Source organism: Telopea speciosissima, chromosome 7 (genome assembly GCF_018873765.1).
Source record: "Telopea speciosissima isolate NSW1024214 ecotype Mountain lineage chromosome 7, Tspe_v1, whole genome shotgun sequence".
Lineage (NCBI taxonomy): Eukaryota > Viridiplantae > Streptophyta > Magnoliopsida > Proteales > Proteaceae > Telopea > Telopea speciosissima.
Window position 1 is genome coordinate 7,813,239 of NC_057922.1, and position 288,358 is coordinate 8,101,596.

At 39.1% G+C, this 288,358-nt stretch overlaps 12 protein-coding genes and 1 long non-coding RNA gene across 24 annotated transcripts; 7 read left to right on the plus strand and 6 right to left on the minus strand.

The window, feature by feature from the left end:
- Positions 1 to 2,017: 2,017 nt before the first annotated feature.
- Positions 2,018 to 3,293, plus strand: LOC122668148 (rust resistance kinase Lr10-like). The gene has a single exon (XM_043864734.1). It carries the CDS (start codon positions 2,243 to 2,245, stop codon positions 3,209 to 3,211), a length of 969 nt encoding a protein of 322 aa, XP_043720669.1. The 5' UTR covers positions 2,018 to 2,242; the 3' UTR covers positions 3,212 to 3,293.
- A 6,260-nt stretch (positions 3,294 to 9,553) lies between these two features.
- LOC122668149 (blue copper protein-like) lies at positions 9,554 to 33,044 on the plus strand. 2 transcript variants are annotated; one of them, XM_043864736.1, is made up of 3 exons: positions 9,554 to 9,822; positions 9,960 to 10,381; positions 33,020 to 33,044. In XM_043864736.1, the coding sequence occupies exons 1-2, from the start codon at positions 9,654 to 9,656 to the stop codon at positions 10,337 to 10,339; spliced, it is 549 nt and encodes a 182-aa protein (XP_043720671.1). In that variant the 5' UTR covers positions 9,554 to 9,653; the 3' UTR covers positions 10,340 to 10,381; positions 33,020 to 33,044. The 2 variants fall into 2 exon arrangements, with proteins under 2 accessions (XP_043720671.1, XP_043720670.1); XM_043864735.1 differs by lacking the exon at positions 33,020 to 33,044 and having other exon boundaries at positions 9,960 to 10,518.
- Positions 15,339 to 16,080, minus strand: LOC122668150 (classical arabinogalactan protein 9-like). Its single transcript, XM_043864737.1, has one exon. The coding sequence runs from the start codon at positions 15,995 to 15,997 to the stop codon at positions 15,608 to 15,610; it is 390 nt and encodes a 129-aa protein (XP_043720672.1). The 5' UTR covers positions 15,998 to 16,080; the 3' UTR covers positions 15,339 to 15,607.
- LOC122668142 (isoamylase 3, chloroplastic) lies at positions 25,004 to 99,006 on the minus strand. Of its 2 annotated transcripts, XM_043864727.1 has the most exons (24): positions 98,840 to 99,006; positions 95,527 to 95,581; positions 95,324 to 95,392; positions 87,954 to 88,111; positions 81,794 to 81,887; positions 68,873 to 69,109; positions 68,346 to 68,450; positions 67,860 to 67,964; positions 61,610 to 61,744; positions 61,377 to 61,463; positions 61,021 to 61,078; positions 60,102 to 60,165; positions 58,276 to 58,375; positions 56,292 to 56,392; positions 50,540 to 50,591; positions 42,433 to 42,495; positions 36,273 to 36,362; positions 36,112 to 36,184; positions 35,134 to 35,213; positions 30,387 to 30,491; positions 30,110 to 30,208; positions 27,325 to 27,386; positions 26,247 to 26,355; positions 25,004 to 25,349 (listed from the first exon to the last, which is right to left on the minus strand). In XM_043864727.1, exons 1-24 carry the CDS (start codon positions 98,989 to 98,991, stop codon positions 25,236 to 25,238), a joined length of 2,367 nt encoding a protein of 788 aa, XP_043720662.1. In that variant the 5' UTR covers positions 98,992 to 99,006; the 3' UTR covers positions 25,004 to 25,235. The 2 variants fall into 2 exon arrangements, with proteins under 2 accessions (XP_043720662.1, XP_043720663.1); XM_043864728.1 differs by lacking the exon at positions 98,840 to 99,006 and having other exon boundaries at positions 95,324 to 95,397; positions 95,527 to 95,541.
- A 3,096-nt stretch (positions 99,007 to 102,102) lies between these two features.
- On the minus strand, positions 102,103 to 140,717 carry LOC122669816 (protein FAM91A1-like). 3 transcript variants are annotated; one of them, XM_043866675.1, is made up of 12 exons: positions 140,577 to 140,717; positions 138,776 to 138,927; positions 137,614 to 137,731; positions 130,521 to 130,617; positions 123,422 to 123,528; positions 118,883 to 119,005; positions 118,546 to 118,699; positions 115,060 to 115,120; positions 113,534 to 113,913; positions 107,659 to 109,285; positions 105,659 to 106,086; positions 102,103 to 102,158 (listed from the first exon to the last, which is right to left on the minus strand). In XM_043866675.1, exons 2-11 carry the CDS (start codon positions 138,901 to 138,903, stop codon positions 105,834 to 105,836), a joined length of 3,048 nt encoding a protein of 1,015 aa, XP_043722610.1. In that variant the 5' UTR covers positions 138,904 to 138,927; positions 140,577 to 140,717; the 3' UTR covers positions 102,103 to 102,158; positions 105,659 to 105,833. The 3 variants fall into 3 exon arrangements, with proteins under 3 accessions (XP_043722610.1, XP_043722609.1, XP_043722611.1); XM_043866674.1 differs by lacking the exon at positions 102,103 to 102,158 and adding an exon at positions 103,514 to 103,592 and having other exon boundaries at positions 105,529 to 106,086; XM_043866676.1 differs by lacking the exons at positions 102,103 to 102,158; positions 130,521 to 130,617; positions 137,614 to 137,731; positions 138,776 to 138,927; positions 140,577 to 140,717 and adding an exon at positions 103,514 to 103,592 and having other exon boundaries at positions 105,529 to 106,086; positions 118,883 to 119,013; positions 123,422 to 123,529.
- A 4,119-nt stretch (positions 140,718 to 144,836) lies between these two features.
- LOC122669348 (autophagy-related protein 16) lies at positions 144,837 to 151,455 on the minus strand. 2 transcript variants are annotated; one of them, XM_043866098.1, is made up of 5 exons: positions 151,249 to 151,455; positions 151,031 to 151,157; positions 148,376 to 148,557; positions 148,092 to 148,287; positions 144,837 to 146,277 (listed from the first exon to the last, which is right to left on the minus strand). In XM_043866098.1, coding segments are annotated over exons 1-5 (1,530 nt in total). In that variant the 5' UTR covers positions 151,251 to 151,455; the 3' UTR covers positions 144,837 to 145,254. The 2 variants fall into 2 exon arrangements, with proteins under 2 accessions (XP_043722033.1, XP_043722031.1); XM_043866096.1 differs by lacking the exon at positions 151,249 to 151,455 and having other exon boundaries at positions 151,031 to 151,231.
- A 3,797-nt stretch (positions 151,456 to 155,252) lies between these two features.
- On the plus strand, positions 155,253 to 176,233 carry LOC122670139 (queuine tRNA-ribosyltransferase catalytic subunit 1-like). 2 transcript variants are annotated; one of them, XR_006334133.1, is made up of 16 exons: positions 155,253 to 155,405; positions 156,019 to 156,071; positions 158,312 to 158,405; positions 160,518 to 160,696; positions 163,521 to 163,571; positions 166,632 to 166,688; positions 168,365 to 168,485; positions 168,669 to 168,735; positions 168,865 to 168,906; positions 172,310 to 172,415; positions 172,570 to 172,680; positions 173,356 to 173,422; positions 173,519 to 173,620; positions 173,710 to 173,756; positions 173,922 to 173,949; positions 175,965 to 176,031. XR_006334133.1 is itself a non-coding variant. In XM_043867116.1 (16 exons), exons 1-16 carry the CDS (start codon positions 155,294 to 155,296, stop codon positions 176,064 to 176,066), a joined length of 1,344 nt encoding a protein of 447 aa, XP_043723051.1. In that variant the 5' UTR covers positions 155,256 to 155,293; the 3' UTR covers positions 176,067 to 176,233. The 2 variants fall into 2 exon arrangements, 1 of the variants encoding a protein (XP_043723051.1); XM_043867116.1 differs by having other exon boundaries at positions 155,256 to 155,405; positions 173,356 to 173,427; positions 175,965 to 176,233.
- A 967-nt stretch (positions 176,234 to 177,200) lies between these two features.
- On the minus strand, positions 177,201 to 185,824 carry LOC122668136 (bifunctional riboflavin biosynthesis protein RIBA 1, chloroplastic-like). 3 transcript variants are annotated; one of them, XM_043864717.1, is made up of 8 exons: positions 185,680 to 185,824; positions 184,169 to 184,377; positions 184,005 to 184,081; positions 183,685 to 183,906; positions 183,270 to 183,592; positions 179,872 to 180,001; positions 179,112 to 179,408; positions 177,201 to 178,048 (listed from the first exon to the last, which is right to left on the minus strand). In XM_043864717.1, exons 1-8 carry the CDS (start codon positions 185,730 to 185,732, stop codon positions 177,746 to 177,748), a joined length of 1,614 nt encoding a protein of 537 aa, XP_043720652.1. In that variant the 5' UTR covers positions 185,733 to 185,824; the 3' UTR covers positions 177,201 to 177,745. The 3 variants fall into 3 exon arrangements, with proteins under 3 accessions (XP_043720652.1, XP_043720653.1, XP_043720651.1); XM_043864718.1 differs by having other exon boundaries at positions 184,214 to 184,377; positions 185,680 to 185,823; XM_043864716.1 differs by having other exon boundaries at positions 184,005 to 184,377.
- Positions 185,825 to 198,299: 12,475 nt separating this feature from the next.
- Positions 198,300 to 209,411, plus strand: LOC122669012 (dicarboxylate transporter 2.1, chloroplastic-like). Of its 3 annotated transcripts, none has more exons than XM_043865618.1 (5): positions 198,300 to 199,254; positions 199,731 to 200,044; positions 208,031 to 208,479; positions 208,783 to 208,912; positions 209,038 to 209,411. In XM_043865618.1, the coding sequence occupies exons 1-4, from the start codon at positions 198,403 to 198,405 to the stop codon at positions 208,896 to 208,898; spliced, it is 1,731 nt and encodes a 576-aa protein (XP_043721553.1). In that variant the 5' UTR covers positions 198,300 to 198,402; the 3' UTR covers positions 208,899 to 208,912; positions 209,038 to 209,411. The 3 variants fall into 3 exon arrangements, with proteins under 3 accessions (XP_043721553.1, XP_043721552.1, XP_043721554.1); XM_043865619.1 differs by having other exon boundaries at positions 198,331 to 198,439; positions 198,539 to 199,254; positions 208,783 to 209,411; XM_043865617.1 differs by having other exon boundaries at positions 208,783 to 209,411.
- Positions 209,412 to 218,505: 9,094 nt separating this feature from the next.
- LOC122669262 (homeobox-leucine zipper protein ATHB-6-like) lies at positions 218,506 to 220,635 on the plus strand. Its single transcript, XM_043865987.1, has 4 exons — positions 218,506 to 218,899; positions 219,173 to 219,543; positions 219,632 to 220,209; positions 220,253 to 220,635. The coding sequence occupies exons 1-3, from the start codon at positions 218,839 to 218,841 to the stop codon at positions 220,172 to 220,174; spliced, it is 975 nt and encodes a 324-aa protein (XP_043721922.1). The 5' UTR covers positions 218,506 to 218,838; the 3' UTR covers positions 220,175 to 220,209; positions 220,253 to 220,635.
- Positions 220,636 to 254,226: 33,591 nt separating this feature from the next.
- LOC122666722 lies at positions 254,227 to 272,443 on the minus strand. Its single transcript, XR_006333706.1, has 2 exons — positions 272,351 to 272,443; positions 254,227 to 254,315 (listed from the first exon to the last, which is right to left on the minus strand). It is a non-coding gene; the product is annotated as an uncharacterized LOC122666722 (long non-coding RNA).
- Positions 268,970 to 281,792, plus strand: LOC122666721 (39S ribosomal protein L41-A, mitochondrial-like). Of its 2 annotated transcripts, none has more exons than XM_043862780.1 (4): positions 268,970 to 268,980; positions 273,699 to 273,863; positions 279,688 to 279,752; positions 281,550 to 281,792. In XM_043862780.1, exons 2-4 carry the CDS (start codon positions 273,719 to 273,721, stop codon positions 281,619 to 281,621), a joined length of 282 nt encoding a protein of 93 aa, XP_043718715.1. In that variant the 5' UTR covers positions 268,970 to 268,980; positions 273,699 to 273,718; the 3' UTR covers positions 281,622 to 281,792. The 2 variants fall into 2 exon arrangements, with proteins under 2 accessions (XP_043718715.1, XP_043718714.1); XM_043862779.1 differs by lacking the exon at positions 268,970 to 268,980 and adding an exon at positions 273,340 to 273,411.
- A 5,523-nt stretch (positions 281,793 to 287,315) lies between these two features.
- Positions 287,316 to 287,861, plus strand: LOC122669295. Its single transcript, XM_043866040.1, has one exon. The coding sequence runs from the start codon at positions 287,359 to 287,361 to the stop codon at positions 287,827 to 287,829; it is 471 nt and encodes a 156-aa protein (XP_043721975.1). The 5' UTR covers positions 287,316 to 287,358; the 3' UTR covers positions 287,830 to 287,861.
- The last annotated feature ends 497 nt before the right edge of the window (positions 287,862 to 288,358 follow it).

Sequence of the window (288,358 nt, forward strand, 5' to 3'; positions counted from 1 at the left end):
TTTCTTTGGGTGGGGGAAGGGTGGGGCTAATAAGATCTTATAAGGGAAGTTTTAAAAGTAAAGTTCTCTAGCTCCCATTGGGTTGTTATTAATTGTATTACAAACACCACAATCCATCTGTACAAAAAATTGAAGGTCTGACCTTAACTTCAAGTGTTCATTCTAATAGTTATGGAAACTGGAAAGGGCTTAGAAGACTGAAAAAACAGCCTAGTGTTAGTGTCAGTAGACTAAATTTGTAAAGCGAATTGAAAAACTGTCCCACAAGATGGTTTTTCTAATTAGAGGACTAAGAAGGTGCCAACTCTAGAAGGAAGATACAGCAAAAATCCATATTATGTAGAAGATATTTGAAACTGTTCACTATAAAATTTGACCCTGATGCGTATGTTTTGAGTCACATTGCGAGTCAGACACGGTTTCATGGTTCCCACTTTTAAAATTTAAGCACCTTCAAGGATACTTCGAAGCTTGGAAAAATTGCTAAGGGATGACTGTGACCTTACCACTGTCTTTAATAGGTTCCAAGATATGACTATGGTTTTCTCTTTCAGAGAATGCCCTCATTAGTCATTACTTCAAACTTGACTGCTTCAAAGTTTAGAAATGACTTCACAACTGCCTGCCTTATTATATGGGTGTTTCAAAAAGACACAGACGAAGCTTCCATTAGAAGATACAGAGGAATTAGCAAAACCCACATACTATCTCTTAAATTCTTTATATGGAAGCATTTCATTCTACTTGTGATAAGATTCATACCTCAATTCTTTGGTTTTTTTTTTAATCCATTTTGAGTCACAAAGAGCTGTAATTTGTTCCTCATCAGGTTTAAAGAAAATGCAAGTAGGGATGAAAGAATTAATGATGATGGTCATCCGCTTCCTTTTCCTCCTCTTCCTTTGGTCTACTTATCTTCTGCAACTATCTGTAGGGCAAGAGAATGATGACTGCAAGCCTTCACAGTGTTCGAGTACTGGACCCAGTATCGAATTTCCATTCCGATTAAAGGACAAACAGCCTGAGCACTGTGGATACAACAAAACTGGGTTTGAGCTGACTTGCAAAAATGGAGACACCATCCTACAACTCCCAACTGTTGGGGAGTTGCTTGTTGATGACATCTGCTATTCATCACAGAGCATATCCGTCAGGAAATATTGCATTGCAGAACTCATCCTTGGGTTTGATGCTGCTACTAATAATGGCTCATCATCATCATCATCATCCACATCTTCTTCTTCTCCATTCCATTACTTCTGTAAAACGTGGAATTACACGTTCTTTACCTGCTCAGCTGACATCCCCTCTGATATTGGCCAAGTTCCCTGTTTAAGCAATCGGTCACATACGGTTGGCTTCATGGAATCGTCTTATGGCCTGGCATCGTTGCCGGAGTCTTGCAACGTCATAATGCAAACTGTTGCAGTTCCAATTGTACCATATGACTATGGCCATGGATACCCTGGTTATTACAGTAATTCGCCCTGGTATCGCTATCCCAAGTACATCGCTAGGGATGCATGCACTGGTTATACGAATCCTAACTTCGCCAAGTATGCCAGCGAATTTTTTCCCCAATATCTACAACAGGAAGATATGGGTTTGCTTTTGAAATGGGAAGTGCCGGGGTGTAACTGTAGAGAGGTAGGAGGGAGATGCAGATTCAAAAACAAAACCACTCAGGAGCTGGGATGTTTCTATGAGTACGAAGCTCCTTCACCTTTGTACCCAGGTTATTATGGCTATGACTTCACACCGTCAAATTCCAAAGGTGAATTCATGACTTCTTGTTCTTTTGTTATCATTATGATCATCATTGTCATCATCTATGTTGTTATTTTACTGAGTGATTTTGTTGTTTTCAATCCTCTCGAAGCCAAATGATGCTAATTATCAAGTTCTCTTTTTTGTGCAGGTGAACTGGAAAAAGCTGTTTCCATAGGTGAATCTCTCTACCTGCCTCTTGTGTAGTTGCATACAGCCATACGCATTTCATGTCATGCGTGAGTGATATAGAAAGTCTGTGTGTTCAGTGGAATTTAGCATTGTTTGTGTATGTGCAGGAGTAAGCATATTCTTGTTAGTTCTCCTAGCAGCAACACTTGTCTCCATTAAGTTACACAAGTCACGAAAATTGGCGAACGTGAGAGCAAGAGAAGATCAACTCAAGATAGAGAAATTCTTGGAGAATTACAATTCTCTCAAGCCCACCAGATACTCTTATTCTGAGGTTAAGAAGATGACTAAACAATTTAAATGTAAATTAGGACAAGGAGGCTATGGCAGTGTGTTCAAAGGGGAGCTCTCAAATGGAATTCTTGTTGCTGTAAAGATCCTCAAAGAACCAGCAGCCAGTGATGGAGATGATTTTATCAACGAAGTGGGCACCATCGGTAGGATTCACCATGTCAATGTGGTTCGTCTTCTTGGGTACTGTGCAGACGGATACAAGAGAGCCTTGATCTATGAATTTATGCCCAATGAATCACTGGCAAAATTCATATTCTCATCAGAAGATGCTGCTAACAACCCTCTTCGACATTGGGAGAAGCTTCAGGACATTGCAATAGGTATAGCGAGAGGAATTGAATACCTTCATCAAGGTTGTGACCAGCGTATCCTTCATTTTGATATCAAACCTCACAATATTCTACTAGACAAAAAATTTAATCCCAAAATTTCTGATTTTGGGCTGGCAAAGTTATGTGCCAAAGGTCAAAGCAATGTATCAATGACAGCTGCTAGGGGAACAATGGGTTATATTGCCCCAGAAGTTTTCTCCTGGAACTTTGCCAATGTTTCCTCTAAATCAGATGTTTACAGTTTTGGGATGTTGTTGCTTGAAATGGTGGGAGGAAGGAGAAATATAGATGTCTCAGTGGAGCACTCCAGCCAAGTATACTTTCCTGAATGGATTTATAATCGCCTACATCAAGGGGAAGAGCTGGGTTTGAGGATGGTTGCAGATGAAGATGCTAAAATTGCAAGAAGATTGACCATTGTAGCAACTTGGTGCATACAGTGGTACCCATCAGGTCGCCCTTCAATGAAAACTGTGATTCGGATGTTGGAAGGAGAAATTGATAACTTGGAAATGCCACCTAATCCTTTTGTTTCAACAGCTCCAGGAGAGGCAGAGGCAGAGGCTGAGGCAGCAATCTTGGAGGGATCACAAGGCCCAACACTAGCAGTCATCACTGAAGAGTAGCAAAGATAATAGTAGTTAGAGTATGGTAAACTTCAGATTCAAGTATAGCTTAAAATGATCAATTAGGAAAAGCATGCACAAATGCTTTTCTTAGTGTTTCAGTTATTGGGTGGGATTTGTGTTTGTTTCTTTGGAAAGTGGGATTGCAATTTTGCTATCAATTGTATTCAGAAACCCAAACTCCCAACAATAAACTGTTTCAATTCTACAGTTCTTTTTTTTAATGGTAAGTATCAATTCTACAGTTCCAATTATTAAAATATTTCAGCGAAGTCATCCCATTACTTTCTCCAAAGTTCGAAGACTACAAAGATAGAAATGCTTAAATAAACTCAAGGGGAAGGGTTCTCTGAGGATTGGGATCCTCTGCTGCCGCCTGCCCGTCCGGCCTCACATAGGTAATGTGTGGACCCCATATGGACCCCACCTGGGAAGGGGTGCTCAGGCAGTGGATGGGGCAGTTATTTCACCCCTAACTGTGCGAGGCTGCATGGACAGACAGCAGCAGAGGATCCAAATCCCATTTCTCTGAACCACCAGCATAACCTACCATACCCTCACATTGAGTTTACTTTTGTAAGAGAGTATAAAAATAAAAAATCCTTGTGAGGGGTGTAGGGTATGTTTGTGGTTTAGAGACTTTTTCCTAAACTTAATTTCACAATTTTAAGGAAACGCACATTATGTGAAGTGCATTGCTCACTTGTACCAAAAGTAAATAAAAGGACAGGGTTCCCCACACCATCAGCTTGGGGGAAATCTTCCACACCACAGCAATGGGGGCGACAATATCGATCATTCACATGAGAACATGGTTCGTAATCTCAGATCAGATTGGATACCAATCCAATACATCGATACCAAGATTATGAACCATGCATGAGAACCACATGGTCTAGGGAGAAGATAGAAAATAATAAAAGACGAATGGACACATTGACTGCATCGAAAACTTTTTCCCATAAAAAAATTACGACAAAACTTATGAAATATAATAGAATAATGCAGTAAAAAATTGCAACTAATTCCTTGGATGGCTTGTCCACCATGAAATCTATGAATTGAATACATAGTTTACCATGTGGAAATATGATGTAGCAATTCTACCTATTAGTTATCTAGGGAATGGCCAAGATTGACCATATGTCAAGTTTTAGACTCAAATTCAATTCATTACAATGCATTGGTTTTTACTAAACTTAAAATTGTGTGTGTGTGTGTGTGTGTGTGTGGGGGGGGGGGGGTGAGGGAGGTTGGATAACTAGCCAGACTTCTTCAAATAGTTGAGTGTACTATGCCTACCCTCACACAACTTTCTCTTGACAGGTGGGAGACAGAAGGAATATTCAGCCGATTTCTTTCCAATGAGAACTAGACACGCGTACCATATCCCCATGTGCTTTGGGAAGCTGGTTAATCTGGGTTGGTTACTGCCCACCTTGATCAAACCATGGTGTAACGTATATCCCATCCTGTTCCGGTCATGAAATAGATGAAATAAAAAAAAATGGATTTTTGTTCAAGAATGAATCTTATAAAACTGTCCATATCTAGTTTCATCCTTGGGAACCATATCACATCCCGGATTTGATGAAATAGGATGAATTAAGACGATATTATGTAAATACGTAATTATCTTGCAGGTTTGAGGAGGAAGGAAGGATAATTAGAGCGTCTAAGGAAAGTTTTAAGTAAAAGTCAAGGTCTCTCCCGTTGGCGTGTTATTTAGTTTGAAAGCATTCATGACCTTTTAACTCAAGTCTTCATCTTAAGAGTGCGACCTGAACACGCCTTGTGGAAATTGGAAAACCCCATAAGTGTCTAGTGTTGTATACTTCTTCGAATAGTCCATCCAAGCTTGGAAAAATAGCAAGGCATGACTTTGACCTGATCTTGATAGGGTTCTCACCATATGGGGTAGCACCCCACATGGGTAGAGACTAATGAGGGAGGGCATTCCCTAAAATAGAGAATCTTAGCGATATCTTGGGACTTATTAAAGATAGTGGTAAGATCACAGTCATACCTTGCAAAATTTCCAAGCTTGGATGGACCATATAATAGCCTTGAAGGTGCTTTTATGTCAAATGTCCTCCTATCAATGCTGTCTCGGACTTGCAATGTGACTCAAAATATACATATCAGGGTAATATTTTACAATGAACAGTTCAAATTTCTTCTTAGTCATCTAATTAGAAAAACTATCTTGTGAGACTGTTTCTCAACACGCTTTCTATATTTACTCTACTGACACAAGTTTTTTTTTTTGAGTCTTCTAAGCTCTTTCAATTTTTTGTACAGAAGGATAGGATGTCTGTAATACAATTAATAACAACCCAATGAGAGAGACCTTTAGACTTTACTTGGAAGATCTAATTAACCCCCCCTCCCCCGTCTTCCTCCCCCATCCAAAGGAACAAAGGCAAGAGAGGTTAACACACAATGGCATTGAATTGAAGGGAGCTTGTATTCATGGTGATATGTCAAGAAACTGGCACGTGTATCAAGGACGAGCTGAGGTTATGTAGGCTGAACGCAAGCCGACCCCATCCATAAAGAGCGAGACCTAGGTGCACACTAGACCTCAAAGGATGCACGCACGAGGCCAGACATCATCATAGTAGCAAAGGATCACCTGTCGAACCCTCCTATAAGCACGACCTGACCAAGAACTTGGACCCCCTTGTAGAAGGAGGGGGACGACCTTGTCGGGACGACCCGTACTCTACACTCCACTAAAAGAAACACGCCACGAATCACTGTGGCCCGAGATTATCGCCCAAATGGCGCCTAATAAAGCGCAAAGGGATCAAGGGATCAACATTATCCCCGAGAGCACTCCTAAAATCTCTCACTCTACGCCTAGGACTCTACATTCCTAATAGGACACGATTTTGCCTCCCTCATCGCCTATAAATAACTGGATAAATTCCTTCCATGATCATCTGAATTCAAATATTCTTATCTGTTGCTAAGAGTTTTAACTTAAACATCGGAGTGGAGACACCGGCACAGCCCGGCCCTCTCTTGCTGATTCTGTATTGCAGGAACAGATTGCTCCGGCACAGTTCTTGACGCAACACGTACATGGTATTGGGAATTCAATCATCCACACAAGAATAAAGAAAGGGTCACACTAATGAAGTGCTGCATGATATCAAGCATTCACCCATAAAACCAACAATTTAGCAGCTCAACATACAAGTAGAGAACTATTAAGGCCCGTGCTAGCTCAGGTTGAATCGAAGTCAGCCACGGTTTCTGCGATCCAATGCCGATTCCTCAAACCCTTATGGATGGAGACAACCAAAAAAGACCGGTTAGGGAGGGCATAATGGTCATTAAAAAAATATAAGTAGAGCCAATCATCTGGGAGACAAAACATTGTATAAATTGGTCCCTAGTTTCTTCAGAATTGCTCTTTATTTTTCAAAATTTGGACCGTGCACTATTTATTTTATTTATTTATTTTTTGGGGTGGGGGAGATGAAAAAGAAAATAATAGTTTCTATCGTACTTAACAATACAAAGCCTAAAAAAACATTTAAAAATAGTTTTAAGGATTGAATTTTCCATTCATGGCACAGTGGGCTTCTCGATGGGTGAGAAAAGCTATCAAGGGGTATTTTGGGAACATACTAAAACCCTATAAGGATTTTGTGAACCCTAACATGATGGCTACATGGTGAAGGAAAACTTTGTCCTAGTTTTAATATCCAATATAACTACGAAATCTCTCAAAGACTTGAAAATTACTTTGCTCCACTCACATTATTAACTCATGGCAATTAGTCCAAATATCTACTTATATATGCGATTTTCAAAGATCTTATTTTTTCCAACCATGAGCATTCTCCATAAAAGCAACAATAGTTTTTTGTTTTTTTATTAAAAATGATAAGGTGAAGAAGTCCCACCTGCTTCATTGGTCCCTTGTACAAAACTCACATCGCAAATGATAGTATCAGTTCCGGGTTGAGTAACCTCAAGATAATTATCAGTTAATGACAAAGGGGAAGCTGAACATGATACCTGCTCATGGAATATAGGAGAGGAGATAAGAGTAAGAAAGGGAAATAAAACATTGATTCCTAGCGTTCCATAAGAAATAACAAGTAACGGAGAACATTGAAACGAAGAAACACTTATCATTAATGGGAGATGAGTTGGATCCCAAGAGAAAATTCATAAGATCATACAGGAAAAAAACATGGAGGTACTCATATCTTAATCCTAACTTACACACCATATAGGAAAAGAACAGACAAACCATCAATATACCACAAGCTAGCACCCATTGTGTCTATCTCTCTCTCTCTCTCCCCCCCCTCCCCTCCCCCCTCTCCTTTCCATCTTTGAAATGACCCCTTGCCCTTCTACCTCTTCTGTATGATGTCCTTCCACGCACCGCCATTGATGCCGCTTGCTAGCTTGATGCATACGGACGGTGTACCGTTCCCTCTCCCATCAATTGAATCAGCCTTTCCATTGTTTTCTATACCCTTTTCTAGGGAGCATATGATTGGTTTTAGGAGAACGTTTTCCTTAATTCTCCCACCCAAAGTCCTAGGGTCACCCCTTTGTTTTTATAAATTCAATTTTTTCTCTCTCTCAATCAACCGGGTTTGTTGAGCTTCCTTTTTTGGTCGAACCCTTATCAATTAGTTGGTCTAACGACACTAATCTGGTCAGGTTAAAAAAGAACGGAAGCATTCAATCCTTGTTCAAATATTTTTGAGGTGTTGGTCTTTGCCCAACGCGTTGGGCTCCTCTGTAGCGCTACAAGGAGTGTACCACATATCCAATTCAACGGCCCACAATGCTTGGACATGCAACCCAACACCCCGTTTGTGTGTTGGACTGCGTGCCCAAGCACTATCGGCAGTTGAATGATGTGTTACACTCCCTATCGCGCTACAGAAGACCCAAATCCCTTTGCCAACTGAGCAACCCCCTTTGGGCATCCTTATTCAATTTTGTTCTCCTCGTTTCCAACCTAACAACACCGAGGTGACAACTGAACATCCTTATAAGTTTAGGTAGGATTCTCCTCATGTAAATCCATTGGGTTTGTTGGGCTTCCCACCATCTTCAATCTTTTTTCCTTCTTTAATACATTGAACAGGGTTTAGTAGGTATTTTATTCTACCTAAAATGACTATAATTACAAGCCTACTAGAAGACATTTTTCTCAAATAATGCATGATAAAATATATATAATGCCAACATGTTTCATATACTTTATAACATTGTCATGCCTAATTATGTAATTGTTCAATATAAAGACGATCCTTTTTTTTTAAGAAAGGGCGAAGGTTCTCAAAGCAAGTCTGTATATTGTACATTTGAGGGCAATAAGGTCATTTCATGTGAAGAAGAGAGAGATAGACATAAAGGTGCTAGCATATACCTTGCCCTTGGTGGTTCTTAGAAATTTTTCCCTTCAGAAAAACATGGGAAGAAAAAAATAGAACGAGACAAACTTTTAGTTAGGGGTGCAACTGGGCCATGTTAGAAGGAATCTACACACTACACCAATGAGATCGAGCTTAAAAAAAATGATATCATCCATATGGGATCTACATGGGTTAGTGTGAACCTCACAATTTAATTTATTACGTAAAAAGGGTATAAAAAAATGTATACAAGGGCTCAATCATTTCTTATATTTAATATATTAAATATAAATTATGACATAGTTTTATATATTTATATTTATAGGTAGACCGGGGACAAGCCTAGCTCTACCCAAGACCTTCAGCTAAGCCGGACTTGAAAATCCCATCCTAGCCCAGCCTAGGTCCCGAAATTTTCAGGTGGGCTTCTGGTGGGCTAAACTTGCACCCTTACATGTGAGCTGCAGAAACTACTCATGGAGCAATTGCTATATAGAGACTCTGAATTTTTTTCCTGTCAGGTTTCCTGTTCCGTCCGGTTGTTCGATTCCTCTCATAGGAGGGCGGAAATGACAACTTAATGACACCCGGGCAGTGTGTTCCGACATGGGGTTAGGTCGTTATTTCCGCCCCCTATGAGAGGAACTGGACAACTGTACGGGGCAGGGAAACAGAGACTCTGTTTCAAGTGAAGTGAAACCAAACTAATCATGAGAAGATAAATAAAAGCAAAGAAGTAGGGAAAAAGATAAGAGAAAGGGTCACCCACTTCTTTATTTTTTGGTTGGAACTTGGAATAGATTCCCAAACAAGTTATTCCCATTGAATAAGTTAATCTAGAAACTAAACCATTTCAAGGGAATAATCCAAGTTAAGCTGACCAAAGCTTACTCACCCCAATCACCCACATCCCCTATATATTGAGTACCCATCTGATCAAGTTATCAGAACACACAACCCCCCTTTCCCCCCACACCAACACACCTACACACATTGTATATTTGTGTTCTAGGTCTGTGTTTGCCTAGGCAAAAGATCAGGGAAAGATGGAAAGTATCAGAGTGGCTGGTGTTTTGTTAACAATCCTTGCATTGTATTGTGTGATACCAAGTTTGGCCACCGATTACACAGTTGGTGACGGTTCCGGTTGGACGACGAATGTTGATTATAATTCATGGACTAGTGGGAAGACCTTCGCCGTCGGTGACAACCTCGGTAATTAGTTAATTACATTCTTATCAACCCTAGATGTGTTATGTGTTTCTCTAATTAGATGTCAATTTGAGATAGTAGTTTACATATGAAGCTATGATTTATATATGTCTAATGGAATTGGTACTTTTTTTGTGTAGTGTTTAACTATGTAGGAGGACATACAGTAGATGAGGTGACCAAAAATGACTACAGTAGTTGTACTGCTGGGAATTCTCTTAGCACAGATAATAGTGGAGCCACTACAATTACTCTAAAGACAACAGGAACCCATTACTTCATGTGTGGAGCTTATGGTCACTGTGCAAGTGGAATGAAGTTGGCTGTCACTGTGGCAGGAGGAGAGGCTACATCCACAACACCATCAACAGGCAGCAGCCCTAGAACTATCACCTCTCCCACCACCACCTCCTCCTCCTCCTCCACAAGCTCATCATCTCCATCCACTCTTTCTTATTCCCCCATTGCTATTGTATTCACTTGTCTTGCAGTTTTTAAGTTTCTTCTCTTTCTCTCCTAACCTAGATTAGCCACTTTGGCCAGGATAGGGGCAGTGCTGAATTCTCTCTCTGATTTGTAGTTTGATGTTGATGTTGGAGGGATGCTTTTGCTTAGTAATTTTTCTTTCAATAGTACTATGGGACTCATTTAGGCTGTAATAAAGAACTTTGTGTTTAAATTTATTGCTATGTTTGGGACAAGAATTTGGCAAGTTAACAATCTCCCTCTGCTCTTTCATTTAAGGGTGTCAAAGATCAGCCCCAACTGATCGAAACTAACCGGTTCAGTCCCGATTGAATCGAACTGAATCTTTATTGGTTTGGTTTTGAATTGGGGTTTTATAAAATTGGAAAAAATGGAAACCAATCTGGACCGACCAAATGCACTAATCGAAACTGAAAAATGCATTGATCCAGGTAAAAACAAAAATGAGAACAGATTGATTGTAAATCGATAAAAAATCGAACACACAATCAAACAATTAAAATTTTCTATTAATTTCCTTATGTATACATGTAAAACCAAAATGGAGACCAAAAACCAGTAAAAAAATCAGACCAAAATCAAAACAGAGCGAAACCAAAATTTTCTTAATAATTTTATTTTGAGTTGATCTTGTAACAAATCGAAATTTATTCAGCTCAATCAAAATCGGATTAAACCAACCAATTGACACCCTTGGCCTTTGTGATAAATTCAACCCCTTTGTACCTAAGCTGAAGGGACATTTCAAGTCGAGGTAAGTCCATGTCATGAGATTCTCTATTAATTATCTTTTGGGGAAAGGGGGGGGAGATTTGGAGGTTAGGGAATAGGGACACTGCACCTACCGAAGGCAAAGTGGTAGTCAAGGTCAGGTAGAGTTGGTGAGACCCGAGAGTGAGTACAATAACCAAGTCTCCAATGGTGGGTCATAACTCATAATCCAGAATTCTTGCCTCCTTTGATCTTTCTAGAAGTTCCTTACCCTTTCTCCTAAAAGCACTTTTCCTGACCTGGGTGGGAAAGAAAATCATAAATCCACTCACACTGATGAGTAGTTTTGTCCCACAAATCACATGCCCTTTTTCACTGAGATTGGACCGATAGAGGGCGATGATCGGGTTTAACCTGCCCATGAAGGCTATCCCCCGGACAGGAAACGTTGACCCAGTTCATTGTAGTGCTTTAGTCAAGTCAAATCTATTTGAAATTGTTTAAAACAAAATAGTCCATGTAATGTCTAGAGCCAATATATGGGCCCATAACATGCCACTTCATCATATTTGAAGTATCATTTGTCCAGCTTGATCATGGGGCACGAAATATAACCATTTAAGGGTTTTTTAGTATCATTTTTTATTTTGTTTTTGACCTATTAAAAATAAAATTATTATTGAAAATCATTTTGATAAAAAAAAATAAATATTGTTTAGTAACTACTAAACACAATAGATTGTAAAATGAAAAATAAGTTTGGTAACTATCTGTGTAAATAATTTTTATAATATTTTTAAACAAATGGACTCAAGTCATGAAAATTTAACATTGAAATTAGGCTTTTTTTAGAAAGATTTGTTAGATTAATTTGATCCGAATAAGAACAAATCCCAAAAGAGAAGGGGGACCTAGCTCTCCTTATTTAGTAACTACTAAACACAATAGATTGTAAAATGAAAAATAAGTTTGGTAACTATCTGTGTAAATAATTTTTATAATATTTTTGAACAAATGGACTCAAGTCATGAAAATTCAGCATTGAAATTAGGCTTTTTTTAGAGAGATTTGTTAGATTAATTTGATCCGAATAGGAACAAATCCCAAAAGTCAGGATCTCCATAGGACGTTCAAGAACGCAATCAAATAAATAATAGAAAACAGCGATAAAATCATCAACCTTATTTCGCATCCATGATGATGATGATCGCAGCGAAAAATAAAGACTAAAGATCTAGGTGCTTCCCTTCTATTCCCAAAGTAACTGGCTTGATGAGAATATCGTATGCCCAGGGATGATGAACATTGAATATCTCCCTTTCTTTCTAGAATGCACTCCTCAACAGAAATTGAGAACTAATAGTTGTGTTGGGTAGAAGGGGGACCTAGCTCTCCTTATTTAGTAATTCCTATAGGGGTCTGACTCATCATAGTCCCAATAGGAATCTATTTGCCCACACTAAAGCCAGTCCACATTAGACTTCTAGTACAATTTAATGACCTTCCTAATTAGATCAAAACTCTAATTAACCTGGTTTAGGATAATTAATATTAGTCCATAAAATATTAAAATATTAATCCCTATAGGATTAAAATTCTAACAAGATTGATCCAAAACCCATTTAAATTTTAGTGGTAGATGAAAAAATTCTCCCATCACCCATTTTCTTTCCCAAATCAACTCTAAACCGTAATGGATGAGGATTCATTGCAGAGAGATAGAGGGGGTTGTAGGATTCATTTCAGTACAATGAGATATTTCCACATTTTTTCTGAAATGAGCCATAGATTTTTTTTTTTTTTGTACTTGATGAAAACTTAAAAAGCTCAAAGACCATTATATTTTTCTAATTATGGGAATTAATCTATAATAGAAATGGTTGTTGCAATTGCTATTTTACTTCCCAATCCAGTCTTTTGTGAACCATCAATTCGAACCACAAGTTCTACTTTTCCTGGTAAACCCACCCTTGAAGTCTTTCTGTTTATAGTTGAAACCCACGGGCACAGAACAAATCTATTTAGCTTTTGTGCATCTACGAACGGCTTTGGCAGTAATGGTACAGATTTTATAAGAAAACTTCAACCCAGCTTTGTGGTATAGTCTATTCAAGTTAGATTGAATTGACTATATCAGCCTCTGTGGCTCAAAGGAGGAAGCCTGAACAAGGAACACATGCAACTTATTTATACAATGCAAAGAGCTAATTCAACTATTGGAGGAGTCAAGAATATATAGAAGAGGGAGAAAGTTCAGAAATGATATTGAAGTTGTGGAAGAGATTTGAAAAGATAGAGCTAATTGAGAGAGGCGACGACCATTGATGGGTTGGAAGGAGAGAAAGAGAGTATGCACGAAGGTCTCTGTGAGTTTGGGAGTTGGAACAGGGCAATGGAGGATAGGAAATGACGGTAAAATGGAGGATTGATGAAGCGGAAATAGACTAGGATTTTCGGGAAGAAAAGAAAATGGGCTAGAGGGACATGTTTTGAGGACTAGGTGCTCAGGAAAGTAGGAGAGGTCGCAGGGCTTTGGAGGTACAAGAAGAAGAAAATAGGGGGTGGAAGCGGGAAAATTATCACCTCCAGTTTGCTGACCGGCCCAGTTCCCCAGTTCCTCTAATAGGGGGATGGTGGATCCCACTCGGGCAGGGTGTTTGGGCATGGGTAGAGAGGTCATTTCAGTCTCCCTTTGTTAGAGGAACTGGGGAACTGGACCGGTCAACAAACTAGAGGTGATAAAGATCCGGTGGAAGCGTGCCTTTCTAAATAATAAAAGCAAATGATGTTTTACCCTCGACTTTGAGGGCTTAAGAGTATGTGCTCATTAAACTAACAAAAAAATGAAAGAAAAAAGTTATTGACCATATGGATTTCTTGAATAATAGACTGATTTTTTTTTTTGAAAAAAATTCTTACCCTATGAATTGAGAATGTGGGTAATCTGACCATTGGATAGAGTGATCATGGTTTAGATCCGTCACGTATCAAATTTCAGTCTAATTCATCAAAATCTTCTTATGTATTGACAAGGCATGGTATTACAGGAGCATTTCCACTGGAACCTGGATCAAACCCAACAAACGGATTGAGGAGATTGACAACTCGAAACAAGTAGAAAATGGAGGGCTTCATATGGTCTGCCACGTGGTAATAACTGGCTTTTAAACTAGACAGATCCGCACTCCATCTATTAACTTCCACAATAAATCATTTCAGAAGTAAATTCAGATCTAAATACAATTTGCATCCTCTAAGGCTGAGCACACAGGCAGGGCATAGACCCCAACCGGGCAGGATGGGGAGATCATTTCGGCCCTGCATGTGTGAGGCCACACAATTGCTGCTTGGCTGGGGGAAGAGATGTTTTGAATTGATTCTTCATATTCAAATAAATCATCATAAAAAGGAATAGAGTAGTTTGAAACATTGGCCTCACGGCCCTCACTGCTGCTCGACTGCCAAATCTATGATATGTTCATGTGTAAGAAGGCGGCCTGTGCTACATAGACACAAGGCGATGCACAATGACTGCCTTACCCCAACTCAAGCAAAGGTACGATCATTGCACACCACCTTGTGTCTGCGCAGCACACAAACCATTGAGGCAGCCATGCTGTAGAGGATCTGAATGCGTTTCATGAAGGATAAAAAGCTTGGAAGATATGAAAAAATATCATAATTACAGCATATAGAAAGCTTTTTCGTTTTTTTTTCGGTGAACTAGCATAGGAAAAACTTTACATTTTAGTCATAGTTCTCATAGATAAAAATTCTTCGGGGGGATGTGGCATCAGGATGTGCTCTTCTCTTTCCAAAAAAAAAAAATAAAAAAATGTGCTCTTCTCTCTCTCTAACGAGTAACAGCACAATGCACATGGGCCGTTTCACTCACACAAATTTATATTACACTAACAGTTGTAAACCCACGTGCATCTGGAACAGATACCTAAAAAGCCCACTCTCTTCCCTACTACTTCCAAAGTCCAAACCACCCTAACCCCAATAGACAAATCCTTAAAAACGCACCATTCCAGCTGGCCTCGATTCCCTCTCCCACCTTTTCCTCAAACCCTGACAACACCCCAACATCAACTCTGACAGAAAAAAAAAAAAACCCTTCACCCCCCAACTCACCCCATGTGTTCATCCCACCCACCCAAATCCTTCATAGCTTTTCTCTATATCTCTATCCGTCTTTGACGGAGTGATTCTTAAATTTATTTGATTCTTCACCATCAAAGATCTCGAGTAGAAACTTAAAATTCACGCGAGGATAAACGAGAATGAATGAAAACGTATACAGAGAGATTATCAAATCATGAAACAAATAGAAAGAATTCAATATTTATAATGACAATAAATAATACTAACAAGAAATAAGGATGAATCGAATCAAAATAACTCCCACAAGAATCAATCCCACCACAAAACCACCACCACCACAACCACCACCACCGTCACAAATCATCCCCTCATCAAGAGCCCACAAATACAAATTAAACAAAAAAAAAAAGGATAAGCAAGATCTAAATCTATGAGACTTATGACCCCGTGCGAAAGGGGAGAAAGAGAACTACGATCAACAGATCTACATCACAAAAGCAGCGGAAGCGACGGTCAAAAGAACAGCCGCTCCAACTCTGTAAGAAACAGCGCCGTTCTTTGCTGTTCCCGTAGGACTTTCTGCTGGAGGAGAGGAGATCGCAGAAGGAGTAGGAGCAGCGGGCGAAGATGCAGGAGGTGATGGCGGAGAAGAAATCGGTGGAGTCGACACTGGAGAAGGAGCAGATGCCGGTGGTGTAGTTATCTTAGGAGCAGGAGCAGCCGCCGGTGTAACCGCTGGTGCTTTAGTAGGTGCTACAGTCGGTGCTTTAGTAGGAACCGGCGCCGCTTTAGGAGCCGCTCCAGGAGCCTGTGCAAAGGCAGATACCACCACCATAGCCAAAACCATCAACACTGCAAATCTCGAAAACGCCATTGATTTCCTGTCTTCTTCTTCTTTTTCTTCTTCCGATCGGAGCAAACGAGAGACGAAAAAGTGAGAGAAAAGCAAAGAGAGAAACCGAAAGAGTCAGAAAGATACAGGTGTGTATGAAGTAGGATAAACTGTGTTCAGGTCTGGTATTTATAGGGAGATAGGGAGGGTTTAAGGTCGGTTGGGGCCTGAGTGAGACTGGGTCTCGCCTCTCGCTTACTCGCTTTGAACCAATTGACGAGGTTTTAGTTTTTGTAAATAAAATAAGAATTTTCTGATTTCCTTCTTTTTTTGTTTTTCGTCATAATCTAATTTTTAGGAGTTGGAGCCAACTAAGGATAACGCGGGACTATTATCATCTCCCCACGTCTCTTTAATGGGCTCTAACCGTTGTGTTGCCACATCGATGAAAAAAGGTTGTTTTCGTAAATTCAAGTGATATAAATTTCCATAAATACCCTTATAAGGGCGAAGAATATGCAAACATGACCTGGCCGACTAGCCGTTTAGCCGTTTACATAATTTCCTTTTTTTTCTTTTTTTTTTTATTTAGGTAAGACCGTACGAGAAAGGAGAACTAGTAGCCGTTTTCTAGGGTTTTGATATGAGTTTGGATTCTTTTGACAACTAAGGATTTTTTTTTTTTCCCGTTTCAAACAAGATGTCTCCGGGGTCGGTTTCCGTGTGGTTGCGTCTGAGGCGCACACATGGATGATGTCAATTTGTGTGAACTTTAAATGTATTTTCAAATTCATGGATTCTAGTGCAGCGTGTACGAGTTCAGTTCCCAGTTCCTCTAATAGGGATGATGGATTTCACTTGGACAGAGTGTTTGAGTAAGGGTAGAGTGGTCATTTTAATCTTTCTTATTAAAAGAACTGTGGAATTGGACCGGGTATGAAACTGGAGGAGATAAAGATCCCTAGTGCATCGTATCAGCTCGGATAATGATCGATTAAAAAATCAATACCGATACTAATACGATATCGACCACACTAATTTGATTGGACAATTTTACACCTTAGATTTTGTTATGTACTTAATGGGATTCCTTCTAGTGTATGGTGTTAAATTAGGTCAGCTTCATATGAAATAGGTTAAAGGACTTAATTTAATGCGTTACCCATGTTGGATCTAAAATTTCAGATGTCAAATCCGAATATTAGAACCTTGGGTATATTTGTTCATAAAATTTTAACCTCAACCAATGTACCACGTGGCACAATTTGATTGGACGTCCATATGTACCTTATGGACAATAGGACAAACCACCGTCCATAGAGCTTTGTTCTCCATATATTTATATTATTCCTATTCTATTCCTATTTTCAGGTGCCCTCCCACCGAAGGAAGTATTCTTTCATGTACTCCCATATTGTTTCATATTATTGCCATTAAGAAGAAACTTAGAATATAGAAAGGTTATTTTCAAGTAAGGGGATTATCAAAATATTATTCTTTCCTTAAATGTTATTTAAAAATAAGATTTTATAAATTTATAGTATTTCGCAGCCGCGTAGCCGTTTCAAAAACGGAAGGTAATCGACATAGTCGTGATCGAGAATTACGGGGATAAATAGATGCATGATCCATCCAGCAATGAGAAATCGTGTGATTACAGATTGCCTAAAAAATCCTTATGACCAGTGGGAGGATAAAACTTCCAACTTCTACTATTTGAATAATATTGTATTTTTCTATCTTTGTATTTCTAATATAAATCGTGTGTTCCACTTAAGAGTTGGGAGAATGCAGACTAATATTTAGAGTATTGGTATACATACATGTATATACACACCATGCCTATAAATAGGCTTATCTACTGTTCTATCCAACAGGGATAATATATAAATATAACCACTAGGGATGTAAATGGATAGTCGAAAATCCGTATCTGATACTTGTTTGAATCCGTTTAGGGGTTTTTGAATCTAGAATTTTGGTTTTCGAAAAATTTTTGAATCCGTCCAAAAAATAATTGGATTCGAATTCAAGATATTTCCATTTTCGATCGGATAATATTCTGTTAATTTATTAGCCGATTGTAAAATGTAATTAGTTTAATATTTCTGCAAAAACATATTGTATATCACTATATTACCCTTGTTATAAACACACATTTTGTTAATATGCCTAATCCTAATTATAAGTCCTAACCCAAACCCTAACAGATTCATTTACTAATTGAATAATTTATCCGAATAATATTAGGATATCCAATAAGCACCTGAATTCAAATTTGATATTAAATTTTAAAATTCTGTCGAATATATAAGATTGAATATGGAAATATCATTTGGTAAACAAATTCGAATTCAAATAATAATAAATCGTAGCCAAATCTATTTACATCCCTAATAATCACAGAAAAATATGTTTAATGGTTGGTAAAAAATAATAATTGATTTAGTAACATCGATCTCAAGTGTCCCTTCTTATAGATTTTCTCTCTTTATTTAATGACATAAGTCCCTTATATACAAATCGATACCCACATAAACTTATACTCCTTCTAAACGTATTTTTTTTTTATAAAACTTCTAAGCGTATTTGCTATAATCTTTTTACACACTCATACTAACCCAAATCTGGTAGATCACATAGAAGTCATGGACGGGTGGGTGTTATTTGGTGAAATACAAAACATCACACGTGTTGAGTATAAAAAGTGGAATGGGTTGCTTCGTTGGGAGTGGGCTGGCCAGTTTTGACATGTTATTATTTGCATTCTAAGGTCCGGCTGTCACGCCAGCCCACGACCAACTAGCCGTTATAAGCACGAAGAGTCAGGAGTGGTTGACAGCCAGCCTTTCCAATGAACATGGGACAGGTGTTCTTCCTTATATTTTCTTTTTACCGTTGAGAGCAAATTTTTTTCCTTATTTTATAGGAGAAGAGAGTTTTTTTTTCTTTTTTATGAAAACTATTCCGTGGAACACGATAGTAAAGTGATGTGTTAATCCTAACCGTTGAATACTAAGAAAATGATCTAAATTCATCAAATGTCAAATTTCACCATCAAAATCAATAATTTACCCTCCCATTTTCTTTTCGGGGATAAAATAATTTACCCACCCATTTACTTCCATATATTCTCATACAACCAACCCCTTTAGTTTGTGCACCCACTTGGTTGTCTTGGATTTTCTAGTTCAAGCATGAATTTTTATCACTTGCGATTCCCCTGGCAGGTACGGTTCTCTAATACCTCTAATAAAAAGGGGGTGGACCTCACCTGGGCAGTGTGTTCGGTCAGGGGGTAGAATGGTCATTTCAGCCTCCCCTTAGGAGAGGAACCGCACAACCGTATCGGTCAGCGAACCTCAGAAGATAAAGGTCCGTTCAAGCATGGAGGGGATCCACTTGTCCATTAAATTTCACCCTCAAATGTAGGGGTGTGCCAAAATTGATTTCGAACCGGTTAAATCGATCTAAATCGAACCAAAATGGCCTTGATCAAACTGCACCAATGTCTTATTTGACATGTTTCAGATTGGGGTCTTACGACCCTGAAACCAAATCGGACCACACCAGAAATCAAAAGAAACTGACACAGAAATCAAAATCAAATGGATTTTCTTCAATAAGAAATCGTTAACAACCCGAACCTATAAGCAAAAAAATCAGATTTTTTCATAGTGTTGTATAAATATTTATGTTAAAATGAATCCAAATTGGACCGAAACCGAAGCTAACCCCGATGACAAATTGATACAACCCAAAATCAAACTGAACTTTTCTTATTGGTTTGATTTCGGATTCACCATTCCCACACCGAAGCCAACTGACTAACACCCCTACCCAAAGGTGTACCACGTGCCAGATCAACTGGTTAACTATTTTCGGCATCTGGATTTTGCTGGATCTTTCTCCTCTTAGGTACCCTGCCCAGTACAGTTCGTACGGTTCCTCTCATAGGGGGCGAACATGACCACCTTATCTCCTACCCAAACACACTACTCGGGTGAGGTCCACCCCCCTCTTATTAGAGGCACTAGCTAACTGTACCGGGCAGGACCTGAGAGGATAATTTTCCGGTTTTGCTCCACCCAAAGAGCTACCTTAGGAATTGCTAAGATAATAATTTGAATCTATGTAGTGGTTTGACCAACTTGATTCATAAATTTTGAAACACTAATCACTTTCTAGATTATCATTAACTTTTCCTATAAATTGTACGACTAAATCATTCTACCTTTTTGGACCTCTATGACTAAATCCTCATCATAGGAGTACCGCTCCCACTTGAATCCCTCAAACGGATACTTTGAGAGTGAAGGCACAAGAACCCTAAGATTCAAATCTTTGATATCATAGTTTTAAGAAACCACTCTATCAATTAAGACTACTGCTTAGGTAAAATAAAGTTTTGACTCAAACAATTCCAAAACTTATAGATCCAGTTTAATCACACATTTTTTTTTTTTTGGTAGTAGATTAATCAAACATTAAGGCTGCATTCCTTGTTCCAAAATATTTGTTTTGCAATAGCTCTTGACTAATGCTCTAAGTTTTACACACTTAACGTTTGAATGTGTCTACCAAAAAAATAAAAAGGAAAATTTACATATACCGCCCTAAGGTTTGACGAAAGGATATTTTCAACCCCAGGTTTGGAAAATTCTGTGTACCCCTCTGAGGTTTGCAAACGGTAATAGATAGGTCCATTCCGTCAGTTCATGACTAACACTGTTAAAAAATAGATTTGAACTGACAGAATTGCCCTTACAAAAAAAAAACAAAAAAAAAAACCTGTAACTCCTCTTCCCCAAATCGATTGGGGAAGATGAGTTGTAGGTTTTATAGAGAATAAATTTAAAAAGGTCTTTTAATTCATGGATAAATGGGGAAAAACAAAGAAATTAAAGAAAGGAACAAGAGTTGTGATCCGGACTCCATCTTCGCCATCTAGTTTGGCAATATTGGATATCATCTTCGCCATCTTGGTCGTCTTCTTCTCCACCTTCGCATCTTAGCCAGTTTTGTTGTTTCCTCCTCCACATTCGCCAACTTAGCACTACACTCACCGTCTCCGTCTTCGTCACCTCTGCCAAATCCTTTGGAGCATCTACAACTGACTTTGAAGCTTCCACCGCCGCCTTTACCGCCTCAGCAACCGCTGTCTTCACCGCCTCAACATAATCCTTATCTATGACTAGGGTTCGAAAAGAAAATCTAGCGATATGGCAGACTAGCATCATAGAGAGCATGGTACCGCAGGGAACATAATAGATATGATCGGATCTTTAATTAATGAGGCAGCAACATCAACAATTACAGAGTGAAAAAAACACCATGCGCATACGACAAAATATTCTCCTTTCGCAGAAACCCTAGATTCACATTAAGGCTTCTTCAACTTTATAAATGAATGGAAAGGGTTTTTTCAAGATCTTACTCATTTGTAATCGGATTGGTGCAAAATTCTAGGATAACCTTCTCTCTATACCAAGGGAGATTCGATTCTGATTTGAGGGCAATCAGAGCCCTCTATCTATCTGCAATTTGGAGTTCTTGGTTTCCTGCGCAAATAAGCTATTCCAGAACCTTGGGTTACCCCTATGAAATCGAGATGACAAATAGTGGAACAAAGAAATGTTCTCTACTCAACAATAAGGCTTTAATTCAAGCATCGGAATGACTGGATCCCATTATCATAAACAATTTCCATGAACAATCTAAAGAAACATTCGGATGCTACTATCAACAATCCTTCTTTGTAAAAATTACAGAAAATCAAACACCAGATACATTTGATGGAGGAGTCGCAATGGCTTTGGTGCCAGAAGCTTCAGGAATACATTTACTCTCTCGGTCTGTTACTTTCCTCTGCTCTTTCTTGAAAATTTCTGGTCAATTTCGAAATCCTTTTCTGCTCTTTCTAAAAAATTGCTGCTGTGATGGTTACTTTCCTCTGGTCTTTCTTAAAAGTTTTGAAATTCTTTTTTGTTCTTTTAGAAAAATTGCTGGTATGATTACTTTCCTCTTCTCTTTCTTGAAAGTTTTGAATTTTTTTGCCTGCGCCTGATGGCTGACCATTAATTGACTTTGATAATTCTTGTTTTTGAAAACTGGAAACCGAAACCTCACCAAAGATGTTCCATTAGAAGCCATGGATGGAGCAATTGATGGGATACCTGTAACTCATCTTCCCCAATCGATTTGGGGAAGAGGAGTTGCAGGTTTTTTTTTTTAAGGGCAATTCCGTCAGTTCAAGTCTACTTTTTAACAGTGTTAGTCATGAACTGACGGAATGGACTTATTTGTTACCGTTTGCAAACCTCAGGGGGGTAAGCAGAATTTTCCAAACCTGGGGGGTGAAAATATCTTTTCATCAAACCTCAGGGGAGTATGTAAATTTCCCAAATAAAAAAGCTTGGACGTTGGCAATGACCCAACTTAATCTTACTTTTGTACCTTGTTAGTATACATATTTCTTTTTTCAATGGGAAAATCTTGTCATTTCACATGAACAATGATAATTCTTAAAGGTGATGTTCTTTGCTTGGGAGTGCACGAGGGCACAAGCTGCGCCCATACACATGGGCGCAGGATGGGGCAGTCATTTTGGTCATTTAGAGTTGGCTGGTCATTTCGTCCCACCCCATGTGTTTGGGCTCATCCTACGCCCCCCAATGCAGAGAATATTTTTTCAATAAAATAATGATAAGTCATTTTCAAATTACTTTGAAAATTCTTTTTCATCCTTAACTTAAATAACTTTTCAAAATAAGACCAGGGATAATCTAACGAATTTGAAAGAAAAAAAATCCTTCAATTGAAAACTTACCTCTCTTGAAGAGTCCGGTCGCAAGTTATGAATAGTAGATATGAATTATAGTTCAAATATTTCTTGATCTATTATTACCAAAAAGAAAATTTATTTCTTGATCTATTCTATGTTTCAAATACTCAAATTAATATCTGACAAAGTAAAATCATATTTTTAAGATGACAAACTCATTCTGTATACTATCAACAAGTTCAATTACAAGAAGTCACACACTCATATTCGAAAATACATAAACAAAGTAATTAATTCCGTGATCGAACTACCAGAATGACCTAAAAATTTGAATACTAAGTGATTCCTTTTGGATTGAAAGGATAAACCAACTTGGTGACAAGAAGGTGCACCCATACTTACTTTTCCTATCCACGAGACTGATTGGATAACTTACCCCAATCATCTACATGTGATACAATAATTTTCTTAAAGTTTTTATTAAAAAAAAAACAGAAAAAAATAAAATGTAACAAATTAGGAAAGTGATACCATATGACTCCAAATTTGTCCCTAAACAGAGTTAGGATGGGGTTGCTAGTCCCTTACAAATTTGATGTTTCAATGGGAAAGTGATATTACACTGTTCTTCTAAGTGAAAAGGTGACAATAACACTAGTTGGGTTGGGTTTAGGTCAATCAGAACTCATAAGAAGTACAAGGAAACAGTGGTAGGTTTCTGTCCTTTTTCATGAAATCAAAAATATTAAAGATTGCGACTGTGGTACATGTGGGTGCGCATCCTTGTCGAACCGTAGGACTCACTCTCATGTGAAGTGTGATGATTTGAAGGTTCAAAGCAGGTTCATGTTTGGTCTTCACATTATAAAGGGAAATTTGCTTTGCATGTTGGTCCCCTCCCCAGTCCCCTCTCTCTCTTTTACAGTTCCTTTTCTTGGTACGACCGGTGGTCCAAAACTCCCCACTGGCTCTTGATTTGCTCCCAACGGACCCAAAGCTGACTTTAAACCTGCCACCTTGGAGAAGTCATCCACATACAAACTGAAAATGAAGGAAGCTTCGAGACTAATAAAGTGATCAAGTTGCATGTTTGGGGCCAGTAAAGCTTCGGATTATAATGTGTGATCAATCAAAATAGGTAAACTTTGTTGTAAAGAAAGTGTGACTTGGTTGGATGGGGATCCTCTGCTGCCGCCTGCCCATACAGCCGGTGTATAGCCTCACACAGACAGGGGTGAAATGACCACCAAACCCACTGCCTGTGAGTGAACCATATTTTCATTTATCCCTGGTCCAGTTTTACAAACTATGAGTGCTACCAAGGATTCAAAGGCCAATTATGACACAAGTAATAGGAGGCAGTGTTCCTTCACCCACGGTTAAAGGGGAATCTCTGACCCAGGGGTTGAGATGGTGCACCATACCAAAGAACAGTTGGGGTTATTATTGACTTTATACTATAAGGACAGAACATTTATGGCCCTAGAATGGCATACTTTTTGTTAAGAAAAACTTTCACCCAAATAGTATATAAAAAGTTCGGAACCCAAACGATCTAATTGTAAACTCTTAATTAAATTCCTTCACCCTAAAAGGAGAATAAAAACAAGCTTTTTTTTTTGGCCCTCTTTAGGCCTGCAAGAGATTTGAGGTGATCCCACTCGTATAAAGGTCCACTTGCCTGTTATTTTTTATTATTATTTTTTTGGGTAAAGACTTGCCTGTTATCAAGTGCTCCAGACCTGATCCCATAGAAAAGAAAAAAAATTAAAATACCCTAGAAGGCTAGACCTGAGACTTTCCAGGGATGCAGATGTCGAGCAATCAATTCTTAGGCTATGTTTGGAAGCGAAGAAAATAAAAAGAAAAAAAGAAGAAAAAAAAGCACAATATAATCAAAGTTAGTGAGATAATATGCACCTCTTCTCATAATTTTTTTCAAAAAGTTTCAATTTTTTCTTTTCTCAGCTTTCAAACATAGCCTTAGCAAAGATCCCTTAGATTGGACCTTCTGGTATTTACAAGCATTAATAGCTGTTCCATTTATGACTAGGCACGGCCAGTTCTGGTCTTCAAAAATGTACCATGAAACAACTTGCATTTCAAAGCACCAGTTAGGGCTACTACTCTGTTTATCAAGGTCAACTTCAAAGCCTTTAACTATTCATGATTAATGGTCATAGTGCCTCATGTCTCTGTATGAAAGAGGGAGTGATATTCTGATTTGATATACTACTCTCTCCATACCTGATAAATTATGTCTTATTCCAAGAAAATAAACATATTAAAATTGAAAAATTATTTCTAATCCCAAACAAGGGGATACCAGCTACCATAAGTTTCAGACATAACAATAGCTGTTATTTACAGGGAATTATTTATATACAAAGTGAGCCTATTGCAATGTATCCTCGAAAATTTCAGACTCTCACCAACTTCCTCATATTTCTGAATATCATTTGAAGGTTGTCAACCATTAATGACTTCCATCCACTTTCATGGTTTTGCCTCAAAGATAATTGAAGAGTAAGGAGCAACATTATATGTACTTCCAACGCCTGGGACACCTTCAGGGATGAAATCATCGGGAGACTTGAGATTGGTGTCTACCTGCAATTCGGCATCAAAATAGTTGCTTAAGCTGTATTTGTTTTGCTGGAAAATATTTTTTTGGAGAATAATGATTACTTATAAATTTTATTTTATATTTTCCTGCCATTTTGCAACTTTTGGTTGGACTTGACCAAGAAATACATTTGAACATGATGTAATGAGGAAACAAATCTAGTTCTACGATGGGGGTGGAGTCTTCCACGGTTGCCAAGAGTACAACTCTGTATTTGTCAGTGAAATGAAACACCTTATTTCATCTCTTGTGATGAATGATTCATTACAATTATGTATCAGCTAACTTTGTAATTTAAGATCTTTAATCTTTTTCCATTGGAGAAAGAATTTATCATGTATAGCCACATCAGGCTCCGTCTTGTTCAAAGTGAAGGGAAATGAATTTATAAATAAAATGGAAACTTTTGTAATCATGATTGTGCAACTTTAAATCTTAGCAAATAGTAACTGCCTTTTTTATTCTTTCCTATTGAAATCCAAGGAATTTCATTGAAAGTGAAGAAAAATTTAATTACTACATCTTGAAAGCTTTTAGAGTTAGTTACACAATTATTGTTGGTAATGATAAGAAAATTTTCCATTTTAATTAGGTTTTAACCTTATTTCCCTTCACACCATTACCAACCAGATGTGGAGCCTCAGCCTTGTAGGTGTAGTGAATCTAGTTGTTCCTTATTCTAGAGGGTTTTGAAAGTTGCCTGCTATAGAAAAAATTTAAACTTAAAAAAATGCTTAGGAGTGGAAAACTCTCAGTTTAGTTGGCCTCTTGTTCAGGTAATGGATGTTCTACTCTACCTTCTAACATCATTATGAATATGCAAAGAACACTGATAAGAGAGTTAAACTAGGTATATGGCATAAAATATATGAAAAGCATACCACTCGGAACCAGCGCCTCTTGTGTGGTGGTGAGGGTAATATAGCTTTAACAAAATAGTCATGTGCATTGAATGCAACGTAGATGTCTCCCCCATGATTCTCATGAAGCCTGAAAGATAAAACATTTTGTCAGTAAGATGCTCCATTCCTTAAAGGCCATAGTACATATGAAAAGACACTTCTCATGCTGTATAATTACAAGAACCATTTTTCCCCCTTTGGGGGGTTGGGGGGGGGGGGGAGATAGATAACAACTTTATTAGGACACATCTCAACAGTGGAACAAGAAGTACAACTCCAAAAGGAAAAGGCCATAATAGTATTCTCAAAACTTTGATTTCCTATCATCTTACAAAGAGAATTTAGATCCATCCTAAAAGATGATACTGTCTTTTCCAATTGAGAGAATATGTTGAGCTGTGAAACTTAGACATATTTAGGTGGCCTTTAACAGCAGTCCATGAAGGTTGCCATGGTAGTATTAGGAGACATGCTTAGCCAACTATTTCCCATAGAAGAGACGAAAATGTAATTTAATTGATGACATCTTTAGGCATATGGGAAGACATTAGCCTATATTTGTTATTGTTAATTTCACATGAAACCTAACATTATAATAAATTTTTTTTTGGTGAACTACTTTATGATACATTTAACAGTAAAAAATGTAATAGAAAGAGCAAAAGCAAGAAATATCGGGTGTGCAGAGAAAAGGTACAATAACATAAATGAAATTAAATACAAACAATAATATGTAAAGGTTACTTCAGCAGTGCTGTTGATGGACATCTTCCATGTGTTGGCCACAAGAGTTTCCATAGAACAACATTTGGGGTGGGCTGAGAGAGAGAGAGAGAGAGAGAGAGAGAGAGAGAGAAGGAAATAGACCACATACATATTTTTTAGATTTTATAAACTATAGTGTAGACAATGATTAAGTACTACAACAATCAAGATATTAGTCATTTCAGTCCATTATAGAAACCATAATTTAAAGTATGCATGAAATATATAAAAGGTCAACTTTATAATATAGAGCATCCAAGTTATTGTCAATATTATTGAGCAGTTTTCTTACGTAAATGCGAGGAACTTGCTCTCATAGTTGTCCCAATTGTCCTCATGCCAAGTCACATTGTGCTGCAGTTAAATAATAGATCAATATTATTTTGCAAAAACCACAAGAAATAATTGAAGTAAAGAAGTAGGCTATAGATTTAAAAGTCCCCAAGAATTTCATGATAACCTGAATACTAGCAAATTACAATCTTCAATATTTTCATGGTTGAGGATCCTGACCTCAGCAAAAAAATTGGAAACTCCACATCAACTGTGCATTAGTCACAATGCAAAAGTTGTTTTGCTCCAGGTAAGGGTTCCTTCACTTTTTATTTTATTTTATTATTTTTTTTGTTGGGGGGGGGGGGGAGTAGTTGAATCAAGGATGGAAAATTTGCTAGTTTCTTTTAATGCGTTGGCAAACATATGTCTTTTTATAACAGGCTTTACTATACAGACTAAAACATCGTGTTTTTATTATTGCACGTATATCTATAGTAATATTTCAACCAGAAAATGTTGAAGTTCAAGACAAGAGAATTGAGCGAACATTTAGATCCTAAATAGTACTCAGATCTTACAGATCTATTTTAACAGTTTTTCTTCTGCTTATTGGATCGGTAGCTACTTTTCTTTCTTCTTTTACTTCCTAAATCAACAGTAAATACATACTGCATCGATAACATATCACAACAGAACAAGGTGAAGCAATCCCCAGTATATCACTAATACATTATCCTTTACAAATACATTAACCTTTACAAAGAATAAATATTTGTCATTGGCCAATTTGTAACAAGCTCCCAACATTCAACACCTTTAAATTCTTTTAGTCAACAAGTCCATTCCATTAAGAGCAATTCAATGTCCACAGAAACATGGGGATGGTTTCTCTTGTTTGAAATATTCTTGATGCAGTTGCATTAGACTATGGTCCCATATGGAGGCTTAAAGTCTTAACAAGTCTAGAAGGCCTACAAGGGGCAGTTGACAATCTAATAGACTGAAAACAAGCTTTGGGTAGTTATGTTATAGGTTGGATATTTTATTTTCTTCAGTCTCAATGTTTCATTGTAACAAGTCTAATTTATAAGCCCATAAAGTGAGGGTGAGATTAGTACACAAGATTAGTAGTTAAGCATTTGAATTTAGATACTTATTACTAGTTTCAGTTCTGTTTTGAATCTATTTACTTAGTGTGTGAGTTATTAGGAGTCCTTTTTATTAGTCAGTTTAAGAATTTCAAAAGGTCTTTATATATGTAATACACCCCCATCAGTTAAGCATGATTTGAGTAAAGAATTTTGACTTTTCTTAAGAGTTTTGGAGCTATTGAGCAGTAGTTAAGGGACTGGAGTGTTCCAGATCTGGCCGATTTCTCTTCTTTTAGTTCTGGTTCTCCTATAGCCAGGTGATATCTCTCCACTACTCTTCTTCTCTTGATCTAACATACCCTTTCTCTTCTTCTCTGTTTCCCAAATCAATTCCATAATTCTGTTTATTTCTTGCTGGATATTATTTCTAAGAATTAAATCTGGTTATTGGATACTGTTTACATCATATCTAAATAGTTCCTCATATCTCATATACAGTTCGTTCATGACGCCTTTTTTTTTTTGGGAGAGGTGGGGGGGGGGGGGGGGTTGTGAATGACACCCATATTCGGTTGGGCCTCCCAGGGGAAGCTGGTTATTTTGTTATATTCTTCACTGTTATAAAAGCTATCTCTGGGTTAAAGATTAGCTATGCAAGCTTATACAAGCCCAACGTGGAGGACCTCACAGCCAGTTTTCAATGCAAGGTGAGTACCCTCCCATCTGTTCATTTGGGTCTTCCTTTTGGAGCCTCTACAAGCAAACTTCTGAAGCAGCAGGCCACTTGGAACGTAAATTATTTATCAAAAGGAGGTAACCTCAATTTGAAAAGATCCTTTATAGCCAGTATGCTTTCAGGAGTCCAATGTGACCATCCATATCAACCAAACTAAAAGGAAAACTTCATAACATGAAAGTAAGAGCAGTAATTACTTAGGAGCAAATTGCTGTGATTCAAAAAATGAGGATAGTGAGATAGATTAGTCAAAAGAGTGGGAAACACAAAGTTAGAACTTAGAACTGATATCAGAGGGACCCCAATGGTTGTTTATACATAGTTGATTAGGATGATTTAGTCATATGCATTTAGAATCCACGACGAGATTTTAAAAGAAACTTTAAGGCTTGAGAAGACAAGGATTAAGGTAGTGGGTTTAAGGCCCTGAGAAACAAGGATAAAGGTACTGAGAAATGCTATGTAGACAAGCTTGAATAGAAGATACAAACTAGACAGTGGATTAATTAAATGGGTTTTAGCTAAAAAAAATATATCTCAATTATCATGTTGCTAGATTTTAAGTAATGGAACCCATTGCTGTTGCAAAGGACTGAAATATTTGAAACTGCCACTTGAAATCTGAATCTCCTGTTCATAAAAAACGGTCGAGTTCTTAAATCCCACAAGTGCCACCTTCAACTTCATGATGTCCTGAAAGATAAAAGTGTTTTATAATAAAATAAATTTGTTATTTGAATAGGTAAAGGATCATATCAATTATATCATTTCCCCTTCGTTCAATCACAACAAGAACAAGATTCATATCATAGTATCCAGGAACTGAAATGGAGAAACCCATTTTTTCTGAAAAAATGACTTGCAACAAATATCTACAATCCTGAAAAGCGGACAGTACAAAAAAGACAGAGGCTTTAGTGTAATCAATTATTAATACACTAATTTAGATAAATAAGAAGCCAAATGATATTTACTTTGTCAAGAAAATTTTCACGTCCAAAAACAGGATGCATTCGGCGATACTTTATCATCTCTGAGAAGAACCTGAAGTGGCTACTTCTTCTGGTATCCAACTGTTCTTATGGAAAACATAACTTGTTATTCAGTTAAATAATTTGGATTGAACTGATGAAGGAGCAAAGGAAATTATAATGCTACCTGTCCCCATTGGAAATTGGAAAACATAACTTGTTAGTCAGTTAAATAATTTGGATTGAACTGATGAAGGAGCAAAGGAAATTATAATGCTACCTGTCCCCATTGGAAATGGTTTATCGCAGTGTCATGTCCATAGCTATTGTTATTTCCAAAGCGTGAATGGCCATACTCATCCCCCATTAGCATCATCGGTGTTCCCTAAATGGACACCATCATGCACAAACACAGTACCTTTATTAATATTAAAAAATAACGTAGTATGTTTAGACCTTTTGCAGCAGAATTCTAAATATGTATAAAAGCATGTAGATGTTCTGGTATTATTCAGCATTCATTCAGGATCTTTTAAAGATCTCAAGCAACACAGTAGAACTGGCATGATAAAATTTCATACTACATAAATAGAAGGGAAAGGATATAGTTTTTTTTTTGTTGAAATTATTTATCCACCCGTGTCCCCCTTTGGATAGTCCACCGTGTTAGAGCTCCTGTATGATATACATATTGTTTCCTCCCTATCCTATAAGGTCGGCCTTTTAGAGGAAGCAGTTTCTACATGGTATCAAAGCAGGCAGGGGTCACGGTATCGAGTCCCCCTGGGAGTGGGTAGGTGTTGAAATTATTTATCCACCCATGTCCCCCTTTGGATAGTCCACCGTGTTAGAGGTCCTGCATGATATACATATTGTTTCCTCCCTTTCCTATAAGGTCGGCCTTTTAGAGGAAGCGGTTTCTACATGGTATCAGAGCTAGTCTGATCTAGGTTAGAAAAAGAGGAAAAAACCCTACTCCTTCTCTCCAATCAACTTCTTCCTTCTTCTCTCTTTCTCGGCTTCTCCTCCTTCTGGTCTTCTTCTTCTCATCCTTGTAAGGGGGCAGCACTAATGAGGTAAAAATCTTAACCAATGATTTAGTTGCTGCCCTCCTCCATTCAATCTCTTTTTTCCATTAAAATTCTGCTGGAACCATCTTTGCGAATTGGAGCTTTCCAGAATTTTTTGGAGATCAAATTCCTATCACTATTGAAGGCTGACCTTCCACCATTGGAGCTCCCTTTGCTCTCTTTTCCAGCACCTTCCTACCCTATTCCATTGATTTTCTGCCCCCTTCCACAAATGTTCCTACAAGTTCTGCTTCTGCAATGTCTGCAAGAGTACTGTACATAATCTTCCCCTCACGTGTAGTAATACACATGGACAAGTAATGGAGATGATGTAAGGTTTAAAGGCAAAAACGTAACTTTCCAGAATTTTCCAAAGGTGCTATAGGTAATTAAAAAGGAAGGAATGGTAAAATTCTAATTCCCTTCATATCCCATACCTTTGGTATTTACCCATAACACCTTTGAAAACTTCTAGTAAATTACAATTTTACCATTCCTTCCTTTTTAATTACCCATAGCAGCTTTGGAAAATTCTGGAAAGTTACGTTTTTGCCATTAAACCTTACATCATCTCCATTACTTGTCCACGTGTATTACTACACGTGAAGGGGAGATTATGTACAGTACTCTTGCAGACATTGTAGAAGTAGAACTTGCAGGAACATTTGTGGCAAAACATAGAAGATCAGTGTTTTCCACCATTGCTATTGGGTATCCTTTGTTATTGGGTTGAGTTTGCTATAAAGGGGAGATTGAAGTATTGAAGAGTATTGAAGATATTTGGATAGTCCACCGTGTTAGAGCTCCTGTATGATATACATATTGTTTTCTCCCTTTCCTATAAGGTCGGCCTTTTAGAGGAAGCTGTTCCAACATGGTATCAGAGCAGGCAGGGGTCACGGTATCGAGTCCCCCTGGGAGTGGGTAGGTGTTGAAATTATTTATCTACCAGTGTCCCCCTTTGGATAGTCCACCGTGTTAGAGCTCCTGTATGATATACATATTGTTTCCTCCCTTTCCTATAAGGTCGGCCTTTTAGAGGAAGCGGTTTCTACATTTTTTTTTATAAATATTCTTACCAAAGAAAAAAATATATTCATATTTCTGCATTACTGTGCACAAAAGGTGCAATTGCCCCGTGCTTTGCAATACCTCAATAAGGAGCATGCCACCATGTACCTACTATTCCTCTTTGCAGTAGACCACAATGCTGCTTCCAAGTGAAAAAAGCACAAGCCTCATGATGCAAAAGAGCATCTCCACTATAATATATCAATTCTAATATCTCTAGTGAATTTTGTTTCTACTATCTTTAGTAATTAAGAATTTTAATTTTTAAGTAATATAAGATTAACTATTTAAAGTAAATCATGCTTTGACTATTTATGTAAATAAAAATTAGTTATTATAGAAAACACAATGTTCACTAATAAGTTTCTATTCTGAGTCATTGGGAGTTGAAGTTTATTTAGGGGTCAAGTTTTTGAGTCCTAGTTAGTTTAGGATTTGAAAGCATATTTAGTTCAGGAATTTAATTACAGTTTCTAATTATAGTTGGGTTGAGTTTGACTCCAGTTAGGATTTGATTGAAGATATATAATATTTAATTAAGTCAAAGCCGGATGAGATTCAGTACTATTTTATTTTTTTGATAAATCATTCAGCGATATTTAATTAAAGAAACAGCACCTTTTCGGGGTAGGATTTGTAATTTAATTAAGGAATCTTCCGATAAGTCCTACCCTGGGATATAAATAAGCTTGTAATCTATTAATTTTCAATAATAACAGAATTTTTTTTATGGTTATGGCGAAGATGATTCTCTTCCTGGGGTAAATAGTCCTCTCTCTCTGTCTCTCTCTCTCTCTCTCTCGCTCCACTCTTCTCCATGCAATTATTGCAGATAAGTAGGCTGTAAGCTTCCAACTTTTCCTGTTGTCTGTTAGTTTCAATCTGTTTCTAGCACAGTGAGTCAGGGTTTTATGCTTTCTGAGTTTGTTCTTAGAAATCTCTTTGTTTCTAGAAGATCTCTAGTTTCCTTTGTTCTTTCAATTGGATATATTTATTCTGCTAGGAAATCAGAATTTTGACTAAATTTAATTTCAGATACTGACATCAGATCACTCTATCATATTTTGCTGTTAATTAACCAGGTTTCCAGCCACATTTAGGTATTCATTAATTCTAAAATTAGTGTATATATGAATTCAGAATTTACTACATCCCTAGGAACTGACCATAGTTCTGAACTGCTCATTCATTTCATGATCACTTTGCAAAGAGGCAGGTTATTATTAACAGAGATCAGGACAAAATTAGCATCTTTAGCAGCAGTTGATGACTTTTTGAAAGGCATCCTGGAGGGTATATTACTCATTGATCTAAGCCCAATATTATTTTCATGAGTAGCAATAGTTAGGGTTGAACTGATGTGGCAGCCGCCTTGGATGGGGATGCTAACTTGAATTTTGATGGATTTCTTTGGGAAATCTGGGTCCATCTGGAATTGCACGAGGGGAGAGTGATTGCGCTATGGGATGGATGTTAATGGTGCCTATTTTGGTCCAATAGGAGAATGGGGTTCTTGCAGAGCAGTATTGCATACTTAATAAGGTCATTGTAAAAGGAGACAAAGCAAATGTAGGGGAAGATAATGTCTTTTTTCTAGAAGTTAAAGACAGAAATAAGCTTTTATAGAGAAACAGAGTCTGCTGATGGGTTGAAAAACAGAGCATCCAAATTGAGTATTAGAACTTATTGGGTTTATGTTGGTCAGGATCAGTACAATCAGAGTCATTTTTGGTCTTCCAAATCATTCGAAAGTTAGAATCAGAGTGTAGAAACCAAATTGGAGAAGGTGGTAGCAAGACCAGGTTCATCTATGAGTTCTGCTACCAGGAACTCTCAGAATCTTATTCCTTCATCAATCTTCTACTTTGTCTGTTCAAATCACATCAGTTGGTGTCATTTGACTCCTCCCAATACTGATCAGAATGGGAGCATAAGGGATCAAGTTTGGAGAGTTTCAGTAAAGTCCTACTTGAACTTGGCATTCCGCCTCTACCAAAGATGAGAATATTATTTTTCTTTTATTTCAGTTCATCGCTAGGTTGTCTTGGATTACTTAGTCACTCTTATAGTTAGGATTAAGCTCAGAAACAGTATTTAAGTTATAGTTTTTAGGCCTTTTCAAAAACTTTCAGGTACATTTGACCGCATGCATGACACATTTTCCATTATAAAGAGGTTCCGATACTTAGCTTTAGAACGTATATAACATTAATTTTCTTTCTTCCTTTATTCTTTAATTTCTTCAACAGTTGACACCAGAGCAAGTGAGAGAAGACATGCCTTAGGATTAAAAAAAAAGAATATTAAATAAAGCCATATGTTAACAGCATGTCTAAGCTTAAGTATAAACATTACACTTCCATAGTTTGAAAACTCGAGTTTCAGTCTCATTTCAGCCTGACCGAAATTGTGTCGAAACAGTGCATTTTTTGCCGGGAGTTTTGGTTGGCCACTTTGAGGGGCAAACAGTCGAAATGACTGAAATTTTTGCCAAAACAATGCATTTTTGTCTACATACGGACATGATCAAAATTTTGACCGAAACAGTGTTGAATCCCTTATTCGTGTAGGATTTTGTCTCAGCCATGTCGAAGTCACCGACATTTTAGAAATTTTGGTGAGATTTTGCCGAGTTTTTTAACTATGCCTAAACCACATTACATAGAGAAGGGAACAGCCACTTGGTCAGTTCAACAGAATATGACAAAGTTAAACTTTATTATAACAAATATTCATTAAAAGACTGTTTGAACCTTAATCCATGCAGCATAGAAAAGGAGATTGTATGCTCCCACCCCACCCCCCATAAAAGTACATTTTAAAGGGATAGTCAACTTTATAACTAAGGAATGTACTCGAAATCAAAACTTGTGGTAAATAAAATACCTGGGAGATCATTAAAGCCAAATGGAAGTTTTTCATTTGACGGGAGCGCAGAGCTTTTATATTGTTGTCGGCAGTTTCTCCTGTTCAGTACATGCATAGTGGATCAGTCTGATTGCTTCCAAATATGGAGAAACTTAACAATTCAACATTAAGCCTCATGTAGGGTTGTATTACCATGGAACACAATTTACTACTATTCTGATTTCATGAACAAAATGTTAAATAAAAGAAAAAAAAATTATTAACCCTCATTTCTCCACAAAATCTCTATTTAGCATGCTGATAGAAGAAGGCAAGTGAATTATGCATGAAAATTAATTACAATGATTAACAGCCATGTAACAAAGACATTTTGTTTCCTATAGAATATTACCTGAGGCAATGAATCTGACTCCTGTGTCCATACTACCTAGATTAAATAGACACTGGGCGCAGATCCATATATCACTATGCTTATGGCTTGTAGTCTAGTAGATCTTACTGCACTTGGTACAGATTAGTCAATTAAGAAGTTAGAAGGAATTTGACTCAAGACTTTTAATCTTCTGAAATTCTCCCATCCCCTAACCCCCTAATCTTAAAATCATATTCAATATCATTCAAAGTCTGATCTGTCTGCAACATCAAGAGTCCTCTTAGAGTCTGGAGCAGAGAGAAAGAATTATAGAAACAAAAAGGCAACCACAGGGGCCAAAAAAGTGATAGGCAGAGGAATGATGGACTCTATGAGTATCAGCGTGAGCTTGTTCATGTAAGTCCGGGGGATGATCATGCACAATGTGGACCAGGCGACTGCACTGCATCAAACACCCCTGCCCTGCCCCCTAGGGAGTTTTATCTATGTTCACCTTTTATATCAAATAGTGCTACCATTTGGTTATTAAATATTCTCAGTTATTCTGTCTGTCAATCTAATGACCCAATCACGTCCAAAGGTGATCAATACATGGATGAGAAAGAAAGATAGCAGAGAATTACCTTCACAACCACAGTTCCAACTAAAATTATCATTGCATCCATCATTGCCGCCCTCTCCATTAGCTTCATTGTGCTATGAAACCAACAATTAAGACAGAGAAAGTTCTATTTATAATGATCAATAGAAGTACGAAAAATTGAAAACAAGGTTGCAATAATACCTTGTTATTGTAGGATACAAGGTCGTACAGTGTAAACCCATCATGTGCAATGACAAAATTGATACTATGATATGGCTTGCGCTTGTTTACCTTTGCAACAGGTCAGAATGTCAGGTATCAGGGAAACAACTTCAAATCACATATAGACCAATGTGGCTTAGCACATTTCAGGACTTGGAAAAAATAAAAATGATGTTGATTTTAAGTCAAATCAAGGTTTCGGGATGAAAACAAGCAAAATCTGTCCTTGTGGCAAGGTTCAAAGAGTCAGTTCTGGAATAGAATTAAGTACCCATGGAGTTAAATAACAATGGCCAAGTACTTTGTGTTAGTACTATAATTACCATAGGAAGTCCATGGAAGTTGACAAACATGATGCAACTTTGAAATGAAACTTCATGAAAAACTTCAAAAACAGCAACATACTCTCTCTTAGGGTGGTCTAAAGTTATCTGTTTCATGAATCATGATTGATCTCAGATTATCACCTTAGACCGTAGAGCGGGTCATGAATCTTGAGTGACATCGATCGTTATGTTAAACTGAACTTTGATGGGATCTCCCTGGGGAATCCACGACCCCCTGTGGTTAGAAGAATGGTTTGGGATGCTGTCCGGACGATTCTTAAAGTCTATTTGGGTCCCATGGGAAAGAGAGAGAGAGAGTCAGTTAGGGCAAAGATTTAATCCTTCAGAGTGATTTGGACATGACTATGAGATCTGGCTTTTCGAATATCATGGTGAAAGGAGATGCAGAAAATGTTGTTAGTGTTAAGAATAGGAGTTTAAGGGTATTCTTGTATATAACCACATGTATTTTATATTTCTTCTGTTATTTGTATAAGGCCAGGGGCCCCTGTGTAATTAGTTATTCTTTTTCAATATAAGGAAGTTTGTCTCTAGTTTGAGAAAAGAGAGATTAAACACAACCGTATGTGCTCTTCTCTTTCCCTCTCTTTTTCTTCTTCTCCTTCCTCTCTAAAACTGAACATGGTATCGGAGCGTACTCTTCCCGGAGTTTGAAGGTGTTAGAAGGGTGTTTAGTGGACCAAGAGGTGGTTTCCTCTCTTGGTTGTTGCTGGAGTTTGAGCTCCAACCTGCGGTTCTTCACAGATCTGTTTTCTCTCTCGGTTCTCATCCAAATGGAGAGCAACCAAGTGCTCTAGTTTCGTTTGGAGGTTACCTTTCTTCCCATTGTGTCATCTCAAGCCGGTTGGGAGCATCCAAGGGACAGGAGTGAATCTCGGCCAGGACTGTTCCGCCCTGCTTTCCGCCACCGCAGTGTGGGATTGGCAATAGCTCTTCACTAGAGCTTTGTTTGGGAGCTTTTTGGACTACCCACTTGTCGTTTCTTGGTAAGGAAGACTTTTCTTTTCTACTCCGCTGCTGTTTTCTGTTTGTGTGAGGCTCTACAAGCTTTTTCAAGCTTTGTGGTCTAGGTTACCTACTTTTTTTTTTCTGTTACTTGGGAATCTATTGTTCTTGCTTGAAGTGCTGTTGATTGCTCCTCTCAAGTGTTTGTTTTACAACCACAATGGGTGAAAAAACTGTTGAGACATCTGAACTTCCCACATTAGCAGCCTTGCCAATCCCTCTATCATATGAGAATCCAAATGTTCAGCTCCCCATTGTTAAGCTTGATAGTAACAATTACTTGGATTGGTCACGGTCAATGAAGCTTATCCTTCAAGTAGGGGGAAGTTGGGATATATATCCGGGAGCTTTAAGGCCCCTTCCATTGATGATCCGGGTTACTCTAAATGGGAAACCGAGACTCCCTTGTGATGACTTGGCTCATTTTTTCAATGAAGCCGGAGATTGGAAGAAGGTTTATGAGCAAGGAGACAGCCAAAGATATTTGGGATAGTGTTGCTCGTATTTTTGATAGAGTGGGGGACTCTACAAAGGTTTATCAACTTCTTCACATGATTGTTAGCCTACGTCGGGTGACAAAAGTATCTCTCGAGTACTATAGCCTTGTTGTGGGACTTTGGGAGGAGTATGATCACTACAGAGATCTCCGGTGTGTCCTCGTTGATGAGCCTAAAGTGCATCGCTTATTTGAGAAGGAGAGGGTCCTGTTCCTTCTTGGAGGTCTTAACTCGAGTTTGAACCCATACGGTACCGTATACTGGCCGACTCAAGTCTTCCCTCCCTGGAGGAGGTGTGTGGTTATTTACAGAGTGAGGAGACGCGTAGAAGTGCTATGGAGACCACTCCCACCGTTGAGCGCTCGCTCTTGTTTCATCCACTCCACAGACCGTCCTCCCTTCACTAAGGGGCTGGTAGAGGCCGATTCTCCTGTGACTATTGTGGCAAGTCCGGGCATAAAAAGGAGTTTTGTTGGGATCTTCAGGGAAACCACCTTCTCGCATCCGGAGGACAGAAGGACCGAAGAAGAATGGGCCTAAAGCCCATGTTGGGGTTCACGAGTCCGATTCATCCTCCTCTCCAAAGAAGACATAAGCAGCTTTTCGCGGATTGTAGCACACTTGGATGGATCCTCCTCTCGCACCCACTACTTCCACCGCTCTACGGTCTCTACTTCATCCGCCACTACACGGGTAATCGACTGGGGCCACGGATCACATGATGGTAGGTCTCACTTTTAACTCCTACTCGGTTTGTTCGGAAAAGATAAGGTAAAAATTGCCGATGGTTCCCTTTCTTCCATCTCGGGTAAGGGAGATGTCCAAGTTACTCCACTTATCCCTTTCAAGTCCTGCTTTCATGTTCCCAACTTTGCCACTAATCTTCTTTCCATTAGCCAATGACTAAATCTTTGAACGCTTTGTCACATTTTTTCCTACCCATTGTTTTTCGGGATTTGGTGACGAAGAAAGTGATTGGCAGTGGACGTGAGACGATGGATTATATGTTCTCGACACTTGTGCTTCCCCGTGACGATAGCTCAATCTTATGTGTGTGGGCAACATGGCGGACGATACGGGAGGACATTTTGCTTGGCACCGGCGTTGGGACATCCTTCCTTTTCTGTTATGAGAAAAATGTTGCCACATTTATTTACCTCTTTTCCTGTCAATCATGTTTTCCATTGTGAACCTTGTCTTTTGCAAAAAGTTGTAAGACAGTTTATCCATCTTCTAGCAATAGATCTATTTCACCTTTTCACATTGTTCAAATCGATGTTTGGGGCCCTTCCCCTGTTACTTCTTTACGTGGCTTCCGCTACTTTGTCTCCTTTATTGATGACTTCTCTCGAGTTACTTGGGTTTATCTCTTGAAACAAAAGAGTGATGTCTATGTTGCATTTAAAAACTTTTATGAGTTGGTTTACACTCGTTTCAAACTCGTATTCAGATTGTCCGTTCGATAAAGGTGGAGAGTATATGTATGGTGGTTTGGAGTCCTTTTTTTCGACCGTGGCATTATCCACCAGGTGGCTTGTGTTGATACCCCTCAACAAAATGGGGTTCTTGAAAGAAAAACCGCCACCCGCTTGAAGTAGCCCGGTCTCTTTGGTTTACAATGCATGTTCCAAAACCTTTTGTCCGATGCCTTACTCAGCAGTCTTTCTTATCAATCATATGCCCTCCAGTGTCTTGAACTTCAAAGTACCTCTTGCGGTCTTACCCTTACTTTCTTCTTCTTTTTCACTTCCCCACGGGTCTTTGGTTGCATCCGCTTATGTCCATCTTAGCAAATCTGCCCACACTAAATTGGATCCTAAGTCCTCGAAGTGCATCTTTCTTGGGTATTCCTCTACCTCTAAAGGCTACACATGTTATCACCCTCCTACCCGTCGGTGGCTTCTCTCCAAAGATGTTTCTTTCTTTGAACATCTCCCCGTATTTTCACTACCTCTTCAGGGGGAGTCGTGGTAGTGAGGTCAAGAGGCTCCCGAGTTTCTATCATTTCCTTCCTTCTCTCTCGTCCCTATTTCCCATTTCAAATTGACAAGGGAAAGAAAAGGTCCGAGGATACTCGTTGTTGAGGGGAGTCTCCGAGCAGAGGTGAACAGAGAGCAAGGGGAGCTACTGTGTACACAAAGGACAAGAGAAATCCTCCTTCATGGCTCCCATACGCGTAAGACCCGCCAAAATCCTCCTTCGTCTCCTCATCCCGAGACAGTATACCTTCCTCTACTCCTACACCCTCCGACTTAGATCTTCCTATTGCTCACCGCAGCGGAACTCGAGCTCAGACTAATCCCATTGCCAAGCCTCGTCTCCTATGATTCTGCCTCCCTGCATGTATTGCTTGCTGGCTATCTCCTCCATCTCTATTCCTAAGAATGTAGTAGAGGCCATGGCTGATCCAAAATGGAGAGAAGCAATGAATAATGGATGGTGGCCCTGAGAAGAACCACACTGGGATTCGCTTAACTCCCAAAGGGGAGAGTTCTCTGGATGCGATGGGTATTCTACACCAAGTTCAAGTCCTAATATGGTACTGTAGAGAGATATAAGGCAAGACTGGCTGCTAAGGGCTATACCTGTGTGTATGGCATTGATTATCAGAAACCTTTCGCCCAGCCGCAAGCATAACTCCATTCGGTACTCCTCTCAATGGTCGCAAACCTATCGCAATATTATACTCGTACTTGATGTAAAGAATGCTTTCTTACATGGCGACTTAGAAGAAGAAGTCTACATGCACTCTCCCCTGGGTTCAAGCATCCTAGTAGCAATGGAAAAGGTCGCGTCTCAGAAAGCGCTTATGGCCTTAAACAATCTCCTAAGGCTTGGTTTGAGAGGTTTAGGCAAGCTATTCTGAGAATGGATACATCAAAGTCAAGCTGATCACACTTTGTTTATACAAAGGAAGGGCAACACTATTACTGGCTCTTATTGTATATGTTGATGACATTGTGGTCACTGTGGAGACGTGGCCGAAACTGAAATCCAAGCTTAAACTTTACTTGGCTCGCAGTTTGAGATCAAAGATCTTGGTCCGTCAAGTATTTTTCCGGGATTGAAGTTTCAAGATCCAAGCAGGATCGGTGTTTGTCGGAGGAAGTTTGTCCTTGATCTACTTACGAGACAGGTAGCTTAGGGTGTAAACCAACCTTCTCTCCTATTGATCGAATCAGCAAACTAGGAGAAGATTGTGTGAGCCCTCAGTAGATGCTGAAAAATATCGAGATTAGTAGGCAAGCTAATCTATCTTTCCCCTTACCCAGCCACCCGGACATAGCCTATGTTTGTTGGCGTGGTAAGTCAGTTTACGCATGCACCCCAAAATGGGACATGTATTTTATATTTCTTCTTATTTGTATAAGGCCCAGGGCCCTCTGTAATTAGTTATTCTTTTTCAATATAAGGAAGTTTGTCTCTAGTTTGAGAAAAGAGAGATTAAACACAACCGTATGTGCTCTTCTCTTTCCCTCTCTTTTTCTTCTTCTCCTTCCTCTCTAAAACTCGAACAGTTAGCTGGATCAGATGGAAGAGGGATTGGCCTTGGAGAGCTTCCCATTTGATTAAGCATGTTGCTCTCTTGAACTCTTCAGCGAATTTCCTACTGGTGGAGGCCAAGAGAAAGCAATGAACTAGGTGATGAATTTGCTAAAAAAGGTGTCGTCTATCCTAGATTATGTTGTTGGGATGGTTATCCTTTATGAGATTTAGCCTTCTCTATTTCTTTTTGTTTTATTTTTCTCTAGTTCTCAGTCTTTTGGGGTGCTGCTGGGTATTTGTTCCGCACCTGCTCTTCTCCTGTTGTTGAACTATATTTCATTGATTTTGCAGATAAATTTTTTATTTATTAAAAAAAAAGGACCTACAAACCATTATAATGAAAAACAAGATCATCTATAATGTTATAAAAAACTTCTGTAACATTTGAAGAATATACTTCCCTCACTCTAGTGTTATAGAGGGCCATTACCCTGTGCTGGTCCTACCTGTGTGGGGTCCTGCCGTCCTGGGAATGCTGAGTTTGGAAACGGTCCTAACCTTTGGCATATTTTTTTGTGTGCAAATTGGTCGCTGTTAAGACTCAAAACCAGGCATTTGCCCTAGCAGCCCGAACCTTTTACCATTGCTCCCAGCAATGGCCCCTTCCCTTATTATAGTGTTAAGTTAATAAGTTTTTGTTACTCAAAAAAGAAAGGGTCCAGAAGACACATATGAAGAGAAAATTGCTTAACTACCAAGATGTCATGTCCAGATCATGGTTTTAAGGTCTTATGTAGCTCTTACTTTGTATAGATCAGCAGATCCAGCCACACGTGTCGCAAAACTTCCTTTCATACCCAAGTCACCCTGTGAGCATGGATGCAGCTAAATTAGTCCAATTATGACTACGGGAACATAATTAATGTCTACGTTCATGAGGCAGCATGGGTAATAATTTGGGAATTCTTCTATGAGAAAATGCATCAAATTAACTAGCTAGAGAAACATCACTGTATAAATATTACAAAGATATGCAATTTGCAACAGAGATAAACAGAAGCAAAGATTATCAATGAATGTTTAGCTAGAAAGTAGAAAAGATGATTTCATAATGCACAAATTAAACGGGTAGAAATTTAGACATGAAAGCCACAAATGATAAAGTATAATGGCACAACATATATACCAAACATTAATAACAAGCACTCGCACATGGAGAAGAAAAGAAAAAAGAACAGAGAAGAGAAGAGAAAGAGAGGAGAGGAGAGAACTTGGGATTCACGATTAGAAGAATGGAATGTACATCTAACCATGAGGCCTATCGTTTATTTATAATATCACAAAGTACTAGAAATAAACAAAAGGACAGGAACTTAAGACTAGCATCAATATCACAGGTAGTGGTGAAGGGCCCATAAAAATCCAACTGTTGCCACATGCTATGCAGCTTGAAATAATATTGGGAAAGATATAACTCCTGTTGTTTGGTAGCATGTATTTTTTGGCGAAGTTCATAACACTGGGCGGCATTACCGACTTGTGAGTAAGTGTCCTTAACAGTCTTCCAAATTTTGGAAGCAGTATCAAGAAGAAGATAACCCCCTGCGATTTCAGTATCCATGGAGTTGATGAGATATGACATCACGAGTAAATTGGATGTCATCCATTTATCTTGAGAAAGACCAGCTTCAGTAGGCTTAATAGATGTCCCTGTAAGGTATCCAGAAAGACCACGGGAACCAATGGCAAGGAAGCAAGATGGCGACCACATCAAGTAATTGCTCCCGTTTAATTTAATGGAGCTGGTAGGGAACGAAAGGAAATCATGTTGATTAACTCCTTTGTGTCTAGTAGAAGAGGTGGACTGGTCAGGACAGAATCACAAACTCATCAACAGCAAAGGGATCCCGAAAGAAATATTAAACACCCGCAGCCGAAGAGAAGATTCAGACCATGCGTTGGTCAAAAAATCTCTTGGTGGGAGAAAAACTCACCACCAAGGCGAACCGAGAAAGAGAGACGAGGGTGGAAGTTCTGCTAGAAGGTGGCGACGGTGGCTGGAACTGAGAAAAGGGGAGAAGGAGATGGATGAGGGAGGTGGTGCCTGGTGATGCTTACGACACAAGAAATGAGAGAAGGAAAGGAAAAGATGGTAGAGAGAGAGCTAGGGCTTCACGAAGAGAACCATTAGGGTTTGGATTCCGATGTGGATCCCTGCTCTGATACCATGTGGAGATTTGAGAAATATGGCTTATGACGATATGGTCACAGCCCCTCTTTATTTATAATGAGCTGGAGAACATTTCAGAATAGGTACAAACAGAGAAATATCCCTACTACAAAACTACCCTTGAACCCATATTACAATAGATATCTTTCCCTATCTACTAGATCACCATCCTTATTGCTAAGTTGATGATTGACTTCGTAATGTAGTCCTAGCTAGGTAGGAGACCTACTAGGAGCCAGATAACCAGGACCTGTAGAATTGCTGGTTCGATGGGGGCATAATTGAGGTTTTTAGGTCAAATTTAGGGTTAGGGTTAGGGTAATGAAAGTGAATCTTATATGGTAAAGCTAGGCAGGTTTAGGGGAGTTTAATGAACTAGGATTTGTAAGTTTTAGATGGTTTTGGGCAGCAACTAGGGTTATGGTTTTGAAAGGTAGAAGATGTTGGAATCTAGGGTAGGAAATCAGGTGGTTGAATGGGCTAAATATTTAGGTAGAGTGTGGGTAGGGTGGAGCGGAATATATGCTGAAAGTTACAGCTAAATCAGATGGTTAAATCTGGAGTTATGGAGGTTTCCTAGTAGAGATAGCAGAGAGGGGTAAAAGTATAATTTCAGACAATCGGCTGGGTGGATGATTCTGAAATTTGGATCAAGTCTTTGTTAGGGTTAGAGGAAGATTCGATCAAAATTTTAGCAGGTTCTAATGGTTAGATTTGGCTGGGCAGAATTCTCGCGAAAATTACCTTGCATGTGACCTTCTAGAAGGGAAGAAGAATAGTTGCAGGTTTTAGGGTTCTAATGGATCTATGGTATTAATGGTGGATGAGGAAGGTATTAAGGACTGAGTATTAACAATGGGGAACGATGGGGATGGGTTTAGAGGATTAGGAGAAGGAGGGGGATGATGGATAACACTAAAAACTTACTTGGAGTTGCAGGTCTTCAATGGCAGCAGCTTGAAGACTAGAAGCAGGTCCTCCCGATCTACAAGATGCAAGGAGTTGATTGGAGGTCCACCAATCCCTTATAACAGATCCTCCCTGTACTACCAGATGCAAGGAGTCAACTGGAGATCTACCAGTCCCTTCACCTTGATATAACTCACAAGGCAACACTCAACAGAGTAGAGCAGCAACTATGGCAGCAAACAAAAGCTTTTTCATTAATCAAATTCGTGTTTAATACTTGGCCCCCTTACAACCTTATATGAAAGGCTCAAAATTAGACTCCTACACTAAAAAGGAAAGGCTTAACCCATTCCTTAACCTACCAAAAAACTTAAAACTGATTAGGAAACTGAAATAGACTCTAAATAGAGTCCTAATCCAGCCCAACTAAACAATTAAAAGAAAAACTAATAAAATCACTTCAATTGAACCACTGGTTCAAACCATCTTTGGACCGGTTCAATTTAAAACATTAAAAACATGAAAATAAACTAAGTATAGGACTAATCCAGTATGCAACTCATGTACCCCAACTTTAGGCCCATAAAAGTGGCCTATTACATAGAAAACCCATGGGGTCAAAGGCCCAACATGTATATTACACAACCCTAGACTTAATCCTAATAAAAGAAGCCCAATTTGGTGATAAATCTGCATCATTTCGATAGGGGAACTGTAAGTTTGCACCCGAGCATACTAGTCTCACTGAGAAGATCAAGAACATACTTTTGCTGGGAAATAAAGATAACACTATTGGATCTTGCTACATCTATTCCCAAGAAGTATCTAAGCGGTCCCAAATCTTTGATCTCAAATTCCTTCGCCAATTGAGCATTCAACTTGGATATTCCTGTGTCATCACTGCCTATTACTTCTATATCAGTAACATATAAAATAAGAGCAATAACCTTATTGTCATTCTTCTTTATGAATAAGGTATGATCAACGTAACTTTGTCGGTATCCAAACTTCTGCATGGCTTTTAGGATTCGGCCAAACCAAGCCCGTGATGACTGTTTGAGACCATAGAAGGATTTCCTCAACTTGCACACCTTATCGGTTATAGAAGGTGTTAGCATTATTATGGAGTTCTTTTTTTCTTTAGGTCAAGCTGGATCTTCTTTCTTTAATTATTTGTATAATCCAGCTTGAGGGGGAGTGTTGGAATATGTATTCCAGAATACCGTGGGGGTATTCTGGTCCTTTTGGGGTATTATTAAGTCTAAGTCGGCCATGTGGGTTTTAGTCCCACATCGCCTATTTTAGTCTCTTGTAACTTTCCCCTCTATTATAAATAGAGGGGCTTACCTATCAATGAAGCTAAGCAATTATTCTCTCATTCTCTCTTTTCTAGACCACGATTCTACCAACATGGTATCAGAGAAGGTCTGATCTAGGTTAGAAAAAGAGACAAAACCCTACTCCATCTCTTAAATCGATCTCTCCCTTCTTCTCTCTTTCTAGCCTTCTCCTTCTACAAATTAGACCTTTTTTTATAATTCAGATCTGATCATTGAAGATTGGCGCTTTGGAATTAGTTTGATCGATTGAAAGAAGGTTGTAGATTACTGTGTTGCTTTGTCCATGATTCATTATCCCACTGCTTCTTTTCACTTCACCACCTCCCATATCATACCTTTGGCATATACTCATAACCACCTTGGAAGTTTATGGTATTCTCTAAATTGCCATTTCTTCTCTTTCCATTACCCTTAGCACCTTTTTGGAAAATTCTGGAATATTATACTTTTGCACTATTTCTTACATCATCTCCATTTTCTGTCCACGTGTACTACTACACGTGAGGGGGGGATTATGTACAGTATACCTGCAGCCATTGCAGAAAGCAGAACTTGCAGGAACACTTGGAGCAAAACATAGAAGATCAGTGTTTCTACCATTGCTACTGGGTATCCTTCATTATTGGGTTGAGTTTGCCGTAAGGGGGAGATTGGTATTAAAGTATTGAAGATGTTTGGTTATTACCTGCCTATATGAGGTTCTACAGTTGGGTTGATTTTTTCCGCTGCTTGATCTTTTCTGCTACTTGATTCATCTGCTCGCTACCCTAGTTACTTATCTTCAAGATTATCATTCAGAGATTCATCACTGGACAGTAGTAGAAGATTGGTGAAAGCTGCCTTTTTTGGAAGACATTTCAGTCCCGATTTGCTGATCAAGTCTGCCCAAGTTTTGAAGATCTATTTTTTCAAGTTCTTGAAGGTTTATTTGGGAGTTGCATTCGTCTTGAAGCTGGATTCTGCTACAACTTATTTTTTCCAATTTTGTTCAAGTTGGTCATTAGTATCTTGTATGCGCCAACTTGAGGGGGAGTGTTAGCATTATTATGGAGTTCTTTTTTTCTTTAGGTCAAGCTGGATCTTCTTTCTTTAATTATTTGTATAATCCAGCTTGAGGGGGAGTGTTGGAATATGTATTCCAGAATACCGTGGGGGTATTCTGGTCCTTTTGGGGTATTATTAAGTTTAAGTCGGCCATGTGGGTTTTAGTCCCACATCGCCTATTTTAGTCTCTTGTAACTTTCCCCTCTATTATAAATAGAGGGGCTTACCTATCAATGAAGCTAAACAATTATTCTCTCATTCTCTCTTTTCTAGCCCACGATTCTGCCAGCAGAAGGAGAAGAAAAGCCTGGAGAGATATCCATGTACACTTCCTCTTCAAGATCTCCATTAAGGAAAACATTTTTAACATCCAGCTGTTGGAGACTCCATCCAAGATTAGCAGCACATGACAGTGGTGCTCGAATTGAATTCATCTTGGCTATAGGAGCAAATGTGTCTTCATAGTCGATACTATAGGTCTAGGTAAAGCCTTTTTCAACCAACCTGCCTTTGTACCTTTCAATACTACCATCTATCTTTTGCTTTACAGTGAACACCCATTTACACCCCATAGGTCTTTTTCCTATCAGAAGAGGAACAAGGTCCCAAGTGCCAATTTTTCCCCAGAGCCTACATTTCCTCTACCATAACTTCCTTCGACTTAGGATTAGAGATAACATCTTTCTAGTCCTGTAGAATAAACACAGAGGACAAAGAAGAAACAAAGACACGATAGGCTGGGGACAGAGACTCATAGGAAACAAAGTTAGAAATAGGATGTTGAGTACAAGCTCTTACTCCTTTCCTAATAACAATAGGAACATTGGTGTCATCAGTATCAATGGGAGGAACCTCATTACCTGACTGGGATGAAGGAGGTTGATCAGGAAGTACTGATTGACATGGTGGGTCGATAGTGGGCTGCCTTGTCTGAGTCTTCCGCCATGAATATGTAAGCAAGTCCAATTTGGGCAATTCCAGTATTGGAGTGTCCATATTCTCCCCCTCAATGTTATCCTCTTCTGTCCTCTCCCCCTCAATACGAACATTGTCAATGACGAAAGGAATAGAAGGATGGAGGCTTCCTAAATCTACCATCAAAGCCATGAAATCTCTATTTTGTGCCTTCCTCTGGAAAGGAAAAGAGTGTTCCAAATTTCTCCACCCCCCTTAGTTGGAAATCCATATGTCTTCCCAAAAGAGAGGGTGGTCTCAGCATCTGTAGAATACTCCTATCTTCTTAAATCTAAGTCAATTTGGACTGCTCCCATTCATGTCGACTCTTCTTGGGTCTGGTGCAAAATCCTTCACCTTCAACCCCTAGCCCTCAAAGCTACCATCTCCAAGATAGCTGATGGGAATTCAACCTCCCTTTGCCTGCTCAGTTTGGAAGAAAGCTTTAGACTCCTTTTGGCCCCGTAGTAGAAGACCTTTATCCTTCTCTAGGGAGTGGCTTTGGATGGATATGAGGTTCTTTGGTAGTTTTATTTCTGAATTGTGATGTTGTTGGTAAGCTTGTGTTCGGGGCACTCATATCTGGATGGAGCGGAATCTTCGAAGATGGACTTCCAACTCCCGCTCTCTTGACATGATTTGGAAGGCCATCTTCTTTGATGTTAGCTCTAAGATTCACTTGTTACCTCATAGATCTATTGTAGATTCCCCAAGGAACAGAACCTAGGGCTTACCTGTTTCTCTTCTTCTTCCCCCTGGCCCTTCCTAGGGTCCGCTTTTGAACAGTTCGCCCCCTCTCTCCCTGTGCATTCCCCTCCTTCTCCTGCTCTTTTTTTGGTAATGAATTATTTATTCACCAAAAAAAATTTAGCTTCCTTTTAGCAACAAGACCCAAAGGGGAGAGAACAAACAAAATAAAAGGCCCTGCCTTTACAAAGGAGGAGTCAAGGGCCTGCAAAAGGGAAGGGGTAGAACCCCAAGAAACCACAATAGGCTAAAATATGGAAAAAAACTTAATCCCAACCCGTCAAACAGACACATCTTCAAGAAATCCCACTTTATCATGACAAGTTGTCTAAGCAAAGGACATGCTTACGACTATCCATACTTAGTGGCAAAAGCTTCTCATTGCTGAGCAAGGAATATAAGTAGGGGAACTAATGTCGTGCCATTGGTAGACACAAAGGGGTGGATGAGGGATGATAGAGGGCTGGAGGGGACCGGAGGGAGGGAAATGGGCACTGATCTGGGATTCAGGGTGAACCAGCCTAGGGTCAGTATGAGAGAGCAGAATTGTGCGGGCCACAAGGGATTGGCTGGGGGTACCAGAGTGAGAGGACTGGCCAGAGGGCATGAGATGGGATGGGTTTCAATATTATATTGTGGTTATCCTGACAAAGAAATGCACTGATAGTAGAAATGTACAGAAGCATCAACCAAAACAGCATCAAGAAATCTACTTGACAACAATTATACATATAAACGTGCATGTGACAAATGGACTTCAACACCAACTCACTACACAAGCAGTAATACCAGTATTAAAGTTCTAGAGTTTATGTGTGGGGTATATTTGTCTCTATTTCTATTATAAGTCATAGAGTTGTAATTTTGCCTTTATTTCTCTTTTTCTCTTTTACCTCCTCAGGGAGTCCTCTGTAATTCCTAAAGAATTATTAGTGAAGTAAATATGAGTTAGGAGGTTTCACTCCCTAACTCACGATTCTCTCATCTCTCTTTTTCTTCTTCCTCTTTCGTCTTCTCTTCTTCCTTTCTGCTTCCTTGTTCAGCTGCAACCCATTGGTTATCAAACCTCCTACATTCTAAGTTAAAGTTCATAACTTTGCTCAAATTTCAAGTGACCCGTGATAAATCATTATCCAAGTAACATAAATGCAATGCCAAGTACCTTTAGTAATGCTTTATGTCTCAATGTGTTACCAGTTTTCATGCATGTTCTTTTAAATATTCTTTCTTATACAAATCAATTCAAGAACTAGCACCTATCATCTCAACTGAACAATCAATGTGTAAATGGACTTCAACGGCATGTCTCTATACAAACAATCTTGGTATTATGGTTCAAGTCAGTCACAACTCACAACCATCATACATGTAACATAAATGCAAATGCCAAGTGAAATCAGACCTCTAAACTGTTTTCCATTTAATTGATTTTCTGGCACAACTCAACACAACTATTAACCAGCAAATCAACTTGCCTAAGCCTCATCCCAAACTACTTGCTCAGAAACAAGAATTGTGTTCTGCCATTACACTCTGTTACACCCTACCATTGATTTCCTTTCTTGTGCATGTAAAATCTATCTTCTATTGTCATTGTAGTTTATATGGTGCAAGTCGTGCAACTAGGTCATTCCTACCAGACTTTGATTTAAATCCTCATTGTAATGATCTTATCGACTGGAATTACCTTTATGAACATTCTCACATCATCACGGTACTTTCCATTCCATTCAGCCCACCTGCATGACAAAATATCAGTCAACAGACAGACCGTCAAGCGTCAAGAATGGTTCTAGGGAAAGACCTCAGAGCCATTGACAAAGATTTGAAGAATAAAAATGAGTAAAGCATATTAAATATTCATAGTACGAAGTGCGAGAGGGAAAAGGTCTATTATGTGACTTGTCAGGGAATGCTTTCCTTTATAGACTGAGTTTGTGCATATGGAGGGGTGTTATGACAATTCTCATCATTCGATAGGGCAGCAGCTGGATTGTCCATGTGCCAAATTCAATCACATGGATGGACCGAGTGTGCACGTAGTGTTGCTGTCATTTTCCATTGTATTTTGGGCAACCTGTTTATTTTTAACCATTTTTTGAACACTTGGTTGTTTGATGAATTTTGAAAGCTTGACTTCACCATGTGGCCCTACGGCCCCTACTCCATCGGTCTTGAATTAGATACGTGAAGTGAGCATTAGTACACCATGCACCTCACCCATCCATAAAATTTGGATCCCACCTGATCTGCCACCTGGTAGATATTACGGTCATCCAGGGAGGCTTCCCATGGTAGGCCAAACAGGATCCAGAAACTCAACTCCCACTTGAAGCTAGAAAACTGAAGACTGAAATAAGACTGGTTGTCCAGCCCATTAAACAAAATTAAGATTTGCAAATGACTAAAAGAAGAGAATTTTGGCCTGAAATTCAGAAGACCCAAACTAACACATGCAGTAGTTTGACTATCTACAACATATCTTACATAAAATGACCCAACAAGATCAGCTACAATTGGCACTCACCGCTATGCTGCTCATGCAAGATTTCCGGTCATTTGACAGACCAATGTTGTTCCTACCCTTCGGATCCGACCTCATCTGCAACTACCTTCACCACTACTGCCTTTGGGACTCCTCCCAGCTCACCCTCTGCACCCCCACCTCCTCTGAGCCCCCTCCCTCTTCTGGTTTCCCCCTGCTGGCCCTAGTAACCACATCTCCTACCTTTACCCCCTCCTCCAAACCCCCCCAACCCTTCCCTTGGTAACCTCTGCCATTCTTCTAGTTAGGGCCGGAGTCGCAGCGGAATTGCAAACCCCCTGACCCTGAGAGAAACCAGCTTCCGGGTCTCCCACCGGTCACACCCCTCTACCGCTGGTCCCTTCCATCCCCTTACCCACTGGTTCAAACCCCTTCACGTGCCTAACGACTGCTCCATCCTCCGACATCGACCATTCTGTCCAGTCTACAGTTCTGACATCGTCCCTCTCTCTTGCTTGTCTCCCGACCAGCCTCCTTCCCTCTGCATCCTCCACCTCTGAACAGAGCCTGAACAGAGTCCTCTTTGGATGCTTAAAGGGAAAGGGAAAGAAGACTTGCCAAGAGTCCTCTTTGGATCCACATCCTGACCTCCACCATCCTCAGTCAAGTGGTATCCCTTCTCTTCCTTCTGATTTAGATCTTCCAATTGCTGTTAGAAAAGGAAAGAGAGTTTGCACTAATCCTATTGCCCAGTTTGTTTCCTATGATGCTCTCTTTCCTACAGGTCTTGCTTTTACTGTTGCTCTCTCTTCTATTTCCATTCCCAAGAATCTCACAGAGACTATGTCTGACCTAAAGTGGAAGCAAGCCATGTCTGAGGAAATGATGGCCCTTGAGAAGAATGGTGCTTGTAAATTTGTAAACTTTCCTAGGGGAAGAGTTCCAGTTAGATGCAAGTGGATCTATACAATCAAGTATCGCACTGATGGTGCAGTTGAGAGGTACAAGGCAAGGTTGGTGGCAAAAGGGTATAGTCAAGTGTATGGGATTGACTATCAGGAGACATTTGCTCTTGTGGCTAAGCATAATTCTATTCGGGTTCTCTTATCATTGGCAGCTAATAGAGATTGGCCACTGTCCCAGTTGGATGTGAAGAATGCTTTCCTCCACGGTGACTTAGAGGAGGAAGTATACATGCATCCCCCTCCTGGCTTCAAGTTCCCCTCAGTTCAAGGCAAGGTGTGCCTCCTCAAGAAGGCTTTATATGGTCTCAAACAGTCTCCAAAAGCATGGTTTGAGAGGTTCAGGTAGGCTATTCTGAAGAATGAGTACTCCTAGAGACAATGCCCCCAAGAGTGGGCACTTGGATGCTATATACCGCATCCTTACATACTTGAAGTCCTCCCCAGGGAAAGGAATATTGTATGCCAGACATGACCTGAGGATAGAGGCTTTACAGATGTTGAATGAGTTGGATCTATCTCAGACAGAAGATCTACATCTGGCTATTACACATTTGTGGGTAGTAATTTGGTCACATGGAGAAGCAAGAAACAACCTGTTGTAGTTAGATCCAGTGCAGAGGCAGAATTTAAGGCAATGGCACATGGAGTTTGTGAACTTATATGGCTGAGACGATTGGTTCAAGAGTTGGGGTTTGATACTGATGAACCTATGCGGCTTTATTGTGATAACAAGGTAGCCATAAGCATTGCTCACAATCCGGTGCAACACAACAGAACAAAGCACATCGAAGTGGACCGACACTTCATCAAGGAGAAGATAGACTCTGGCTGCATTAGCATCCCTTTTATGAAGACTGATGATCAATTGGCAGACATCTTTACCAAAGGGCATTCTTCTCTTCAGTTTGGTACCCTATTATGCAAGCTGGGAATGCATGACATTTATTCTCCATCTTGAAGGGGGGAGTGTTAGAGTTTACATGTTGTAAGGGTACTTTAGGAACTAGTTAGTTAATGAGTTCCCTTATATTGTAATTTTCTGTTTTTACCTTTTACCTCCTAGGGAGGTGTATGTAACTTCTTCTATCTCATTAGTGAAGTAATATAGGTGTGGTGGAAACAATACTCCAATACACAACATTGCACCATTTTCTCTTCTTCTCTTCTTCTTCTTCGTCTTCTTCGTCTCCTTCTTCAACCTCCTACCTTCATCTTTCCCTTGTTCCCTTGCAAAAATGGACAGTATCCGGATTATACTTTCCTGTGCAGTTAACCTGGTTGGACTCTGCAACAACTAGATGTCAAGAACACATCTTCATGGAGAGAAGGAAGAAGTATATATGGAGGTTCCTCTTGGTTTTTCCTACTCAAAAACTCAAGGGAGGGTTTGCAAATTGAAACTTGCACTCTATGGTCTGAAACAATCACCCTGTGCTTAGTTTGGCAGATTTCATAAGGCTATAGTGACATTTGGATACAAACAAAGTAATGTTGACCATATTTTGTTTATCAAGCGCTTAGGTGAGAAAATTACCGTCAGAATGCATGTTGATAACATTGTCGTCATTTGGGAATGATACTGAAGAAATCTCTTGTTTGAAGGCATATCTAGGCAGAGATTTTGAGATCAAAGATTTGGGCAAGTTGCTTCATGGCATAGAAGTAGCCCGATCTACTGAAGGTATCTTTCTCTCTCAATGAAAGTATACTCTTGACCTTCTCTACAAAGCCGGGATGTTAGGTTGTTGTCCAGCTGATATTCTTATTGAAGCTAATGGTCAACTCTTGAGTAAGGATGGTGAACCCGTTGATCGGGGACCATATCAGAGGTTAGTTTCCAAACTAATCTACCTTTCCCATACTTGGCAAGACATTGCTTATGCCGTGAGTATTTTTTATAAGAGAAGAAAAACTTAAAAAATGTAAATAGATAAATCTACATTGTTCCCTTGCATTACAAAATTTCGCTCACCTTTCAAGGCATGAAAAGCCACCTTCTTAACCAAAGAAACAATTTGAGAATCCTCTTTTAGACAAACAGAGAGTCCTATGAGAGTATTTGATATCTTCAAAAAATATGGAATGAGGGGCCAGGGCCAAGGCCAAGCTGTGTGGGTTGGAATTAGGAGAAAGGTTGTAAGCTCTTTGTTGCTGCACCATACTACTTAGACCCTGCAATCCAACAATTTAGCATGCTCAAGACCCAAGGTAATGCTATGAACTTCAGGTTCTAAAAATGACCAGTAGCCAAAAATCCTGCAGCTACCAAAATACATTGTCCTTCTAACAATTCATAGTTCGAGAACTCTTTTCTCTGTTTTTGGAAAAGCCGAGACGAGATTGCCTACGAGTTTCAAAAGTGCAATATCTCGGCGAGATCTCGGATCTCGGTTGGATCTCGGTTTCGACCCATTATTTTAACCCACCTACCACTTAAATACCTTACCTAATTGGACAAAACTCGACATATCTCGGCGAGATCTCGGATCTCGGGTCCAGATCTCGGGTTGACCCAAAGTTGAGGCTTCGAGTTGAAAAAAAAAAAATGCACCAACTCGGTGAGATCTCGACTCGTCTCGGTTTTTCCAAGAGTCGAGTTGGTACCGAGACCCAAGTTTAGTACCTTGCTAACAAAATGCAATAAGCCCAACCAGAGATGTTTAGGTTGGGTAAAAAAATTCCTGTGCAGATTAAAATATGGCAATTTAACACATGGATAGGTTCAGTAGCAAAGAATGGGGAGCACCCATAATAATCCTGGTCAGACAAATTTGGGGGGGGGGATAAAGGGGACAGTGGATGAATATTAAGATAAAAAGTCAACGAGTAATATTCCGAAGAACCAGATAGGGGCCAGGTTTGGATAACCCAATTAACACTTTGTTTCTGAGATTCCAAATAAAATAACAGGTTATAATAAAAACAGAAAAGAACCACTTAAGAGAAGGTTTATCAAGAAGTCTATTGGTGAGAGTAGAAATGCATAGCTTTTCCAGAGAAGGATGGGAGAGAAATTCAGTTCTCAATCCCAAGTATATGCATGATCCCTACTCCATACACTTGGAAGTTGTGTTTCACATCTTGCGCTACTTGAAGTCTGCTCCGGGCAAAGGGGTGTTGTTCTCTCCCCATGATCATCTCCGTGTTGAAGCCTTCACAAATGCCGATTGGGAAAGCTCTCCTGATGACCATAGCTCTACTACTGGCTATGGCACCTTTGTAGGTGGCAATTTTGTTACCTGGTGAAGCAAGAAGCAGGCTGTTGTTGCATGATCCAGTTCTGAAGCGGAATTTTGTGCTATAGTTCATAGTATTTGTGAGTTGTTATGGCTCCAAACTCTTTTGCAAGACTTGGACATTCCTGTTACAATGCCCATGATGTTGTACTGCGACAATAAATCAGTCATTAGCATCACCCACAATCTGGTTCAGCATGATTGTACGAAGCATGTAGAGATTGATCGTCACTTCATCAAGGAAAAATTGGATAGTGGAATTATTTGTGCTCTTTCTGTCAAATCTGGGGACCAACTAGCTGATGTTTTTACTAAGGGCTTCAAGTAGTAAGTTGTTTCACCCTATTGTGTGCAAGTTGGGCATGCGTGATATATATGCACCAACTTGAGGGGAGTGTTGTAATATGGGTATAAGGGTAGTTGTGTCCATATAGGAGCATTCCTGTACTTGTACTCATTCTAGTTTCATTATAAATAAAGACTGGCTGCTGTCACAATTGATGAGCCAATTAGTCCATCAATCAACACATTTATTCAACATGAGTCAAATTGCTTTATAATGTAACTATTAAATCGTCACAGATTATGTTCTAGAGCCATCAACAACAAATGAAATAACACACTGAACAAATATAAGCAAATTTTAAAAATTCAAATAACATGAAGATGTTCACGCAGCAATCTTTGAAAGGAAATTAATACGAGCAATTCCCCCCCCCCCCCCCAAAAAAAAAAAAAGTAGAAAAAGAATACCGGTCCCAATTTGGAAATCTTCCAACAAGATAAAGATCTCCACAGTCCCAAGGTTCTGCAATGATTTTGCACCTTGACAAAGTAGCATCCTTAGCGATGGCCTGGTCCAATCAGTTACAATAAAGCAACCGTAAGATAATTTAACCAACTTCTAACTTATTATGATTTTGTGAACAAATAGCACAATGTTTGACGGAAAAAACTCAAATTGCAGTTATCCAGCTGATAAATCATAATGTGTGCATTTAGGGCATACATACAAAACTAGAAGTTCATAGATATGTGTGTGTACTCTCTTTTTTGATAGATGTGCATGTCTAATTGTTACACTAACACGCTGGATGGGATCCACTCACCCTCGTCATGGTACCATTGCCATTTAACAACTCATTCTCTAATTCCATATGGATCCCAGTGGAGATGGCATCAAATTAACTGAAAATGGAGCCAAATGAATGTGGAGAAATTAGGAACCAATCTTTGGGGGGGAGGGAGGGAAGGGTTGCGTTCAGGAGCCTGTCCAGATTGTGCTTCTATTGTTTCAGCCATGCCTGGAACTCCAGGAGTGTTTGGACATTTGCCAGGGGTGCTATTTCAGTGCAAATATGCTCTTTTTCCAAGTTCCAAGGAAACACCGTGGTGGTTCTAAGTCTACTAAACAGCAAGTAAGACTCCCAAGTCCCAACCCAACACTAGGATTGAATGTACTGGACTACAGCAAGTATAACCCCTTTTAACAGTGGCAACAAAGTAGAAATAAGCCTAAGAATTAGGCCAACAGTACAGGGAATCGATACTAGAATTATTCCACGGAGCTTGGTCTCAGTCTAAGAACTGATCTGACACTAAACAACAGAGCCACAGAAATGGCAGCTTGCTGCCTAAATTTAGCAACAATGAAAAACTCTTAAACCCTAGATCAAAATGCTGTCAATTTGATATCAACAATAGATAAATATCATAGTATACAACAAACAACAACAACCACAACCTTATCCCAACTAAATGGGGTCGGCTACATGGATCCTTGCCCTCTAATCAACTCTATTTAAAGGCATACTTGATACAAGGTCTAAGCATCGCATGTCTTTCCTCACCACTTCTCCTAGGGTTAATTTAGGCCTGCCCCTAACTCTTTTAACTCTCTCAATCTGGATCAAATCACTTCTCCGTACTGGGATCCATCATGGGTTGAGGGAGTTCGATCGCAAAAGGGAAAGGGAGAAAGGGCGATTTGGGTATTTTACTTATTTTAATTTCTGCCGTTTTTGTTTTTTAAGTAAAGAGCATTTTGGTACTTTAGCCTTAGAAAGGGTATAACTGTACATTACCTTCTTTACGTTAGCTTTTGACGCCTGAAATTAATGGCATGGACTTAAATGGCTTTAGGTTGAAAAGTAGGGGTGGTACGTGGAATTTTCAGGGGGTGCGTGTGGACTTGTCAGAACCTTAGGGGGGTATGAGGAATATTGGGTACATTTTAGGGGGGTACGTATATTTTACCCATTAAATAAAGAGTGAAGTTTTATGAGCTGCTATGTATGTCTCTGTTCCATTTATTGTTTTGAGAACAAAGTTATTTCAGAATATTTAATGTTGATGAATGATGAACAAGATTCTAGTTGTACAACATTGTAGATAACTACCACCAGTGTATACATTTGACTTGAACTATTATCCAATATCTAATGCTTCCACTACATTGTAAGCGAGACTGGGCTTTATTTATTACTATTAATGTAAGATTGTAACACACTGAGTCGGTGCTTACAAGAGCAGCGCCTAGAACCTTGACCGAGTTTGGGACATTACAATACTTCTCATTTTTTAGTTTCATCAAAATAAATAGGAAATCGTATTTTGCACAGAGTGGCAGGCAACATGATTCCACATTTAAGTTTTCCAACATTAAATATCACCATCTTCACAAGAAATTGCATTCTCAAAGTTTAATTAGTAAACAGTGAAAACATATCCAGCTTACCTTAATAAGTGGAGGAGCATTAAGTGGAGAACCATCAGTTCCTCGACAGAGAACACTTGCAAGGTCAAATCGAAATCCATCCACATGATACTCAATGACCCTTCAATGGTTAAAAAGCACAAGGGGGGAAAGGAACAATTCTTTGAATAAGAACAATTTTAGGCAGAAAAATGATAATTAGAAAACAACTAATAAGTAGAAAATGGACAATTGGCATTTAAGGTGAAAGTTGAGTAATGTTAATTTTCCAAGGATTCTACCAACTACAGCAAAAATTATAATTAAGACAGTAAAGCTAATACTAAAGGGGGAGGGGTGGAACACACCTAACAATCTGAACAAATACTGCAACTCTGTAATATTAAAAGTCAAAACTTTATGAAGTAGAGAAATTCTTATGAATAGAATTCACTGGTGACATCAACTTTTAAGTCATAGAAGATGGACCATGACTGAACCAGTTATCAAAATTTGGATCCAAGTGGAAAGCATGTCAACTTGTAATAATTAATCCAAGTAGGAGAGTAGTCAGTTTGTTGTCAGGCTTCTGTGGTTCAATGGAATTCGACGGATGAAGTTGTACAGTATCTCTGTTGAGGACAGGGAGCTTTGTCTGTTTTGGACCTGATTTTACCTGTTTTTTAGTCAAGTAAGCAAGTATAGCATGTACATATGGTCTTTCCAGCCATTTGTTTCACAAACCAGTGGTATATTTGTCAACCCCCTTAGGATTTAGAAAGAAACTTAGAAGATTGGCTCACCATGATCTCTCTTATTTCTTCTCCCCTTATCTTATCTTTATCTTTTGTCTTCCATTGACCCTAAACGCAAGGAGTATAGGAATCAACTCTTTTTCTAATTTCTGTGTTTTTTTGGCTTCTCTAGGGATTTTATCCTCCCCCAAAATGTATAACCCTTTAACATTTGTTAATATTCATAGGTTTCTGTTGTCTATAAGAAAACAAAAGGTAAAAATTCCTGAGTCCTTAGTAGGCAGCTACAGAATCTTAGAAGAGTGAAGGAAGATGAACAGACAAAAAGCTGAGCACAAAGAAAGAGAGCCCAAATAAGGATGAAAAAGAAAAGGTCAACAGCTCACATGTCACATACACCTCCCCCCACCCCGGGTCAAGGTTCAAAATCTCACGAAATTTCGGCGATATTTCGCCAAATTTCGTATATCTCGAGCTGTCCGAGATACGATACCAATCCGAAATGGAAAAATACCATATTTCGATGATATCTCGTGAGATATCGACGAAATATCGTGGACTCACGATATATCGCGAGATATTGAAAAAGTCACTAAAAGTGTCACGTGCAATATTTCGGAAATTTCGGTCATCTCGTTTAGGAAATTTCGGAAATCTCGGTAATTTCAGTAATCTCGTTTCGAAAATTTCGGAAATCTCGGTCATTTTTGGCATTTTACACCCACAGAAAAATACCATATTTTGACGAAATTTCGGTATCTCGGAAATTTCGGTCAGACCGAAACACCGAAACGAAATGAGATTTAGTACCATGCCCCGGGTATAAACTCCAATTCCACTGCCAACTTGGTGTGCCCTTGATGATAAAGAATGCACAGCTCACGCTGCTCACCTCAAGGAAAATGCCATGGAATAGTCTAAAGTACAACTTAATATTTATTTAATCAAATACAAAAGCAACACTCTAATGAGAATATGAACTGCATGAGATGCTGGAAGATATCAATTAAATTATTTACAAAAGCCAACAAACTTGTTCATAGTTATCATAAGGAAGAAGTACACATTAGCAACTCTTTAGAAATGAAGATTAAACAGACTGTGCTGACATACCAGTGCCTCAAACTGTCAAGTATGAGTTCCATGACCACAGGGTGGTTGCAGTTTAAGGTGTTCCCTGATGACAGAAAATTTTGCCGCTAAGAACATGAAAAGATATTAAAAGCAAGAGTGGAAAAGAGAAAAGTGAAATGGCAGTCAAGGATATCAACTGTTCCTCCAAGTATGCTGAATAGTTCCTTTTTACATCCCAAAACATGTTACCAATTCTCAAAGCATTTCTAACATAAATGATAGAAGAAAGGCACAATGAAAATTGAAAATATCTCAAGTTTTGGATAGGAAAATAATATTATATTTTATGAAAGAGCGTAGAAATTAGATGGACCTTGGAAGCCAATAACTGGAACGAGCAGAGGAATGAAAGTTAAGAAGAGATGCTGACTGCTCCAAGATTGAGTTTTAAATGTCTCAAAAGTTACTGAAAAAATTAAATGCAAGGTGGCTCACTGGACAGTGGCAGAGATTTTGTTTAAGGACATAAATCCAAGCAGTTGTTTAGGGATTGAGACCATACTTGTGAGGAAGCAGTTGTTGGCTCACTGGACATTTAAAAAATTCTGCTCTCCTGGGACCATTAACAATACCCTATAAAAGAAACACAAAAACTAGTATGGTAATTTGAGATTCAATCAATAAGACTAGACCTAAAATGACCTTAGGAGAAGTGGTGAGGAAAGACATGCATAGCTTAGGCCTTGTATCAAGCATGACCTTGACTAGAGCTGATTGGAGTGCAAGGATTCATGTAGCCGACCCCATTTAGTTGGGAAAAGGCTCAGTTGTTATTTGTTTGTTTAATCAATTAGACTTGACAGGAGTATGAGTATCAAAAAAACAAAGGTAAGACTTGACAAAGATAAGTTCTTTCTAAAGAAGATCCTAAATGGAGAAAAAAAAATAATTGACTTACCACAGCCTGAGTAATTAAGCAATTTACAGTTATTGCTAAAATCCACCATATAATACACCTGAAAATGGATTAGTAAAAAAATTGTCATTAAGAAGTATAGTCAAGAAAACCCAGTAAAAATACTAAGATATATTGTAATAGAAGCCTCCCCTTATGTATGCAGGTGGACATTCACCTGCATACTGCATCAGGTAGAAATACATACTAACTTTTCTTTCCAATGAATAACAAAACTACATACTTTTTGGGAATAAAAATGAACAAAACACTGAGTAAGATTAAGGATTACCATGGAACCGACTGTTATTACAACACTCAAAATCTATTCAAGAAAGACAAAAGTTTGTAGAAATCACCTTATTATCTATTCCACGAAATGAAGTTGTATAAGGGTTTTCGTCATCTGCTTCATTAGTATGGTTATAAACTACATCCAAAATAACCTGCAGGAAGTGAAAAGATCACTAGTTCAGAAGAATCAGATTACTAGTTTTAAAATAGGAAATGAGGAAAGAAAAAAGAAGAAAAGAAGGCTAGCGAAACTGAAGTACTTTAGTTTCTTAACTCTTGTTTCTACAATCTTACCCACCTCAATTCCTGCACCATGTAAAGCTTTCACCATTTCTTTGATCTCACGAGAAGCAGCTACAGGTCCACCTCCAGCACTTGCATAGCGACTCATAGGAGCAAAGAAGTTTATTGTAGAATATCCCCATGTATTCATCTGTTTTGAATCGGAAATTCTTATCAATTTCCAAAATAAGGTCACTTAAAGAATTTAAGAAACAAGAAACCACCAACAGCATGCAAGCAAATAACCTTCAGTTCATTCAATATTTTAACCCTAAAAAGGAAAAAAAGTGTGACATGTCTGAGTTTATTGCACACAAAGTAGGGAAGACCTGCTAAAGGACTGCAAGCACAGATGCACATATAAATACAACAAAAGCCTGAAAGTAACACCTCATTAACTGATTCTTATAACACATAATGACATTGTCGTTTATTGTTGGTTCACTCTTATCCTTTTTCATTAGCCCTCCTAAAGGACAAGTCCTTTTTTTTTTTTTGGGTGAATAAAGAATTATATTACCAAAGAGAAAGAAGCTACAGAGGCCCCCAAAAAGGGGGGGGGGAGAAACAAAAGACAAGCTAACACAACCTCAAACAGAGGAGGAAGTCGGCTGGAGGGAAGAGTGGGGCAGATCCCAGGATACAACAATATGTCTGTTCCTTATGGAATCAATACAACGGGAAGTTACATTTATGAGTTTTCCTTTGATGTCGAAGGAGATGGAGTCCCAAATCTGGCCAACAGTCCTGGAGTTGGAAGTCCATTTCCTAATGTTACGCTCCATCCAAATTTGGTTGATGGTAGCACAAAAAGCAAGTTTACCAACTATGTCGCATAACGAAGAGCCCGAGAAAGTCATATCAATCCACAACCGTTCCCTAGAGAAGGGAAGGATTCTTCGGCTGCGAGGCCAGCATTTACCTACGATTCCTTTCCAAATAGCCGAGGAAAGCGGGCAATCAAAGAAGAGATGGGCCGCGTCTTCCGTTGCGTTCCAGCAAAGACTACACGAAGGGGAAACTGGGATCTGCCAGTGGCGAAGGAAGGACTGCATTGGGAGGCAGTTGTTGAAGACACGCCAAATAGTAAAGCTATGCCGAGGGATGTGGCCCTTGAACCAGACAAGCTTTCTCCAAGGAGCTAGATCACTTCTAATCCGGACAAGATTCCAAGCATCTTTTAATTTAAAAATCCCCAAGGGAGAAGGAGTCCAGGAAACACAGTCGCACCTCCCTATAGGCCTTCTAGTGATGGAGGGCAAGACTTCCCAGGCTTCAAGAAGACCCGGGTGGTTGGTGGTGGGAGGGCACCAGTCCCCATTGGATAAAATATCAGCAACCCTGGATTGCCTACTTAGGCCAGAATTGTAAATAGCTTTGTTGCTGATCGAGTGAATGAGGATACCCTTAGGGTGCCAATGATCCAACCAAAGAGCAGTGGAGGAACCATCTCCAATCTTGGACTGAATTACTTTGAGAGCCGTCGACCTGAGAGAGAGAATTTTGCGCCAAACCCAAGAAGCATCTGAAGAGGAAGAGACTGTCCAAATAGAATCAGACCGAAGAACTCCAGAGTAGATCCAGTCAACCCATATGCTGTTCTCTTTAGAGGCTATCTTCTAAATTAGCTTGATAATCCCTGCAGAATTCACATCTTTTATATGGCGGAGACCCAAGCCCCCCTCTTCCTTTGGGAGGCAAACAGAAGCCCAACTGGTGGGATGAAGGAATCTAGTGGTTTCAGCCCCTTTCCAAAGGAAGGAAGCCATAAGATATTCTACAGCTTTGATGGTTGAGGATGGAAGACCATAAATACCCGTCCAATAAATGTAGGTAGATTGGAGCACAGACTTGATGAGAACCAGACGACCCGCACAGGAAAGTAACTTGCCCTTCCAAAGTTGAAGCTTTTTCCTGATGAGGTCCAGCATAGGCGAGAAGTGATGGGCTGTGAGCCTGGCTCGAATCAAAGGAAGCCCCAAATATTTGACAGAAAACTGACCAAGAGAGAAACCCGAGAGCTCCAGCAAAGCAGACAAGTCCTTTTTTTCCTTTGCCTTGCAACACAATTTATATTCAGAGGGAGAAAAAAGAATAAACAAGTACACCGGGCCATAAAGAGGAACAAGAATTAAACAAAGTCCAAAAGTCATGGCCCACAAAATAAGGGGGAAGAATACCCAAAGACAAAGCTAACCCAGAACTGGAGACACAGACAACATTTACCAAACAGTGGACACAAACCCACCTACAATACCAAAATGGAATCCTGCAGGCACCACAAAGAAACCGCAGGGCAGAAAAATCTTCATCTTCTTTCCCCTGACCACAATGCAGCAAATATAAAATCTTATAAAGGTTTATGATCTGCTGGTCACATTCTTACACCAGGAATCTCTTTTCCTATGTCTGACTGGTTTCCTCTTCAGTTTCTTTCTTTCTTTCTTTTTTTTCCTTCATTCCTTTCAGTAGGCTGCAGTTTTTTTGGTACGTGTGTTGTTTGTTTTCTATATGCCGGGCTGTCTTATGTATATGTATTTAGCATTGGTTATTTCTCTCTCTACCATTTTTATTATTATCAAAGATGAAAAGGATCAGTCTTTCTCAGACCCTATGAAGACAGCAATAGTGCAATACCATCTTTATGTTTTAGGTGCCCTAACCTTGCAAGTAACACCCAAGATGATATGTTCTGGGTCTGCGGGTGTAGTCGAACAAGGAACAAAGGGCCAGAACTGCATGCTAGGAGGAGAAGCAGCTGCAGTTCAGCGACCGTCTCTTCCTCAGATTTCACTCTCTTTGTCCAGCAAATCATCTCTCTATTCATTGGACCAGAATAGTCCTAAGTTGTCAAATCGTTGAACAAAGTCTATCTATTCTAAGCAGACTACTTAAACACACATCGAAATCTCTTGGCCATTAATCGGAATTTTGAATTTAGGCATGTTACCCTTAATTTTAGTCAGGGTTATTTGACTATTTCTAGTGGTCGGTATATACAAGGAAGCCTCCATGGATGGACCAGCTATTGTGGAACATGGAAGGCTTGGCAAATACCAACCATTTGAATAGGAAACACACAGCCTGGCTCAAATTCACAGCAAAAAATCAATCATTTTAAACCCCCCTCCCCACACATGTATTGGCATCTTTCCCTTGTACTTTCAGCCATCCATTTGTTCTTTAATAATAATGAATCTTCAAACTTTTGCACTGCAACATGTCAAATTCTCATTGGGTGCCACATGCCAATTCTCATTGCATTCAAACTTGATCGATATAGTACATGGGACCTACTTGTATGTAAATGTATGCCCTAACTGATCTGCCAGGAGGCAAATATAAAGTCCAACCACCCAACATACCATGGTCGGACAGGCCACCATACCAGATACTTATTTGAGTCTTTTCTTTTAAGATTATTTGCTTTAACAGAAAAATCAAACCTCGATCTATCAGTATATATGGGGTGTAACTGAGCCTTTTAGTCATAGTTGTCAAGGTGACAAGGCAATCCTAGATGGTACCAGACTACCAGGGCGCTAATGTGCCTTGGTGCCTAGGTGTCCCCTAGGTGATCTAAATATGCCTAAATAAAACTACAAGACAGCTATAAACATTGCTCACAATCCGGTGCAACACGATAGAACAAAGCACATCGAAGTGGACCGGAACTTCATCAAGGAGAAGATAGACTCTGGCTGGATTTGCACCCCTTTTGTGAAGACTGGTGATCAATTGGCAGACATCTTTACCAAAGGGCTTACTTCTTTTCAGTTTGGTACTGTATTATGCAATCTGGGAATTCATGACATTTATTCTCCAGCTTAAGGGGGAGTGTTAGAGTTTGTGTAGTAAGGATATTTTAGGAACTAGTTTGTTAACTAGTTGCCTTACATTGTAATTTCCCTTTTTTACCTTTTACCTCCCTAGGGAGGTGTATGTAATTTCTTTCATATTATTAATGAAGTAATATAGGTGTGGAGAAGACATCTCTCCAACACACAACTTTCCACCGAATTCTCTTCCTCTCCATTTCCTTGTCTTCTTCTTCTCCTTCTTCTCTTCTTCTCTCATCTTCTTTCTTTTTCCTTACTTACATCCATTACCTAAATTCCAACTCCCTCCCCCCCCCCTGGCGCAGAGGATATGAACTTGTGGGTCATCAATTAGCCCCAAGACTCTCCTCTATTTGAATACCCTATCGCTACATGGGGATTTGTTCATGAATATAAAAAATGCTATTTATTTAAAACAGAAAGAACAAATAGCATGCAAGAGAATGGCTGACGCCGACCAGAGTGGCCAACCATCTCCATCAGAGAAGAGAACTCAGGGGGAACAGAGGGAAGAACCAGACTTGACTCCATACACTCCGAGTCTCAGGAAAGGGGGGAAAAAGAGTATATGTTGCCATCAGAGAAGAGCACTCAAAAGAGAAGAGAGATCTCAAATGCAAAACCAGACATGGCATAGTCCACTCTGAGCCTCTGTGAGCAAAAAAAAAAGTATGCGTAAGAAAAATACGAGTACACATTTCCGTCAGAGAAGAACACTCTGAGGAGATAAGAGAGAACTCAATGGTGAAACCAAATATGGCTCACTGCTTCAGTCAGCTCTGAGTCTCTGAGGAAAATAAAATTTGCACCTATGCAACCAGTGGAGAGAAAAAGGAGAAGAAGAAAACATATCGACGGCTTGAAGGCTGAAGCTATTTTTCCTTCTTCGACTCTTCTTCCTCCCAATCACTTACTTTCTTCAATTGAATCCTGCAGAACCTGCACATAATCAAAAGTCAAGCAGGTTCTGCCTCCCTTCTCCTTTGTTATTCGGGTCCCAATAACAGTCAATAGCATCTCTAAGTCCACTCTTTGTTTAATTGTTTATTCATTTACCTTGTTACAAGAAATGAGGCATGAGATAATGTACTAATGCTATTCACTACTGTTTCACCTAAAAGATTGAACTGTTAGGGAAGGGCAGCGTCAATGTATACATCAACACTCCCCGGCATGTGCAGGCCAAAATCCCATGGTCCTTGCATGTGGAGCTCACGCGGCATTTCTTCATGCGGCACCAAGGGAGAAGAAGTGTCGGCCCTTACCCGATTTTTGCAATTCCCAGGAGTTGAACACTTGACCTCACTGTTAGGGAAGGGCAACGTTAATGCATACATCAACAAAGGCGTCTCCCATTTGTTGCTTATCATATACCGTGTAAGAAACCTTAAAAGGAACCTACTTTTTGTAACATAAAAAATAAAATCCATTTTCTAAAAGGCATGCGCTAGATACAAAGCATGGCCTAGGCGACCAAGGCGATGCCTTGACAACCTAGGTGGGCACCTTTTGTAGTCAACAAGGCAACTGAATACCCAGGGAGTCAGAAAGCGCCTTGGCACCTCAGCAATGCCTTGACAACTTGCTTTTAGTCAAAGTAGGGCCTTTCATTTGGAACTTCTCTCACATTTATTTGCTTTTTTCTAGGTTTCCATCCTAGGAAAACTTTGTTTTCACAAATTCCACTGCATCACAATCTCTTGCTAATTTTAACATTAGACCCAAACCGTTACATCAATCAACACAGTTATGAAAACAAAAATAGCAAACATAAACCCTCAGTCTAAATGTTTTTTGTCAATTGAAATCCATCTGTATCTTTTCTTGCCACTCCTTCTCAACTCACTTTTGCCATACCCCTTGGTCTTGAACTCCTCTAACCTGCCAATATCACTCCTGTTTACTGTTGAATTCAATGGCCTTCACTGCAAATGGCCATCCCACATCAAAGATCATTCTCTTTCAACCTCTATTATTAGCATCACTCCTAAATCACCTCAATTTTTTTCTAGTTTTCTCACTTAATCAATCTAACATCCTTATCTCAGCTATACTTGAATTTTTTTGGTGTTGTTCTTTGTCAACCAACATTCATCTCCATACAACATTCCTGATCATATAACTATTATATAGAATTTTCATTTGACTTCTAGTGGGATGGCCTGTCACATAACACTTCAGAAGCACCTCTCCACTTCCCCACCCTGCTTTAATTCTATGATCAACATCTTCTCATTTCAATAATTTTTGCTTTTTTATTTATGATGATTACCTTGAATATTAAAAACTATCGTCACTCAAGTTGTGTATACATATAAATAGATATAAGAATCCAATTACAGATACATGAAGAATTTACATCAACCATCTCAATACACATTTTATCCATATAAATAACCCATATGAAGATAAATGATTGAAACGTACCATGTGATCTCGGGGATTTGGACGCCTTTGTAACTCCAACTCATCAAACTCAAAAACAGGCAACAGTTCCACTGCATTGATGCCAAGCCCTAGAAGATGCGGAATCTTCAGGAGGAAAGATAATGTCAAAGTTGTATTAATAGCTAAGAATAATTAAATACTGTATGCCATCTTAGTAGAAGATCATAACAACCTTTATTGTAATATTAACTTACAAGCTCTTAATGTTTGTGAATATGATAATCGAATAAACACACAGAAGAGAGTCGCATCTATCCATTTTAGCCATTTAGAATAACCATCAACTCCAAGATTCTATTTTATTAAAACCCAAATCTTGCCTACCCAGCTCAATCATAAGATGCTGGTTGAGTTTTAGATTAGGTGCACCACTGCACCGTGCACCATCACCTCACTAAACAGTAAGATCCTCGCATCTTTTCTTTTAATTTGCAGAAACATTCAGTTCAGTTAACAAGGCATTACCTTCTCAATCACACCAAGGTAGCTACCACGTATGCCAGGATCCAGCCCACTTGATTCATCAGCAGTAAATGAACGAACATTCATTTCATATATAACTAAATCTTTCTGCAATGGAAAAATTAAATAAAATAAAATGAAACTAGATTACAATAAGGTGCACCAAAGATACACACATCTAACTTAGACACTAACACTAGGAACTTGACACAACTATCCAAAATCCAAAATGTTCACTTGACTACTTAAATGACAATCATAACATAAGATATAGCTTCATTTCAAAGCTCTGAGCTGATCAGAGGCACACATAGAAAAAGAAATCCTAAGATAGAAAGATAAACATGAAGAAAAATTACTACCCGGTTTCATAATATTGAAAGCAAATGGTGACGTAATATTTGGTATTTATCACTGGGATATGTGTTCTGTCAAAAGATCAAATGTATATCTATCCCATATAACAATCTCTCAGAAAAAGATCTCCTTTTCACATGGCAAAATCCAAAAAAGCAAATAAAAACATTTACCTCAGGCACATTGGGAAGCTTGTAGTTGCCTCCCCAGTCAAAAGGCAAGCTAGTAAAATCATAAGTTCCAAGAAATTTAGACATCTTATTGTTGACATCTCCAAAAAATCTGCGGCCTTCAACTAGTTTTGCGTAAGGGTCAAGAAGGACAATACTGCTGTCAAATCGATGTCCTTGATCCCGGCCTCGAGGACCATCAATGCGATAACCATAAAGAACATCACGCCGGGGCAGATCCTACAGTAACAATAATACTTTCATGACGCTAAATAACAAAACAAAAAGTTTAAATAATGGGCAAGAAGTAAAGATCACAGAAAATAATCCAATCCAACAACAACTGGGTAAAATTCTTCGCATTAGGATGCATTTATATCACTATATGCCCTCGGTCAAATAAATCATAGGAAAAAGCATAAGGAAAAGGAAGAAATCGACCATATGTTAAATGTGAGCCCTGAAAATGACTGAATGGTTTGAATGGTCTACAACAGTTGAACCCAGGTAACACTTAGTGCAAGAAATTCAAAAGTTATGCTAGATCTTGAATGTTTCTCATTCAAGGTAATCAAAATAGCACCAAAAGAATCATATTCCATCTATGTAGTTACACTCACTGACAACAACAACAACAATAACTACAACAACATAGCCTTATCCCAACTAAATGGGGTCGGCCACCTAAACAAAATCCTCTACTTGTAGCATATACCAACCCAATCTTCATAAGAAAAGCTCCACTTGATTGGAATCGCCCTCCCAATTGAGCCTGATTATGCAGATACCACAAATCCATGCTTCAACTGAATAACAACCCCAATCCTGAAGGCCCTCGATACAATAGAGAGCATCCACAAAACTTAACTACTGTGTTGCCACCTGGGGTCAGTGAAGCAAAGGACGATGTGAGTATTCAAAACTAGGATTCTTTCTAACTGTAATATTGCTCCCAAGATCTCATCTACATCATTTCGCCTGATTTGATTCAACCATCAACACCTACCACCCTTCCACAAAATCTGCCGACAGCTGCAAGGACTTCAAATCACCAATTATGAACTACTAAGCTGTGAACATTGATATAACACCACCTGACCCAGCTCTCCTCAGCCTATAAATCAGGTGATTCCATGGAATCACCATGATGTAGCCTAGGTGAAATAACTTCCACTTAGGACCAGGTTCTGTCTAAGGGTTGGCCGAATGGGCAGATTAGGGTTATTAGGGCAAAATCTAGGGTTAGGGCTAAGTAATGACAATGGGGTTTATAGGGTTTTAAAAGGCAGGTTTCAGAGATCTTAATGGTATAAAGATATTAGGGTTTGGAGAAGTTTTGAGTTTCTGCAATTTTGGGCAGAATCGGGTCACAGGCTTTAGGGTTTAATGGAGTGAAGAGATGAAGGGGTTAGAGTGGGAATTATAGGCTAGGGCTGAGGTCGAGTGTGGGGAATGATGTAGGGAAGGTGGACTGAGAATAGGGTTTGAAGGTGATGGTTAGATCTGGAATTATAATGGAGTCCTAGTTGAAGTAGGAGTTGCAGGTTTAATGGGGTTGAGGGTTGAATGGATAAATTGCAGGGTTAATGTGCAGGAGCAGCAACAGCTTGAAGATTGAAGAAGACCTCCTGACCTTCACAGTGCAAGGAGTCGTAGGAGAACCCACCCTTTAACCACCTTGAGTCCACAAGGATGCAGACTCGCAGATGGAGCAAAGGCAGCAGCTCGATGGCAGCAATCTCAGATCTGAAACACAGTTTTTTAATGCAATAATAAGTGGGGGAGCCTGCCCACGATTTATCTTATTTATAATGAAAGGGGGGGCCAAAAGGCCTTACAAATAATCAGACTTGAACTGGGAGTTCCAGTCCTAAATCCTAGAAGCAATCCTAGTCAGATTAGGAGTGGTGATTCCTAATCTGATTCCTAATTACAATCAGCATACTTGTACTCTAAATGGGAGTACAAGTTTAAACAAATAAAACAAACAAATAAAGCAACCTATCCCTCTAAAATCGTGGAGGGAAGAACTAAGCAATAAAAGACTGTTTTAACCCTAGCATAAAAGAACAAACAAGTAAAGGCTCCAACGAAAATCAAAGGCTGCTCAAAGGCTGCTCTTCTTCTTCCTGCATGAACTTGGATCTGCATCAGCTCTCCCCGGCTTAGAAACTTTCATCTCCGATGAATGGGTGAATGCCATGTAGCGATCATACAACTCCGGATCGAGCCTCCTGAAATCATCAGCATGTATCCAAGTGCTGTCCTGGCGTGGTCGACCTTTCCACTTGACAAGGAAAGAGTGATAACCGGCGCCTTGACGAGTCGTCTTGTGCATATCATCCAGAACTTCTTCAATCACATCTTCTGGAGGTGGCTTCAGTTGGGGCAGCCGCAACATGTGCTCTGAATTGCCATCATCGGAATGATGCCCCGTGTACAAATATAGATCAGCCACGTTGAAAACATTGCTTATGCCCATATCATCAGGTAACTCTAGAACATAAGCATTAGGTCCAATACGTTTCAGCACCTTATATGGACCCATCTTCTTTGGATGGAGCTTATTGTTGACACCCGGTTGGTGTCTCTCTGGATTCACCTGTACCATGACCATGTCGCCTGGCTTGAACTCAACGAACCGGCGGATGCTTGTCGGTAGTGGACTTGTAGTGATCATAACTGAGTGCAATCTTGCTCCGACCATTTGCATGCACTTCGGTGATATGACGAATGAACTCATCAGCTTCAATACTTACCCGAGCTTGAGGGGGTAAGGGAATGAGATCAATCGGGCGGCGGGGTTGTATCCCAAGAAGAATCTCGAAGGGAGTACGACCGGTGGTCCTGTTCATGGAGCTGTTGTATGCAAACTCAGCAATGTCAAGGATAGAGGGCCATGTCTTCTCATAATCTCGGACCAAACACCGCAGCAAATTACCAAGGCTCCTGTTGACTACCTTTGTCTGTCCGTCAGTCTGGGGATGGAATGCAGTAGAGAAAAAAAGCTTGGTGTTTGTCTTCAGCCATAGAGTCTTCCAGAAATAACTCATAAACTTCACATCACGATCGGATACAATGGTACTGGGTAACCCATGGATGCGAACAATCTCCTTGAAGAATAGCTTGGCAATGTGGGAAGCATCAAGTGTTCTTCGACAAGGAATGAAGTATGCCATCTTGGTGAATCTGTCAACCACCACCATGATGGAGTCGAATCTCTCTTTAGTAGGGGGTAGACCAAGTACGAAATCCATACTGAGGTCAACCCATGGCTGGTGAGGAATCGGCAGTGGTGAGTAGAGGCCTGTGTTTTGCTTGGTACCTTTAGCTAGCTGGCAAACTCGGCACTGCTTGATTACATGCTCTACATCCTTGGCCAAGTGAGGCCGATAGTACCGATCAGTTACCTGTAAGATGGTTTTATCTTTCCCGAAGTGTCCTCCTAAACCTCCTCCATGTAACTCCCTGATAATGTGGTGTCGTAAGGACGAATCGGGAATGCACAGCCGGGTTCTGAAGAACAAGTAACCATCATGCAAGGAGTACTTAGGGTGCTGTCCACCCTGCTTCAAATCAACATATAGGACTTGAAAGTCCTTGTCACTAGCATACTCGTCTCTGATCTGTTCGATGCTAAGTGCATGGGCTGAGAAAGTGTTCAAGGTCAGCACTTTTCTACTCAGTGCATCAGCCACTGTATTTTCCTTTCCTGACTTGTATTTGAGGGCAAAGTTGAAATCCTGTAAATATGCAACCCATTTAGCATGCCTAGTGGTAATGGACTTTTGTGAGTGGAGGTGCTTGAGTGCCTCATGGTCAGTGTACAGGATGAACTCTTTGCCAATAAGGTAGTGTCTCCAATGCCGCAAGACCTGAACAATAGCATAAAGCTCTATATCATAAGTAGAGTACCGAGTCTTGGCATCATTGAGTTTCTCACTGTAGAATGCAATAGGGTGCCCATTCTGCATAAGAACTCCGCCTAGACCAACATGGGAAGCATCAGTAGCAACTTCGAAAATATGGTCAAAGTTGGGCAGGCGTAGCACCGGAGCTTCAGTCATCTTCTTCTTAATCACTTCGAAGGCCTTTTGAGCGGCTGCTGTCCATGCGAACGGACCCTTGTTCTGTTTGGTGCATTCGGTTATGGGTGCCATGATGGCACTGAAAATGCGAATGAATCGCCTATAAAAAGAAGCCAAACCATGGAAGCTTCATACTTCAGTAAATGTCTTCGGAGTAGGCCATTCAACAACGCTTCGGACCTTTTCCGGATCAGCTTCAACACCCTTTGAAGAAATTTTAAAACCAAAGAAAACAACCTTGGGCAGCATGAAGGAACATTTCTTTAAATTGATAAACAACTTCTCTTGCCGGAGTACTCTGAGAACTTGTTTCAGGTGGTCTATGTGCTCATCTGGGTCTTTACTGTACACCAAAATATCATCAAAATAAACAACAAGAAATTTACCGATGAAGGGACGAAGTACCTGGGTCATGACTCTCATGAAGGTGCTAGGTGCATTCGTCAGGCCAAAGGGCATGACCTTCCACTCGAATAATCCATCTTTGGTCTTGAAGGCTTTCTTCCATTCGTCTCCAAACCGTATGCGGATCTGATGGTATCCACTGCGGAGGTCAATCTTGGAGAAGATCTTAGAACCGGACAGCATGTCTAGCATGTCATCAACCCTAGGAATTGGGAACCTATACTTGATGGTGATCTTGTTGATAGCGCGGCTGTCCACACACATGCGCCATGAACCATCCTTCTTCGGTGTCAACAAGGCTGGAACAGCACAAGGGCTTATGCTTTCTTCAATAAATCCCTTCTTGAGAAGCTCTCCAACTTGTTTATTAAGCTCTTCATGCTCCGAGGGGCTCATTCTGTAGGCGGGCAGATTTGGTAACATAGCACCAGGTACCAAATCGATGGCATGTTGAATATCTCTGAGTGGTGGCAACTCATTGGGCAGTTCTTCGGGTACTACATCTGAAAAGTCCTGCAATAGATCCTTGATGGGTTGTGCAAACTTCTGTTCGGTTGGGGCAGCAACCTCTTGAGTCACCAAGGTAAGAACCAGTCCCGTATCATGGCTGATTTGTTCAAATTCCCTTTGTGGAACAGCTAGCAATTTATTTTCAGATTCTGTCCCCTTTTGATTAGTGCGCATGACACGACGTTTCCGTATTTCTGCAGGCAAATTAAGTGGGTACCACTTGATCTCTTCTCCTTTATGTTGAAACACACAGAGGTTTTTTCTTCCTAGGAGAGCAACATCATTGTCATATAGCCACGGTCTCCCTAGTAGGACATCAGTCATTCTCATCGGAATGATATCACACCAAATTTCCTCTGAATATTTTTGGGCTTGTAAGGGAACATAGCATCGCTTGTTCACATCAAGCTTATTCCCATTCAATAAGGAGACTTTGTAGGGCATCGGGTGCTTCTCAAATTTCAGATTCGCCTTCTCCACAAGATCTTCAGACACAACATTAACGCAGCTACCACTATCAACAATTATCTGGGCAGTGCGCTCACCTGCTCGCAAGCGGGTATAGAAGATGCAACTACGTCGCCAATCTTCACCTTTGGATTCAGCACTCAATATACGTGCTACTACATGTACACCTCGGGTATCTTCAAATTCATCACCCAAGTCGTCAAAATAAGCAGTCCCATCATCACCATCTTCGGGGGGTAATGCATAAATACCCTATTCATCAAATTCATCAGGGCTTTCTTCCTCCTTTTCAGCTACATAAATCTGCCGTTGTCGTTGTGGGCAATCCTTAGCATAGTGTCCCTTCTCATTACAGCGATAACAAGTGTTGGACTCACTGGTAGTCATTGGGGCTTTACCCTTGTCCACACGTTAAGAGCTGCCAGTGTAAGGGGCTGTCCGTGTAGAACCAGCAGTGGTGTTATTACCTCTATTGTAACCATTAGTTGGTTTGGATGCTGAAAAAGATTTTCTGGTGTCGACAGCAGTAGAACCAAACCTTCTAGTAGTGTTCAATAGGTCTTCTGCCTTCAATGCCTTCTCAAAGCAATCCTTGACGTCCAGAACATCCACAACGCCAATAGCTCTGAGGATGTCAGATCTCAATCCCAATCGGAATCGGGACAACATTTGAGTAGCACTTTCTATTGTGTCGGTGCGAGATGAGAGAGAATCAAACTTCGCATGTACTCGGATACGATCATATTCCCTTGACGAAGGGAGTTGAATTGGTCTTGCATCCGAGTGTATAGTGTCTTGGTAAATACTTCTCTTTCAAATCATACTTCGTATCCTCCCGGTTGGTAGGTGCTTTACCTTCACGTTCCATATCCCTCTCTGTCTTGCGCCACGGTCTCGGCAGCACCAATTAATTTAGTGCGTGCGTCTCATCTTTCGATCTTCAGGCAAATCATACCAATCAAAGTAGTCATCTAGGGCAGCAAGCCAGTCGTAGAATTTATGTGGATCACCAGTCCCATCATACTCTTTCAATTCTAGCTTGACCTTCTGTGTATCAAATCTTCTGTTCTGGGCTTCATCTCCAGTGAAGTAGGATCTCAAATATTCCTCAAAATTAGGTCTTCGAGGTGCTTCAGTAGTTCTGTCCCTATCTTCTCTGTAGTCATCCCTGTCATATCTTCTTCGATCCCTGTAGCCTCGGTCATGTCTAGACTGATCTCTGTGGTCCCTGTGATGTCTAGAATGATCTTTGTAGTGCTCATTCCTTCCCAGAGTGCCATGAACTTCAGAATGGACTTGTAGCCTATCTTCCTCTACGTATAGAGGGTTGTTTATAATAGGCGCAGCTTGCTTTTGTTCCATGGCTGTCATTCGATCACCAAGAACTTGCTGGTTGAGATCTTCTGCAAGATAGCCATGATTAGCAAGGGAATCAGGTTGGGGTGGTCGTGTGGGATCCATAGCAGGGCTGCCATGTTCAGCCATGGCTTTGATACCAATTTGATGTAGCCTAGGTGAAATAACTTCCACTTAGGACCAGGTTCTGTCTAAGGGTTGGCCGAATGGGCAGATTAGGGTTATTAGGGCAAAATCTAGGGTTAGGGCTAAGTAATGACAATGGGGTTTATAGGGTTTTAAAAGGCAGGTTTCAGAGATCTTAATGGTATAAAGATATTAGGGTTTGGAGAAGTTTTGAGTTTCTGCAATTTTGGGCAGAATCGGGTCACAGGCTTTAGGGTTTAATGGAGTGAAGAGATGAAGGGGTTAGAGTGGGAATTATAGGCTAGGGCTGAGGTCGAGTGTGGGGAATGATGTAGGGAAGGTGGACTGAGAATAGGGTTTGAAGGTGATGGTTAGATCTGGAATTATAATGGAGTCCTAGTTGAAGTAGGAGTTGCGGGTTTAATGGGGTTGAGGGTTGAATGGATAAATTGCGGGTTAATGTGCGGGAGCAACAACACTGAAGATTGAAGAAGACCTCCGACCTTCACGGTCAAGGAGTCGTAGGAGAACCCACCCTTTAACCACCTTGAGTCCACAAGGATGCGGACTCACGAGATGGAGCAAGCAGCGGCTCGATGGCAGCAATCTCGAGATCTCGAAACACGAGTTTTTAATGCAATAATAAGTGGGGAGCCTGCCCATGATTTATCTTATTTATAATGAAAGGGGGCCAAAAGGCCTTACAAATAATCAGACTTGAACTGGGAGTTCCAGTCCTAAATCCTAGAAGCAATCCTAGTCAGATTAGGAGTGGTGATTCCTAATCTGATTCCTAATTACAATCAGCATACTTGTACTCTAAATGGGAGTACAAGTTTAAACAAATAAAACAAACAAATAAAGCAACCTATCCCTCTAAAATCGTGGAGGGAAGAACTAAGCAATAAAAGACTGTTTTAACCCTAGCATAAAAGAACAAACAAGTAAAGGCTCCAACGAAAATCAAAGGCTGCTCAAAGGCTGCTCTTCGTGTGAACTTGGATCTGCATCACACCATATATCAAGGGAAAGGAAAGCCTTTCCTCTTCCAGGAAAGGGACCTGAAAGAAAAACTTCCTAGGCCCTAGCCTTTTGACAACTAGGTCAGTTCCATGGGCTCAACCATCTTCGTACTTGTAGATACTGAATTTTGTCACCCCCTGGCAATGATGACAACACGGGCATGAACAGATGACGACTCTCTCAAGTCACCCCTAAACCCATGATAAAGACCCAGACACAAGAAAAATGATCGTACCGATCCAGACTCAGCCGGCATCTCCCAGAATTCGAACAGGAAACCGTAGAAAGTTGGCAACGCTACCCAAAGATAGGCGGCATTGCCCGGAGCCCAGTGGTACTGCCTAGGGCTCAGTGGCCCGGCCTGGACCCACGGTGGCCCCGCCGGGAGCTGGGTGGCACCACCCCGGACCTGGGCGGCACCACCCAACCCTTGGGTCGACTCAGCCCAGTTTTCTTGGGCCCTCTATTTATAGAGGGCCCCTCTTCCTTCAAAAAAGATAGTTTGACAATTGGAGAGTTTGGAGAACCCAAAGGAGCTCTGGAAAAATCCCCATAAAGTCTCGGAAATCCAAAAATTTAGAGAGGGAGAGAGAAAAAAAAAGGAGGTTTTGGTCCCTAGAGAAGTTCTTTAGTTTTTTAGGCTTTAATTTTCGTTTGTTTTGGCCCTCGAGGGCCCTATTGGAGATAAGGCGGGGAAGCCCTGCTGGAGTCCAGGAAGCCCTATTGGTGATTTGGCAATACGACGCGGAAGCCCTGTTGGTGATTCAGCAATACAGCGCGGAAACCTTGCCGGAGTCCAAAAAGCCCTGTTGGCAATTCAGCAATACACTGCAGAAGCCTTGTTGGTGATTTGGCAATACAGTGTAGAAGCCCTACCGGAGTTCAAGAAGCCCTAGCAACATACTTTTAATAAGCCGTTATTCTACCCAACAATACAAAGTCAGGTAGTCTATCCATCTCCACCTGAGCTCGGTGGTGACCCATTGCGCATTTTTTGTGATTTTAGTAAATTTTATCGTCAGGTACACATGTATTCTGGTCATTTATGTTGGCATAATGTAGATCATTTAAGCATATTTTTGCTATTTTTGCAGTTTTCATCATTATTTTGCATATTTATTATCAAACATGTTGGTATAAATTAAATCATCATGGGAAAACATTTGAAATCAAGCATCTAGTGGAAAGACCGGTTCAACCGGGCGAGGTGGGTGCCTAAAACCTTCCTACTCTCGTAACCTGACAGCTTACCCAAATTTTCTGAGCAAACCATATAGGATCATGTAACCCTTTATAGGGCTACAACCATAGTTGTCAGGTCGTCATGGCGATCCAAGTCGGTGGAGGGGTGTCACATCGATATATCGACATGTCGCCCGCCATGGCGTTGCCATGGCGATCATGTCGACCATGTTTTATTTTTTCTCTATTGTTTCTCAAGTTTTAAGGATGGCAATCTTGTAATTAAGCAGAATCTAAGAAAGGGCATAAAAGGGTTTTGATTTAATGACTAAGGGTAAACTTGGAGGGATGTGTAAAGTATGGACAAAGGGGAATAAAAGAAGAGAAGGGTACTTTAGGAAAAAGGCAAAAATAAGGGTTTGTAATAACCCACGATCGGATTATGGATTTATGGTTGTCTTCAACCTTACGACTTCAGCCTGGGACAGAAAACAGCACAGTACGAAGGAGATAACTCCTTCAACTCTTCTCTGTCCAGTCTAAACCTTCAGGCGAAGCATCGCCACATCATGTTCTATCAATTCCTGCAAGAACTCATCACAAAAATCAACTAAACAAGGAGTATTTAATTCCTGGAATCAGATCTGGAGACTTCTTAGTTGCAAAACAGAGACAGAGAGACAGGAAGAAGAAATCAAAGAGGGACGCCATGGCGTAGGTCGACATGCATGCTTCTCCAGCGCCAGGACGCCATGGCGACGCCATGACAACTATGGCTACAACAATTGGCGACTCCATCTTATATATTGCATGATCCCAAATCCTCAATGATTGTGCAACCCCTTTCTTTATAGAACCCCCTCTTTAACCCTAGTCCTTGAAGGGAGGACCATTTCTCGGGAGGAACCCCGATACACCAACATTTGGGGGAAAACACACCCCGGATCTTATGTGGCGGATCCTTACAGTACTGCTTCCATATTAGGTTTTCTCTGATGTAGGACAGGTTTGGGAAACCACATCAAACCACAAACCAGTCCTATTCTAGCCACAAGTATGATTTATTGGGATTTACAAGCTGTTGTAGTCGAAAGAACAAATGGAATGCACTTAGGAAATGAAAATGGAGGTTGGGTGAAATATGATGAAATAAACAACAATGCATTTGGGAAATCAAACAGGGATGGTTTGCTGTAGATATAGAGTTTGAAAGAGAGGAGTAGATAGAAGAAGAAGAAAAAAAAAAGATAGAAAAGAAAGAAGATCATCTTGGCTTCACACCATCTTGGATTCACTCCATCTTGGCTTCACACCATTTTAGCTTCACACCATCTTGGATTCCCTCCAAGAATTGCATGGAATCACTCATGCTTCAATTCCTTCTTTCCTTGCTTGTCTTCCATCTCCAAAAACAATCTTTTTAAACCCAAAATGAAAAAAAAAAAGAAGGAAATAACTCCCTAATAACTACTTTTACAGGAATAACTACTCCCTAATAACTCTACTTCTCCAGCAATAACTCCCTTACAACATTAGTACATAACAGTTCTGGCCCCAAACAAAAATACAACAAAACAATAAAAATAACTACACGTAATGCTGGTCATGTAGCCATAATGAAAGTGACATGTGGGCCATGTGGCTGCATAAATCCTTGAGTGATGTCCTCATCATTCTCCCCACAACAACCACTAGTAGTCCATATTTCAAGTGGGCTCAAAAACTGTCCTAAGCCAATTCTCCCTATTCTGAATGAAAGGTGACCATCTGGGTTAAGGACCTGCATTTTCAACCCTCCCCCCTCCAAAAAAAAATATATTTTTGGCCTTCCTTTACTGCACACGATTTTCCATCCCATCCAACCCCCTTGAAATGGTACTAACTAAAAATTCAAATAAATCTGATTGTTCTTCCTTATATTTTGATCCCAGCTGATTTCTCATTTCGAAGCATCTCCTTTAACTCTTCTTCAACTGTTATCTTTCTACTATCTCTTTCACTAAGAGGTACTTCCCTTTCCCCAAGGGATCAATCAGGTTTATCCAGCCCAAAATTTAAGCGTTTAATTTTTTTTTCTTTTAAAAGTACATAAAACAAAGAAAGACTGGGCTCAAATAGGCAGTGATATCAAAACACTAGTGATGCAGATCTGGTAGACGGACCTGCTAGTGGTGTGTTTCAAATAAAAAACTATAATCAAAACTGCTTATTTGAACAATATTGAAGGAGGGATTCTCAGCAGGATCTTTGTAGAACAGTAGCTGTTGTTATAAAGAATATCAGGCAGCAGAATGGCCTTGTTTCAGTACCTGTTGACTGTGGCAGTCCAATAAATCGCAATGTGGGAGAGAAGAGAGAAATAAGGAGGGATTTTAGATCGATGGAGGAGAAGGACAGAGGGTCAATCAAATAGAGGAGGAAAAAAGAGAGAAAAGTGGGAAGGAGAGAGAGAGAGAAGAAGAAGAAGAAGAAGAAGAAGAAACAGGGGGAAGAGAGAGAGATCTCAATTTCACCACCCAAAAATAAATCTCTACTCCATCATCAAATCGAATGGAGGCTTGCATGCTTTTATAATCAGCATGAAAAACAGAAATAAATTAATAAAACCCAAACCTAAACTAAAACTAACTCCTCTATCCGTAGGCTATGAATGTATCCTAATACATTAATGACACTAAATAAAGAAGAAAACTGACAATAATCAACGATGGAATTCTTAAGCATTATCACAGCCCAATTAGACAACTAAAAGTAATAAAATAAGACAAATATTATCCTAATAAATAGCCCACAATTGGGCTGAAGATAAGTTTCCAGAAATCCTGGTATTCTGAAACCGTAAGCCTTTTAACAGACCTCCAATTGGGCCCCACGAGCTGTGTGTTGATAAGGTTCCTGATTTTCAGGAATTCCAGATTCGCAAGCTCTAAAACCTTCTTCAAATGGGTCTCACAAATTCTAGTTTCCAGAATTTAATCTTCCTTGAACCTCATGTTGATGCTAGACCAAAAACTGAACCAAAAAAATGGTTCACAAGTGAACCAACCCAATCCAAACCGCACCAATTCTGCATTAACTAATATTCTTTCTTGCAAACCAATAATCTTTTTTTTTTTTTTGCTAAAGGTCAGCAAATTGGAATTAAAGAAAAAAGATAATACAGGATTAACATCCAGGCATACCCGGACCCATGAAACAAAGCAAAAAAGATCAACTCTCCACCTTCGGCAATACCATCAGCAGAGAGAACCTAAAAATTAAAATCAACTGCAAAATCTGTATCTCGGTCTTTCCTCTATCTTCCACTGCACATCTGCAGCGATAAAACTTGGGGCACTCTCCCACACATTTGAATTAGAATCCCTTGCTGCCCTCTTTGCAAGTCTATCTGCCACCGAGTTGTTCTCTCTAAAACAATGAGTAACAACCCAAGATGTAGATAATAAGTACCTCTGCAGATTAAGCCAAGGTTGAAGAAACCTCCAGGGGATATTATGCTTTTGGATACATTACACAACCAATAATCATCATACCATCAAAATTACAGGGTAAATACAAATAAAATTATGATTGGAACGAGGGGAATTTTTCCAGGATCGTCAAAAACATTATTATGATGCATCGCTGAAAAAGAATGGAAGGATCAACTAACAAGAATACCATATAGACAAGATTAAACCAATTGACACAGCACAAGCAAGAAAGGTTAGACAAAAAAAAGGGATCCATAAAGCTATTGCCCACCAAAACCAAATATCAAGATTACCTCCACACAAATATGCCATATGTCTCCAGTCTTGTTCACACGAGGATCCAATGCTAGTTCCAACAATCCAGCATCCTGTCCATCAAGCTTTCCCCTAAGGAAGCACATCAACATAAGAAAGATTCAAAGTTTATAGAAATCATATTTAAAATTAACAAATAATAGATCTTTTCAAGAATGCTTAGCTTAATGCTGCAATAGATTGTGTATTTCTTCAATTTGAGTATATCATGCAGTTAACAGACCACTAAATTGTAAATATACAACCAAAAGCTCGAACTATAGGGTGGAGGGACTCACAGGTATATTAGGTAACAGAATACTTTAGGGGGTAACAGATGTGCGGCAATTCTCCCAACATAAATAATAACATTATTTATTCCAAGCCATTCACATTAAACATTTTTTTCTGAGCCCCTTTTCACAAAACAAACCTGTAACAACCCAGCCTTCTCTTGGCATGAAATTGACCACTTTGGCCCATGGGGCCTCATGGCTTTAAAACGCATCATACCAAGTAGAGGAGGCTACTCTTTATCAATAGCTCAGGATCTCCCTCCCTAGCCGATGTAGGACTAAGTTTGCACACCCTCACCGATCTCCCAAAACCCCCTGGTACTAAGCCGTCTCTTGGTGGGGACACCTCACCGATCTCCCAGGTGGGCCAGTACTATGCTGTTTCCTTGGGGTGTTACAAAACCACTATGATAACCAAGTTCCAAATAAAACCAGCATTTGGATCCTCTGTATCACTCAGCCCTGCATCACCCATTCACTCTGTACCAGTTATCAGTTTCACTATGTAGAGGGATGATATGGCGAATCCCAACAATTGGATGTATGACAAGATCTCCGGATTGTCCACATGTCAAATTTTAGGGCTCCAATCTGTCTTATAGCAAAGGTATAATATTGGTCTTGTTTTCAACCAAATTTCCAACCTTTCCAATGAGGCATAGAGAACTCAACTTAACTTAAAAGTCATTAAGCATTATAGCAACAACTTGTAATTAGCCACAAAAATCCCCCTCCACATTCCACTTTGTTAAAAAAATTAAACTGATACACGTAAAAAGAAAATATTTTTAAAAAATTGTACTAGCCAATTCGTATTATATATGTTCTTCGAGGAGTCATCGGATGAGTCACCTCATTTTCCAATCGTAAGGTATATACTCCAATGAGCAGCAAATGATGTAATATCTTATTTCCAAAACATGTAGTTGTAGTAGTATTTGGTTCACATATCTACTGGTACCTTCTTTTTGTGGATAAGCAAGAAGATGACTCCTATGGTCGGCCCATAGGATACACCCATATGGGATCGGCCACATGAGTCACCCATGTGGGTTGCCCCTAGTAGGTATCCTCATATGGGTCACACCTATAGGTTGACTCATGTGGGTCCCACTCCAATTTAATTGAACATTTAAAAAAAATAGATTCACTTAAATTAAAATTAATTAAGTAATTTCCCAACCAGTTACCCAATTAGTTAAGTATCTCTCAACTGGAAAGCAAAACACTTTATGTTGCAATCCAATTGCAACTGAACTTCTTAATTTGTAACACTTGCAAATTAAGTAACTAATGCAATCTTATTGCAAGTAAAACTCTTTGGTTGCCAAGGAATTTTAATAAAATCAACGACTTAATTTGAAACAAGCAACAAAGGACTTTCCTTAATCTAATAGGATTACATCTCATGGTTTCCTATTGTGATCTAATCACAATCTCCGTCAACTGCACCACTTACAATGCCCAAAACCCTTGCTTGAAGAAGAAGAAGAAGACTTTGTTTTGCCCTCTTTAACTCTCTCTTAATTGTGTTGTGCAACTTAGGGTTTGAGCCATAGCCTCTCTTTTATAGAGAAGCTAAGTATGGAGATTACAATCTAATGGACTAAATCACGCCATGTGGTGTGATCATAAAAGATGGCCTTTAAGTTGGCCTCCTTTTTTTGGTGAATAAATATATTACCAAACCTCAGGAGGGGGCAGGGGGGAATATACAAGAAAAAGGGGAGAGGGAAGAGAGGAGGGGGGGAAAGAACAAAATCAGACCATCCTAGAAAGGGGAGGCCGCAAAAGAGAGAGGTCTAAACCCCAGGTAACAACAATGTGCCTGTTCCTTGGGGTGTCAATAAAAGATCTATGGGGTAAGGTGCTGAGCTTAGAGGAGACATCGAAAGAGATGTCTTTCCAAATCGAGTCAATAGATCTAGATTTGGAAGTCCATCTCCTAAGATTCCTCTCCATCCAAATATGATGAACAACAGAGCCAAAAACCAGCTTTCCTACCATGTCACAGAGAGTGCTGCCTTTGAAGGTCCTGATCATCCAGAGGCATTCTCTATCAAAGGGTAAGTGTCTCCTGTTACGGGGCCAAATGGACAAGAGGGTTTTTTCCAGATGGTAGATGTAAAGGTACAAGCAAAAGGCGTAGATATTTTCATCACTTTCTCTCCACAATTAAACAAAAGGCAATTAAGTTGGCCTTAATTGCACAAAAGAACACTACAAAAGGCGTAACATGAAAATCCCCAGTGGTAGATATTTTCATCACTTTCTCTCCACATAACCAACACCCACAATGGACCTAACAACCATGGAATAAAATCATCGCAATGTAATTAAATCAATTGCAATTAATTATATAAGTGCCATGACTAGTGATTAGACCCAAAATATTTGAAAACACTCTTCAAATATTATATAATTTAATATAATAATAACAATAATAATATAAAAACACTTTTTCCAAACTTTTTACAAAGCAATTATCAGGCCCTAGATTTGGACCAGTCATAGTTCGACAACTCTTTTACTTGGATGTCCTCCCTAACTGGACAATGGAAACCTTATTGAGTATCAGCCACATCACCATTCATATAGTATATGCCGAGCAGCCAGTGTATAGTCAGTCCTATCAGAAGACATCAACCATTGGCCAGCTACAAACGCACAAAATATAAATGTAATAGTAAGTGCCTCTCAGGTATAGAAAAAGAAACTACTGGAAATTCCTATTGCCAAGCACAACTGGCGGTGAACCATCAGAAATTTCAAATGGACCATTGTTCAACACATTTTTTTTTTGGATGAATAAAAAATTTAATTACGAAGAAAAAGTGGGGGGGGAAATACAAGCCCGAGGGCAAACAAACCAGAAACTAGACTAGCTAGGCAACAAAATGGCGAGATGAAGGCCCTAGGATACAACAATGAGCCTGTTCCCAGGGGTATCCTTTACAGTAGCTAGGGGGAGGGTGTCAATTTTAGATGAAACATCAAAGGAGATGGCATTCCAAATCTTGTCTCGAGAGCGGGAGTTGGAAGTCCATCTTCTGAGGTTGCGTTCCGTCCAAATGTGGGAGATGGTGGCACAAAAGGCAAGCTTGCCAACATAGTCACAGATCGTTTTCCTGTCAAATGTCATATCAATCCAAACCCACTCCCGTTGAAGGGGGAGGGGGTTTCTTCTATCCACCCAGCATGAGCGCAGGACTTTTGCCCAAATGGAGGAAGCAAAAGGGCAAGAGAAGAACAAGTGATTTGAGTCTTCAAGACCGGACCAGCAAAGGCAGCAACGGGGGGAGACTTGGATGTGGCAGTGCATGAGGAAGGCCTGAGTTGGAAGACAGTTGGAGAGAGCGCGCCAAGAGGTGAGACTATGGCGAGGAATGTGCCCTTTGAACCAAACGACTCTGTGCCAAGGACAGTGGGTCCCTTTGTGCCTGACCATATCCCAAGCAGAGTGAGAGCTGAATCTGCTGGAGGGGGATGGGAGCCAAAGAACAATGTCACCCCTTCCTCGCTGCCCAGGGGGGATAGGGGGGATCTCCAAAGATCCGCAAGGGGGGGACGAGATGGGGGAGGCCCAGGAATCTCTGCTGATGATGGAAGCGACCATGGAAGATCTGTCCAGCCCGGAGTAGTAGATGACACGGGGGCTCACAACTGAAGAAAGAACACCCAGCCAAAAAGAGGTAGAGAGACCATCATTGATCCTACAAGAGATGGCTTCAATGGCTAAGTGTCTCACTTGTAAAATTCTGCGCCAAACCCAGGAAGAATCGGCAACAGTGCTAACGATCCAAATGGCGTCTCTACGGAGAGGCCCAGCATAAACCCAAGAAGACCAAATACTTTCTTTGTTGGTGAGAAGCTTCCAAATAAGCTTGAGAGAGCCAGCAATATTGACGTCATTAATCCTTCTGAGACCAAGACCTCCTTCTGATTTAGGGAGGCAGAGGGAGGACCAACTCTTGGGATGAAGAAAACTGGCTGAATCCACAGCTTTCCAGAGGAAAGCACACATAATAGATTCTGCAGCCTTAATGGTGGTCTTGGGGAGACCAAAGACTCTGCACCAGTAGTTGTAGCAAGATTGGAGGACTGATCTGATGAGCTCGAGCCGACCTGCATAGGAGAGGAGCCTGGCTTTCCAAAGCTGCAACCTCTTGCGAAGGAGATCTAAAATGGGGGAGCAATGGTGGGCTGTGAGTCTAGCGAGGATGAGGGGGAGGCCAAGGTAACGGACAGGTAAGGTGCCAATGGTGAAACCAGTAGGGAGGAGAGGAGGAATTTGGTGGTGTCAGAGACTCTAGCGAGGAAAATGTGGGACTTAAGGTGCGGAAAATTGTTCAACACATTAAAATACCCATATTTATATTTTCAACCAATCTCCATTCTCCATTAGGGAATAATACAATAAGGGAACCCTAGAACAGAGGCCCAAGTCTGTCAATAGTTGAGAACAAATAACGGGTACTAATAGGCTGTTGCACAAAATATAACAATTATAAAAAGCACATAATGGAAATGTAATTAATTTAATCCAATTAAATTGGGTTTGATGGACACACATCAAATGTCAAAATGTACGACACATTGTTCCACCAAGATTTGCAAGTGGAATGACCAAAAAATTCAAAACCAAGAGGTTGGAGTCTAATTTGAAGATTTCGGTTGAAATATGTTGAAATGGATCGAAACAGTGACCCATTTCGGCCGAGATTAGATTTGTTATTTAAATCAACTGAATGTACCATTTCGATGATACAAACTGAAATGCCAAAACGGTAGGAGACTTCGACCGAAAATTAAAAGTTTCACTCGAAACATTGCATGCCTATAGAGTCACATGCAGTTTCGTTTCAACCAAGGTCAAAACCGAAATATTTCGTGAATTGTCAAGTACGAAGACCATTTCTAGGCAGATGAAACATACTTTTTCTGAACTGGTTTCAATGGTGGTGCTCCAACATCAGAAACATTCCTGAGAAACATAAACTTTCACAATTCCCTAGAGTGAAACATCAAAATCAGAATTCTGAAGTCTGGGCATTGAAAACACCATCGATACTGAAACATTCAAACCCGAGATTGAAATATTAAATTGGGGATGTATTTAGAATATATGCACTCTGCTAGTCAGAGATACAAGAGGTGATAAACAGCCTGATGGAATTCCACACATTAAGAAGGAATCTAATTTCACAAAGGAATCCAGCAGAAGTGCATCATTTGGAAAGAACAATGGCTATCCTGCAGATTCATACAGACAACCAAGTAAATGACATGTCACCCATGAAGCCAAAGAGCAGGCCTATCTAACGTAGTGCAAAGTTCTCAATTGTCCGTGTCATGCCCTCTAGCCAACCAAACACAAACAAGTACCCCCCCCCCTCTACCAGCATTATCTGATGTCCTAGAAAAGAGATTCCAATACCCTGAAACATGGAAAAACTGAAATCTTGTAGATTAGCCAATAGCAAACAGCTCAGATCCCTGAAACACTTTGTAAAAAGCCCCATATTCTGAAAGAGACCATCAAAATAGAACTCCACCACCATAGGAGGCATCAATGCTGGGACTTCAATCGATGCCAAAGTAGACCTTTTGTAGCTTCCATTTTCTGTTTTGGCTGCTCTTTCCCTTTTTAACATTTTTTTATTAATATTTTTATAGACTTTTTTCTGGACTTTGAATATTACAGAGAGGCTCCTTAGTTGGTCTATCTCAGCCATTTCATTTGTAAATTTGTTTATTTAATTTATTTATTTTTTAAAAAGAGAGCAATAATGAGCAACACATGTATAAAATTTCTAAGAAACTGTAGACACTAGTTCACAGAACAAGGAGGAAAGAACTGCACCTCTCTGGGAGCGATAAGCAAAGCGTAACAGCAGTTGCATGTTGTGAAAAAATAGCAAAATTGATCCCACTTTCAACTTCAGATGTTCCAAGTGGAAAAACCTGGCCTGGAGAGACTTTCATTGGCGAGCTGATCTCAGACACTTGTGTTGCTTCTTCCTAAAGTCAAATATAATGAACATCTGGTCATAAATGAGCTGTGAATCAAAATGTTCTATGTCATTCTCTTTTGTGTAGTAAATCACATCAGTCATTCAAAGTCATACACCATACTTCAATGTCTTAACAGACCAATGAAAAAGGATAACAAGGAAATAAAAAGGAATCATTTTTTCTATAATGACTTTTTGTGTAAAATAAAAGTTTAACATTTAGATACCACTCATTTTATTATCTGAACAGATAATAAAAGAAAAGCAAGAGAGAAAGACCTAAGAGCAACAGAAAAAGAAACCAGGTAAAAACCTCATCAACAAGCACCAACGCACCTCCAAAACCTTACCAAATACCTGAGTCAGTACACACACTCAAGTTGTGCGGGTTTTAATTGGGTTCTAAAGTAGTTCAATAGTTCGTATTTGTTGGAATAGTAATTTGTAAGGGTATGTAAGGGTACATATGGAATTGTATTTGAGAGTCTTATGGGAGCATAGTTATCAAGGCGGCAAGGTGGCCAAGGCATTGGAAAGGGTCTAAAATCAAGGCGACACCAACAAGGCGGCAAGGCGCCCACCTAGGCGTCCAAAGCACCCAAGGCGATCAAGGAGCCTGGACGCCTAGGCATTACCTAGGTGATGCCTTGATAACTATGTATGGGAGAATATGTTTGTAAGTTAGGGCATATTTGGAATATCAGTTTAATTTCATTAATAACACTATGGAGAAGAAATTGAGAGATTCACTTCTGTATTTTCCCATTTCTTGTTGAAGGATTGGCTCGGTTCCCTAATTGGTTCAGTTGGTTTGGTTTTGGTTCTCTCTATAATGTCTAGATTCATTACACCAACAGCTAAATAAGGTTGATGTGTCAGCCTTAGCTAAACATGCTTTATTTGTAATCACTCTCCTTATTATAAATAAAGGCGGCCTCTGTCATTTCTGACAAGACAAAATATTCTCTCCCTCTCTCTCTCTCTCTCTCTCTCTCTCAACTTGGTATTAGAGCTCAATCCCTTTAGGGATTATTTTTAGAGTCCGCCGCCGCCGCTACCACCGCCGAAGCTTCGGCCTCTTGGTTCAGCATGGTTGACAGAACATGTGTTAATGCCTGTCGCACCACACTAACCATCGATAACCATTAACCACCACCACCATGCTAACTATTGTTGCTGTCCTACTGTATACCGTCGCCGCCACCCCCATGGCCCTTTTTGCCCTCTTTTAGGGCATCATCTTTGGTGTCAATCACGTTGTCCTACCATTGCCGCTGCCTGTTGGCCCTCCTTAGGCCACCATTTGTTAGTTGTCACCGCCGGCCCCTCAGGCCACTCCCTGCCACCGCCAGCTCCTCCAGTGGCCTTCCATGCTTCCACCGGACCCTCCAGGGGTCTCCTTTGTGATCGTTGTTGCCTACCGCCCCTCCAAGCCCCTTCACAGCCTGCGCTGATGCCTTCCAAGGCCTTCTAAGGCCTTACCTCCCTTCATCAGTGGTTTCTACGAACGTTTACGGCCTTGCCTGCTTGCACCAGGCCTTCCAGGCCCTTCCTAGGCCACCGTCTGCTTGCCCCATGCCTCCTAGGCCTCTCCAGGCCCTGCCGGTGCCTCCTGCCTACTTCTGTCGGCTCTATATTTATCTCTCCAACTGTTGTAGCTTCTCTTTGATGCTTCTTTGATGTGTTTCTGCCCTCTATATGGTTCTTTAGCTCTCCCTCTCTTGTGAGTAGCAACTTCTTTCCAAAGTCTAGTGCATTTGTTTGATTTTTAATGGAGGGTTCTAGCACATTTGCTGGTACTGGGAGCGGCGACTTGAGTCACCCTACTGCTCCTCACCATCATTACTTTCGCCAACCCGGACCCACTAAGTTGAATGGATCAATTACCTTGCATGGTCTCGTGCCTGCCTCCTTACCATTCGTGGTAGTCATTTTCTGGGATATATTACTAGTGACACAGTTATGCCCACTGAACCTCCAGCTATGGTAACTGGTTAGCTAATGATACCCTGATCATGTCGTTCCTGTTGAACTCCATGGAGCCTTCCATTAATTCTAGTTTTATCCTCCTTAATTCAGCCAAGGAGTTATGGGATGCTGCGAAGCACACTTATGGTCAAGCCAGCAACTATGCCCAAATTTATAAAATTCATGGTTAGGCTCGCGATACTACACAGAAGGAACCCTCTGTGTCTACCTATTACTCTACACTTAAGACATTATGGAAACAATCGGATTTCTATCATCCCATTACCATGACCAGCCCCACTGATGCAGCCACAGTTGCAAAGGAACGTGAAATGGAACAAGTATATGATTTCCTCACTGGTCTTAACTTGAGCATGATCAGATACGTGTTCAGGTTTTGAACAAGAGCACATTTCCTACACTGCTTGAAGCCTATAATATTTCAGCATCATCGTCATTCTGTCATAATGCCTCCTACTCCCCCCTCCTTGGTCTCCTCCTGTTACTACACAACAACCCTCTTTACCTGTGGACAATGCTGGTCCGGTCAACAAGGCTGGTATTTCTCGTGATCCAGTAAAATGTGACTATTATGGCCGCCCACATCACACTAGGGAGACTTGCTGGAAATTACATGGTCGTCCCAAAGGGGCGTGAAGGGAGGAAAAACTGGTTCTACTCATCCTCAAGCTCACTTGACCGAGACTACGGAGGCCCCTACTAGTTCTATGTCTACAGAACAACTTGTGACTCAGCTTCAACGTATGGTGACTCAGCTTGATTCCTAAGTACTTTCTCATCTTCTTCCCTGTATATTTGGGTATGTCTACTTTACTCACAACTCATCCCCCTCTCGGTCGAAACTTGACCCACGGGCTTTCAAATGTATCTTTCATGGATATTCACCAAAAAAAAAAAAAAATGTATCTTTCTTAGATATTCTGCTTCTCAGAAACATTACAAGGGTTATCATCCTCCCTCTCGCAAGCTGTTTATTACCATGGACGTGACTTTTCACAAGGAAGTTATTACCAGTCTTCTCTTCAGGGGGAGACTCTAGAAGAAGAGAATCCTTCATCTCCTTTTGTCATTGATATTGTTCGTCTTCAGGGGGAGCAAGGGGAGCAAGCGGATGAGATTGATGTTGCTACTAAACAAAAGGATCTCATCACCTATTCTCGGCAAAAGAAAAAGACTATCTCAAACATACCATGCTCATCTACGCCCACAGAGCATGTTTACCAATCCAAGTACCAAGTAATGAATCTCCTCCTGATCATGATGATCGCCCTATTGCTCTTAGAAAAGTAGTAAGGGCCTGCACCAAACATCCTACTTCTAACTTTCTCTCCTATGAGTCCTTGTCCCCCTTTTATTGTGCCTTAGTTTCTTCTCTATGTCTATTCCACAGGGTTGGAAGGAAGCTATCACAGACCCTCAATGGAAGAATGTAATGGTAGAGGAAATACAGGCCTTGAAGAAAAATGACACTTGGGAACTTGTACCTTGTCCTATAGGGAAGAAACCTGTTGGATGTAAATGGGTGTTTACGGCGAAGCAAAATGTAGATGGGACCATTGCTCGTTATAAAGCTAGATTGGTAGCCAAGGGATACATTCAAACATATGGCATCGATTACCAGGAAACTTTTACTCCAGTAGGAAAGATGAATTCTGTTCGAGCCTTGTTATCTTGTGCTACAAATCTTAGATGGAATATTCAACAATTGGATGTAAAGAATGTCTTCTTGAATGGCGACCTTGAGGAAGAGGTCTACATGGATTCCACCTGGCTTCGACTCATCTGCTACAGCGGGTAAAGTATGCAGACTTCAGAATTCTCTCTATAATTTGAAACAGTCTCCTCATGCCTGGTTTGGCAGGTTCCAAAAGGCCATGCAGAAGTTTGGTTTCAAACAAAGTATGCTGATCAAACCCTGTTTGTTAAACACAGGGATGGCAAGGTCACAGCTCTCATTGTTTATGTAGATGATATAGTGATCATTGGTGATGATGAGGCAGAAATCTGTCTACTAAAGACTCGACTGGCAACCGAGTTCGAGACTAAGGACCTAGGACAACTAAAATACTTCTTGAAAATTGAAGTAGCCCGGTCTAGCAAAGGGATCTTCATATCCCAAAGAAAGTACGTCCTAGATCTTCATGAAGAAACAGGAATGTTTAGGTGCAAACCTGCTGAATCTCCCATCAAAGTGAATCATCAACTCTGCAGCATAGATGGTGATTCTGTGGATAGAGAATGATATCAGAGTCTCGTAGGAAGACTCATATACCTTTCCCACACCAGGCTAGACATCGCCTATGCTGTGGGCGTGGTTAGTTGCTTCCTACATGATCCGAAGACTATTCTCCTTGAGGCAGTGTACAGAATCCTTTGGTATTTAAAGCCAGCTCCAGGAAAAGGTATTTTGTTCTAAAATAATGAAAACCTAAAGGCTGGAGTCCTTTACTGATGCTGACTGGGTTGGTTCTATTGACGACCGCCGATCCACCTCTGGCTACTGCACATTCCTTGGAGGGAATCGTGTCACCTGGTGAAGCAAGAAACAAGCTGTAGTTTCCAGATCTAGTGCCGAGGCTGAATGCAGGGTAATGGCACAAGGAGTGTGCGAGATTCTCAGCGATCTAAAAGTTGCACCTGAAGGACCTATGAGACTCTACTGCGACAATAAAGCTGTAATCAGTATAGCTCATAACCGGTTCAACACGATAGGACCAAACATGTTGAAATCGACCAGCACTTCAGTTCCCTAATTGGTTCAGTTGGTTTGGTTTTGGTGCTCTCTATAATGTCTAGATTCATTGTACCTGCTGGCTGCTGCTAGATAAGGTTGATGAGTCAGCCTTAGATCCTTATTATAAAGGAAGGCCTCTCTCTCTCTCTCTCAACTTTTCTTCTTCTTCTTCTTCTTCTCTCTCACTATCGCGACCTGCAACCTGCTATTAACTGAACCAGCAAGGACTGAAATATTGAACTTGGTATCAAAGCTCCTTGTTGGTTGAGAGTAATCTCCTTTCAAGTTTTTTTGGAACCCTAGAGCTAAAGAGGAATCCAGAGGCAATGTAAGGATCCTACCTGGAATCCAAGAACTTCAACCCAAAGGACAATAGGTGGAGTTTGTAGCTTCAGGGTTCAAATCGATGGAAAATTTGAGAGAAACAGAACCACCGCCAGGTTTGGAAGTAGCTCTACTTCTCTTTGTGATAGACCTATTGGAGATGAAACCAAGACCATGTATGTCGCCTATTGGTTCCTCATTAAGTGACTGAAACTTACTGCCAGAGGTAGAGCTTCTCCTGGGATCAACAAGAAGCCATATACCCAGAAAATAGGGTACCGCAAGTGCTGAGAAGAAAAGTTTTTTTTCCTTCTGTTCTGAACCTTTTCCAGCAAGGAGGTAGGACAGCTAGGATCATTCGAGTGTCCTCTATCAATTATGTATGGGCCTGCTTTGATGGGGTTGCAGCTTCTGTCCATACTCAGAATCATGAAAGGGTTGTTTCCACCCTGTCTCGCTGGAAAGGTCTATGACCTAGTGTAAGCTCTCTTCTTTGGCTTATATTTTTTTTTCGCTTGTGGAATATGGTAGTAGAAGTTGGTAAAGTATCTCAGTAGTGACTGGTGGCTTGAGATACATGCTTTGTTGGCTTTTCCTCTTATCTGGGATGTTTCCAGGTAACTGAAATCAGTACTTTTGTAAGTAGGAAGGAATGTCTGGGTTGAGTGTGTGCTCCCCATTTGGTTTGGGTATCAAACAACCTTTCCAGGCATGAATTGTGAATATGTCAAGAGGTTAGTGGAGCAGTGGAGTCCTCTGCTGGAGGTTCAATCAGTAAAGTCCCAGCATGTTTACTTTGGAGAGCTCTAATGCTCAAATTTCAATTGTCAAGTTAGACAATACAAAGTATCTGGACTGGGCACACTCTGTGAGACCGTCCTTGAGAAGTAGAGGGAAGCTAGGATACATCAATGGAGCTCTTCATCTTAGCATTTACTACCCACCTCTAAAACAAAATCACAACGTTGAGTGAGAAGATTACCAACAAAGGCTATTCATTAAGGATAAGACTCATCTACTTCAATGTCGTATCCTAACAGGAATGCAAGGGGAGAATTCTCATCTACACTCTAGGACAACTCACCAAAAAGCATTATTTGATAGCATGCACCACTCCTAAGCTTTGATGACCCAAAGATCAATTAAGAGCTAATGGCATCTGCATATGCATTATAAAACGTTATTTTGTCTCCTGGGGATTGAGCAGGATTGGATTTGGCAGAATTCAACTGTTACTAAACACAATTTTCTTCTCAGGATACTGCAACAGATTGTTTAGTCCATCCATCAAGAGGGACCTATATTTGTATGTATATATAGACTTGCACAAAACAGAGACTATGAATACATACACATCGAGAATTCAACCATGTATCCAACATATTCTCTTCCTAATTGGTAATGAAAGAAGTGCATTAATCACTGACAAGGAAAACTATAAAAGCAAGGGTGAAAACATACCATAACCACGAGGAATAAAACGCATATAGTCTTGTTAAGAGAACAGATTATTCCACAGAAATCAGCATAGAATAGTGCTTTATTAAATCCTCTTTTTTATGAGTAACAAAACTCATTAAATTTGTCTTCACTCATTCTGTGCTCATCACACGGTTGTGTGTGGAGGTGGGCAATCACTTTTCATAATTAAATGGGCATCTCTTCAACCTTTGCCTCTTTATGGAAGATTGACCAAGATTGTATCAACAGGATCAAAAAGAGGCAAAGCCCAACAAATACAACTGTAAATGCTCATTAGGTGTGACCCATGAATAAAAGTATTTACACCAGCTGCACAAAGCATGAACCATCATAAAATGTCACAACATTCTCTGCTCAGAATTCAGCATGAAATCCAGGAAATCTAAGAGGATCAACACTGATGGGAATTAAACTGAAACTATTCCTTGTCACCTGCTCTCTATAGCAGTAAATTAAACTAAATAATCCACTATTTACTTAATGAATAAAATCCATCCCTTCACTTGAATCTTTCAACAGTTACTTAAACTTAAAAGCAGCTAATTAAACTTAAAATGGCAAAGATGTGGGGGTAGAAAAAGGATCCATTTAGCCGACCCTGTTTAGTGTGGACAAGGATAAGTTGAGTTTGATTTTATGGGGGTAGAAAGAGAAAATATTTATCTTAATACATATTACAAGTGAGAATACCTCAAGCACAGTTTCTTGAGCGCGGCGACCATAAACATTTGTAGCTTTAAATCTGGCCTTACCACTTGTCTAACCTACGTCAAAAATCAAGTCATGTTTTCTAATAAAATAAATAAAAAAGTTTCAGAAAGTCAGAAGTTGAAGAATGGTATACAGAATGAAAGGACTTAAATGCATCAATGTCATAACAAGAAAGATCATGCCTCACTGATAAGTCCTTTCCTAGTGCTGCCAAATACATGTTTACTTGATCTCAATCTGTAAAGTCATTAAAAGAGTTTAATCAATCATTGAAATGTTTCTTCATATAAAGGCTTAAATCTGAAAATGAAATTCTGATTCAGCACATGCCCAATTAATTGTCGATAGGAAATCATCAAGCATAACTTTAATCCCTTTCTCGGATTTAGGTTTCATCCATTGTGATGTAATATATTGGAAATATTATCTATAAACCCTAGTGTTGTATTACACCTCAATAAATGTTATTATTTTTTTCATTTTTTTGTCAGAATTGATCAACACTTCAATGAATTCTTTCAAAAAAAAAAAAAGATGCAGTTGCCAACTCGTTGTAATGTTACAACAAAAACAACATAGCCATATCCCAACTAAATGAGGTAGGCTACATGGATCCTTGCTCTCCAATCCGCTCTACTCGAAGTCATACATGGTACAAGACCTAAGCTTTGCATGTCTTTCCTCACCACCTCTCCTAGACTTAATTTAGGCCTGCCCCTAACTCTTTTAGATCTTTCAATCTGAATCAAATCACTCCTCCATACTAGAGCATCCTAAGGCCTCCGTTGAACATGGCTATGCCACCTCAAACAACTTTCTCATAGATTATCATGTATCAGAGCTACTACCAACTCAGCTCTAATGTGATCATTCCTTACTTTGTCCTTCCTAGTTTTGCCACACATCCATCTCAACATCGTCATCTCCGCTACACTTAGTTTATCTGTATGACGCTTCTTAACGCCCACCTCGTTGTAATGTTAATAGTACATATTTCAAAGGCATTAAGCTTGTCTGTGTAAAGAGAGAAAGGTTTGACATTATTTGAAAAAACTTTTCTTAAATCCTTCTCTGGAAACAATTCCATATGTTTATGATGAAAAAAAAATTATTTAATAAGGCAATATTAGTACTACCTTATCAGAGACCGATAGTGTTCTTTTAATTTCTAAATTAAAGTTATAACTTTTTGCAGCACTTTGCCATTTAGCCATGTCAATTGTAAAGCAGGTGCAAAAGAGAGGAGAAGTTTATGCTAGAGAGAGAGAGAGAGAGAATGGATGATATGTGAATCGTACTTTCCATATGTTCATTACACATTCTCTTTTTCGCTTCTTTCATTTCAATTGAGGTTCAAAAATACAATAGCATCTTCTGTGAAGTTCTTGTTGGAAGTGTGTCCTTCAAATTTATAAATAAATTGTTCATTTATGTTTATGATTACATGACATTAACAAGTTGTGCTTACCCATAGATTTTTACCTAAAATCTGTTCACAACTAAGGATAGAATTGGCCATTCTGTTCATATGGTTGTCACATTGTGTGTGCTCATGAATGTTGATACAAGTGTCCATGTACATGTTGTGGTACACTGAACTGGATTACATGAGATTCTTGAATGGATTACTATCAGTGGGTTAAGGACAAGATCTCACTAGTAGTTTTTTATTGGTACCTATACCTGAGAGGGTCCTCATCATTATAGTCAGGCTTTATGGGTTTTTAGTGTACCAACGGTTGATGTCTCTTCTACCTATATATCAATGTGTTGGATTCTTGGTGTTTGACTGTGAACGAGAGAGATGCTCAACAAAGAATCCACTTCCCTATTGGAGACTATCTGAACATGATAGGATGAAAATCCGGACCCGGTGACACATTTTGTAAACTGTTTACAAAAGGTTTGAAAAATAGCATTACATACTAATATTTATTTTGCAAAAGTTTTGGAAAAAGTTATTGGTACCCAATCAATAGTTCAAATTCTCTGCAATCAAATTTAGATAGACCTGAGTGGCGGCAACTATATTTCCATGCCCTGAGGTCTGTTATATGATATTGAAAGTGGAGGGGCTGGGTCGTGGTTAACTGCTATAACTTTGGGAGATTTAAGAGTTATATTTACTTTGGATGTACTTATGACATAGTTATCAAGGCGTCGCCTAGGCATCCAGGCTCCTTGGGCGGGGCAGGCACCTTGCCACCTTTTTGGGGTCGCCTTGATTTTGGACCCTCTCCTATGGTTGCCTTGCCGCCTTGATAATTATGATTTTTGGTAAATGTTGTTAATTGAGATCGATGACATATTGCCATTATCCATTAATCACCTATGATAGATTTCCAATTGGGATCCTACATCTTCCCAATACTAGCAACTGAGATTGAAACTTGCAGCGTAATTATTAGTTGTTAGAGAGAGACATTTATTAAATATTAAAGAACGTTTAATTGATTAATTAATGAGATCAATTCATTACTTAATATATTATATATTGAGGAAGGGCAAATTCGAGAAAACTCAACAAATTTTAAAGAAAATTCTTCCTCCTGTCTTTATCTAGCTAATATAATATATTGGGCAAAAGAATGTTGCACGGTCACATGGATCCTATGCCCAGACACAGGAGCACGTAATATTACCACTCCACCCCCGTGAAACAAAAATCCCATCCATGTTGATGCCCCTGCGCGCTGTCATTGGCCCCCACGCTGATGCAGGGGCCACTTGACCAGGCAGCAATCTCTTGCCCTGATATATTATATAATATATTAAACGAAAGGGTGGGGGAGCTTGAGAGAACACTTACGAATTCTCAAGAACGCTCCTCCTATGTTCCTGCCTGTTAATATTCTATATTAATACTATACATTAAAAAAGGGGAGAGTTAGTCTCTCTCTCTCTCTCTCTCCCCCCTACCAAGATACTTGCTCTGGATATCAAGTGTTGATCTCTCTGAGGGTGATTGGCGTGTAAGAGTTGTCACATGCCCTCACTGCAATCCTTAGCTGCTGAATTGTAAAAAAGCTCATCCCTTGGACTTGTTGCACTTGTGACACTCAAGGAAACTGTTCTCCCTATCCATGAGATAGAAATTTTTGAATACCCTATGCCTACGAGAGAACTGATTCTTAGGTTTAACAAGATCAGTAAAAGTAAATGTACATTCCACTGCGTTCAATCAATCCTTCAGTTCTCAGGGCCCCAATTCACTAGACCCACATTTGGAAGGAAAAAAACGTAAGCAGCCCCTAAAATTAATTATATCGAAGACATTCCACTCCGGCTGCAAACTGAGTTACCTACACTCAGACAGCAATCTATTTCCGGCAAAGAAGTCAAGTAGCATTTGAAAATTGTAATTTCCACGATTGAAAAAGCTAATTGCAGTTGAAATACCATCAACATTCAAGCAAAAAAAATCACACCAATAACTGCCCCAAGTTCTGCTAAAAAGAAAGAACAACAGAAAGAGAGAAGAGGATCACAACTTACCCCATCTCTAAGAGAGTAAAGCATGCAATCCGTGAACGAACAGAGTTACTGGAAGGAGCAGAAGTGAATAGGGGAAGCTTGGTCTTAGTAGAATCGAAGAAAGGCGAGTGGAGCATTTTTATTCCCTTTTGCGAGTAAATCTGAGCATTCATGAAAAGCGAAGAACAAACGAATCAGGAAAATAACAGATTTCAGTTCCAAATCCAATCCAAGAAGAAGAAGAAGAATCACCTAAAAGAGACTTTTTATTGAGTTCAGTGAGAAGCTCAATTTACGAGAGCGGCCTCGAAGAGCGCAGAGCTTGGCGTGCCACGTGAAAAGATGCTTGAGCTCCACTCTCATATGTTGCCACGTGGTTCGCTTTCTATCGTACTACCTAAGGAAATATCACATGCTGATTGATGAGTTTGCTTAAATAGTGAATCAAAATCTCCATATAGCCGTTCGAGTCCTTCTCTAACTGCCACGTTGACTCGGACAAGAGAGCCAACGCCCGAGTCCTGAGGTCAAGACTTTTTTTAACATTTTAGGTATTTTTTTTATAAATTTTTAACATTTTAGGTAGCACTACCCTTTTACGTCATCGCTGTGGCAACTTTCACTCATCTTCCACTTGGCGTTTTGCGCGCAGCGCAGCGCAGCTAGCGCATGTACACACAAATTCTTCCACAACAATAACAACATCTTAGCATTATACCAACTTAATAGAATCGGCTACATGGATGTTAGAAAAGACAATAGAAAAAAAAAAAGAAGTAAGAAGCATATAATATCGACACAAATTAAATGGATGCCGATAAAATTTAAACATAAAAAAAAGTAAGGGGGCATACAATATTGACACAAACTTTAAAACACCGACCCTTCTTAGCTACGAACTGTTTTTTAACTACCCAACATTCTACCCAAGGTCTCGAACTGGAATGTAATACTTAAAAACAGTATCACATCATCAAAGTCCAACTTAATAGGGTTGATCTCATGGATCTCTTTGATCTTCAAACAGCTTAATCTGAGGTCATACTAAGAACAAGGCCTAAGCTAAGCATGTCTTTATTCACCACTTCTCATAAGATTATCTTTGATCTACCCTTAGTTCTTTAGTTCCCTCTATCAGGATCATGTCGCTCTTTCGTACTGAGGTGCTTGAAAGCCTCCGTTGAACATGGTTATACCACCTCAAACAACTCTCTCTAAGTTTATCATGAATTGGAGCTACTCCCAACCAGCTCTAATATAATCATGCCTTACTTTATCATTCCTAGTTTTTTGTACTCATCTATCTCAAAATCCTGTTTTATGCAACACCAAGTTTTTTATATGACACTTCTTCATAGCCCAACATTCTACCCTATACATCATAGCTAGTCTGATGACATTCCTATAAAATTTTCCTTTAAATTTTAAAGGGATGCATCGATCACACAATATTCCAGTCGTGCCTCTCCACTTCATCCACCCTATTTCAATCATTTGGGCAACATCGTCGTCTATGTTGCCCTCTTTGTTTACGAATTGATCCCAGATATCTAAAGTGGTCACTTTGCAGGATCTCCCTCTCATCAACATTCATCATTGCATTATCTGTCCCAAAACTTATAAAATAAAAGAATCTTCCAAAAGGCACATCCTTGTTCTATCGGTGAAAGAGTGATTTGATAATTTCAACTTCAAATTCAATCATTTATCTTTTTATCTAATGTCATACCCTCATATTTACATGTAATCCTCTTATAATCCTATGCACCTTCTTGGTAGTCCTTTTTTACTAATTCAATTCTCTATTTTGCCATTTGCCAAACTTGAATTAGTTTAAAACTTGATATGTGGGCATGGGACCTTAAGATGTACTTATCCACAAAGTTTTAAGCCCGTCTAAACTACCATGCACCAGAATAAGTGGAATCGTATACTGATTCCATGTTTAAGCTGTCGTTTCCTAAAACCGCTCCACATAAGAAATTGGTGGTGTAAAATGACACTTTAATCATTATACAACAATATGAGTACCAAGAAATTGAATAAAAAATAGGAACACACCTAGTTTTGCCATTTTTTATTTTTTTTTTTTGGTAAGAAAATATTAAGAGATTAAAATTTTGTGTACATATAAATCACAAGGCCCCATCCCATGTGTCAACTTTTAACTAAAACGGACTTGTCCAAGTGGCAAAATCCAACCACTAAATAGGAAGGTAATGGTCCTGAATCTAGATAGGCCAGTCAAATAGCCGTATCAACTGTCCACGTGGCAAATTAGTAGTGTGTATGGGAGTGGATTCACAACATAGGTATGTATGAACCATTCCCTTTTCTTTGAAATTTTTTATTTATTTTCTAGAAAATTATTAGTCTAATAAAGAAAACAAATTCCACTTGTCAAGTTAAATGGATTTGAAAGAGAATCAAGTGAAAAAAATATGAATAGTTGTGGACCCACTGCTTTCCACCTGCTACACAGATGGCCCTTTTCTTTTGGGGGAGAGAAGTTTGGGGGGATTGAAAAGTGATTATATTTGACAAGGAATAAAGATGGAATTTGCACTTTCTACAGTAATATGTCTTGTATTTAGTTGCTGTTCTACAAACGACTGGCCAAGGCTATAGCCCACCTCAAAAGGACCTTTATCGCCTACGGTTCCCTACCCGGTACAATTCCTACAATTCTCTAACAAGGGGAGCGAAATGACCATTCCACCCCCCTCTTGTTAGAGGACTGTAGGAACCGTACCAGGCAGGGAATCGTAGACGATAAAAATTCCACCTTTTTAAAAGCAGCATATACCAAAGAAGTCAATCAATTAATAAGAGAAAAAAGCAAAGTATGGGTTACATAATTCTGTTTCCAGAGACAAAATAAAATGAAGCCTAAATCTAAATTGCAAGCCTCTGCCCTTCGTTTTCTGTATGGATAAATTGAGAGATAGGTTAAGACATCAAAATTGACTTGGTTGTTCTTCTTTGACAAATGAGAGCTGATTTTGTGCAGCTCACAAAATTGCAACTCAACATGTGGAACACTACAGATTTGGTAGACTTCTTGTTTCCCAACTTACACCCAAACTACAATAAGCAAAATTTCAAATCAAGCTTCCATGTAAGTAACAAATACCTGAAAACCCAACTACAAAAACTCAATTGGAATTTTACCTGCTAACAATTTCTTTTCAATTTATTTTTCTTTCCTTTTTTTCCCTGGTTAGATTTTTTTATTTTATTTCCCTGGTTAGATTTTTTTATTTTATTTGGGGGGGGGGGGTGGATACTAACCTGCCTGGATTACTTACACCATGACAAAGAACGAAACCCACAATGCTGCCTGCATTAGCATCAGGAAAGAGTATAGAATAAAGCCAAAATGTTCTGTTTAAGTTCATCTTTGCATGAACAAAATAGGCAAAAAACTTAGAAGGAAAAGAAACTGGTACACACAGAACATAAAAAATATATAGCTTCTTATGGAAAAAGATCCCTCCACATAGTGCCAATAATAAAACATCCGATAAAGCAATTATTCCCCTTTTTATAGGAAAACTAAAATTCAAGTAGGGATCTAAAAGGTCTCAAAAATTTTCAGCATGACAACATCAAACGTTAGAAATTGTGGCTCAACTATGGACATTGTGTTCAAAGCTGTTAGTTCGTAGCTCTGATCTAAACCCAGCTATGGACATCTGAAATTTGGAAAGTACCAACCAAGACAAGTGACTACAAAATGCACTCAGGTTCCAACCTATTGACCAGATCATCAAGCGGAGCAGAATGTGCAGGGGGAACCAAAAGCCCCAAAATTGAAGCATCTCTAGAGTGTGCATAAGTGATAGACATCCTATTCCAATATTGCTTATGAGAGTCTGAACAATACTGATATTTGTATGCTTATGCATTTAACAAAACTGAATAGTTAGTATAAATACATGATACATTTGTAACAACGAAGAATACGGTCTACCTGTAACTTTCTCTTTCCCGTACTTTCTTCTCTTTTAGTAACTAAATTACAGGTGAAACAATAGATCTGAACCTGTGAATGTGATACCTGGACCCTTGATTTTACTCAACATATCCATGTTGGATACAACCAAATTCCAACAAACAATTAATTCTTCATTAACGTATCTAGATTAGCAACTTGTTTTGGTCACTTGGAAATTCTATATAATTGAAATGTATGATGTGTCTGTGTATCTGTAACAAGTAATCAGATTTAAATATAAGTCCCATACACTATAATCAGTCAGACTCCTAGACATATACCCACACCCACTCCTCACAACAGATTGCCTGTGAAGATAAATAGAGACTGTTCATCATTTTCATTTGTGTGTGTGTGTGTGTGTGTCTGCGTCTGTCCTAAGTCATAATTCATACATACAACCACTGGTGTTTGAACCATTTTTACTTGAGCAACCGAAAAGAATCTGACACTGCTGGGGTAGTGGGAAGCCATTAGATATAAAATTATCCTTTTATGATAATCACATCCAACTCTTAAATTTAGAAATGATATCTTACTAGTAGTGTTTACTCAAGTTATTAAAACAGAGGTTTTGTGAATGTCACAAGTCGCTCTCATTGCCTATTTGTAAATATCACATGGGATCTTAGACATCAGAAACCCCATAAAAAAGGGGGGGGGGGGGGGAGGATAAAAAGTAAAAGTAGTTTTTTTCCTGAAATATGATTGGGGTGTAAGATTACAGATCAGTAGGTACTCATTTCGTTAAAACAATGCAATTTTATATTACATTATCTTTAATTTATTAATTAAAAGTGAAAATGGTAAAGTAATAATAAGGGATAGGACATTAACAAGAGATGGAAAGATTATTTCTATAGCCTACTAAATGATGACATTTCAAGTAATAGTGCCTCGGAAGACTGCATTACCCATCAAGACACCACATGTCGTAGATATGTACGAAAGATTACGGTGTCTGAAGTAAAAGAAGCTTTAAGGAGGACGAAAGTAGGCAAGACACTAGGCCCAGATGAGATCACAATAGAAGTGTGGAAGATCTTAGGATTCTGTGGTTTATCTTGACTAAACAAGCTGTTTAAGCACAAAGAAAATGCCAGACGAATGGAGGAAAAGCATTGCGGTTCCGATTTACAAAAATAATATGATATTCAGAGCTGCAATAATTGTAGAGTCATAAAACTAATAAGTCATACTTTGAAATTATGGGAGAGGGTTATTGAAACCCACCTACAGGAAACTACTATTAAGGAGAACCAATTTGTTTTATGCCAGGAAGATCCACGACAGAAACTATTTACTTACTATTAAGGAGAACCAAAATGTTTTATGCCAGGAACGATCTCCATATGGTCTTTATTGGCCTAAAAAAAGCTTATGACAAAGTCCCTAGAGAGAATCTGGCAAGTACTAGAGAAGAGAAGTGTTTCAAATAAATGTGGATAAAATTAAAGATATGTATGGTGATGTGGCGACTAGTGTAAAAACTGTGGGGGGTCAAGGTAGTGAATTCTCAATTACAAGTGGGTTATATCAAGGATCAGCTTTAAACCCTTATTTGTTTGTGCTTATCATGGATGATTTAACTAGAGACATTCAAGATGAGGCTCCCTGGTGTATGTTTTTTGCTGATGATATTCATCAAATCATTCTGTCACCTCTCAGAACTTTCATTCAAAGGAGTGCTCGCTTTGTAAGCACGAACTGGTCAATATGTGGTGTGTCCACTTACGTCGGTGAGGAATCGCTATGCCCTTCCAGTGAGTACTCAACTTAGAAAAACTGGACTGAACAACAATCTCAATGGAAAAAAAAAAAGGAACCAAGTTGCGATCAGAGCCCTACCGGATTCCCCATCTTTTTTGGAGGGACAGATTAAATCTTAAAAAACCCTACAATTCAGTTTACTATTCATATTGTTTTGGTGGATGAGACAAAAGCAAAGATTAACGCCAAGTTGGAGTTATGGAGATCAACCTTGGAATCAGACAGTTCTCTGATAAGTAGAACGAATACGGAGTATATAGTGTGTAACTTCAGTTACACTAAGACAGATAATGAGGTGGTAAAAATTGATGAGATGGAGATTCTGCAAAGTGATTATTTTAGGTATGTAGGCTTAATCATAAGTAAAGAAGGTGATATAGAGGATGATGTTTCATACAGAATTAAAATAGAATGGATGAAGTGGAGAGGTGTGTCCGGAGTGTTGTGTAAACGATGAATTCCTTTAAAGCCTAAAAAGGAAAATTTTATAGGACAGTCATACGACTGGCAATAATCTATGGGGAGAAATGTTGGGCAATCAAGAACCATCATGTAGATAAACTCACTGTAGCAGAGATGAGGATGTTGAGATGGATGTGTGCAAAACTAGGAAGGATAAATTAAGGAATGATCATATTAGAGAAGATTTGGGAGTAGCTCCGAGCCTCCAATACAGTATAAGCTATGAGAAAGTCGTTTAAGTTGGCATGACCATGTTTAACGTAGGCCTTTGAATGCTGCAATACAGAAAAGTGATTTGATTCAGATTGAAGAAACTAAAAGGCCAAGGGCAGACCTAAAATGGCCCTAGGAGAAGTGGTGAAGAAAGACATGCATAGCTTAGGCCTTGTATCAAGTATAACCTCGTATAGAGCTGATTGGAGGGTAAGAATCCATATAGCGGACCCCATTTACTTGGGATAAGGCTGAGTTGTTGTTGCACTCTTTAATTTATTTATAAAGTAAAAAAGGGTTGGGGGAAATTCTAGATGGTAAACAATATGACTAAAACTAGAAATCCTTTCTATTTATCAAAAATTGTGATTCGTTCCAAGCAAGGGTCGAATCTTTACCTTAACCAGTAAAAATAGCTTGCTTACTACAGCCAATCCTCAAAGATGCACCACAAGATCCAAGCAAGCAGATCATGGAAATTAGACCAGCCTGATGATGGTTGCCACATGTTAGCATCTGGCCCACCTCTCCACTTACACATCTATATTATCTGCTGTTCAATAGAATGTTGTATCATGCAACCCTACTTGTCTGAACAGACGCAGAGGCTGCCAAGGCCTCTGCTATTAAAGAGACTGGTTGGCGAGCCTGAAGGCAAACACCTATGTCAAATGGGAGCAATTCAGATCCATCAAAAAGGATATTAACCCCTGGCAGTGCTACTTGTCTGCTGTCAACATCTTCTTCTATTTTTGCTGTATTCAATGGTGGTGAATCTTCAATGAGCCTTGTAGCAGCCTCATATACAGGAGTAAGAGCATATGACCTGCAGTTATTGTCCAAGAGTTAGGGTGGTCTCAGGATAACATAAGAAGACAATGACAAATTGCACCAATTTGTACAGATAATTAAATAAAATGTGTTTGAGGGGTCATCTTACGCTGATTTTTCTGAATCTTTTTAGTTTTAAATCATGGTGTTTCGATTCATAACAAGGTTATGTTGTTGCCTAAATCTTGTGATCAGCCAATCTTTGGAGCATTCTGCATTAAGTGAACATCAATGGAATAAACCTTGGATCGACCTATCTTGTTAGTGGAGTAGGCAATCTGTACCGATCTCAACGGGAATGGTTAATTGACCCATGGATTTAGGGATCGGGATCAGATCAGCTGTATTGACCGAGTTAACTTGGGACCGTCTGGGACTGATCCCAATTGATTCACAGATTACCTCTCTGAAATCAGTTGTAAAATGTCCCCAGATCATTGTTTTCCCAAGATTGAGCCAATACAGCCAAATCTTGGCCAAGTTGACTCAGGGATCATATTGGGACCAGCAGTGACTGGTCCTATCCAGGAATCTGATCCCTAGATCTATGAATTGAACTATATTTTGACGAATGAGTACAGGGGAAAAAATGTATATGTATATATATATAAAGTATCTTTCCTTATCATATGAACAGGTGACAAGCTGTCCTTCTGCCCGAAGTCCCAGTGTCAAACAGTACAAAATGGGGTATGGGTTATGACTCTAATCCAGCATCCCTGAACCCAAAACTTGTTCCTAAACGTTGCAACACAGGAAATGAGTTGGGAATACTTTGCTTCCTCAAGCCACCAGCAGGAGATATATCAAGATTCTCAGGCCTATCAAAAGTATCATTCTTAATGAAGTTCAGATCATGGCCTTCTATCATGTCTTTATGTCCATTTAAAGGCTGAATACATTGAATGGGAAAAATATTCACCCAAGGATTACAAGAAGTGAAAGATAGAGGAGGAATTTAAAAATATGATACTGCCCAACCTTGCAAGTTAAAATGTTCTAGCTTGAAGGGCATGCTACAATAAATTTAGTTGTGATACATTAACTTCCAGCAAAGAGGGTTAAAAAAATAAAAAGAAAAAGACAAAGTGAAAAACCCTTTGGAGGTATGGATCCCACCAGTAAATCAAAAATAAAAACTACAAAACATAACAGTAATGTAACAAAATTATGAGGGGTATTTTTTCTGTATATATCTGTTTTTTATATTTAATTTAAGCAGCTTGGCCATGACTATAATAATAAAGGGATATCTCACCATAGGGCTTGCTAAATATTTCCATCTCAGTACTCTTTGCTCATTACATACTTGATCATAATAAATACCAACAGAAATAAAATTATTTCGAATAGTAAGAGAAAAGACTAATAAAGAATGCATGGACCCTAGCAAACAGAATATTCTCATAGATCCCACCAGAAATGTTTTGGGCAGGAAATATTATTTAGTTACCTTAAAAATATGCACATCAATGGAAAACCAGTATTTGAGAACATATAATTTAAAAAGACTAGAAACGAATATGCCATGTGGGGACATAAAAGAAAGACTAAATAGAAAAACCACCTGAGGATGTTACCATCAAAACTCATAACTTCTGTCCTGCAACGCTGCCGGTTTGCAAGTTTTACTCTCTGAAATTCACTTGAGGCTCCAGAAATAGGAGAAGAAGGATCCACAAGCGGATTCCACCTTCCACTTGCATAGGTAATTAGTTGCCGAGATAATTCTCTTGATTGTTGCCTCTGGTATAAAAGTTTTGCGGTAGAACCAGTTGCTTGATACTCCACACAAACATCATGCAACCTCCTTCTTAAACTTTTCATTCCATTATGATGCTCAGAAAGTGAATCTGTTTGAAGCAATTGTGACAAGACCACCCTCTTACAGATGGTGCTGCATAATTTTGGACTGAAAAGTGGAATCCCAAAATGCACACTTAATGGAACCCATTCATACTTTTCATCATCAGTTGAAAATGCATCTGATTCTCTCACTTTGTAAAGTTTTAAGAGGCGAATGTAACCTATTGTCCATAATTCCATCTTATTTGACAAATCAGCAACCAGTGAATTTAGCTTTCCACTTTCTTCAGCGGATAGTCCCATCTCCTTCCCTATATGAGCACTTGAACCATCAGCATTTTTCAGAGGCAATGGAATATCCATAGTAATGATCCTTCCAGATTCATCAAGATCATACTTGCTCAGGGGCTGAACCAGCACAGCTGAGTATTTTAGGAGTGAGTTTAAAGAATGCAGAAGTGTATTTCCCTTGACCAAGTTCCCTTCAAACTTGCCTCCTAAACCTCCAATTGTAGAGCCATCCCAAGACCATATCAGGGCCTTCTCACAACCAGACAATGGTGCAGGAAGCAATCGCAAACACTGCCCTTTCATCAATACAACAGATAGAGGTCCACCACCCACAGCTGAATAAAGTGTCAATTTCATCCAAGGTGTCATAGATGGATAAGAGGGTGGACCAAAGTGAATAGGACCTGTAGGTCCAGGTAAAACTGACGAAGAAGGAAGAGGAACCATAGATACAACAATATCATAGTCACGAAGAAATAACCGGTCTAACGTTGCAGGTGCAAGAGCAGCCAAGCTTTCACAGCGAAGAATATCAACACGATATTTTCTTTTCCTCCTTGGAATTTCTTTTCCAGATTCCAGAGAGTCAGCCAGCACAGATTTCCCATCAGTCTGGAATTTAGGTTCCAGTTCACAATCTTCGTTCCAGCCACTCTTATTTTCAGATAAAACAGCCGAAACTGATTCATCACCTGTACCTCCACTAACAGATTCAACTATAGCATCAGCCACAGGCATATTAGAATTTATTGAACCCTGAAGATGCTCATCACCATCTGCCCCAGTTTCACTTCCACCAGCATTGCTGGATTCCTCAGTTATGTCAATATCAGCTATAAGAGAAATAGCCTCATCATTGCTCGAAGATTCCATTCCCAGTTTAGCACCGACTTCCTCAACCACTGAATCATTACTTACTCCACCTGATTGAAGACATTCTAGAACACATCGAAGGCTATATGCATGATTTGCAAATTCCTGCAATTCACCTTCAAACTTTGTTCCCTCCAATGTTGTCAGATCCTTGCAAAGTTCAGCAATGCTAGCATCGCCCAGTTTCCCTGCTTCGTATAGTGTTACAGCATGAGATTTCAAACCTGCAAAAGACCATTTAAATCAACTCAACAGTGCTTCGTCCAAACAACAAAAGACCCAGTACAGGAATTCTTTTCAGACTGTCCCACCTGATCTGGGGGCTGGAAACATATCTTCCGTCAATTCAGAAGCACAGAACACATGGCCCTAATTTTATGAAATGATAATCTATTATATTAATTACACGGACCATGATTACTATCTGTCCAATGGAACTTAAGTAACTCCATTAGCGTTGCATGATAACAGTCTAAAATATGGCCAGGATATACCTCTATCGGTTCTAGAAATTGATATACATCTGTAGAAATAATAAGAAATTATGATATACATGTAGCAGCAATAAGAAACTCGGACATTTCAACAAGAGGTGATATATTGTTGAAGCTAAGGTTCACTAAGAAACAAAAAATAAAGGCATAAACTACCCCTCACCTATCTTGGTATTAGCGCTAGTGCAAGCCAGCACTAATACCGAGACACAAGTCACAAGTCTCGATTTACAGGCCAAAAGTCTAAGGTATGGTTAAGGATAAAAAAATAGGGGAAGTGGATAGAGAAAGTAATGTAGTCCTAGATAAGTGGGAGACCTACTAAGAGCCAAACAACAGGATCAAATAACAAAAGGGGCTGCTGGTTCGAATGGACAGCACTAGGATTTAGGTCAATTCCTAGGGTTTGGGGTTGGATATTGGGAAAGGGGTTTATAGGGTATTAATGGGCAGGTCTAGGGGGTCAATATGGTATAAAAAGGTTAGGGTTTGGATGAGTTTTGAAATTCTGCAATTTTGGACAGAATTGAATTTTAGGGTTTTGGGTTTGGGTTTTAATGGAGCAAGGAGATGAAGAGGTTAGAGTGGGAGTTTGGGGCTGAAACTTGGATCGAGTGTCAACAATGATGTAAGGGATGTATGCTGAAAGTTTGGTTTAAAACTGATGGACAGATTCGAAGTTATGGAGGTTTCCTAATAGAAGTAGGAGAGAGGGGTAAAACTGTAATTTCAAACAATCGGCTGGGTGGATGGTGCTGAAATTTGAATCGAGTCTCTCTTAGAGGAAGACTCGATCAAATTTTTAGCAGGTTCTAATGGTTAGATTTGGCTGGGCAGAATTCTCACGAAAATCACCTTGTATGTGACCTTCTAGAAGGAAGAAGAATAGTTGCAGAATTTCTTACTTGTTACAGGTCTTCAATGGCAGCAACTTTGAAGATGAACAATGGAGTCTCCCGATCTTCACAATGCAAGGAGATAAGTAGCAGCCCTCCCGATCTTCACAATGTAAGGAGTCGATTGGAGATCCACCAATCCCTTCCACTTTGAGATCCACAAGGATATACACTCACAAGAGCAGCAGCAATGGCAGCAAGCATAAAGCTAAGTTTTATTAATCAAATTCGTGTTCAATATATGGCCCCCTTAGAACCTTATATAAAAGACTCAAAATTAGACTTAGACACTAAAAAGGAATGGCCTAACCCAATCCTTAACCTATTAGCTAACTTAAATTGACTAGGAAACTGAAATAAACTCAAAATAGAGTTTTAATGACTTAAAAACAACTTAAACTACTTAAAATAAAGAAGATTCCCTAGTAGCCAATAGGATATAAGAACTTATTAGCCAATAGGATCACTTCACTTAAATTAGACCAATTGAACCAATTGGATGCAACCAATTTAAACCGGTTCAATTAAAAACACACAATAAAAACTAAGTATTAGGCTAATCCCGTATGCAACCTATGTACCCCTATTTTAGGCCCAGAAAAGTGGTCTATTACATTAGAAACCCATGGGATCAAAGGCCCAACATGTATGTAACCCAACCCAAGACTTATTTCTAATGAAACAAGCCCTATTTGGTGATGAATCTGCATCAACTCTCCCCAACTTGAAAAAATCCGTCCTCGAATTTTGTAGTGATGAGGGGGAATCAACATGTGATCAGCAGCTTTGACCATCCCCAAACAGAATTCCGGTGAAGCAGGAACATTAGGAATATAGTCTTCAAGGCGTGGAGCTTTCTCTTCAAAGAACCATAGTGGCATAACAAACTCTATGTGCTTGACCTCTTCAAGAACAGTATCTTGGATGTCGATGATTTCTTGTGGAGTATTCTCAACCACCACTTCATCTTCCATGTCTTCAGCCTTGTCTACTTTGCTCTCTTCAGTGTAGACCTCTTCAGTAGTTTCTTCTACCATTGTGTTTTAGACCTCCACATCAATTTGATGGTTGGGCTTCTCAACCATGATCTCAACTACTGGTGCAGCTTGGTCTACTTGAGTTTCTTTAGCTATAGGTTCTTGAATATCTTCAACACAAACTGCCTTAGTAGAATCTTCTGTTGGTGCATCCTCCATTGGTGAAACTTCAAACATAGTCGATGCCACTTGCGTTTGAGTTGACATGTTCGGCAGTCCCTGTGGCTGTACAGTTGATGTTGTCACCTTTGGTTGTAACCCTTTTAGAGTAAAACAATGGTATAGACGGTGTCGATCAGGTAGGACACACGAGTTGTTTTCAGGTTCAATCCAACCTTGTCGGGTGTCCAACCAATCACCACCTACTGCAATAAAGCTCTTTGAATGTGGTACCGGTCGACACCAAGCTCCATCATGGTATGAAGAATACCCAAATTCAACAAAGACTTTACCTGTAGGCATGATGCAAATCTCTCCTGATTAGGACAACATATCCACCACGGATTGTGAAATGATGTTGTTACGTCGCCTCTCATCAACAACTAATATGGTTGTGCTCCCATTGGGTAGACGAACTTGGGTCTTGAAAACGAATGGAGGTGGATCTTGCCTTTATTCTACAATCTGTAACCGATCACTGATCTTATGGAGCATGTCCATGATTGCAGCCATGGGATCAGGTGGGGGTGGTAGTGTTGGATCAACAATAGGGTTGCCATGTTTGTCCATGGCTCTGATACCATTTAATGTAGTCCTAGATAGGTAGGAGACCTACTAGGAGCCAAACAACAGGATCAAATAACAAAAGGGGCTGCCGGTTCGAATGGATAGCACTAGGATTTAGGTCAATTCCAAGGGTTTGGGGTTGGATATTGGGAAAGGGGTTAATAGGGTATTAATGGGAAGGTCTAGGGGGTCAATATGGTATAAAAAGGTTAGGATTTGGATGAGTTTTGAAATTCTGCAATTTTGGACAGAATTGAATTTTAGGGTTTTGGGTTTGGGTTTTAATGGAGCAAGGAGATGAAGGGGTTAGAGTGGGAGTTTGGGGCTGAAACTTGAATCGATTGTCAACAATGATGTAAGGGATGTATGCTGAAAGTTTGGTTTAAAACTGATGGACAGATTCGAAGTTATGGAGGTTTCCTAATAGAAGTAGGAGAGAGGGGTAAAACTGTAATTTCAAACAATCGGCTGGGTGGATGGTGCTGAAATTTGAATCGAGTCTCTCTTAGGGTTTGAGGAAGACTCGATCAAATTTTTAGCAAGTTTTAATGGTTAGATTTGGCTGGGCAGAATTCTCACGAAAATCACCTTGTATGTGACCTTCTAGAAGGAAGAAGAATAGTTGCAGAATTTCTTACTTGTTACAGGTCTTCAATGGCAGCAACTTTGAAGATGAACAATGGGGTTTCCCGATCTTCACAATGCAAGGAGATAAGTAGCAGCCAATTCATCAGAAAGACAACAGAATCTCAAGTTGGTAATTTCGGTTGATCAGAAAATTCAATAAGATATTCAGTTTTCACTTTTCACCTTTTGGAGAGACATTTAATGTACTCTTCTTCCTATAAGAGAGAAGAGGCATACATACACACAATAAAATATGAACAAAATGGTGACTTTGTAAAAAGTTTCAAATATGATTTATCATAATGTAAATTTCTTGTAGCTATACTACTCTCAAAGGCTGATTGAGGTCAATCTACCACTAAATCTGGTAACCCAGGTATCAGTCCTTTCAGGATCAGTCACTGATAAGAATTAACAATGAATACTGGTATAACTGTTTGAATCACTCAAGTTAATCCAAATTAAAAATGATCCCGGTCAATGTGTTAGGTGAAACACTCGGTATTACTAAGGAAACTGATCATGTAATGAAACTTAATGTTATTTCAGACAAGTAGAAAGAGCAGTCCAAGAGTTAGCACTTAGCAGCTGTCTCGAACTCAAAAGAGATGAAATAAAATAAAGGGCACCCTAACAAGTGATGAGAGAAAAATGCAGTGTGGTTCACAAAAGACAATCATCCAACAACATACCAGGTGAAACAGAACCCATCATGAGATATGATGTTATATTGGCATCAACAATAAAAGCAACACGAGCATGACCACAAACTGGCCCATAGTTTTCTGCCCCTGAAACATCTTGTTGAAAAGAATTGCCATCATTGGACATGTTTGCTGAGCTGATACTACCACGAGAACCATCTTCTTCATCACTCAGAATAATATTAGGAGTTGCAGTAATGCTTGAATCTTGAAGAATAGATGCAGGATCAATTACTTTAACTGCCCAGCCCAGTCGACATGCAAAAGATGCAGCAGCCTGCAGCTGAGAAAGGTCAGCCTGTAGTGTTGCAGCCAATTCAGCAACAGTTGCATTCTCACTTGAAACAACAAACACAGCATAGAGTAACCTGGACAAAGGATCTTAGTTAGGTTTAAGCTTCACAGTGAAAACATTGAACAACAAAGTTGTACACCAAATAAATGTTCAATGTATTTTTTTTAATTATTCAGAATTTCAGATGCAGGAGAGGAAATGCTGACTAGTCCCACCAACCTGCCTAGTTTCTCAAAGGTCAGGCCGTCAGGGTCAGCAGTTCTGGTCCAGATTGACATTTACCAACGTGAAAAGAATTTTGTAGTTCACTTTATGTTGATGCATCAGGAAGATTGGATATTTACCAGCATCACTAGAATTTTGCATTCACACTAATTCAGGGAGAAATATTATTACGAAATTATTGTGTGATGCCTTTCATGTATTAATTTGACCCATATAGCTAAATATGTGTAAGATTCTTGTAAAACCACATTACTCTTATATTTGAAGAGGTGATAAGGATTTAATCAGATGAGAGGATTTCTGGACCCTCTCGACAATAAAAATATGTACAATACTGTTTGCCCACAAAGATGGTTCCTTTAAGGGAAAAAAAATGTAGACAATTTTCAATTTAAAAAGATTCGTCTTCTTTTTTATATAGGAGGAGAAAAGTGGGCTTTGAGCATTTCCGGTTCTATGATTCATTGTTTGGAGACTTCTGGCCATTCAAAATCTTCAATCTTCTAGAATTCCACCCTTCTCTAAGGAGAAAGTATTTGATCAATTTTCCAAGTAATAACTTTGCTTTTGTAAATGAATGAAGGAAGAAAAACAACACAAATAAAACGGGAAGAGGAAAAGAGGGAGAGAATTAGAGAGAGAGGAGAAATCAATTTTATTTTGGGATGGATTCGAGTTGGGATCTTTATTAAATACCATGCCAACTGGACCAATTTCTGCCCCTGTATAGTCATATAATATCCTGGGGATTCTACCAAGTTCTGCTTCTGTATAGTTATATAATATCATGGAGGGGTCTAGTACTAGTACATAACCAAGCATTACATTATGTCGGCAGGGATCCCACCCATGCTGTGAGCCCCATACCAGTGTAGGGGTAGATCCACTACACAAATTTGATCCTTGCCATTGTAATACAGCATATCATACATATGTTGGCTTAGCATTTTCCATAACATCGAAATGCCACCAAAAATGATTCAAAAGAACTTACTCTTCAATGGGATCTTCATAGGACTGCTCCCTGTTGGAAACAAACCCTTCCAGCCTGGAAACTGAATCAGTATAAATGTTAATAACTCAAACTCGCACTTGCAAAGAAAATGCATAAACATGAACAAGACATGAGAAATAGTCAGTTTCAATTTCTTTGGGTGAATAAATATTCATTACCAAAGAGGAAAAGAACAGGGAGCCCCGACTAGCAAGGGAGAAGAAAAAATAACAAAATACTGCAAACAAAGCAAAGCCCAATCCTCAAGAAGAGGTGGGCGACAAGAAAGAGGAGGGAACTAGGGAAGGCCCCAGGATACAACAATATGCCTGTTCCTTGGGGTGTCCCAGCAATAAGATGGGACAGAAGCAAGCTTGCCATTGATGTCAAAGGAGATAAGAGTCCCAGATGAGTTGAAGTGATCTTGATCTAAGAGACCATTTTCTGATGTTGCGCTTCATCCAAATCTGATTGATGGTGGTGGCGAAGGCAAGCTTCCCAACAGTATCACAAATGGAAGAGCCGGCAAAAGTCATGTCTATCCAGATACATTCTCTCTGCAAAGGCAGAATCCGTCTACTCCTTGGCCAACATTTTGCTAAAACCCCTTTCCATATGGAAGAGGAAAGGGGGAAGGAAAAAAAGAGACGATCAATGTTTTCTGAGGCATTCCAACAGAGACTACAGGACAGGGAGACAGCAATCTGACGGTGGATAATGGATTCCCCGATCCATCTTATACAAAAGAGCAATAGACGGGTTGGTCTCATCCAATACCAATTCGAGATCATATGATCTTTAAACAATCGTCCAAAGTCATGCACCATTGAAGGACCAATAGAACCAAGATAGAAGTAAGACAAAGGGAACTTAAGCTTATGTCATCAAACACAGGCTTGGAATTGGTGCTTCAAAGTAGTTCTAGGTCTCTTCTTCTCTTTGTTCTGACCCCTGGTCATCTTTTTTTCTTTTTTTTTTGGAGTTTAAATAAATTCATTACCAAAGAGAACGAGGACTACAGCAGCCCCCAAAAGAGGGGAGAGGAGAAAAAACAAATGCACAAATACACACGCAGGCTGAGACCTCAAAGAGAAGAGGCGAAGGCCTAGAGAGAGGAAGAGGGAAGACCCCAAGAGACAACAATATGCATGCTCCTTGGGAGTCAATTCAAGAAGGGGGGACAGCCAAAAGCTTGACTGTAATGTCAAAAAAAATGGAATCCCAAATCTGACGAAGAGACCAAGAGTTGGAGGTCCATTTTCTGATATTACACTCCATCCAAATGTGATTGATGACAGCACAGAAGGCCAGCTTTTCCACAGTATCACAAATAGAAGACCCGGCAAAAGGCATACACACCCAAATCCACTCAATTGCAAAAGGAACAATTCTCCGAATTCTAGGCCAGCATTTAGCTAGGATTTCTTTCCAAATGGAAGAGGAGAAAGGACAGGCAAAAAAGAGATGGTCAAAATCTTCCACGACATTCCAGCAGAGGCAACACATGGGGGAGACAACAATCTGCCGATGGAGGAGGAAGGACTGCATTGGGAGGCAATTGGAGAATACTCACCAAGCCGTGAAACAATGCCGGGGGATGTGGTACTTGAACCATACAACTTTCCAGGAGACAAAGAGCATCTGATTTGAATAAAGTCAAAGGCAAACTTAGAACTGAAAGTACCAAAGCTGGCCGGAGCCCAAATAACACAATTACCCCTCCTAGAGGAGCTTCTAGGACTAGAAGGCAGAGCATTCCACACATTAATAAGCGTTGGGTGGAGCGTGGTTGGGGGAGCGCAATCATCAAGATAAATGATATCAGCAAACCATAGATTGCCTAGAGAGACCAGAGCTGTAGATAGCTCTAGAGCGGACCGAGTGGAGGAGGGCTCCCATAGGGTGCCAGTGTTCCAGCCAAAGTGAAGTGGAGATACCATCACCAATAAGGGATCGAATGGCTCCAAGAGCAACTGGCCGAAGAGCTAGAATCTTGCGTCAGACCCAAGAAGCATCAGATAAGGTAAAGACTGTCCAAATAGAATTAGAACGAAGAAGCACAGAATAAACCCAATTCACCCAAATACTTTTCTTTGATGATACCTGCCGAGTTCACTTCTTTGATTTGTCTCAGACCTAAAACTCCCTCTTTGTTGGGAAGGCAGACAGAAGCTCAACTAATGGGATGAAGGAATCTTGAAGAGTCAATGCCTATCCAAAGAAAAGTAGCCATGAGGGACTCCAAGGACTTAATGGTGGATTGAGGAAGCCCAAAAATGCCCGACCAATAAATATAAGACGATTGCAAAACAGATTTGATAAGAACTAGTCGACCAGCATATGAGAGGAGCTTGCTTTTCTAAAGTTGAATCCTCTTTCCTGATGAGGTCAAGCATAAGCGATGCTGGGAGCCTAACTGGAATCAACAGTAAACTCAAGTACTTGACTGAAAGATTGCCAATAGAAAATCGGGACTTTTCAATCAAAGCAGCTTAATCAATATCAGAGACCCCTGCCAGAAGTAAGAGACTTTATTGGATTGATCCCAAGCCCTGAAAGATCTTCAAAATGCTGTAGGCAAGTCATAATAGTCTCAAAGGATCTAATAGGGTCCTTGGAGAAGATCATGAGATCATCAGCAAAGGCAAGATGGGAGAGCTTAAGAGCCTTACACTTGGGGATAGGAGAAATGAGCTGCTGATCCATACAACTTTGAATGCTTCTAGAGAGGACTTCAAGAGTCAGAGTTAATATGTATAGAGTGATAGGAAACCCAGACGAAATCCCACCAAAGAGGCAAAGAAACCAGCCGGACTGCCATTAACCAACACAGAGAAGTAGGGAAGTGAAATGCAATGGTGTATCCAATGAACAAACACCAGAGGAAACCCCATCTTAATCATCACCTTAACAATGAAATCCTACCTCAAAAAGTCAAAGGCCTTGTGGATGTCTATCTTCATGAGGGCAGCAGGGGGAGAATGTTGTCTATCAAAACCTTTGACAATTTTATTACAAAGGAGAATGTTGTCTGAGATACTTCTTCCAAGAACGAAGGCCGAGTAGTTGTCACTGACTAACAAATCCACAACCGCCTTAAGTCTGATGGCTAAGATTTTTGTCACTAACTAACAAATCCACAACCCTTGGTCATCTTCATCCATGCTCATCCATGCAAACATGAACTTTCAAGTACTTAATGCCGAAGTTAATATTAAGCAACACAAATGAACAGCATCAAAGCAATATATGAAGATTTTAAGCAATAGCATGAGTACCAAAAATGAATGTAATGCATGTTTTATTTATCATATGTGCATCTAAACTAATACGACATTTAAAACTTAAAATATTACAAAATCATCCATCCCATGATTGCACAGCCAAGGCAAACAAACACATAGTTCAAATCTAAACAGAACTACAGAGCATCAAGTTTATAACAGAAAACATTTGACATAGCAAATACAAGTGTGTATAAATTACCTTTAAAACGGTCATCAGCATAAACAGGAATATCAAAGTAGATCAATCCTCTTCGGTAAAGGCCCCGTACAATGTCAGGATCAAAAAGAATAAATGAATTTGCTTCCTCCTTACAGACTTTGTCTATCATTGCCATCTCTTCTTCGGTGAGTTTCTACAAGAGTGAAAATAGAGTATAAAAAAACAAACAACCACAGGAATACAAGTACTGACAAATGAAATGCCCATCAGCAATTGGTGTATGTATTGAACTGCCCATGCCATTTCAGGATTTTATGTGCTAAACATTCCATTTCTATTTCATATTAAGAACTCACAGAAGTTTTATGAACTTCACCTTAAATTCTTCCAATGTGAAGTTAACCAGGCAAACTCCCCACCAGGGTTCAATGGAAAAGTCCACAGGTTGCGTTGGCAATAGTTCTTTTGCAATTGACTTGTTCAGCTTCCACATAATTTTCTGTCCAGCTCCAACAGAGAGTATGGTAGTCAAGACAAAAGAAGCACGCATTCACTGACAAGGTAATCACTTGCATATAAAGCTTTCGATTTTAAGATAGAGATTAATAAAACCAGAACAATGAGGATGTCGCATACTTGAAGAATTACTCAATGAATTTCAGAAAATTGTAAACAAGAAGAGAATGAAAATTTACAGTCCTCTCAATTGACTTGAATATAATTGTCACCACATGAGGCAGAGATTAATAGGTAATCCTCATTGCAGAGGATTCAGAAGACTGGAGCTTAGCAGCAGCCTAATAAGTTCCAGAAACCTACAAGTAGCTGTCACCCTATTGGAGTTCTTTTTTCAGTTTTGTTTTCTAGTTCTGATTAGTTATTAGAGTTTATACTTCATGTCGATGTTGGAACTTGAAATCTGTGATTAACTAACGTTATTGTTAGGGGTCTGAAAATAGTGAGTTGTATGTTGGTCTAACCAGAAGTATTTTTATCAAGGAATTCCTTATAAGTAGTCTTTAGGCTTGTATGGATGAATCATGAATGGTATCTTTGTCAAAGCAGCTTCCATGAACGGGGAAACTCCCAACTCGGGCCTCACACCCTTTAGCACTATCATAGTTCTAAAACTCAAGGATCTCGACCTGGTCGAGATGAGAACTCTATTCTACATAATTTCAGTAAACTCGACTAAAATTTTGGCAAGATTTCGGTAAACTTTGTACCGTCTCGCCGAAATGGTACAAAACCTATTATAAATAGCCAGGGTCTCGACCCTTAGTTCAAAATTTCGAACAAACTCGGTAGTTTCATGGGTTTGGACATAGAGAAGGGGGAAAAAGCCTGGATCTTGATTTTTTGCCGCATCATCACTCAATACTACTGGGATACACTACTAGGAGTTACCACATCACTATTGGGATATGTTTCTTCTCAACTACTATGACGTGGCATTCATATGTCATGCAAACAGAGGACAATGCACGTCTGCTCCATCGGACCATGAGTGAACTTGATCTAGCACGTCATAGTTCATATCAATGGCAGTCACATACTCATAGTATTGTATTGTTGGGACGTGGAAGACTGGGGTGTCTATGACTTATGTATTGTTCACTGTACTTGGGTTGGGTGTCTATGTAACATACATTGTTCACTGTACTTTATAGTAGAAACTTTAAGTCTTTAACTATTATATAAATAATTATTCCATATTATGTGTCTTCATCTATTATTGCATAATTTACTTGTTTTACTTGTCATTTATGTCTCATAGTACTCAAACAATATGTAGAATAGGCAATATTACATTAAGGGTTCGGCATTTACTGCCAACCAAGGGTGCAAATCCAAAACACCAAATTGGGTGCTTTTTTTATAATTAGAAGATTTAAATATGTTTATTAAGCCTAAAACAAGCTTCCCTTAAAGTTTTGGAGCTAACTATGGCCATTTGCCCACCAAAACATCAAACCGGAAAAAAAAAATACACTGTCCAGATCTCGGTTGTCTTGACCTGGTCGAGACAAGTTTTTGAACCTTGGCACTATGGCCTCAAAGGGAACACCAGGAATTTTTTCTCCACATCAAGTAAATAAGCACCTTCCCTCACCCAACCACCAACAAAAAAAACACATTTTTATGCCGTAGTAAATACATTAACCATCGCCCTATCCCTGTTTCCCCCTCCTGCAACCTTTGCTGGATTGGCCGAGAAGATACCCCTCATCTCTTCTTTAACTGCCCCTTTACCTCCACCATTTGGAAAAAAGCCTTATCATCCATTTGGCCTCATAGCAGAAGGATCAGGTGTTTTGACCGTGAATGGCTTTGGCTGCTCAAAACCTTTGCAGGGAACTCCATTTGTGACTCTATAGGGAAGTTGGTCTTCAGCGCCGCTATCCACCATATCTGGATGGAGAGGAACATCAGGAGATGGACTTCCAACTCTAGATCTTTCGATGTGATTTGGAAAGCCATCTCTTTCGATGTGTCCTCCAAGATTAGTTGTATTCGTCAAAGGCCCTTCTCGGACACCCCTAGGAACAGACATATTTTGACTTTTTGGGGCCTTAATACTGCCCTCCTGCGGTCCTCCTCCTCTGTGTAGGCAAGATGATCGCCCCCCCCTCTCTCTCTTTCCTTGGTTTTCTCTTGTACATTATTCTTTCGGTTCTCTTTCCCTGCCCCCTCTTGGTTCAGTAATATACTTATTTACCAAAAAAAAAAAAATACATTAATATATTTTAGGGAAAATTTCACAGACACCCCCTAAAAGTATCCAATATCTCATAAACTTACCATACTTGGTTAAAATGGCAAACTTCCCCCTGACGTTAAGCAGGGTAACCCCCCAAGATAAAATGTCGATTTAACCCTCTTAGTATCACCCAAAGTAGAAAATGTCGATTTTACCCTCTTGGAAAAATTACTAGGGCAAGACCAGATTCTTCCCGTTGGAGAAGAACAAAACCACCATGGGCGATTTCATCTCCGACGATTTCTTCCAGCTTTGTCGAGAATAAAGTCTTGCGATTTCTTCTCCGGCGACCATTACCAGCGGCACCTCCTTATCCCTTTCCTTCTCCATCTCCGAGTTATAGGTTCAGATTTGGGTTTAGTGAGTTACATCACAGCAGGATTGGGTTTAGGGCTTGAGAAACTAGGGCTATTCGTGGGTCCATTCGGTGCTCTTTCTCTTTTGAATAAACCAATTTGAGTTAGTAAAATAGGACCGTGGGGATGTGATGAAGCAGTACAGGGAATTGGAATTTCTGGGTTGGCACGAAGAGCGTTCAGGGTTCTTCATCTTCAACATTCGCAGAAGGGTTTTTTTTTACCCTAGCATTCTTCTTCCTCATTTCACATTTTCTTCTCACCCTTTTACTCCTCCCAAATTCCCACTCTACAAGCGGCGGCGGCGCTTGGGCTTGCCTGCTGCCAGATTCCAGAGAGCAGCAGCCGGTGCAAGGGCCAGAGTAGCATCGGCACGGCTTCTTCCAGTTCCAGAATTCCTTCGAGCAGCAGCTACAGCGTGCAACTTCCAGGTCTGGAACTCTTTCGAGCTGCAGCCACCTTAGGGAAATAGGTTAGATTCTTAAACCCTATTTCACTCTCTGCTCAAGGCAGGAGGAATAGACATTGCCTATTTGCTAATGTGACTTGAATGACCTCTTTTATCCCTTAATCCAACGTGTTGGACTTATCTATTCTGTGATTTGGAGGAGTTAGCTTCTTCTTGTTTGATTTTAGAATTTTTAGGAAGAGAAGAACAGAGAAAAAAGAAAAGGAAAAGGGAAAAAGAATTGGGAATTTTCCCATTTTCGGGCTGAATAGTTGCAGAGAAGGTGGGAATCGAGCGATCAAAGTCTGTTTCAGTGTTTATTTAGAAAGACAAATCTGCGAGATTGAAGCTGGTCGGACCCATATCCGGCGGCAATAGTTTGTGGCGAAGCTTGGTCACGGAGTAATCTGTATGATGAGATGACCAAATAACAGGGGGATGGCCGGATGGGGAGTTTATTAAGAAGATGAGAGAAGTGAGAAGCTGGGATTGAAGAACTCCAAGCATGTTACCCATGTACGCAAATCACTGCTTTGATTTCTCTGTCTCTCTCTCTCGATTTGAACTTCGATCTCGACTCAAACAGGGTTTGCAGTTGGGAGAGGATTTTCTAACTACGGAGAAAATGTTGAAAAAAATGAGTTGGAGATCAGGTAAGGGTAATTTCGCCATTTAAAAAGAGTTAACAGACATTTAACTGCAGAGACTAACGGAGTGGACTAAGTTGAAATAAATTCATAAAAATAGGGGGTGTCTGTGACATTTTGACCAAGTATGGTAAGTTTCTGAGATATTGGATACTTTTAGGGGGTGTCCGTGAAATTTTCCCTATATTTTATCTAAGAAAACTAATCAAATGGCTTCCTTAATATTCAAAAAGTGAAACGACAGTCAATGTTGTGAACAGATAAGAGCAAGAGACTGAAGTTCCAATCCAAAGAGAGGGGAACAGAGACCCAGATCAACAGAACAAAGTCTTCATGTTCTCACCATCTTCTAACATGCAGATAGATATCATCACCTAGACTGTTTTGAAGACCTAGGAATTTAAGCTCTATATTGTATTCCATTTGTTTTTCTCATATTTATAAATCATTACATATCCCAAAAAGAAATTTTTCCACAAGTTCTACAGCTGGTTTAAAGGTTGCTTGCACATGTACTGTAAAAGGGGGAATATATTTACAGTAACCAGTAAGTGTGAGTAACACTGACATATCTAAGAGATGGACTCAAGTATAACCGTGTTTTAATGCATTACTTTTTACAAGTTTGGACTAACATATGCATGTGAGACGGATGTTTAATCACACACACACACACAGATGAACCTCCACTAATAACCACTACCTTAGATCGGCACTTGTTCATGACATCAATAAATTCATTTCTTCCTATTCCAGTAAGTCTCAAGGCATCTGCAGCACTAAAATTCGGGATGCTGTCATAAGCTTGCTCTGCAGGAAATAGTAAATATGTGAGTCTCTGCTAGATTCCTCAACATGTTAAGTTAAGATGGATGCCAAAAAGTATAATCCTGTTTCTAGCACAAAAGACCTAAAGAGAAACACAAAAACAGAGAAGGCAAACCGCAAATGTTGCATAAAAAGATAAAAACAAAAATTGATGACAAAAAATACATGTTACCAGAGCAGATCCAGAAGATGCATCACATAGAGGAATCACTGGATAGAACAAATCATAGTTCAAGAACTCGCCGAGATCTCGGTTTTTGAAAAAACCGAGACGAGATTGAAGGCGAAATGGAAAAATACAATGTCTCGGTCCAGATCTCGAGATCTTGGTGGTCTCGGTCATCTTGGTGGGAAACCGTGGTAGACAAACACTTATTTATGCAAACTTTGGTATACAGACACTTATTTATGTCAAAAAGCAGGACAGACACTATTTATGCCAGGACAAGCACTTATTTATGCCTAATATCATTTAACTAACTTAAGCTATGATTCGTAAATAAGCAAATACCCCCCCCACTATTTGAATCAAATAAAAATAGTTAAAAAAAAAATTCCAAAAGGATAAAAAGTCAACCCCCCCAGTTCAAGAACAAAAACTAGATTTTTGGCGGTAGGTACAATTTTCAACTTTCTAATGCTAGAAAGCTTTCCAACAAGTCCAAGATTGCTTAAATCTGATTTATATTGAAGGAGTTATGTACCGGTCAGAAAAACCCCAACATTAAAAAGTTGAAAATTGCACCTACCGCCGAAAATCCAGTTTTTGTTTTTGAATTGAGGGGTTAACTTTTTATCCTTTGGGAATTTTATTTTTTCACTATTTTTATTGGATTCAAATAGGTGGTATTTGCTCATTTATGAATAATATCTTAAGTAAATAAAATAATCATTTACTTAAATAATATTAGGCATAAATAAGTGTCTGTCCTGACACACGTAAGTGTTTGTCCTGCTTTCTGGCCTAAGTTAGTGTATGTCTTGGTTTCCCACTAAGTCAAACTCCTATTTGGACTTTGATTTTTCAAAATCTGATAGTGCCATTGTGTTTAAATGGCCCAAAATAGGTTGTATACCAACTTTCATGACCAAACTAGGTCAAAAACCCACTGAAACCATCAACCGAGTTCAAAAAAAAAAAAGGTGCACCAACTCACTGATATCTAGGTCCAACTCGGTTTTTTGGCTGGGTGAAACCATTCCCGAAACCAAGTTCTCAAACCATGGAACAAATGCACTCCCCAGTTCCACATCAACTATGTATGGTATCAGCTACTCCACATTTTTCCTCTTCCCTAGCGATGCAAGCTATTCAGTTCTAAAACTTTTAATAAAAAATCTACCTAAGACAAGATCATTATTTTGCCAAGTGACAAAAGGCTAACTGCCTGAAACTTTCCACAGGGACAAAGGATGCTTTGGTAAACAAGTTATCCCACTAAATCAAGAAATCTGCAAGGTCACTTGAGCTACTAGAGATCAAACATCAAAGGGAAGGGGATTGAGAGGGTTCAAATCTGAACCAAATTTGGTTAGATTTGTGGGGTATTCCAAGTAGAAGAATTTAATGATTAAGATGTCAGGTTTAAACCTAAGAAGAGGAAGTTCATTGGGTATCCAACAGACCATTCAAGAGGGGAAGACAAGTGGTAGCAGCAGGAAGAAGATTCTTATCTGAGATAAGAAATGAAGATGCAGCTGATCCGGAAGCCGCCTCCTTCCTGTTTGCCTTCTCTTGTACTGTTCTTTTTCTCTCTTTAGTCGTGGGTCGGACTATGACCCAAGACATCTCTTAGAACCATCATCCATTTCTTCTATCTTCTGTCTTCTTGAAATCTGCCCTGTGTGATTCATAGGTTAGACCCCAAATCCCTACTTCCGAACCTAAACGACAAAAATACCACTATGTAGAATTCAAAAACTAGGGACAAATATGTCCATGACATGTTTATACTTTATAATTAAAGAACTTAACAAAGTACTAAACTAACTCAACTTGAGTAACTAATAAATAACTTAAATAACTTCTTTTTTTTGGTGAATAGATATATTACCAAACCCCAGGAGGGGGCAAGGGAGGAAAAGGGGGGGGGGATATACAAGGAGATACAAAAGCGCAAGCCTCAAGCCATCCTAAGAGGGAGGAGGGGGCTGCAAGAGAGAGCTATCTAAGGCCCAGGAGGCAACAATATGCCTGTTCCTAGGGGTATCCGAGAAAGACCTATGGTGGATGGAGCTGAGCTTGGAGAAAACATCGAAGGAGATGGCTTTCCAAATCAAGTCGAAGGACCGAGAGTTGGATGTCCATCTCCTAAGATTCCTCTCCATCCAAATGTGGTAAATAGTGGAGCCAAACACAAGCTTCCCAATAGTGTTGCAAAGAAAGCAGCCTTGGAAGGTCATGTCCATCCAGAGCAATTCTTTATCAAAGGGCAAAGGTCTCCTGCAACGGGGCCAAATGGACATGAGGGCTTTTTTCCAGATGGTGGATGTGAATGGGCAGGCAAAGAAAAGGTGAGCAGTGTCCTCAGAAGTCAGAACCATTCCAATAGAAGATGCAAGACGGGGGGACATGAATGTTACGGTGGAGAAGGAAGGCTTGGGTAAGGAGACAATGGCTAAGGGTTTTCCAGACCGTGAAGCTATGGCGAGGGATGAGGCCTTTGAACTAGACTAGTTTGAGCCAAGGGAAATGGGGGTTGTGGTGGCGAACTAAGTTCCATGCTGATCTAAAGCTAAATAGGACGTTGGAGGAGGGGAGCCAAACAACCTTATCTGCAGAAGCTGGGGGGAGGGGGAGAGGGGGGAGGGACGGCTAGATCTGGGAGAGGATAGGGATGTGGGGGGATGGAAGGACCAGGAGCCAAGGGAAATGATGTGGGAGAGGGGGCGGATTTGGGGTTGCCAGAGGAGTAGATCAATCTAGCACCAAGAACATTGTAGAGAATCCCAAGAGGGTGCCAGGGGTCAAGCCAAAGGGAAGTAGTTGATCCGTCAACAATAGCAGTAGAGGTGGCTATGAGGGCAAGGGGGCGGAGGAGAAGAATCTTGCACCAGATCCAAGAGGAATTGGAGTTGATGGGGACAGTCCAGACGGAGTCCTTTTTGAGAAGATGGGAGTAGACCCAGTTGACCCAGATAGAGTCCTGTCTAGAGGAGATTTTCCAAATGAGCTTCAGAATACCCGTGGTGTTGGAATCACGGATGCGGCGAATGCCAAGGCCTTCTTCAGATTTAAAAAGGCAGATGGTTTTCCAGCTAATTGGGTGAAGGAATTTGGAGACTTCTTTCCCTTTCCAAAGGAAGGCATAGAAAAGGTTTTCCATGGCTTTGATGTTGGCTTTAGGGATACCGTAAATGCCACACTCAAAGAACTTAACATAGCCTTGGAGGCCATCTCTTGCAAGATTGGTGACGGTCTTTCCACCTCTCTTTGGTTAGACAAATCGCATCCCTTTGGTGTTCTCGCTTCAGTTGTAAGGCCCTGTGATATTTACTCATCTGGGCTGCATAGACTCTCTTTAGTTGCTTCCATCATTTCCAGAGGCACCTGGAGCCCTCCCTTGTCCTCCCCCTCCCCTTGCAGGCCTTTGGAGCTCCCTCCCCCACATCCCTCCAAATCTTCGTAGCCAAGGCGACTCTGTCCTTTAGTTCCCTTCCTCCTCTGGCAGATTCAGCTCCCACTCAGCCTGGGACTTGGTTAGGCTTAGAGGGACTCACTGTCCTTGGCACAAAGTTGTTTGGTTCAAAGGGCACATTTCTCGCCACAGCCTCACCTCTTGGCGCGCTCTCTCAAGCTGCCTTCCGACTCAGGCCTTCCTCAACCACTATCACATTCAGGTTTCCGACCGTTGCTGCCTTTGTTGGAATGGCCAAGAAGATACAGATCACCTGTTCTTCTCCTGCCCCTTGACCTCTTCCATTTGGAAGCGGGTTCTCCGTTCTTGCTGGCCGGGTAGAAGAAGATCCCTCCCCCTTCATCGGGAGTGGATTTGGATCGACATGACATTCGGAGGAAAGACCATTTGTGATACTATTGGCAAACTGGCCTTTTGCGCTGCCATCTCTCATATTTGGATGGAACGCAACCTTAGAAGATGGACTTCCAACTCCCGCTCTCTTGATCATATTTGGAAAGCCATCTCCTTTGAAGTTTCTTCTAAAATTATCTCCCTTCCCCGTGCTAATGTAAAGGATTCCCCAAGGAACAGGCTCATTGTTGTCTCATGGGGTCTTCCTCGTTCCATTTTGCTGCCTAGTTAGGCTTTTGTCTTGTTTGTCTTCGGGCTTGTATATTCCCCCTTTCTTCTTTGTAATATATTATTTTTCATCCAAAATAAATAAAAAAGAAAGACAGAGAAAAAAAGCTTTGTTACAAAGGAAGTGGGTGAGAATTGGAAAAGAGGACATGGAATGTCAATACGGTGTGGAAGACACCCTCCCCCCCCCCCCCCGGAGTAGCTACTGTTGCATGGGTATTAGCTTACAACAAGGCTTTTACTTTGGATATCCAACGGTACAAGGTTAGCATCTTGCAAATAGATGTAATTTCTGATTATGACAAAATAAATCTTCAGCCTGTCCCATTTATCATGTAATTTGGCAGTTAAGGTGTGGACAAATTGTCTGCGCTTGTTTGGAGTTCATATGACTTGGCCTGCTAATGTGACTAACAGTTTAATCAATGGCCTATGGATCCCTTCAGTGAAAAGGCACTATATTATAGGGTTTATTTTATTAAGTAGTTATTTAAGGTTTATAGAAGGAGAGAGTAGAAGGATGTTCAAAGACAATCCTAGGATTTTCCCAATAATTTGTGCTGACATTGCCAAGTATTTAATCAATTGGGCATTAGCTAGTAGAGTTTCTGGGCATATATAGGGATGGGTTTATGTTACAATCACATTTATCCCACATCGGTTGTATGGGAAACTTAATATGGGTTGATAAGTTCTTGGGTTCCCTCACCTTGTAAGCCAGTTTATAGGGTTGAGTTCTCCCAAGATCGTATCAGTTTACTTCCAGCCATGGTTCATGATTTCGGTATCACAAGAAACCGAGACGAAACTAAAGTGTGATACGATTTTGTTCCTATTTTCGATCTGTATCAACTTAATTTCGGATATTTCGCAGGTTTTGACCTGGTTCGACCGAAACCAGTTGAACCAGGCACTTAAAATACCATATCACCATCGAAACCTGTCTCGTTTCGACAGGTTTCAACCGAGAACTTGAAGGTTTCGCAGGTTTCAACTCCGACAAGCAAATTTTTGCCCAAAAACTTCGATTTTTGGCCCAAATCTCTTCATTCCTCATATTTAAGTATGCAAGTAACAAAATTTTAAAAAATTAAATCGAAAGTCAGGTTATTAGGGTGACCTAACCAAGAAAATGGTAGGCAGACCCATGTATCAGTTCAGCATACCTATCATCACCCCAAGACATCATAAGGCCACAAAATGCACTGCAGCAATTAGGAAACTAGTACGCCTAAGTTTTGGGGGACCAAAGAATAAAAGGGAATGGAAAATACGATGATTTTTAGGATAGTGGGAACTTTGGCAAACAGAAATGCAGGGCTGTAATGATTCAGCCTGCAGAAGCAGAACAATCATTAATGATTCAAGGAGGAGAAAGTGAAGGAACTGGCTCACTGTTTCCGTTGATTTTATTGAAGTTTGAACTCGGAAAGATAGTTGACTTCGAATAGACAGCAATGTCAAAGCTAACAAGAACCATAATGGAGATACAACAGTTGTTGTAATGAGAACAGACATATTTTCTTGTTCTAGTCACAGGAGCAAACAAGCGCTTGGAAGGAGATCTAGGAGACAATACGGTTCAATAAATCGATCCAACATCTATTGTATGAAATAATTATATATCTACTGTTTTTAATCGTATCTGGCTATAATTGAAATGCAAGTAAACACCCACCCCACAAACTAGTGTTGTGGCTGAGAGACATTCTATTCTCCCTCTTCCTTCTTTCTCTCTTTTCTTCTTTCTTTCTTCTTTTCATTGGTTGAAATCCCAGATTGCAAAGTTTTGTCTTGATACCATAGCAATAACTGATCAAGGGCCAAAGCAATAACCGTCGATCAAGAGAGAGTGTCTGACAAAAAGGAACAATACTATGTGTTCTTGTAAAGATCTTACGAGATTCACATGAACACCAGGGCACCCATCTCATGCACTGCTCTTTACGTTTGCTTTTCAAGTCGGCATAAGCTCATCTGCCTTAGACCCTATCCCTAGGCTTCTTGAGCTTGGGCCGGCATTCTTGACATTTAGGTCTGTTGACTCTGCTGCATAACCATGGACCAAAAAAAATGAAGCATGTTTATGAATTACTAGCTGTCAGGGTTGCCCATCCCTTTCGCTAATAACACATAATTTTTCTTCCCTTTCTATGTTTCTTAATTAATATGACCATGGAACCCTATCTTTTGGAACTTATCACAAAAACATGCTAATCTTCATGTTTCAAATCTTGGGGTTTTTACTTTTTTATGCAAAAAAATAATATGGCTCTGATAATTATGAAAAAAAACTTCTCTGATAGTCAAGGCATTGGGTTTCTACCCTGTACTGTATGAATTCGTCAAGTGACTAAGTTTTCCAATGCAAGAACTGATGACTAAAATAAGTTATGTCTACCCCAGAAAATCATAGTCTGACTCTGATACTCATTGTGTCTGTAGAGATTACAGCAGAAATACAATAGTTAACAAATAGTTGTCTTTTATTTTTTATGATGTAATATATGCTGAATAATTTGGTTATAGAACTTTATAATTATGGAAAAGAACAAATAGCAGCCCCAAATGCAACTCTAAATACTGTGATGCAGAACTCTTACTGCAAGTTAAACCCGTAACTGTACATCAAGAAGTATTTTCTGACAATAGCAAAACTCAATAAAAGATCAAAATTTATTACCAATAAATATTGTTAGAAGCATAATCTGTTACCATTTTTCATGACCTCAAAGATCATGTCACAGTAGTATCTGAAAGGTGATACTCTCATTACTCGACAAATGTACTCTGCCAGGTGATATGGAAAGAGCTGCAAAGAATTTGAACAAAAGAACTGTGTTAATACATATAAGAGAAATTGGGAATAGAGAGAGGATCAGTGATTTCATAATCGAAAACTGAAAATATTCCAATTCTGCAACTAGCAATACAATTTTGTGTGACACTGTTAGCCTCATGCTGCAAACATCAGAACATGGAACTCAATTAAGGAAGAAATATGTATTAGTCATACAAACCTGTAGAAATAATGAAATACATTATATGAATTCTATTTATCTTTGGGATACTATAAGGGAGTTTCTACAAAATCCGAGCCAAGATGAAGCTCCAAAAGAAAAAAGAAAAGAGGAAATAAGATCATATTCTATATCCTAACACCTAAAAGCTCGTATTGTACAAATTCAAAGCAAGATGAACCTCCAAAGGGGGGGGGGGGGAAAGGAAATAAGATTTACACCCCAACAACTAAATGCAACTGCAATAGCTCACAAAACCACCTCTTCAAAGACACCAAAATTCTTAAACCTTAACAACACCTCCTTTTCCTTGCACAGACAAACCCACATATGTAACACGCTAAACAACTCCACTTCCCAAGTCCCAAGACAGTAATAGGATAGAAAACTACCCAGATACCCTTCCTGCAGCTACTCCATGCATCATAACTAATGAAACATTAGCTATTTAGAATTGAGGACCTTTGATTTTTTCTTGGTAGGTGGTGGACACGATGTTTTATGGCAAATGCCCCTGAAGGTGTGGTTAGAACATAGACGTATGCTCATTAAGGAACATAGGGCCATTGGGTATTGGGGCTTGGGGTTAATAAGGCAGCAAGCAAGCCAGCAATGTTCAAAATTTCGGTGGGTTTCGTCAAAATTTCGTGAATATTTCAGTTTCGACACATGTTGAAACGAAACCCACTGTGATACCTAAAATATGCATCGTTTCAGCCAAATTTTGACGATATCTTGGGTTTTGGTATCATTTCGACGGAAACAATACAAAATCTCAATATAGAAAGATATGTTTTGATTGAACATTTCGACCGTCTCGCTGGTTTCGACACTAAATGGCTAGGAAACCTGTTTTTTGTGATTTTTGGGCCAAACCATCCCATACGAGCGTGAAACAATGTGTTGGGCAGTACTGGAATGCATCGAAAGCAGCGATCTGCTGTGTAAGTTTTGCGCAAAAATTTATTTTCTTACAAGACAATTTAGAAGAAAAAGAATAGGGTTAATAATTAGTGGTTGGAGCTTAAATTTATATATGTTAGACACCATGGGCCAATCTACGGCCTCATGGAGTCTTTTTCTGTCCGAAAAATTAATTATTTAATTTTTTTTACTTTTAAATTATTTTAAAAATTGCAGAAAATTTTCTTTTGGTTTGAAAATTTTTAAAATTTATGAAAGTATTGTTGTTGTATTTACAACTGAAGATGATGCTTAATGTGTCATTGCATAATTATTTTTGGTAAATTAGGATTATTATTTTAAATAATTATTAAAATTAGTTTTAATTGAAAAAAGAAAAACACGTCGGGGAAAAATTAGGTAATAGCTATATTATTGTTTTAGGAATCTTAGATGATGTAGAATAGTTAATAATGTAAGTATTTTTTTTATGCAACATTGTAAGAAGATTGCACAATGGCTGGTCAAGAAGGTGCTAGTGAAGACATAGGAAGTAAACATGGCGTACCAATGGGAAATTAATGCAGACTCGAACTCGAACCAAGGAAAAAACCAGTGGGAGATCGATTGCAGCAGGATCAATAAAATAAGGAAAAACAAATTTGAATAACTGAATGTTTTATTTCTCTTTTTCTTTTACATATGAAAGAAGAACATAAAAGGGTATGGAAGAAGGGGATATGGAAGGGGGAGAGGGGACTCTCTCAGTCCAGGGTCTCCCACCCACGGCCTCTCACCGTTGCTGCATCCCACAGCCACCGCCTCTCACAGCTTCAAGCCATAGCTCTCTATTTTCTTCAATCTTCAACCGTGCCCTGTAATCAGCCTTGCTCCTTATTTATATAATAAATTAATAATCGGTTACAGCTCTTTAGACCTTTCCTACTTAAAAACCAATTACAAAGCAACCCAATCCCAATCTAATTAAGAAACTAAAGAATCCTAGAAAAGGAAACTACTAATTCATAAAACCTAAGACAAACTTCTAGGAATAACATCCCCTATAATTGTTTACAAAATAAAACCCAACTAAAATAGTAAACTAATCCTAGATTGCTTTCTAAATCCGATGACATCATATATAACTTAATAAATCTAAAAATAGAAACAAAGTCTAAATCTACCTAATAAAAATCTAATTTATAACAGCTGTAAGACTCCTCCACGCAGCAGCAATTAGTCTTCAATCTTGCCTCCATACAACTGGCGAGGGGGCCCACGAGATCTGGAGGATATCTTCTCAAATTCTTCTCTTGCAAGCTGTCCATAGGGTCCTCAACACTGTTCACGTGAACAGTACTTTGTGCAATGTAGACTCCTTGATCTGCATCAGAAATGACAAGAAAAAGTCACAATGTAGTTACAATGGCAAAATAGGGGACTACTAGACAGAAGTGACATCTGGCTGGCGGCTACAGGGATGTGGCGAAATGCGCCAGGGTCCCTAGTGAAGTGCAGAAGGCCTTGGCTGCCCTCATGAAGGGAGGAAGACAAAGGAGATTGGAAAAGCAAAGGGCAAAGGAGTTTGATGAGGCAGTGCCAGAGAGACACCCTACAGCAAGGACTAACTCTGATGACTCCAATAGTGATTATATGCCTACTGATGTGGAGACAGAGGCAGAGAGGAAATAGATACAGCAAGCTCAAGCAGCGAGCCATTTAGGGCTGCAGAGATGAGGAAATGAGCTGGTTCTTCTGACTTTAGAGCATCTGGCACCAGAGGCAGGTGGTAGTGGTAGAGATGGGGGAAGCGGAAGAAGCAAAGGCAGGCGGAATTGCCTTCCGGAGATCACAGAGTGTGAGAGCAGTCCCAGAACCAGTTGTAAATGATGATGATAATTCCATTGAGGTCCTTCAGCAGGATCCAGCCATATATAGGACTCAGGATGCCAACAGAGAAAGCTAAAGCATGTCTGGTCTGATGGAAAGGTAAAGTAGAATGATGTGGATGGTTACCTATGGACTCGATTCATCCGGAATTCGATGTCGCCATCTCTTTCTAAACCTCTCGCTCATCGCGTCCATAGGAGGAGGACGATCTACAAAGCTACCACGGTCGACAAACCACCCAGTATTTTGGTCAATAAACGTATCTTCTCATCAAGGATCCAATGTGGCTGTTTGACTGTTATGGCCCACATATTGCCAGTACTGACAGATGCTAGCGTAGTACCTACACACCAAGGTCAAATCAGTTACGGTTTGGGCAAGGGCATAGCAGGCAGTCCTATAAAATTTTGCTTTAAGCTTTAAAGGAATACGACGATCACACGGTACTCTGGTCGCACCTCTCCACTTCATCCATCCTATTTTAATTCTTTGGGAAACATCATCCTCTATAAACATCATCGCTGGTCATTGGGGTAAGGCTGAGTTGTTGTTGTTGATGTTGCATTTACTATAGAGCCCAAATATCTAAAATAGTCACTTTGAGGTATCTCCTTGTATCAACTATCAATATTGACCACCTCCTTAACTGTCATGGTGTAGCTAAAGTAAACACCATATACTCCGTCTTTGTTCTTCTTATCTTACGACCTTTTAATTCCAAGGTTGATCTCCATAACTCCAACTTGGCATTAATCCCTTCTTTTGTCTCATCCACCAACACAATAGCATCAACAAAAAGCTCACCAAAGAATCTCATCTTGTATGTCTCTTGTTAAATCATCCATGATAAGTGCAAACAAATAAGGGCTTAAGGTAGATCTTTGATGTAGTCCAATAAATAGTAATTGGGAACTCACTACCTTGACTCTCCACAGTTCTTATGCTAGTTACCACACCATCATATATCTTTAATTATGTCCACATATTTACATGACACCCTTCTCTTCTCTAGTATGTGCAAAATTAGTTCTCTAGGGACTCTGTTATAGGCTTTTTCTAGATCAATAAAGACCATATGGAGATCCTTCTTGCCTTCTCTATACCTTTCCATGAGTCTCCTAAGTAAGAATATAGCTTCCATCATGGATCTACCTAGCATAAAGTCAAATTGGTTCTTTGAAATAGTACTTTCCTTTCTTAGGTGAGTATCAATAACCCTCTCCGATTACTTCATCATATGCATATCTCCTTTATTTCTGTAAATCGGGATCACAATACTTCTCCATTCATCTGGCATTTTCTTTGTACTCGTAATCTTGTTACAGAGCTTGGCTATCCAGGCTAAAACACAGATTTCTAGGCTCTTCCACACTTTTATTGGGACTCCGTTTGAGCCTAGTTTCTTTCCTACTTTCATCTTTCTTAAAGCTTCTTTTACTTCAGACACTCTAACTTTGAGTATATATGCCACATGTGGTATCTCAATGAATAAGGCAGGCCTTTGGAGCATTATTACTCGAAAAGTCTTCATTTAGTAGGTCGCAAAGTACTCTTTCCATCGCTTCATAATGTCCTCATCTCTTATTAGTACTCTACCATCTTCACTTTTAATACATCTAACATTGTCGAAATCTCTACTCATCCTTTCTCTTACTTTAGCTATCTTATAGATAGCTTTTTCCCTTCCTTTGTGTTCAAATTGTCATATTTTCTTGCTCTTGCTTTCCCCACAATCTTCTTAGCTTCATTTCTGGCAAATTTAAACCTTTTAGATCCTCTACCTCCTTAGTCCTTTGTTGTGTCTTAAAACTAGCTGTCTTAGTCTTAATGGTTGCTCGGACCTCATCACACCACCACCAAGTCTTCCTAGGGAAATGACGTTTACCATTCGAGTCCCCTAGTACCTCCTTGGCAACTTTTTTAATACAAGCCGTCACCTCGTTACACATCGTATTGGTGTCGCCTTCAAAGTTCCACTTTCCTTGTTTGACCACTTTATCCGTAAATGAATTCTAAGGAACCTCCTTTTAAGCTCCAATCTTTGTTAAGATATGTACTGTACAGGTATTATTGTCAAACCTCTGCGGTACAATGTTGTAGGTGTTAGAGTTAGTCTTTATGTTTAACTGTTTTCTAGTTGTTATTGCTAAGGTTTATTAGACTTCTACAGTTCTACTACTGCAATGACTGAACAGTCTTCTAGTCGTTGCGGTGTTGAAATTGATAACTTATTAACTTATATATACAACAATGTGAGAGGATTTTTTTATATTATTAAAATCCAATCAATGAATAAAAGAATATAGGGGGGGACGTACCACCTTACCCCAACCCATAGGAGCAAAACTCTCGTCTTAACTTTGAATTCAACCCATACAAACATAAGAAAACAAGCAAAATAAAAATCTACTTCCTTAGAACTGGCAAACCAGCCGTGTCTTCCCGCAGAATATGCTGCAAATCCCCAGGCAGCTGGCTGCCAACATGGTAATTGATGGAGGAACCAGTATCACAGGCTAGGTTGGTCATCCAATCAGCCACCCTGTTACTCTCCCTATAAGCAAAGGTAACCATAGCCCAAGCAGAAGAAATTTAGGCCATAACTTCCTGAAAACAATACCATCCCCTCCAGAGATTACACCTCTTAAGATTAACCATTCTAACAGTGGAAGCTTCGTCCAAATTACAATGTGAGAGGACTGCCGATAGCTATTAACTACTATTCTCTTTTTCGGTAGTCTCTTCTCTTATTCTTCCTTAATTCTTCTCTCTTCTCCTTGATTATGATTATTGGTTTTAGTTTCTGATATTGTCACATGGTATCAGAGCAATCTTAATCAGTACTTGCAATCACCAACTATACTGTTTTGAGAGATTCTAATTGGATTTCTCTCCTGTGGTGTGCAGCCAACCTTTGCTGAAATTTTCTACAATGAAGACCTAGTTTATGTAAATAGAAAACTAGTGTTCTCTTTGGTAATGCTATCTACATGAAGACTACTCCTTACCAGGGAACTAAATCTCGGTAGTAACTAACTAAAATCTCCAATTTGTCTCAATCTCGGGCCTGGTCGAAACCTAAGTTTTGACCCTAGGTTTCAACCTAGGGAGGCCTAGGGTCAAAACCTAGTGTCGAAACCTCGAAACGAGATCTGGCACGTCTCGGTTTCGGGCCTGACCAAAACCAAGTCTGAAACCAAGATCTTGATCCTTGCTCCTTACAACAGATTCTCCATGGAGTTATTTTTCTATCCACATCAAGTTTATTGAAGTTCTATCCTGGCGGTACATGTTTCATGTCCTTTCTATTGACATCTATTCTATTTTTCGGTAGTCTCTTCTCTTTTTCTTCCTCAATTCTTCTCTCTTCTCCTTGACTGTGACTACTGGTTTTAGTTTCTGAAATTTGTCACAGGACTGATACAGCCGATACATATTGATACTTGATACCGTGATTCTTTCTCAACCGCAAATTCTACTGTACACTGTTGAAAACTAGGCTGAAGCACGGTGCTATTCTACATTGATTTGGGTTGCTTTCTTTACTTTCTCCCCAGCACTCATATTCTAACATTCAGAAAATTGCTCTGTCTCCTTCTATTTGCTATTCCTTTATTACTTACATCTGAGTCCACTTGCTAGCATATTTGGTGGTGATATGTTCAAGTAGGGGCAACACAAATTACAAAGTATGAAACCCAAGAACAGAGACATCTGGAATGATAATATGTCCAGAGGAAGATGGAGAGAATGCTGCGTCATTCCAATAACCAGAGACACCGACAAAGAGCAGATTGAGAAGATGATTCAATTGACAGAAAACCAAAAGAACATCCACTCATAAGTTACAATCAAAAGATAATTGGCAGGATTATACAGTCAATAAGAGTAATGTACAGCACAAAGATTATAATCACAAATGCAGCCGCATGATCATTTTCTAGACAATGTTATTGCCATGGAAATAAGAAAGCAAGTCATGGTTCAATACGCACTGCTAGATTCTTTCGCAGATAACGCATCATCTCTTCATAATATTCGCCTTCTTTGCAAACTTTTCGAGCAAAGCAAGTGTTCCATTGGAGCCGCTTTTTTATACAATGATCAATTACCCTGCATTTAGGTAACAATGAAAGAATTAGAATTAGATGAAAACACCAAAACAAGCTCATCCAAGAAAAATCATGGAATCTGAAAACAAGATTATCCAAAATCCTAATAGGAAAAGTACATAAATTCTCAGAGTATTGGTTTTAAAAGATTTCCGTTCACGGCGTAGCAAATCATAGCAAGTTAGTTATGTAAGATTGCTAGCTTAGAAGGCTTGCTGTGAGTTGACTAGACGCCACTTGATTAGCTTCCGTTATTCCTGTCACAAGTGGTTTTTCCTCTTCTTTTTTTTTTTTTTTTTGGGTGGGGGGCGGGGGCATAAATAACAGATCTGATTGATAAGAGAAAAATCAAAACATGGCTAGCACACAACAACAACACTAACCAACAAAGGTTGGGGAACCCAAAGTAGGAACCATAAAATGGGGTAAGGGCCCAAATACAAAGATTCACAAATAACCCCCGACTTAGCCAACTCATCAGCTATTGCATTGGCTGAAAACACATCCTCCATACAAAGGAAAAAACTCAGTTGGCGCATAAGACTCTAAGCCTCCAACTCTCCAAGTGAACTGCATATCCCCAAGGACCTCCTGTGACCCTGTCTCCACTTGAAGCCATCTATCGTCCACTTAGAGTCACCTTCTATGATCAAACTTACCCACCCATATTGAAAGAAAATCTTAATACCTGATGGCTGCTTTCAACTCACCTGAGATTAAATCAAAATAACCAATAGGAACCTCCTACACCCCTCCACTCCACCCCCCCCCCCCACCCCCCAAGGAAGAAAAAAATAACAGTGGCCCCTCATGGTCCCTAAACAGCCCTAACCCAGCTGGCCCTAGATTGTCGATGGAGCTGCCATCAGTGACGGAATGCTTTTCTCATGCATATGTTCTTGTGACCAACCTATTCCACTCATTAATGGATTCACAGACTACTGCTTTGATCTTTTAATAAACATGCATGCCATAAAAAAGAGGCAAGGCAGGGGGCTACACAGCACAAAGCAGTGGTATATGTGCAAGCTGGAACTGTTCCAACCTTCGGTGCCACTCTTCTTTAGAAGATAGAGTTGCTTGAAGTCGTTTCGGAAGATTCTCCCAAGGGCAGTCTTCCTTGATTGACTTTAGAAGAAGTTGTTCCTCAATGGTAGCTGGCATACGCTGCATCTTAATGTCTTAAAGCTCTCACTGAAAATAGATCCCAAAGAAGAAAGTCATCAATTAAAATTTTTTTTAAATAACATTTATAAGGAATCTTATATAACCATACATTGAAATTCTACCTATTGGTCTTCTCTATATAATACAAGAGACCACCATATGTTAGATTCTAATAGACTGAAAATATTATATTCAAAACTGAAGTCTACTCAACTCAACCTTTTCAATTAATAACATGCCAGATCTTATTTCAACTCCACCAATGCTTTTACACTGCAAGTCCCAATTCCGAATGAAAGAAGAGAGACACTTCATCAGGTTGGCAGTCAGCATCCAGGAGGCAACCGGACAAAAAAAATTATAATAAAGATAAAACAAACTAAAGACCAACAGTCCACAAGTTTGCCAAAAACTAAGAACATTGAGAGAATATGATGAAAGGGGTGGAGGGCCATGGCAAAACAAATCTCTGACAATGCAAACTTTGACAATGGTTTCTGAAATATTTTTTCATCAAAACTTGCATATGCCAAACATGAGTGAGATCCTTGTGATACAGGAATCCCAAAACCACCTCACTGGTAAAGTTGCACCCCTTCCCCAAATTTAACATTAAAAAAAAAAATTACAAAAAATGCACTAGATTCCTCTTCTTTTTTTTTGGTGGGGGGGAGGGACACTAGATTGGCACTCTAAAAATTGCATGGAACAGAAAGTTTAACCACTTCCCATTATTATTTCATGCTGAAATTCGACCAGTGACATGGGTGTGAGCTTCTCAATCATATGGACACACAATCATCTTTCTTTGTCCATCGTGTGGCATGAAAGATGACCTCATTACAAGCAAAAAATCATGACCTTGTAATGTTTATTGCCCCATGCCCCCTTTTTCTCTAGGGTTACAGCTAAATGCAAAGAGTCTTTTCTCTTTTTTTTTCCATGATTCTGATGAAGTATGGAAGGACTAAGTTTTGATGTTCCAACAATTGCATTTACCAAACACCCCAAAATTTCACAGCAGTTCTTATTTATTCTCGTAGACTTATTCTATAATGAACACTCACCCAACTCCAGCCCCCACCCCCTACCCCTACCCCTACCCGCCGGTCAAAAATAAAACTCATAACGAAAAATGTGCAAGTGTGCTTATAGCAACAAGGATAGAGCGCTGTTAAGATCAAATAAAAACCGTGATCACCACATCAATTTAAGTCGAAAGAGTGTACAATGTAGATATTGCAAACCATATAGAAGATGAAAAAATATTTATGCTCAGAAGAACAATGAACATCATTAGAGATGTATGATTAAGTCGCATCTAATCAAAATTCACAACAAATCTTTGTTGCGACCTCCGGGTAACTGTAGTGGAGCACAGAGTCTCATTACTTCTGCCCCCCCCCCCCCAACCCTCCTCTTGCACTCTCCGTTCTCTCTATTCTTATCTTGATGTCTAATGTTATATAAGGAGTATCAACAGAATTACAACTACAGATGAACACAACTTCTCAGGGAAAAAGAAAAAATCAACTTCACCAGAATCACTGTCTCAAATAATTTCGTTGGCCACTCCAGATCAATCGACGGAGACCCCACGCATAGGATCTGGATCGGATCATACGTTCAAATGAATACCAAAAAAATTGAGGATATGAGATGAATGATTGCCACTTGGTTTTACCCACAATGGCTTTAGAAATCATGCATGAATCGATCTAGGTTTTGAGTTTTCTTCAACTGCTGAATTTGAATTTCGCGGTGAAGCCTTGAAGGTGACTTCTGAGTTCTGATGTGATAGGAACAACGAGAATTTCTGACGTAAGTTTATATTTTCCTTTTCCTTGTATGGTAACCGTCGTTTTATGTTTTGATTTGATGATTTGGCATTCTGTCTCGAATCACGATGGCAAACCTTATAACGAAATTCCATTAAATAAATAGTCTTATAGAGAATTCTACAGTGTGCTTGGGAAAATATCACGTACGTCCCCTGATGTATGACTTATGTACATTTTCACCCGTGAGGTTTGGGAAATTCCACGTACCTCCCCTGTTTTTCAAGCTAAGTAATAAAAACACCTACTCCGTTAATTGTAGACGTTAAACGTTAGAATTTTTATTTAAGTAACCAAATTGCCCTCATCTTTTTCCCCAAATCGTTTAGGGTTTCAAACCCTTCAATCCTAAACGTGAAAGCAGGAGCTGATTCTGGCAATTAAGGAATCCGACGAAGGATCCGAATGAGGCAGAGAGCCGTGACAGTGGTTCCAACCTCTGTGCCGCGACCCTACTTTCACCCCTTTCAAAAAAAAAAAATTCTGCAACTTGCTGCCCACTTTGTGGCAGCGGCCAAAACAGGAATCGTGAAAAATCCTACCGCAGGTCTCTGGCCACCATTAATTCGATAACGTGTGCAGTTACCGGCATCTCAGGACAAGGTTTTAATCGTTGGACAGAAGGATGTGACTCTATCGCTGCAGCTCCAACTTGTTGCACACTAACAGTACCCTCGACAGTTCGAACCCCAGATCTCAAAGGCCCAGAAGAAGCCCCAATATCTGATTTATGGAAAATAATGCAACTTTCTGCAAAATTAAGCCAAGGCATTGCGATCTATAGTATAAGGATTGAAAACCCAAAGTTCTCCTTAATTAGCTTTCATCTCTCTTTTATGGTTCTTCAAATCAGATTAGTCTGGGCATTTTCAACTAATCTGAATGAAACTACAGAAAGCAAGCACGATTGTGGCAATCTGGTCCCCATTAGCGGCCTTGAGAGAATAAAACTGTCCATTTGGGAAGCAGGATGGAAAACGGTGAAAGATGTCCCTCTCCGACATCCTTTCCAGGTACGAATCTTCTTCTCTGATATTCAAAATTTGATGATGAACGACGCCACCATCACCACCGTTCAGCCCCATCCCTTCGCAGTCGTCGTAGCACGGCAATCCTTCGCCAGTAACATCCAGGCCGTCGGTCCTCTGGTTTGGCCGCCGCTAAAGGCGGCAGTGGGGTTTTGGAACCCTAAAATGGGTTTAAGGTTTTATGTTTTGGGGAAATGATTTGGGGAAGAAGATGAGGGCAATTTGGCTATTTAAATCAAAATTCTGACGTTTAACGTCTACAATCAAGAAAGTGGGTGTTTTTGTTACTAAATTTGGAAAATAGGGGAGGTACGTGAAATTTCCCAAACCTCACGGGTGAAAGTGTACATAAGTCATACCTCAGGGAAGGTACATGATATTTTCCCTTTATACTTTATACTTTATAACCGTTAATGCCTGAAAATAATTACATTTTTTTTTTTTTGGGGGGGAGTGGACGGTGGACCCCATCTTGGGCAGTGTTTTCGACAGGGAGTGGGGTGGTCATTTTCGCCCCCATGTGAGGAATTGGAGGAATTTGAGGGGATAACGATTTGGGAAAGACATCATCCATGAACACAAAGGAAAAGACAGAGGGAAGCCCCAGTGGGACAACTGAAAGGGAAGATGAGATCTGGACCATGTAACGATCAGACCTTAAAGCAGCCTAACGACCGTTTGCCACAAATAAATCATAGGCCTTCAAAGATCGCCTATGGTTCCCTGCCCGGTACAGTTCCCTAACAAGGGGGCGAAATGTCCATTCCATCCCCTAATCGAACACTCTACCCAGGTGCAGTGCATCCCCCCTCCCTTTATTAGAGGCACTAAGGAACCGTACCGGGCAAGGGACCGTAGGTGATAATTTTCCCCTTCCCATCATAGTAGTACAAAGGTCTAGGTTTAGTTGGCGAAACACATTCTAGTTGCGGACCTTCCAAATAACCCAAAGCAAAGAGGCCCAAATAATCGCAACATCCTTGTTGTTAGGAGCTCCACGAAATCTATTAGCTACTACAGAACCCAGTCTCTTTTGGAGGAGCCATGAAAATCTATCGCATCAATGTGCATTGGGGAGACCTTCCAACAAGAAGCCACAAAAGGGCACTACACAAGGGATTTTAATCCTGTCCAATTCCTGAAGTCGTGGGTAGTGCACGGTGGAGATGTCGACACCTGGCAGCTCGAACATCTAACGATCCGAACTCTTCTCTACCACGGGACGCTGCAACATGGAGATAAATCGGTTGCCTGGGTATACTTGAGGAGCTTTGGAAATAAACTGCATCAAAGCATGAAGAATGTGGTCGGGTATAGAGTATTAGCCACACGGAAACATACACGCCAATACAAAGCGCTGATTCATCCCATAGAGTAGAGAAAGGAAAGGGATCAAAGCAAGTAGGATTCGGTGATCAAGAAAAGAGACTATGGCCTTGTATCTACGACTAGTGCATCCCTCGCACCCACTTTTTCCGTTGCACTACAATGCCAAGGGAAGTGATTTTAGCTTAAGAAAATGGAAGATATGCTCTGAAACCCCAACAGTAGGTTGATCAGTTACTACCCGATAGGGACGAGAGACAAAACTGACACTAATGGGGAAGTGATAAGCAGCCTGAAAACGATTCTGACACAAGATACAATGTCAAGGAAACCCTTACACGTAAAGGGAAAACCACTAAACAAAGAAAGAAAGAATTAACTACATGAGTACCCATATATAGTAAGGCAATCCGGCAGCGAATAATCATTAAGGGTATTAGGTCAGCTCGATCTAGCTATTCACTTTCGGATTGGACGGGGATATGAAGTAGTCAACCACCAATGGCTACGAATTTGTTCGTCCCATGATATGGATGTGAAGAACGCAAACTCCACCTTATAACATAGAGAACTTCTTTTTGAGTCAGAATTCTTAGTGCCTGAATGACTTACATAAAAAAAGGATCATCCTTCTTTTCTTCATTTTTCGGATCAATGTTAATGAGCTCGGACCATTGGATGTCTGATCTATCACATATCAACATCTCTACCTAGCACTGCACAGCTTTAGAGAATTGAAGAAAATTATTTTCCACTATGCAAGTGCATATAAAACATCTCAGCAGTATTGTGTGAGATAAGGCAATTAGAGAAGGCCGAGAGATGCTGACGAAATAATGAATGATTTACGGCTAATGCATCAGAGATGCATTGCCAAAGAAACAACTTTAATATGGGAAGAACTTTTTAAGGACGAGCTGCCATTGACTCAAAAGTGTTTGAGATTGAAAGCAGTGTAATAAGCCAATTTGATTGCCATGTAATTGTGCAGAGTGCAGACTGTGAATTGTTTCTAAATCTCCAACCCATGAACCATGTATCCTTTCTCATTTAAAGTAAAGGATAATATACCCAATGCTTGGTTACAAGGGTACACACCATCACGATCATGGTTCAAAAACTTGTATTTTGATCTCATTTTGGTCCAATTAAAATTAGCGAAATTTTGATCCAAACTATGCATTTTTTTCATGAGTAATAATTAGCCATTTTGGAGGGCAAACGGGCAAAGTGACCGAAATTATCAAAATTTTGACAAAACAGTGTCCGAAATTATGCTGTTCCTGTGCTTCACCTCTTGTTTCGTCTTGGGCATGTCAGAACTAGCGAATTTTCACCAAGATTTAGACAAAATTTCACACTTATCTTCTCTTTTGTGTATGGATCAGATGTGGCATTTAGTTTGTTGAATCAAGGTTTTAAAACCCAGAATTAGAGTCTGGATCAATCCTGGCCAATTTCATTCAGATCTGATCAGAACCCGCAAGAATCAGTTTGATTCATCCTCGGAATCAGTATATTCCAAGCATCTAGGGTTTTGCCGGATGGATCATTTTATGTCAAATTTTGACTCATCTCATTCTCATATGTAGTTCCCCCACCCCTTTTTTTGGAAGAGGAATCTATAGAGACATAGAAGGTGTTCCAAATCGGGGTCTTCACTGTCCAGAATCCACGTTAGGCCTGTACCTGGATTTGTCCAGATTCATGCCGTTGCTGGTCACAAAATATCAGGCAGAAGAGAAGATGCAGCACAATTATAACTGATCAGCTTTATTCATGATTAAAATCTGAAACCAGGGACATTGCCAGAACTTGCAACAAGAGCTTCCCTTCTGTAGATATTGCTTGGCAAATAATATTTACAATGTCCTACTTTTTCTGCCTATTGGTAGGCTTAGAATGATGAAAATGCGTGTCTCCATATCTCAAATGCAAGCCAACAGCCACATCTATACTCACAACAATATGGCAAGAACAATATCCAAATGCAGTATGACCTTGGAGCCGCGGTCATGATGCTTCAATATCCTCAACAGAACGGTGTCCAACCAAAAGATGGGACTTTTTGTGGAAACAGAGAGAGCAGCCAAAGAGAAGCCATTTGCACATATCTGCTGCCAACACATGAAACAGGCAAGAACCATCATCATGGCAAAGACCAATCACGTCCATATACAGAGATTTCCATTCTTATCAGCAGAGGCTAGAGGCTTTCCCAACTCACTCCATGAACAAGCAAGAACAGGAGCAGAGTGTTCTCTTAGAGTGCTTACAATATCTGCTCCTACTCTTGACCAGATGTAGATAGACCCATCAACAGAACCTGCCACGACATAATTGTCATCTGCGCTGATGCAAGAACGGCTCCAATTAGATGCCACCCTGTTTCCATTTGCTCTTAATGTGCCACAAACTTCCAAAGTTCGCATGTCAAATAGATTATGCAAGTTATCCCTCCCACTTGTTAAGATGATATTGCCACTTCGAGATGGACAAATAGATGTGACAGCCTGTGAATGTGCAGCAACTTCACTAAGTAGCCTTCCTGTCTGAATATCCCAAAGGCGAAGGTTCCCATCAACATGACCTGAGCAGATGGTCTGTCCATCCATGCTGAAGCAAAGAGCATTGCAGTTACTGTGGAAGATAATTGTGTTGATGCAATAACCTTTCTGCAGATCCCAAAGTTTAATTGTCCTATCATATGCTGCACTCACTGCATGACGACCTGAAATTTTGCTAACATCTACAGCACATACTTTATCAACATGCCCGGTGAGGGTATGGCGAACTCGACCAGACCCCATATCCCATACATACAGGTTGCTTGAGCTGCTAGCTGCAATAACGGCTTTGTTATCATGGGTAATAGCAAGGTCAAGAACAGAACCAAGGCATCCATAAAGAGTGCGACTTAGTGTCCCTGTGTTTGTATCCCATATTTTGATTGTCTGATCCTGTCCCCCACTGATCAACCTGTTGGAGTTGTGCTCAAATAACACAGAACCACAGCCACCTTCATGAGCATGGATTTTGTATTTGAGTGCAGTAGGGACACTTGATTCCACGAAGTACTCAGCTCCTGCTTCACTTCGGCGGACTACACCATCAACTTGCTGCCTTGCCAGTTGTTCTATGCTGCTGGACTTTAACCGATCCTTCAACTCCTCATATAATGCATTAACCTACATGTATACCAAGCTTGACTTAGCCCCAAATATAGAAGTTTATTTTTTGGGTAAAACAGGTTAGAAAAATGTTGTTATGTGTTGATAGACATGGTTGTGGCCCTTAACAGCTCGAGCTTTTAGGATGAACAGTTGTAACATGGTACCAGAGCCAGGAGGTCGGGTGTTCGATCAATGGTAAGTGTGAAGGGTTTGTGTTATGTGTTATTGTGTCCCTATGTGTTGGGGCCCCATCGTGCCACATGCAGAGCAGTACATGTGTGTGTTGGTGTTGTGTCAACACACACACGTACTGCTCTGCTTGTGTGTTGATATACATTGTTGTGGCCCTTACTTAATAGCTCGAGCTTTGGGATAAGCAAATGTAACAAAAAAAAAAAAAAAAGGGCTAGACATTAAAAGAATTAGTCCAAACAAACCAAGTAAATGATTAAAATTTATTTGTTCAAATGCAACAACATGGAGCAAAATAGGATGTTGAAGAAATAATAAATGAAAGATGACGGTACCCTAATATACACACATATTGATTTAGCAAACAATCAAATATTTCCCTCCCCAGCCTAGTTGCAATCAACGCCTTACCTCTTCAACCTTGAAGGTGAACAACAGAATCCAAGTTGCAAACTATCGAATAGTGTACCATGGGATAATGTCTAATAGCTTAGTTGTAGTTACTTGTTATGTCTCTTTAGTAGTTTCCTTTTGTAATTAGACTTTGGTAGTTAACTCTCTCAAAGATCAAAGAAGTTAACAAATTCGACCGCCAGTGCCAGAGACCCACTGTCTCTAACTTAAGCCTTCCAATAGCCACAACATCTTAAGACAAATTTGACCACCCTATTATATAAATTGCAACTGAATAGTGTAGCTCATTCTCCTCTCGTTTTGATATTGTCCATATGGTTGCCCTAGCCTCCTTATTCCATGCAATAGAAAACAGTTCCTTCAACATGGAGATGGACATCATTTGAGAAATTGATTGCCAACCACATGGTTCCCAATAATCAGTCGCACATTGTGGTCTACAAATCAATTTTCTTTTAAGTGAATTTGAAGAAGCTCTTTAACTGCAAGTTAAAGGTAATTGACTGTCAGTTGTATGTACCAATCCCAAGTTGACATTCAACCCTTCCTCACATAGCTTCAGCATATACTTCAGAAATTCATTAAAAAAAGGTATATTTTAGACACCACATAGTTTATAAACAGAATTATCAAAGGAGCTTGGGCTAAACAGTCTTCATAGACCAAATAGCAACATAGGCACAATATAAAGATTCAAGTGATCATTATTATATGCATTCCTCAGGGCTCCCCCACCACCCAAGGTGCCATCCCCATGGTAATTACATGTTAAGACAGTAACTTTCTCTTGTTCTGTGCTTTTTCTTTTTTCTTAGTACATTTTTCATTTGCTATATTCAGCTAAACTCCACTAGCTAAGCCTAATTCCAAGTACTTGGGATCAGTCACACAGAGAGAAGGAACCAGGAAAAAGAAGACAGCATAATGCACAATTGGGGGTGAGCAAGAGAGAGAATCTAGTGCATATGGTAATAGTGAAATGGATCCCAGACCTAAAACTGTCGATATCAAACATATTTTAAAATTAAAAGATCCCACTTCAGTATTTTCTACCATAGGTAGATATTAATAATTTTTTTCCAGTAGATGCACCAGAAATAATTGATATTATATTTTTTCCAATCATATGCTCAGAGAAAAATAGCATCAGATCAAATGTCGTGACTCAGGACATGCTAAAGATAGAGCAAGCAAAGAATTCACTAAATATCAACATGACATACCTCATTCAGCCGTTCAGCATCCTGCATTTTTTGCAGCATCCAGCGGTCAATCAGCATCTTATTTTCAGCCTCTGCATTTCTAGCTTTCAGTGTCACCTCTTCCAGTTGGGTTCTAAGTGCCTGGTTCTCACTAACAACCAAGTCTAGAGCTTTTGTCTTTTCTTCTAAAATCTCCTTTAACCGAGAGCATTCCTCACTGTAGAACATATTAAGATTAAATCACTCACACAACACCTTAAAATCAGAAGAACATATCCCCTGTTGATAAATTATAACTACACAACCTTGCTTGCGTAACCTCATTTTGCAGATTAGCGACTACTGCTTCTTTCTCTTGAACCAGTGCTTTTGATGTTCTGCACTCCGCTACTTCTACCACAAGCTGTTCAGACAATCTTGCTTGAGCTTTGTAACATTGCTGAAGTTCCAGTTCAAGGTTTTCTGCTTTCTCTTTCCATTCTGATCCCTAGAAGGACATCCATTAACTCAATCATAAGTTCAAAAGTACAGAAAGATCAAAGAAAGCCCCAAAATTATATATAAGATGTATAATTCCAAACCACTAAAATGAAGGGTGGAAGCCCAAGAAGAAGCATCCTTCCTGTGACCAATAGTATTGACAAGCAAACTGACTGTGTCAGAGTCAATCTAGAGATGTTACCATGAAAACTGATCTGCTAATAACCTGTTCCCCTCATACTGAAGTGGAAAAGAATCAGGAAAGATAAAGAGTGCTTGCTACTACTAATGAAAAAACAGGTGTTCCATATGGTCCACCTATTGATATAATTTTGTAGAACCTCAGAAAAATTATAAATCAGCTAGAGAGATTAAAAAGGGAGGATGGTTTGGGTATATACTACTAACAGAATATGTGACTTCTGATACAATAGTGTCCTTATGGGTGAGACCTTGTAGGTTATTAGTTTTCTGAACTTCATAATTTTCTTTCTCTCTCCTACTGAAACAAGAATTTTCACTGATTTCAATTCTCTTCCAAAGGAAAGTACGTCTTTTAGCTTTAATTTTACTGCTACATTGCTTGGGGAAAGGGAAGTAATGCAGGACAACCAAGGTTCTGATACCAATAATTAACAGGTCTTCAATTTTTTAATTTCTAAAGTATAAACTTGGGGATTATCTGTAGAAAGTTAGGAAAATATGGAAATGATGTAGACCCTAAAATTAGGGAATAGACCGGCGGGTTTGGCTGATGGTTGGTATTAAGGGTTGGAATAATAATATTTCTGATGTCTAATTGGCGGATATGGATGTATAGACAATCAATTGAAGTATAAATGAAGAGTTACAGATTTTCAGGGACCAGGGTTTAGGAGATGAATTTATGTATTCAATGCATTCAACAAATAAACTAAGAAAATACGAAAAGACAAACCAAAAACAAAAGTAGGTTCTAGTAGCTTCACATTAGAATAGCTCCATGAATAGCAGATGAGAGATTTTTTAAGGTTTGCCTTCAAGGAACCTACAGTATAACACCAAACCAGAAGCATGGTTCCATGCATCATTCATCATTACTGAATTTATTAGAGCAGCAATAGCACAGCAGTTTTTTACTCATCAATCAAATATAGACACAGATGTTGATATGGATGTGCAGCAAAACTAGGAAGAATAGAGTAAGGAATGACCATATCACCATCTTAGAGCTGGACTGGGTGTAGCTCCGATTCAGGATAAGCTTCGAGAAAGTCATTTGAGATGGCATGGCCATGTTCAAAAGAGGCCTTTGGATGGCCCCAGTACGGAGGAGTGATCTGATTCAGATTGAGGGAATCAAAAGAGCCAAGGGCAGGCCTAAACTTACCATAAATGAGGTGGTGAGGAAAGACATGCTTAGCTTAGGCCTAGTATCATGTATGACTTTGAATAGAGCTGTTTGGAGAGCTAAGATCCATGTCAGCGACCCCATTAGTTGGGATAAGACTATGTTGTTGTATACACACACACAAATATATTACAACTACAACAACATAGCCTTATCCCAACTAAATGGGGTAGGCTAATATATTATTTATCTAAGGTCCATGTGTAGCCCCAGGAACAAGACCCAAAACCAGCACAGTGTAGTTATGGGAATCAACTGCAATGAGAGGCAGCTTGGTCTGATGATGTGGCAGGTTTTTGTTGGTTCAATGGAGCATCTCTATCAAACTTGTGGACGAGTGTTTTTTTTTTTTCAAGCAGGGGAAAATTGATGCAGTTAAGTCACCTAAAAGGCTTATTTCATTGAAAATAAGCTTTGGGTTGGATTATGTAGGTGTTGGACTTTTGATCCCATGGGTGTACTTTGTAATTGATCAATTTAATGAGCCTAAAATATAGGTTGAAAGTAGGAAAACGGGATTTACTTCATTAGTTTAGTTAGAGTCCTATTTTTAGTCTGTTTACTTTATTATTTCATTTTCCTAGTCAATTTAGGATACCTTATTAATTAAGGATTGGGTTAGGCCTTTCTTTTTTAGTGTATAAGTCTATTTTTAAGTTTTCTAAATAAGTTTGTAAGGGAGGCAAGCATTGTACACGAATTTGAATAATGAAATATTGGTTTGAGCCTTTGTGAAAATCCTGAAATGTGATAGCTGAGAGGCCTAGGGTGAGATCCCTATCCCCTTCCATCTGTTCCTTGCATTGTGATTTGTATGACCTAATAAATACTTTACAATGTCTGGTTAACTTCAATTTTTTCAATCAAAGAAAATAAACAGTATGAGCGTCACAACAAAAGCTTTCCGTATTAAAATATATTCAATATGTCGACTGAGGCCTCAATCAATGCGAAATTTCAAATTTGATATCAAACCTACTTCTTATTCTTCGTTTATGTCTGAAAAGAACGCTTGTATACAAAAAATAAAGATTGCTCGTCTTCTGTTTCTTAAGAAGTAACAATAAGCATAGAAATTGCCGAAGAAAACCTGTGAAAGGAAAGGCCTCGAGAGAGCGATGAAAGCCGGAGCATGAGCACCTTCCTCGAGCAGATGCCGCTTTCGTAGCGCCTTCACAGCGTGCTTTATAGCGTCCGCTGCGATTTCATCCGGAGACCTGAAATTCAACAACAACTCTATCATTTTTTGTTCTTTCTCTTTCTTCTGTCGAGTAACAGAGGGGGTTGATCATTAGAACTCAGTCTTACATGTTGATCGTAATCGCCGAAAATCAACCGGTGGCTTCTAGTCATTCAGACTTGAGATTTCGTAGAAAAGTTCGCGGCCACCGAAAGAAGAGGAGTGCAAGCTGGAGCCTCGATGACCTCAGAGCTCAGACCCTCCGAGAAGAGATTGACTCGATAAACAGAAAGATGAAAGAAATTCGAAACTCCCCAGATTACGCAGCATTGATAATTGCGTGGTTGGGGAGGAAAATGAAAATGACCAGTGTACCCCTTAAATCGCCGGACCACGGGGATATCTTTTATGATTGAGTAAATTACTCCCCCCTCCCCTCGATTATGCTCTAATGACAAACCCCTCCCCTGGGTTTTGGGTAATGACTCTCCCCTCCCCTGCATTCCTTAGATTCTATCAACTATACCCATTCCGTTAAAAAGGGCCGTTAAGTGTTATAGAAAGACTATATTACCCTCTGACCCCCTTCTTCTTCTTCCTCCCGCAACTCTGCCCGCAACTTTGCCCCCAATCGGTTGATTCAAAAATAGAAGATATAAAATCAATTTTCATTATAAATTGATCATCCCTACCCATTTAAAAGGAACACTACCGATCCATAACTCATCGTCTCTCCTCTTCCTACTTTCGATGTCCATTGAGGATTTTATGTTATCGTCTCTGTTTCTTGTCAAATCTTTACTAATCTCAACAAATCCTATCTAATTGAACAAACCCAGATTAGATTCTTTATAGGGTCTTTTTTTCTTATTTATTCCTCAATTGCGGATCACTCTGTAGTCTTTATAGATGGAATTCTCTTTCATAGGGCAGCATAGAAGAATTCCGAACCACGGGTTAGGAATTAGAACCATTAGAGAAAGTTGATAGTCGGAACAAATCGGTTGGGGCTGAACTACGGTCGATACGGTCTAATTAACGGGGATAATATGAGAGTAAAATTTGATTACAATGCGTGGCTGATTTGAGACATATTGAGGTTTCCTGTTGGAGTTAGGAAACTTGAAAACCCGGATGGAAAAGAAATTGGTAGCGAGTGATTTAAGGGCTCAAAACAATGATCTAGTGATTAAACAATAATATGTGCAATTAAAGCAATGATGAAACCAGATTCGGAAAAATCAGAATTGAAGAAGTAGCCTTGAAGTAGACTTGTGGAATATCAAACGAAACTGAAGATTATACTGAAACGGAATCCTTAATTAAAGAGGCAATTCAATAGCTGGTTGCGAAGGAAGAGAGAGAGAGAGTTATGATATTGGAGTAACATAAAGTAGGGCTTAGCTTCCAGTTGTGATTGGAGTGACTTAAACTATCTTCCTCACTTCACCTCATCACCGTGACCCACTCCCTTTCCAAGACTCCCAAAAATGAAACCCATCTTCGTCACTTCACTTCACCTCCACTCGACGATCTTAATCGTTTCTTCTTTCTTTTCTTTTTCGGGTCTCTTCTGTTTGTCCAAATTCACCATAAGTCTTCTTCGTTGGGAACACCCGGATCAAGAATGTGGTGGTTTATTTCTCCGGTGACCTTCCGAGGAGATACGTCGGATTCGGGAAGCCATTGAAGGTCCGGATGTTGGCATTCTCATTAACAACGCCGACGTTTCCTAACCCTATGCAAGGTTCTTTCATGGTGGCGGCGGTGGCTACGGAAGTGAAAGTGGTGGTGGATACGGTGGTGGCGGCGTTTCCTAGAGATGTTTTTAGGGTTTTGATATGGTTAGAGGGAATTATTGGAATATCACAAATATATGGGCATTTTGGGGTTTTATTGAATATATTTAAGATGATGTCATCACTTAACAGTCCTTTTTAACGGAATGGGTACGGTTGATAGAATCTTGGGAATGCAGGGGAGGGGAGAGTCATTACTCAAAACCCAGGGGAGGGGTTTGTCATTATCGTCGTCCTAATCAGTTGGGCCGTGCCCGCCCTGGCCTTAACAGGGCCTGGGCTGAATTTTTCAACTCTAGGCAAGGCCGAAATTCTCATGCCCGGGGTCAGGGTCGGGCCTCAGGCTAAGCCCAACTTAGCTCGACCCTGTGTTAGATCATGCTTTACAGTATATTGTTTACATTTTACAAATTTTTGTTTAGTATCTAATTATCAATTGGTTTACCCAAAAAAAAAAAACTAATTCTCTATAGATTGGGCTAAGTTTTTTAACCTAGCCCCAATCGATCAGATCAGAGCCAATCAGGGCCGGGCTGAGATATCTCAACCCAACCTAGGGTCGGGTTGGGTTTGGATTGGGCTAGGATTTTTAAAAACCCGACCCTATTTCACCCCTAGTCCCCACCAATTTAAGGTCCCAACCCATTTCCACTTGCTAATTAGGTAACTAGGCCTCCGGCCTTGTATGCGAGGCATGGACATTATACTTGGATGGTCCGTTACTAATCCATTATTGGGCTCAAGATAATTGGACTAGTCGGGGCCTTAAACAGGTCAATTTACTAATTGGGTTATGAACGGCTATCAAACAGGTTATAATTAGGTTAAATTAACTTAAACGAACTAATAAGGAGATAAACAATCTATAATCGGTTGGTCACAATATTCGGTAAGTCATTGTCGATGATCATCGGGCCACTCTTGCATCAAGAACGCTTACTTATTAATTGGCCAATGCTTGATCCCAATAATCGATTGTGTCAGTCTCAAGCCTGCACTGATGAGTTCAAGTCGAGCTCATTAATTCCATCTTTTCTGGGGGCAAGACATTAGTTATGTCAGGTTTAGTTTTATATTTTAATTTCGGATTGATTTCATGAAATAGTAAACAAATACATTGAAATTGTTTTAGTTGTATTAATATGAAATATTGCAAGAATAAAAAAAACCCATTTGGTAGTTAAATTAATGAGAATAGATTCTCTATATTTGGTTGGAAAGGGTGGTGGTAATGGTGGTGGAGGCAGTGGCATGGTTGTGGTGAGACCATTAGGAGAAGAAGGGTGGTGTTTTTATTTGTTAACATGAAATTACTATTTTGCCCATCAAATTAATCTTGCGCTCATTAAAAAGCAAGAGTGAAATCAAATGAAATAGAAACTTTGAAACAGTTCCTCAACTATTTCAGAATTTCTATTCCACTTGATTTCTATTTCATTGAAATAAGTTGCAAAAATCAAATCAAACAATTTTCGAAATAGAAATCACCTCCTTAAAATTGAAATAGAAATCATACCAAATCAGGCCAGTTGTAAAAATTGAAAATGATACCAATTAATAATGGCTGGTCCAGTCCGGTCATAGTTCGTTTGCTTGACCCCAAAGAATGAATAGTGAACGAAAAATCTTTGCACCCACATATAACAAACACCCATAATCGGTAGTTCGGTACATAATTGGTTCTTGATCGATTGAACCAATTAATTGGTTCGGACCAAAAACGGACCAATTAATAATTAATTCGATTATAATTTTTAATTGGTTGGTTCGGATTTAGTTCCTGCCCCTGACATGTCGGTTTTCTCTTTATGGTATATGTCGGGCAAAATGGTCCAAACCTTACTGTGTAATTGAAGTTCTCATATTGCGCAATTTGGTAATTTCCCCAAGAATGGGAAATGTGTTGGCCTATGGCTCCACCCATGACGGTGGCCTATCTGTACCATCCATGGTTGAGGTAATGGATCGGATCGGATCGATATTGGTTGAGACCGATTCGAATATCGATCCGATCCAACTGTATGGATAAGGGTGAAAATATAAAAAAATAATTTTTTTATAAGAAAACATGAACAAAAGTGTCATATTTGATCGAATTTAAATGATCCCGATCCGTATCAGCCGATTCAATCCGATCCAATCGATACTGAGATCACGAACCATGGCGCCAATTACCAAGAATCCTAAAGTTTTAGGAGTCAAACTGTCAAATCATCAACATATGTGTTTCGGGAAACAGGGGTCGTGCTTTGAAGTTTGGATTGGTGGGAACCCAGAGACGCGTGCCCGTCGTTGTCGGAGACCTTTACCAAGAAGGAAAAGAAAGAAGAGAAAAGGTAACAGGGAGTTGAACTTTGAACTTTCGGTCCAATTTATGAAGATTGCGCGCGTTAGTTTCGCTCGGCGCATCACAGCTACAAAACCGCCGGCGGCGATTGAACCCTGCAGCACTGTGGTGCACATACTCACCAGGGCATTCTTTGCTCGTAAGTTTCTCTCCATCTCTATCTGACGCTTTTTCTATTTATCTCCTCCAGTGGAATAAGGAGCACTTCTCCGTTTCGAGGCACAACTTTATTTGCTACAGAAACATCGAGATTTTAATCATTTTTTTCGAAAAGAATAAGAACTAGGAGCTCTTTGCAATAACTTTTAAATGCTTATATCTGTTTAACAGAAATCCCTGTATAGTTATAACTTTTAGCTCTCAGAAACGTTACTCGGAAGAAACTGAAAATTGTAGGGAGAACGAAGCGGCAGAATAAACGAAAGTAATTTCTGTTCCTTAATTGGATAACAATTTTACGTGTTTATAATGCATCTTGTCACGGCTTGTATGAAATGTTCTAATTGTTTTATAGTTGCGGCTTTAATCTGCATCTCAACCAGCTAGTCAATTGGTTGATGATTAAAAAAATAAATAAATAAAAAAATTGGTTGATGATTATAAATTGTAAATACTAGGTAGTTGTTAGCTAAGTACTTTCAGTTGGTTTCTTTTGACCAAACTTATAGATGTAACATGTTCATGTTTAGCTTAACACGTTTTGCTGCAAATTGGTTTCTTTCCTTTTCTTATTTTTATTATTCATGGTTTAGTGACAGGTTTAGAGAGTTCCAAATTTGATCCCAAAATGGCGCTTACTTTTGAGGTAACTTTAATCATGCATTTGCATACCATATTAAATGCATTCCACTTAAGATTTTCTTTTCACTCAAAGCACTTTCTAAAGGTCATGCAGACCAAAGGTTGCAATAGAAGAGTAGATCACTGCTCGAACAGTTGAAGAAAACTTTTACATCAGGCACATGTTCAATGCCACATATCAGACAGCCCATGGCATTTTGTCTATGTTTTATCTGATCATGTCCAAGATTACAAATGACTACTTACTTTTACACATTGCATTTTAGTAACTTTCACAATTTGCAGGTGCTAATCATAATCGGCATTCATCTTTCCGTGTTTATGATGCAGACTATGTTCAGGGAAAACTCGCATCCTTGCTGATGTTTCTGAAACACCCATGCCCTAATCTTTAATTGAAGAATACATGGATTATTAGGTTTTTGGAGTCTCTGCTTGAGTAAAAGTCTAAGACTTAAACAATAGGACTGATAACTGACCTCAGGAATGCTATCATAGTTTGATGCCCATATTTTTGCCATATCTCTCTCAAATCACATTGTGTTTGCAAGTTTTTGGTTCTTTAGATTTGTAACTGAGAAACTTTTTTGGTGGTACCAGTATCAAGCAAACAGGATAGTTTTGATCTCTAACATAATGTCTAAAGAAAAGGGATGAGGATAAAACTCAAAAAATAGACTAATCTAAAAGGTTCAAAGCAAAAGAAGAGAAAGGTTATATATTAGTCTATTGGATTTGTGTACTGCTCTGCTTCTTTTGCATTAATGTATTCTTCTGTGTCCACTGATGGCTTAATGTGGACCCCACTTAAGAAACTCCTCATTGAAAATTTTATATATCTGATTTTTTTCACCAACTCGCAAATGCATAGCTCTCTTTTGGTCCATAGCGTCAAGAACAAAAATGGTTAATATTAGTTAGCCTGAACATTCTCTGTAAAGCACAAAGAAAGGAGTGAATCTTCCTCATTCCTCAAATCCATGGCTGTATATATCATTTACTTACACAAGGGTGTGTTCATGAGGCCTATGGTACATGCTTTAGCATTTTGAAACATTGATTTAGGCCTGGAGCTTTGATCCTTCATAGTTGAAGATTAATTCCCACTACTTTATATTTCAGAGTTGTGGTGGACAATTTTGGGATTTGGATCCTCTGCTGCCTGGGGTTGAGCAGTCATCATGCTGCGCTCAACTCACAGGCCGCCACGTGGAATTAAGGCCGATCCAATGGTTGGAAGATGGAAGCAATTCAAAATTCAAAAATGCTGCTCAAAATTCAAAAATGTCAGGCCGCCATCTTCCAACCATTGGATCAGCATTAATTCCACGTGGCGACCTGTGAGTTGATTGCAGCACGATGGCCGCTCAACCCCAGGCCGCAGAGGATCCATATCCCAGTTTTTGCTGAAATAAAATATTGGCTTGAGTACTATTATGGCTCCTCTAGAGGATCTTGTTGGAATGACTACCATTATGGTTTGCTATTTAGTCTCAATGGACGTTTTATTCTTTGGAATCTCTATGGAGGGAATTGTGGAAGAGTAGTGGTATGGAACCCATTGGTCATCTATTTGGCATTGTTTTTGGTGACTGGTTCCTTCCCGATCTTCATAGCTCCATCTTGATGGTTGTTCAATTAGGAATCCTAACATGGACAGGGTGGTGGCTGTTAATATTTTCCTACTACGGGCCTCCAGGGATTGATGACTCACTGAGTTATTTAGTTAGAGCTAAGACATTATCTCATCCACTCTCAGAATCAATAGATCACTGTATGTGCGTGTGACTTTAGCAGAGCTTTATGAACCTTATCATTAAGGTTGAACACCTTGTTCTAATTGCTTCCTAGTTCCACCTATTCAGTATCTACCATGTTAGTCAAACAGTTGCTGAATGGCCTGACTTATTTCATGTTCTGCTACAAGCTTACGGCATTACAATCCCATTTTGATATTACTTGTTTTACGTTTTACTTTGGTATTCACTTTTCCTATCAATCAAGAACACTGCCCACCACCCCCAAGAACAAGGAAGAAGAGAGTGAAAACTTTAGATTTCTGCTGAATACAAATGCTGCATCTCATGTTATACACGTCCATTATGGATGTGCACCAAGTGATGAACTAGTGACCTGACCCAATAATCACTCTGAATTATGTTCCTAACATTCTGATGAATGGTCTTTGTATCTTTATTCTTTGGGTTATGTTTTGATTTTCTTCTTTCTTTATAAATTCTGCAGGTACTGGGGAGATTCAATCGTGCTCGTGCCGCTAAACTGTCACTTCCTCACTGGGTGTGCCAGACTCCCCTATTTATGCCTGTAGGCACACAAGGTTAGTGTTTCAATTATCTTGCCTTCCCTTCTCTGAGTGTATAAAATGGAGCTGGTCAGATCCAAGATCCACTTCGAGCACATCCATTTAAAGCAGATTACCATCTTAAGATCAAATGCACTTTAGAGATAGGGTTGAGCTCAGGTTAAATGCATCATATCTTTTGCTGGGATCGGATCTGCACTTGGATACTGCCCTGAAAGAGGTTTAGGTTTATGTATCTTTTATATGAGGTTAATCTAGTATTTAGCTTATATCCAGATGTAGGCCATATCTGCTCCATGTTTGGGAATTGGGATCCAATAGGATTTTGGACTGATATATGTCCACCATTACTGATCTGAGCAGACCTGAACCCGAGCTGGATCTGTTGGTGACACTTTTGATCTGGACTTGGATCTATATTGATGTGATCTGAATCCGACCAGTATTATACCATAGTCTCTCTTGTTAGCTCATAACAAATATGTATTACCAATTATTTGAAGGTGTTACATTTAATTATTGACCATACTGTATCATAGTTGTCATGGCAGTTAGGCTACCCAAGGCGTTTGAGAGGGTAAAAAAGCAAGGCGACACCAAGCAGGCGACCAAGGCGCTTGCCTAGTTGACCAAAGTGCCCAACTCGACCAAAGCGTGACAACTATGTACTGTAGTCGAATGAAGTAAAAAAAAAATTTTGGTGAATAAAAATTTCATTACCAAAGCCCCAAAGGGGACGAGAGAGTGGGGGGAGCTATACAAGCCACAAGCCCTAGGAAGGCGGGCCAGGAATATGCCAGGAAACAACAATATGCCTGTTCCTTGGGGAATCAAAAAGGGCACCATGGAGGAGCATGTGAAGCCTGGAACTAACATCGAAGAAAATGGCTTTCCAAATCATGTCAATAGAACGGGAATTGGAGGTCCATCTTTAGAGATTCCGCTCCATCCGAATGTGAGATATAGTAGCCCCAAACACAGGCTTGCCAGTGGTATCACAGATTGTACTACCAGAAAAAACCCTATCCAACCAAAGCCACTCCTGTGTTAAGGGAAGAGGTCTCCTATTACGGGGCCAAATGAAGTCTAAGGTTTTCTTCCAAATAGTGGAAGCTAAGGGGCAAGGAAAAAAAAGGTGATTGACGTCCTCTCCTCCATTCCAGCAAAGAACACAGGAGGCGGAGACATATAGTAATTCGGCTTCGGACCCTAGGTTACTGCTACATGCTATAGCGTACTATATCCTTTCTCTTATATAACCTATTGTACTTGTAATTTAGTACTAGAAAACACAACATTTAATAAAAGCAATTGAAATATGTATTAAGAACGAAGAAAAACTATTTAATAGCACACCAATGCCAGATAATGTCATCACAAATACTTAAAACCTACGGCTTGTTAATACAAGTACAATTGTGGACACCCCTATGCCTATGTCAATACAACTTTTAACCATATTTATTTTCAAATTTTTTTTTCACCCCTATACTCTTGCTAGTTTTACTTGTTTGGGATCGATTTTGCATTTTTTCGTTTTGACTCTTCATGAAACTGAAAATTTTTGCGAAATTTTGGTCATTTTGACTGAATCTTGAACCATGGTTCTTCCTTATCTTTACCTTCTCTCTTTCAAATTTGTTTTTCGATTTTAATTTATTTAATATATTTAAGAACTATCACCCAAATCTGGAAGAGTAATAGTTCATCACCAGTCAATAAATTTTATTTTTTTTTGGGGGGGGGGGCGCAAATTGAGGCATCTAATGCAGTAAATGAAGAAAATATTCTATTTGCCATTGGCATCCTTTGACAGTGATCCAGATGCTAGTAATTATTCAAATGAATGGGATGGTTTGGACAGGGTGTATTATCTACTGATGGTTGGCACAGGTAGACAATCAATATTTATCAGTGATAAATGTTATGAGCATGCAAAATTTTTAATTTTTTTTTTTGGGGTGGGGTGGGGTGGGGGATTAGTTGTTTGTACATGTATATTATAAACATTTTTTTTTGTTGAAATTAACTTTATATATTACAACATGTTCATTATATACTATTGTATGAAATATGTAATTATTATGTACATCTAATTATTTCAGTTTGTTATTTTGATTCTTACAGGGACAATAAAAGGTTTAACAACAAGCCAACTTGAGGAAATTGGTTGCCAAATAATACTCGGGAACACGTACCATTTGGCACTTCGTCCAAGTTCGGAGCTTATTGATGAATTAGGGGGTCTTCACAAATTTATGAATTGGCAAAGAGCATTGCTTACCGACTCTGGTGGCTTTCAGATGGTTGTGTATCTTTATTTGATTCATTCCTCTGTCTCTTGCCAGACTTGCCATGAAATCACTCCTTTTATTCTTTACCGTGTTCCTTTAATTTTTATTTTTTCTTATGAAGCCAATGAATTCTCTATTCCTCTTGTCTCCATTTTTTTTACAAGGAAATGATATTGATAAAGAAGCAAAAGTACAAGCTACTAATACAACCGCAACGAGAAGAAGTACAACTAGGGGCCCAAAGGCCAAAGCTACTTAGGCGTCAACACCCTAAACCCAATGTCCCTTTACATCACAATGGAATAGTATCTACCGAACACAATCAAGCCCATACAATCCCTTGCTTTTCTAGATCCTCTGCCACCTCATTTGCACTCCTTAGGTTCCATCAAAGGTGGAGATGCATATGTGAGGCTTATAATTGAGTAGTTCTAATCACATATAAGAGTAGAAACATGCCACCATGGCTCCCTCCCAAACCTGCATCCACTGGATCATATTGCTAGATTTACCTCCAATAATAGCTTGCTGGATTAAACCTGATTATAAGTTCCAACTATTATGTTCTTGTGGAGTATCCGTCCCCTATTGGTAGTTTATTTTTATTGAGGCTGATCACAAGGACAAGTGTTTAGTTGTCTAGCATTTCCAACCATGAATTGGATAATGTTGGTCACAAATATAAATAGCCGGAATTTGTTTACCTACGCTCAGGGTTTTAAGTATTGGTAAGTATCGTATTGTATCGACTGATACATATCGGTATCGGTGGGTATTGATACGATACTTATTTTCAAAAAAAGAAATTGTATCGACTGATACGTTCCGATAGAAAACAGAAACCATAAGTGAGATACGAAAGCGAGAGCAACCAAAGGCCTTGGAAACTTGTTTTTCCCTTCCATATGAATTGGAGGAAATCATCTAACATAAAAAATGACCCGGATCTTCACCGTTTCGATAAGTTTTGGGTATTTACAGTGCCCAAATCACAGATTCAAAACAAATTTGGGTGACAAGTGGTAAAGTTGCAGATCTCTTTTTTTCTTATGTTTTTTTTTTTTGGTTATGCATCACTAGATTTGGTAAAAATGATTCAAATCCTTGCATCAAGCTGAATATTTACATATTGCAAAATATGGTGTTTTATGCTTCAAAACTGTATTTTATATGTATCATAAGCACATCCATGCATTTCTTGACAATTTTCATGCGTATTTTTAGTGTATCTTGTGCCTCTCCAATACGACACATCTCTTAAAATCACCCTCCAATACGATACTCGATACTGATACTTAGATCCTTGCCCATGCTCCAGCTTTCTTTTCTGTCTAATTAGGTTCATTTTGGCTGCACATTCCAATTCTGCAATTCCTGCACTGTGTTGCTGGTTTAATATGGACATTTCAACTAATCACGGCTTGAACTTCATGGAGTGGTGGACCCATGATTGTTGAAATAGATGAGGAAATCTGGAAGGTTCAAGTTTATCTTATGTTTCCCTTTTGTATCTGTCACTGGAAAAAAGAAGTGGAATAAACAGGATAAAAACCTTTTGGGGTGGTTGATCTTACCTTTAGTGTCTGCTTGTCTTCTTTATGGGGTTTTTTTTTTTTAAAGTTCTTTCATCTTGGATTTTGTTATCAAGTAAAGCATTAAATGATACTTCTGCATATTCTCTAACCAGAATTGTCTAAAATAAAGGGTGGGTTGGCTGTTGCTTTATGAGGTGTCCTTTTGTGACTTGTAATTCAAGTCATGTTTTACCAACTTTATCATTCACTCATGAGTTTTGTGGTTTTCCAAGTGGCCTTGGATCCATAATAAGTTTTGATTTTTTAAAATTAAGTTGGGACTATTATTTGCAGAATTTTTCTTGTGAAGAAAGTAATTTGGGTTATGGAATGTTTCTGAACCTATAAATAGGCCCCCTTTAGATTGGGGGGGAGTTTCGTCATTGGTTTGCCTTCTGTTATTGAGCATGTAGAATCTGTTGGCTTTTCTATAACTCCTCTGGTAGGCTGTGGGTTTTTAAATCAAGACCATCGGTGCAATAGGGAGGATTGGAAGATTTGAAGAATCTAGTGATCTTGCAATGGAAGAGAAAAATAAAAATCGTGAGAAATGCTTCAATAGGGATTTGAGAGTTTTGAAGAGGTTAAAAGAGTGAAAATTAGTTGGAGAGGCTGAGGTGCTAAGGGATTGAGGAACTTGATGAAAACTTGGGCCCTGGAAGTTGTTAGGAAGGGCAAAAAGCACACTTTGAGTATTTTCCACATGGTCAGAGCATTCTGGATCTTGGTTGCTTCTTTGCATCCTTTTTAGTCTTTGGGTTTGGATAGTGAGTTGGTGATAACACCCCCCACCCCCCACCCCCCACCTCTACCCAAAAAAGAAAAAAATGTAATACGTCCTTTTACGACTCCTTTCCTCTTTTGATACATTTATATTTCCATAAATTTATGGTAACTTGAATAAAATGGTATTCAGTTCTATAATGTCTTTCATGGCCCTGGCAGTTGGCCAGAAGGGTAAAAAGCAAACTTTGAGGATTTTCCACACCGTCAGAGCATGCATTCTGGATTTGGTTGCTTCTTTGCATCCTCTATGGTCTCTGGATTTGGCTGCTTCTTTGAATAAAATTTTATCAGTTCTATAATGTCATTCGTCTATCTCTGAATGTTCAAGCCAATGTTTTTATGGTACTGTATTGCTGTGTTCCTTGCATCTTGATCTTGATGCTGATGAGTTACTGGACAAAATTGCGTATACATGCATTCAATCATTTACTTTGACTTACTAAAGATTTCCATTATATGTGTCTATGCCATGTCAGGTGTCGTTGTTGCATTTGGCTGACATTACTGAAAAAGGAGTAACATTTCAGGTATTCTTTAATTTATTGTGCTTCAGTTGGGAAAGCTCCCTGTTTTGTTATGTTTCTGTCCAGTGTCCACACACAATAACACTTACTTGTAGATGTATTGAAGGGTAAGATGTCAATATTAAAATATAAGATTTGCTTTCTGGTAGGTTGGTATCTGATCTCTCGTGGATTTGAAGTTGAACTACTATCCTACTTGGCACTCCTGTATCAGCTTTGAAACCTTGACCTTAAGGGCTAACCTCGTGTTGCCCTCGACTTCCTTATTTGGTGAATTAACTCGTCATCATTGGTTTATTTATTAGGTTTTGTTACACATGGCCAATCCATATTAATTGACCTTCCCTTGACCCATAACCTCTCTCTTATCGATGCTGCTCTTAGTTTTCCTTTAATATACTCGTACATAGTCTTGCTACTCATCCATACCAATATCGTCAATCTCAGTTATGCTTGTTTTTATGTTTTTTTGTTATTTCTGTATTCCCAACATCCATTTCTGTCATAAACCAAACAAAAGAGCTCCCTTTCTACCCATAATAAAGCTTTACCTTCCTCTTTGGCTTCCCCTACTTGTTTTACGTCATTCATTTCAGACACGTGGAAGTTTGACTTATTCCTCATAGCTTCAGATGTGTTCAGAAGATGGCTGACAGATATGTATGAGAACTGATGTATGAGCTGTTCCCACTTATTCCATCTATACTAATATCGACTTTTCCCCATGATACCCAGATGCTTCATTTTACCTCAAGTACCCATGTCAGACACGACATGACATTGATGTGGGTGTGTGCATATGAGCCCGGTCATTAAAATCCATAGGGCATAGGCTCTTTCTTTCTTCTGATATCTTCTGGATGGATCATATACCAATTCTTTGGACACCCCAATATGACAATGACTAGAACATTGTCAAATCTATGCCCTTTTGGCCCTAATGTCAGTAGCTTGTTAGCATTTTATCACAAATAGAGTTGTTCTCGTATAAGTTCATAATTGCATATTTGTTCTTGGATGTTTTCACGTTTGGATATAAATATGATTACATCTGGATTGTTAACTTGTTAGCTTACTCAAAAATTGTAAGCACATGAATTCATGGTGATGTGTTCATGTGCCCAATACCTAGTTACCAGATCCACATTAGCCGAGTCCCTACGTTCTAAGATTAAACTATCAGATCCATCGCTCATGGAATTACACCCCACCCAACACACATTCTCGAGCCCATGTATCTTATGGTTTTTGAGGTATACCTTATACTGCTGTACATGTTTACATGTGGAAAGTATTATTCCAAGAACCAATACATTCTTTTTATCAAATTTTAATTTATTTGGAAGAATTAAAAAAAATAATACAACTCACAAGGGGCTAAGGCATCTACCTCCCACAACTAATAAGAAAACAAAGTGACGGAGACAGAAAAAAAAAATGCTACAGACCCAGAGGCATAGTTGGTGGCTAGGCAACCCAAGGCGGTTGAGGGGGGGGGAAAAACCAAGGCGACACCAACAAGGCGCCTAGACATCGCGATGCCTTGACAACTATGCCCAGAGGGATATCAGTCCTATAACAATTCTCAGCTCGACTACATTCTGTCTGGCTAAGTCATCTGCAATCTCAACTGGCAAGAGATGTTTACTATAGAGGCAAAATACTTGAGTTGCCTGCAGATGTGAGCAGACCTCCAAAGTTTATCTCTACCACATCCCATAACATTCATGGAATCATCTCCACTGTCATGTGCTCTTGACCCACTTTTAAGGAAACCTTGAAACCAAACTAAAGAAAAAGAAACTCAGCTGTGGTAGAATCCCCCTCCCTTTTGGGACCACGGTACCACCCAAGGTATTCCCTAAACAATCCCGTTGATACCATCCATCAAATTGATATTCATTGGCAACACACCCCCCCCCACAAAAAAAAAGGGAGCTTCACAAAAACCTTCTTATAGGAGTATTCAATAATAAAAAAAAAGAGAAGAAAAATACACCATTATAAATTCCGAACAGCGGAGAAAAATTAGTGTAAAGATTTATGTTGCTTGGAAACAGCCTCTCCTGCAAAGCAAGGGGTAAGGCTGCTTACATTTTCCCCTCCCAGACCTTGCAGTAGCGGGAGGCTCGTGCACTGATGCTCTTTATGAAGGGAGGTCCCATGTGAACTAGGAGTAAACCATCAATATGCACCTACTGACCTACTCCTACTGTCCTACATGAAGGGTCAGCGTTCCTTTAGAGTTCAGAGATAAGTTAGTGCTGCAAAAGGATACTATGATTTATAAATTTATTACCTGCTGCTCTCAATTTTTTTGAGCGCTGGATTTATGAACAAAACTGTTGATTCTGGAAATATAGTTTGGAATGGCACCCTGTTGGGGCAGTTCTGTTTGTAAAGGTTCATGGTACTTCTTCTCCATGTCATATTCAGTTTGTCTTTCAAAAACGTCCGGTTATTTTATAGAAGTTATTCAAGTTCATTCCTTGAACAAGAACTAGAGTAGAAACAGCTGTACTAAACATAGTGTTCAAGGCGTTGCCTAGGCACTGATTTTCCCCCTCCGCCACCTTGACAAATATGGTACTACATGTATTTGCTCCAACTTGATGATTTTTAGTAGTAAATAAAGGGAAAAAATATGTCCATGCCTAATCAATAAGCACATGGAGAAAAACTTAGTCTTGCTATGTCACAGTGAGGACCTTTCACCCATTAAATTATTTTGAATTATTGAATGTAGGATACTTCTACATAGGTTCCTGGTCTAAATAATCATTGAGCTTTGATAATATTCTATTATATTCTGTTCGTACTTATTTATATTTATTTTCATATTTCAGCAATTTTATTTTCCTTTTTGTTTGAAATAAAGTACCTTTAGTGGCAATGCTTGATTACTTTGATAATTTATTGCCTTTTTTACCTGCATATATGCTGTGTTGAAACTTGAAAGCTTTTTCCTGACTTCTCACTTTAGGCTTATAACAAATAATGAAAATGTGGTCCTGTTTTGGTATCCTAGGCTTGTGAACTAATACTTCATTTTGTTGAATTCAGTCACCTGTTGATGGAAAACCAATGCTTCTGACACCTGAAGAATCAATAGAAATCCAAGTGGGTATATTTATTTCATGTGCTGCTTTGGACTGACAATATTATTAGGCTGCCGGACTTGCTTTTGTTAGATTTGTTGTCATTGGTGAAGCTGCCGGACTTTCTTTTGTTAGATTTGTTGTCATTGGTGAAGAATTTCCTCAATTATTATCCAACACTTTTAGATAAATATTAATGAGAAAAACATTGTAAACATAATCTAGACGTATTATGTTTGTGACAAATAGCATAATTAAGACTATCTTTTAGAATAAACATCTTTTGGGTTTCTGTGGCCTCAAATGTCATTAGTTTCAAGTCCTACCAAATGAGTTATTTAGTCACGATCATGTGTTTAAACACAAACAAAAATATCAACAAGTGTAGTTTAATAACTTTATATTTATATAGAATATGTGATGCAGATCTAAAAGAAGATCTGTTGGTGATGGGCATAAGAAAGAGAAATAACCCTGCTGGTACATATGTCGCAGCTGTGAAGAACAGAGAGAAAAGAGAAACAGAGAAAAGGAGAGAAACCTCCAAACCATGGGAGGTGAGGAAGGGGGGAGAGAGGGAACAAGAGAGGCCATGACCTCACTATCAAATAAAACTGAATCAATTCCATTAACTACCTAAAAATGAACCCAAATAGATAAGAGAACTCTGTCATGAAACCTTAGCAACCAACCAGAATCTGAAGAAGAGAGACAATGAAGATGAGAATTATGCTGAACCCACAATAAATTCAGTCTATCTATTGTGGGCAGTCTAATTGTATTTATGACAAGAAATCAAATAGTCTTAGTAGGATTCCTACTAAGACAATACATTGTGCAAGACTAAAACTAATTATAAACTAACAAGGAAACTTAAAGACATAAAAGAAAATAAGGAAACTAAGACAACATCATGATAGGGACAACCCCCTTATCGTGACACGTATCTTAACAATCTCTTCCAATCACAGGCTAAAAAATAGGAGTCCTAGACTGACTCATCAACTGGACCTGTGATTGGAGTATCAAACTCTTGAATAATAAATAGAAGATAAACCCAAACTGAAAAAGAAGACTTCCTCTGTACGCAGAACATGTTTGGTTGTCCTAAAGAGACCAAATAACTGAAAACTAAGTCCAAATCAGATCTGAAATTTATATTATTTTATTTGTCTTTACAACAACAATTGACTCAGCCTTATCCCAACTTAATGGGGTCGGCTACATGGATCCAAACAAAACAAGGTAGGGAAAACTGAGGTCTAAACAAAAAAAAGGGGGAATGAAGAAATGAAAAATGACAAATGAAAGTAAGAGGAAAGAAGCATAGCCCAGCAAGTCAGGAGAATCTCAGCTAAATTGGGTCTGCTACATGGATCCTTGCCCTCCAACAGGAATAGTGCTGCTAAACTATCCCACGATTTGAACTGTTAGTTGGCCAGATTCATTGAATCTGGAAACTGGTGATAACCCAATTGCTCAGACCAGATTTGAACCAGACCAACCCAACTTGAACTACACCAACCATGGTCCTGCATTAATTTGCTTTGCATCCAATTGAGTAGTAGATTTTGGGTATTTCTGCAGATGTTGAATGAGACGATTCAGTTTCTTGTTTCCATTTCCTGAGTGAGTAGTGACTTCCCATCTTATAGCACTGGTTTATGCTTTCTACCTTCTGCCAATATATTTTTGCAGAATAGAATTGGAGCAGACATCATAATGGCCCTCGATGATGTTGTGAAAACCACCATCACTGGTCCTAGAATTGAGGAGGCTATGTATCGCACTCTTCGTTGGATAGACCGATGTATTGCTGGTAAATATTTCTGTGGAAAAAGTAACTAGTTTAAGCATATTTGATAATTTATTTGTTGTTTATTTATTGTGCTTTTAGTCTGTGGTTCTTGCTCTTTTGTTGATTTATGACTGAAAGGGTTCTTTGAGTTCTTGTTAATGGCTCTAAGCATTTCTCTTTTCATGGATTTTTCATGAAGGACAGCTCACAAGAGGCCCCATGAGCAAAACCTATTTGGGATAGTACAAGGAGGATTAGATCCTGTGCTTAGGTAAGCAATACCAGTTGGTTCAATAATTCTTCAGCTGTTTCTAGGAACTGCTCAATGTTCTATTGTATGTATCTGGCCTTCTATTCTCTGATTTTTCTTTCTGCTTCCCTACTCCCTTTTCTTTTCCAGGGATATATGTGTTAGAGGCTTGGTTGATCGCAATTTACCTGGGTATGTGCATGGTATCAACAATTACTTTGAAACTTTAGATTTTGAGTGTTTCTGCATCTTAATTAAATTTATGATAACTTTGTGTGCATCATCTAGTCTTACTAAAAGGGTGTACTCAGTGCATGAGGCTCCCGCCACTATGGGGTTTGGGGAGGGTCTTAATATACGCAGCCTTACCCCTGCTTTCACAGAGAGGCTGTTTCCAAACTCGAACCCGTGACCACTTGGTCACAATGGAGCAACCTTACTTTTGCACCAAGACTCGCCCTCTTATCTAGTCTCACTATATTACAATTATTCCCACTGTTTATCCTAACCAGGTTACCGTGATTTGTGATGTTCTGACGAGTGAAGTTGTAATTGGTTATATTAATAAATCATTGTTGGAAATATAGTACACGATGTTTACTGAAATACCTAGGCAAGTCTTGGCAATGGACTTTGCTTGTTGCCTGGGTACTTGAATGATTGCTGTCATCGAATGGCACTATTCTATGTTTTTGAGTACTTAGCATCTCACTTGGTTCATATTAATTAAACTTAAATATTTTTAATGACACAAATTTCATTGTTATGATAATTTGATTTCACAACATAAGCTTATATAATAACTAAACACATGACCTGAAACCATTGCAGCAATGGTGTTGATGCAGGAACTATCCAGAAAATAGCTCAATTATGTGAGTACAATCACATTGAGGTTTCTTCATATAGATTTGAAGGTCTCTAAATGTGAGAATTAGGGTATGTTTTTCTGGAATTTTACAAAATCTGGAGCTATGGCTTAATTGATTTGAAGATTAGTGGTGTTTAATTGAACGCCTGCAGGTAGTTTAAGATATGTGAAGTTGTTGGTTGAGGTACAATGGGTTGGATTATGATATAATGGAGATTAAGGTTTGTAAAGAAATTTAGGTTGGAACACTTACGTATGGTGCATAGACTCGGTCAGAAATTGGTTGAATAACAAGAAAGTTATAAGGATAGAGTTCATATTAGTAGCATGCCAATATATTTTAGAAATCACACCCAAAAAGTTTTGAAAGCATCACTCACCAAGAGGTTCTGATTGGAGCACTAAAAGATTTGGTGAAATCCTTCAATTACTATCCTTATGCAACTTATCTGCGCAAGTAGCTTGGGCAAACCAGGAGGCATTGGTCCATTGGAGGGCATTTGGAAGCCATTACTAGCTTTGAAAAGTCAACTATTGCTGTTGGACCGAATGTAAATTAACCCTGCTTGGATTGTAATCATCCTCCACTCTTGAGTGGTCTATCCTACTCGTGAAAGGAATCTCTACTTAAGGCACTGCTGGATTATCATCATTCATCAGACAAGCAGCCTAGGGAGATACTCTCATCTTATCAGGATGGCCTGTTATTGTACACGACCAAGAAAATTTTGTTCTAGTGGAGGCCTGGATCTGGTAAATTATTGGCAGTTGAGCTTGTGGTGGTGGGGCCTTGAGGGACAGCGTATGTATTGTATCCTGCAACACTTGTCTTTTGGGTAATGTTTATAAGGTTAAGATTTGCAACTGGGTATGTGACTGCGACATTTGTTGTGATTGGCTCCTTTTGAGGTGCTAATCCTCTCCATTGTAATGTTGATTCCACAAACTTACTTCTTCTGACACAACTTCATTTAGAGAAGCCTCCCCCACCCCTCTAATTCACTGATTTCTTGAGAAACGTGGTAGTTGCAGGTTCTTGCAGAGATACTTCCTATTCTTCTCCTTACTTCTTCCCCTCTCATTCCACCCCTCAACACCCCCCAAAGAAAAAGACAAAAAAGACTGCACAGTTCTAATTATATTTGCTCTGATACTTGGCTGATTATTTAAACCTTGAAAAGCCATTCCTTAAACTTTACACTAGTCCATATTCTGTCATAGCAAGATTCTAACTTCCTATACTGTATAAGTTAAAAAAAAGGTGGGGGGTGGGGAGAGCAAATATACATACATTCCATACATTGTGGAATCATCCTTCACCATTTTTAGTGTAGCACAATTAAACCCCTGAATATACTTAAGGAATCCTCATCTTCTAAAGATTGCCATGTGGATTGAACCCAAGATTACAGGGGTGAATGATTTTTCTCTTCATAGGCCACCTATTTGAGCCATGCAAATGAATGATGTGGCATTAAAACCGTTGGTTAGTTAGGGCCTTGGATTGGTCACATGTCAAATTTAGTAACCAACTCACCAGTGTAGCCTATCATGTATTGAAGCTTTTCCCTTTTAATCAGCTCAGCCCTATTTGAAAGGTTGACTTTGCAACCAATTTTCAAAGCTTTCTTGCGTTGGCTGAATCAGATGAATGGGGGTTGATGTGGGAAAACATGTCGACAAAAATTCAGGTGCCTATCAAGCTGCCAAATGGCCGATACCCACTTAAAGAACTAGTCCATTTCTTTCTTCAGCTTTCCACTTTATGGAACTGCAAATTATTTGTTTGAGTTTTGTATAGATGTTGACATCCATCAGACTACTCGCCACCTATGTTTTTTATCAAGTCAAATTGATTCTACTGCATGTATGATCAATGGGATGATTGATGCAGATAAATAGAATAGATTGGTCTGCATGAGATGGGCTTAATAATGAAATAGGAAAGAAGAGAGCCCGATCTGACTGCTAGATTTGGATCAAATCTTATCTCAGATCTAATGCTTAGAATTTAAAAGGTTACTTATCAGATTTCAAGGAGATTTTCCAGAATAAAAAAAATAATTAAATATCCTAATTAATGGAGCTTGATGAGGTGGATTGAGAGAGAGAAAATATGAGAACTATAATATCTCAAGATCCAATCAGATCTGGTTATTCTGGTCAAGTGTAGAGAACTACCAGATCTATCAAACGATAAGAAAATATAAAAAAATCAGACAAGTAAATATAAATGAATCACTGGTTACTGTAATTTCAAGATAGCAATAAGAACTCAGAATCTCAGCAGAATCTGATGATCAGAATTGAAGAACAGTTCAATAATCATATAATAGATCTCTGATAATCAGAATTGGAAGGAAAAAATCAGTTTTAGCAAAGATATCTTGATCTAGACTCTAGAGGTCGGCGTAGAGAGAGAAGAAAAATAGAAGAAATCAGGGAGAAGTAGAAGAGTTTGAAAAAGAAAAAGGATTGAAGAGATACCACCTGTTAACAGTAGAAACAGAACTAGAAGAAGAGATAGAGGGGGAAGCTATCGGCCTGAACCCTCAAATATGGGCCTATAAATTAGGCCCGTCACAACAGGTAACCCATAAACAAGTACCCCAAGGCCCATACACCCTATCCGTGGCCCACAATAAAGTCTTCCTAGGCCCAATCAGGCAGTCTTGACTGAATGACTGCATCAATGATCTAATTTATTTACTTTTTTTTTGACAGCTATGCCATAGGTGGTCTTTCAGGTGGTGAAGATAAAGATTCATTCTGGCGTGTTGTTGCTCAGTGTACTGCTGTGTTGCCTGAGGATAAACCACGCTATGTTATGGTGCGAATGAATTTCTCTCTTTCATGCCAACATCTTCTAATCATTGAAGCTCGTTGTGTACTGTAGCTGTTACACGTTTTCTTAGTATTATACAACTAAAATGCAAGAACTTGTTTCTTTCTTTTTTTTTTGTCTTGTGTATACTACTTTTCAGGGTGTTGGATATCCCCTTGATATTGTAGTTTGCAGTGCCTTAGGGGCTGACATGTATGATTGTGTTTATCCTACACGAACTGCTCGGTTTGGCACAGCTCTTGTACCTGAGGTAGAATTTTTTTGTATGAATTATTTTCTTTGGAAAGATACAGATGTGTGTACTATTGTATTAAAGATTTATTTGCAATTATGAAGCTATGATTTCTCCTTCCTTAGTAGATAATGTAAAATACGTATATAATCTGCATGGTGTATGCACTGATACACCCATGTGTGCAATTTTGAGCTAGTATTTAGATGGTGATCAGGTCAATGCTTCACTAATTCCATATTGTCATTATGTGTGATCAAGAATTTACATGTGCAGATCAGTGGTTTGTCACCTCCTTCTTATCTTTCTTCCTCCCCTCCTCCCACAGAATCCATCAAGAGAAAAAGAATAAAAAGGTTGTGGTAAAGAGCAGCCTATATCCCAATTTATCTTTCATATATATTAAATCAAACTGAGAAAAGGACAGCATTTTGAGCTGTCAACTAGTGAAACATTAATTTCAGAGCAAACATTCCAATATTTCATCCTTTCCGCATGCATTTCTGTGCACTTAGTCGACTTTATTCCTCTCTCTTTTCTCTGCGCATGCAGTTTCTCATTGTTGTGTTACTTATATATTTATATGATTCAAGACTGTGACCTTGACCTACCTTGACCTTTTCAGAGATTTATATTATTACCTCTTTTTCTGGATACCTTTTTGTTTTTTTAGAAGCTATATTTCTTGTACAGGGGGTGTTGAAATTGAAACACAAAGCTATGGCAGAGGATGTTCGCCCTATTGACCCTACATGCGAGTGTATGGTGTGCCCTTGAACTTGACCTACTGCTAAAAAATAAATTGGTTAGAAATTTCCTTAATAGTACATCCTTTATTTTTCATTTTTCTCTGTAGGTCTGCAAGAATTATACAAGAGCCTATATCCATTGCCTAGTTACAAAAGATGCTATGGGATCTGAGTTATTGTCGTACCACAATTTGTTTTATATGATGAAGGTAAACTTTGTTTTTTTCCCTGATGAAATTAATTTTCTTAGTTAATTTCATTTGGTACATGTGGTGATAAAATGTTTTCTGATTTACAGCTTAGCAGAGATCTACACATGTCAATAATCAAAGGATGCTTTCCAGAGTATGCACCTTCTCCCCCCCTCCCTCCCCCCCCCCCCCCCCCCTAAAAAAAAAAAGGCGGGGTAGAAATGTAGAATACTCTGTATTGGTTTATACTGCTGGATGATTAGGTGGATATCCCAACAGCCTGTTGTCATATTTATTCATTCTTTCATCTGTCGTGCAGGTTTGTATGCGGGTTCCTCCAGAGAATGGTACTTCTTCCCTAAAATGGTCCTTATATTTACAAATATTGTGTGTGCATGTTTTTTTGTGTGTTGCTGCACTGATGTGGTTGTCTATTACTATGGTAGTATTAACTATTAACCACTTCCCTTGCTTGCTTAACTCGAACGTCATTTTTTACTATTTTCATTTTGAACTCAATTTATGCTTTGTGCTCATCCTAGGATCCGGCATATCTGCAGATTGAGTCATTGAATTAGAGATTTCTAGATTATAGCTCACCTTCAAACAACAAATTATTAAGGTTTTTACTTTATAGTCTGACTTGGGTATATGTTCTTCAGCCTTTGCATGGACACTATTAGAACTGCTGTTGCATAGACATTGTCTGCGTTGAAATATTGGAAATCTTCTTCTTAACTCTCTCTCTGTATCTCTCTCCTTCTTTCGAAGGACCAGTTAACATGTGATTTAATTTCCTCCAAAGAAAGGGCTCTCTGCTCACAGTCACAGGTACCCATTAAATGAAGGGTACAGATTGTGGTGCTATCTCAGTCATGTGCTTGATGTAAACCTTGATACCCCTCAACAGAGTTTTCTTACCCAAGGTCTGTCCCAAATCATTGTTTTGATAGCCTTTTCTTCTTCCTATTACAATGCATAATCTTCCGTTGGACCTCCACCTGATGATTAATCATGTAATGCTTCTTCATATTCTAGATTTCTTGTTTCCAGTTTTCCATGTAGTCATTTGTGCCCTGAACCATGTGGAAGGGTGCCGCTCCTATTGAGAACTGGGGATTCAGTGAATATGGGTTGCAATCTCATATGAATTATCCTCCTATAACAAGTGAATGATGTTCAAGGTTTCTGATTACTAATCTCTAGTAGACACAAAATGGAACCCGTTGCCCCGACAAAATTGCTCATTGCTTTAGTCAGAGAGAGTATAATTATTCACTCCATGTGCCTTTCCCCTATTCCTTGGTCAAAACCTCCTCTCTCTCTTAGAGCATTGCTAAAATATATTGATGTGTGGATGTAAGCATGCATGCATATGGGGCATAATACTAAACATATTTCCTTAAACAAAATTGTTATTTTACATTGAATCACTAAGCAAAATTGTTAATTGTACATTGAGTCACTAATCTGATCAGACGTTGCTTGGCTTGAGCCATTAACATCAAATCGGTTCCTTAATCCGTAAGTACTACAGCAGAGAGTTGGCAAAGGCAATAGCCTGAAGAGTTTAAGCTTATAGTGGGCCATAACCAATTGTATACCTTCTTTTTTTTTTGGGTGGGGTGGGGTGGGGTGGGGTGGGGGGGGGGGGGGGGGGGGAGGATTTGGGGGTTTGATGCCCTTTGGATGTTGCTCCATTTTTGTGTTTTAAAAAATTGTGTATGTATACATGTATTAGATCATTTTGGTTTCCATATTGCCACAAGTAATTGTTATTCATCAAGAAAAGAGAAAAAAAAAAACATTGGGTCACATTATTTGATCTGCTCTTCCTGGACGTTAATTTTACAGAATGTGTTATACTCTACGTAGTAATTTTTCTCAAATATCGGAATTTTTTTGGTAAGAAATTATTATTGGAATAATGTCTGAAATTTGGATCAGTCCAAGCAAGTTTGGGTCGAATTGCTTGGATGTCATTTTGGTAAGGGCCTTGGCCCAACGCACTACTTTCTGGAGATTTGTGTTGGGCTGACATTGGGCCTGCAAGGCCCAGCAAATGCAGCTTTGGTCACTCACACAAAGCTTCAGAGGTTTCCAAATTTAGTGCTCCAGTGATTTCCTTGTATCTGCTCTCCCATACATTGATCTAATGGCCGCATGATAAAAGTAGTCATGGAACCTCTATTAGTTCTTTCATCTTATGTGTATAAATGCTTTATTCCATGACCACCTTACTAAACTTTGCATGATGGTGTATTTTAATCTGGTCATCGCATTCTGTTTTGTTAGAATTGATAGATTCATTTTATGTTAATCTCAGATTGATTTTTGAACCCTTTGTTCTATGGTTTTCTAGTTCCCAAAAGGTGATGTTCCAGAATGGGTTTGCAATGCCATGGAGGTTGCTGGAATTGACATATCTTCCTGCTGTGCCCCCTTCTCTTCATCCCAAGAGTAAATAGTTATACACGTATACTGAAATGGAAAGAATAGATACAAAACAGATTTAGCTATTCCACATTATTGGAAGCTTTGATCATCTCGGAAGCGTCACGGTAAAGAATTGTGATATATAGAGAGCAACAAGCAGTTATGTAGGCCCAATCACTTCTTGAAGAGGAATTGTGATTCATTCAACTTACTAACCGCAGTATATATTTTGTCGTCAATATGCTGCTTTAATAGGATTCCCCCAGTCGAGAGTTGTCTTACTAGACTTTATTGGATGTTTTGGCACTTCATCTCTTATTTTGGTTGGCATCATTTATTTATCTCCTTTACAATTACCATTTTTGTAGTCAAAGGGAAGTGAATGAAAATCTGAAGCAGCCTACAAGTAGCACTTGTTTCATTGATCAATGCAGCGCAAAACTCCCTCCCCTTAAAATCCAGTTGTAATTCTTTGTACCTGTTACATGACTGAAGCAGACCCCCATAAGACAGTTGGGGAAATTTTTAGTATAAGAACTAATATCCGATAAGTACCCCAAAAAAAAGAACCCGTACCAATAAAAAAAAGGAAATACTTGTTACCATACATGGTGATCATACATTGTAACCATGGCATCATCTTGCATGAGTTGCAGAGTTTGGGCCTTAGAAGCAATTCAGTTCTGTTTTAGTATTTGGATTGGCAACATTGTTCACGAGTTTTGTACCTGGAAAAAATTTTTAATTCCCATACTGTTAACAGTTTGGGGCGTATATGTAACCAACCAGTTCAGATTCAATTTTCCCAAGAACCCTTTTTGAAACTCTATTATTCCAGGCCTTCGTGCCCTATACTGTGAAAGAATGACATTGTTAGTCATGACCAGTCATAAGTGTACCTCGCATTGCATTTCAGATTCACTAGCAGGAACAATCTCAGTGAAAGCTGAGCTACGCGCAATCAAACATTATGTTCCCATAAAAGGAGGAAAAATCACCTAGAATAAGATTAACAAGGTTGAGGAAACTACATGTTTGCTTCATTTATGACAATGGATTACAACATGGCTTACCCATTATACAAAACACCAGATTTGACCATGTACATGAAGAAATGAAAAGAAAACAAAATTCTGGAGAAAAGAGGGGAATGGAACAGATCTAGAATCAATGATTTATATAGGAGATCACTCTCCATTCATAAAACAATCGAAATTAGCTGTTTTGCAGTTTGCTTATTAATACATGGCTACCTTGAAAGAATTTTGGAGTAGAAACAAACTTATGGATGGCTATGTCATCCGAAGAAGCCAAGCAGTGCAACCATGGATCAAAATTTTGACACAAGGCTAACATATGCAACTTCCTAGATGGGTTTATTCACTAAATAATTTAGACAATGGTAAAAGAATAGCCGACTAAACTTCTTGACATCTCACTTGAAATTTCATCCAAGCAAATTCAACAATTTGTTATGCAAATGATTATAGTCAGTACTACCATACTTCATGACAACCTTTCTGCTCCAGAAGATAATCCACTTAGAAGCACACCAGAGATCACACCTCACAGCACAGAAGCTTTCTGCAAAACGTAATCACTCAGGTTGCACGTGGATGATCTTCCATTTCCACAGGTAAGGACTTTTTGAGAACCCAATTCCTGGATGGTTATTCGTCCTTTGGATCACATGTGCAGCAGACTGCTTTATGCCTCGCATACTCCATCAGAAGGCTTGTCATTATCATTGAGATCTTCATTAGATGGCTTATCAACTATTGAATTTTCATTTCCACTTGGGCGGCCATTTAGATTTTTAATGAATTCAGGATTGTAAACATGCCCCATTTTCGCACGTTTTGTCTCCAAATATCTTTTGTTTTCTCTTGTTATTGGGGTTAACAATGGAACCCTGCCCACAATTGACAAACCATAGCCTTTGAGCCCAATGTACTTTGCAGGGTTGTTCGTCATCAGCTTCATTGTGCGAACACCCAAATCTCTTAATATCTGTGCAATTAGTCAAGCAATTAATTCAGCATATGAATGATATTATCCAGTCAAATTCAGCATCAAAAGCTAATAATACTTGCTACGGAACATTTTTATCACATATTGAGAAGAGGAAATCCTTTTGGAAAGAGTGTTTAACATCACAGAAATTGAAAAGTTACAGTAGAATTTTAAAAGAGACGACAAACAAACAAATTAAATTATATATAAAAAGAGAGCATGAGGTCTTATAACCCATAAGGCGATAATTCTGAACTGATTAATGAGAATTACACAGTTCAAAATTTATACAATCACTAATAGATGAGTTTATAACCTGAAGAAAAAAAAGCAATAGAAAATAAAAATAATCTAAGATTGCATAACTGAGGATTTCAAATGGATTCTTAAAGAAATTACCATCTCTAGATATGATGATCACACTGTCCATAAATAATGCATGTTCAATTCTCTTGAATCAAAGTGTTTCTAGCAGGTCAACACATAAGACATTAAAACTAAACTCTACCAGGTTTTATGGTTTTACCAAGCAACAACCACAATATCATCACTGAATCAACCAATTAATCAAGTCGTAGGGACTATTTAAGCATTACATGTATTTATAAAGCCGTAAAAATAAAAGAAACCCAAAGACATACTCTTAACTCTCTCCCTCTCCAATCGTTGGGTGTCCCTAACTAACCAAATAACTCAAATATTAAAAGAAATAAAAGATCCAACTGAACAGGAAACTCTCTCATACATACCTTTTCTCCTCCAAACTTGGTCCCACAAATAAGATAACCATTATCTAACAAGATAACTTCCTAACTGATAGCTAATGGGCCCCACTACTAATACTAACTACATAATTAAGATACTAATTTCGTGTACCCCCTATGGACCTAAAAATTGGTCCTTATAATTGGGCCCATTACAAATAAAAATATTCAAAACAAAAACTCATAACCAAGTACTATCAAAACGGCCCTAACATTGCACTGAAACTGCATTACCTATACATAATGTAAATTGGATTATTTGAACGTTAGAAAACTTAACAGAAGGTTTTCAATACCTGAGCACCAATCCCATACTCTCTTGAATCAACAGGCAATCCTAGCTCCTCATTAGCTTCCACAGTGTCACGTCCATCATCCTGCAAATTGTAGGCACGGAGTTTGTGGCCCAAGCCAATGCCCCTTCCCTCGTGTCCACGGAGGTAAACCAACACACCCCTACCAGCTGCCTCAATCTGCTGCATTGCAAGTGCCAGCTGATTTCCACAATCGCACTTAGCTGACCCAAATATGTCTCCAGTGAGGCACTCAGAGTGTACCCTAACAAGAATGTCCTGCCCATCCCCAATGTCACCCTGCATGCATAACAAATGCAGTTGTCAAAAACACAAAGAAAACTGAAAATTTAACAAACCAGGGGGTGCCCCCTATGCTTTTTGTGGAAAGTTCCATGCTTTACAAGTATAGCGTACGAGTCACAATTCAGTCAGGGATTTGTCCTAGTTCTGCCAACCAGAAGTAGCAGATAAACTTTTCCAAAGAAAAAAAATTTATTTAATGTGATTCAGACATTCATTTGATTTTGAAAATTTTCTAACAACGGCAATTTCAACACAAGCACTATGATTTATGTTCTGGGCATCTAACCTGACAGTGATATAGCAGAGCATTGCTGATATCACTGTAACAGGAAGAGACAATGGCCGAGCATGCCCTCACTTTATTTCCAATGTTGCATGATGCTTAGGCATGTGAGATTTCAGTATTTTATAAAAGTGAAATCAAGCAAGATGAACACTACTCTTAAAAGTTGCTTACTTTAACCATAGCAATATGCTCAATACCATCTAGCACTGAATTATAACAATATGCCTTGAATGGGCCCCACTTCAGCGGTAATGGAGCAGCAGAAGCCCTTTCCACCAACCTATCTCTCTTCCTTCTATACCTGTAAATTACGGTTCATGTAATAAGTATAGAACAGATTTTTCTTCTAAAGATTTAAACAACAGAAAGATTTATAGAACCCACAAAAGGTAATGAACGACAATATTACTTTCCCCTCCAAGACGAAGGGCCAACAATATGCATCTCACTTCCATTTTCAACCACCAGATTTGACAACTGGAGACACAGCCTTGGCAAATCTCCACTGCACTGGGAAGTCATATTTGGCTTCTTCTGGTCCTACACAACCCCACTCCCCCATAGAGAGTGCAAAGGCAAGTGGAAAATATGCGTACCAGTATCTATACCTCTCAGAAATAAGCTTTCTCAAAAGTATAGATTTCACAATTGCAATTTTTATGTCAATAACATGTGCAATGAAGCAGGAAGCATAGGCCACAACAGGAGTCTGGACCTCCACACACTAACCAGCAGGACATGTAGATAAGTTGCAACTTGCAACAGAAAGGAATTCTTGACAAATGGCAGCAGTTGGGGTCAAATTAAAAGAGGAAGTCAAGATAACTGAGTTACTAACCAAATTTTCAAAAACAATATGCATCACAGTGCAAAATTTTCTAGCTAAGATAGTATTGGAAAGTACCAAGGATTAAATAAATAACCAAGACCAGTATCACTCATAGTATCAGTTAAGGGTGTTAAACAGTTCGGTTCGGTTCGGTTCAGTTCAGAGTGTAGTAGGCAGAAAACCAAAACCGAACTGTTTATTAAACGGTTCCTTCTAGTGAAATCAAAGCCGTTTACCAAAATGTGCAGAATTGGTGTAAACGGTCTAGTCGGATTAAATACAATCGGTTTAACAGTTTGTAAAAGGTTTAAAACTGACGATTAAATGGTTTAAAGCTGAACCGAACTGTTTATTAAACGGTTGCACTTTTCCAAACCAGAACCAAACCATTTATTAAACAGTTTGACGGATCTGGTTTAAACGGTTTGGTTCAGTTTGTTTACATTTAACCCCCTTAGTATCAGTATTATCAATAAAAAATACCCTACCCAGTTAGATACTTAAATAAGTATTATTTATTGGGCATCTCTTTATTTTTTTAGAAAGTAATTCAAATCCCTGGCAAATTGAAAAATTCTACAGTTTCAGGGTCGCTTCTGGGGCAAGTCATACCGTAGTTGCCACGGTGTCTAGGTGACCCAAGGTGTTGAAGGGGGCCTGGATGCAAGGCGCCACCAATAAGGCAACCAAGGTGTCCAAGGCGCTTGGATGCCTAGCAACACCTTCACAACTACGAGTTATAAATTTTAAGGTTGATATAAAAAATGTTGGGACCCATAAATAAATTTTTATTTTTTTAAAAAAGAACAAAAAGAAAACCAAAAAATAATTTGCATGCAACATCCCAGTTGTTGCAGAAAAAATGTAGAATTTCACTTTTTCAATTGAAGCTTGTTTTATCATATCAGATTCTCCCCCTAAATTAACTTTCTTTCACTTGTACCTAATGAAGTGGAAGTGCCATATCAAATCCCCATATTTTCAGAACGTCAATTCTAACCTTATGAGGTGCAGCACATAATGAAATCTCCATTTCCCCTCCTCCCTTCTCCCCCTTCTTTCCCTTCGTTCCCCAAACCCTCATTTTACAAGCAGTGACCACAACCATCTCCAGTCATCATGGGCAACCTTCCCAGTCACCAACATTAAAAAAACAGAAAAAAAAAAGGTATATGGAAACTCTCACACACACACACACACATTGGGGGGCTTGGAAGAGTAGAAACGTAGAATATCAAGTCTCCTACTCCAAGGATGGGCAGTGGTGAGACAAGTGTTTCAGGGCCTGGATTTTATAGATTTTAGGGTGATTCGGAACTTTTTGACAGTTTAATCAAGGGATTTGGGTGATTCAGAAAGTGGTAGTTATAAATGTTTCATGTCTAGTCAGAGAAGATGCTGCCTTGGCTACATTATCCCACTTCAAACATCTAAGGGAATTCTCTCTTATACACTCCTAATGTAGACGACTTGGTAGAAGCTTACATGAATAAGTTAAATCAATCTAAATCCTCAAGATGCAGCTGACACAGTTGTTGGTAGCCAAAGAATAGCAAAACAGGGGTCCTACTAGTTGCTGGAATCAGATTCAGTTTCTCTCTCGTCTGTCTCTCTCTTATTCTCATATTTGGTAGTTGGTGTCATTTTGGGGCCTTGGAGTGTAGAAGGGTTTGTCGAGTTTCATAGAGTTTGGTCCAGTCTTTAGTTAGGAGTCTAAGTAGTTACGGGTCTTCTGTTTTCTTTATTTTCTCTATTGTACTTTAGTTTTAGGTCAGCTTTGTTTTTCTTAAAAGATTGTTTTGCCCTGCTTTGTTAATGTTTAGAGGGCTACTTTGTCTCAAAAATTAGTAGGGTTTAAGAGGGTTATAAGGCGTAACAATGTGAATTTTTTAATGACTTCTTATTCTATCATTAACAAAAGTTGCAGCAGCAAGTTTTTACCTCGGGCTTTCCAGTTTTCAGAATAAAAATCCCGGTTTATTTTGCTGATTGCTCAGTAACCTACGGAGTTAGATCTCCCCAATCCACTTCCATGCATTAAGTCCTTCCCTCAAGGTGGATCTTACAAGCTCCCCATGAGCCAATGGAAGCTAGGAGTGCTCCTGTGCTTCGCAAACATCCAATCACAACTTCATCTGCCCCAAATAAATCCAATGGGAAAAGGGATTTGTGTGACAGTAGAAATGGTTCACTTCTTTGCATATATGCAGCAATCAGTCCTCACAACTCCTAACCCAGGGTAAGAGAAACAGTAAGAGGGAGAGAGAGAGAGAGATTCCACCATTAATCATCTTCTTCTTCTTTTTTCCAATGTTGTTAGTCTTGGCATTGTCCATGGTAATGGGTGTAAATGGTGACCTCGTCAGCAGCGACTTTGAGAATGAGGTTATGGGGTATGCATAGAGAAGGGAAGAGGGAGAATTGAGAATTCAAGAAGGCCCCACCTAACAAAGTTAGAATTTCCATTCTAAAAAGTCATGGGAGTTTTTGATATGGGAATTTTGCTTTATTTGGTACAAAAGAAAGAAAGTTGTTTTAGGGTAGAATCTGATATTATAGGGCCAATTTTGAGGGAGAAAGTGAACTTCTCCCTATGAAAAATAAAAAAAAATTGGCAAGTAAAATTGATTGAAATCATACAACAATATCTCCTAATATACTAAAGGCAGATAAAAATGCCCCTTTATCCCTAAGGGAGATCAAGAATTTCTTGCCCAAGGGTTGGCACAGGATAATATACCTGATTAAATCAGCGATCGATATGACCTTCAAGTTCTCTCTCAGTGCAAATTGCTGGAGCTTTGGTAGTCGAGCCATGGAACCATCATCATCTACAATCTCACAAAGTACAGCAACTGGGTCTAACCCAGCCAACATGGTAAGATCAACAGAAGCTTCTGTATGTCCAGATCTTTTCAAAACACCTCCCTCCCTGTACTTCAGAGGAAAGATATGACCTGGACGGTTGAAATCTTCAGGTTTTGAGTCTCTTGAGGCAAGAGCCAATATTGTTGTTGCCCTATCATGAGCTGATACCCCAGTGGTTGTACCATGTTTTGCATCCTACAAAAGTGCTTTATAGTCAGGATAAAAGACAAGATTATCAAAATTACAAAAGCACTGAGCAGACATTTCAAGATGGACCAAATACATACCACTGACACTGTGAATGCCGTACGAAGTTTTTCCTCGTTCTCCTTATGTGTTACCATCAAAGGAAGTTGCAATCTTTCTAGGTCGTCTTCTTTCATACTTACGCATACAATTCCTGTTCCATGTTTTACAAAAAAAGCCATAGCTTCAGGTGTCACCAAGGATCCTGCCATTATCAAATCTCCCTCATTTTCTCTGTCTTCATCATCTACAACAATGACCATCTGAATGATAAAATCAAAGTTATTAATGATTTGAACAAAATAAAATAAAATAAAATAAAAAACCAGAACCTGCAACATAAACAAGATAGAGAACAGACCTTGCCTTGGCGGATGTCTTCGATTGCCTCTGGGATGGAAGAGAACCCTGCAGTAGGGTGATCCAGATCATGCTCCTCTGTATCATCAAAAAGATCATCAGTTGCAGGAATCATCTCCGCTGCAAGTGTTCCAAATAGTATTGCATCAGGTTGCATCTCCACACCCTTCTCCGCATCAATCAAAGTACTTTGTCCAGTCACTCTACCACCTTTGGGATAAGATAGGAGATCACCTTCTCCAGAAAGTACTGTAGCCCTAACTCTACCATTACCCTTATTCAGATTCATCAGTGCCATGTTTGATGTCTTCACATTCATGACAAATGGATTCATACCTCGCAATCCATTGAACCAATTGAAGTTTTTGTGCCCCCTATAGAAAGAATAAATGGTTAGTCCAACTACAGAAAAAAATAATGAGAAGGAATTAAGAACTTGACTGATCAGTAGCATGCATGAACATATATAATTAGCAATTCAAATTTTAAGTACTGGCCCATCTAAAGATGAAAGGGAAAAGTAATCTGGTAACACATTACATTTGAATAAAAAGTTCATTAATACTGCATTTATTACTTCAAGACTTAAGAAATGCACATAACATGAATTAACTCGCTCAACCGGACTAGTTTTTATCCCTGCCCAAGTGAGTGCACTCGGGATTCGCCAATCCACTGCAGATGCTTTCAATAGACACTTCCACACTTTCAAACTACGACCATTGGAAAATTCAAGCCCAAATTTGTAAGTTAAGATATTAAGACCACAATGAAACATAAAGCAAGCACAAATGTTGAAATGAATAATGAGAAATTTTCAAACTTTGCAGTTTTACTTCCCATAAAATTAAATAATAATCCCAAGAAGATAGCTTGTTTTAGACAGGTGAGATAATTAGAGATTCTGATGACAATTTTCTTGCAGCTAGATGTTGCTGGTTCAGAAGCACAGGTACGAGGCAGATGCAGCCACCATGATGCAGGGGATGGAGCAAACTCTTCAATTCAAGTCTGAGCAGATCTAAGTAGGAGGAGATAATGAACATCTCTACGTGCTCTTGGCTTTTAACCCCTTTTATTTATGATTTGGACTTTCTACATGTGTTAAGTTCGATGTCTTTTAGTTACGTATAAAAGTTTTGTAATAAGGTAGCTCAGGAATTAGGTTCCAAAGCTAGGAAAGATTTTCTCACAAAGTGTGGATAGTGGTATTAGGTTGAGAGAACCCTCCCCCCCCCCCCCCCCCCCCAAGAAGAAGAGGCTGGTTCATTAACTGTTACGACTGAATGGTGTGTGAGTGGTATTATATGTGTCGTCAGAACTATGCATACTGTATCTAGTTTTCAATATAAATCCATGATAATTACCTTAAAAAAAAAAAAGCATAACCCTGTTCCAATCCACAATCAAACATTAACAGGACCAAAAAGAGCAAAAATGCCCATAACATTTGTGCCTAAAATCCCTTTCAAAAGAGAAGGGAGGGAGTAAATCCACACAAGATGATAACTTGGAACAAGCAGAAGCTAAAAATTCAACCAGAAGTGAGATGCAAACAAAAGATCACCAAAACCCAGACGAGATACACATTCAAACAATCTCAAAAAACAAATAACTCCATAGAAATTACAAAGGAAATTCGCCAAATACGGAAGGATGAGAAAGAAGCAACTTACCCAGAACAAAACAGAGCTCTGTTAGAGTAAGAAACGTTGACGGATGATGCCATTGCTCTTGCTCTGCTCACCAAATCTGAGCTTCTATGTATATATAAACAGAAACCCACCTTGAAAAATTAGGTGCAACTGTGGGTGGGGAAGCAGCCCCGAACCATCGAATACTAAAATAATATAATATATGTATAAGAAAAGAAAAAATTGAAGACGGCGAACAGAAAGGGATGGGACGAATGTGGGTAAGGGCTAGAAAGCTCAGAAAGTCAGAAACTCAAAGGCGTTTTGGCGACAAGGTAAAGTCAGACTCGCCAACTAACACAGTAACACAAGATGAACGGTTTGAGTTTTGCATCTTATCTGCTTGTAGAAATAACCGTTTGATAGGAAAAACGTCTCACCCCAGTCTCCAATCACATTTTGAGAGGCTCACATCTGTCTCCTGTTTGCGCGTCGCGCCGCGCCCCTTTCTTTGAATTCACCTTTTGACCCACGCAACCGGCTTTAAGTGTCAACGAGTTTAAGTTGAGTTGAGCTCAATTAAACGGAATCAAACCAGATTCAATGGTCGAATGGACCAGATTGGCTTGGTTTACTCTCCAATATAGAAGGCTTATCATGCCAAATCAGGGTTTAAAAACTTGGAGTCGGATTTGGTCAGATCAGCCCGATCCCAATTTTTGCCAATTGAAACTGACGGATCTAGGAAAGGTTTCTAGGGTTTAAGTCGACTTCAGATCGATTTCTGACCGATTCCGACTAAATTGAAATCAGAAATGACTGAGGCCGGATCGAATTACTTAGGCTATGTTTGGCATGTATTCTTGGAATACATTCTATGTTGATTTTACATTCTCGAACGACAAAAATAGTTGTTTTTATCGTCTAAGATTGTGAAATCAACAAAAAATGCATACCAACACACAACCTTAATCTTGTGCCAATAACAATATTTTTTTTTCTTTTGTAACAACAGATATCAACGATTAGGTTAAAAAAAACTATACTATATGATTTTTTTTTTCCGATAATCATACTAATTAAATTCGTTAAATATCATTTTGCTATATTATATACACCAAGTACAATCTCTCTTTTTTCATAGTAAAATGGTGAGTTGGCCTTGACTTTCAAGTGAATTGAAGTGTGCTGGCCAATAAATCATGCTTGCCTATATGGGGGTTGTTGAAATAACTTATATTATTTTGTTCTTAGGCTAATGTTTCCTAGTCGGCCTATTAAAGGAAACTTATTTTATCAATTTTGTGAACAGGTAGACCCAATGCTGTCTACATGTCAAGTTTCAGTCCAATCTAAATTTTAACCAACTAACAAAATAATTTTTTTTTGAAAAATCTGGGATTAATAAGAGATGTATGGCACTCGAGGGTGTTGGACATACATGAGACATTATGCATATATGACACATATTGAATTTGAGTTTGAGAGTTAACATGTGACTAATCCGATCAACGTCCAATCTATCCAATGGGTAGAATCGGCACCATATCCTAATATCTAGTATAATTATTTGAATTGTGTATATATATATATATATACTATAATATACTATTTTTGCAAGTGAAGCCAAGTCTATTTTATTTTTCATATCTAATTGCCCACAAATTATCATCTTATTAGGAAAATTTCATTAATTTCAATAGTTATCAAAATTGTATAAACTATAAACACCAATGAGAACTCAATAGTGTTTAGAGAAGCGCCTATATACAAATAGGATAAAAGAAATATAATAAATACCAATTTATTAGAGGTGATTGGCGAAAAATAAGACTATGAAGACAATAAATCTTAGAATTGCAAACATTTTTGTGTTTGTGTGCTTGTAGCCCAATAGCATGCATGGGGCTATCGTTGTTTTCAACCATATTGAAAGTTCAAATTCTTACAAATCGCTCAATGTATCTTTTTCTCATTTTAAAATATGTTTGGTTGGTAAGAAAATAAATTTTTTGACAAAAAAGAAAAGATGAAAAAAACCACATAATATATTTTCCCCTTTTCCATCCATTTTTACCAACCAAATATACCTTTCTCCTTGATGTTCTAAAGGGCAGGGCTCAACTCTTACAAACAAGCAAGACTATAAATTAAGCATGAGTCAAATCAAACCAAACCAAGCCATTATGGTCTAACCTGAGGAGGAAGCGATTTAAATGAAAGGATCATTCTTTTACCCCTTTTAAGTCACGTGTACTTTAATACGAAATAAATGGACAATAAGTATTTGACTCGTGCGCTTTCCTTGTCTCGACTAACACGGTACCTTTCGAACGGTTCCCTACTTCTCTGTCAGCCGTGGGACTTTTGAGAGATACGGATTCTCCTTTGGATATTGGATATTCCTGCTCTGATGCATGATTGGAGGAGGAAAATTTCATCCTTCCCTCATTGATTATGTAACTATGTTTTGAAATAAACTAGTACGGATTCTCCTTTACTAGTCAAGTTTTAGTCTAAATCATGGTTCGTAATCTTGGATTGGATAGGCCGACATCGATTTGATCGGATTAGTATTAGTCAAGGCCGATCCGACAAGGTTTTACTAGATCATCCTTTGGATCGGCCGATCCAATCCGATATTTGCTTTTTTATCCTTTCAAATTCTGATTCATAGATTTATGGTTTCAAATATGTTAGGAAAAGGAAAGAGAATCTTATTGTTTTTTACCTCTATATTTCGAGTCTTTCACGTTGTTATTTAGAGATTTTTAGTCTCAAATCCTCGAGTGAAACGGAGGGGATCTTACCGTTTGTACTATAAATCTATTATGTGAATATTTCATTCCTTGAAAATATTGATTTCACACAAAACCTTGAGTTTTTTAGGTAATGACAATAGTGGGAGATTGAGGAGGTGGAAAAGATAAACTCAACCTTAAAAATAGGATTATGAAGCAATTACCATTTTTTAAGTTTTCTTTTTTTTATATTTTTATGACCGATACAACAACTGATCCGATAAAACCTGGATTTTAGTTGTTTTTTACTAATCTACGATGATTTTGACTGATCCGGATCGATATTGTCACGCCCCCATCCCGTTTGAGGAATAAACTAATGATAAAGGGGTGACTAGGACGATACGTGTCGTCCCATAAGACTACCGAATCACGATTTGCAGTGTCCCAACGCATGATCTTAGTCTAAAAGAACATACCATAAGATTGAGTACAAAAGGCAAGGAATATTCCATTTCCAACGATCATAAAATAAGCGGAAGCGTTTGTAGTAATTACCTCATGTTAAATACGGTTAAAAGATACATAAATAGTTTGGATGGATATCCAGAATGACCATAGCATAACTACCCCAAAACAAGTATAGCAATAAATGTTTATACAAGGCTCGCGGCCCAAAAAGACAAAAGAAGGGAACACGTCCCATGTATCAATACGGCCCGTAGGCTAGCCGTCACAAGGACACCCATCACCGTGCTCTCGATCACGGCCTCAGGGTCCTCTGTGCAGACGATATCATCGTACTCCGAGGCCTCGAACCTCGAGTCCGCAAAATAAGCATCTCTGTGACCTCACCTAAAAAGGTGTGCACAAGAGGGGTTAGCTCCTGAGCCAGCTGAGAGAGAAAAGGGGATGCACAATCACACAATCACAAATAGTCCATGGTGCATGCCATTATTAATTCATTTACCACCTAACACACAATGCTAAGTCAATGGGTATATGCTATCGCAATAATTCGGGAAGACACCGTGGATCCTTCCATTCTCACCACAATGCAACCTCAATTATTACCATGGAGCCCGGCGCGGTCGTAGTCATCACCACCTTAGGGGCACCAGATAACCATTACTACCCCCCCCTGGCCTCTCTAACTCTCCACAGCGAAGCAGGTGCTCGCTACCCAACACCTAAACCCCTGTTGGTAAGGGTCGTAGCATAGGGAATCCGAGCTAACCACGATATACTACATGAATCCTATCGTGTTGAGAGGTACATCCGGTGTGTCAACGCCCCATTCCATCTAACACCCGGTACCAAGACAACACGGCGCATACAGACAAGAATGAGATGCGATATACAATTCCACGTAATTGGGGTTCCGGTGCGCACTTCCCGGCACCGTAACCCAACACTGATCCATATCATCCTAATCAATTATCGCATCAAATAAGAATAAATGCAAGTATGAAATCATGCTTGAATGATAATGTCATAATATAATTCATAAATGCATGAATAAACAATAGTAAGCAAGCTCAACATCACCCAAACCCACTCACCGTTTACTTGAATTAGGAATTTGATTAAGTGTAACGATTCCCATACGAGATCACCCCTAGCACAAGTGTTGGCGCCACGAAGTGAATAAGAGTATGAGAGAGTGTAGGAGAGGCCTCAATGAAAGCCCCGCAGTTTGCATAAGTCATAGGCCTTGAAAACCATGTCGGGAGGCAACGTCGGACTCAGCAGCTTGCCTCCGACCTTGCCTCCGCCCCGCAGCTCGGACCACATCGAGGCAACATCGGAGGCACACGGACTTGCCTCCGATGCAACCAAGTGCGATTTCAAGGTCTTAAAAGCCCGGGGTTGTCCCATTTGGTTCTCTAAGCCTCAAGGGACTAGGGAGGGGGTGTCTTGGAGTCTATTTGGGTCTTAGAAACACCCAACACCTAAAGATCTAAGGGGGTTTAAAGGAGCCAACAACTCCGAGTCCAGTTGGGGTTCCTAGGTGGTTGGAACCTTAGGTCGAGAGACCGAGCTTGGAGATCCCAAGGGATGTAGGGAAAGTAGGATAGCATCCTACAAGGGAAAACCAAACATGGTTCAAGCTACCCCTTTGGGTTTCAAAGGAAAAAAACCCCAACTTGGGTCTGCAACCAACGAACCACCCAAGCTCAAACGAGCAAGGGGGAGGAGAGAAAAAGGGGAAAAGGGCACTTGGCTCACCCTGGTTTGAGGTACACTCGAGGTGCCTCTTTAAAGCTCCAAACTCGCACCGTTTCCTTCTTCTTCTTCCCTTCCTTCTCCTTGCTAGCCCTCTCTCCTCATAACTCCCTTCTCAAGCACGGTTAGGTTAGGTTAGATAGAAATGAGCCAAGACTAATGAATAGTCCTACCCACCTCTCTCTTATAGAAAACCACTATCAATGGTCTATAAGGATAAGGCCTCATAAGTGCACCTAGGGTCTATTTGGGTAGGGTCAAACATGGCGGGGCACCAATAGCACCTTAGCCACAGGGGTCTCACTCACAAGGGTCCTTGTCGCAAGCATTGGATGCAAGGTCGGAGGCAGCCAAGAACCTTGCATCCGATATGAGTGGGAAGGTGGTTCCCACCATAAGGGGGGGCCTTTGGGCCACACTTCGAGGGCTTTGAGGGGGCAGAACACACAACAAAAATTTGGTCAACCACTTACCCCCGCCACGTCAAGGTGCAACCCCGTGATCCCGAAAAGTTTTCCCACCGCGACGCTAAGTTCGTCACCAAGTGAAGTGTCTAAGTAGGGCGACACGGGTGTGTCGCCCGATACTCCTCACTCTTGGGACTCGGTACTTGGAGGGTAGTCGATGAAGTCACCGTCGATGAATTTTCCCCACTCCCGATTGAGGAATCTTTCCTCGATGGCAAACCCGTGTCGAAGTCAACAATCTTGTAGCTTGGTTTGACCACCATTGTGAATACAACACCTAAGCATACATGGCAAAGACCCTCTACACGTCACAAGGATAAAAGAAAGAAAAATATTAGGGTACCTGCGGGTATAACAGATATTGTCCCTGACCAATCGTGAAACCGATCCTAAGATTAGGAACCTTGATGTAAGTAGAGTTTATCAAGTGACAAAATAAATCATGATATATTAAGGATGTATAAGAAAGATATATAAGAAAGTGTGCAGACACATGGAGAGTAAATGATTGAAGGATAATCCTGTTTTTTTTTTTTTTTTTGATAAAGGACAATCTTACAAAAGAAATAATGGATTGAAGGACAAAAGAACTCTTTGGGTGGAGCATGGTCCCAGCAACAACAACGGAGGGGGAAGCAAAATGACGAATCCTGATAAGCTACCCACATGAGGATGGGTGGGATAGATCTAACCCCTTCATGGGGCATGAGTCCCACATCCCCATGTGGGTAGCAATCTGAACTCCAAAATGACCGTCCCTCCCCCATGAAAGGCGAAAATGTTCGTCGTGTTGATGCTTCCATGCGTGTTCTAAGTAGATCTCATGCATATGCATGTGTAAGGATCACATTCCTTTATAGAGAACTCTTTCCCATGATTGAATTTAAGTCTAAACTTTACATGCGATTAATCTCAACCATTAATTATATATCCAATAATTAAAATGATCAAATCACTCTTTCACATGACATAATTAACATTTTCATTTAAAAAACTTTATGATGTGACAACCTAGATATACTTTCGAATATAAATTTTGAAAAAAGATGGTCACGACGCCAATGTACAAATTCTTATGCATGTATTTTTACACTCTATATAAACCCCGGATCATTATCCGCTATTGTAATTGCAACGCTATTGTACTCATCGTGCGATATTGCAGATGCCATGTGTGCATAGAGAATCCCACATAGCATTTGCAACACTGTACGATGAGTACAGGCAACGGATAAAAATCCTATAAACCCCCTAATAGACCATTTGATTTCTCATCCGTTCACTGGTGAGAAACTGCACTCTGATATTGACTGAAACCCTCTTTCATAAATTTTCCCTGTTTTTTTTCTATTCTCAATGAATGGGACAAGGGATGGGGCTCACAAATTGACAGTGAAAAGCACATGGCCCCTCTTACCAATAATGCTAACCCACTTCACCTCTTAAAAAATGTAGAGAGACAAACCAATTAATTACACAAGGTACCTTGACAGCTACTTGTGGGACACTTTTTTTTTTTTGGTAGATACTTGTGGGACACTTTGGGACAAGCAAAGTGAGACGCATTAGAAGACAGTACCCTACGAAAACTATTATTAGGGCAGGACATGGCTGGTTGGAGGATCAGAGGAACAGAGCACCTATTTATTGCTAATTCATGTGACATCCATCATCTAACCAGTAATAATAGAGCTGACTGGTACGAATGTGCGGTTCCTCTCATAAGGGGAATTGAAATGACCATTCCATCTCGATCGATGATGTTCACCCTCTTTTATTAGAAGCAATAAGAAACCGTACAGGACGGGAGACCTGCCAGTGATAAAAATTATAGAAAATTCACCCACTAAGGAATTGGAATTTTTGAGAGATGAACAGCCAAGTTTTATTTAATATTTTATTTTTTTGTAGTGGGGAGGGGTTTGTAAATCTAATACATGACTTCGTGTAAAGGCTTACAAAGGGAGTGTGCCTAAATCGATATATGTCTCGAATGACTCCTCTTACCCCTTGGGTTCAGCACTTCAGCCCCACTGCTTCTATGGTTTTTATAGGATTCAGAGTCGATCTAGGGTGTGCCCAGAGGACTATTTGGGCTGAAGGTCTAAACTATTTGAGAAACATAATTGTTGAAAAAATAAATATAATGGATCATTTGATTAAAATGAATTATCTAATTTGATATGTGACATATCTAAGAATTTCCCTATCTATTCAATAGGCAAAATTAGATATTAATCCATAAGGTAGAAAGTTGTGTTGGAATTTTTGTCTACACTATCTCTGTAAGAAATGTTTTTCCTCTTGGTGTTTCTAATCCTTAATTTGGGTGGAACATATTTGGCCGGCTGGACAAGATGGTTGATTAAAAATACTGCTAACGTATCAAATGGGTTTCAAATTTTGTGAATGGGTAAACCCCATGCCCCCTTTCTCACTTGTCAAGTTTCAGCCCAATTATAATTGATTAAAAGTGACAAAATAAAACTTTGTCAACCTATGTTTGTGTGAGGACCACGAGAAGGTGCATTCCATGAATTTGAGTATGAATATAACAATTGGCCAATCCAAATAGCTTCATTTCTATTCAATATATAAAATTCTCTCATCCTTATGTTAGGTATCAGAATTACACGGGCCAACCAAATAAGCCTGTCTAAATGGAGACAATTATATGACAACATTTTCAAATAATTTTTATTTATATACTTATTATTAATTTATAAGACAAAGAACATTACCCGGTCGTGCGCATAGCGTGGCTCTCACGCCTAAACACACAAACCGCCTTGCCCCCTTTTAAAGGCGAAAATTTCAAGTGCCCAAGGCGGTTTCTATGTCTAGAGGGTCTCTTCAAGTTCATGTACGATCATTGGATTGACCAAGTGTTGAAGTCCTTCGGAGAATCTGCATTGTGGATTATCAAGTTATCCTAAGCTCTCTCTTTGATTGATTTGAATAGCATAATGTTACATGTTGTAAGAAAAGTATCGAAAATTTTCAGGGGAGAGGTTTCATACACAGCTGTGCATTGAAAATTTTCAGGGGAGAGGTTTCATACATAGCTGTGCATGATGCACAGTCATTCATACTTTCAACCGTTGGATGGGCACGATCATGTATAGTACACAACCCCTCATTCCCATCCAATGGTTACTGACACAGTTATGCACCATGCACGACCATGCACGAAACCTTTAGCCAAATTTTAAATTTGCATTACATTATTCTACATAAAGCACCTACCCCTCCACTAATATCGCTAGGGGTGTCAATCGGTTGGTCCGGGTCAAGCTTAATCAGTCCCCACAAATTTAAGGCCCTACATTGTTACCACATCGTTTAGTTAATCGGACCTCAACGGCGTAGATTAAATCTTATAGAAAAGAATCCAAATCTGTGATTTACAGTGCATCTTTCGTATGGACATGTCCTGATGAAAATACGTCTATATTAAAGGAACTTAATCCTTTACCGTTTAGAACAAGCCCAAACAACCCATCAAAAAGAAAAGGCCCAATCGACTCAGGCCCATATAATAAAAGTATGTTAAATAAAAAGAAAGGCACAACCCATTAGACATATCAACAACACCACTTGGGTTATATATATAAATTTGGATCCTCTACGGCCGGGCAGCCGAGCTGTCCAGGTGCGTTCAGACCTGCCTGTGTGAGGCTGCACCGTGGGCACTCGGCTGCCCGACTGCCCGACAGTAGAGGATCACAATCCTATATATATCCCTCTCCTCTTACCCTTTCACAAGGGATGTGGAACAAAAACTCCCAAAATGCAAAAGAATCTATGGCGAAACAAAACAATACTCAAAAAGATAATGCACTAAATACCTTTAGGGGCACTGTTCTTTGTGCCGCAACGCAGCCTGCGCCCAGGCACATGGGGGTGGGTGCAATGACCACCCTGCTCCCTTGCACAGGCTGCCCATGTGCCTGGGCGCAGGCTGTGCTGCGGCACAGAGAACATTCTCCCATACCTTTAACATTCATTGTCATGTGTTCATCAATTGTGTATACAACACCAACTAGAAGCATTGTGCATCGCAGGGCACACTGCATACTCAATCTGGGAAGCTCGAAAAGTTGGGAATAAAGGCTCTTTGGACCATTTTGGATCATTTTCACAAATAATTGGTGGAAGACAACAACGAAAATGGAGAGTGGATGGAAAGGCTTAGCAAATCCTGTACATGGCTTTGTGTAAAGGCATGGTTTCCTTGTAATATTGGACTCTCTTTATAAAGATTTGAATACGACTTGCTTACAAAAGGCCAAGGCAACTTTATGAATTTCATGTCATCATTTAGTTTTTTTTAAGTTGGTGTACTTTGTGGGGGAGAGTGGCTCCTGTGCGTGCACTAGTCAATGAGAATACACATTGGCATCACAAGGGGCTGAATTTTCACCTTTCATAAGGGGTGGTCTTTAAATTTGGGCGTGCTGGATGTCCCCATAAAGAACTTTCTTCGTTTTTTTTAATCAAACTGAACTTCAATGCTTATGGTCGAGGGTTTTTTTTTTGGGGTAATAAAACTAAACTTTATTATAATCAACGTAAAGTACACAAAGATTGGGAAGAACACAAATCCACAACCCAAGGATTGGAATTCAAATTTGCTAGAAAAGGAAATTGTATAGGCACATAAGAATGGAATTTATTACTTTTTTTTACCATGTGGTATATTAGATATAGTGTTTTGAAAATTGGGATTGGATTGGTTGAATCGGTTGATTCATATTGAAATCGATTGAGGTTGATCTTGATTCTGATTGATCTAGCTTGGCTGATCTCCTTACGAAAACTAAAGTTAGGAAAGTTTTATTCTAATCCTAGCCGATTTCAGACCTATTCCAGATCAGAATTGATCAAGACCAATCGAGTCATCAATTGGATTTTAATGCTCTCAAATTCCTAAATGTATGCAGTGCGGCAGTGGTAGGTGGAGATTTCAACATCTGGCAGGTCGAACATCAAACAGTGGATGCCAATGAACTCGAATCGTTGGATGTCTGCACACTTATAGAAATTGGAGAGGATTATTTTCCGTCATCAGCTACCAATTCTGTTCTATACAACCCTCATTAAATATGTCAATCCATTCAATTAAAAAGGGATATTATGCCATGTGGATTGGTGGTGTGATAATTTTAATCGTAGATATTTAAAGGTGGCTTGACTTGACCTTTCATACTTAAAATTCAATTATCTGTGCTCTCATCTATTGTAAGCAATTCCTTGATAGTCTTAAAATTTTGAAAAAAATTTATTTTATTACTTGACTAATTTCAATTGAGTTGAAACTTGATATGTAAACAAAGGACCTTTGGATTTATGACTTTACAAAATTTCGATTTCCCGCTATGAATAACACCCTTTTGTTTTTATTTCAATGGTCCTTATTTTTGCCCAAAAAAAAAAGAAAAGAAACTATTTCAATCAATTTTTTAAACATTAATTTGTCACTTGATAGTAGGATGACTGGGTTTAATCCGCGATCTCATGATGATATGTGCCTTCTTTCAATTCTTGAATAGCTAGACACCCCCCCCCCCAATTCACAATTTCTTTTGGTCATGAATATGTTAGAAATAAAAAGAATAAAGTGCGTAAATAAAAAAAATATATTTCTATGTAATTGAATTTGAAGCTTTGAAACATGTCCACGGCATTCAAAATGACACATTTTATCATTAACATTTCTAATAAAAAGATAAAGGGGCGCTGTTCTCTGTGCCATAGCGCAGGTTGTGCCCAGGCACATGGGGGTGGGCGCAATGATCACCTTGCCCCTTTGAGTGGGAGACCCATGTGCCTGGGCGTAGGCCTGCGCTGCGGCACAAAATATATTCTCCCAAAGATAAAATATTGATTCCTTTTGGCTACAGAAAGGAATTGGATCATCTTCAATTTCATAAGACTGTTGCATAATGCGTATATAAGATATTTAAATCTTTGAATCTGTTTTGAAATATTCCTTAGAATTAACGGGTAGGGGACTCCCTTTAAAAAAAAAGCATGGTTCCTCCCATTCCATAGAAAAATAACTAGGAATGGTATCAAAGGTTGAAATTCCTTGCAAGAATTATATTTTTATACCCACGTGTCCTGCAGCTCAAATTCTTTTTGAGGATTCATATGATTAAAAAAGATGTTAATAATATTTACATTTAGAATAAACACATATCATGAATATGTAGAAAGAAATTTGGCAAGCCTTACTAATCCATTGGCGACCCAAGGGTAAAAAATAATAAAAATCAAATTTTATTTAAAAAAAAGAGCAATTCCGTCCAATTTGGACCAATTCAAGGCAATCCAGATCGGTATTGGATCAATATCGATTGAAACCAATCCCGATCTGAATTCAAATATCTTAAACCATGTTAGCTAGGCACCCATTTCCCCCCTCCCTCACTTCATGTATTTTTATTTACTCTATTTTTTACCCGCTCTATTTCCCCAAGTTCCTGTAATAGAGGGGTAGACCCCACTGAGGCAATGTGTTCATGCAGGGGTAGGGTGATCATTTTTGTCCCTCTATTAGAAGAACGTGGGGGAATGGACCTGTGAAGGAAATGGACCAGAGAAAGATCCATTTAAAATCCCATTGTGGCAGTTACGTGCTTAGGTACGATAAACCCAAAAAAAAAAAATTCTAACAGATTCTCAAGGCCAGAATCTGCCATCTGAACCAAACAAAAATGGTCCAGACTTTGATAAGTTCCAAAATCGCCCGGCTAAATGCGGACCAAACACTACGCCCTGGCCATCTAGACGACGACACTTTTTATCCAAGAATCCGGTTCATAATCTTCGCAAGGATTAAGAAGGGTCAACTTTTCTTATTGACAAAACTACCCTAAGGTGCTTTTTTTCAGTCCACGTATTGGTTTATCTTGATCCGGATTCCGGAACCAACTCAGTCCCTTTCGTGTTCCACGCGTCTGACAAACGGGATCTCATCAGGGGTCAGTTATGAGTATTTTAAGCAGGTTTTGATACAGAGTTACGCCGGTACCAACTTCACAAGACTACACCAGCTGAGCTAGCCAAACAAATGCTTGAGTCTCTGACCCACATAAAATGAACGGTTCAGATCCTGATCATGCTTCGATGATACCAACACCAACAGCTGACGTGGATTCAACCATACGAAGCGGAGTCCATAGTCCATACCAATTAAAAAACCTTCTTCTTTTAACCGCCCACCTCAAGCTTAACTACAAATTCAATCTCGCCACTTTCTTCGGTTGTTCCGCTCCAGTGGACGAAACGGAGAAGCGGAGAAGCGGAGAAGCTGAGTTCAGTTCACCATGGAGAGCTTAGCCTACTCTTCATCCATCACCTTCGTCTCCTCTGCTTCTCGCATTCCTCTTTCCCGAAGATATCTCTCTTCGTCCTATAAATCTCCAGTCATCACACATCGGCCAATCGAAGGTCGCAGATCTTCCTCTTCTTTTTCTTCTTCGTCGTCTTCTGTGTCTCCTCTCTTTGGCTCTCACTCTCGGTTATCTCTCTTGAACCCTAATCCATTCGATCATCGTCTCAAGTCGCACAGAACTCAGAAGCCCATTCAAGCCTCTTCGAGCGCGGATGAGAAGGTACAGAGCTCTGGTTCTGCTCCTCAAGGAGCGAAGCTTGTCCCCTTCGCGATCTCAGTGGCCATTGGAGTGATTGTTCGATTCTTCGTTCCCATACCAGTGGAAGTATCTCCCCAAGCTTGGCAATTGCTTGCGATCTTCTTATCGACAATAGCAGGACTCGTGCTGAGTCCTCTGCCAGTTGGTGCTTGGGCTTTCCTCGGTCTCACGACCTCAATTATTACGAAAACGCTTACTTTCTCGAGTGCGTTTTCTGCTTTCACGAGTGAGGTGATTTGGCTGATCGTTATATCGTTTTTCTTTGCTCGTGGGTTCGTGAAGACGGGGCTTGGGGATCGAATTGCGACTTACTTTGTGAAGTGGTTGGGGAAGAGTACTTTGGGGTTGTCTTATGGGTTGACCATTAGTGAAGCTCTTATTGCCCCGGCTATGCCAAGTACGACGGCGAGAGCTGGGGGTGTGTTCTTACCGATTATTAAGTCGCTGTCCCTTTCTGCTGGTAGCAGACCCGGTGATCCGTCGTCAAAGAAGCTTGGCTCCTATCTGGTTCTGTCCCAGTTCCAGGTATAAGAATATTTTTTCATTCATCTCTTTCCTAAATGTTTCAAGATGGTAGAATTTAAATGTTCAATTTTTCCTCGTTCTTAATGAAGATTTCTACACTCTACAGCATAAAGGTCATTTATGGCTCCATTCAACAAAAGGTTTTCATTTTTCAGTTTTCTTGGACAGCCTAACAGATTATAGCATCTTTTCAAAATTCTCTGGATATATTTAGTTAAAAAAAACTCCTTTATTACACCCATGATTAGATTGTTAATCTGTTCTAGAGTGTGACCGAGGGTACTCTTTCTCAATCAATCAGTTACTGAAAATATTTCAGTCGATGTGTATCACATTTCAGAAACAGAAAATATTTCAATCGATGCGTATCACGTTTCAGAAACTGAAAATAAGTTGTTGTTTTCTTCATCTTGTGAACTTGATCATCTGTCAATATGTCATCTACTTATTCATCGCTCTTGTGTGATGCATGACAGTCCTCCGCAAACTCAAGTGCTCTTTTCCTTACTGCTGCAGCTCAAAACCTGCTTTGCCTCAAGTTAGCTGAGGAACTTGGGGTCAAAATTGCCAGCCCGTGGGTTTCCTGGTTCAAGGCTGCTAGTTTGCCTGCATGTGTTTCTCTTTTAGTTACCCCATTTATCCTATATAAGCTTTGTCCTCCTGAAACCAAGGACACACCGGATGCCCCTGCTATGGCTACAAAGAAGCTGGAGCAGATGGGTCCTGTCACAAGAAATGAATGGGTTATGGTTGGTACAATGCTTCTTGCCGTCTCATTATGGGTCTTCGGGTAAATGACATGCATCTTTAGTCATTGAATTTTCTGATGAATTAATTCCTATAAAATCTCAAAATAGAAAGCTATATTAAAGACAACCACCATTTTCCTTTCACCCATAACTTTGTAGGTAATATATAATTTTTCACATCATGAACAATATTCTACTTAGCCTTGATTGGATCTATTTAACACTATTGATCATACTACATTGGTAATACTGATGGATCAAGAATTTTGGTCCCCTTTTTCTCTTTTTCAGTGGATAATTGAATGCTTTACCAATAATCTATCAAGAATGAAACTTTTGCAGATGTTTGTTTGCTACTTTGATACTCCTATGAATGTTTCGAAATGATTTATGGTCCAAGGGATAAGCATGATGTGCCATTTAGGTTTGACAAAAATTACGAAATATTTTGTGATGTTAAGTGTCAAATGTTTAGGTGATGGCTTTTGAGTTACTGGCATAGTAAACACACCAAAAATCTGTATTTCCATTGTATTGCTTGAATCTCCTCTTAATATTATTTAGATCCTCTTTTTTTGGGTCCTGATAACATAATTTATTAAGAAAGGGAAAAAAAAGCTGCATGGATTATAATTCTTGGATTAGACAGAGGCTCGGGAAAAAGGAGAAAAAGAGAGCAGAAACGATGACTAAACCCATTTCACTCCACACCAAGTTTCAGCATTCCTCAAACTTGTCAGAAGCAGAGTTTTAACCTTTCCAAGGCTGCTCAATAGAACAATTCACTTGCCCCTTGCATAGTAATAACTTACAAACAGATCTGCATGATAAGATAAGAACAAGGTGCAGCAAGGTTCTTTCTCACCATGACACCTTACAGCATATCCGATTGATATTCTTATCCTTTGGCAGTAAGGTCAAGTTATGACTATTCTAGTTATTTTCGCTGAGTAAAATTGTCAATCTTGTTCCAAGCCAAAGTTGAAACTAGTAGCACATTAGGGTATAAAACCAATGGAGCAGTCAAAAGCAAACAAATAGTGCTAGCAGTTTGACATATTGGATAAATGCCTGCATAAATACCAGTTGTTGACTGTCATGAACATCTGAGAAATGTGGCATCCATTTCATTGTGCTTCACTGTAGATGTGACTGTGAAGAGTGTCATCTGGGTTTTAACTCAACTCTCGACTCCTCCCTAGTTGAATTCTCTTCATTGTATCCTTGCCTTGTGAATGTCCTATTTGTTTTTCCCTCCATTAGTGTCTGTACAGCTGGACTACATGTTATATCATTGGAACATTTTAGTTGGTGCTGACTTGGCACTACTCTCTAGAGAATTTGAATGTCCTCATGGACTAATGGAACTTGAAATTCCCACTCTTATGGATGGTGAAGGTACAATGGATCTGAGAGATCCGATGTACACCCGGGGGTGATGTGTGATAGGGAGTTGCCACCTAGATTAGGGTCTAGGACCCACAAATGATGTCCCTCTTTGTGGGACTAAATTAACTATGCATTCAATGGAAGGTCTGCCCCAGAACACTGGGTAAGTGTTAGGTTACTTTTGGGGAAGGTTTTAGGCATCCCTAGAACGCCCGGCTGAAACCGGTTTTCCTAGACCAAACTCTTATTGTAAACTGTTGTGTATACGTTATGCACCTATTTAATCTAAGTTGAAATGATTATTTTAATCCTAGTCACTAACCTAGGTTAAATAACATGCTTGAACTTGGAAAGAAAATCTGAATTACTACTAAACTATTTTAAATTAATTAATATAGACATACTAAAGTTTCAGAAATGAAGCTAATTATCCACAACTAAATTAGCAAGACATATAATGAAAGCATGTATTTATAATATTGGAATTATGCATAGCATGTTTAAATAATTATATACATGTACTATAAGTGAAGTGAAAATGGAAGCAAAGAGTCCTACCATCTAACTTCCAAATTATGTAGGAAAATGTACCGACTCAGAGGTGTGGGGCCCAATCGGCAGTATTTTAACTCCCGACACGGTTCTGAGGCCAAAAGGGAATCTCAGATACTTAGTCTCTTATGTCCAGGGGTATCACTACAGGTAGTTGTACTGGGTTGGGGGAGAGGGAGCTTTGGCTTCCATTAATTGAAAGAAAGCAACCTCTTTCTCTCTCTTCTTCTTTCTTTCCTCTTTTAATAAGGGCTTCAAATGGGTAGTGGGTAGGGTGTATTTTTGAGTGTACTATGTATGTACAAAGAGTTTTGGATAGTATGTGTTTACATGGGTGGTGGACTATGTGTTGTGTTTGAGATGAGGGGGTTAGTACAAAAAGAAAAGGGGGAAGGGGAGGCAATTTGGGTGGGGTGTGAGGCTGAGGTGTGTGTCCTATTTAGAAAGTGAGGGAAAGGGAGGGTGTGTGAAGGTGTGCTGTTTTAGGGAATGATGGAGAGGTGGGGGAAGGGTGTGTAAGAGTGTGAGTACTACTTTTGGAAGTTAAGGGGGTGGGGGGGGGGGGGGAGGTAAGGGTGTGAGGGTATTTGGGTGGATGGTGTATGGAGTGTGTGTGTGTGTGCTAAAAGTGAAGGGAAGGGATGTGGGAAGGGGTATTCGGGTGGGGGTGTGTGCGTGTGAGATGAAGGGGTAGAAAAGAGGTGTGAGAAAGTGAAGGGGTATGAAGGAGAGGGATTCGGGTGTGGGGAAGGAGGGGCTATATGCATGATATATTTAATAACAAAGAGGAAAAGAAAAAAAAATGGAAAGAAGATGAAGGGAACACCGTATCTCTTTGCTCCTCCTTTCTTCCTCTTCTCCTTCTTCCTTTCCTCACTTTTCTAAGGAGGAAGAAAGCGCGAGGGGTTTGGTGATGGTGTGGGGTGAGGTAGGGAAGGGGAATATGTCGGGAGAGAAGATGTGAAGAGAGGATGTTAGTGGGAGACAAGAGAGGGGGAGGTCTTTGTTCTAGCAACCAAAAGGGGGAAGCAGTGGTGCTCGGTTAGACAAAAGGAGTGGGGGGTGCTTGGTTGTGGGAGCCAAAAAGAGGGGCAAATCAAGAGAGGACGACAACTAAAGAGAGGGGAGCAACTAAAGAGAGGGGGGGAAACTAAAGGGGGGGGGGAGAGCAACTACGGAGAGAGGGAGCAACTCAAGAGAGAGTCTTTTGTAGAAGTGGGAGGGGGACTTGGGTATATAGGCAAATGAGCAAGGGAGCGGATGGGATGGGGTAGCTAGAAAGAGTGAGGAAAAAGGGAGGGAAAAGGGGGAGGGGATGGGTTTTGGTAGGAAAAAGGGGAATAAAGTAAAAGGAATGGTATTTTTGATATTTGTACTTGGCCATTAAAGAGGGAGTATTTAGGATATTTTGTACTTAGATATTTTGGTAAATAAGGAGAAGTAAAAGGGGGTACTAAAGAGAGTGGCATGGGTGTAATTAAGGGGGAAAAATTAGGGATGACACCGGTAAATAAGGAGTAAATTAGGAGGTAATTATGGATGGCATGGGTGGCATTTTGGTATATAAGGTGGAAAAATAAGGGTAGGGTCAAAATGGTTATTTTGTAAATAAAAGGGCGTACCCAGTGCATGAGGCTCCTTCCATTGCGGGGTTTGGGAGGGTCATAATGTACGCAGCCTTACCCCTGCTTTCGCAGAAAGGTTGTTTCCAGAAAAGGAGTGCATTTTGGTAATAGAGAAAATAAAAGAAAAGGGGTGGCATTTTGGTAATCAAGGGGTGAAGATAATGGGGGAAGAGAGAGAAATCTATGAAGTGTCCAGTTAAGGGAAAAATGATGTGACACTCCCAAAGTGCTTGAAATGGAATCTTTTTCTTGTAAACTTTGGATGGCGATATCTTTCGATCTGCAAGTCCATCTTCACCTTCCAGGTGTCGTTGGAAAGTTCTTGAGATCTACTATCCAATGATGTAATAATTGGTGAGAAATTTGGTCAAGAACAAGGTTAAAAGTGGGTCCTCGGCATATGGATCCAGTAGATAGTAATTTGCATAAAGCAATGGCCAAATCAAACTATATTGGCAGCATTTTTTAGGTCATGGTTTCTACTTTCTAATGATGAAACACACTAGTTTACAAAGTTTGGGACTAATCTGGGAAGATTTGAAAGTTAAATTAATGGTAGGGGCATTGCGGTCATTTTCTTAAGAGAAACCCTGCAAATGTTGAGACTGAGATTTCCAATTAGATTCCAGGACACTCCAGTTATCACAGTCAGCATAATTCCCGGGTGACAAAATTCAGTGTCTACATATGGAGATATTGGAGGTGATGGTATTTTTTTTTATGTGGTGGAAATTTAGTGTGGAGGCACTGGCAAAAGTAAGATTCTACTTGCTGTTAATTGGTTATATTGCTTGAGTAAGATTTATACTTGCCGTTAATTGGTTATATTGGTTTTCAGTTTCTTTGTTGCCCTTGAAAATTTATCTGAATGTTGAAGATTTCTGCACATAAGGGCAAGCAAAGAAAAAGAGAGTTCAAAGAAAATGGGAGAGGACCAATGTTATTAGGAAGAACACCTTAATGTCCAACTGCAAATGGCAATTTCACCTTTTAGTCATGTTCTAACTGGTGAATGCAGTGTCTCCAGGGCACTTTGATATTAAACATTATAGCCCTTCGGCCCCTTCCAATACTGTTAAACAACTTGGATGGCTTGATATGGCATAATACTAATTTGAATGTGATGGTAATGTCTCTGATTGATGTTAGCATGATATGCAGGCACCTGAGACCCCCCTGCACAAGGTTTACCAGAAGGAAGTCAGTATGATTTTCATTTTCTCATTGGTGTCTAGCATCAGATGCAGTGTTTGCTATTGTTCTTTTGTTACAAAAGTTCATTACTTTATTTATTTGTGGAATACTTTTTTGCTTAATACTATACGTTTTGAAACTCAAAATGAATGTAAACTGCATCTTAAAGGTTTTTTCAAATTTGGATTGTTTGTTGGATTATTTTTTAAGAAAATATATATGTTGGAATTTATTTAGACAACCTTGACTCAACTAAGCCTTATTATCCCAACAAAACTGGGTTGGCTACACAGATCCTATTTCTCCATTCAACTCTACCTAGACCCATACTTATTTCAACCTTAAATCCATGCATTTCTTTTCTCACCACATATCCCAAGTTCATTTTAGGCCTGCCCTTTACTCTTTTAGGTCATCTAATTTGAAACATGTCACCCTTACTGGTGATTTTGAGGTCTTTATTGTACATGTCCATGCCACTTCCATGCCACCTCAAATGACTTTCTCTCATCATGTATCAAAGCTATATTTCTAATGTATTAGATAATTTATATACGTAGTAATCTATTTGTAAGGCCATCCATCATGATAGATTTAGAGATCGGGATCAGATCTGTTTTATCAGTCGAGTTGACTCAAGATCATCTGGGACTGGTCTCACTTGTAATACAGATAAATCATAGAAATGGGCTTATTTTATTGGAAATAAGATTTGGGTTGGGTTATGTATGTGTTAGGCCTTTGATCTCATGTGTTTTTATTATAATGGGCCACTTTAATGTGCCTATAGTATCGGTGGAGGCTAGGCATACAGTATTAGTTAAGTTAGTGTCTTTATTTCCTTAATTTAATTGTTATTAAGTGTATTAGTTAGGCTGGATTAGGATTCTGTGAGTGTAGTCTTGTTTTGAGTCAGTTTCCTTTATCATTTCAGTTTACTAGTCGGTTTATGTTAGTTAAAGATTGGGTTAGGTCTATCTTTTTTAGTGTGTGAGTTTGTTCTTGAGTTTTCTATATAAGTTTGTAAGAGGGACCATTGTACACAAATTTTTATTAATGAAAAGATTTGTCTTTACTGCCTATCGTGGTATGCTCTTCCCTTGTGTTTGATCAAGGCTGGTTGGTGTTTGATCCATCCAAACACCTTCTGGCGGGAAGCCCGGGTGCATTGTTCTTTCTCTAGTTCTTGTTAAGGTATTGCTATATTGATTTTCTGCATTCTGTCCATCTCTGACCTCTGAACTTCAGTCAACTCACCATTATACTTGCTGGTTTTGAGGTGAGATCCATCTTGATTCGATTTCTGATTTCAGTAAGCATCTATCTGTTGCTGTTTTCAATTTCTTCATCTAATGGTTATTTAGAGCAATCCTACTTCTACTAGGATTGTTAGTTTAAAGGTGGAGAGCATACCTGCTTTATGATCTGATCACAGAAGTGCACCAACGATTCTGTCAGAATCATTATTCTGCTTTCAGATCTTAGATCGAGTGGCTGCTTAATGGAGTCCTATTCCCATTAGGATTGTTTATTACCCCTTTAATGTATGATTCAATGTCCTTGTTCTTTTGGTTCATTATCTCAGAAACTAATGTCCTAATATGAATTCTGTTTTGACATTATTATTCTGTTATCTGTTTTTTTAACCTGATTTGTAAATTGACAGTTTTACCCCTTTCCTAGTGTCATTAGGATTACCCCAGAATTCCAGATCTGACCCTTAGATTATTCTGGAATTTTCAGCAAAGGTTCTCTGCTGTATCAGGAGGATTCGATCTGAATTTTATGCTCATCAATTCTTCTGATTCTGTTTGGGTAATGTTTAGTTTCCTAAACCATTATTACATTAACTTGACATTCCGCCAACCCCCCCCCCCCCCCACCCCTCAAAAAAAAAAAAATCTGGTTGAACCAGATCTGAGGAGCCCAAGTTTGGAGTGGCCAATCAGATTCTCAAGTCTGAGCCCTATCCTTTTCAATCATCTTCTCCCCACTTTGCATGGCTTTCTTAATAAGTCTTTACTTTTTTTTTTTGATAGGTAATAAGTCTTACTTTTCCTGTAGTTCCTTCTTTTTTTCCTTTGCTTTTGTATTCTGGAGCACATGACAGTACCAAGAGCTATCTCAAAATTTGTCTTGTTTTCATGGATTTTTTTTTTTTTTTTTTTTTTTTGGGGGGGGGGGGGGATGAATAAAAAATTCTTCACCAAAGGAAAGAGAAAGGGGGGGGGGGGGAGGAGAACAAACAAATCACAAGACCCTGTCTTCATGGAGTCTTTTAATATTATGTTCTTTGGTTAAATCAGTACTGTCTCTTTAATCACATTCTCTTCCTGTTCTCATTTGTCCTTTTAATAGCTAAGCTCTTTCTTTTTAATTCATCATGTTTTATCTAAACTTAGTCTCCCTTTTTTTATTATAATGAGAGATTACTTGTGTGCTTCTAATAGTATTTTACCATGCTCCTAGTTGTGGATTTATATTGTTGTACTAGATATCTGGACCCTTGGCCATGTTCCACTTAACAACTCCCAACAGTCAGTTTCAGCTCAAAGCAACTCAATTTAGCCCTGTCCTGAGTGATTGGGGTTTGCTTGAATCCTGTTCCACATTTCCACTGTGTTGGACAGTTTCAGTACACAAATTGAAAAATGGTGCACCATTGATGTCCATGAATAGCATAGAGACAAGGAGAGCTAAGGATCCACAAGCACCATCATGGCAATACTGAATGGTCAACTACGGCACTTTTAATGACCTGTGGAATACATTGCAGTCATGAAACCGATGCCTTGCAAGGCCACTATATCCTTAATTGTTTGTTTCAGTGCATTTGCAATCATTTGTTCACTAAGTTCTGGTCTGTAACTTTTCTTGCAAGTCATGGCATTTTAGTAGCTTTGGTGATCTATGATACCTGGACTAGTTCATGATTTAATAAATCAGAATTTATTACTCAGATTGGTGTGTTGCTACTCTGCTTAATCCTTTTAAACTGTTGTCTTTGAAACTCTGGATCTTCTTTTTTCACCTCACTTTTAATTTATTTCTGCAATCAGAATTTATTGTTGTCTATGGTTTGAAACATTGGACTAGTTCATTTTTATTGTTTGAGTGGCTCCACATTGTATCTACGTTCTCTTCAACATTGTATGCTTGAGGTCCTTGCAAGCCTTGATCAATGAGAAGAGTCGTGGCTTTTTGTTCAGCTTAAATACCATAGGCTTGGTTGGTGTTGGATTCTAATGTTGCTTTGTCTGTGTATAGGGAGGCTCTTGGCATAGCAAGTGTTGTTGCTGCGATGCTTGGTTTATCCATACTCTTGCTGTTGGGAGTCCTGGATTGGGATGATTGCTTAAGTGAAAAGTCAGCTTGGGATACTTTGGCATGGTTTGCAGTTCTGGTGGGCATGGCAGGCCAACTGACAAACCTTGGTATTGTAACATGGATGTCCGATTGTGTGGCTAAATCCCTTCAGTGTTTGTCATTGAGCTGGCCAGCGGCATTTGGTGTTCTCCAGGCTGCTTACTTCTTCATTCACTACTTATTTGCAAGTCAGACTGGTCATGTAGGAGCTTTGTTCTCTGCATTTCTTGCCATGCATTTGGCATATGGAGTTCCTGGTGTTTTGGCAGCTTTGGCTTTGGCATACAACACAAATTTATTTGGTGCACTAACACATTATAGCAGTGGTCAGGCAGCAGTGTACTATGGAGGTATTCATAAAATAGTTCATTCTTTGATCTTCTTTTTTATGCTACTGTTGTTTGCCATGCCTCTTTCTCACTTGATTGTCAAATATGACATCACCAATTCATTCTTCATTTAGGACCCTTATTCTTCCTTTCATGTCCATATGCTTGTGCATATCTCTGCGTGTGAATGTTTAAATTGTTCAAAACATGGCATGCTGTTTTGCTAAACTTCCATGTACGACTTTTTGATTACTTATGGTTAATATCCATACCAGCATGGAAACTGATGACTTTTTTTTCTTCTTATATTCCTTATTACGACAGCGGGCTATGTGGACCTACCTGATATTTTCAAAGTAGGATTTATCATGGCCCTCATAAATGCTGCCATCTGGGGAGTTGTTGGAGGTTTCTGGTGGAGATTCTTGGGACTCTACTGAGTTCCAGTGCTGATGTAAGTTCATGTTGATAGGATTATTATGACCTTTTACTTGTTGGCATCATGTTTATATTTTTAGGAGCATGGTTTTGAACTTATTTTTCATTAGAAGAAAATCCCTCAAAGTGATTTTTTAACAGTCAACTCGAGTTCCTATCAGCATTGAGTGGTAATGGGCATTGGAATAGATTAGATGCCCTTTTTTTAAGTATAGTATGTTACCTTGTTTTTCATTTCTAAATGTATACTGAAAACCTTAAGGCATTGATGAAAAAGTGAGATAATGATCCAATAAAGATTCAGAAACTATTCTTTCCTGACTCACCTCTCATTTGAGGCTGATTATTCTATTACTTGTTCAACATTGGTTTGTTAAACAATAGTTTCGGAAGGCATTTGTACGTCTGGAGGAGAATGATCCAAGTCATAGGCATTTCTGGACGATCTTACTATGCCACGTGGTCGTTTCAAGGTTTTGAAATCTTTGTAAGGGTCCATAGCCTGGAATTTTCAAGGTATTATGATTGACAAATGACAAGTTGGGTTCTAGTGTCAACTTATTTCGATCAACATAAGTCTAAGCTGTTTTGACCATTAGCAATATGGAACTTTCTTGCATTTTAAGAGATGGTAATGTCTAGATCATGATGAATGAATGTTTTAGTTTCAGACGTTAAAATTCGAGCAAAGTTTACTAAAACAGTTTGAAGGTTTTCCGTTGAAATAAAAAGTAAATTGAAGATCTGAGGACTCTCCTTTACCCTTGAAAGATAAAATAGGAGAGACAAGTGGGTGTGTGCTAGTGCTATGTGACTCTACTGAAATTAACAGTAGGAGAACAAGAATTGAAAGGAAAAAAAAAAGAAGGGGGGGGGGGATAGAAGGATAAAAAAGGATTGACATAGTAAATTATTAAGTTGTTTATTGTGTTAGAAGTTGTACCTGAGCCTGTGATACTTCTTTTTTTTTTTGGGTGGGGGTGGTTGGTTGTTAAAAGGAGAAGGTAGTGTTTTGTATTGATAAGGTATTGGGGACAGTGAAACATCAAACATACATTACAGAACAACTACTTGTGCTGTCATATGCATAGTTGTCACAGCGTCTAGGTGACCCAAGGCATTGGAGGGGGCCTGGATGTCAAGACGACACCGACGAGGTTCCTTGATTGATCGTCTCATCCTTGCCTTATAGGGTCGTAAGTATTTACCCTAATCCCATCAATAAAGCATTATATTGTGGAGATTGAGGATCAGCAGAAGCTGGTGTTCTAGATTTTGGGCTTGGAGCATGGGGGTTTGAAATGGCTATCTGTTATAGGCTTATGGATTATAACTTATCAGTATTTGGGGCAAGTATGGGTTATGTACTTTTTGGGTATATATATTAGATGAATGTTTGTAAAATTGTGTAATATATGTAAAATTACTTATATGCTATCCAGATAAAAAGGATAAATGGGTTGGGTGAGATCTCACTTCCAGTTTTATTGTGAGGGGTTAAGAAATCCCATGCCCTTATCTTCCAAATTAGGATCGGGAAACAGATCAAGGTTTAAAAACTTGGAATTGGGTACAAGTGGAATCGGCTGAGTCCATTGATTCTGATCCGAGTTTTAAAACCATGAAACAGTTACCTGTTGCCACCCCTACAATCTCCTCTCTTGTTTCCTTGATTGATCATCTTATCCTCTTGTTCATATTTATGGTCCTCTTCCGACCTGCCCCAACAATACTCTGAGCCTTGCTGGGACAATAAATGCATGACTTGTGCGTATGTGTCTCTAATAGTTAGTTTTATTTTGCCAAAACTTGGTTGCTCCACCAACTGTAGTTTTTTGCTTTGACCTTTAAGCTGATGAAGGTAGGAATAGCAGTGCTAAAATTTAAATTTTCTTTATAAATATTTCAATATTTTTAACTTAGTTGGATAATTTTTAATATGAAAATCTTAATGGAGGGTGCTCCGGTTCTCTCATTGTTGGCCATCTTTCAATTTCAATTCGGTTAGCCCCATGGTCTTAGGTATTGTATCAATACCCATATCGGTCTCGATACTGATACTGATCGGCTATATCAGGCCAGAGCAGATCGTTTTACCCCAAAAATGGAGACACATTAGTTTTGTAGACAAATTTACCCTCCTCTACCAATACCACAAGTATCATATCGGTATCAGGTACCAGCAATACTGATACCTATCAATTGATATGGCCGATACGGTACCGATACCTTGAATCGTGGTTAGTTCACTCTGAAACTGCTCTCAACTTTAGAGTATATTTAATTTTCATCCTCTTTCACTTTCGCTCCTATATCCCCTCTCGCTATAGCTCTCCATTTATGGCAAGTGGCACTAGCCATCTATTATTTTTTAATGTTAATATGTGAAATAGTAAGTTTGGACTGGAATAAATTAAAAGATGGAGAGGAGAAAGATTTTGATTTGCTGAAATTGGGTTCGAAGTTTTATGCCTTCACATGGAAAATGAGTTGTTGGGCTCAAACAGAAGTGCCAAATAATGATGTTAACTGCGTGTTTACAAAAGTGAAATACTTGGGACATTTTATTAAGGGCAGAACACTAACTAGTCGTGTAGCCCCTGCACCATCACAGTAGCCAATGAAAGTGTACACAAAGGCATTGGTTTGGATGCGATTATCGATTTTACTAGGAGCTGAACGGTGTTTTTATGCATAAAGACATTAGTTAGTGTCTAGGCATAAGAACCATGCTAACCACGTGATTGATTAGTGTTCTTTTTCCTTTTGTAAAATACATTTGCCGAATGCTAAGAGATGCACTATGCGGTTGTTAATTTGGCCAAAAATTGGCCATAAACTCTCTGAAGTCTTTGCAGTCTAAATCTCTCATTCTACCATTCTTCCAATTGTACAAAAACATCTTTATTTTAGTCAAATGTTGTGGTTTAAAATGTTTTTTATTCACCGTAGGTGAAGGAGAGTAGAATATATTACAACCATAACCTTCTCTCAACTAGAAGGGAGTAAAGGAGTAAAAAAAGATAAAATAAAATTATTGAAGGAAATAATCTATACCGTAGTGAAAGCACTTTATGCAATAAGATACAAGTGGAGCCATAATAAAAGCTTGTTCATGCATGAAAAACGCAATAAACACACATTTGCTCTCTTTTTGGTTTTTTGGTAAAAACACATTTGTTCTTTTGCATGATCACAAAGATGGGAGAAAGAAAGTCTTGGAAAGATTCTATACTTTCCATATTTTAAAAATAGTCTCTTGCAAGCATTCAGAGAAAAGAGAAAGAAAGCAAAAAAAAGGAAAAGCTGCCATCCATAAAGGAGCCTACTACACCTCCTCTGCCCTTTTTCTTGCCTAGAACCTAACTCACTCATATGTCCTTTTCCTACCTACTCTATGGTGTGAAAGGCAACTCATTCACGATAATTGCAAAGGTATGTTTTCCATAACATTTCAGACATCTCACTGCCTCACTTTAAACATCAACCATTTGATCATTTTAACTTGATTTGATTTTTTTTTTTTACTTAAAAAGTAGGTGTGGGCCATACCCATACACTTTTTTGAATTTAAAGATGAATAGATGGCCACGTACCCATGAGAAGCTTAATTTTTTTTGTTCCTTTCATGTCATGTCACCCTCTATCTCCATGCGTTTCCTTTAATAGCCACACACCCAATACCTTCTTTCCTGCAACAAGTCAGTGTCATGCTTCCTCTCTTCCATGATATATTGGTATTGTGTACTCTAAGGAATATCTGCAAAGCTTTACTGTATTATTTATTGAGAGAATTGAGAGGTCAAATGGGAACACATGCAGAGGTCAAGCTTAAGCTCAAGCTCAAGCAGAAGCACATGGCTACATGGGAAAGTCATTGGTGTTGGAGGGGAACATGCTTGGCCTGTCTGGCATTGCCATTTGCCAGAACTTAGAAAAATTTGACTAGATTGCATTGCATAGCAATGTAAAGTTTCCTACCAAATGGGCTGGTTCTGTAAACTGTTCTGCTTCTGCATTTGAACTCAATTCTGATTCTCAAGTTGACTGATCATAAATGATGACATTCTTAGGATTAAAGTAAAGTTAGCTTGTATGGGTTTCCAGTCAATAATGATTGGTTCAGTCTATTTTAGGTTCATGGAAGATCTACAACTGGGTTTTTATAGGTTGTAGAAAGATTATAAGTATTTCATGAGAATCAGTGACTGTGGGTGTGAGGGTGAGAGGGTCCAGCATAGCTGAATCCAAGATAGATTGGATTCATGTTCTTGGGAGTAAGAGCAACCAATCATTAGACTGAACCATCTTTCTAGGCTTTAGGGTTTCCAAAAGAAGAATCATTTCCCAAATCAAGAAGCCTAGTTCTGCTTCAACTTTGATAGCTATCATATCTCAGTAGAGAAAGTCTAGTTTTTATCATTTTGTGGAGAAAAAAACAAACTAAATAGGAAAGCAGAGCTTGTCAAGTCATCTACTCAATAATTGTATCCCATGTTCACTGTCCCATTGCCACACACCTCTCTCTCTCTAGGTGGAAGTGGAACATTCCAGCTGGTAACAGCTTATCGACTACACACCTAGCTAGTTAATTAAGCTGTTTAATAAGATTAGCCAATGTTAAGCCAGAAAAGGATTGAGACTTTTTTTTTTTAATAAGGGAAAAGGATTGAGACTTGATTATCCTGATATGGTGGATTCTTGGTTTAGAACCTTTTCATGTAATGCTGTTTTTTCTTCTTGGGTGAAACCTTTTCATGGAATGTAGGTTGGCTGAAGGAGTAATTGAGGTGGGACTTTCATGTTAAGTGGTTCTTACATTGTCTTTTGAATTTATGGCTTAGAATGAAATAGAAGAATATTTGAAGATTTCAGGGATTATGTGTTTATAAAATAAAATTTATGGAAAGTATTGAATAGAATGAATGCCTTCAGAGGTGGCTCCAGATCAAGCAGGGTTCAAGAGTTTATTCCGATCTGATTTCGTTTTGGATCTGCCAGAATTGGTTACAAAAACCCTAAAATCAGCCACAAGTCACCTAGAATCAGCATCTGTACAGTTCTGGATTGGGGTCGGTTGATTCCGATCCTAATCGCCCGATTGTGTAGATCCAATTCCAAGTTTCCAACACCTCGAACGAGACCAAAGAATTAAATCTCAAATCAACTGGGTCCGATTCCGATTAAACCCGATTCCATTTGTACTGAGTTTGATTGAGTCAGCCCAATTCCAGCCAATTCAGGGATGATTTGAATATGAATTGATGGAGACCAATCTCATACCCAATTCAATTTGGTTCAGTCAGGGAGGTCAAGAAATACTCATCTCTAGCTTGACAGAGACCCAAAGCGAGGGGTGAATGGATGGGTTGGAGACAATGGGGCCGTTCACTATCCACACCATGGGTCCTACAAAACAGTCCTTTCCCTTCATCAAGGACCCTAATTATGAATCAAGAAGGATTGCTTTATTGGGTGGTCTGTGCAGTGGTTGGGCCGTTAGTATTAGTACCCATTGAAATGGACAGAGCTTAGGGGATGATTTTAGATTGGAGCCCATTTTTGCATCAATGGGGTAGATAAGGATTGAACAACTACTGTTATGTAGACTTTATGGATAGAAAAACCAACACTGTTAGGGATCAAAATATCAAAGTTGAAGGTGAATAACCCATTTGCCTCTCAGCATCACCAGTACCAACTCATCCCTTCCAAGTTCTCTATCCCACGCTTGGATGTGACTGAAATATTCAATGCTCCATTCTTGTCCTCTATCCCAAGTTCCTAACTCCCAAGCTCTCATTGTTAAGGCAGTGGGGTCTATTGGGGGGTTGTGATCTCAATGCAACAATAGCTGGTTTGGGATGATTGGGCTAAGTTATCCAGCTATGTATACTCGGCCCATTAACTTAACCGATGATTAAATGGTCTGGAGAGTTTGACACACAACTTTAGAGTTTAGCCCATTAAAAAAAATGACTCGAGGCCCACAAAAATTATAATGAAAATAAAAAAAATGGGAAAAGGATCCACACGTCGTCTGCGTGCGGATGGATTCCCTTATACGTAAGTGACAAAAGTTTGTGGTGGGGGGGGGGGCGCAATACCTCTCTCCTCCATAAAACCCCTATTTACAATTCGAAAGTGGGGTTTCCCACACTCAAAGCAAAGCAACCTTCAAAGACAAATGTGGAGAAGCATTCTAAAAGGAGCGGGCAGTTAAAGGAAGGGAGAAACCCTTTTCCTAGTATTGCAAAACTTTGATAAGAGTCAAATGGACAAGGGACCTTTCTGAGACCAAAAAAGGTTTCATGTCTAAGATGGCCCATCTAGCCCACCTGAACTTCCCTATCTAAGGTGTCCAAACCAGGCCCACATTATATATGGGGCTGATTTATGGCTCCAGGGCATATGCAGCCAACCCAATAAGCAGGCTGGGCTCAAGGAAAGGGCCCCTGCCTTAGCCCAAACTATAACAAACCATATTTACACAAAAACAACCCTAACAGAGACTTTAAATCTCAGCATTTAAACCCTATTGTAGTATCTAATCAATAGATTTACATGTCATTCCAGTAACAGTTCAGCTGATAGGAGCCTCACTCTTCCATTGCAATAATTCCTGCTGATAAGAACACTAATTTATAATCTGTTTTTCTTGCAAAGTGAGATAATAGAGTAATTAAGGACTAAGGCCCAACAGCTAAATCTTATTACCCAATGCATATGAGATTAATGATTCCAATTTATTGAATCTAAAGGCCTTTTTCTAAATTTATGGTACTATGGTCTATTCTATCACCTCATAGTGGAAGAAATTACAAATTTGTGACTTTTGAATGGATCTACAAGCCTAGACAGTGGACCCCAAGTCTATGCCATTATGACCCTTTTCCATTACCACATACCCCAACTTTGTATTGTCTATTCTATCAATTTATAGAGAAAGGGATAACATTTTGTTGGTTTGTCTCACAGTTTCATGGCCTTGGCTTTAGACCTTGGGTCTATTTCAATGCAACACTTTTCCCCTCTAAAGATAAAGATTGATATCAATCCCCTTAAATCTTTTTCTCTTGGAGGAATGTGACGGTTTCTTAAATTGTAAGACAAATCTAAGTCATTCATTTTTTATTTTTTTTTACGTATTTTAAATCTAAACCGTTTGTTCTTACTCAGAGTTGGGAGAACGCACAGTAATATGCATGAACATACACAAGATGCATGCCAACTAATGTAAACCATATCCTCCCTATCCAATGGTATCATTTGTCCACGTCATAGAATATATACCATGTGACGTTTGGAAAGATAACATACCCATGTGACAATAATAATTCATAAATATTTTTTTTCTTTTATATAATTTAAGAGTAAATGCAGACCTCCTGGCTAATCAAACAAAGCAAGCACTTAGGAGTAAAGTTGATCTACGAGCACCATTGTGCTAATGTGTAACGATCAAATTATTGTACCCCTAATAGAGTCAAAGCAATGGTGCTCTACGATCAATTCGACCATCGGGAGAGAATGGTCATAGATTAGCTTGACCACTGAAAGAGAGTAGATGTTGAAGCACATAGATAGAATTTGGGTAGGGATGTAAACGGATCGGATTCGGATTGGATACGGATTGGATGTGATTGGGGTCGAATATTCTCTGGCCGAATACACATACCTTTAAACGGATTCGGATGCGGATCAGATTCGGATTTTCGACCATCCGTTTACATCTCTACCTTGTGTAACCCAGACCTTCCTCCCCCTAGTGGATACAATTCACTCTCAATCCATATCTCTGAGAACATGATTCTCTTTTCATCATATTCTTGAACCTGTTGAATCTTAAAAAACCCTCAAAATCATTTTTTACTTAATTTTTTATGATTGAGTATCTAGATTTTTTTTTGGACGGATTTTAATCGGAGTATTTGGATTATTTTCCGGATATCTCTAAACGAATACGGATGTCTCTAAACGGATATGGATTCGGATTCAGATTTGGATTTTAGTTATCCATTTACATCCCTAAATTTGGGGTGCTTGCTCAGCTGCCTCATGTAAAGTCTTCAAAGGGGTTCCTAGCCCTCTTGAACCTAATGTTGAATGTAATGTCCACTCCTGGGCCATAACAATGCCTGGGCTGAAAAGAGCACTGCTCATTTACCTCAAGTCTGTTATGCAAAGCTGCAAATAAACCACTTAAACCGGTTCAAGATCGTAATGGTTCAACCTGAACATGACCCATTTATTAATCAGGTTGCAAATGTTAATTCGAATGCGAAAACTACACTTCTACAAAACACTAATTTGAGACTCACTTGTATTGGTTGGCCGCAATGGAATTATAACATTCCATTAGATTAGCCACTTGAAATTCAAGCGGGCTATAATTCTATAAGGCCCATTAATATACGGCCCATTATAGTCCACTAGATTTGACACCTAACGCCTGATTTGGTAAGATTTCTATTTAAATTTTATGGGGTAATTTCTATTCGAAATTGTTTGGTTTGACAAATAGAAATCAAATGAAATAGAAAATCTAAAATAGTTGAGGAGCCGTTTCAATTTTAAAATTTATTTGACTCTTGCTCTTTAATTAGCACATGGAGCCACTTGAAATTTGATGAGCAAAACAGTAATTTTATATTAAAAATAAAACCCCACACTCTTCTTCTCTTGATGGTCTCACCACCACCACCATCTCCACGCCACCACCATTTCCAGCTCTAGTCCAGCCACCATGGTCCTCTCCCAAAGAAGTATAGAAAATTTATCCTAAAAATTGTACCATCAAATGGATTTTCTGTTCTTGAAATATTCCGGATTGATGCAACCGAAACAATTTCAATTACTTGATCAAAAATCTATTTCTTGATTATTTCATGAAATGAATTCAAAAATTGAAATAGAAAGCATACCAAATCTTGCCTAAATTCAGATGGGCTATAAATTTAATAGGCCCATTAGTCATATGAAGCAATTTTTTTTATTTAATGAGAACATGAAAGCGAATGTTACGGTGTGAAATGGGTGTACATCGTTTTTCCATATTTGACGATTTTTCTGCACCGACGACGGTGGTGATTCGTTGGCAACAGCTGAATCTCCGATAGCTGTGGCCCAAGCCAAGCCAAGCCGAGCCGAGCTGATCTGTACACCTTCTTAAGGTTTCTTTCCTTTTTCGGTGCGTAACCAACGTTCATATTTGATAGGCGATATGATATCTCTTCTCTGCTTTAAAAAATCTTTGGGCCGCAATGCATTTGAGTTGAATTTCATCTCATTTCATTTGAGTTTATGTATTATGTAACTCCTAGAGTCATATTCTAACCTTACATCTAACCCAAGTTTGTTTATATAAGGAGAAAGATAGAATGGCCAGCGGGTTGTGAACTGGTTTTCTGCTCTCGTCTTTCTGTAGCTCATCTGCCTCTCTCGTCTCTCTTCTCTCACTATCTTTCTCTTTAATTTCATTTTGTAGATGAACAATCTGAGATTTTAGCCTTTAAATTTGCTCTGCTTTAGATGAGATTGATTGAGTAACAACGAGGTTGAGCGAGAGAGAAAGGGGTTTTCATAGCTTTTTCTTGTTTGGGTTTGCTCAAGCTGGCTTGGCTTGTTTGTTTGCTTCTCGTGTACTGGTTCTCGGGGTCTCTTCCTCTTCTCTCTTCCTTCTGGTTTTGATGGGTTTAGAAGGAAAAGTACTGAGTAATGAGACACATGTGAAAGCTGAGAAGGATCACTGGTTGTTCAAAGCCTCAGTTTCTACACACTTTTGGCCATGGGAGTGGTCCTTTCTCCATGGCTTCTAAGTAAAAGAGAGCTTCTTTAAGAACCCCTTTGAGCTTGAGAAACTGAAAACAAAGTGGGCAAAGAAATAGGCTCTGATATAATTAATACGTTTGTTTAGGATTAGTTCTTCAATTCCTTTCAGTCATGAAGAGACTTGGTAGCTCAGATTCATTGGGTGCTTTTATGTCCGTCTGCCCATCTTCAGGTAAACAAGTAGATCCAATATATAATAACGCCAAAGTGTTTTTAATGGGTTCTTTCTTTCTGGGTACAACATGAACAGCTTAGTTTGTGTTTGATTAATGTTTTTTGCTTCAGTGTAGTAACTTTATAGTTTTTTTCTTGTCTTTGAGCTTGTTTTAAAGCTTTTCACCTTGTGGTCCTTCATGGGTTTCAGCTTTTGTGCTTGGATCTGAGACCTTAGTCATTTCAATTGTTTGTCTTTAATTAACTTCGCTAATTATGTGTGTACTGCCAGAGGAGAAAGCTGGGAGCTCCCATGTTTACCGGAGAGGATTTCAGTCTATGTTGGAGGGCTTAGACGACGGAGATTGTATTGAAGAATCCGGTCAGATCTCCGAGAAGAAGAGGCGATTAAGCGTAGATCAAGTGAAAGCCTTGGAGAGGAATTTTGAGGTCGAGAACAAGCTCGAACCAGAGAGAAAAGTGAAGCTAGCCCAAGATCTAGGGTTGCAGCCTCGACAAGTGGCCGTGTGGTTTCAGAACCGTAGAGCTCGTTGGAAGACCAAACAATTGGAGAGGGATTACGGCGTTTTGAAAGCCAATTATGATTCTCTTAAGCTCAATTTCGAAGCCCTTCAACAAGACAAAGAAGCTCTACTTGCAGAGGTAATTATAATTGAACTCTACTTGCTTAAGCCTTTTCTTTGATGCGTTAGGCAATTTAATTTAACAGAGAATGTGGTGGGTTTTGCAGATTAGAGAGCTGAAAGCGAAGACCCAAGAAGACAACACAGAGAGCAATGTCTCAGCAGCTAAAGAAGAGATCCTGATCTCGGAATCTGTCGATAACAGAGTTGTTACCAAACAGAGTCAGATCTCCGTTGCTGCTGCTGGTCTTGGAGGAACTGAGACACCTGAACCAAACCAAGATTGTAACAACAATACTGCTTATGGATCTTCCGACAGCGATTCCAGTGCAATCTTAAACGAAGACAATAGCCCAAATGCGGCAATTTCTTCATCTGGGGTGTTTCAGCAACAGCAGTTATTGATGTCGTCTCCATCTCCGTCTTCGTTGAGATTCAACTGTTCTTCAACGTCTTCTCCGTCACCCACTTCGCTCAACTGCTTCCAGTTCTCGGATTCAAGAATTGTTTCAAAAAATGCACAGAAATCGTACCAACCTCAGTTTGTGAAGATGGAAGAACACAACTTCTTTAGTGCTGAGGAGCACTGCAATTTCTTCTCTGATGATCAACCTCCTACCCTTCATTGGTACTGCCTTGATCAGTGGTAACTAAGGTTCACCCAGATCAGGAAGGAACCAGAAAAAAAAGAAAAAAAAAAAGAACCATGAAGAATTGCAGTCTGGAAGAAGAGAATTCTGTGAGAATTTTGTAAAATGAAATTGTATCTAAGCTCAATGGAGACCATTTGTACAAAAGAAGTTGCAGCAGAAGAAAAGCTCTCGATCGATTAGGGAATGGAATAAGTCCATGAAGAATAAGACAAACTGGATTTAAAAAGGAAAAAGCAAGAAAATGAAGACGACTTGCAGAGAAAGAGAAAGATAGAGATTGAAAATTCACGTGGGTTCCAGAAGGGTTGAGGGGGTAGTGACGTACTGGATCGTGAATTAGTCTGCGTTTCTTCTGATTTCTTTACGCTTTTACTGTGCCGTACTAAATTGGCGGGAATCATTAGCTCGTTGTTAAACTCTCGTGTAAAAAAAAAAAAAGTTCATAATCTCGGGATTAAAAAGGGTAATCCATCCGTGTAGGGGTAATTAAATTATGATAAAACTATCAATGAATTAGTCTGCGTTTCTTCTGATTTCTTTACGCTTTTACTGTGCCGTACTAAATTGGCGGGAATCATTAGCTCGTTGTTAAACTCGTGTAAAAAAAAAAAAAGTTCATAATCTCGGGATTAAAAAGGGTAATCCATACGTGTAGGGGTAATTAAATTATGATAAAACTATCAATTTCTCGTTTTGTTCTCTTGTTTCAACTAATATCTCATATCGAATAATCGAATATTTCATTACTGAAATAATGGGAAAAAAGCGGTTACTGGATTAAAAAAATTACGATCGAATGTTCAATCTATCCCTTCTACCAAAACAAAAAAAAAAAGTGTAGGTTATCTATCCCGATATGTACATTATAATCTTATAGACATAGGAACAAGCGGCCAAATGCTCAAAGGCTGCAAGCCTTCTTATCGCCCCCGTATTGGGGGCGTCCAGTGCCCATCGTGCTGCTGGGCACCACCTATGTGTGCACGATGGGGCTTATTGTGCACACATGGGCGATGCTCAGCGGCACAATGGATACTGAACCGCCTCCATTACTGGGGGCGATAATTTTTCGCAAGTGTTTAGCTTACTTTGTCAGAAATCAATAAGTCAAACTTTCTGTATAAACCCCCGTGATATTGACTAGTTAAGCTTTACTCCCCACCGTCGGATGTAACGGGAGATCTCACATTCCAAAGCAAATCCAATGGATTTCGCTGGAGGAATACGTTTCCTTAAGGTGCGCAAGTACACCACCATAGCCTATCCCTCTTTCTTGGATCGTATCTGCTGGTTTAAAATTGGTATTTCTTTTCCTTCGAGGCCAAATTGGTAAAATTAGTATGATTATTGTACTTTACAAAAAAGGTGAACTATTCCAAAATTACTTAAAAAAAATGCAATTACCATTTACAACATTCATATCCTCTCTTTGTTTACTTAAATTCATTTCTATAAAACTAATGGGACCCACAAGTGAATTTGTTCCTATCCAAAATTTAAACTTCATTTTTTGGGCCATACGGGGGACCCATAGAGGGGCCAAGAAAAAACCCATCGCTAACAAAGGATGATCATTATCCTTTCCAGTTCCTCTCAATAGGGGCCGGAAATGATCATCTAACCCCCTGTTTGAACACATTGCCTGAGTAAGGTTAAGTTGTCATTTCCCTCTTTCTATGAGAGGAACTGGACAATTGTATCGGGCAGGATAAAAATTCGTTGAACAATCAACCTTCTTTTGCCTTCGCATTATGTGAAACCCACTGGTTTGTATTCCTAGTACGCCACAAGGCGATACACCAAACTTCAATTTTAGAGATTGTGTGCTTGGTATAATTTTCAAGATCAGGATCGTCTCTAGGGAGCAAGGAACACCTAGGGCACTGCCAGTTGTTGGGCTGTGCCGCACACATCCCTAGGTATGCGCTGAGATGTGTGCGGCCCAACTCAACTGCTGGATGCCCCCTGGTAGCACCCTGGGTGCACGCCTTCCTAGAGATGAGCTAAATTCTAATTTTCAGCCCATAAGCTTATTGCACAGTACCAAATCGATGTGGGATTAAACCCCTATTCTTAATATTAGAGTGCAATCACTTACTAAATTCCCTAGCTTTAGGGGTTATGGCTCATAGTAATTAAGGGCTATGGAATGCACTCACTGTATCAATTCCCCCTTATTTTAGGCCATGGGTTCCTCCTACATGATCGATGCATGGACAACCCACTTTGATACCACGTCTACCTCAAAAGCTCGAATTTTAGGATGGAAAGACCCTAAGGGTCATAAGTTCAACAATTGCATATTACCCTACCCCACATTTTAGGCTAGACGGGCCTTTCCAAAGTCATAAGTTCAATATAGGATTAAACCACCATTTTTGGCCATGGATTGCACTCACTGCATTAGAATTACAAATGAGAAGGTTCTAGAACTGATTTTGGGATCGTTTACTAAATGGACCAATGATTCCAAAACTGAAAGACCAATTAGGAATTGTTTGAAATAAAAACTAGGATCCATTTGAGATACATATTTAATCCTAATTAATATTTAATAGTTATAATTAAAAAGATTGTCTTAATTACAAAGGAAAACTAAGAGTTATGTCGTAGTTGTATGTATGCTTAAGATATAATTAATACATATAAACTTTTTTTAACTTATTTGAATATTGAATGCCTAGACAATTTAAATAGGACCAGATCCTAATTTTGGAACCATTTAATAAACGAGCAATTTTGGAATTGACCCCTTGGAAGATTGGAATCGACTAGAAACGTCCCAATTACTCAAAATGAACACCCTATGTTTGGATGCCAAGAAAAGAAAAGAAAATACCACATAAGGATTCAAACCACAGAATCGGCCTGGATTGGGTAGTATAAGCCTGGAATTGGCATATTTTTGGTGTATAGGTTTTTTTGGGTACAATAATCGAATGAGTTGGATCAATCGATATTGAGATTGGCTTCAATCAATTTTGATCCAGATCAATCGAACGAACCAATCCAATATGATCCCAATTTTTAAAACCGTAGTACCATTGGACATGCTATAATAATAGTACATTGTGTTCATCAAGATTTTAGTGCACGATATCGAAATGGATATCGGTCAACCTAGAAACTAATATAGTATTAAATCGGTATCAATATTGATTGACCATATCAGACAAATTTGACAATGATTCTCCTTTGAAAATGGATTTTTCAATCATTTTACCCTTTTTTCTGTACCATGCCACCGATATGGTATTGAAATAATATCAAGATCAATCACTTGTAAAATCAATATGTATCACTTGTATCAGGTGATATAATATCGATACCGATACCGATACCTAAAACCATTATGTTCATAGGGCAATGTCTCAGCTGAGCTTAATTTTAGAGGCTGTTCCTCATGTAGGCATGTAGCCATGGTGGGCCTTCAAATAAAGAAAAGAAAGAGGTACAGAGCATTACAAATAAAATTCAGTGAAGTTTGCAGAGACACGCACAGACACCCACAAGGGCACCCCCCCCCCCTGGATTATGACATAAGATACGTCTCTTTCTCTCTTTTATATTTCTCGTTTTCAACAGTTGAAAGCTATGGAGAACAGACCAAAGAGACTCTTTATAGGTATAATAGGCTATTTTAAGCCTTACGACCCTTCTCCCAAGGCAAGGGCAAACGCCTCTCTTTTGTAGTGGCAGCTTAGAGAGAGAGTGAGTTATATCCACTTATCAATCACAGTCTCTCTCTTTCTCTCTCTCTAAACGAGGAAAGAAAAAGATAAAAAAGAAAAAAGGGTAAAGAAAAGTGTGGGCAGGTGTGTGTGGGGGCCTCAAAAGCCGTGTGGTATGATTGGATTCGAAATACGTGTCGGTTGAGGACGCAACTTGGTGGTGGCCAAATCTGTTAACTTTCTCCATAAAAACTGTTCCCCAAAAACAGATAATATCGGGCTAAAGTTTAACAACACAAGGCGACCATTCCTTCACTCACTCCATGAGACCAAATCACCTCACAAACAAACATATAGACACATTTACTTCTTCCCCGCCCCCCTCCAAGTGCCCTTTAGAAAAAGGCAAAAGCTTTTCTGGACGGTGCCGTCTAAAAATATCTATGGTGACCCATCGATTTATGCCATGTAGATTGGTGATGTGGTAATTATAATTATAATTATTAAATATTTTTTAAAAAATAAAAAAGAAGTAGTTCTCTGTCTGGGAGTGTGGTCTACGCCAGTACTCTCATGTGTCTATTTCTCTCATTCTCAAAACAAGGGGACAGAGATATCTTTTCACATGGATAGGAGAGAGATAGACTCATAGGAATGCTGGCATAGGCCACACTCCCACACAGAGAACTTTTTCTCAAAATAAAAATAGATCTTTTATGAACAAGATTGCAAGAGCTTGCAATTTGAGAGTGTAACGCCTACACCAACGTGGAGATCAATTGAAATGGGATTGTTAAGATCACTAGGGCCTAAATGAGGGGTCTAAACCATGCGATCAAACGCATTCAATTAGCATTCTTTTTCCCATCTTTTATTTATCAAATTACATATTTATGTATCAACAAGTCACTAAATGAAGTCCTTATGAAAATTAAGGCGCCTTGTAACAATCTTTCCAAAATTAAGAGCCATTCTTAATTTTCTTTTAATTCCAAAAAATAGTTAGTGGTAAGGGTGTATTCGTCGATTTGGTTAGGCTGATGGCTTAGAGCCTTAGACCAAAACCAATCGATAAGCTAATTGGTCCTTAAAATTAAAACCAGAACCTATTGGCTATCTATCGATTCGGTTGGTTTTCAATCGGTTATTGGACTTGGATCCTCTATTTCCGCCCTGCCCCTATTGCTATGCACCTTACATACAGCAAGACAGAAAAGACTGCCTTACCCTCACTTGGGCAGGGGGTAAGGTGGTTTTTTCGCGCTTTGTTGTGTGTGGGGGGCGCACATGGCAGTATGGGAAGGGCGGAAATAGAGGACCGACAGTTGATTATTAGTCTATCAATAGAAAAATTAATATGATTTATATGGGCAAGAGATCACTGCTTGATCGTGTAGTCCCTACACCAGCATGGGGCCAATGAGAGTGTGCATAGGGGCATTAATATGGATGAGGTTTTTTTTTGTTTTTTTAAATTTTAGGAGGGGTTGGGAGGTTATTTTGTGTGCTCCATGTCTGCACATAGGAGCCACATGACCAAGAAGCATACTTTTTCCCGATTAGTAAATAAACTTTAATTAACAATTTAAATTGAGTTCCTATAGTTATATATTTAAGATATATGTTGAGTTCAGATTCACACGAACACATTTGGGTTCAAGTGATGAAAAAGACTACATAAGATGGGTCTAAGTGAAGCATTATGAGAATCATTAAGAAAGGATTCCTTGAACCCAAATGAGAGTCATTGTCACATAAAAGGGTTCATACTTTGTTAGGTACTTGATTGATATGCTAAAAGCTCTAGAACTGATGAAACACGTTAAATCAAGCTCTTTAACCTATCTCATACAAGGTTGATCCAATAATCTAATGCTCATACATTAGATCAAGCCTCATTACTCACATAATAGACATCATCTCACTTTGGCGGTAGATAGCCCATCTAAGCGGCTTTACTCTATCCTAGGGTTCCTATCTGGGAACAAATAATCCTTTCTTGATGGTTTTCATATTACTCCAGGTAATCCTTTCCGTGACTCGAACCAGTGACGTGATATCTAACTCTACTACTAAAAATGTTAGATATTTCACATTCAGATTCGTTAAAAACTCCAAAACTAATGGAACACATTAAATTAAACACCCTTAAACCTATTTCATATTTGACTGACTCAATCTAATCTAATAGATTGAGTCCCATTAAACACATAAATAGGAAAAGGAATTTCGAGGCAAAGTGAGAACGACATGAAAAAGAGTGTCGTCCTACCAAAGTGAAGAAGCGCTATCGCTGGATGGTATGTCATGACCTAAGTAGAGTTTAATTTGATTTGTTCCACCAGCCCTCTCAAGTGTGAGGAAGAAGATTGAGGAAACATATATAGTGACAGGTGATGATCCTACAGGTTAAATTGATAACTTGATTCGATTCAATGTTCTCTAGAAGTCCTAAAAGCTAAAGTTTTGGGAAATTGGCTAAAACACCACGTAATCTCAATCTATCAATCTCTCTCTAGTTCATAGTTCATGGCTTTATGCAATGTGTACAGTGTAAAGAGGACCCATAACCCATCTTGTGGGACCGGCATGGATGGTTTATTTAATAATAAGATCCGTTGGATCTTGGTTGGGAGTCGTGTGATGCCATCACAGCTCTTAAAATATAAGTGTGTACAGTGTACGTAAATGAAAGATTCGCGGTGCTTTCTTTACCTTTACCTTTACCTTACCCTTTTCTTTCTGTCTTTTTATACGTGTTTTTCTTTGCTTTCCTTTTCTTCTGTCTTTTACGTGGGAGATGCAACGATGTGATCACATCAACATCTATTTTATATATATATATATATATATATATATATATATAAAGTGGAACCCATCATTTTTCATTTCTAACTTTTAAGTGGGGGGGGGGGGGGAGTGTGGTCGTGGCCGTGGCCGTGTGGGTGGAGAATGTGATGTGGGGTCCTTGATGTATCATCAAGACATCATCATCATCATCATGATGGTAGAATTGAAAATGGATGGATGGTGATTGGGGGATGGGGATATTCAAAAGTTAGAAAAATTGGAATCTCTATCTCTCTCATATACTTAGAGTATATGTTAAGGGAAAATGTTCTTTGGGGAGGGAGGTGCCACGCCCAGACACGGTGGGGGTTGAAATTACCATCCCACCCCTTGAGAGACAAAAATCCCATCCTTTGAGAAGCGAGTGTGAGTTTTCATTAGCTACTGCATGTGCGTGGTCCCTATACTTCCCCCACATATTGAAGGCAAAAGTTTTCCTTCACGAGTAGAGTAGGAAGAATCCCCATTTCACTGGTGATATGATAATATAATTAGATTTTTATCCCCATCACAGTCTCACCTCTTGTTGTACAAATCGAATGTACCTTTCTACGTGCCCATTTAACCGTATCAATCCCCATAGTCAGAGGATTATTCCTTAACCATGGGTGTGGAAAAACTCGTTCCTACTTTAGTTATGTATTTGTCTTTTTTTTTTTCCTTATGTTTTCCCACTCATAATATTTTGGGAACGAGGAAATCTTGTTGTCATCACACATGGTAACAAATGAATTGTAACTTTGATTTTCATCATATTACGTGGAAAAATGTTGCGCTGAATTTGACTTCTAAAGTTTAATCATATGTCAAATTTCAATCTCATAATCAATCATTTTCTAATCTATTTATAAGTTTATTTTGATAGTCTTAAAAGTTTAAACAGTTTGTTTTGTAATGTGACTAATTTCAATTAAACTAAAACTTGACATATGAGCAAGTAACCATGAGGTTTTTCTAACAATTTCCAATTTGTTTTTAGAAGCTTCTATTTTAAATGGGTAATTCCATTTTTCAGGCAGCTAGGATATAGGGTGGCATGTTCCACTTTGTCCACACACTCACTTATACTATTATGTCTATTGCTTATATGCAACAAAAACTCATTATTTTTCCACTTTAAACTTTTGTTTTGTTGTTGTTGTTTATGTGCTATCATCATCAAAAGAAAAGCAATGTTTATTATTTCATCTTTACTTAAGGGATTGGAGGGTAGAAGGGTTTTTTATATGCATTTGTTTCTCATCAGAGATTGGTAGAAGTGATGACCTGCCACCTTTCATACTTTAATTATGGGAACAATGAAAGAAAAGCACAAATGATTTTGATTCAAAGCTGATCGATACTTATAGTTTAAGGTATTTATTTATTTAAGACCAAAGGGTTTTTGTTAGTAGAAAGGCATCCAAACATCCTAGGAATTCTTTATATGTATTGATAATTTAAAAGGTATTCATTCGTGTGTTAGCCACGTTTCCATCTCTAGAGGGAATTTTTGGCCTTTTTCTTTAGGGGTCTCACTACGTAATCGGAAACTTAGTAGAAGATTTATCTGGCATTGTAAACTAACTTACATCAATCTAAAGGGGTGGATATGCTTTGTTTTTTCAATGTTTGTTCTTCAAGTAATTTCAATGGGTTACTTTGATATATTTATGATTTAAAGTGAGAAAATCAACCTAGAGTTTGATTATTATACATACAATACATGTCAGCTGATGTAACTTATGTGTTATGTCTGCATAAGAAATGGGAGACGTGATGATTCATCAGGCAATTACCTTGATGGGAGGTAGTTATCAAATAAGTATTATAAGTCTATGTAGGGTCTTTGATTTTGGGTTAACGTTAGTCATACTCTACCATTTACCATTTAGAGACAGTTGTTGAGAGAACCCCAAAACCGGGAGACACTAAGTACCACCATCGCCAGATAACACAACTCAGATTTGGATAACGTGAACAACAACGTAAGTCCTCATGGTAGAGGTAAGTCTGCTACCTCCCTTTAGTTATATTTCATATTTGGTAATCAGAGCACAAGAGGTTTTGTCTCTTGTCCATTCAATTTGTTGGTTATTTCATGTTTTTTCTGGCCATAGACGATAGAACCAAAGTACAGTCATAGCCACAACTCAACCGACAGCGGGCTTGAACCTGAAGTGGCTTGTGTTGGTAGATCACCAGATTGAACCAGAGAAAGTAGGACCATATGGGGTAGTTCTTATGACCGACAAGAATTGATTCCACATGATATTTTAGGGTCAGAATTCTAACGAGTCGTAGGATTTTCTCATGGGAGAGTGATCCTACTATTTATATTAACCCTTGCGTTGGACACGTTTCAATAAATAAATTTGTTCTTTACCAAAAAAAAATGTCAAAGTAAGTCCTAAAATAAAAAAAAAATCCTTCTCTATTTGATAAAAGTAAACATGGATTTTAAAAAGAGCAAGATAATAACTTTTAACTCTTCTTTCCAATGGTTGTGTTGATGGGTATTTTAGTAACATGTTGGAAGTCCCATCTAGATTGTTTGCAAGTATCCATCAACACAATGTAACATATTTTAGTAAACTCTAGCATCCTTATTTTTTTTGTTTTTTTAATTATAGTTCCTTCTTGGTGCCTTATTTTCTTCATCTTTCGCTTTTGTTGATCATGATGTCATGTGAGCATATATGGTCTATAATCTATGCAAATAATTAAAGTGATATGCTCATCTCATCTCTCTCCTAGTGAGCGAGTGAGATAGAAAGTGAGAGAGACTTTGAAAAGATTAATTTAGAAATAGTGGGGATTAAAGATTAATTTGGAAGTTAATTGAAGCAGCCGTCACCGGTCAGGCATCAACGGCGGTGGCGCCGCCACAGCAGAAAGTTGAGACTTGGGATTTTGCTTGGAAGACTTGACTTGAGCTTGAGAGAGTTGTGATAGTCACGTATAATATTACGGCGAAACTTACTTAAACACAAGCGTTGACGTAGAAATGTGATAACCCACCAATTAGTTTTCCTGACGATCAAGTAATCAACTGGGAAGGTGTCATTTTGTAATTGGCTAATGGCATATAATAGGATAGATCTGAGGAGAGGTTACCAATAATAAACATTAATGGAAGGAAGACTTTCCTATAACTTTGGATTCAAAAATTTAACCACGCTTTCCAATCACTGGGTCCACGTAGAAATCCCCATGGATAAGATAAACTCTGATCTCTTCGATAACTGCAACTCTCTGTCTCTCTTTCTCTTTGAGAAGTAACGAGAATGGTAATGGGGGCTCTTCACTTGTTTCTATCGAATGACGTAACTTTGGACAACTTTCATGGCCAGGGAGGGCGGCAGGGCCACCGTATCCTTCTGCTACTCCCATTTAACAAGAAGAGGCTATAGCGGACTATATTATGGTTAAAAGAATTTTGCACTCTATCTTCTACATTCCTGAAAAAATCTTACGCTGGGTGGGTGGAGACCGGAGGGTGGTCTCCAGATTGCACTGCCCATGTGTATTAGTTAGTATTTTTCATTTCAAGTTGATGAAGTGCTTTTCGATTCGAATGTAAATGACTCACATAATCATGAAGGAGAAAAAATATCAAGAAGAAGAGTAAATGTTAGATGGTGTATACTATTGATAGTGGGATCTACACACTGTCCGTAGTGTGTTCATCATTTACTTAAATTTTAAAAAAAAAAATAAAAAATCTAAAGATACATAATAAGTATTACAACAATAGAAAAAAAAAAATGCTACCTAGTCTCCTGCAATCCGTGGTGGCCCTTGTGCCTAGACACTATCACACGAAATGACAGCCACACCCCCATGGAAAGGCAGAAAGCCATGGGGACATGACAATCATTATACGTAGACCTATATCTAGGGTCAAGGGCTGAGCACCGAACGCGATCAGATATCGTTCCCTTTCCTTAGAAAAACATAACAAATTAAAAAGAATAACATCTTTTTTGTTTGACATTTCTATCCCTTCTGTCCTAATAGGCTAATATGCATAGAAAATTTATTAAAATACTATATATAGAAAAAGAAAGAGCGTTCTCTATGGAGGAGTAAGGGTCGCGCATACGCGGCAGCCAATGAAAGTGCACTTGCTGACATCTCGGGGGTGAAAATTCCACCTTTCATGGGGGGTGGGTCGGTCATTTTGCCCCTCATTGTGTTTGAGAGTGGCCTGCACCCCCCTACATAGAACATTTTCCCATAGAAAATATTATGCATTTGAAAGAAAAAATAGAAAACATTATTTGAAACAAAAAATGATGATTTTAAACATCGACGTACGTATTTTGCCCAAAAGAAAAAGAAGAAAGAGATATATAATAGTAAAATATTCTATGAATAAAAAATTAAGAAATTAAATAAAGGATTCTATTGAAATTATAGGATTTTTTTTTTTTTTGGGTAAAGATTGACATTATAGGTTGAAGGCTTAGAAAAGAAAAGACTTGAGTTATATATAGTATTTGAATGAATATGCTTAGGGTAGATCAAGCTAGGACAACCTAATTGAGTTCTCTCAAACAATCAATTCGCCCTTGGTGATAGACCATATCTTTAAATCATCATATCCTTTAAAATAAGAATTAAACCTTCAATCGGTTATGAAAATAAGAGCAAGTTAGGATCACACTCCATCATACATAAAATATAATATTTTACCTCTTACGAATTTCTTGAAATTCTTTGGGTTATAAACTTCTAGAATGTATACTTTTTTAATTAATAAGAATAAAATCTTTTATTCTTTTCAAAGTAGAGATCATCATTGAACAAAAAATTCTTTCCCCGAAAATTTTTGAATGATTAGATATTTAGATTTAGTTTTGTTCCTATATTGTTCGTCTTCATATTTTATTTGAATATAAGACAATGGAGCATATTTGGAAATAGTTGAATGAGAAAACAAAATCGAATCATTTGATCGCGATAAATGGCAATTTGATCACTAATGAATATAATTATAATTTTTAGAATAATATAAATTAAATTGGAAATATTTCCAAGTTTTGAACTGCATTACAATAAAATAATTTCTGCTTTTTCATTCCTATTTATTTTTTTCATATGAAATTTATTCTCATGAAATATTTTCTGTTGGAACAAAAAGAGCCATATAGAAGAAGAAAATGATGAAGGGGAAGAAAATTTATAGAAACAATGAAACATTATACAAAACTGGTTATACCCAAAAAGAAAGAAAAAAGGTAATGAGCTTATGGGTCTCTCTCAATCAGTTGATGAGATGAAAAGCACTCTCACTTTTCTTGTATTCACTCTACAAGAAAACTAAGAACCATTTCATGGGTCTCTAGTCTCTACCAAATGTGGAACATTTACTTTATAAAGTCTATAGTAGAGTGAGTATAGGATAAGAAACTCAAAATCTTTCAATTCAAATTTCTTGCAAAACCCAACTCCAACAAAACTTCATCCTTTCAAAAGATTAAACACATCACCACTACTCAATTCCTCTACCCAACACAAGTATGCTTTATGTTAAGAATAAAATGTACATTAATTTTAAAAATCTCTCTAATGTTTGATTGGAAACTTTCAGAGTTACTAATATATTGTGGTTTAAAAGTTAGCATCTTATGTTGTATTATTTTTATTACTAAGCTAAATAATTTAATCTTATATTTTTTAGAAACAAAATATTAGAAGGGAGGTAGGTGGAATCTAGAATATAAAATCAAAATTAGACATCTTATGTATAAAATGAAGTATTCATTTATTTGCGGAGAAGATAATATTGAAATTAAGGAAAAAATCCATACAAATGTCAAATGTATCTAGTGCGTATAATAGAAAACAGATGAATTTGAATGACTCTTCTTTTCCCTCCTTTTTTATTTTTTTTTCATGGAATTACTTTATTTGTTTCCCATTAAGTGTAGTTCGTAGTCAAGAAAATTAAGTATTAGAATGTATATTTTAGTAGAATTGTGATAAAATAATTTGGCATAGAATTTTACATATCTGTTGATAGTCACGTCATGTCTACGAACCTTTTACATTTTATGTTAACAATTATAATAATTAATGGGGAAGGTTTCGTACACACGACCGTGTAAGCATGCACGATCGTGTCCCCTCTTACAAAGAGTTGAAAAAGTCATAAACCCCTACCCATTAATTAATGCCTTGAAACTCCCACCCTCTCATATACAAGGCTTAAGCCGTGTATGAAAACTTTTCTTTTAATTAAAATATAATTAAAAAAAAATATATATCAATTAACAAATCATTATACATAATAAATTTTTTTTTTGAGTGAAAATCATACATGATAATTACTTCCAAAAAAAAATAATAAATTTTGACACATGGTTAATTCATTTTTCTAAAGATCTAATAAGCAGGCTTCCCATATTCACCCAAAAAAAAAAAGAAGCAGGTTTCCCACAGTATCTATACACGTGGCATGATTAGGTGTACAATCCACGAGAGAAATTGTGGGTGGAGCCGTACACAGATTTTTCCATTATTTTAAGTTGTAAAAAAGAAAAAAAAAAGAGCCCGTGATTCTCGTGAAATCGATTCTTAAACCTGCCACCTCGAGTGGACCAGAGGCTACGGAAATCAACGGCCAAGATATGGCCGAGTGGCATGGCAGGTAAGATAAAGCTTTGATGGCGACAGTAGTTGATAGATTTAGAGGTTCGAGGTGTGGTGACGCTTAGAAAAAACGAAAGAAAGCGACTGATGACTGATGGAATATGACAGATGAGCCCTATTATCATCTTTTTCCACTCTATTTGACCCCACAATTACGGGTTTTGGATCCGGTATTTTTGGTAATAGATTTGGATCCGATTTGAATAGCGCTGTATTGAATTTTTTTGTTTTTTTGGGTGAAAGCCCTCTATTGATTTAGATTTTAGACCAATATAACATCCTTATGTGTTGTTGTGGAGGTTTTGAAAAGGGATTGTTTAATTGACACTTCCGCTATGTGTGGTGTTCATACACGGAAGATTCTTCCATCAACTCCATCAAATAAAGGGGATAGGGGTTTTTATGTCATTTTGGATTGATTTTTATGCCAATCTGACTGCATTTATTGTAGAATGTGTACATATACGATCGTGCATGAAAATCATTGCCAAATAAAAATTTGAATTTTTTTTTGAAAGATTAGGAGAGAGATAAACACATTCATCATCGGTATCATCATGATTTTTTTCCTATAATTCATCCTTAAAAGCTCAAATCCTTACAAACTTTCACATTGGGCTACTTACATCTGATGTGGGATCATTGCTTTTACGTGAAATATCATTACTTAGAACCTAAGATAGAAAACCAATCGACTTGTGTAAGAGAAAGCAACATATTTAAATACTAAAATATCTATTATTTTAAATAAGAAATCTTTTTCTCTGCATATATATTTTAGCAAGTCTAAAATGACTTTTAAAATACCTTTCCTTTCATTCAACTACAATTTAATAAGGTTTGGTGAATAATAAACAATATTAAGTCATAGTTGGGTGAAGTAGAGGTGAATTTACAAGTAATTTAAGCTTTAAATAATAGATTCTCTTTTGACAAGAGATCTTCTGCTATCTATTTTTTGTACTAAATTAAAACTTAAGTGTTTTTAATAAATTCATATTGATAGATTAATTGTCAATACATTCCCTAGACAGTACCTTCCCCTCATGTGGACGACGTAGTTCTATTAACATATAATGGAAGACAAAAACCTTTACATGTACGTGGCGAATCGCCAATCTCTTCCAGATAGAGTGTATATAATACCTTGATCCACAAGAAGAGGTTGGGAGAATTTTTTTAATTATCAAGAAAAACTTCCAAGTTCATTGCCTTATTGCAAGTAGTTAAGGTATAGCTATAGAAAATTATTGAGCAATTTTAAGAAAGTTCATGGTCTTCTTTACATCTTTAGAGTAATATTTCAGAGTAATTTTTCTTAGGATCATGTTTTTGTGTAAATACGGTTTTTTAGATTGATTCTTCAATTTTTTGTAAGAATTGTTTTTTTAATTTTAAACTTCTCACCCTAGGAATTATTTTTTTGGATATATTAAGCTACATTAATGATCATTAGAGATACATAATGTTGGGGTTCCACATGAAAGCAATTATCCCACGTCGATTCTGAATAGCCTGATATGAATAATTATAAGGACTTAGGCATCCTCATAAGATCATTGAAACCATAGGAAACTCAAAAATAAAGTATGTATAATCAATTGAAGGAATGACCATTCAATACGATCATATTTTCATATACCTTAGTCATGTCAATTTTATTTTCAAGGCAAAGAAACTCTCCCCCCCCCCCCCCCTTCTATTGTTTCATAGGATGAAAAATTTCATGCATCAAAATAGTCTTCTAATGAATTTGAATGCCAGGGAGATGTAGTAACCTAAAAAGGAGAAACAAGCTTGCTAAGTATAGGCCTAGGGTTTCTTGTTTTTGGTAGATGATATGGGGTTTCAAGTAGGGATGTAAAAGGATCGGATTTGGATAAGATAATGCTATATTTGCATTCGCATCTGGACGGATTCGAATAGTGTTAAACGGATACAGACATGGATACGGATATGGATCAAATATTTTATCTGTTTATATGTAAATATAGCTTTTCGGATAACTATAGCCTATCCGTATCCGTTTAGCTTTCGGATAGATTCGGATAGTACTAAACGGATACAGACACGGATACGAAAACAAATTTTGACTATTCATTTACACTCCTAGTTTCAAGTGGCTTGAAAATGTGTATGTTAGATTGTGGTGACAATTCAAATCCAAAGTACAATATTCCATGGTGTGAGTGAGTTATTCCACATACATGCTTCTATATAAATTAAGGACGGATAATTAATGTTTTCAGATAATTAGGCAGAGAGTAATTACTGAGACATGTTTGTACAAACTTGTTAATGATCCAATTTTTGCTTGCTTTGTGTACGTAAAAGCCATTCTACCCAAAAAAAAAGAAAAAAAAAGGTGTACGTAAAAGCCATGCACATACTATTACTATATTTAATAACCTTTATAAGTCCATGAAATAATTGCTTTTTGGTGGGACTTTTGATGATAATGCTTCTTAAGGGTTCGTTGCTTAATTTTCCCGGGTTGATTATGACTCTGCTTAGCATGGAAGAGAGAGAGAGAGAAAAGAGAGAACATGGTCAAGTATTTTATTGAAAAATTAGCTACTACTAATGGTTTAATCACAAAAGCACAAAAAGAAAAGGGGAAAAATAATTTTTATTTAAAACATACAATTTTATTGAAAATGACGTACCTTGAAAATTATACACCATTTTATGTTAAATAGAGCTTACAAATACTTAATATCAACTTAATCCATATTCCATACCACACAAAGAGAGAGAGATTAAATGTTGTTCCAAATAAACATTAGCGATTAGAAAAAAACTGGATTAAAAAAGATAGGATAACTTTGTGAAAATGACTTGTTGATGATTATATTATGGTAAAAGGTTCTGTGCATGACCATGCATCATGCATACTTCTGTTCCTCTTTCTCAATAGGGGTTTGTAATGACATTAAACCTCCTATTGACACTTTGTAACTCGTCTCTTTTCATGCGGTTGTGCATGAAAACCTCCCCTTCTTATATTATATATGAAATTTTGTGTACAATAGTGTGTATCAATACTAATTGGCTGCTAAACTTACCCTTACAGATGTGGAATCTTATTTTTATTTTGTTATTAGTACGTAAGGTCATTTTTGGTGAAAGAACTCTTAAATACAAATAAATAAATCCTAAAAAATGTCTTCTTTTTTTTTCCTTCTACATTTAGGCGACAATAAAAGAGATAGGATCGATTACTCATATTCGGTTATTAATGAGAATAAATAATTGAAATAGTTTTTCATAAAACTTGTTATTGTTCATAGTTAAAAACTTAATACAACTTAAAATCTATTTTAAATACATAATGCAATTTACAAGCCTAACAAGGGTAATAAAATAAAGGAGAAAAGTTATGTAGGATAGTGTACCTCCCATGCTCAGACAAAGAGGGGAGGTGAAATGATCGCCCCACTCCCTATGAATGGCGGAAGTCTCGCCCCCTTGATTGGCAATACATGTGCTCTCGTTGGCTCCATGTGTGTGTAGGGGCCATGCTTCCTCACAAAGAACGCCAACCCAAAAATAAAACATCCTTTTCATTGTCCAATGTAGACAACAGATTACACCCAATTTGGCCACATCATAGGATGATGTGGCAATTAAGATGGTTGCCAATTGGATAGATAGAGGCAATGTTTGGATTTGCTATATCAAATTTCATACAATCATATGCACTCCATGTATTGGCATGCATTATCTTTGTAGTTGTTGGCCACATGTATCCTCTCAGTAATTAAATTTTCTGTCGACGTCACTTGGTTAAATTCTATTTTTGTATGTAATATATGACTAAAGGATCTTGTGGTTTACTTGTCTACAAAATTTAAGCTCACTCATATTGCCACGAGTTTGTAAAAAAAAAAAAACAGGATGGATTCTACAGAGAGAAACCAACTGCATCAAAATAGAAACAAGGCATGGTCAAAATATGCGAGATTCTTTGGCTGCCTATGTTTTTAGGTTTCCTAGGGTTTTTTTTTTCTTTGTTTTGAAGAGAGTATTTGCTTTAGGGGTTTGTGGATGTTAATGTCATATCCCCACTTCATAAATTTTGCGTTTGGTACTTGTCCTTATCCCTAAAGTGGGGACATGACATTGAAAAGCAAAAACACAACCTCCCCATATTTATGTTAATTGTTTAACAAATAATATGGGATTAATGAGAAAGAGAAGTTCATTGAGGTCTCCATCTATAGTGTGGGATAGCGTGATAGGGCGTGTAGTGTGCATCCAACTACATGCAGCATTTAGGCACGCAGCCCAACACCATGCTTGTGTGTTGGGCTGCGTGCCTAAACACTACGGACTGTCGGATATGCACTACACGGCCTATCGCACTACAAAGGATCCAAATCCCTATAGTGTGAGCCATCAGCTTGGTCACATGCTAATCCTTAAAGTTAATATTATTATGAGGAAGAACCCTCTTCTCTATATTTCACCTTGATAACTTGATAGGAAAGCTAATCAATTCATAACCACACTATCCTTGTGGTCAGTAGATAGCTTATGAGATTTTTCATAAAGATACTAAGGTGGCAAGAGACTCTTACTATATAAAGAATCAAAGATCACCTTATTATGATGGATTTTAAGCGACAACTTAAGGACCATTAGAATTTAAAGCTTGATTCTACATATACAATCATATACACAACTTCCACATATATTCTTCTCTTAATGAGCCTGACCTATTGTCTTGTACTTCACCTACTACCAACACTAAACATCTGCAATCTTTAGCCGTGTAACTTGATTGGTTATATCGGCTTTCTCCTCCTTTTGTACATTTAGGATGCAGTCTTCTTTGTATTATATGAACGGAGATTACATAATAACCCTTTGTTTCTTTTTTTATCCATGTTAGATGGTTCCACGTAACCATTACACAGAGAATATCCCTATTCTTAAGATGCAAAAATGGGTTACATTCTATTTCTAGAGATTTAGCATCAATTGTTCACATGTTCCGCGATTTGCACTTAGTTGTCTACTAATTTAGAGTTTTAAACTCAAATATCTAAATTGTTACTTAAATGGGCTAAATTGGGCTATATTCTATTTCTATAGATGATTAAAGTCAGCTTTTTTATAGGGTTTCTTCTCTTCTTATTTTAAGTCTTAATGTGATACTAAAGAACAAGTCATCTGAGTACCTAACAGCGCCCGATCCTAGATTTATTCCTTAAAATTTTATTTCAACCACTCCATTGAGCATCTCTATATTAAAACCCACACATTTAACAAATTAAGATCAATCATGAGTGCTAATACGGATGAGAAACAAAGCTAATATATGATTTCTTGAAAGATTTAACTAGGTTTATATATTATTATTATTTTTTTTAATCTTTCTAAGGCACAAGAAACAGAGATGTTATATTGATCATAACAAGTGAGGCAATGTACTGTACCCTAATTGTGGGTTTTTCATTTTAATTAAAAATAAAATTTTCTTATGGTGCCAACTTCGGATCTAGTGGGTGGGGCTTGAGTGAAACTTCCTTTTTGGGCTTATAGAGAATAAGAGATGCTGCAACAGGGTCGGGTTACATCGGGTTTTTTAAAACTCCATTTCAACCTTGAGTCTTAGTAGTTGGGCCCAAGTCCGATTCGACCCTGACTCAGGGCCAACGGCTCTTTTATTTTACAGCTCTTGCTTATTACATGGAGAGGTAAGAGGAGAGGCAAAAAAGACTGCTTGCTATTTTGAGAAAAGACGAGAGAAGACTTCGTGGGAGAGCTAGTAGTTGTGTACGCCATAATCATGGGCCCCGAGACACAAGGAATCGTTAAGCGGGCCAAATCTTGGCCCACTTGGCCCATCCTACAGCGACTGGAACTGGGATGAACTCAAAAAGGAAGATGAGAAACAGAGAAACAGAGAGGAAGAGAGAGAGAGATGGGAGACTAGAGGAGACGTTGTAGGTTTGGGACCACTTGGTCTCCCGTACACCTTAAGAAGCGGCGTAGGGGAGTAGGACCACCATTTTCAACTAGTAGATTGCTTTAAAGCAAAAACCCAAACAAAGAAAGGGACTCTCTGTGTCCTTACGGGTTACGGCCGTTGCCCCACTCATGACTCAACAGCCTCACCCCCTTTTCCTCTTTCTCCTATTCATGGTTTTGGGTTGGTATCAGCCATATCGGTTGATACATATCCGTATTGATCAACACCGATATCAATTTAATAGGGATCACTAACATGGAGATGAAACCCCAAAAATACCCTTAATCTAAAGGGTATTGGTTAATGATATCAGTTCCAATACTGATATTGCCGATACCAAACCAAGATGATGCCTAAAATCATGCTCTTATTTCCTCAAAGAGGATCTTTATCCTCTCAAGTGGTGCCCGGTGCATCCGACGATGGATCGGGTAGTGCACCTTTAAAATTTATCTTCTCAGTCTCATGGTCAGCATTGGATGCTCGATTAAAATTCCCTCAAAGACCTTTTAACTTTAATTTCTTATTATAAATACCTTCATATATAGTCCCCATGTTTCCATAATTTTGTTATCCTAATCCATCAACTTTAAACTATAAGGTCTTATTTGTTTGGAGTTAGTTTCTCTTGGTTCATGGTGAATAGAGAATTTCTTCAACCAATCAGATATAACCCACAAAAAGGATGGTAATTAACAATGAACCCGGAATCTAATCTTAGAAATTCTAATTTTACATGAAAAAAAAAAATTTCAAAAATTATTTCCATAAGAGAACAAAGGGAACTGTCCAATCTAGTCTTTTTCTCATAGTATTCTCACACTTCTTCTGCAAGCAGTCTCATCGGCCCATGGGAAAAGAAGAAAACCCTTTCAATAAAGTAGCATCTTCAGATCTTCCAGAACAAGGGGGGGGCCTCCCCTTTTATGAAATTTCGTAGAAGAAACCAATATTACAATGTTTATGTGGGGTCGTCTTTCTCTCTCTCTCACACACACGTGGTTGGTGAAGGGCATAGACCCCACATATCTTATCAAATTCAAATTCTCAGAAAAGTAAAATGAAAAATGGACCTTTGGATTGGAATCATGTTTGTCCAGATTTGGAAACCCAATTGCCAGTTCCCATCACCTGACGAAGAGACCCCCCCCTCCACCCTAGCCTTTAGCTGACTAACCTTATCAGCTTTTTTCTCAGCCACAACATTTCAAGTCTTTTCTGCTCTGTCAGGCCATAAGTGATAGGACTCCACAGTCCACACCACACCACACCACACCACACCATCCTTTCCTCTTTCAACACTTAAACCGTGTCCGGCTGTCCTTGTCCCTATGGACGGAGATCCCAATAGTAATACACAAAAAGGCCTTCTACATGTTTGATTTTCAACCTCACATGGCCGCTGATTTTTTGCCCTTTTGCAGAGTTTTGAGGTGACCCACCACATGGCTTCAGCCACACTTGAACAGTCAATGGTTGGATGGGCCCAAGTGTCAGACCAGAACAGACCATTGGGACTGTGGTCCATCGGGGCCTGGCCCAGAACAAACCCATTTTTGGTCCAATTTTCAAACTTTGTTGAAGAAACTATTCAAATTGATGATGCTTTTTCATCCTCCAAGTACATATGTATGTATATATATATACTCTTTAGGAGGAAACTATAGACCATAAGACAGAACCATCACTGTTGAATGGGTCTAGAATGGCAACCTAGTGTTTGGCCAAAGGAGAGCCCGGTGGAAGACCAAGCAATTGGAGTGCGATATTATTAATAAACACTAGGTTGCCATTCTAGACCCAAATGCGACAAATTCTTCATTGGGTGGGGGTGGTTTCAGCAACAGTCCCAGTTATTGATGTTTCCAGCAGCTCGTCTTCGCAGATTCAACTGCTCCTCAACGTTTCTCCCCAACCCACTTTGCTCAAATATTGCTTTTTCTTGAACTCAAGATTATTGGTTTCGGAAAAATTACACTTATTACTTATTGGTGCAAAAAATTTCCTTTGCTGCAACCTTCGATATAAGACTCGTAATATTTGCTTCGGAGGAATTTACTTTCTTCACCTTTTGAATAATGTTCACTATTTTGTTTGACGGAGGATGCGGTGGAAATGTTGTAGGATCAGGTCCCACAATGTGGTGCGATTTTTACTTTTCTCAAGATTAGTAATCAAAGTGAAATGGAACTTAAGATAGGATAAGGGTAGGTTTTTCAAGTGTAAACTCTGGACAAAAAATATTTAATGTTATTCCCTCAACTTTTGTAAGTTTATCATTCTAGGTTAAGCAAACAAAGTTGAGATAGGATTTTGAAGTGCCACGTTAACACTTTCCCATCCTACCTAAGTTTCCGTCAAATAAACAACTGTTTTAGGTGCCATTTGATTGACGGGAGTGGATGGGATGAGAATGTTGTAGGATTGGGTCCTATGGTGTAGTGGTTTGGGGAACAAAGATGAAATTTTTACTTTTTCCATTAACAATAACCAAACTCCTATGTTTTTGTGGGACTTTGGATATCATAGGAGTGTGATTTTCAAGTGCCATGTTATCAGACAAAATATTTAATTAATGTTATTCCCTGAGCTTTTATAAGTTCACCATCTAAGGTTAAACTGTTTAAACAAATAAGGTTAGGGTGAGATTTTACGTGCAACATCAACATTTTCCCACCCTTAATTCTCCCACACCACCCAAGTCTCCATCAAACAAATGAGGCCTTAGGGAAAGATAATATCAATGTATACATCAACACTCCTCTGCATCAAGGGAAAAGAAATGTCAAGAAAACTCTTCTGATGCATTTCGCAAGAATCAAATACTTGATCTCTTTACTTAGATACCATGTTTAGTACTGTTTTACCTAAAAGCTCAAACTATTAGAGAAACAACATCAATTTATATATCAACAAATGCCAATATCACCTTCCTCCTTTGGGAGACAAATTGAACGAAAATTGTGTTTCAAATGTGTAGTCAAAAAATATGTAAAATAATGATAGTTTTTAAAAGTTACTATCCTATTTATTAGATTGTTAAAATATTTTTAAAAATCATTTTTATCTTTTGAATAAATATCCCTACGTGTTGACATACGTATTTAAATCTGTTCAGCCATTGAGTGGGTGGCTGAAGAGAAGATGGACGACCAAGTAATTAGAACAGATTAGAATCTTGAAATAGATCCCTCACCGATTCCACTTATTTGAAATTTGTGAAGGGATTTCGGATTGGATACAAAACCCGTAACCGTAGGGTCAAAGAAAAGTTGAAAAACCAATGTGAACCTATAAGTTCATACCGAAGAACAAAAGGAATCCTTTATCGAAAAAAAAAAGAACAAAGGAATCACAGTAAGATAAGAGGGTCATTATAGGGGATAAAATAATAATAGGGGGCTCATCTGTCATATTCCATCAATCATCAGTCGCTTTCTTTCGTTTTCTAAGCGTCACCATGCCTCGAACATCTAAATCCATTAACTACTGTCGCCATCAAAGATTTTGTCTTACCTGCCATTCCATCTGCCATATCTTGGCTGTTGATTGCTCTAGCTTCTGCTCCATTTGAGTATCGACTTACGAGTTTTCTTGGTATAATTACATGATTAGGTATTTTTGGATTTTTATTTATAAAACTGTCCATCTTATGTTTGAATTAATAAAAATAAACAAAAATAAAAGTTAAAGTTTATAAAATTAGACAAAATAATGTCTCTCCCTCCCACGTTTATTTTTTTAGATATTTTTATTTCTGTCATTGCCTTCTCCCCAAGCATTTTTCGTTCTCTACAATCGTACCCTTGCCGCCATTCTCTGGTACCCCAAGTAACAGAGGAAAAAATAGAGATTTTTTCAAAGGGGAACGAGGAAGGAAGGAGAGTCACTGTTTTGTCTAATTTTGTAAAACTAAACTTGTTTTTATCAATTTTTGTTAACTCAAACATAAGGTGAACAATTTTGTAAATGAAAACCCAAAAGTAGCTAATCATTTAATTTTTCCTTTTTTCTTTTTCTTCTCCAACTTTAATTAATGAGAAAAATCTTTATACGACCCCACCCAAATTTTCTTATGTGGACCGTGGACGGTACACCTGGTCATGACAAGTGGATAGTTTGAAATAGCCATGTGTCAAATTTGAAGCTCTAATTCAAAATTTTGTTTTTCATATGTAATGGCTTATTCTCATGGCTCCTATGAATCCGCTTCAGGTTTTAATTATTTAGGGAGAATGTTCTCTGTGCCGCAGCGTAAGCTGCGCTTAGGCACATCGACAGCTTGTGCAGGGGGCAGGGTGATCATTGCACCCACCCCCATGTGCTTGGGCATAGCCTGCGCTGCGGCACAGAGAACAGCACCCCTTTAGTTTCTATTATGCCTCTTTTTAGGCATCATGCTGGTTTGTGCAGTATAGCGTTTCACTATTTACCACTTAATAGTAAATGAGTTAATCTTTGATAGAAGACCCCATATAAATCTTAATAGACAAATTTAAAAACAAAGAAAGTGATGAAATTTTTTTTATAGGTACCTACTCTACAAAATAGAGTCTGGTGAGCATGGGTTTAGCGCACCATAGCTTCACCAACTGCGCTAAACAGTTGTTGTTTAAGTGATGAAAGTTGTTTAGCCTCTAGTTCAAAATTTTATTAAACTTACAAAAATGCTATGAAATAGAGATGAATATAAAATACAAAATGAAAATTTTCTTTTTATAATTTTAGCTACTTTATCTATTCATTTTACGTTAAGATTGTACCAATGAGGTGTTTGCCTCGTCCTCTATCACATGGATTAACTCATGTACTACCATGTGGCATATAATAAAGCAGTATCCTATTATTCATTAAACATAATTATAGGGAAGAAAATCCTTCTTTTATTTTAAAATTTGTAGACATAACATTCAACAGTTAGGTAAAATTCTATACCTAATATTTTATAATTATTTCATTAAAATATACGTTCTAATATTTAATTGTCTTAAAGGCGAACTTCACTTTTTGAGAAATAAATTACAATCACAAATAAAGTAATTCCATGGAAAAACCAGAAGTTGGAGAAGAAGAGTTGTCTAAGTTCACCCCTTTAATTATTATAACAAAAATAATCTTCTCCACAAATAAAGATATACTTCATGTTATGCATAAGATGTCTTATTTTGATTGTTTATTCTAGATTCCACCAACCTTCCCTCTATGGTTTTTTTTTAAAATAATATAAGATTATATTATTATTTGGCTCAGTTAAAAAAAAAAAAAATAATAATAATAATAATACAAACTTAAGTTAACATGTCAAACATTAGAAAGATTCTTAAAATTATTAAACTTTTATTCTTAAAATTGTGATTGTCTTTATTAATTTTACAATTGGCATTTGTAGCGATCAAATGATATGGGACAGTTTCTGCTATAGATAGGGTATGCTGGGAGATAGTCGGGGGCATTATAGTAATCTATCATGAATGGTCGTGTAGTATGTGCCACACGGTTCAGGGCAGACTAGGAATTTCTCATTGTTCGTAGCTACATAGTGGTTACCGGCGTAATGGAGGCTAGATGGTCTTGGGATCTATTCCAAGTCTTACTATCTTTTTCATTTTTTACCCAGAAGATGACTATTGACGTAATCTGTAAAGATCCTAGTGTGTTTTCTATATCTCGTAAAGTTTCTTACAAAGCTATTAGAACTAGGAGCAGTTCTACAATAGTGGATGCAAATGTTCATGAATTTATATTTCAATAAAAGTTCTTTTCATTTTATCATTAAAAAAAATAAACTGTAATGTAGCCTGCGATGACACTTCTTATATGTGAGTAGCAGAACTCATGCAAAAGGATATGGTGGCCGAGTTGGGCTCACGTTCACGGATTGTTCTCCTCTCAGGTTCCCTGTCCGGTTAGGTTCGCAGGTTCCTCTAATAGTGGGGGCAAAAATGATGACCTCACCCCTACCCGGGAGGGGTGAGGTCGTCATTTCCGCTCCCCTCCCCTATGAGAGGAACTTACGAACCTGACCGATCAGAGAACCTGAGAGGAGAAAAATTCCATCTTCACATATGTGAGCATACAAGAACGACTCCCAACTATTCAAATGAAATCCATTTTGTGGGACTCACATGGATGAATTCCATCTTCCATCTGAACAACTGAGAACCGTTCTCATACACTCACGTATGTGAACGTAAGCTGAATAATGGCCCTACCACCTTGGTCATGAAAGTTATCCAAATTTATGTCATTTGATAGGAACAAGGCAAGAGCCCCCCATCACCAGTTACTGTATTTAATTGTTTCTTCTTGTGCTATGTCATGTATTATCGTTGCTTATTTTAAAGTCTTCCATTTATGTTTGTGGATAAGCTAGCCATCTATCCTATTTCAAAGATGCCTTCCTCCAGTTGATTACTTGATCGTCATGAATATTCATTGGGTTGTCGCATTTCTACGCTTTCACGTCAACGCTTGTGTTAATTAAGTAAGTTTCACCGTAATATTATAAGCACCAACTTGTTTCATTCTTTCACTCTTTAATAAAAATCCATTAATTCATTACTCTACGTGACTATCACAACTCTCTCAAGTTGTCTAACCAATCCCAATTCCCAAGTCTCAACTTAACTTTCTGTTGTAGCTGCTCCACCGGCGTTGGCCAACGCCGGTGACAGCCCGCTTCTATTAAGTTCCAAATTAATCTTCTATCCCCATCGCTGCGTCTCGTATTAGTATCTCACTATCACTCTCATCTTTATGAATTATTATTCTTTTTAATTCACTGTCCCTTCCAATTCCTCACACAGGGTGAAAATGTTCACCTTACCGTTTACTCAAAAACACTGTATAAGATAAGGTTCACTCCCCTTATTAGAAGAATTGAAAATGCCCGCGAATTGAAGACGTCATAATTATACCATCTTTACCCACTTAGATCAAACGTTCTGCGATACTTCAACTTCAAGCGGCCTGTCCCTCTCTCCTTAAAATTTAAAAAAGCACTCATAGAAGAGATCTGATGACATGGGCATAACTTTAATTATTTACATTAGGTCATAGACCAAATATGCTTTACATGACATCATGATCTCGAAGTGTTGGAACTGTTGATCATTGAGATTTATAAACAACAAAAGCGATAGACCAAGAAAATAAGGTACCAAGGAACTATTGTTTATAAAGAGACGCTAGAGTTTACTTTGTTGTGTTGATGGGTACTTAATAAAAGAATCTAGATGGGATGGGAGTTGGGACTTCCAATATGTTACTAAAGTACCCATCAACACGGATATTGATCCTCTACTGCGGCTTGACCGTCCTATCTGTGTGCTTCCTCACACAAGCAGTCACAGATGCGCAATGATTGTCCTACCCACTGTCCGACGTCCTGCTCGGATGGGATAAGGCGGCCATTGAGCCCCTATCTGTGTTTCACACAGGTAGGATGGGCAGGAGGCAGTAGAAGGGGTAGGACAATCATTGCGCCCTTGCCTGTGTGAGGAAGAACATACGCAGGATGGTCAGGCGGCAATAAAGGATCCAAATTGTATCAACACAACAACCATTGGAAAGAAGATTTAAAATTGATTATTTCTCTTTCTTTCTCTCTCTCTCTCTCTCTCTCTCTCTCTCCAAGTTTAAGAGCTGGGGTTTGTGAAACCTTAATGTGAAAGAATATCACATTGATCGATCTCCGTTGCCCCGTGCAGAATGGTTAGTTCAAGTGTTGCAATCCTTCAAAAAATCTATACTTATGACTTGTGCGTTATGAAGTAAGTCTAAACCCCTCTTATGTGTATTTAATCAAATATGTATACGGGTATACAAATTTTTTCAATCAAAGATGGCCGGCCACCTGTGACGTAGTGATCTGAGGCGCCCAAAGTAAAATACCCAAATACCATCTAGTAATGGAAACGTGACTAACACACGAATACCTTTTACTTGCCAAAATAAAGAATTCCTAGGATGTTTGGATACCTTTGTACTAACAAAAACCCTTTGGTCTATAAATTAAACAAATACTTTAAATTGTAAGTATCTGCTTTGAATCAAAATCATCTCTGCTTTTCTTTAGTTGTTGTTTCCATAATTAAAGTAGGGTATCAAAGGTGGCATGGTACCATTTTGTGGTTAGTTACACCAATCCCTGTTGAGATACAAATCCATATAATAAACCCTTTTCCTTTGATGATGATAGCACATAAATAATAACAATAAAAACAAAAGTTTAAAGTGGGAAAATAATGGGCTTTTGTTGTATATAAACAATAGACACATAGTATAAGTGAGTGTGTGGACAAAGTGGAACATGCCACCCTACACCCTACACCCTAGCTGCTTGGAAAATGGAATTACCCAATTAAAATAGTAACTTCCAGAAACAAATTGGGGGATGGATCGAGTTTAACTTCTCACTATATTGGTGATATTTAATTTTCATGGTTCAATATTTTAAGTGTCATGTATCCGGTCTCCACAGATGGCATGATATTGTACGGTTTGGGATGAGGTTCGCTCAGTTTTAAAACATGTCATACCAAATAAGGAGGTCTTTCGTGGTTCTACATCCGCGTTTTCACTGCGGCTCTTTCATGGTTCTGATACCAATGAAATCTTATGTACTTGATCCTATATATGGCACAATATTGTTTGCTTTGGATCAAGGCCCGCATAATTTTAAAACACATTAGATCAAGTAAAGAAATCACAACATATATGCGCATTCCATGGCATATCCTCAGGTAATGTGGAACTATTCCATGATTCTGTGGCTGTGCAATATTAGGAAAAGAGTTCTATGCACTGGAACACGGTGCTTGCACATGTAGAAACAACAAATGTGAGAGTATTCTGCATTTCATTAGGGGTGGGGAGGTCAATTCCTTTGTGTTTGGACTCAAGGTATACACTCTCAGACAGAGTTATTTCCCCCACATATTGTTTCTATTGTGTTGTAATTCAGAGATAGCTAAATTCTTAACGACCATTCAATATTATCGTATGCCTAGGACATGTCAATTTTATTTTCTAGGCAAAGATACCAATCTTCCCCTTCTATTGTTTCATAAAATGAAAACTTTCATGCACCAAAATAGTCTTTTAATGAATTTGAATGTCAGGGACAAAACTAACCTAAAGAGGAAAGACAACCTTAACAAAATAGGGCCTCAGGCTTAAGGTTTTGGGAATGTTAAGCTTAGATTGTGGTGACAATTCAATCCAAAGGACAATCCATCGTGAGTGAGTTATTCAAGTAGGACATGAATGCTAGCACTCCAACCCACAAGAAGCAGATAACTGTTTTCAGACAATTAAACAGAGAGTAATGAGACATTTTTGTTCAAACTTGTTCATGGAGAATCCCACACTCCACCAACTTCTAGATGATCCAATTTCGGCTTGCTTTGTGTACGTAAAAGTCATGCATATACTATTACTATATGGAGAAAAGTTTTCTACATGGGATGTAGAGGCCACGCCCAAACACACTGGGGGCAAAAATGACCACCTCACCCTCATGAATGATGGAATTTCCGCCTCCAATGTGTCGGTGCCCTCCAATGTGCCAGTGCGTGCACTCTCGTTGGCTGATAACCTTTATAAGTCCATAAAATGACTGGTTTTTGGTGGGACCATTGATGATAATGCTTCTTGGGGTTGTTTGCTTAAATTTCCTGGATTGATTATGACCCTGCTTAGAGAGAGAGAGAGAGAGAGAGAGAGAGAGAATGTGATCAAGTATTTTTATTGAAGGATTAGCTATCACTAATGGGTGAATGCATGAATAAGAAAGCTGAAAAAATGAAATGGGTTTGGTATTTGTCTAATCTACAGAATAGGGACATGACAATGAAAAGCTAAAACACAACACCCCCCCCCCCCCCACACACACACACACAATTATGTCAACTGTTTAACAAATAATAAGGGATTAATGAGGAAGAGAAGAAGAGAAGGTCATCATTGAGGTCTCCATCGATTAGTGTACGTAAGGCATCAGGTTGGCCACATATTAATTGTCCAAGTTAATATTATTATGAAGAAGAACTAATTATCACTTCTATTTCACCTTGGTATAACTTGATAGGGAAAGCTAATCAATTCATAAAATGCCACACTATCCTCTTCTTGGTCATCACTTAGATAGCTTATGAGATTTTGATAAAGATACTAATAAGGTGACAAGTGACTCTTAATTACTCTATAAAGAATCAAAGATCACCTTTAAGTGACTAATTAAGGACCATAAGAATTTAAAAGCTTGATTGATTCTAACCTACTACTGCCTTGTACTTCACCTTCTACCAAAAGATATTAGTGCATCCATGAAAGTCATGAACAGCTACAAATTTTCTAATTATGCCCGGATTTTAACTCGATAAGACTAAACTATGCATCTCATCCGTACATCTTCCAACACTAAACCCTTGCAAACGTCTAGCTTATTCTTGAGGTAGTATTAGATTTAATGGTCAGTTCGTCTCATACACGACCCGTCAGATCAATAAATCGGATACGTATTATGTAATATGCACCAAAGTATATAATTGCTCTTTATCTTTTTTAATCCACATCATATAACCTTTACATGGAGATTTGCACTTAATTTATTAATAATTTCAAGGTTTGAATTCTGTTAGATTATATATTATGCATGTCCTCCTTTTACCCACCAAAACTAAGCATTTACGTAATGGGCCAAAATGGGCTATATTCTATTTCTATAGATGATTAATGTCAGTTTTTTTTTAGGGTTTTTCACCATACACTGTTGTTTATGAAGCCATTGGATCTTAATAAATAATGGTTTATAAGAAGTGTAATGGTTTTCCTCTCTTCTTATTTTAAGTCTTAAATGTGATACTAAGGAACAAGTCATCTGAGTACCTAACAGCTCCCGATCCTAGATTTATTCCTTAAAATTGTATATCAACCACTCCATGTGAGCATCTCTATATTAAAACCCACTCATTTAACAAATTAAGATCAATCATGAGTGCTAATACGGATGAGAAACAAAGCTAATATATGATTTCTTGAAAGATTAAAAACCTAGGTTTATATATTATTTTTTTAAAAATCTTTCTAAGGCACAAGAAACAGATATGTACGTTATACTGATCATAACAAGGCAATGGATTGTACCCTAGTTGTGGGTTTTTCATTTTAATTAAAAAAATTTGCTTATGGTGCCCATTTGGGATCTTGTGGGTGGGGGCTTGACTGAAACTTTCTTTTTCGGTTTATATAAGAATAAGAGATGCCTACATTGTTACAACTAATAAAAGTGTAATCTATAATTTGTTCCATTCCCTCAAGGTTCTAAGAATTGGAATCTGCGATTTGGATTCGATTCCTGATTCTTGCCGATGCTCACTTTAAAAAATTTGGTTTTTTTAGGGTTCAACTCTCTCTCTCTCTCTCTAAAAGGAAAAAAATTAAATATACGAAAAAAACAGGCAGCCACCTAGAACCCCTTTTAAAACAGGTTTAAAGAAGAAAATGGGAAGCCCCTAACAAAAACGGGATAAACCCTATATCAATAAAAGTGCCACAAATAAGGAAATTACAATCCAGAGTATATTCAGAAAACATCTCCCTTAACTAATTTACAAAGTTCATCTGGGAAGTCAACCGATTGGAGAATAGTCTCTACATCACTTATTGGTAAGGAAATAATGTAATTTGCTGATTGATTCACACCTCCCTCCACACATGCTTTTATTCCACCGGAGAAAAAGAGACTTATTGCATGAAAAAAATTAAAAAAGAAAACAAAGAAAAATAAAAAAAAACTGCTTGCGGTCTCGAGAGAAGATGAGAGAGGACTTCGTAGGGGTGCTTGTGGTTGTGTACAGCTGCATATTTATGATTAAAATGGGCCCCAAGACACAAGGAATCCTTAAGTGGGGCCAAATCTAGGCCCACTTGGCCCACCCTACAGCGACTGGAACTGCGATAAACTCAAAAAGGAAGAAGAAAAAGAGAAAGCGGTGTAGCTTTGGGACCACTTGCTCTCCCGTACACCTAAAGAAGCGGCGTAGGGAAGTGGGACCATCATTTTCAACAAGTAGATTGCTTTTAAGCAAAAACCCAAACAAAGAAAGGACTCTCTCTCTCTCTGTCTGTCTCTTTGCGGCTTTACCCCACTACTCCTGAGTCCTGCCTCACTCACTTTTCCTCGGCTCTTTTCCTCTCTTCTCCTATTTCCTCATGACCCCTTTACTTTGTTACCCTAATCTCATCAATTCTAATTGTAATTTTTTAAAGAAAACATCCAGAATACTGACATGGTATGAAATCCCTGAAATATCCTTAGTCCAAAGGTTAAGGTATCAACATCTTTGAGGGTAAAATCATTTAATACACCGATACTGGTCACGGTATCGATTCCAATACCGAACCAAAAATGATACCAAAAATTCTAAAACCATACATGTAAGCAAGGATCCACGGTAAAAGCCTTATTTATTTGGATCCAGTTTCTCTTCAACCATGGGATCTAGCGCTCTTATTAGATTAGAGAATAATATTTTTGTTCAGGTAATTAAAAATGAACCCAGAATCCAATTATAGAAATCTTAATTTTACATTTGAAAAAAACAAATCCCTAAAGACTTTTCCATGTAAAAACAAAGGGAACAGTCCAATCTATTCCTCTTCTCAACTATCAAACTCTCATGCTTCTGCAAGCAGGCCCCCATCTGTCCATGGGAAAAGAAGGAAACACAATAAAGGGCATCTTTCATATCTCTCTCTCTCTCTCTCTCTCTCTCTCTCTCATGGATCTTTTCCTCTCTTCTATTTCCTCATGACCCCTTTACTTTTAATTTCTTACTCTAAATACTGTCTTATAGTGGACACTCTCTCTCTCTCTCTCATGGTTGGTGAAGGGCATAGACCCCACATATCTAATCAAATCAAAATCCCTGAAAAGCATAGTAAAAAATTGACCTTTGGATTGGAACCACCTAATAATTGTCCAGATTCGGAAACCCAATTGCTAGTTCTCATCGCCTGATGAAACAAACCAAACCAACCCCCCGCCCTTGCATTTAGCTGACTAACCTTATCAGCTTTTTCTGAGCCAGTGGGAAGAGAGTTTGAGATTGGGAAAGAAAAAAAGGCTTTTGCTTTGTTACATACATTTCAAGTCTCTGTTCACAGGCCATAGGGACCCCACCCCATACTCTCTCCTCTCTCCCTCCCGTCACCCATGTTTGACTGACCACAGCCCTCAGGAGTCAATGGAGTAAGGACTATGGTCTGGCACCACCTAATCCCTGTTTGCCTGTCCTTGTCCCTGTGGGCGGAGATCCCAATAGTAAGTCACAAAAAGATCCCTCTACATGTTTGATTTTCCACCTCTCTTTTCTTTTTCTTTTTTTTTGGTAAGAAGATTTTCCACCTCTCATGTCTGATTTTTCTCCCTGGCCCAGATTTTTGAGGTGACCACCACATGGCTTCAGCCATGCTTGAACAAATGAACAGTCTCAATGGTTGGATGGGCCCAACTGTCAGACCATTTGGACAGTGGTCCACCAGGGCTTGGCCCATAACAAACCCATGCTTGATCCATTTTCCAAATTCTGTTCAAGACAGTAGTCCCAAGTACATATACTCTTAACTATAAGACAGGAAACCAATAGACCCTCACTGTTGAATGGTTCTGTGAACTCTAAGAGGGCCATCTAGAGTTGGTCCAAGGAGGGCAGAAACCTTAAGGACACTATCACAGCTTATATTAACAGTTTCCCTCAGCCCAGCTTATTTTAACCTTAAGTACTTCCCCAACCTTAACTTGATTTCTCAATAAAATCAAAGCAAGCATTATAGGATATATCTAAAGCCTATGTACATAAAATTTTGCAGCTTATATTGGTTGATGAAAACATATACAAAGGTTAAAGAGTCCCACAATTAGACAACGTTCCAATGTTCAGATAGATAACTAAGGCTGACAACCAACTAGGCGATGTTAGGGCAATTCTCATTATGTATTGGACCTGGGCTGATTCAAAACACAGTGGTGTGGGCTAAATCCTCATTCTTTGCATTGCCCTAAGTTTCTAGCCTGAGGGATTATCAAAGCTTAGAGATCAGCCCAATTTTATAACACCTAATAGCCCATGTCCAGCCTAGCCTGGTATAGATAATCTGGGATCACTGGATCTATCTTGGGTCTTAGATTTTACCCATACATGAACTTGATGGGCCTCAGCTCATAAAAACCTAGTCTAGGGTTAGCTTGTTGAAAAGCCTGTAGTAATTCCCCTCACAACTGTTACCTAATGCAAATATATCACTGCAATGAACATGTATAAGTGGTCAGGGGCATAAGAAAGGAACACTAAAGAAAACTGATAGCTTAAGCGAAAGGGATGTTGAGCTTCCTCATTTAAGCAAAGGGTACATGCCCCATAAGATAAAGAGTATAGTTACACTTCCAGGAATGGAAGGGCATTATTCTGATATAGTTTCAAATCCTAACCTCCTTTAATGTAAATGGTCCACATTTGCTACCCAAGCAATCCCATTTGCAATTTATGAGGAGTTGATGCATTCAAGTATCAACATTCGTATATATGGAAAGAACATGAATTCCTTCACAGGTTGGGCCATCTACTATCCTTTATTAAGCTAGAAGCATGTCAATACAACACAAGAGTGGAGTCCAGCCCTTAATCACTTTGAAAGTGAATCTCCTTATTTAAAGAGTGACTCTTGAGGAAGACTACATGTCCATGCTGCTATAGATTACTTGATAAGAGCAAACACGAATAAATTCCAAAGTAACAGGAACCACCGAAAGAGGACTTGGGTGTTTAGTACATGCATAGAAGCATTAAAGAAGGTAGAAGAAAATATGGGGAGGGGAACTGTCGCCGAAGAAATGAATGACAAGGAAAAAATGTCAAATATGGTAGAAGACATAACGGACGTAAATATCATAAAACAATAATTTACCTCATATCTCACATCACCCAACTGGCTTCCCCTCCTGCAACATCAAACAAGAGAATAGATTACTTCAATCAAACAGAAATTTACAAACTGCACCCCTATGTACCTCAAGTCAAAGATCAACTATCCTTACCAAGATATTTCATAGTTCTATAAAATTTCCTACCTACACAATTCCAAATTCAGCTTTTAACATCTCATTTTTATTTCCTTTCCCTTCTTGGAAAAGGATTCTACTTTCCTTTTCTTGGTTGCATTGAGATTCCTCCTCCTATTCTGATTGGGATTGTGAGTTTTATGGATGCAAAATTCAGCAAGAAGAGAAGATGGGCCTGTTATTTGGGGATTAGTTCAGTTTCTTGGGTCAAACTAAACCTTATGGTTCAAGATTGGGTCAAGTCCAGCTTAATTTTGAATGCCCAATAGGTTATATGGGCTATGGGCTTAATATTTTTTATTTTGAATTTAGTATTGTAATGGGCATAGTTATCACAGCGTCTAGGCGATCCTAGGCACTGGAGCGACACCAACAAGGTGCTAAGGCGTCGCCTAGGTGACCAAGACACCCTTCCAGCTATGGTAATGGGCCAAATCTATAGGCCCAAATATGAAAGATTTGAGACCTATACAGGATTAAGTGGTTAGTTTCTATTTTATTGTAGTTTAGAAGCCTTCTATTTTGTTTCTCTAGAATTCTCTTGCTTGTGCTTGAAGAGTTACTATTTTTTTTTTGTACTATAATATTGTAAATAAAGGAGTAGGGGATCATACTACACCCAACAATTTGAGGAACAATTTAGCCTTGAGCTTGTTTATAAGTTCTATGAGAGACACAGCTTGGTTCTGTGGGATTCAGAACTGCTCTAATATGGGATGTAGTAGGGAAACCATGAAAGGATGCTAAGGCTGGAGCTAGTGAGAGGCCTAACATATCCTTTTTTCCTTCTTTCTCTTTTTTTTTTCCCAGGCCAGAACTTGTTTCCAGTCTTACGCATGCTATTTCTCTTCTCTGGTTTGTTTGCTTGAGAAATATTCCATCAACTAACTATTACTGAAGTTTCCTCTTAAGCTGGGCCAGGTTTGTGACGTAATAGACTCCGAGTTCATCCCATCGATTCCATCAACTGATGGCAGATTTATGCCACTTTTTGAAGTCCTGGAGCAGCCCATATGGCTTGGTTTCTAGTTCTGTTCAGCTAGTGTCTATTCGGTATACTCACTATTTTGTTTCATTAGTTATGAATTCTGAGATTCTGCTGCCAGCCACTTTCTATTTTGGTGAATCATTCATATCTCTTAATCTGGCCATTGGATTAACTTCTAGTTGTGTGGAACTGATACTTATATTTATCAGACTAGGACTAGAACCAGACTGATCATCCTTGACCAGGTTGTAGTTATTTCTCTATTTGACGGTTATTATTGACCTGCAGTTCTAGATCTCATGTTGGTCTTCTAATCCCTTGCCTTAGGGGAAATTAGATAGCCATTATTTGGTATCACAGCTATGGCAGAATACAACTCTAATAACCCTGATTCAGTAGACACGCAAGACTCACACAAGCAGCTCACAGATTTAATCAAACAATTGTCTGATCATGTGGCTGCTATTGAGCACTGATTGGACTCTGTAATAGAACTGAAGATAAAACCTAACCTGTAGCAATAGAACTAGAAGAAGAAAGCAAAGAAGAAAGCAAAGAAGAAAGAAGAAGATCTGAGAAGAGAAGAAGTAAAAACCGAGAGAAAGAGAGAAGACTTCTCACGATTTAGTTAATTACTAAATCAAGAGAGGCAGGTTTTATTTATAATCAAACTTAAGTGAATTACAATAAGAAACACCCAAAATACTCTTGAGACATAAAATTAAATAGAACTAACTAGAGAGACCATAAAAGACAGAAATAACCCATAACCCCAAATAACTAAGCACGATAATCTTAACACTCCCCCTCAAGCTGGAGCATAGACATCACCAAGATCCAGCTTGGAACAGCCACTTGCAAACTGTGGTCGAAACAAAGCTTTGGTAAACATATCTCCAAGTTGAAATTGGGATCGAACAAAGGGAGTAGTAATCAACTTCTTTAGGACAGCATCGCAAACAAAATGACAATCAACTTCAATGTGCCTGGTTCGTTCATGAAACACGGGGTTGTTGGCAATATAGATAGCAGCCTGGTTATCACAAGTACATCTCCATGGGTTGATCAACTGCAATAATCAAGTTCATGAGTAAAGGAACGAACCCACATCAATTTAACAGCTGTGTGAGCCATAGCTCTGTACTCGCCTACTGCTTTGAACGAGCAAGCGTGATGTCTGTTTCTTGCTCTTCCAAGTAACCAAGTTACTACCAAAGAAAGTACAATAACTGTAGTAGATCTACAATCACCATCAGATCCAACCCAATCGGCATCGAGAAAATCGAATAACGCTAGTGTGTCCATGTGGCGATAGACAAGCCCCTTGCCAGGAGCACCCTTAAGGTAACGTAAATACGACAAGCAGCCTCCCAATGAACTTGCTTAGCGCCGCATGAACGACTGACAACACCCACAAAGAAAAGAAATGCCGGGACGAGTAATCGTAAGATAGATAAGTCTACCGACCAGGTGTCGATCTTGGTGTGGATCACTAAAGTCCGTGTCATCGAAGCACCAAACTTGACATGAGGGTCCATAGGAGTATCAATAGGTTTACAACCCATCATACTGTCTCATCAAGTAAATCAAGAACATACTTTCTTTGGGACAAGCTTAGACGCGAGAGCTGCGAACAACCTCAATGCCAAGAAAATACCGAGGTTACCCAAACCTTAATCGAAAATTGTCAAGTAGATATGTCTTCACTGTGCAATCCGAAGCATCATTACTAGTAATAATAATATCATCAACATATATTGCTAAGATGACCACATTAGACCCCTGTCGTCTAACAAAGAGTGATCGAGTAGCCCGAGAGAATCCACAACCAGCAACAACAACTGCTAAATTTATCAAACCGGCACGGGGAGACTGTTTTAGTCCGTAAATTGCCTTGTGAAGGCGACAAACTCGACACTATCCTCCCCGAGCAACATAACCAGGAGGTTGCTCCATATACACCTCCTCCTATAGGTCACTATATAAGAAAGCATTCTTCACATCCATCTCGAAAAGGGGCCACCAAGGTTAACAGCCAAAAAAAGCAAAATACGAACTGAATTCAGCCTTGCAACAGAGAGAAAGTCTCAAAATAATCGACCCCACAGTCCGAGTAAACCCCTTGCAACCAAACGAGCCTTATGCTGCTCCACGAACCATCGGGATTGTACTTCACTGTGTACACCCAATGACACTTAACAAGATCCTTACCAGGTGGGAGATCAACCAAAGACCAAGTCTTACGAGAGATGAGAGCCTCCATCTCCACATCCATAGCATTTTTCCACTCGGGTGAGACATAGCAATGGTATAAGAAGAGGGAATAAAGTAGAATGTAATGCATAGCAAAAGCACGATAATGAAGGGAAGATGAGAAAGCAGACACATAATTTGCCGGAGGATAAAGAGGACGGGTAGTGCAAGTACGAGTACCTTTTCTCCGAGCAATAGGAGATCATCAACACCAACAAAGGATTTGCATCAAAGAATCAGTGGTGGCGGTAAAGGCGGCCTCGTAGGTTGAAGAGGAAGCGGTTGTTGTTGGTGACGACGCACATAAACCTAGCAGCAGGCAGCTATCGCGAGAGGAAGAGGAGTAGGGGCAGCAACCCACCAACCACATCAAGAGTAACATCAACGGGGAACCAGTGAAATAAGGGGAATTCTCGAAAAGGTAACATCAACAAGTAAACTGTTGGCGAGTACGGTCAAAACATCGATACCCCTACGGGTACGAGAATAGCAAGGAATAAACAATTAACAGCCCGAGGAGATAACTTATCAAGCCCTGGCGAAGCACATGAACAAAACACCGACAACCAAAGACACGAGGAGGAAGAGAGAAAACACTCGATCAGAAACATTTTGTTGAAAGGAATTTGATTATTGAGAATAGAAGAAGGCATACGATTAATCGAAAACAGTGTCAACACCGCATCGCCCCAATAGAGTTTGGGAACATGCATATGAAACATCAAAGAACGAGTGACATCTAACAAATGGCGATTTTGCGCTCTACCACACCATTTTGTTGGGGGTGTATAAGAGCAAGTAGTTTGGTGAATAATGCCATTGTTAGAACAAAAATGAGAGACATCACGCTGAATTAATTCAAGTGCATTGTCAGTACGCAAAGCTTTTAAATGAACACCAAATTGAACTTGGATTTCATTATAAAACTGTTTGAAGACAGACACAAATTCGGAGCGATCCTTCAAGAGGTACAGCCATGTCATCCGAGAATGATCATCAATAAAACTAACAAAATAAGAAAACCCTAACCGACTTTTGACTCTACAAGGATCCCAAATATCCGAATGAACCAACCGAAATAAGGAAGTACTCCTAGACTACGGACTCAAAGGAAAAAAGACGATGATGCTTGCCAAGCTCACAAGCTTCACACTCGATACGGAGACAGACTTGCAATCGGGAACAAGGTGTTGCGGCTTGAGAGAGAAGGATGTCCTAGCCGATAGTGCGATGTAAAGGAGATACGCCGGAGAAGTAGCAAACTGCGGTAGATGTAGTTCCCAAATCAAAGTAATAGAGGCCTCCTTCTCATACCCGCCACCGATCTTCGTCTTTGTTACAAGATCCCGAAAGACACAATAAGAAGGGTGAAAGGTTATAGAACAATTCAAAGTTTTAGTTAATTGACTAGAAGGGTGAAAGGTTAAGAGGAAGCTTGGGAACATGAAGAACATTAGGTAAAGATATGTCGAAGACAAGGAAACTTTCCCATGACCAATGGTCGTATGGAGGATCCATCTGCAATAGAAATCCGAGAGGACATAGAAGACCGTGTGTGAGATGAAAACAAATTAGGCTTACGGTCATGTGAGAAGATGCTCCGAGTCAATGACCCACGGAGAGGATGAGGACGCAAAACAAGCGGTAGTACCTGAGTGGGCAAGGACATGTAGATGTAGAAGATGAGTCTCAAGTTCTTTGGACTCGTTGTAAGAGTTGAGAGACTAAGTCATTAAAAGAGTTACCACCATCGTGAGGATCCCGGGCAAGGTCGGAAGAGTGCGCAGAATCAGCCCCTCCATCGATACGGCAGAATTTGCAAACTGGTCACGAGCCCACCGTGGTTTGCCATGTTTGAGCCAACACTCATCAATAGTATGATTAGACCGATTACAATGAGTGCACCATCTAGAACCAGCATCAACGAACCAGAACCAGCGGTGTTAGACATAGTCCCACGACCTCCGAACCAACTCCACGACCACGCCCAAAAGTAGATCCACGACCGCGAGAAGAGGTACCACCACCACCCCGACTACGCCCTCCTAGAGAAGTCAAAAGGGCAGAATTATCTTTGTTGGGAGAAGCTGAATCAGACTTCACCACGAAGGGGGATACAACTCTCTGGAGCCGACAATATGCTTCATTCATAGAGGGGATCTTCTCTCCAGTCAACAATTGACTTTTGATGGATTGAAGATCAGAGTCTAACCCAGAGAGAAATTTGGCAACCAAAAATTCAGATCGTTGGGACTTAATTATAGCAGCATTAGTAGAGATAGGCTAGTATACATTAAGTTCTTCCCACATCCCCTTCAATGAACTGTAATATTCACCAAGGGATTTCCCATCTTGTTTAACAGAGAAGAATTTCTCATAGAGGTCATAAATTCGGGACAGATTTGTATCTTGAGAGTAGCTTTCCTTGAGTTCTTCCCAAACACCCTTGGCAATTTTATGAAACATAACATTAGAAGCAATGGAGGGTTCCAAGCTATTCCAAAGCCAGCAAAGAAGGGTTGCATTCTCAGCCTTCCAATCATCATATTTGTCATCAGTAGATTCCAGAGGTGCCATGGTAAGGTATTTCATCTTCCGGCGAGCAGTGATATAGACCTCAAAGGCTTGAGACCAAAGAAGAGAATTAGAAGCACCATTCAGCTTCACACTGGTAATCTGAATGTTAAAGTTGTCGGTAGAAGACTTAGAATCAGCCACTAGGGAAAATAATAGATGTAAACACCAATGTCGATAACAGCCCAAAAGTAAACCCTGATCAGGGTAAAATCGATAGCCTTGAAGAATAGGGCAGAACAGCCCAATACAGAGGTATAATCTTTGATGAAGATAACCAGCAATAATGATGTATAATCACTGTAAATCCAACAACAATAATGAAGAACAGATCCCAGAAGAAGAACAAATCGATTTCCACAGGGTTTTGGAATATCGATTGTCAGGATTTTAGGCAAGCAAGGAACCAATCTTCAAGGACTTCGAACAACAGCAGGAACATACACAATCAGTTGCAGCATAGCAAGGAACTCTAGTCCTTCATGAATATATGACTAGAGTTCAGATCAATAGAAGCAGCATATGGTTGCTGTAGACCACGATAGAAATAAAGGGATGAAGAACCTTCAAAGCAGCAGCAGCAGCAAGGAGAATCTCGTGGATCAGAATTCAATGCTCTGATACCATGAAACAGAACTGAAGATAAAACCTAACCTGTAGCAATAGAACTAGAAGAAGAAAGCAAAGAAGAAAGAAGAAGATCTGAGAAGAGAAGAAGTAAAAACCGAGAGAAAGAGAGAAGACTTCTCACGATTTAGTTAATTACTAAATCGAGAGAGGCAGGTTTTATTTATTATCAAACTTAAGTGAATTACAATAAGAAACACCCAAAATACCCTTGAGACATAAAATTAAATAGAACTAACTAGAGAGACCATAAAAGACAGAAATAACCCATAACCCCAAATAACTAAACACGATAATCTTAACAGACTCTACACAACCCTTACCTGAACACTTGGATGACCATAGAGTTGACCATGTTCCACCACAGTCCACTGCAAATAACCTCGTAGATACTTTGGTAGAAGACCGCAGATAACCCCAACCCACAGGACAATTTTGAGGACCATGTTAGATCTTATTTTGAGAATACTGTTGTTTTACCTCCTCAACATATTGACGATTCCCAAAAGGTGAAGCTGGACTTAAGGAATACAGTGGGAAACTTGACCCACAAGTGTTCCATGACTGGATAACCTCATTGGGCAATTACTTTGATTGGTATAGTTAACAGATCCACGGAAGATGAAACTAGCCAAGACAAAGTTGGTTGGTCCAGCAAGAGAATGGTGGAAACTGCAAGAACGGAGGATGCGAGTTCAAGGCACAACCTCCACTACTTGGGATGAGATGGAGGAAGAATTATCAAGCAAATACCTCCTATAGACCTCTGTGCACACCTTCATGATCAGCTGAACTTCTTACAGCAAGGAACCTTACCTATAGCTAAGTACATGGAGAATTTGACGCACTTCTTTCACAGACCGGGATCGAGGAGTTAAAGTTTCAATGGATCGATTCTAATGGAAGATTAAGGAGTTAACAGCAAGGAGAAAGGAGAAGGGAAGGAGAAGAAGAGAAGAGAAGAGAAGTGAAGAGAGAATCAGTTGTGTGCTGAGAGATTCTCAACACACATATTACTTCATTAATGAACTCTTCTAAATTACACAGGCCTCCCTAGGGAGGTAAAAGGAAATAAAACAAGAACAAGAAAAAATACAACTTGGTCTGTCTTCTAATAGAACAATGATCAAACTTCCCTTATACAAGATATATTCTAACAACTCTAACACTCCCCCTCAAGTTGGAGAATAAATGTTATACATTCCCAGCTTGCACAATAGGGTACTAAATAGACTAGGAGTGAGACCCTTGGTGGAGATATCTGCTACTTGATCACCCGTCTTCACAAATGGAGTATAAATGCACCCAGAATCCAGCTTCTCTTTGATGAAGTGACGATCAACCTCAATATGCTTGGTTCGATCATGTTGAACCGGATTATGGGCAATGCTTATGGCTGCTTTGTTGTCACAATAAAGTCTCATTGGCCCTTCAGTTTCAAAGCTCAAGTCTTGAAGAAGCCTTTTCAGCCACATAAGCTCACACACTCCATGGGCCATGGCCCGAAACTCAGCCTCTGCACTAGATCTAGCTACAACTGGTTGTTTCTTGCTCCTCCAGGTAACTAGATTAGCACCCACAAAGGTACAATATCCAGAAGTGGATCTCCTGTCAGAGACTGAACCAGCCCAATCAGCATTTGTGTAGCCTTCAATCTGCAAATGACCATGCCTGACAAATAAAAGACCTTTTCCTGGACAGGATTTCAAATATCTAATGATGCGATACACTGCATCCATATGTCCACTCCTAGGAGCATGCATGAACTGACTCACCACTCCAATTGCATAGGAGATGTCTGATCGAGTCAAGGAGAGATATATTAGTTTCCTAACTAATCTTTGGTCATTACTTGCATCTATAAGAGAAGAGTCACATACATCACCCAGCTTATGATTCTGATCAATGGGGGAAGTGGCTGGTTTACACCCCATCATCCCTGTCTCTTTCAGAAGATCCAAGACAAATTTCCTTTGGCAAATGTTGATTCCTTTCCTTGATCTAGATAATTCAATCCCCAAGAAGTATTTCAAGAGTCCAAGGTCTTTGATCTCGAACTGTTTAGCTAGATAAGACTTTAAACTGTTCATCTCAGCAACATCATTCCCAGTTACCACGACGTCATCAACGTAGACAATGAGGGTTGTAACTGTGCCATTACCCCTCTTAATAAACAAGGTATGGTCAGCTTGACTCTGATAATACCCATTCTTTAGAATGCCTTGTCTAAATCTCTCAAACCAGGTCTTAGGGGACTGCTTGAGGCCATAGAGAGCTTTCTTCAAGAGGCACACTTTCCATTCAGGTGGGGGACACTTAAAACCAAAGTGGAGGTCAGATGACACTTCTTCTGCTAAATCTCCATGAAGAAATGCATTCTTCACATCTAATTGGTACATTGGCCAATCTTTATTGGCAGCCACCGAGAGGAGAACCTCGATTGAGTTATGCTTGGCTACAGGGGCAAAAGTCTCCGGTAGTCAATGCCGTACACCGACTATACCCTTTTGCAACCAGCCTAGCTTTATACCTTTCCACTGTACCATCGGATCTATACTTGATTGTATAGACCCATCTGCACCCAATTGGAGTTCTCCCCCTGGGAAAATCAACAAGTGTCCAAGTATTGTTCTTCTCTAGAGCCACCATTTCCTCAGTCATTGCTTGCATCCATTTTGGATCGGATAAGGCCTCTGTGACATTTTTGGGAATGGAAGAAGACTCTAGGGCAGTGGAAAAGGCAATACCTGTAGGAGAAATGGAGTGATAGGAAACAAACTGGGCTATGGGGTTAGTACAAGCTCTCTTCCCTTTTCTCATAGCAATGGGAAGATCTAATTCACTGCTAGTACTCTCCCCCTGAACAGAATGTTGAGGGGAAGAAAAATAAGGGATAGACTCAAAGAAGGTGACGTCTTTGGAGAGAAGGCACCTTCGGGAAGGAGGATGGTAGCTTTTATACCCTTTGGTTGAATCAGAGTAGCCTAAGAAGACACACTTGAGAGCTTTGGGATCAAGTTTGGTCCGGGCTGATTTATTGACATGAACATAACAGACACAACCAAAGACTCTTGGAGTCAAGGAAAAAACTAAGGATTGAGGAGAAAGAAGAGCCAGGGGGACTTGGAGCCAAGGAGAGGGGTTGGCATCTGATTAATAAGAAAGGTAGTGGTAAGAAGTGCATCAGACCAGAAAGTCTTAGGCACATGCATACCAAAGAGAAGACTCTGGTGATTTCTAGCAAATGGCGATTTTTGCGCTAACCACCCCATTTCTTTGTAGGGTGCCAACACAAGCCGATTGATGGATGATGCCATTATCGTGTAAAGCTGCTGGAGCCCCCATACATGTACTCACCCCCTTATCGGACTAACAATTTGGATTCTAGTACCAAACCGAGCACGGATAAGTTGATAAAAATCCTTAAAGGCAAGACAAACATCACTCTTGTGTTTCAACAAAAATGACCAAGTAGACCGAGAATAGTCATCCACAAATGAAACAAAGGAACGAAATCCATAAAGAAGTAGTAGGGAAGGCCCCCAAACATAAATATGAACAAGAGAAAAAGGTGCAGAGATCTATTACCACAATAAGGATAAGAAGTAATGACAATGTTTAGCAAAAATACAAGATTCACACTGAAAAACATAAGATGCAGGGAAAGAAGTAAACAAGTGGGGTAACTGTCTCCTCGCATAACAACAAAAGAGGGATGAACCAAACGGTGATGCCAAAGCATTATGAGACTCCAAAGTACTACGGTCGCTCGACCACAAACATAAGGCTGCAGTGAGGTTGAGCGGTAACCGTGGCTCAAGAAGATAGAGTCCTCATTTCTCGCCCCACCGCCAATAACCCTCTTTGTCTCCAAATCCCGAAAGACACAATAGGAAGGAAAGAAAGTGATACAACAATGTAAGGATTTGGTGAGATGACTCACGGATAATAGGTTAGTAGCAAAATCGGGAACATGAAGGGATGATTCAAGGGAAATAGAAGGAGTAACTCGCACATTACCCTTACCAGGAGACGAGAAGAAAGGGAACCATCGCAACCCTTACCTTGTCGGCCGAGCAAATGGAGTAGGAATCAAAACGCGTGACATACGATCATGTGATCGAGGCTCCAAAGTCGATGATCCGGTGGGTGTAGTAGAAGGAGCAGATGACACCGCAGAGTGAGGTAGAAGTATTAGATCCTCCGGAGGTAGAACCAGTAGTGGACCCTCCAAAGTAAGACATCAGACGACGGAAGGCTGTAATATCATCTTGTGAGAGGCATAGTTGTCATGGTGTCTTGGCTGAGAAGCATGCATGGCGACCTATGCCGTGGCGTCCCTCTTCAATTTCTTCTTCTGTCTCTCTTTCCTCTTCGATTTCTTCTTCCTGTCTTTGATTTCTTCTTCCCTCTTCGATTTCTTCTTTCCTCTTCGATTTCTTCTTCGATTTCTGAATTTTCTTCTTAAAACTCGAGAAACAATAAAGAAAAATAAAACATGGCTTGAGTATACATCTATTAAAACATTAAAAATAGAGAAAATAAAAAATAAAACATGGTCGACATGCTAGCCGAGGGCGACATGTCGATATATCGACGTGACACCCCTCCACGACTTGGATCGCCGTGACGCTGCGGACAACTATGGTGAGAGGGAATCGGGGAGCACTGGGGTCCGGTGGGTCGGATTCGGATGTAGCGAGTGAGCCGGGCTCCCCTCGCTTGCCTCCACGGTACTAGATGAACCACCACGCATACCAGGGGTTGTCCATGTAGATCCCAACACTGTCCCGGTGTGTCCAAGTCTTGCACAATGATCACATTTGAATCTCTCACGGTGATCTCCACGAGGTGGTCCTGGCTTTTCCCCCCACTTTTCCAAGCATGTGGGAACTAGAAACAAGAGCAGATCTCTCTGTGGATGTGCAACATCCATAGTGGTTCTCCTGGTTTCCTCACTTGCAAGTAGTCGCACACTTCATCCAAAGATGGAAAGAGAGATCGCTTAAGATTTGCAGCGAAGAGGCTCATACTCGGGTTAAGACCACCAAGTAAAATAAGGATCCTTTCCTGTGTACCTTTGCTTGATCATCAGAACTGGACAACTGGAGGTTGTTATAGTGATCATACTCCTCCTACAAGCTAATAACAGAGTTGTAGTACTCTAATATACTCCTATCACCTTGTTTCTTATGGATGATCTTTTGGAGGATTTGATACACCTTTGTTGCATCGCCAACTCTGTCAAAAACTTTGGAGACACTGTCCCAGATGTCTTTCGCAATCTCCTTACTCATAAACCTCCTAGCTATCTTAGGTTTCATGGAGAATATGAGCCAAGTCATAACAGTGGAGTTCTTAGTCTCCCACTTTAAATAACCTGGATCAGTTGTAGCAGGAGCTGTGATAGACCCAGTAATGTATCCCAACTTTCCCCTACTGCGTAGGGACAACTTCACAGACCGGGACCAATCCAAGTAATTGGTATTATCCAACTTCACAACAGAAATCTAGGTGTTGGGATTATCAAAGGAAGCCATGATTGGGAACCCACTACTCAGGCTGCCAGCTGCAGTAGGTCCACTGACTTCAGAATCTTGTCCAGACACAGTAGACATAATAGACAAATACTTCAACAATCAACACAGTGTTTTTGCTCAAGTGGGGAGTAGACTCAACCCAAACAAAGAAGGCACACCAATACACAAATAGTGTTCAATCAACCAAATCACTAGGCTAAGACCGAGCCTAGAAAACAGCAGGTATACAGAGAGCAAAAACAAGCATAACTCAGACCCAATCCTTCTAACAGCCAAGGAACTTCAGTTCATAACACCCAACAAGTGTCACACATTCCATTCTCAACAATAAACAAGCATCCGATGCAGCAATCTTCAAAAAAAAGGTCACACAAAGAGCAATACCTGTACAGCAGCAAAAAAGACAACAGCAGGCTTCCAATCTTCCACCTTCAAGAACAAGCTCTTAGGGCTTCAAAACAACACTACCATATGACTTGAATGAGTCAAGTTCCAAAGCAAAACAATCTCCCAAAGGCAGAATCGAGCTTGAGATAGCCCACTGCTGGCGGAAAAACAGAGATTTCTTCCAATGCTTCACAGCAGTTGGGAGCTAAATACCCTTCCTCTCAACAACCAAGAGGTTAGGGGTCTGAAACAACTTCCCTAGGCGATTCAAAAGCTCTAGGTCTCACTCCAAGAGATGGAGAGAAGGAGGAGAACCAAGGCACATGCTTCACAGGCTGGCGGTAGCTTAGTAGGCAGCTTCCAAGGCTTCAAACACTTTAGCAGCTCCTAAACCTCCCTCCATATGGACTTGGTTTGAAGAATACTACTCCCAAGACTGTAGGAAGTATAGTATCTCACATGTACAGCCTCTAATGGAACCCCCTTTACATTTATAGGGTTCCAAAGAGAGGAGAAGACAACCACTGAGCTGAGCCGACTCTCAAACCAGAGATCCTAGCTCTGATACCAAGTTAAAGTTTCAATGGATCAATTCTAATGGAAGATTAAGGAGTTAACAGCAAGGAGAAAGGAGAAGGGAAGAAGAGAAGAAGAGAAGAGAAGAGAAGTGAGGAGAGAATCAGTTGTGTGTTGAGAGATTCTCAACACACATATTACTTCATTAATGAACTCTTCTAAATTACACAGGCCTCCCTAGGGAGGTAAAAGGAAATAAAACAAGAACAAGAAAAAATACAACTTGGTCTGTCTTCTAACAGAACAATGACCGAACTACCTTTATACAAGATATATTCTAACAACTCTAACACGAGGAAGATGTTGTCCAGCTATGACCTCCTTGAAGATACAGTTTCCACCAGCCTCAACTTTATAACAGCAGAATCCCAAATCCATGATGGGATCAAATTCATCAAATGCCTCCATGTGAAGGTTCAACGATGATCTCAGCAACTAAACTATAGGGACTAACAAAAACAACCTCTTAGCCACTCCATCTTGGTCTACAGGGGAGAGGGAGCTCCAGCTTCGTCTACAAGGGAGGGGGAGATTTGACGATCGCATAGCTCACAGGGCCTCCGCTACTACTACCAACTCTAGTGGAGGAGAAGTAGCCTAGAGAATGAAATGACTAAAATGTACCCCTAAACTTCTATGCTTCATTTATGATTTGCTTCCCTTATAGGATTGGTGTACTAGCAAAGTTTAACAATCCCTTTTGAACATTATCATTGCCCTTTGCTTTAAATAAAAACAACTTGCTTTCTTACTCTAAGCATCAGGTTCTTTTGATCATCATTTTTTGAGTCCTGAATGTGAATGATTGGTTGTCTGAGAAAGGTTTTCAAGTATCGGTAGGTATCGACTGATATGTATCTGTCGATACGACCCAATACAGGTCGATACGGTTTGATACCATTGTAACCTATCTATTCGATACAACAACAATAACAACTCAGCCTTATCCCAACTAAATGGGGTCGAGTTGTGGTTCTAACACAACTGGAAGTGCATCATTTCGATGTCGGATGAGAAGGTTACAGTGATTTTTGTACCATCATGCGGAAAAAAAAAAAAAAAAAGCGAATTGGGAGGTTTGAATGAGTTTGGATGAATTTGGGAATGGTTTATAGTTTGGTGTTTTTTTAATTCCTAATGCTTAATTAAGTTGTTTTACACCTCTAATTTAATTATATGTGCTCTAAATATATTGTGGAATAACCTAGGGTAGAGCTAGGGGTGTCAAAAAAGCCCGCTCGGCCCGAACCCGCCCGAACCCGCCCTAAGCCCGGCCCTGACCCGACCCTGATTTTTCAGCCCGAAGGGCGGGTCAGGGTTTAGAAATAGCTTGACCCTGGCAGGGTCGGGTCGGGTCCGGGATAAGGCCTCGGGCTTAGCCCGGCCCGGCCCGGCCCGACCCTATATTAATATAAGTATATAATACTATATATATCTAAGACAAATTAAATAGGAAAAGACGAAAAAGTCCTAAGGGCAAACCCTAAATGGCTAAATCTCTTTACAATTTCATTTTCTATCGAAGCATCCTAACACTTAATGGCTTAAGGGACTTAGGGCGCCGCTCGTTGCGGTTGCCTTCCTCTTCCTCCTTCCCTGAGTAGTGAGTAATCGGCTTAACGCCTTAACCTCGATTCGTTGCCGGAGATGTCGTCTGCCTTCCCTACTACTAGGTAACTCCTGCACTTCACATAATCACATCTCAGATTCTCAGATCTTCCCTACGACCTGATTTGGGGTTGCTTACAATGATAATGTCGGTAGAATGAGCCTTGAAATGCTCTTGTACTGCAAGTACTCCTTGGCAATGTACATCTGCATACCAAAAGCCTTGGTAATTGCAGATAACATTTTCAAATGCTGTACTTTCCTCTTTTGGAAGGCTTGAAACGATTTCTTTGTACCTCTGGAATGTAATCTCATTTTCTTCCTCTTCTTCTCTGGTTTTGCTCACAAACAAATTTCTGTAGGAAGAATAGTCTGCCATTGTTGGTGTAATAAGGTTGGTTTCAGTTTATGTCTAAAAAGGGCACTACTGTGTGATGCAGATTCATCATCAAATAAGGCTTGTTTCATTGGGAATAAGTGTAGGGTTGGGATATATATATGTTGGGCCTTTGTTCCCAAGGGTTTTCTATGTATTAGGCCACTTTAGTGGGCCTGAAATAGGGGTATATAGGTTGCATACGGGATTAGCCCAATACTTAGTTTTTATTTTGTGTTTTTAATTGAACCGGTTTAAATTGGTTGCATCCAATTGGTTCAATTGGTCTAATTTAAGTGAAGTGATCCTATTGGCTACTAGGGAATCTTCTTTATTCTAAGTAGTTTAAGTTGTTTTAAGTCATTAGGACTCTATTTTGAGTCTATTTGAGTTTCCTAGTTAGTTTAAGTTGCCTAATAGGTTAGGGATAAGGTTAGGCCATTCCTTTTTAGTGTCTAAGTCTATTTTTGAGTCTTCTATATAAGTTTGTAAGGGAGGCCAGCATTGGAGACGAATTTGATTAATGAAAAGCTTTTGTTTGCTGCCATAGCTGCTGCTATGCTCTGTTGAGTGAACCTTGTGAGTAATATCAAGGCTACCTTATGGGTAATATCAAGGTGAAGGGATTGGTGGACTCCGATCGACTCCTTGCATCTTGTAGATCGGGAGGTCCTTCTTCTAGTTCTTCAAAGCTGCTACCGTTGAAGATTTAATCTTTCAAGTAAGTAGTTTATTAATTCAGCATTTAACCTTCTTCTTCTAATCCTCTAACCTAAGCTCCATTTACTCCTATTATCACCCCTTCCATTAATCCATAGATCCATTAGAACCCTAAAACCCAAAATCCAATTCTGCCCTAAATTGCAGAATTTTGTAACTCATCCAAACCCTAACTTCTTTATACCAAAATAACCCCCTAGACCTGCCCATTAATACCCTATAAACCTCTTTCCTAAAATCTGCCCCTAAACTCTAGATCTTACAAACAGTCCATTTTCATAAGGCATCCTACCCAAAACCCTAGAATTCCAACCTCAACCAAATTTGATCCAACTTATACCATTAGACTCATAAAATTCTGCACATCATTACCAAATAAAACCCTAAGTCGAAACCCTAACCATAACCCTAATTCTGCCCTAATTAGCCTAAGCTATCCCAATCGGCCAGCCTTGTTAAGAGATCCTATTACCCTGGTTCCTAGTGGGATTACTCCTACCTAGGACTACATTACTGTGTCGTTAAATGATTGTTGTTGATTTCAATTTATAGGCCTGGAGTAGTCATGAAGAGACTTGATTTGCAGGTGGATAAGGGATAAGGAATCAGGGCTTCCCTTCCCTTCCCTGCAGGCCTGCACTCTGGATTTTTTCTTTGTTTTTGGTAGAACCTGCACTCTGGATTGAAGCACGAGATATGCAGTTAATTAATTTCCAAAGATATCATTGAACTTTTAGTCTTTTAGGAGAAAGCTTTTTGTGATTTGCGAAGCTTTTGAAGCTTAATTAGCTTTTTGAAAGGGATGAAACTGCGACAGAGTGCCGCCGTACGGGCTTTGGATCGTCTGATCTCTATTCCTCTCTTTCGTTTTTTTCACGTCGCCGGCGTTTTGCTCCACCGCTCGATCGTTCAGGTTTCAGACTTTTTTCGACACTTTTTAGAGTTTAGTTTAATAAGACTGTTTGCTGGGGCCTAGAATTTTCTTGGCCCTGCCAGGGTCGGGCCGGGCCGGGCCGGGTTAGGGAAAACCTTGGCAGGGTCGGGTCAGGGTTGAGGGTTTCTTGGCCCTGCCAGGGTCGGGTCAGGGTCAGGGTTTAGGCAGGCCCGGCCCAACCCGACCCATTGATACCCCTAGGTAGAGCTCACCTACGCCGTAGACTACCAACCTAGGGTCTGAAGTCAAAGTAACATTTTGGGTTTGAATTTGTAAAAAACTAATGTTTCCATTGTGTTTAGAATGCCTAAAATAGGGTGGATGTCAAGTTTCAAGACCCCGAAACCCCCACTGAGTCTTGACAGGAAAAAATACATCAACTTGAAGAGATCTCAACAGAACTCGGTTTCGTGACTGGGCGAAACCGAGACCTAAAACCTTGCGATAAAAAAGGAACAGGACTTCAGATCTCAGACAAATCACAATAGCAAGGTTTGATTGTTTCAACAAGTTTTCCTCTGTATTCCACTAAACTGCAATTTTAAAAGAAGGGGTGGGGGGAAATAATAGAGCATATAGTATGATATTAATAGAAGTAACAATAGCAGCAGTAGTCAACTATTCATGTTAGTTTGTTGTCGTTCATGGGGTACTAACCACAGTGGAAGTAGTAGTAGTATTGATGCATGACATACTGTCGCATAGGGTTCCAAAGAAATAAAGCTCGGGAAAGAAAAGATGATGGAAGGCTTATGATTTCCACTTTCCAGTTCAGTATAAACATCAGACCTTATTAGTCAAGGCTTATGAACCAATACCTGTCCCGTTAAATTAAATTAGATGATTTAAAGAACCCAACCCTCATTCTCAAGGTGACCTATTCAACAATCCCATTATGAAGGTGGAACATCAAGGTCCATATAAATGTAACAGTTTGCAATCTTTAAAAACAAAGACAACAAAAACATAAGTACGAAGTCCTAAGCAGTCTTGGAAATGGGCAAATTTAAGATGCATGCTCTATATTTGCAACATAAAAAATTTAAACTCAACTGCCAACAGATGAGAAAACAAAAACAAAAATGATGAAATAAACCCCATAATATCACCTGAACTTGCATTTAGGGCTCATGAATGTCAGCTCTACTTCGATCATTTTTTATGGACCCGGACCTGATGACAGCCCTTCTGAGGTGAGAAGAATCCCTCGTTGCTTCTCTTACACGCACAATGCTTGGGAGTGCTTCTGAATGCATAGACAACCACAAATCAAGTAAAACAAACAAATATGATGAAATAAACCCATAATATCGCACAAGTAAGGAAACGAACCAGGGAATTCCAAATGTGAACCACTAATGTTCCTTGAGACTTGCATTCTCCCAACCCATAAGATCAAATCAAACGAAAACCTATTTCTGTTATGGCCAACTGGCCAAGCAGAGGTAGCAGTCCATAAGCCAGATAGAGACAATCTTTTATGAGCTCTGCGAAACTGATCAATAATTGAAGAGGTTAAAGACGGAAAAGATGAAATTGATAAGAGAAATGGAGAATGAGCAAATGTGAGTTCCTTCTGGTTTCTATGCGAAGACAGTAGTGAAGCATTGGGGTCCCCAGGAGTTTACGATATGGAACGAATTTCTTCGGAGTTGCGCATGAGAAAGCGTTTGAACGCTTTTTGCGGTTATTTGCTTCAGGGTGTGTGAAGTCTGAGCGGGAAGTCCATGAATAGCAGGACTGGAGGGAGTCAAATGACCTTTTGAGCTATGTTTGGCTCGTAGGAAAAGAAAAATAAATTATAAAGATTTATAAAAAGAAGAAAAAAAAATATCATATAAAAATCTTTTAGAGAGCTAAAAAATAAATAAGAAGAAGAAAATGAAAGTGGTGGCGGTGGCAGTGGTGGTTGCGTTGGCAGTGATTGCGTTGGCGGTGGCAATGGTGGAGTGGTGGTGGTGGTGAGATCATTAGGAGAAAAAGAAGGATGGTGTTGTTTTATTTTTAATATTCAATTTCTATTTTACCCATTAAAATTAATCATGAGCTGATGTGCACGATAAAGAGCGAAATTAAATGAAATATAAATTCTGAAACAATTTCTATTTTACTTTATTTCTATTTTCTTTAAATAAGATGTAAAAATTCTACCAAATAATTTTCGAAATAAAAATCACCCCTAAAATTGAAATAAATCATACCAAATCAAGCCTAAAACTCTAATTTGTGATTAGTCTCCTCTTTTACTGTATATGAGCTTGATATGAAACCTGCAAGAATACTATTCCTACCATCCATAACCATTTGCAGTTTCTTGCAGTTTGGATAAATTGAGCAACAGTGAGGGTTCTACGACTAGTTGGAGTATTAATCTGAGAAGCAATCCATCTCTGGTTGGTTCAACTTCAACCACTGCTCAGATTCTCTCGAATGATCTATAAAATTCCCTTCAAGATTAATCACTGTTTTAGCTGTTGGTTATTTCTTTATCATTCCTTTCTTTTTTTTTTTGGTAAATGAATTGAAAGGGCAAAAAGGATGAAACTTGACAAGAAAAAAAAAAAATTTCCCACCCAAATTTGTTCTTATTGTAATGTGTTGCTTTAATTGTTCTTGTACAGCCTTAAAACTTTTCCTTTTTAACGTCTTTTTAGGTTTTTCTGTTCATCTATTTGATAAGGGAAATAAAAACAGCAGAAAATGCCTCTAGGACTGATCTTAGGGTTGGGAAGGGCAATGCGAAGAAAGAGAACATCTTCCCTTGATATTCTATCTTCAAAACGAGCCCCGAGAGATTACTACAAGGGGAAGAACTGCAAATCCACTGGTTTCCATACTCGCAAAGGTTTGGTACTCCCCTTTCACTTATTTTTATCTGCTATTTGCTATTTCTCCCTTCATCTAGCCCTTCAGATTTTGCTTTCTTTGCCTGGTAGATAGAAATTCTGTCAGGCTTTATTTAGATGTTTAATGGAAGATGATTGATCAGTAATATGAGAAATGTCCTGAAAGTTTGCCACTCTTTAATCTATGGCTTGTAATGAATTAACTTCTCAACAAGGAGACTGTGAGATGTAACTGCAATCACTAGTAACACTGTCTAACGAACTTGAAATCATGGCCGTATCTTTAGGGGAAAAAAAAAAAGAAGGGTAGTTGACACCGAGGATGCTCCTATACTGGTTAACTTAAACTATGACCTTTCAAGTAATAGTATTACTTCACAGGTATATTGGATAATCAAAATCAAGGATTCCTAAATGCAAACCAAAACTGCTCTTGTAGTCCATCCTAATATTCAAATTCACAGTTGAAAGAAAACTTTTTATGCTTGAAACACCCTTATCTTTGTTTATGAGGAGCCCTGAGTGGGTACAAACCGGACAATCATTTCTTTGACAAATCCTATTACAATCGATATTTGGGTGTTTAGTTTGAGACTTCAATTGTCTACTTGTGAAATGGCTCAAACAAGATTAATGTCAACATTGAACTGGACAGAATAAGTAGCACCTAATTGCCCACTTCATTCATTCCCCGTGCTATGCATTTAAAAAGTTTAACATAAACGCCAACACATTAGGATTCAAAATGCATTATTTTAGGGGGCCAAAAAGTGGGAAACATAAGGATAAGTTGTACTAGAAACATGGTGATGCAATCTGGGGTTCCAAACAAACCTGGTTCGGATTGCTTATGGGCCCACCCAAGGTCTAAATGGGTCAACAACAAAAGATAGTGGCACATATCTCTAAGTTTATGAAGGGAGTGACAATTCTATAATTAACTGGAAATTGAAGGGGTTGTTTGGTAGCTAAAGAAGAAAAGGATAAGGGATCTATATTTATTGATCAGAGGTGAATTTGGAATGAAAGATAAAATTAGGACTAGATAGAATAAAGGAAGAAGGGAGGAGTAAGATGGGAAAGAACTTGTTATGGTCACATTTGAAAAAACATCACCACTCTTCTTCTACCTTCAAACAAAACCAGCAGTGGGAGGAGTAGCTTTGAAAGGGAGATCTCTCTCGTTTAGGCAGCAATCAATCTAAAACTTCAGAACTGGGATCCCAATCCACTGCTCTCTAAAACCCACACAATGATGGCTCGAGACAGAACTTAAAAAAACTTGAACAAACCTTTGAAATGAGACCAGGTGGTAACCTCAGGTTCAGGTATCCTTTCAGGCATAAAACTCATGATTGAGTCGCCTAGAGTAGAGGCTTTTACAACCAGAATTTTAGGAAGAAAAGAAGGGTGTAGGAGTTTGATACTAAATCCTAAGAGAACTGTTATACCGCTGAAAACAGGGTATGGAAAAGATGATTTAAGAAACTCAGAAAAGGAAATACAAAGAAGATGAACAATAGGGAGAAAGACCAACCCGCAAAGACGAAGAGATAACCTGCTGGTCTGCGACTCCAATGCCCTGCGAGCAATAGAAGGAAGGGACAAAGTAATGTAGTCCTAGGTGGCAAGGAGATCAGCTAGGACTACATTAAGTGGTATCAAAGCCACGGATGAGCATGGCAAACCTTTACCAGCAACAACCAATCCTATGGCTGCAATATTTGAGCTGTTTTAGAAGTTCACTGCTGAACAGAAGGCCATATCTGAAGAGATAAGAGCTGAACAGAGGACTATCACTGAAAGGTTGCAACGGATTGAGCAACGACAGGTCAATCCTGTTAGGGACAGCAACCTGCCCATGGAAGAAGACAAGTACCAAGTTCAATCCCAAGTCCACCGAACTCATCGTAGAGGCAGGGAAGACAGGGTCAGGTACAGGGATGACAGAGACAGGCATAGAGAAGATAGATACAGAGACGACAAAGAAGACAGGGATCGACAGAGAACTCCAGAGAATCGTATGAGCTTTGAAGACCATATTAAGTCATACTTTAATGCTGACAATGGTGCTTCCAGTCAAAGATATCATGATGTGCAGAAGGTCAAGCTGGAATTAAAGGAATTTGATGGCAACCATGAGCCCCTGGTATTTTATGATTAGTTGGCTGCATTGGATGATTACTTTGACTGGTATGATTTACCGGAGGAGAGGAAAATAAAACTAGCACGTACTAAGCTAGTAGGACCTGCCCGTGAGTGGTGGAGAACCACCAAGGGTGACATGGAATATGATGGTAATGCACCTACCACATGGGCTGAGATGAAGCATGAGTTGAGGAAGAAGTACATGCCCAAGCATTTTAGAACACAACTGCAAGACCAGCTGAACACCCTATGCCAGGGGAACATGACAGTGGCTGAATACATGCAAAAATTTGACTCACTCTCTTCTCGTACTGGCATTAGAGAGAATGAGATTCAGGTATTGTCACGTTTTCATTTGGGACTGAGGTATGAAATCAACAAGGTCGTCGGTATGGCAGATGTGTCTAATGTTAGGGACTGCTTTGAGAAAGCTCTTAAGGCTGAGCGTTTAGCACCACCAGGTAAACGGTTTGGTACTCCTGCTGTCAACAACAACAAAAATTTTCCAGCACCCAAACCTTTCATTACTGGCTCTTCTACTGTTGGACCTTCCCGTCCGACAGCTCCTCCACAAGTTGGCAACAAGGGTAAAGCCCTTATGGTTAGTACTGACAAAGTCCGATGCTTCCACTGCCAAGACATTGGGAACTATGCCAAGGACTGCCCTCATCGTAGAAAGCTTATTGTTGTTGCTGAAAAGGAAGATCAAGCTGAGGATGATGCAGGGTTGCATCCTTATCCCATGGATGTTGGAGACTATGAAGCTGGATATTATGACAACATGTTGGATGAGGAAGACTCCTATATGGTTTATGTAGTTACTAAAGAGGTGGTTGAGAGCACTCCACAGGAAATTGTTGACCTTCAAGATGCTGTTTTTAAAGAGGTACAGCTTGCGCCTCAAGTCTTAGATGAAAAGGTTACCACTGTTGGAGACTCTATGAACATGACATACTTAATTGATATTAATTCAAAGATCGAGTACATAGAGTTTGTTATGCCACTATAGTTCTTTGAAGAGAAAACTCCACGCCTTGAAGACTACATCCCTAAAGTCTACAAGCAACCAGAATTCTGCTTAGGAATGGTCAAAGCTGCTACTCACTTGTTGTTTCCCCCTCCTCACTACAAAATTCGAGGACGAATTTTTTCAAGATGGGGAGAGATGATGCAGGTTTATCACCAAATTGGGCTTCTTTCCCTAGAAATAAGTCTAAGGTTGGGTTATGGACATGTTGGGCCTTTGATCCCATGAGTTTTTTATGTAATAGGCCACTTTAATGGGCCTAAAATATAGGTACATAAGTTGCACACGGGATTAACCCTATACTTAGTTTATTATCATGTTTTAGTGTTTTAAATTGAACCGGTTGAACCACTGGTCCAATTTAAGTGATTTTAAAATTTCTCTTAGAATAGAATCTTTTTTAACTTAAGTCATATTTAAGGATCCACACCTCTACACGAATTTTAGAGAGGGTGTGTTTTGTAATTAGTCCCAGCTTGGGATTTGGGATTTTCTATTCCTAAGCTACATAGGAATTTTGGCCTTTGGCCATTATAAATAAAGGCAAACCGTGGGGCTCCTCTTTACCTCATTGTTTATGAAATTTCTCTCTTGCAAGCTGCTGCTTCTCTTCCAGTGTGAAGACTGCTTTGTGTGTGATCAAAGCAAGGTGGGATTGGTGTGTGAGCCAATCAACACCTTGTGGTGTGAAGCCCGGGTGGTTCGTTGGTGGGATTGGAGTCCGATCCAATCGACACTCTGCGGTGTGAAGCCCGAGTGGTTCTCTTCAAGTTCTAGTTTTAAGTTCAAGTTCCAAAATCCAATTTTTATTCAAGCTGCTGCCGATTACTCCCTGCTACTGCAAGTAAGTGTGACAGCATCCTCATCCCCCTACTTCTTCTAAACCCTCTACAGCCCAACCTTAATTTCCCCCTTTTGTTTTTTTCAATTTTCCATAACCTAAATCACCCACAGACCTAACCCTCCAATAGAATTCTTCCAAATTCAAACCACAGCTCCCTCATCACACCCCTTCCACTCGATTCTGACCTCTGCCCCCATCCGGCCCTAAAAACCTTAGATTCCTTGTCTCCATTAAATCCCCAGAACCCTAAATTAATGCTAGACAAATCCAACCATTAAAACCTACCCATTCTTTGGCTGAGTGCTCTTCAACATCCCTGGAGAACTTGATCCAAAGCTCTCACCCCATTTCCCATTATATACCCTAGAATCCCTCAGTTTCATCTTTTCAAAAACCCGAAACCCTAACTTGCTGCCACTTGAATTCTCACACTTCCACTCATCAATCCATCACTGGACTTTCACTGATAGACTCCCCTACACCTATGGAGCATAACCATACCCTCAAACACTAGTCTAACCCTAACCCTAATTTTGACCTAATTTCATATTTTACCCCAATCGGACTGCCTGTTTTCAGCAGATCCTGAAGCTTTGGCTCCTAGCTGGTCTCCTTGCCACCTAGGACTACATTACAGAGAAAATAGGACGCTGTTAGAAATGAAGAAGGTAGAGTTAATGGGTGAGAGAAAACAGGGAGAAAGGTTGATAGCTGCAGGAGGGGGGGGGGGGGGAGATCCACGACCAACTCTTTGCTTCAATGATACAACTCCAATCACAATTTCGTTCCAATATTCTCTGTCCAACTAGTAGGATTACATGTATATAAATAAGAAAGAAATCCTACTTAAATAAGAAAACCTACTTTATTTTGGAAGCTAATTCAATTTAAGAAACAAAACAGTTAGTAAATTAACAACTCCTTCGGGGTAATATATTACCAAAATAAAACCAAAGAAAATAAAAAGATCACATTGCTTATCCCTGCATAAATCTCTACCAGCCCCCTAATGCGAATCGATCTCGAACCAGAAAATAATACCAGTGGGAGATCAATTACAATAGGATTGAATGTATCGGAATGAACAGAAACAAAAAAACAGAATTTATTTCCTTTTTTTTTTTTTTTTTTGGTTTTACATATGAAAGAAAAAAAAAAAAAAAGGGATATGACTTGGCAATCTCACCTAAGCCCCAGTCAGCATCCCACCAACTATGCAAAGTATATCGCCCTGCAACTGCATCTCATAGTAAGGATCAAAACTAAACGCCACAGTCCATTCTTTCATCTTCATTGTTCTTCTCTTCTTGAAGGAAATACATGTATTTATAGACTAGCCCAACATTAACAATACAATCCACTAACAAAGCCACCAAACATTGACATAACTCCCACCAAACACACAATAAAATAATATACTCACATCCATCAAACTTATAATAAAATAATGGGCAAGAGATCTCTACTTGGTCGCATGGTCTCTATACAAGCGTCTGGGCCAATGGGCGAGCACACCTGGGTATCTACCCAGGAGGCAGATGTGTCATCTCACAGTGCCCTGTGAGAGGGTGTAGGAAACACCACCAAGTAGAGATCTTTTTCCCAGAAACTTGGGACAACCTAAGAGAGAATTAAAAAATTATAAAAATGGTGAAGTTTCCTTGCAACCACTTCATCATGTTAATGAATTTAAGGAAACCCAAAAACCCATTAAACTGTGCTTGAACTATAGGAATGCTTATTGAAAAGTTGTATGATACTATTTGAGTGCTTCTTTAAGTCCTACAACATTTTTTTTTTGCAGGTGGCTATGTTGTGATGAATGAGAAATTGCCCAACTATGTGGTCCCTGATTTGACTGACTTCAAGGTATTTATTTTCATATCTTGAAAGTTACAGCTTTTTATATTTTCTTGAAATTGTGATAGACACAATAGACATGGTTCTAATTTGGAGTCCATGACGTAAGAGGGGCAAATAGGGAAGTTCAATGTGGGCTCATAAAATTAGGTTTAAATTGACATTGGAAATCCATTTCAGTCTACAATGCCTTTAATATAGGGTCTAACAGTTTGTACTTTGCCTACATTTAGTTACCTGCTTGGTTTTGCTGGATAAGATGTTAGTCCAGTTTTTTTATTTTGGGGGTTGAAAATTTGTTGTTTAGTCCAGCTGTCAGAACCACTTGATCGTATTGTTGAAGGCAGCCGAATGGCTTTTAGTTCTTCTTCCTTGGTGGAGATGATATTGGGCAGACTACAACAACAACTCATCCTTATCCCAACTAAATGGGGTCGGCTACATGGATCCTTTTAAAACAGAGTAGGGAAAATTGGGCTCCTCCTAAAGGGACAAGAAAGTAAGAGGAATGAGGAATAAATGAACAAATGAGATAAGAAAAGTGAGAATGGAAAATGAAAGTAAGAGGAAAGAGGATAGCCCAGGAAATCAGGAAAATCTCAGCTATATGGTGTCGACAACATGGATCCTTGCCCTCCTATGGTCATACTTGGCACAAGACCCAGACTATGCATGTCATTCACAACCTCACCTATGGTCATTTTAGGCCTACCCCTAGCTCTTTTAGCTTGAATAGAGCTGATTGGCAAGGATCCATGTAGCCGACCTCATTTAGTTGGGATAAGTCTGAGTTGTTGTTGTTATATTTTCTTCCATTTTTATTTTTGTCCTCCTTCATTAATTCTCATTTAACCGTTGGATCATATTTTAGATACAAGACAAGCAAGTTAGGATCAGCTTTTGGCCATAATTTTAGCGTCATCGACTGGCTGATTTGGGAGATATTGAATCTACTTTTTTCTGCCCTGTAGCCTTCTTAAGCTAGTTCACTGTGGTTCTGATCTGGTTGTTTTTAGTTCATTAAATCTTACTTTGATTTACTAGAACTCATCAAAAGAAAGGGGGGGGGGGGGGACCACAAAAACTAATAGAGCAACAGTATCTGGACAGCCCACTGAGGAAGGCCTTCGTCCTCTACGCCCTTAATTTCTTCCACGTGGCAGGCTGGATTGGCCCCCTGCTTGCACATCAAGTTTCATCCCAAGGGCCACATGGTAAAATGAAGCTTTGAGAATTCAATAAGAAAACTAAATTTCTTTAAAATGTTTTAAAACAAATGGATGGCTACTGGGGAAAATGCCCATATATGGTTGTATATGGTTTAGTTAACTCTTAAATTTGACACGTGTCTTATCCAGACCATACCCAATCTATCCAAAGGGCATAATTGCAACAGCACCTCCTCTCAAAGACTCAAATGGCACAATTTGGTGGCCCATTCACCTAACGTCAAATAAAAAACCAGAAACCTTTGTTTTGGAGAGCTCTCTGTTTGTCAACTAAAGTGAATGTCTGGGCAAGTTTATGTTTCAGAAAATAGCCTGGATTATGCTGAGCTATTTATCCCCCAAATAGCTTAGAGGTGTCGTAGTGTAATGTAATACTTCTCCTGAATCAACCATGACACAGATTATGAGATTCCTGATCATGGCAGCATATTTTCTTATGTATGCATATACTATACTAGGATTGAGAATTCTATGCTTATTTAGAATGGTATACTTGATGCTAACTTTGATATTTCATATATCCATCTCCCATTTGTTTGTATGTACTGATCCATCCTTACCTTTTTTTTTTGTTCAGCTCAAGCCATATGTATCTCAGTGCCCCATAGATGTGAAAACTACTGAGAACACTGATGCTGCTGCTAAATAAATAAAAGATGCTAACAGGAAGTTGACATACTTCTCTGATGTTTTAGCTAGAGTTGTCTCAGCTTTTTAAACTTTCTCAAAAAAATAGGGAGATAATGAATTCAGGAAGTGAAACCTGGGAAACCATTTTGTTGTTTTGGCCTCTTATATCAGTTTGCTATTTGATGTCAAACAATGTTATTTCCATATAGGGTAAAGGGTCGGCGTCTCAGAAGACTATTTGAATAGACTTCATACACACTGTTCACTTAATGAGAGAGTGTTTGTGAGATACCCCTCTCCCATTCTTTCCTCTTTTTTTTGGTGGATTTTTTATTAAGTGGGAGTTGGAAAAAGGATCCTCACCCATTCTCACTAAACTAAAAGAGGCAAAGGTGGGGAGTCTTTGTAGACCTTATGTGGTATGTTTGTAAGATGAACTTCATGCTGTCTGAAGAAAAATTGGAGGTTCTAATTCACTCCATGTATTGAACAGAAGTCAAGTGTAGCTATTAAAGAGAGTTTAAACTGCATTTCATTCTCGATTTCCAGATTCCTTTTATCATCTACCCGGATTTACCTATTATGTTTAGTTTGTTTGGTTAACCTAGTGGATAAATTGCACACAATACAATGAATTCACTTACCATACTTCATTGATGCATGAGATCTTCCCCCCCCCCCCCCCCTACTAAAAAAAAAAAAAAGTTGGAAAAAACAAAGAATTAGAAGAATAGCCCATTATAAACTTCATTGTGCAACATGCCATGTGAGAATACGTCAGTGAGTCCGTGTGATAGAGGATCCCACCTTTTTTTCGTTGAAAGTTTCAATCTAAAACGCTTAGGTGGGTAGTCGAAAGGGAGAGAGAGAACATATATATGAGAAGATATCTATCACATGAACTCACCTATGTAATAGACGAGACGTGTAACCATTTTAAATCACTAGGCTCAAAGAAGAGCAACTGTGAGGACAACCCAACCCTTCCTAGCTTGACGTCCATTAATGAAAAACCTTCCCCTCCCTTTCAGAAGAGGGGAGAATTCCCTCCTCATAATATCCCTTATTTTCTCCGAACTACTAGAAGAGATTCATAAATTCTTAATAATAATATACTTCTTTTTTTTTTTTTTTTGGGTAAAATAATAATACTATACTTCAATATTATGTAGTATTGGTAGGTGATTCCATTAATTAAACCAATGTTTGTCGTTTTGTTCTTTCTCCTACTTCTTTCAATCGTGAAATTTATCCTAATTTTCATCTTTGATGACTGTGTCAAGACTCAAGACCGTCAATTGCCGTGGTGTTACGTTCTTCACTGCGTACTATTCACGTTGCCCCAGACACAGAGAGAGAGAGGTTGAACAGTTTACAGGGTACCCGTGGAGCTTGGGAAATCAGTGACAATAGTAGAGTTGCTGTTGGAGGTTTTTCAACGTAATGTCATTAGAAATAGTCTCACATCAGAAATATAAAGGTGGTCTCTTAAGTATATTTAATAAAGCATTATTTATTATTTACATTAACAAATATAGTGAATATTACGGTGTATGTGCAAAGACTCTTGTCCAAGCATGCACCCACGGTGTGGGTTGTGGAGGCACTTAGATTAATGTATTCAATTGATCAACAGTTATGATTGTTATGTTTAATGGACCACATTCAAAGATGAATCCCATCAGTTGGGAACAGGGGCCTATTGGATTATAAAATAACTAAATTATTTCAAACTTATTGACTTTTCTGTTTTTCTCAAAAGGATTTCAGGCATCGATCTTTGCTTCTTTCTCAAAAAGATTTCAGGAGATGGAAAAAGAGGCGTTGGATTTGAGTCTTGAGAGAGAGGGAGAGGGAGAGGGAGAGAGAGAGAGGTCAGCAACTCAGCGCACACGAAAAGAGAGTGATGGGTTCCTTCCAAGAAAACAAATTAAGGAGAAATTTTTAAGGGAAATTTACACATACCACCCCTGAGGTTTGACAAAAGGATATTTTCACCCCCCAGTTTTGGAAAATTCTGCGAGAGAGAGAGAGGTCAGCAACTTAGTGCACACAGAAAGAGAGTGATGGGTTCCTTCCAAGAAAACAAATTAATGAGAAATTTTTAAGGGAAATTTACACATACCACCCCTGAGGTTTGACGAAAGGATATTTTCACCCTCCAATTTTGGAAAATTCTGCGTACCCCCCTAAGGTTTGCAAACGGTAATAAATAAGCCCATTCCGTCAATTCATGACTAATACTGTTAAAAATTAGACTTGAACTGATGGAATTGCCCTTCTAAGAAGAACCCAAAAATACAAAAAACAAAACCTGCAACTCATCTTCCCCAAATCGATTGGAGAAGATGAGCTGCAGGTATCCTAAGCAGAGGAAGGAAAGACAGGTATGAACTCGACCCATCGTCTTGATTGTGTTCATATGGAGATTCTGTTATTCTATCTTATCTTTTCTTTGAGAGGAGGAAATCGACTCTGTCCATAGCGTTAAGAGAAGCTCTGGTGAAGGGAGCTGAAGAAACTCATTCCACCGACTGCTAAAACTCTTTCCCTTTGTTGTTCATCTCTTTCTTTCTGTTCATTTTAGTCTTCTCTTTTCAACAAGCTTTTGATTTTCCTCTCATTTGCAAGGGAAACCCACAAATCTCTTTCATAGACCCTATCTCTGTCAGTCGGATCAGGGATTGGGAACCCTAGTTAGGAAAATATCTGCTTTCTTATGCGATTTTTAGTAACTCAAATCAACTGCTTTCGTCAAATACTGGATCATTGCCCTAGAGTTGATCATCGCAACTCGCTCCCAGTGTCGTCTCTCAACTTTCTTTCATTCTCTCTCATGGTCACAGTCCCGACCCTTCTCCCTCCTTTCTCGTCTCTGCTGCAACTACCCTCAAAGTTTACTCAATAAAAAGAATCTCTTTTCTTGTAATCAGAAGAAAGGGCAGAGAATGAAAAATGATGGAATCCAGGTACTGGGGTTTTGAGATTCTACGGTTTCCTTCTATAATTCTCTTCATTTCTCTGTCTCTATCTCTCTCTCGCGCTCTGAATGTCTCTCCTCTTCTTTAATCTCTCGAATGAAACCCTAGACACTGCTTAAAGTATAATCCCCAGAAGTTTGCATCTTTTCCCCCCTCCTCCTCAAGCCTCTCTTCTGAAAGGTTTTGCTTGCAAAGATCCGGCGGAGCTCGTGGCTGTCTCTAGATCAAGATAGCGGTCAGTTATGTTCTTATTTTGGGTGTGAATTATGTATAATGCTTTAGTTTCCTGTATTTCATTTTGGATTATAGCAGGAAAAATAAACAGTAGATAATTATCCATGGAATTCGAATCTTTAAACATGGAAAATGAGGTGATTGAATTCGATATGGGATTGACGGATGAGGAGAGAACAGTAAAAACCCAATTAAAGGAATTGATACAAAAAACCTGCAACTCATCTTCCCCAATCGATTTGGGGAAAATGAGTTGTACGTTTTTTTTTTTTTTTTTTTTTTTTTTTGGGTTCTTCTTAGAAGGGCAATTCTGTCAATTCAAGTTTAATTTTTAACAGTGTTAGTCATGAATTGATGGAATAGGCTTATTTGTTACCGTTTGTAAACTTCAAGGGGGGTACGCAAAATTTTTCAAAATTGGGGATGAAAATATCCTTTCGTCAAACCTCAAGGGTGGTATGTGTAAATTTCCCAATTTTTAAAGCTTGACCTTAATTTCTCTTTGTTGCAACACGGCAGGAGACTTGCCGACGATGCCGATCAAGATTTATTAATTAAGTATGTGGAATCGACAACCGGGATCGGTTGGAATCGACGAACCGTAGAAACGTTTTCTGGATCATTCCATTCAGATTGATAGGAATCGGGATCGGCGATTCTGATTCGAGAATCCAGGAAAGTGCCACTTGTCATCTTAGACAATGTTTCAATAATCAACTCTACTCTTAACTCCGCACTTATCCCAATTTCAACTCAAATCACCAAAAAGTGCCGACTCAATTTAATAAGCTCCGACAGACCGACAAACCGACAAACCGACGAACATACATGAAAGCGTGTGTAGTAAGAGTTGTCTTCCAAGAAAAGGGTTATCCATCGGATTCGGAGCCCACCCATCCGGGTCTATCGATCTCAGTCGTCCATTAGGAGGACATCACTACGGAGAATAGATTCCCTGCACGTACGTGCACCTGTGAGAGGCAACCACTTGTCCACACCTCTATAGAATCCTTTTTCCAACCATCCAACCAACTCCCATGGCACAGATAGTCCAACTACTAATCACTCCCTCGTACTCCTCTTTGTTTCTCTCTTTCTTTCCTTGTTTTATAAATTTCATCCCTCAGTAACATATTTTTTATATGAATTTTTTTTATTTCATCTTTTAATCTACCTCTCAAGTACATATTAAGATGATCTAATTATGTATTACAAGATTAATTCTAATTTCCACATAGCATCTTCAACCTAACAAAGCATGATCTTTGATGTATTTGATACAAATTGACCAATTTTGTTTATCTCAAATAAAAAAAAAGAAAGAAATATACTATTGGTGGTTGATTTGGGTATAGGAAAGAGTTCCCTCAACCTACAACATTTTCTGCATTATCTCACAAAATAATTTTTATTTTTTTAAATTCATATATGAGCAAGTGTAAGAAACACCTTAGACTTGGAGACACTTTTTCCTTTATAGGTATTTTCGAATTTAAGATAGAATGAGAAGTAAAATTTTGCTTTATTGGAAGAATAAAAAAAATACCATTTCATACAAAAGTTTAAATAAATATATGGGGAGGAGTGGCGGAACACACAAATCAACTATTTAAGGGTTGGATCGGTGGAGGGTATTTAGGCACTTGAATAAATAGGAGAGAATATTAGGCCATTGAGTATTTGCGATCACATTTGATTGGTAGAGTAGAAAAACTTTCTCATCTCCTTAAAAATACAAAGAAAAAAAGATTCCCACAATGTTAGCTCAAAATTGAAATTGCATGTCTCTTAAGAATTGTCTTGAAAATTCTCTCTTGGACAATGTCGTCTTTTCTAACCCTCTCTTTCGCTCGAAATTCCACACAGGCATCATCAGATAGAACCTACTCCCATATATACATATTAAATGAGAAAAGATTTCCCATGACTATACATGTAACATTCACATGAGACCTGCCTGATTAGAACAATTAGATTGAATAATAAAAAAATCTAATGTGAGAGAGAAATACTAATCTAAGCGTCGTGGGAAAATCTTTTTCCATTTTTAAATCAAGGAAATATTTTCTAATTTGCCAACCATTTGTGATTTGTGTGGTAGCTGGAAACAAAATTCCATAAACACGTACTGACGTACAGTTTCCACATCACTAAAGTCGAAGCTTCTCTCCATCTTTCTCACCAGTCAATCACACACACACCCGCTGCGTCAACAACTCATTTAACTCGAAAAAGATACAAAAGAAAAAAAGGAAAGAAGAAAGCTCTCATAGCTGCCCCAATTTACAAGGAAAAGTGGGTCCCACTCGCAGCTTCCGTGTATCTCAACTGTCTTTCGTCGACTTTTCAAATTCCATTCCGATACGGAAAAGTCCATCTTTTAAGCTGAAGCGAAACATCTGGGAAGTTGGATCTCTCTCTCTCTCTCTCTCTCTCTCTCTTCCGTCCCTTATTCCTTCCCTTCCCTTCCCTTCATATATATAGAGAGGGAATCATTAACAGAAATACTTGAAGGGTTTGTGAAACTTGAAGGGTTCTGAAATGGGTTGGGCTGAATCAGAGATGAGGTGCAAGAAGCACCCAATGCACAGACGCACACCAGGTGTTTGTTCTTATTGTCTCAGAGAGAGACTTATTAAGCTCTCGATTGCAAATAATGGTGGTAGAGGAGGAATGGAAGAGGCAGCAGGTTCGTCTTGTTCTTCATCGTTGTCTTCATCGCCTTATTCTTCAGGTGCAAGTTCTTCGGATTCTTCTCCACTTCATGATCGTTTCGCTTATTCGGAAGGGAGAGTTGGTTCTTCTGGGTTTTCCTTGAAGAGTCGATCGGTGGTGGGGTTTGGGCCGAAAACGAGTAGGAGAAGAAGAGTTGAAGTGGAGGGTACGGATGGGAATAAGAAGAAAGGAGGGTTTTGGTCGAAGCTGTTACGTTCTACTGGGAAGAAGACCAAGAAGATTTTGTTGCATTCTAGTACTGTTAAAGAGATTTCTTCTCATAACAGGATTTATTGATTTATGTAAATATTGTTTGTTTGTTTGTTTGTTTGTTTATTTCTTACTTTGTTTCTGTAATTTGTTCTATTCTCAGCAAAAACAGAAACAAAAAGAAGAATAAAGCACATTAATTAGAAGAAAATCAAGATCATGTCTGTTTGTTGTATTATAAGTCTCTCTCTCTCTCTCTCTCTCTCTCTCTCTCTCTCTATATATATATATATATATATATATATATATATGGTAACAAATGAAATGAAGTAATGGAAGATGAAATTAAGATGACGGAGGGCAAAAAAGTAACCCCATCACTATCCGTTTAGGTACGTCTGTATTCATTTAAAGATTTTTGAAGAAAAATTTAAATATTTAATAATAAAAAATTAAAGTAAATAATGATCTTAAGGGTTTCTGAAGATTCAATAGGTTCTAGAATATAATAAAAAGATAATCATAATCCAAGAGATATTGATTGAGAAGAGAAAGATTCGGGTTACACAAGTCAGAGATGTGTCAAAAATTTGAATTCAATTCACACCCAAATCCA

Coding starts and splice junctions, on each gene's coding strand:
- LOC122669348 (XM_043866096.1), bottom strand. CDS start 151,183: ATGATAGAGTTGTTGTTGAATTTCAGGTCTCCGGATGAAATCGCAGCG. Junction 148,288..148,375: donor AATGAGGTTACGCAAGCAAG/GTTGTGTAGTTA, acceptor TATGTTCTACAG/TGAGGAATGCTCTCGGTTAA. Junction 146,278..148,091: donor ATGCTGAACGGCTGAATGAG/GTATGTCATGTT, acceptor GTATACATGTAG/GTTAATGCATTATATGAGGA.
- LOC122669012 (XM_043865617.1), top strand. CDS start 198,403: ATGGAGAGCTTAGCCTACTCTTCATCCATCACCTTCGTCTCCTCTGCT. Junction 199,255..199,730: donor TGGTTCTGTCCCAGTTCCAG/GTATAAGAATAT, acceptor GATGCATGACAG/TCCTCCGCAAACTCAAGTGC. Junction 200,045..208,030: donor GTCTCATTATGGGTCTTCGG/GTAAATGACATG, acceptor GTCTGTGTATAG/GGAGGCTCTTGGCATAGCAA.
- LOC122666721 (XM_043862780.1), top strand. CDS start 273,719: ATGCCTCTAGGACTGATCTTAGGGTTGGGAAGGGCAATGCGAAGAAAG. Junction 273,864..279,687: donor TGGTTTCCATACTCGCAAAG/GTTTGGTACTCC, acceptor TTTTTTTTGCAG/GTGGCTATGTTGTGATGAAT. Junction 279,753..281,549: donor CTGATTTGACTGACTTCAAG/GTATTTATTTTC, acceptor TTTTTTGTTCAG/CTCAAGCCATATGTATCTCA.
- LOC122668149 (XM_043864736.1), top strand. CDS start 9,654: ATGGAAAGTATCAGAGTGGCTGGTGTTTTGTTAACAATCCTTGCATTG. Junction 9,823..9,959: donor CGCCGTCGGTGACAACCTCG/GTAATTAGTTAA, acceptor TTTTTTGTGTAG/TGTTTAACTATGTAGGAGGA.
- LOC122669295 (XM_043866040.1), top strand. CDS start 287,359: ATGGGTTGGGCTGAATCAGAGATGAGGTGCAAGAAGCACCCAATGCAC.
- LOC122669262 (XM_043865987.1), top strand. CDS start 218,839: ATGAAGAGACTTGGTAGCTCAGATTCATTGGGTGCTTTTATGTCCGTC. Junction 218,900..219,172: donor GTCCGTCTGCCCATCTTCAG/GTAAACAAGTAG, acceptor GTGTACTGCCAG/AGGAGAAAGCTGGGAGCTCC. Junction 219,544..219,631: donor AAGAAGCTCTACTTGCAGAG/GTAATTATAATT, acceptor TGGGTTTTGCAG/ATTAGAGAGCTGAAAGCGAA.
- LOC122668150 (XM_043864737.1), bottom strand. CDS start 15,997: ATGGCGTTTTCGAGATTTGCAGTGTTGATGGTTTTGGCTATGGTGGTG.
- LOC122670139 (XM_043867116.1), top strand. CDS start 155,294: ATGAAGATTGCGCGCGTTAGTTTCGCTCGGCGCATCACAGCTACAAAA. Junction 163,572..166,631: donor AAAAAGGAGTAACATTTCAG/GTATTCTTTAAT, acceptor TGTTGAATTCAG/TCACCTGTTGATGGAAAACC. Junction 173,621..173,709: donor ATTTGTTTTATATGATGAAG/GTAAACTTTGTT, acceptor TCTGATTTACAG/CTTAGCAGAGATCTACACAT.
- LOC122668142 (XM_043864727.1), bottom strand. CDS start 98,991: ATGAATGCTCAGATTTACTCGCAAAAGGGAATAAAAATGCTCCACTCG. Junction 68,451..68,872: donor AGCTTCCCAATGTGCCTGAG/GTAAATGTTTTT, acceptor TTTCCATTGCAG/AAAGATTTAGTTATATATGA. Junction 35,214..36,111: donor TTGGAACTGTGGTTGTGAAG/GTAATTCTCTGC, acceptor TGTACTGAACAG/GAGAAACTGCCGACAACAAT.
- LOC122669816 (XM_043866675.1), bottom strand. CDS start 138,903: ATGCAGCGTATGCCAGCTACCATTGAGGAACAACTTCTTCTAAAGTCA. Junction 113,914..115,059: donor TATGAAGATCCCATTGAAGA/GTAAGTTCTTTT, acceptor TCCTTTGTCCAG/GTTACTCTATGCTGTGTTTG. Junction 109,286..113,533: donor GATGGGTTCTGTTTCACCTG/GTATGTTGTTGG, acceptor GGTCTTTTGCAG/GTTTGAAATCTCATGCTGTA.
- LOC122668136 (XM_043864716.1), bottom strand. CDS start 185,732: ATGGCATCATCCGTCAACGTTTCTTACTCTAACAGAGCTCTGTTTTGT. Junction 183,907..184,004: donor AAGACATCCGCCAAGGCAAG/GTCTGTTCTCTA, acceptor TTTATCATTCAG/ATGGTCATTGTTGTAGATGA. Junction 180,002..183,269: donor TCGATCGCTGATTTAATCAG/GTATATTATCCT, acceptor CGTAATTTACAG/GTATAGAAGGAAGAGAGATA.
- LOC122668148 (XM_043864734.1), top strand. CDS start 2,243: ATGACTAAACAATTTAAATGTAAATTAGGACAAGGAGGCTATGGCAGT.